This window comes from Camelina sativa, chromosome 4, assembly GCF_030686135.1.
Source record: "Camelina sativa cultivar CO46 ecotype springtype chromosome 4, ASM3068613v1".
NCBI classification, from domain to species: Eukaryota; Viridiplantae; Streptophyta; class Magnoliopsida; order Brassicales; family Brassicaceae; genus Camelina; species Camelina sativa.
Window position 1 is genome coordinate 24,640,541 of NC_141883.1, and position 264,908 is coordinate 24,905,448.

The window sequence follows — 264,908 nt, forward strand, 5'->3', positions numbered from 1 at the left end:
CTATCTCATTGTGGTTAAAAAATGCAATGGTTATCGGTTAGGTAGCATTGGATCCGCCTACTGTTCCAAGTTGTACTTGATCAACCATTGCATTTGGTCCATTTCTCCAGAGTTGAATGTAATGTGTCTTTGATTTGGTTGTATCATTTTCGTTAATGAAAAGATGATGTTGATCAAAAGAAACTCAAGTTGTACTTGGCCACTTTGTCGTCTAGATGCATTCGTCCTGCTCCTGAAGAGTTCCAAGTGGCATATTGATTAGAGTTGGACTCATATATAGTCGTATTTGTTTTCAACTACGTGACGGCAGATCATTTGGGTGATCTCACTGACATGATAATTAGACCAGCCTGTCAGGTTTCCCAATGGTCAAATACTGTATCATTTTTCCCTAATTTACCCCCAAACGACAAACGGTGAAGGCAAAATACGCCCAGGGTATGTCTGTACTTTCCATTACTAACCGTGTTATATGAAGCCGTTTCCGTGAGACAACCCAAAAAAAAAAAAGCTTCTTCTTCCCGCCGGCAAAGTTTTTTTAAGTTTCTCCGGCGGTTAGTAAAAAAGATGTCACCACAGATCAAAACTCATCTCTTGCCAAAGCAAGAACCTTCTTTTTCTTCTTCGTCGTCTTCGTCTGGGAAGAATGGATCATCTACCTCCGGCGTCGTTTTCAACGTGTCGACGACTATAATCGGAGCCGGAATAATGTCAATGCCGGCGGCGTTTAAAGTTCTCGGAATCATCCCAGCGTTTCTGATGATCGCGATCATAGCTTGGCTTTCAACGATCTCTGTTGGATTCTTAATGAAATCAACACTCGCCGGAGAATCAACTACATACGCCGGAGTTATGAAAGAGTCGTTTGGGAAAACAGGATCCGTCGCTGTACAGATTGCTACGATGGTTGCTACTTTTGGATGTATGGTCATCTTCTCCATTATTATAGGTAAAGTCATGATCTGGATCTATCTTTAGTGTTGAGGTTTTAGTTCTGAGAGCTTAACACCGGATTTGTGTTATGTTTCTCTCAGGAGATGTGCTTTCAGGTAATGACGATAATGGATCTGAGCATGTTGGAGTTTTGCAAGAATGGTTTGGTTCTTACTGGTGGAACACGAGAATCTTCGCTTTGTTGTTTATCTACTGCTTCGTCTTGCTTCCTTTGGTCTTGTGTAGACGTGTTGGTAAGTTTCTTATCATCTTTGTGTTCTTAGAAATCTATAAAACTATGCATGTGTATGAGATTGTTGATTGTTTTTTTTTGTAAATGGGTTATGTAGAAAGATTAGCATTTAGTTCTGCGGTATCGTTTCTGCTTGCGGTTCTATTTGTTGTCATAAGCTCCGTGCTGGCGATCTCGGCGTTAGTGAATGGAAAAACGAAGAATACAAGACTATTCCCAGAGTTGAACAATGGAGGATCGTTTTGGAAACTCTTCACAGCTTCCCCTGTTATAGTAACAGCCTTCACGTTTCATTTCAATGGTAAGAAACCCATCTCTTTACACCAATCTCTGTTTTTTTTGTCCTCTTTCTGAGTTAGGTGTTGTGATGAATAACAATGCAGTTCATCCAATTGGATTCGAGCTCAAAGATCCATTACATGTGATCCCAGCAACTAAGATCTCTGTCATCTTGTGCGCTGCCATCTACTTCGCCACTGGAATCTTCGGGTATCTCCTGTTTGGAGATGCAACCATGTCAGATATTCTAGTGAACTTTGACCAGAGCTCTGGTTCTTCCATTGGTTCTCTTCTCAATGACGTTGTCAGACTCAGCTACGCGCTTCACCTCATGCTTGTCTTTCCTCTCTTGAACTTCTCATTGAGAGCAAATCTCGATGAACTCTTGTTCCCAAAGAAGCCGTGCTTGGCAAAGGACTCAAAAAGATTCATAGTACTCACTCTGGCTCTCCTGATTTGCTGTTTCTTGTCTGCAATCGCTGTGCCGGACATTTGGTACTTCTTTCAGTTTTTGGGATCAACCACCACTGTTTCAATAGCATTTATATTTCCAGCCGCCATTGTTCTAAGGTACATCAGCTCTGTCTCCTTTACTATAATACCTTTATCAGATGAAGCTTCCTGCAAAATGCTTATTTAACTTGTTTTCTGATTTTGAAACGGCAGGAATGTGCATGGTGTATCGACTTCAAGAGAGAAGCTCGTAGCTGCGATAATGCTTGTTCTTGCAGTTGCTACTAGCATTATTGCTATTTGGACGAATTTATACAGCCTTGCAGCAAACTAATCGTTGGAAAAAGTTTTGCAAGCAGTCCCCTCTATGATCACTTCAAAGAAATATGTAAAATCATCAGCTTTTCCTTTCTTTTGCTAGCATTTAAATTTATATTTTTTTTGTGAAATAGGTTTTGTCAGGAAATGCAATGTAATATAGCTATAGGAAGTGCAATATTTTGTCGCTATGTACTTTAAAATCAGGGAAAGATAAAATTGTTACAATTCTTTAAAACGTATCTTGTATACCATTATGAATAAACAAAGAACATATGAATCAGACATTATTGAGTATTGAGAATTGAAGCTTAATTTATCTGAATCAGACTATGTATTCCTTTCATCCAGAACAACAAAAAAAATGAAGAGTTATAAGATGGAAAAAAGAAAGACAAAATGATATGTATTCCTTTACCTCCCCAGACTCCGATTGGTTCTTCGAATAATTTATTATTTCTTCCTCGAGAGAGATTGCTTTGATAATTCGCTGCGATTAGAGAGATATGAGAATCGATCGAGTGCGAAAAATCAGACACGCTGCGGTAGGGGAAACCAATTCAGATGGGCCGAATCGGCTTTCAAATATGAGCTTAGTAACGTTGTTAGCTTGAAGGATATAATAACAGCTGATTTTTCTTTTCTTTTTTTTTGTTTTTTTTTTGTCATCTGATGGAAAAAAATTAAAAAAGTGTTGGGGAATACAAAAGCGAAAGTTATAATAACAGCTGATGTTAGGATTTTTCTTTTTCTTTTTTCTTTAACATCTAATTTTATTATCTTTAACCAAAAAAACATAGTTATTCATTAATATACATATACAACTAATAGTTAAATAAAATGAAATAATCAAAAAAGTAATATTACACGCTGATTCCTTAACTAGATAAGACTTATATGCTAACAGACTAATAAATCTGTTATTTTTCTTCTTCGTTTTTTTGACTATTATTTTTTGATGAAACTCCAATAATTTCTTCGAAAATCAATAGTTAGGATTTTAATACTTTTTTTGGTAGAAATTAGAATTTTAGTTTTTATATAAAAATACAGAGCATTGTATTTTATTTTGGTTCGTTAAATTGGAAATATACATAAATCTTACCTAATTATTAGCCTTTTTTGGAAATAAACAGAAACCTTTCCACGCAAAAAAAGAGTTAACTGAACATGTATAAAATATAGTATAAATGGGATAATATATAAAACGTTTTTTTTTGGTATACTTTCTACTTAATGAACCAGATGCAATCATGTATTCTGTTTACTTACGAAATTAAAAACAATGTCAAGTGAAACTAGACTAACAAATTCGAAAAATATGAACTGAGTAAACTTTGGTACTCTACTCTTACTCTGCGTTAGAGATCGGAGATCACATGAATTGATAGAAAAGGAAACTTTAGTAGTACTATATTTTGTTTTTCGTGTATCAGGTTTTGAATTCGACATTCGTCGCGCCTTTCGTTTTTATTCGATGCAAATGTGTCGAAGAGACGACTGTCCGTTCTAAAGTTTAATTATTATTACACGTGACGTGAGCCATCTTTGAGGCCGTCAATGAATATAGTGTATTTCATTATATCAACAAGACTTTTTTTTAAACATTTGTTTTGGAGTACTAGTTATATGCTTTAATTAAAAAAATATAGACTATAAAAACTGAGAAAAAAATGAGATCAGAAACGGTAAAACACTTGTGGCCACTTTTTCATCTAGATGCATTCTTCCTGGGCATTCGGAGAAAACCGAACCGAGAAAACCGACAAATTCGGTTATCGACACTGATTGTGCAAGGAGAGTCGAACCGATCGGCGGAATTATTTTGGTAATTCGGTTACCACTTCGGTTCGGTTCAGCAGACGATAACCGAACGGTTTTTCGGTTCTTCTGCAAGCATCACCTAAACTCAAGTTTTTTTTAGGTTTGATTTCCGCATCTCCATCCTCAGCCGCATCTCCTTCTACCTCTTTTTGATTTCCGCATCTCCATCCTCTTAGCCTAACTGATATAATCTGGGCGATTTGAATTTTTTACCTTTCTTCTTTCAGTTTCTCCATTCTGTGACCTCAAATCCTCCACTTTTTGTTTCCTTCTCGTTATGATTGGTTTGTTTTGCATAGTGCATACATATTGGGTTTGTTTCTAGATTTTTAGGTGAGATTATTGCGCATGGAAGAGGCTGATTTCATCGACAAATATCATCGGTTAACCGAATAAACCGAGAAAAAATTGACTTCAGTTTAATTTGGAACAGATTTTAAAGATGATAACCGAACCGAATAAACCGAGAACCGAACAATCCGAACCGAAATTTAATTCAGGTCAATTCAGCAGCTTTTTTTAATAACCGAAATTTTGAAAAACCGAAAAACCCGAACCGATTAACCCGAAAAAACCGAATGTCCAAGACTACTTACGAGGTCCAAGTGGCAAATTGATTGGAGTTGGACCAGTTATATTTATTTCAGTATTTGTTCTATAGTTAATAGTTCTATGGTTTTTGTTTATTAAATAAGAACATTTTAGGTATACTTTTCTTATTTTAGTGTAATGTTTATAGTTTATACGTTTTTCAACAACGTGACGGAATATTTTTTTTCTTGATAAATAAATAAATTAGACCAGCCTGTCTGGTTTCCCAATGGTCAAATATCATTTTCCCTGTGTTACCCCCAAACGGCAAACGGTGAAGGCTAATACCCCCAGGGTATATCGGTACTTTCCATTATTAACCCGTGTGGGCTATATGAAGCCGTTTCCTCACACAACAACCCAAAAAAAGAAAGCTTCTTCTTCCCGCCGGCAAATTTTTTTAAGTTTCTCCGGCGGTTAGTGAAAAGATGTCACCACAGATCAAAACTCACCTTTTGCCTAAGCAAGAAGAGCCTTCGTCTGAGAAGCATGGATCATCAACCTCAGGCATCGTTTTCAACTTGTCGACGAGCATAATCGGAACCGGAATAATGTCAATGCCGGCGGCGTTTAAGGTTCTCGGAATCATCCCAGCGTTTACGATAATCACGATCGTAGCTTGGCTTTCCATAATTTCTGCTGGCTTTCTCATGAAATCAACACTTGCCGGAGGATCAACTACATACGCCGGAGTTATGAAAGAGTCGTTTGGCAAAACAGGATCCGTCGCTGTACAGGTTGCTACGACGGTTGCCACTTTTGGTTGTATTATTGTAATCTCCATTATTATAGGTAAAGACTCATCTGGATCTATCTTTGGTGTAGAGGTTTAGTTCTGCTACTATTTGAGCTTAACAACAGATATGCTGAGTTTGGATTTGTGTGTGTGTGTGTGTGTCTACTCTCTCTCACTCTCTCTCTCTCTCAGGAGATGTGCTTTCGGGTAATGAAAATGGAGGATCTGAGCATGTTGGAGTTTTGCAAGAATGGTTTGGTTCTTGCTGGTGGAACACGAGAATCTTCGCTTTGTTGTTTGTCTACTGCTTCGTCTTGCTTCCATTGGTCTTGTGCAGACGTGTTGGTAAAGTTTCTATGATTTAAAACCTAGAAGTTAATCGTGTTTATGAGATTGTTGATTGTTTTTTGTAAATGGGTTATGTAGAAAGACTAGCATTTAGTTCTGCGGTATCGTTTCTTCTTGCGGTTCTGTTTGTTGTCATTAGCTCCGTGCTGGCGATCTCGGCGTTAGTGAATGGGCAAACGAAGAACACAAGACTATTCCCAGAGTTGAACAATGGAGGATCGTTTTGGAAACTCTTTACGGCTTCCCCTGTTATAGTAACAGCCTTCACGTTTCATTTCAATGGTATGCCTCTTACACCGAATCGGTTATTGCTTCTCTGTTTTTTTTTATCCTGTTTCTGAGTTTGGTGTTGTGATGAATAATAATGCAGTTCATCCAATTGGATTCGAGCTCAAAGATCCATTACATGTGATCCCAGCAACTAAGTTCTCTGTCATCTTGTGCGCTGCAATCTACTTCGCCACTGGACTCTTCGGGTATCTTCTGTTTGGAGATGCAACCATGTCAGATGTTCTAGTGAACTTTGACCAGAGCTCTGGTTCTTCCATTGGTTCTCTTCTCAATGATGTTGTCAGACTCAGCTACGCGCTTCACCTCATGCTTGTCTTTCCTCTCATCAACTTCTCATTGAGAGCAAATCTCGATGAACTCTTGTTCCCCAAGAAGCCTTCCTTAGCAAATGACTCAAAAAGATTCGTCGGACTCACTCTAGCTCTCCTGATTTGTTGTTTCTTGTCTGCAATCGCTGTGCCGGACATTTGGTACTTCTTTCAGTTCTTGGGATCAACCACCACTGTTTCAATAGGATTTATATTTCCAGCCGCCATGGTTCTAAGGTACATCAGCTCTGTCATCTTTACTATGTAACCTTTGTTAGATGAAGTTTCCTGCAAAATGCTTATTTAACTTGTTTTCTGATTTTGAAACGGCAGGAATGTACATGGTGTATCGACTTCAAGAGAGAAGCTCGTAGCTGCGATAATGCTTGTTCTTGCAGTTGCTACTAGCATTATTGCTATTTGGACAAATTTATACAGCCTTGCAGCAAACTAATCGTTGGAAAAAGTTTTGCAAACAGTCCCCTCTATGATCACTTCAAAGAAATCTGTAAAATCATTAGCTTTCCCTTTCTTTTGCTAGCATTTATGTTTATATCTTTTGTGAAATAGGTTTTGTCAGGAAATGCAATGTAATAGCTATAGGAAGTGCAATATTTGTTGCTACTTGAAGCAGGGAAAGATAAATTGTTACAATTCTTTAAAACTTATCTACTTGTATACCATTATGAACGAACAAAGAACATATGAATCAGACACTATTGAGTATTGAGAATTGAAGCTTAATGTATCTGAATCAGACTATGTATTCCTTTCATACAGAACAAAAAAAAAAATGAAGAGTTCTATAAGATGGAAAAAAGAAAGACAAAATGATACAGTTCTTCAAAAGCTTACCACTATGGTCTATGGAGATACCTAGACTTATGATTCATCTTCGCCATTTCCACTGCTCGTCCAAATCTTGATGGTGCGGTCATGTGATACAGTAGCAATACACGAGCAATCTGGAGTGATATCGAGAGAGGCGACTTTTGACTCATGCCCTGCTAAGCTTTTAACGAGCGAGAAATCTCTTCCCGACCATATGTTGACATTCATGTCGTAGGAGGCAGTGGCCAGGAAGTGACCTGCTTGTGGTTCATACTTCACTTGAGACACAAGGTTAGAATGAGCTGCTATAGTGTACAATGACTCTCTCATCCTTAAATCCCATATACGGCATTGATTATCCTCACCACCAGATGCCAAGTGATAACCATTAGGAGAGAAGTTCACTGAGAGTAGAGGTTTGGTTTTTCCTTGGAAGACAAGAATACTCCTACCAGTGCGGAGATCCCAAACCCGTGCGAGTGAATCAAGCCCACAAGAAGCTGCTAATGCTCCATCTTGTTGAAATGCAATTCCACAGACACCGTGACTGTGACCTTCTTGCAAGAGCAGCTCTGCACCTGTGTTTATATCCCACAATCTCCATGTTTTGTCAAAGCTGGTTGTTCCTAGGTATATCTCCCTGATGGGTGGAAGGCAACGCGTGCAAGACGATCCAAATGACCTTCAAAAGTTTGTACTAGTGTTCCATCAGTTTTCCACAGCTTTGCAGTTCGATCAGCAGAAGCAGTTGCTAGACAGTCGTCATCCACAGGGGAGAACACTACATCAGTTGCACGTTCCTTATTGTCCTCCAAGACAGCAATCTTGTTTGTAACTTGATGGCAAGTATCTTTCCATCGCGAGAGAAGGAGCAGCCGGTAAGAGGACGATCATCTCCAAAGTTACTGCAATCCAGGACCATGTCTTTAGCATGCTTTAAAGCCCACTTAGACTCTTCATCCCTCAGCCGCTTTGCACGCTGGTTCCTGACAGCTGCTCTCTTGATAGAAAACTTGGCAATCTCTATTCTAGCCTCTCTAAGTTCCTTTGGACCCTCGGTAAAAAACGGGTATATAGATACTTGATCATCATACACTTGCTCTTTTGGAGCCGCATCTTCTTCTTCGACGTGCGTTTCAAGTAGTTTATCTACACTAAGGCTACCCATAAGGTTACTCAACCTAGATCTTCTCTCCATTCCTTGTTCTCCAAACAGAGTAATTGGCTTCCCAAGTCGTCTAAGGCGATCCCTAACAGCTTTGTCATTCGTTGGAACAGCAGTACGACGCATTACCAACAAATCTTGCATTGTGTTGGGATCCATGTTTTCCTTAAATCTCCAAATTAAAAGTCACCACCACCGAAATAGCAATCTAGATCGAAACCCCCCACCGAATTCCACGAATCTCGTTACTCTCTTCGGAGAAAACAAAACCCTCTTGGTGTTTTGTGATTAAGAATCAAACAAACAGAAAAAAGAATTGCTCTGAGAATAATAAGACGAAGTCGAAATCAATTCTTTGTTTATTTCTCGGTGGGTAATTGCTGCTCTTCTAATGAGCATGTACATACTTGTAGCAAAAGACTTAACATATATAAGAAAAGTAAATTCCCTATTCTCAGTAGGATTAGAATAGATTAACTAAAATGGTAATAATAATTAAATAAATTCCAAATCAAACACCAATTTCCTTTTTTCTTCTAGCCACGTGACCTCTTCTCCTCACAGATATATTTAAATAAGGAACCTAATGAATCAGGGAAAGATAAATTGTTAAATTCTTTAAAACTTATCTTCTTGCATTCCATTCATAACAAAGAACATATGAATCAGACATTATTGAGTATTGAGGATTGAAGCTTGATTTATCTGAATCAGACATCCGGAACAACAACAAAATGAAGGGTTCTATAAGATGGAAAAAAGGAAGACAAAATGATACAGTTCTTCTAAAGCTTAGCACTATGGTCTATGGAGATACCTAGACTTGTGATCCTTTTTTCAAAAGAATATCTTAGTTGGGAGACACAGTGAGGTTTTTATCATCTAGCTTCTCAAGTATGTTTGACTTGTATGTTGAAATGTCTGAATCTTCCAAGGAATCTGGAGTCGATTTGACAATAGAGAGTGCTCCATTAGAGTCCAGGAACTTGGCAGCTTCATCTGTAGTCAAGGAGAGTTGAAAATTCAGATGCATTTGGGGAAATAAGCATGCTCAAGAGGACATTTAAAGGAGTGAGCAATCCAATGAATCGATGAAAATGCAGAAGTAGAAGAATCACAAAAGAACGTGTTTAACACAAGACTTGCCTGATTTAGAGAGAGCAGCAAGCGCCTTGAGAGCTTCTTTCCTTGTCTTGTCATCTTTAGCACTTCCCAACATATGTAGAAGCTCTTGAGCCCCACCCATCTCTACAACCTTCATTCTCCTTTCATCTTTATAAGACCAAACCAAATAATTACAATACATCAGCCAGAAACAAGTTCATCACTGGTGAGACCAAATAAGTATAGATTCAATCCTTTCTCTTTTCAGCAAACAATCACAATCAGAGAGTAATTCGAGTTAGAGAGAGGGCTTACCATCAATGGCAAAACGGGAAAGCCTAGAAGCTCCCATTCTCTTAAACAAGGGATCCTTCACATGTAAAAGCGATATTGATTGCTGAATCAAGTTATCACCTAAGACAGTAAGTGATAGTCAGTAAAGTATACATACAACAACGATTCACGATTAAAAAATGTAACAAAGCTGTTCCGAAATAGAGATTCACATACCCAAGTAAGGGAAAAACTGGTATCCAATATACGTAGCAGTCCCAGCAAAGAAAATTTTGAGACACCAGCCAATTTTCCTCTCAGCTTCTTCCTCCAATGTAAGGTCATCTACAAAATGGAGAAGCAAAGCCAAGAACATCAACAACAACACACAAATCTCAAGGTCTTTTTCTTTCTTCATTGTTGAGTGCAATTCCACACTCTCTTCTACACTTATGGATATTTCCCTCATCATTACGAATTTATCAAAACTATGGAGTAAAAAAGTTAAGAACATCAACACACCCATATCTAAAGACCCTTTACTTGCCTGTTGAGTCCAATTCACACTCTTCAGAAACCTCCTTTATGATCTAGTCTTTATCATTGTATCTAAAGCATTAAACTACAAATGCATCAAACAAAGCAACCACTTTGGACTTCAATTACAACTACTGAACCAAAAAAAAAGTTCATAAGCTCTCATCAAATGCATCAAACAAAACAACCAGTCTCTCATCTCATCACTAGTGTGAAGTCAATTACAACTCCTGAGCCAAAATCTCCTAAGATGTCAAAATCAAAATTACTACATTCTGGTCTTATTCTAGTGTAAAAATTAAGCCCACGAGTCGATCTCTTCACATACTATTACACTTGATTGAAGCATGGAGAGAAGGGAAAAGGAGGCACCTTTCTTGTTCACCGAGGAATAATTCCGAGATCGAGGATGATACGCGTTTCTTCCTCTGCGAAGATGCTGCAAAATTTGACTTCAGATTAGAGACGAATCGGTGACGACGACCCATTAAACCATTGATGACGAGAAAGGCACAGAAACGCTTAGAAATAGTAAAAGAGACAAATAATTTGGGGAAATTACATTAACTAGGTGAGCAGCAAGAATCCGCATGACTTGTCAATGCCCGAAACCTTCTTTGTCTTCTTCTGATTGTGTCTGTATCGTTGTTGCTCTCACTTATGTAACTCGAAAGCATCAGGTGTTTCATTGACGTCTTGACCATCTTCCATGAGCTTCTTCACTCTCTCTCGGGCCTCGGCGGTGCTAAAGGCTAGAAAGAAACTATTGGGCCTAAAGGAGCCTGTAACATATTTAATGGGCTTCTTTTATGCTTGCATATTGAAACTTTTATGGATCCATGTGTTAGTTTTTTTTTTTCTATGATACGAGATATTTGGTAAAGGAATTCATAATGATGGTTTAAAGACGTTCTGTCTTAAAATTAAGAACACAATGTAAGAGCAAATCCAACGGTGCAACTGGACAATCATTACTGAGAAAAAGAAAATATACATATTTTAATTATATAACAACATTTTAATTTTTTATTAAAATTTGACCACTACTAAAGAGACACATGTACATATAGGTAAAGAATTGGTTCTCAAATAAGCAATTTGAGTACTCTCCTACATTCTCTCTTATTTTTTAAATATTTTTTTTTTCTTTTTTTATGAGAAATTAGTTGAAGAACGACCACTGGAAATAGAATTTCTATTTTTTCTATATTTAATTTCGTCAGGCATGTAATAATGTAATATATATATATATATATATATATATATATATATATGTGGTACGTGTAAAAAATATAATATATCAATTTGAAAACAAGGAGTGATGTTTGATAGCCAAAAGCCACCCCCGTGACCTAATTCTCTATGATAATTTTGTCACTTAGAACAAGAGAGTGGGGCAGATGGAATGGGTTTTGTTTTTGTACATTCTTGTTAAGATATGTTTCGTTTTTATTTTTGTCCTTTTGGTCCTTTCTAAAACTTCAATTACAGTCCATGCAAATTCACATCTCTTTGGAGCTTTTTAACTAATGACTTGTCTTTTAATTACCATGTAACGAGAGAGACATGGACAATGCAGCAAGCCAAGAATATATTTATGTCGATTAACACCGTACTATACGTTTAACATATATAGAATATACAGTAAACTGATAAAATTACCGAAGTTAGATGCATGAATCTTTTCCCTAATACAATGGAAGCCTTCTAATGATCTCTTCACACTTGGTATTTGTGTAGTAGCCTCTGCAGTTTTGGATTTTCCAGTTTTTTTTCTTGTTTTTTACTTCGGTCACAAGATTTTTCAGTCTTTTTGTTGTAATCCTAAAATTATCAAAATGTGCAGTTAGGTGTCATGGAATGATATTTTGATTCGGACAAGGGAATACGATACATATGAGGAGAAGACAAAGGATATAGAGCTGTCACGAACACGAGACCTTCTTACATTTTTTATATTTTGTTTTATATACTTATTATACAATAAAAATCGAAGGATGGATATACATAACAATAATATATGAAGAAATGAATTAGTCTATTAATTCTGATACTTGGTCACTTTTAACCCGATTTTTTTTTGTTTTTGGTAACCAATTTGACTGCTAACGGAGCCTTTTTGGGAGGGTGATGTCATTATCCTTTTTAGTATAATCGGTTTGTATAAAATACATACATGGTCGACTGGTTGTGCATAAAATTTTCTAAAGAAAGGGGATGATACTCTTTTAGAACTATGCAATTTTGTCACTTTTAATATTATGTGACATTTTTTCCTATGTGGTCATTTGTTTAGAAAAGTATCTATGCATATTGTTCTATTCTTACAATTTTTCTAGACGATGTGTATACTGATTAATTACAGTGTACTTTTGACACATTATAGTTGTATCATATCGATCTTTTTGTCGTCTATAATAGTTGTAACTTATAAAGTAAATTCGACTTATTTTGTAAGCGTCAAAATTCAAAACTAATCCTCTATAAAGAAAACCCTATTTGTTTTACTAACCCAAAAAAGCTTGACTATTATATTTTCAAACAATGCAAATTCAATCTTGTATTTACAATAACGTGTGGTCGACGGACACATACCCACTTCTATCAAAGCCGAAGTAAAACACGAATAATATGCAGCAGTACAAAAATATATTTCTAGTAGAATATAAGGGAAGAGACAAAATCTCCTTCGCATATGAACTTTATAATGTCCAAACTCTCTCGCTCACGTCCCTTTCTCTCTACTCTCCATGACATTTATTTCTCAACTTTAGAGATTAATAGGTTTTGTTTTTCTTTTTTACATCGTGAATTTGGGCATGTGAGTGTACTTCCCGAAGTGCAAATCACGTGAGTGCCATTTTCTTTGACAAATCCGAGCAATTGAAACCCTAAATATCTATCGTTTCTAATCAAACAATTAATCAATTAGGAGAAAACAGTCTGTAAAACTAGAAGAATATGAGAAATGGTAGGGATATCTATAGTCTATATGTGACAAGAATGAGAGCTTCCCTATTGTGTAGTTTTTTTGTGTGGTGATGATTCACCGGCACACGTGAATTGATGGGTATGTCCTTGTGGAATATAGACCATTCTGTACCCTTATATACTCATCAGTCATCACAATATTGCATACTCTTGTGTAACTTTGATTTGGTTTTCTTTTCATCAAAGAGGTTTATATTGAATAAATTAAATCAATGGTTCCCTTAATTAGCTTAGTTGTAAAACTAATGTTTGCAATGCCATTACCCCCCCCCCCCCCCCCAAAAAAAAGTCCAACTCTTAGAAGTTCGACGACGTTTCGAATAATTGATTTGTACTCAAATAAAATCAATGTGACAAAAAAAGAAGACATCTATCAGATAAGATTATGATCCAACAAACCGTTTATAAAAAGAAAGGAAAATCAAGTTGTGGGTATAAGAAATGGGATGTATATATGCAAATGCATGCACATATATAAAGGTACATATGAATATATATATATATATATATATATACAAGATGATAGTGGATAGGTGAAGAGAGAGAAGGGTATTCATAAGATCCCCGTGAGGAGTGTTTGGAGGCATTCCAATATCACAACTAACATTCTTCTGTTTGCTTTTATCCTCTTCTTTAACTTCTTTCGATGCTCCTATTTTAATAATTATTTAGTATATATATATATATATATATATGTATGTACAAACATTTCTCATATTATTTCTTCTTCCATCACGAGCTCATATGATTACTATTCAAGTTCTAGCCGATCTCCTCGTTTCTCCAAATACTATATGTACACTCAAGAACCACTCATGCGCACACATGTATATGGGGTTGAAGAGAATTGGTCATGACTAATTAGTAATTACGGCACAATAATGTATATCATGATAAGCATAAGAATCAATTCTCAATCGAAAAGGGAATAACATGAACATGCACTTGAATCTTTACGATTCACGATTGGATCGTAGTTGTATGTATCTTAGAAATGATGACTTTACTGTTATTTAGTTGTGTTATTGATTATCGAGAGATTCTGAACCAAAATCCACGCCTTGAGACTAGTGAATTGTCGGATATTCTTGCAACTTAAGTTATCCTGTGCATATACCAATTTATTAAATTTACATTAATTAAGTTTTTTTTTAAGAGTAAAATATATTAAATTAATGCAGTAATATTCTCACGTATAATATATATAATATATAATATATTATAAATATGTGGAATATCGTGTAATTAAACATAGATGGAAGCAAGTAATTCACGAGATACCAATCGAATTTGTCCGTATATATCACATATTGTAGCGATAAATAGAGACTACACGGTAGACATGTGAGAGACGAGAGAGGATCTTTATACACTTTGAAGAAACTCAGATCTCTACATCATCATTCTCACTCATATACACTTTCTATATATATATAGACGAGAACCGGAGAGGAATTGAGAAGGAAAAGCCAATTAAAGCATATAAGAATGGTTTCGAGGGAACACAAGAGAGGCTCCTCTCTTCGTGAGAAGTTTCATTTGCTTCGTTCAATCACTAATTCTCATGCTGTAATCAAATTCCACCATTCTATTTTCTTACCTTTTTTTTTATCCCGACATAATTCGATTCTTCTATGATCATAAATTAAATTCCAGTCCTACTATTTATATATTTACTATATTTATGTGTATATTTCATTAGATGAACATTCATATTCATATATGTCCACATGCCAATTTAACCTTACGTGATCTCTATCTTTCTTTTCATTCATTAAAGAGATCAAACTTGTTTGTTAAAAAAAAAAGATCAAACTTTACTCCGTTCATATATTTCTAAATATATACATTTTTGTCGTATGAATATTTTAAAATATACATATGTATATATGTATTGAAACTCTGCTTTGACGAGTATCAAGAAATTCTAAATGTTGACTAGCTAGTCGATTTGTGATACTTCACTAATTCTAAGTTTACTTCTTTGAGAAAAAGTAAAAAAACTATATATGAAACATCTATGTTTTAAATTTTTTCTTATTATGTTCAATTTTACTTCTCCTTTCAACAATATATATATATATATATATATATATATTACTTGGTTCACTCCTAATCATATTGAATATATTTTTCTAACAAAGATACATATATAAAGGGGCAGAGCATCATCGAGAAAAGGGACTAAACTTGTCATTTTGATTATTTAAACCGAGCAGTATCGCTGATATATATATGCAACGCATGTTTTGCAGGAGAGTGAAAGATCGATCATAGTGGATGCATCAAAATATATCAAAAAGCTTAAGCAAAAAGTCGAAAAACTCAACAATGAGAACATGTCTGAGCAATCATTCTGCGACCCTTCCGACTCAAATCCTACGGTATAAACATATAAGTATACTTGATTTCATTTATTTTAAGAACCATGACTAATAATTTTTGGGTTATTGTATATTGATAGGTTACAGTGGAAACCCTAGAGAAGGGGTTCATGATAAAGGTAATGTCAGAGAAGAATGAGGAAGGCATGTTGGTTTGTGTTCTTGAAACCTTTGAAGATCTTGGACTTGATGTTGTTGAAGCTAGGGCTTCATGTACAGACACATTTAGCTTGCGTGCCATTGGTTCATCACATGTAAACACAGTTCTTCGTCATCACCATCATAATTATATAATAATAAATATTAACGAATGTAAGGATATTATTTAACTTTTATTGAATACTTACTTACAGAATGATGATGGAGACAGCATGGATGCTGAAGGAGTGAGACAGGCAGTGGCCGAAGCGATTAGGACCTGGAGTGATAGCCATGCATGATCCAAATAAAAGTATTCATTCGTATCTATAGATATTGGGTTGACTCTAGTATACGACCCCAACTGTAGCACTTCTTCAATAAACATCATAGACTTTTTGCCTCTTTTCTGAATACCATAAACTATATTTTTCTCCATTAAATATCACAAACTATATATTCTTTTCTAATTACAACATAATAACTCTATATTATGATTAGACTTAGTAAACCGATAATCACGTTTTAAAAACCACGTTTACATTAAGTGAACCAAAAAAAAACAGAATCCACGATCAGTTTTCTTCTTCTCCATATCAAAGTCCCAAAATCTTAGGGTTCTCTCTTCCTCTCAATTTATCACAGCAACTACTCACTTCTCTTTCTCTCGATTTTCCTGGTACGTTCTCTCTCTCCTTTCATAGTTTCTCTCTCTCTCTCGTCAGTCTAGATTTTTTTTTGTCAAAAGCTTAGAGCTGTTACTTTTTCAGTTATCCGATGAACGAAGAAGACATGGATGCGATGCAACACGACACGACACGTAAATGGAAAATATTGATAATAATCTTAGTGAGGAAAACGAAGATGACTGCAAATTAGAAAAAAAAACAAAAGAGAGGGTAAGAAAAAGAAAAACGACGATGAAGCTGAAGATGATGAAGATGGAGTAGATCGGTTTGAGTTTGAAGTAGAAGATTCAGTAGGAGATTTTGTTGATGAATTGTCTGTTGGTCGAAATGAAATTCCAGATAGTTCCGATGAAGAGGAAGATCCGATTGTTTTACAAGATAGAAGAATCCGAAGGAATAGAGTTTATAAATTATATATTGGTCAATTGTTCTTCAATGGTGTTGAGTTCAAAGAGGCTGTAATTGAGTATGCTTTAAACTCAGGGAATAATGTGGTTCAAGGAAGATGGGAGAAGACAAGGCTTGAATTCAAGTGTGGCGTTGTTGGCCAGTGTAAGTGGAGGGTGTATTGCTCTTATGATGAGCCCAGAAAAATGTGGGTGGTGAAAACGACATATCGAAAGCACAGTTGTACTCCGAATGGGAGATGCAGGCTACTTAGAAGTCCGGTTATTGCAAGGCTTGTCATGGACAAGCTAAGAGTAAATCCTAAATTCATGCCTCTAGAAATTCAAAATCACATTAAAGATCAATGGAAGTTGGTGAGTTCTAGGGGTCAATGTCAGAGCGCAAGGCTGCTAGCTTTAAAGTTGATTGAGAAGGAGTATGAAGAACAGTTTGCTCACATTCGTGGCTATGCCAAAGAGATTATGTCTACAAATCCTGGATCAACTGCCATTGTTGAAACTATACCTAACTCTATCAATGAAGATGTTTTCAACCGCTTTTATGTTTGTTTTGAAAGAACACGCACACTTTGGAGAGGTTCTTGTCGACCAATTATCGGGCTTGATGGTACATTCTTGAAGACTGCAGTGAAAGGAGTGTTGTTGGCTGCAATTGGTCATGACGCAAACAATCAGATTTATCCACTTGTTTGGGCTGTGGTACAATCTGAAACTGGGGATAACTGGTTATGGTTCCTCCAGCAACTCAAGGCTGATTTAAAACTCAAAGATGGTGAAGGATTTGTTTTGATCTCTGATAAATCAAGGGTACATATCAAAATTTTGACTTCTCTCTCTTTTTTGTCCTTTCTTTCTAACGTAACAACCTATGTGTTGTATTTTTTATTTTTTTTTTACTTTCAGGGACTCATCAGTTCAGTGCAAACGGAATTGCCTAAAGCTGAACATAGATTTTGTGTGAAACACATCATTGAGAACTTGAAGAATAAGCATCCACAAAAAGATATGATCAAACCATTAATATGGCAACTAGCTTGGAGCTACAACAAGACTGAGTTTAAAGAGAATTTCAACAAAGTGAAAGAGTATAATGTTGACGTCTACGATTCAGTGATGAAAAAGAAACCCGAGACGTGGTCAAGAGCTTTCTTTAAACTTGGAAGCAACTGTGAGGATGTTGATAACAACGCCACAAAATCATTCAACGCATCAATGACAAAAGCAAGGGCTAAGGCAATGATTCGAATGTTGGAGACAATAAGGAGGCAAGCTATGCATCAAATGGTGAAGAAGCATAATAAATCCAAGAATCACGAAGGAAGATTTATAGAGTATGTTGCCAAGATTCTCGCAGAGCAGAAGAAAGATGCAAACAAGTGTGATACAACTCCCACAACTCATGGAGTATACGAGGTTATACTTTATGGGAATAAGAATTCGGTGAACACGAAAAGAAGAACATGTACATGTGGTAAATGGCAAATCATTGGGATTCCATGTGAGCATGCTTATGGAGCAATGATTGATTATGATATGAATGTTGAAGATTATGTATCAGGATTTTTCAGCACTGATTTGTGGCGAGACAATTACGAGCAGTCCATACATCCAATGAGAGGGCCAAGATTCTGGATGACATCTATGTATCGCTTGGTAACAGCACCACCTGAGCTTATACTACCCGGGAAGAAAAAAACAAATAGACAGAAGACATGTCAAAGGATATAAGGAAAACACGAGTTACCGAAGAAGAAAACAATAAAAGAAACACTTGGAAGGAAGGGACGCATTATACGTTGTTCGTATTGTGGTGAAACTGGTCATAATGCAGCTGGGTGTAAAAAATATCCAAAGGAAAAGACAAAGAGACAAAGAACTACTGAGGTATGATCCTTTTCTTTTTCTTTTGTTATTTTTCTGGTTCGTTTGATAATTGTTTGTATTTATTTTTTAGGTCGGGTCATCATCATCTCAAGTACCTGATACAATCTCTCTCACGCAACCATCGCAAACAAGCACCGACATGGTGGTTTATGAGTAAAATTTTTAACGTATCTATGAACGTTTCCTTTGGCTTAGTTTTGCAAACATGAATGATACCTTTTGGAGTTTTTGTTATTTTGGTGATAGTTTTGCTTTTTTGAAACCATCGTTTTATACATCTTAACATTAGATTACTTTAATATTAAAAAAGCAACTTCAGAAATCTTGTTAGCGTTCAAGAAATTTTAATGGAAATATAAACCCTAAGATTTTGGGACTTTGATATGAAGAAGAAAAAGACTGATCGTGGGCTCTGTTTTTTTGGTTCACTTAAAGTAAACATGGTTTTCAAAACGTGATTATCGATTTACTAAGTCTAGTCACAATTTAGAGTTGCTATGATGTAATTAGAAGAGAATGTATTGTTTGTGATGTTTAATGGAAAAAAAAATATAGTTTATGGTGTTCAGAAAAGAGGCAAAGAGTCTCTGATGTTTATCGAAGAAGTAGTATAGTTAGGGTAGTATATGAGAGTCAATTTATAGATATTTATAAATTTGTTTGACCATAAAAGGGATCTTAGTCAGCCATATGATTACGGAAAGAGAAAAAAAAAAAATCAATTGTATGTCTCTCTGATTATTCAAATTTCTCAAGTACGTAATTTCCGTGGCACCAAAAATAATTAATTCATCACTAATATGCGAAAACTTGTACCTCTAGCTTGATCATATTGGAGATTACTTTGATCAGCTCTCAAGAGCAAAGAAGATCCTCTCTTGATCTCATCTTCGATTTTTCAACTCTAGCTCTTCTCTTTTTGTCTTTTCGTCGATTCGATTTCAAAACCCTTCGCTAGGTTATTAATTAGGTAATTAACGTTTAATCGGTCCTTGTGGTTTAATGAGCTTCTTTTGCATTATTAGTGGGCTTGAATATGGGCCATTCGTAAAAAATAATTTTTTCCCTTCGTAAAATTGGTCTGGACTGGAGCTTCGATATATCCGATCAATTAATTAAACAGCTATTACATAAAACCATACAAAAGTTTACACTGATAGGGTGATAGCTCACTACTAGTTTAATTATTCACTTCTCTTGCTTCTCGTTTCCATCAAGAACGCTCTTGTGATCTGCACACATAGATGCTGGTTTTTCTGAGAGAAAGCTTCGTACTTATCCGAGAAAACGACATCGTCCATGTTCCGCACCACGAATCCTAGACAAGCCTCCTTCAGCGTCTTGCTCGAACCAAGATCCGAGACATCAAGAACGTCGAGAACGCTAGAGACGTTCAAGGAACTCAACATATGTTGCTCGCACAACTCTTGCAAGTAATGAATCATGTACTTATCTGCCGCAACAAACAAGGCATAGACATGTTTCTCCAACTTTTCTGAAGCCAACGTGCCGGTGTATAGAAACTCCAAGAGAGCTTGAAGTTGCTCCGAGTTAAGTTCTTGGAGCGTTATGGCGTATTCTGGAGCACTTTTGCATCCGTCTGAGTCTAAAATGTTCTTGAAGATCTCGGATTTTGAAGCCTATATGTATTGAAAACACCCAAGTCTTTTTTTTAATTAACAAAGTATATGATATGGTTGTTTTTATGGTTAATTAATTTTAAATGTTATCCACAATAAACTGAATTTGATTATAAATTATGGGTTTTTTCAAAAAAAAAATTATATATATAGAAATTATAATTTCTTTTGATAGTCACTACTAGTATAACATATAAATATATATTTTTTTTAACTAATCAATGCCACAAAATTAAGTAAAAAGATCGATGGAATTACCAGCAAAGCTCTATGTGCAGGAATTGGAGGGCCATCATCGCCGGCTTTTAGAAGAATATCAGCATGAAGCTGTTCTTTGAAACCCGAAACAAAGCTGCTCAAGAAGACTATCCTTTTCTTCTGTTCTTCTTCGGTTTCTTTCATATTTTTCATCCATTTGATCACCTTCTCTAGTGGTTGTGGCTGGAATTCTCGAACAATATTTAATAGATAACTCATATAAAGTCGATAAATTGATGTATTTTGATATAATCAAAAATTGAAACCTTTACAAACATATATAATTAAGGAGCTTACCTCACAAGAAAACAAAGGAGAAGAAGAAAGAGATGAGCCATTCTTGACGGTAGACTCATGGGTCGATTTGTCATGATCTTCTTTCGAGCCCTCAAGCTCTTTGAGCAGCGCGATAGTGGTTTTAGCCCCTTCGTAGCACGATCCACATATTGTGTTTCTTGGTGGTCTTAAAATAGTTGGCATTGTGGTGCAGATTGAGCAATCCATTGAATTTTCTTAGTTTGTAGTTACCTCTTCTCTATTTGTCTATCTCCCAATTTTTTTGAAGTAAACTTGAGAATAAGAAGAAGATCAATAGAGGAAGATGATGGAGGAGGAGCAGTTTCTTGCTTCGAACGCAAGTTGTTAAAAGTATTGTTCAAGAGTTGTTGTTGGTTAGAGATGGTTACGTTCTTGAAAACATTTTTTTAATACAGTTTTCGTTAATAATCAACTCGAACATGATTGTTTCCGGAAAGAGTTGTTGAGCATATTTTAACAAACAAAACAACGCAAATGAAATTATTTTAAGTCATGAAGGAATCTTTTGGGGGCATGCAGTTGTATTGTATGGTTGGAACTTGGAAACTTCATGGGATATTATATATTTATTAATAATTGATATGGATAATAATTTATTAATTATTATTTAGTGATTAATTTATTAAATGCTGGACTGTATATGCTTCGCATGTACATGATCGATGTGTTAAACTTACATAATTAGTAAAATTAACTCATGAACAATTGATTAGAGAGGACATAAGAATATAGAGATTTGAGATACTATGGATAGCTTCAAAAGCTAAAAGACGTAAAAAGTTGGGAACAAAAGAAAAAAAGAAAAGGACTTGCCAACCTTTCAACAGCAAATATGTATAGTGTAAGCACGTCGCACCATTCATCGACATGATATATACGGATATGTATCTATACTTAATATTAATTGACTTTATTAAAAAAAAAAAATTAATTTCTTTGTAAGTCGAAGTTTTTCCCCCAAATATAGATATTGTATTTCGATAATGAAGAACGATAAAAGGTTTGCAAAAAGACTTGGGTTGTTTTTTAATCACATGCATGATCAGAGATATATACTTATATCAAAATCGTCAAGGTTTGCATTTCCGTTATATATCGAAGTTCTTAATTAGACCTAATCAGATTCACATATATTTTATTTTAAGCTAGGAAACTAATTATCAGAATTCTTTGACAACCTCTTCACCATATCGGTAAGAAATGTATCATTTAAATGGTTATACATCGAATGAGCAGGAAAAGAAAACGATTCAACAGAAGTGGTACAATGATGAATGGATCGGTATATACCATTATCTCGCTATCATTTTCCGTGAGCGATACCACTATCTATTTGTGTGTGTTACACTATTTCTTACCAAAAACAATATAGTTTAAAATCATACGCAATATGTAATGTAATTTTTCCTTGGCTTTGGGCTTATATAGTACCAAGAGAAAGTGAGTTTTATACCAACTTAATGCCCAACTTCTTACAAAATTATATTAATCGACCAGAAACCAACTTTTGCTTGTCTTTCACAAAAAAAGAAAAACAACTTTCGCTTGGGGATTCCTAATTCTTCAGGCCGGCTCTCACTTTTTTTGTATATATTCAGACAGATGACTGAATGGATTAAGTTTTATAATAAGTAAATTTGAGAATTTCACAGTATTTAATTTGTTATTTTCTTTTGGCCGAATTAGTTAATAATTAGTTTAAACACGTATAATAAAAGAAAGTCGGAAAAGATAATCCAAAATATATTAATCGACCAGAAACCAACTTTTGCTTGTCTTTCACAAAAAAAAAGATAAACAAGTACTTTTGCTTGGGGATTACTAATTCTTCAGGCCTGCTCTCATTTTTTTTGTATATATTCAGACAGATGACTGAATGGTATGGATTAAGTTTTATAACAAGTAAATTTGAGAATTTCACAGTATTTAATTAGTTATTTTCTTTTGGCCGAGTTAGTTAGTTAATTACTTTAAACACGTAAAACTTATAATAAAAGAAAGTCGGACCAACATGGGTCCAACATCTTCTTATCAAAGGTTGAAAAAGGTGTACATAATAACATAAAAATATTAGGTATTTAGAGAAAGCAGTTCTTACAAGAACACACACAAACAAAATATAAAGAAGCGTTGTAAAGGTAGATTAGCCTTCTTTTTCAGCTTTAGTATACTTAAACTTGTGATGGCTTAGTCTCGGCTTCTGCCACTTTTGATTCAACATCAACCTTAGCCTCAGTCTTAGTCTTAGCCTCGGTTTTAGTCTCAGTCACAGCCTCGGCCTTTGGCTCAGCCTCTGCTTTTGGCTCAACCTCAGCCTCCACCGGCCAGAAAGAAGTCTTCTTTCCAGTCTTTGAAACTGTTTGGAAAACTGCTTCAGGCTCAACATTACCTTTCACTGTCACCTTTTGCTCCTTGATATCAATATCAAATGACTCAACCCCTGCAATAATTTTATAAAGTCTGGAGTCAACAACTTACTAGCCATATATATAAACGAAGGATTAATTTATAAAAAGTATCTGAAACAAACATTGAACAAAAAAAAAAGATTAGAGAAACATGCAAACCTTCCATTTTGCCCAAGACTCTATTGACGGCACCAACGCAGCCTTGACATGACATACCAACTTTGAGGACAACGGTCTGCATTTATTAGACGATTTGATCCGACAATGTTAGAACCATATATATGACGATTTGATCCGACAATGATCAACAGCTAATTTTATCACACTAATTAACAGTTATTTTGTTGCGTTCAAGCTTAATTATCACCTTTTTTAATAAATATTTTAAAATGACGCTATGACATTCTAAATACAGCTGATAGAACCTAGACCAATCAATCTCATTCTTTTTTTTTTTCCTTTTATGCAATTTTCTAATTGTCATATTAACCGGATGCTGAAAACCGATTAGTCGACCAATTCAGACACCGCCATGAATCATAGAGCAACTGTTAGCATCTTTTGGAAATGAACACACACCGACACACGCACACAAAAAAAATCATTCTCTAAAAAACATTGTTCCATCGTTTTATGGCCAAGAACCAGACGTAAACCCAAAAAATTAAACGGAGAAAACAAAAAGAATTTTTTTTTTACCTGAGCCATATCTAGAATGAGATGAAACGAAACGAATAAGCTTTGAGAAGGATGATCCGAATTAGAGAAGGAGATGTTTGTTTGTTGAATGAAAAGAAATGGTGTCTTGTTGATTATTTATAGTAATGCAAAAGCAAAAAAAGAAAGATTCGGAGGAGTTAGCGTAAAGGAAACGAGAGCATTGTGAATTAGTGTGCATTTACCATATTCCCAATAGAATATAAAAGGTTTAGGAAGGTTTGTTATACCTGATGTGGAAAAAAAGCTGACCAACTTTAAAACCCACTAACAGAAAGTACAAGTACAAAGAATTTAGATGAGGTTTTCTTGTACTACACATGTTTTGTTTGCAGTACCAAGTACTTAATTTTTTACATCTTTATATGGAGGTTATTCAAAGTTTACTTTTATTAGATTAGTATTTTTGACTATGAACTTATAGAAAACTATTTTTATACTGATTTTTTATTTGTTAATCATTATAAAGAGTATCATGTTCAATAAATAAAAAAACAAATACTATATGTATCAATCTATAGAAATAGTAGTACTTTATTCTACGTTGGTTACCAACATCCGTAACCCAAATGGCAAATACATAAATAAAATCAGTATTTAAATATGTGGATTTTTCAGTGGTGAGACGGACTAAATCATTCTATTGTTTAGGTAGATGAGTGTATGGGCATAAAATATACTTTTTCACAATTTTTGATAATATATTTTCAAAAACTAAAATTTTTGAATGATGAACAAAAAGTATTCTAATTCAAAACTGAGACTATTTAATCTATCACCATTCATATTTTCGCCAATTGCATGTAAGAAAGGCCTTTTAGGGGAGTTGATCCTAGACTTTTTATTTTTTAGAATCAGATCTTGACTTATACGTTAATCCTAGATTTTTTATTTTTTATTTTGGTATTAAAAAGTGACTGAAAAACCGATGAGCACCGTTTTTCAAAATCCTACTCGGGTAAGACTCAAATTTAATATGGTTTCTTATAAGGATCCCCAGACCTGTTTTTGTCTCTTGGGTGGTTGTTATGGTTGAAATACGTATAGATAAGTTTTTCCATTGTGCTTTCCTATGCGACACCCATGAAAACACATATTAGCATATATCTTCTAACAATGTGTTTAGCTTTGAAATATGGCACTCGTTCACAGCTGACACTCTTGAAACACCTCTACCAAACCGATATATGGATTTGTTTTCATTTGGTACGATCGCAATCAGGGCCGGACTGATCTAAAGCTTGTAAAACAAGGGTTTTAGACGCCAAATTATATCAACAATTTCAGGGGCATCATTTTCGAAAGCGTTTCAGTAGTACAGTGGTTATATACCCCTCTACTCTCATTCATTGTCACGAGTTCGACCTTTGGGAGTATCAGATTTTGAAACATTTTTTCCCTAGTGTTTGTTAATGAGCAAAGAAAAAAAATTTGGCTTTAGGCAACAAAGTTAGTCGGGCCGACCCTCATCGCAATCTTCGTGTTCCAACACATCTCTCATCATATGACTCGAAATACAAGATTATTCTTTATTTAGATTTCCATCAAGAAGCAAGACAACACAACGCAATACTGCATATTCCTCATGACCAAAACCGTTGGCCTCAATCCTCAATCGTAATTAATATTGAAGCTACTTGCATATTTTTACGATGCTAAATTATACTTTGTCTACTTGGCTTCAAAGTTGCAATTCCTTTTTGGATTGGTCAACAACACGCAAGAGTCTTTTGAATTTTGATCCATTGATTTAAAATCTGCCCCAATTTTTTTTTTTAAAATTCTCATAATGTGTTTATCATCTTAACACCTCAAAAAGCTTTAAAAGGGAGAAATGATACGATGCAAAAGATACCTAAAATATGGGCTGTATTGCTTTACACTACTCTCCTCCCACTTTTAAAAAACAACTATCCTCTGTCCCATTTTTTAAAAAAGTTTTAATATCATCCTCTTTTTTTAAAACATCAATTTTTATAGGAAAATTAACAAAACTAACTAGGAAAAAACAAAAATTAAATAACTAACTACTCTAACCATAACCCTAACATATTTTCTATATATTATACAGTATATACTATTTTATCCTTACTATATTCATCCCTACCACCACCAACCACCCCTTCTACCATCATCAAATTACCTCCAACCGCCGGATCACCGCTGGAACATTGCCAGATCACCACCTGAGAACCGCCGAAACACCGCCGGAGCATCGTCGGAGAACCGCCGGAATACTGCCGGATCATCGTCGGATCACCGCCGGATCACCGTCGGAGAACCGCGGTAACACTGCCGGAGAATCGCCAGACCACCATCAGACCACCGCCGCACAACCTCCAGACCACCGTCCACCGCCGTCCACCACTATCCACCACTACCCCTAAACCACAAAACCTAAAATGATAATTTCTCTTACCCCTAATCCTAATTCTCAAATTTTTTTTCAAATAATTGGCTATTTTCTTTGTTAATTTTTTTTTTTGGGTCTCAATAAATTCACCCATTTTCATATTATCCTTACAAAAAAAAAAAAAAGTATTTATTAGAAAATAATTTGTTCATCCTTACACTTCATAAAGTTTACAAAAAGGTAGAACATTAATCATTAGTCATTTACTATAATACGATCGAAAAAACAATAAGGGCCCAAATGACACTTTCCCAATTTGGGCTTTCTCTTAAATCAATCCCCTGAAATGAAGCTCTCTCAATAGATCGAAACTTCTTCAGAACTCTTCTTCTCCTTTTCGACCTTTCTACCTTCCCGCCAACAGCGAGTGTAGAATCTTCTCCCCCAAAGACCTCTCAGATGAATATTCCGACGCGAAGATCACCGGGTAAAATAACGGAAGCTCCTCGCTCCGTCGGAGGACGAAGACAAAGGAAACCGCTTGCCGATTGTACCAACATCGTCTCCAGATCTTCTCGACAACAGCCATCTTCTTCACTCAAATTCGCGAATCCTAGTCTCACTTCATCTCTCAAGAGGTTAGTAGATCAAACTACGCTCAAGGAGAAACCCAAAGATGTTGTTATTAATTCAGAGACTGCTTCCGAGAAAGCTTCTCCGTCTCCTGCCACGAACGTTAGACCCGTCACTCGCCGTATGTCTGCAGATCTGGGTTCTCCGGCCTCTGCTCCTTCTCGTCCCCAATTATCGCGCTCTGACTTGGGTAACTGATTTATCTGCGATGATTTTGATCCAATTTGGTTTTATTGTATCGATTTTAAGGGATTTTTGATTTGAATTGGATTTTGTGCGCAACTCTAGGGTTTTAGGTTTCTGGGTTTTGGGGGTTTTCAGGAATCGTTAGATTTATGCTTGAATTCATCATGTTTTAGTGGATTATAGCCATGTTAAGTGAACTGCAAATTTGGTATCTGTTAATTTTCAATTGATAATTCTGCTAAATTGGTTTTGGTTTCTATCTTAAGCTGATGTTTAAGAAATTTCTTATGCTTAGGCGTTAGTGACACGGAGTTTGCTGAGCCTTGGTCTGTTTACACGGTGAGAAGGAAGAGGAATAAAGACGCATCTTCTTCTCCCTCTAGTGCAGCGGCTCGCATGCGTCTGGACTTGACATCAAGCGCTGGGTATGAAACTCATTCGATTATATATGATTGTTGAGTTTTGGGAGATATAAGATCTGGCCTGTAGCTAATGGACATGTGGAACCAGGCTAGAACATAGTACTTGCTACTTAATTTTGTTGGTGCTGTCTTGTGGCTTGTTCTCTATTCATAGATTAGATGAGATGACTGGAATTAGTGTTGAACCTATCATGGCCATCAAATTAGTTTAACATTTTTGTGGCTTGTTGAAGCATGTCGCTGTTAGTTAATTCTCTTTGAAATTTGTATCACAGGAAGAAAACATGTCAAGCAGATGTAAACAAAACGAAGCCCTTGAAAATGGCTCCCAAAAAGGTGAATTCAGGAAAGCTCTACCAATATACTTATCAGTAGTGTGATAGTTCTGTGTTGCTCTCATATTTCTGTGGAAAAGTTGCCATTAGTATTTTATCTATCGGGTTTTTGCTCTAGTAAACTGTATATCAGTGCATTGTATGTTTCAACATTGATCGATTACAATGTTCTTCTGTCATGATTTCTGAAAACCAGTGCTACACATAGTTCGAAGATGGATGCCTAGTCTTTTCAGAATATTGTCATGAGATAAGCTGTGATTGCTGTTTAATGAGATGTGCAACTTTTATATCCCTTTGTTCATTTGTAGAGCCTTATACTTACTGGTCCCATATAAGTTTGCTCCAAATCTAATTCTTTATCTATGGTTACATTACAGAGGCAACGGACAGTAAAGCAAGAGAACGATAATTTGGTTCATGCAGCTTCTCCGGAATATATTGAGCAGCAGAAAGCATACTTTGCAGAGATAGATGCATTTGAGCTGCCAGTAGAATATGCATCTAGTAGCGACTCAGACTAAGTAAGAAGAGATAACAATCTTAGGGATATCATAGAGAAACCATAACCGGTTCGTATTCACTGTATAGCTACGGAGTCTTCTCACAGGGAATGTTACACTGGTCACTTAGTAGACATTACAAGCCAACCTTTGTGTATACAACAGATCTATCGGTTTATAATATCAGTGGGAGAACGTTCTTGGTTCAAGATATACATGAATTGACAAAAAGCCTGTCCACAATACAAGCTATATATACACGTAATACAGTTACATTCACACATCAAGCACTATAACACTGTCTGTTCAATGAGACAACAAAGCAGCTCACAGAACAACATGAACAACAGAGCATAGATTCAATCATTCACATAATCAAGCTTTATTCTTGTCGTTGGTGATGAGGGCTTTACCAGTTCCATGTCTCTTCAGACTCTCCATTGATCCGGAGAACAGAACTCTCTTCAGACTCCCCATTGAAGAGCTACATCCATTTCTTTCACCATTGGAGTAACACAGAGTCGAGGTAGGCGACGACCTAAGCTCATCCTCTTTGTAGTTAGCGTACAGAAGTGGCGACTTTTTGTCATGACTCACTCGTTTTTTCGAAGAATGTGGTGGCGAAGAGGAAAAAGAAGATGAAGAAGACGTAGAAGACCAAGAAAACGATGAGCTGGTCGTCTTTTTACTACCGTGTTTGCTCCTCCTCAGATCATTGAACATGGACATGGACAGAAACTTACTTATTCTTGTTCTCACCTTGCCCTGTCTCTTCGGTGTCGACAACAACTCGGAGGAGTAATATGAGGGAGGTGGAGTGAGCGGCAGAGGAAGAGAGGAATCGGAGCAGAGGTGGTTTTTGGGTGTGCCTGGCCTTGACTCCCATATGAATGGTATGGAGGCTCCGCCATAGTAGGAGGATCTCTCGTCATCGAATGCATAGTCATCTCCAAATCTTCCTGACATTTAGAGTGGTCTCTTTGACTCTGTTCTATGTGTTTAAGTCTCGCTAAAAGTGAAAAAGAGTAATGTGTTTGTGAGTAAAAAACTAGTTTGCCGATGAAACAAAAGAATCTTATTGGCACGGTTGTATATATACAAATATACAATCGTGGATATTTATTCTGTTTTTCTTTTTTTTCTATTAAAATTTAGAGATTTTTCCAATGGAAAATTTCATATGGAGGAGCATATTACAAGTATAAAGAAGATAATACACATAGGAAAAAATGGTTAGACAATAAATGAAAGGTGGCTATCTTACTGAGCTATATGTGTATGCTATTACTTAATGCTTTTCATTAATTACGAGAGAGTCGTGGGGATCACATCACATTATTGGTAAACCGTTAGTAAAAGTTTCGACACTATATGCATTGCTTTGAGTAATCAATATTTGTATTAAATATGTTACCTTAAGTAGGATTCCCGTCTATAAACTTCTTTTTTTTGGGTGTTCTTGTAATTTAGGAAATAATTATTGACAAACTAATCCACACGTTTAAATCTTTAGAAGATAAACGAAGACTTTACACCTACCAAAATTTTAGAGCCTTGATTGTTTGTCGTAATATAGAAACTACTCACTACTGTCGATCGACTCCGCAGACTAAACAGTTGGGGTATGTTTTACATCCAAAAAAGATACGAGTACATTAAATATATAGGCTTATATGTATAAAACGAGTGAACTAGTGCAAACGTACATACCAATAGTAATTAGAAAAGGTGTGTGTGGTTCTAATGCGTTGGGGAGATACGTATGCGGAAAAAGAAATAGAAACGTGAAGGATCGAAAGACAAAAGTGATGAATTAGGACGGTTGAGTGATGAGAAGGCCGTGTTATAGATATTTAATGATTGTTTCCCCAATCGTATTCGTACGTGGTCCGTTCTCCCTCCTACTCGGATTTGATGGCCACACAAATTGGTTAGACAAAAAAAAACCTATAAGGGAAAGCTCCACCTATTTATTTCACGCATACATTTACTATACACTAATCACATAGGCATGGGAAGAAATTATGACAAATTTCATATATCGATATCGTATTTTGAACACAAACAACACAAAATACTTTCGGAAAAGAAAAGGAAAAAATCTTCTATAAAGCTAACAACTGAGTCCAATTTCGTATCAACGGCCCAAACTCGATTCCTTAAAGAACGGCCCAATAAGAGAAAAAGCAACGAATCAACACCAGCCACGTAGTGACACACCCATTACTATATGAATCATCATCAAAGTAGCCTTCATTGTTCTCCGGGTCGTTGTGTCGTCGTGAGTCGCGCGCGGCTTTCATTACCGAGAAAACACAATCATAGAGAAGCTCTCAGTCTTGTTTGCTTCTGTACAGTTAACTAATGATTACTCTAATGGATCATTCTTTATTTATCTTTCCCTTTCGATCGATTGTTTCTCGAGAGCGCGGAAAATGTCGGAGAGGTTTCAGAACCCGGAGACGATTCCGGGTACACCTGTTATCCGGGAGGTGAGAACCGGATCCGGGTCCGAGAATTTCAAACCGGTGAGTGCAAGGAGAGAAGGGGTGAGAGGTGAAGTCGACATTTCTCCACCATTGTTTGGTGGTCGTCCCTTCAACCTCGAAGACAACAATTTCGTGAGTTCTGTTTCTAATCTCCGATTTGCAAAGTTTGTTAATTTCTTGTTGTTCGATGCATCTGTGAGTATCAGTGTCACTGAAACTTTGAAATGTATGTTCTTTAGGTGTCTTGTATGCTTATAAGTCTGATAGCTAATTCGATTTGGTGAAGTTTTATGCTGACACTAAGTAGAAATTTTAGAACTTTGTGTAAGTGTAAGTGTAAGGACGGTTTTGTGTTAAAATTGTGGACAGTTTCAATCGTCATGAATTGTTTGCTCTGCCTCTGTGATAGTCAGAATATGTTATCATCTTCACCCAAGTTTGAAACTTTATGTTTATGTTTTTGTAATGAGGCAACTTAATGAAGTGTTTAATCGATGTATTCGTTTACATACATGCGCTAATTGCTTCTGCACCACCAAGCTATTGAGGGCTAGAGCCGGCGATATATTCTGACATGATATGTTTATTGCTTTGTCATTCTTCAGGAGGGTGTGAGAGAATTTGATATAAAGAGAATGAAAGAACAGACTGTGGAGCTTGAGAAGGATCTAATTATGAAAGAGTTAGAAACTCTTGATTTTCTAGAAGCTCTTGCATCAACCAAAAGCATTGTCGAAGATGTGAAGCGGCAGCTCCAGCAACAAGCAATGAGATGCAGGGAGACCCCTGAACATTTGCGTTCACACATCAAAGAGATGATCGATGAACGCACTCACCGTAATTCCCACAAGTCTCCAGATCTGACACTCATTGAATCGAAGCAGGCATGTATGAATCTTGGTAAAACCATGGATGATCTTGCGTTGATTCAATCCTATGCTGAGTCTCTGAATATGACAACAAAGCAAGAGAAAGGTTTCCTTGGAGCAGCGTCTCTAGCTGAGGAGCTTAATAGTCTGAAGTTGAAACCACAAGGTCCTGACCAAGGAGAGAGGTTTAATACGGAGGATTTACCTGTGAACCCACAATGTGAACAGGTTAAGATGGTAGTTGAAACCAATGATACACCTTACCACAAACAGAGCAAGGCTTGTCTAAGAACTGCAGAAATGAGATTGGTTGCTGCAAGAAAAATGGAAGAGGCTGCAAGAGCAGCGGAAGCACTTGCGATTGCTGAAATGACCATGTTATCAGGCGGGAAAAACCAAGACGCTCTCTGCTTCCCAGAGCAGCCAAGTATTCCATTAACACTTGGAGCACAGATGAACAAAGAATTATCCACCAATGTCTCAAGAATAGAGATATTGAGAAGGCTGGAGGAAGCTAATGAAGAAGTCAAACAAAGTAAACAAGCCTTGGAAATTGCATTTAACCGGGTAGAAATCGCCAGTGTGAAGCAACTTGAAGCAGAAGATGCGGTTCGCCAGTGGAACATAGAATCATGGAAAAAACAGAAAGCTATTGGACCAAAAGGAACGACGAAAAGAGATAGCTTCTCTCGACGCTCCTTCTTGAGCCATGTGAAACAGCACGAGCCACGAATCTATCTCACAGAGCCAATGCTGAAACGAAACGTATCAACGGGCAATGTTCTAACCCGGAAACAAGTTCCTACTATCGACGATGAGAATCAGTTGGTGACACCGAGTAGAAAGTTTAAGTTCATTCACACACATCAAGCTTCCATTGGAGAAACAGTGTAAGCTAAAAACCCAGCCTTTGAAAACATGTTTTTACCCATTTTTGTTTGTGTTTTTTTTCTTTCTTGGTTTGATCCTTGATGCGTGTTGTTGCTTCTATCATAAGCAAACCCAGATGATTAGAGTGAAAGGTGTTGTTCTGACTAAAATGTGACGAATATTTAAAAAAAAAAAAAAAAAAAGTTTCTAGTAATCATACTTAATTATTGGAGTTAGTGAAGGGCATTGATCATATGATTTAGGTGGTGTGGTGGGCAGTTTCATTATATTATATGAGTCTTCTTAACTAATGCATTTAAAGTGTTGGATTAGCTAATTAGGTGATCCATAATCAATACCACAACTATGTTTTATTTTTATAACGTAGGTCTTTTATAATGTTTCTACTTTCTAGATTCTCAAAATAGAAACTGAAACATATAGTTGAAGACTTGAAGAACTACGGAGATAAAAATAAAAAAAGTACTTTTTACGATTTGACCAGCTTAATAGTTTTGGGAGTAGTCAGATTCAGAATGATGACGTGGCCAAGACTTTTCAGGCAATCTTAATCTTTCCAATGTCTAAAAGCCACGTGTATTAGTCTTCGCAACAAAGATTTCTTCTGGATTCCTCGTTTTGGCTCAGAAGATAATATAACCAAATGAAGTAATGAACCCAAAAAGAAAGAAAAAAATAAAAGTGGAAAATTTGAAGAGCGGCGTGGGTTAGCAAAATCATAGTCCCTAGCTAAAATGTGCCACTCGAAACACGTGGGCTAGTCTGTTTCCGCGTGTCAAGTATCCGACGGTACGTTCGTACTTTTTAAGAAATTAGGTTGCTTTGGTCTCGTTTCGTGTCAATAAACCAAAAAGACATCTTTTTTTTATTTATTAATTTTGTTTCTCCCAAGCATTAAAATTGTTGTAACCTTTTGAGCTTTTTTTTTTTAATACCTTCTGCTTTGCTTATAAAACGCAAAGGATGTATAGTACATAAAGATCCAGATCAAGCTCCATGGAAACCAAAAATAACTAAGATCTCTCCTTATTCAATATAGTCAATAAACTAACCTATCGATCTTTAGAAAGATCCGGTCGATGGATCCATTGCATGGCTGCCGGGCCTCGACATCCACCTCGACGGATCGAGTCTCTCCGAGCATGGTACCGGTATGCAACCATCCTTAAATCTCATTCTTTAATAATGCCTTCTAGGCAATAGGCATAATACACTTTAGTATATATGATTTTGATATAGTTATAGTCTTATAGATATACTGATCAACTATAACGTACAAGTCATTAAGTCAATTTATATATGTCGTGGCATCACGTGCAGGCTAGTTTCAGGGTAAACCATATGGAGAAGGGAAGATAGAAGAGATCTCTAGACGTGGATGGGTTTTTTCGGTTCAAAGATGGAATATTTATATCAATTCACATTCGGGGTTATATAGTTGAATCGGAATAAAGCTTTGGTAAGTGGACTGTTCTTACCTAAGTGGGCATGATGGTAGTCCAGTCTTGTAACAATCTATATATTTGGGTTTAGCATATAGAATTTTTATCGATTTAAGTGTTAGAGTATTCTCCATCTAAGTTCCGTTCATCCCAGTTCCCACAATATTACCTCTAAAGGTGTCTCAAAAGGCAAGTCATTTTTTCTGGCTATTCAAATGCAGCTTCAATTACTAATCAAATACTACTTTTTCCACTAATTTTTTCCCCCTAATTTGTTGTTAACTGTTTGTAGTGGAGAAAAGTTTAATGGAGTTCTTAAGTTCCTAGTATGTATGAATATGATATGTTTTTTATATATTATATAACTTGTAAGTAGGTTACCAACTTCACTAGAAATCTGTCAAAAAAACCTACATATTTATTAATGGCCAAAAAGAAAAAGAAAAACATTTATGGCCACTAATTAATAAAAATACTCGCTCTGGTTAGCTAGCCGTTTCCATGAGGACAATATGTGAGTTTGGAGTGCATGTTGATCCCATACGAGCAGAATGTGTTGGCTCAAAGGAGGATCGAGAAGATCGAGATTGGTGAAAAACCTTCAGATTGAGTCAATGAAAGTGCAAGAGAAGAAGATATGATCCTGCGTTTCATTCTCTTGATGTAGCGAGTAGCGACCCCCTTAGGAGGAAAGACGATCACGAGTAGCGAAACGGTCTCTTGCATCGAAGATACTATAAACAAGTTCTTTGGGATGCTGGACTAAAACCAAATTGATTTACGCTAAAGTGCAGACTCTAGAGAAGGCTGAAGAGTGTGCCATATGAAATCACAAATCAGTATTGAACCATAAGTTGTATCACTTTTTTCTTGGATAAATTAATTACAGAGAAGTTGGAAATGAAAATTATGCTCTCAGAATAGATATAAAATTCATATCCTAAAAAAGCATGATGTTTTGATATTTTACGTGAAGTTTTTATTATTATTGATATATGTTGGGTGCGAAAATGATAGGTTATTTAGAAAGCAAAACGGGAAGTTTGTATATGTGATGTAAGTTTGTAATTATACATCAGTGACTATGGTTTTTCTATCTACAATTAGTATAGAGAAACTTACATAAATATAATTCATTTCTTCTTTGAAGTTCTTTCACATACCCCCTCATGATAATTAGATTGACTTCACTCTTGGAAAAAATGTATGAGATCCGTTCACGAGCCAATGACTTTGACAAGGCATCGACGAGTTAGTCTTTATATGAAATACATGCCAACTCTAAGTATTTTTTAAGTTATTTGATTCCTAATTAAATGATATTCGAAGGCAAGATGTTTCATTCTCAAGTGGAATACCGGATTATTAGTACATACATATGTTATTACAATAAATTATTGGAGTAGAAAGTAACTAGAGGTGCCACGTTCTGGAATTCAGCGAGTTTTGGAATTGAAGAAGGATTTGCCACTGAGGATTATACCATGTAGCTTCGAAGCTACCTGCAAATGATGCTAGAAGAGGATGAGAATTACAACATTGTATGTCTGTATGCTCTCATGAAGAAATACCGAACCAACAAGTATCACTTTTTCAGTGTACCTAAAACAAGAAAAATATTATGAAGTATTGTTTTGTAGACCATAAAGTTTTTAATAAATATCAACAATGTATCTAATAACTATAATTTGGAGTCCGACATGAGGGTTGGGTTGGGGAACAACATGAGGGTCCGACAACTTTTGTGGACAAAATTGTGAATTGTCGACGAGCTATCTCTCGGTGGCGTAAAGAGCAAGTTCCTTTTGGACGAGATACTATTGTGGATCTTAAGCGCCAGTTGGTTGTGGCTCAAGCGGATGATGCAGTTGCATCAGGTGTCATTACTGCTTTAACCACATGTCTGCGGGATGTTTATAGAGATGAGGAGATTTATTAGTATCAGAAAAGCCGTAATCGGTGGATGCGGGTGGGGAATAAAAACACAAAGTACTTTCAAGCTCAAACAAAGAAGCGACGGGCTCGTAATCGGATCACTGACCTATATGACAAGAATAATGTTTGGTCTACAAAGGATGAGGATATTTCTAATGTTGCGGTATCGTATTTTGAGGATTTCTTTACTTCTATTAACCCGTCTAATTTTGAGGATTCTTTAAGTGAGGTGCAAACGGTAATTACCGATGAGGTAAATGAGAGATTAATGGCTCCGGCAACGGGGGCGGAGGTCCGTAAGGCCTTATTTATGATGTCCCCATATAAGGCACCTGGGCCGGATGAAATGACAGCTTTGTTTTTCCAGAAGGCGTGGAGAGTCGTCAAGGAGGATCTTGTGGCCATGGTAGACCGGTTTTTTAAAGAGGGTGTTTTTGATAAAAGTTTGAGTAGGACGCATATCTGCTTAATCCCGAAGGTGGCCAAGCCAACCCGGATGGCGGAGATGCGTCCTATTAGCTTGTGTAATGTGGGGTATAAGATTATTTCAAAAATCTTGTGCCAGCGGTTAAAACCAATATTACCCGATCTTATCTCGGAAACGCAGACCGCTTTTGTTCCAGGCCGTTCTGATCTCGGATAACATTCTCATCGCCCAGGAGATGTTTCATGGGTTAAGAACAAATCTATCGTGTAAAGGGAAGTTTATGGCGATCAAAACAGATATGAGCAAGGCGTATGATAGGGTGGAATGGGGTTTTATTGCGGCTTTGTTGCGGAAAATGGGCTTTGGGGAGACGTGGATTTCCAGAATTATGTTTTGTATTACTTCTGTTGAATATAAGGTCCTTTTCAATGGCCAACCCACTGGTAGGATTGTCCCAGAGAGAGGTTTAAGGCAGGGAGATCCCTTATCTCCTTATTTGTTTATTTTGTGTACGGAGGTTTTAGTTGCAAATATTAGGAGGGCAGAACGGGATAAACAGATTACAGGGATCAAAGTAGTGAACAAGTGTCTGCCAATTACGCACTTGTTGTTTGCGGATGATAGCCTTTTTTTTCTGCAAAGTAGATAAGGCTCAATGTGGTGTTATTTTGGATCTCTTAAAACAGTATGAGGCTGTTTCGGATCAGCAAATAAATTTTGCCAAGTCTTCAATCCAATTTGGTCATAAGGTGGATGAGGCTGTGCGGACGGAGATGCATGAGGTGTTGGGGATATCAAATTTGGGAGGCATGGGACCGATACGGTCTTATTCTCCATCTTATGGGTGGAGGAGCATTATTTCTGCTAGATCTTTGATTAATAAAAGGCTTATTATACGGGTTGGTTCGGGAGAGTCCATTTCAATATGGACGGATCCATGGGTACCAGCTCAATCCCCAAGACCAGCGTTTAGTAAGGGTCCTCTTAAGGATTCTTCTCTTCAAATTTCTCATTTAATTGATTGTCACACGAATAATTGGCGTATGGATATGCTCAAGGAGCATTTTGCCCCGGAAGATGTTGATCTGATAGGGGCTATACCTTTGGGAAGTTGTCGGCCACAAGATTCCCTGGGTTGGCATTTTACAAAATCTGGAAAGTATACAGTTAAATCTGGGTATGACACGGAGCGTTTTGCTGCATCACGACTTAGTACGGTATCTCGGTCGGGTCCAGAGATTACTCCTCTCTTGGCCGGTGTCTGGGGTGCTCATTGTCCACCGAAAATTAAACATTTTATGTGGCAGGTCTTGACAGGGTGTATTTCGGTTTCGGCAAATCTGCGGCGACGCGGAATTGCGTGTGATTCAGGGTGTGTACGGTGTGGGGCAGAGGAGGAAACAATAAATCATGCTATTTTCTGCTGTCCACCGGCCCGACAGGTTTGGGCTTTAGCTCAGGTTCCCGTAGGTCCTGACTCTTTCCTAACGGAGTCTGTGTACGCTAATGTAGATCATTTCTTAGACTCTACTAATCCGGGTTCTCAGATAACAGTTTTCCTGTGGCTCATGTGGTATATTTGGAAAGCGTGAAATGCTCGCGTTTTTGAGGATGTAATGGATAATCCCCTGGACATAGTCCGGTTGGCGGAGGGAGAGGCGAATGCCTGGCTGCAGGCCTAGGTGGAGGTTGAGGATGAGGATCGTCCCAATCCTTCCCTTGTCCCTAATTCTAGACAAATGGGGTCCACAAGCTCCCTCTCCAACCTTTTTACGGGTTATCGGTGTTTCGTTGATGGCTCTTGGAAAGCGACTGACGCTCTTGCAGGTGCAGGTTGGGTTTGTTCTTCCTCTCAAGATTCAAGGTCAAACATGGGAGCAACCAATTTCCGACGAAGTTTGTCTCCTCTACATGCTGAAGTAGAAACTTTCATTTGGGCTATGCGGTGCATTATCGGACATGACTACCGGGATGTGGCTTTCTACATGGACTGTTCTGACTTGGTGAAGATGGTGTCTTCTCCTCACGACTGGCCGGCTTTCACCCCCTACCTCGACGACATCAAGATAGATCAAGCGGAGTTTTCTTCCTTTTCCCTATCTCTCGTTCCCCGTAATGCGAATGTAAGTGCAGATTCTTTGGCACGCCAAGCGCGTCTGTCTCCACAACATGTTTTGTTTGTAAACAATTTACCCCCTAATCAACTCTTTTGAGCTGATTCTTTTGTTGTCAAAAAAAAAACTATAATTTGGAGTCTCAACATATGTCAAATTACGTAAAATATAATTTTTAAAACATTATGTTTTTACATAAAATTTAGAAAAAAATTCTTTTTTATAGGATATGATTTTAATATCCATTTGAAAGAAAAGTAAGAAATACTTTGTTATACATGTTAATTATAGCTTTTCTTTTTGAAAATAGATTTTCTTCTATATAAAAATAGTCCCTCTCATATTGCTTTCCTTTTTTCGTAGATATATCCTACCTCAAATAAACATACAATTTAATAAATTGCTTATAATACAGATTCTGAAGCCAAGTGGAAATTGTTGAGTACTCTACCAATTAATGTCTACTGTATATATATAGAGTACAACGAAAGAAGTAATCTTCACAATTTCCATCTCAACCAAGAGACAAAACAAAACATCAGCCCTAAATTTTGTCACTGCCATGTCGTCCAGTTCATGGATCTTGGAAGAGACCACCTTACCAAAACTTGGTTGTCTCGGCCAAGGCGACTATGGCTACATCTCTCTCGTTCGAACCCCTGATGGTATGCTCATGGCTAAGAAAACATCTCTCCGCAAATACTCAGAGAATCTGGAGAAAGAATTAAGGATCTTACATCACTTCAACTCCATCAATTTCAAGATCGTAAGACCCACAAGCCCTCTCATCTATCACGAAACCATGCCCGTCAATGTCAAGGTCAGCTCTATCTACATGGAAGTCGCACCGCATGGTTCACTCAAAGACATGCTAACCAAAGCCGGTGGGAGATTACCGGAGAACGTGGTCGGGTATTGCACGCTCATGATTCTTGAAGGGCTCAAGGATCTTCACCAGGCAGGTTACGTCCACTGTGATCTCAGGCTAGAGAACATACTCATCTTCAAGACCTACACTCATGGAGAGCTTTGTGAACTCAAACTTGCTGATTTCGGTTTATCCAAGGAGCCTAATGGACCTATACCATTGGAAGGGTCTCTGTTCGAGGGAAGCCCGGATTACTTGGCTCCAGAGGCGGTCGGGCCAGATAGGATTATCTCGCCGGCGGTTGATATATGGTCTTTAGGTGTTATGGTGGTTAAGATGTTGGGGCCGCCGCCTATTGTTATGCTAAGAGGAAGAGTTATTTTCCTGTCGGAGGTTCTATCATCGATGGCTTTCGACTTTGTGAGCAAGTGCACTGTGCGTGATCCGGCGGGTAGAGCCACCGCAGAGGATCTGCTGAGCCATCCTTTTGTTAGGCAAAGTATTGGGGTTCCACCGGTTGAGATGCTTCCGGTTCCTGCTTGCTTAAGTGACGGAGTGGTTCAAGGAAGGTTTATCTAGAGAGAAAGCCGGAAACTTATACCTAATGGAAAATGGAGATTATGAAGAGTTTTGAGAGGATTTTGGTTTTAGTTGATCAAGTCAATCTCAAGATTACTTTACCTAGATATTTTCTGATCCAATCTACAAGAGATGTAAGATAGATAGATCCTCATGATATGGTGGTGGTAGATTAATGGTATGGTGCTTCCGTGCTTGTCAGTGAAGAGAGCTCCCACCTTGTTGTAACTAGGTAACAGCCTAGCGAAAACCACTTTGGCTAATATCTTATGTCATTGAAGAAAAAATTTTGCGATATTTTTTGTAAAAAAGAAAGAAGTAGTTTTGTTGATGTTTCAGAGTGATGGAGAATTAACTTCTAGGCGGTTGTGTTACTTTCTACTCCAATATGTACGTTTAATTAACTTCTAGGATCGGAGTACGTATTGACATCTTCAGTGTTCTGATCGGCTGAGAAACTTACAATTGTATTTTGACTATAGCCTAATTCTGTCTTTGCCTTTACAATTATTCCTTTTTTCTAGATAGTTTTTCATAATCATGCAAGAGTAACAAAGAAAGGTTTCAAACTACCAAAATGAAAGTACTAGAAACGTTCCACAACAATCATGATCTTCAATACCTAATTAACATATATACCATATCAACTAAATCCCTACGAGGTCTTCTTAGAAGTGATCTAAGACAAATCTATCAAACGTTTATGACGAGTCTAATTTATAAACATAAATCCATAAAAATCCCATCCCAGAATAATATAATCTCCATCCTTCAAACATAGCTTACTATACTTTACCATATCTAAACAAATATCCTTCAACGATAAAAACTCCAAGGCAAGTTCTCATATTTACCTAAACATATTGGACTACATTCGTGACATGGATGGAAGCAAAGTATGACGAAGATCCTTGGGAGCTTGTGAATTTGTTGACTGATGTTTGAGTCATGTGCGCTAATTAAGAAAGATTGCCTACTTATTGCGATCAAAGTGTAGTAGTGAAATGTAGTTTTGAGTGTTGTTAACATATAATGTCTTAGAGATATACATATAATGATTCTTACTATTAAAACTTACACTCCAACCTGATCTTGTTAGTAGTTTTAGTAATTTTGATAGATTCTTTTACGTTAAAGGTTGAGCTATGTGTTATTTCAAATACGTACGTCTTGAATATATTAACCGTATAATCATATACTGATATACAACAATATGAATTATATATCTGCAACAGTTTGATAAACTTATTCTTCTAGCCCTCATAGCTTGCTATTTACTAAACGGCCTCACAATCATAACGTTGCAGACATGGCCGCTGTAGATAACTTTTTTGGCTAATTTGAGAAGCAGAGCGAATTTCAAGACGACCTTGAAACTTGAAAGTGCTACACATTTTTTTTTAACACAGGATACTTAGTTAGTTAGTTATTTAGCAGAGGATAACATTTGTTACTCTATTAAATACTTAGTTAGTTATTTAGCAGAGGATAAAGCAACTGCAATGAAACTTAGAATTACTGTTTTCAACAAAAAGTACCAAGTGCATGCAGTTAATTAACAACTGTTCTAGACCAAAACAAGCAATATAGTTACCATATAGAAAAAGGACAGGTTTTTTTTTAAGACAAAAGATTTCTATTCTGTTTGATCCTGAGTCTCTTCTGCTCCAATACCAGAGGGGATTTCAGAGACTTCTGTGGTTATCTCTTGTTTCTTTTCAAAGTTTTCAGCTGTTGTGGCATCTTTGTTCTTGTCCTGGTTCTCACCCGAAGGAAGATCACTCTTCATCTTAAAGTATTTTGCAATGAAATCTTCAGCCATGCAGGTGGTGTATCTCTCTGTCAACAAGTTCTTGATGCATTTTATGTAGGAAAAATCCTGTTTGGTCCCATCTGTTGAGACAACAAAAGAAACACCTGGTCTCCTGGAACAATGTGTGTTTATCCACCTGCATTGTTTACCATACCCAAAATCATATTCTTCTCGTCTCCAAATATATATATCAGAACAAACATCAAACAACATGCCTATTTGTACCGTGATATACTCGACGCCAACACCAATCTTTGCTTCTTTTTGTGGATGGAAATTCAGAATCTTCTCCTGGACAAACATCTGATGTTCAGACGAAACTGGATCACCATCTTTGTACCTTCATCAAAAAGAAAATAATTTCAGAAATATATGGAAAGCCATCATGAGAAACTAAAAGCCAAAGATAAGTGTCTTTTGTCTTTGATCTATTGTCAAAGTAACTAAACATCTCTATGTGTCCCCATCTTACTTCATATACTACAGTGATCTGGAAATTGAATTAAAGGAGCATACCCGGACTGATGCATTATCTTCCTGACAGTGTTCACGATTGGCTCAATATCTGAGAGAATATCCTGTTCCTCAGAGGTAAACATGTCCAACCATTGTCTTCTTGCTGAAAACATGTATTCCTCTCCAGTTCTAGGTGGCCTTAGAGGGTTCCTCTTTGCTTCCCAGTAACCTTGTGAGTGTTCAGATGGAAATCTATTGTTCAGATTTCCCCACTGACTTCTCTGCTTTTCATTCTCGTTTCTGCTTCTGGTGTCTACCAATGCCACCCATGGATTTCCATCATCTTCATGGTTTTCATGTGTGTTTGAATCTGGTTCTTTTCTCATAGTCCAAGGGTCTATCACATTATGAATCTCTTTTCCTTTGCTTGGAGAACCCCATGACGGCTCATCACACTTGTTACACTCATCATTTAGCTTCTCCCAAGCATCCTGACATGATGACTTGCCACTCTCCTTATTTGGCTTTTCCCAAGAACATTGACCTAACTCTATGGCACTTCCCCATGCTGAGTCATTATTGGTATTCTCCTCGTTTGGCTTTTCCCAAGCACCACCTTTACTTCTACCACTGCATGACCCTTGCTCCCACTTGGATGCAGCTAGCTCACCTTCATCTAGTAATTCCTCAAACGTAGGCTCTTCAAGAGCAGGGTCTCGCTCAGGAGAACCCTCCCATTCCTCAATTTCTTGTTCTAAAACGTCAAAACCAGAGGAATCAACGTATGTATCTCCATCTGTACATGATCTGACCATTTGAAGGAAGCTGTACGGAGCTACTCCTTCATCATTTAGATTAGTCTGAAAATATGTTGATAAAATAAAATAATGTCAAAATTTCCAGCCAAGTTACATGAGAGACTCACTTAAAAGGTGGTTCGTTAATATGGACTTCTAAAGAGTGATTCTACCTCATTTTTGTTCCATAACAGATCAAACCCTGAACCCGTACCAACGGCCACATGTTTTGCCCAATAACAGGACCCAACCACAGATGATAGAGGATCTTTATGGCATCTTTCAGCAGCTTTGTCAAAACATTTTATTGGATTCTGAAAACATTAAAAAAAAATGCAATGATACAAATATCTTTTGAAGGGACTCGTATTAAAAAAATTGAGGAGCAGAGGACTTACTATCAGAGTTGCTTCTGTGAATGGTGCCTTGATATCCAATGACTTGGTCAACGCTTTGTAACCTCCAGCATTGAGACCCAGCAGATTCCCTGAAAAAGTCATTTGGTTTGCTAGAAGAACTATATGTTCCTTTAAGACTCCTTTGGATACTTTTCTGACCGATGCAGAGAGACGCTATAATAACAAAAAAGGACATCTTTGCAAAGTCAATGAGCAAAATGATATCACCATAAAACATGGGACAAGTATCAAGTGTTAAATTAAATGTGAGGGGTAGTGCAAAATCAGGCACCTGAACTACTTGCTCAAAAGTGGAAGCTATTCCAAGAAACTCTTGCACTTGCTTTACAGAATATGGGATTGAGCGTCTTGTGTCGATCAGGTGAAGCACTAGAAGACAAGCGTCTATCACAACTCTCAATGCATCACCACTCTTCTTTACAGCATATTTGTCAGCAATGACATCCAAAACCCATTCCCCTTTAGACGCATCACCGTTTGGACTCTTCTTCTCTGGCCTTTTCCAGATAATATTTGCTGAGAAGATCCGTGGATCACCTACACAGTTTAGAAACAGAATGTACAACAACATCATCAAGAAATCCTTTTTCAGAAGTATTAATATTCAAGAGAAAGGGTAAGAACGCAAGACAAATGCAATAATGTCAAGTACCTTTGATTACTGTTTCCATCAGAACTGGGTAAATTTGGTTGCAAAGGACATCAAGGGCTCTTTCTAGATTAGGGTCATCAGCATTGTCATAGGAGAACATCAAGCACATCATACCAGATTCCTTGCTTCCACATGAATCTCCAAAACAACAGCTCTCACTGTTAAATCCAGGAAGAAAAAGAAAACCTCAGAAAACTACACAAGTAGACAATTCTAACTCAGCAGATAAAAAGAACTGCAAAGAGAAAATCTAATTTTCTCCTTTTATAGTACAATGATACATATTCTCAAGTCAACCATAAATGCTTAACGAACCGGACTGAAAAAGTTGTTCTTTTCAATTGGTGAGTTTTCTTCTTCTTCTGCCCCAATGAATTTATCATTTCCTCACACTTTTGTTCTATCTCATGCTTACTGATGGCCAACTCTTGCAGCAGAGTCTATTAAACCAAACACAAGTCAAAAAATAAATTCCTGGCCAAGGATAGCTAGAGTAAGATACTTCTTCAGAACATCAAGGGTTTCAGAAAATTTAAATTATGCAGCAACCAAAGTTCAGACCTTGTTTAGATGAACGTGACCCTGAAGGAAGAAGTCGTTTACAGAATTCTCCATATGAGATTATTGCTTCTTGTATCTGCAAGAAAGTAAGACAAAACATATATTGTAAAGAGACATGTTAGTAAATGCAGAAAGGCACAAAACACACTAGAAAAGGGCAGCAACTATGGTTATTAGAAAACAAGAGACTGACTTACTCAACTAGAAACTCCACAGCAGTTCTCTAAGACTTATTTTCTTTAATATGTTCTTGACTGTGCAAGCAGAATTTTCTTGGCAATATTTGCTCCCACATAAACATTCATTTAGAAAGAGAATCACCCTACGATCATTATCTGCATTTTGGAAGTTGGCTTTGCAAAGTAGCACTTCCTGAGAAAAAAGAAAACAATGTTAATGTACATACAAGGATAAGTCAATATCCCAACAGCTTGATGGACTCATTAGAGAATTCTCCACCTTCATTAGCTCCCATGGTGAATTACTACTAGGTGAGAAATCAAGCACAGCTTTATAGGCAGGTTTTGAAATTGCAGTAGCTGCCAATACTCCAACAGCTTCTCCAGCTTCAAAAAAACCTCGATGCCCACGTTCAGAAGTTCCCTCAATCGCATACTTGAACTGAACAACTGAGTTCGTGCATTTGTTCCTTACTGTTCCATCGTAGGAGATCACAATATCTCGAAGATTAGCCATCAGATTCTTGAACAGGGTCCCAGACTCAGTTAAACCTCTTAAAGATCGACCAATGACCTCTCTGGTTGCAATGGCATGAACCATCTCTTCATATGGATCCAACCCATGAAGGAAGCAACTCTTCACTAATCCAAATTCCACAGACGAAGAACAAAACTGAGTCATGTCTTCAACTAGATTCTTAGTGTAAAATCTCTCTTTATCCGAAAGTTGAATACCCAAAAAACCTACTTGCTGCACTAGCTTATCAATGGATGAGACATTGTTCATGTCTATTAAGTTTCGCATAGAGTGTGATTTCAACATGTAATTAGCAGCGACCTCCTTCACATGTTGTATGCTATTCTCTAGCTGAAACTCATCTTCATTGGTTGATCTCAAACGTGACACCATAGGAGAAATTTCCCTGATCATGTTGTGAATGACACCAATGTTCTCCTTAGACATAGAAAAGTCTTCAAGGCTAACACTAAATCCATCAGTTTTAAGGTGTTCCATCAACATAGGCTGCAATGAGTCAAAAAATCCAAGAGCTTCCTTTGCACCTTTCTCCAACAAAATCGAAGTTATAATGCTCTTCATGAAGGATGTCATTGTCTCAGCCCCATAATCAAAGAACAAAATTTCACTTTCTTCAACCATAAACTTGTCTCCTTTGCAGCTTAAGTGGTCAGGAAAGGTAAGCTGCAGAATCTTAAATACCGTCCAAGCCGAGTCAGATTCACTAAACTTCTTAGAGCGGCTGGTGATAAAGACAAAGAGCCATACATGGACAATTGTTGAGCAGCTTCTTTGTCCAAAAACATCTTTTCCAACATCACACGGAGACAAAGCATTGCATCACATCCCAACTGCAAATTAAGTTGCCCCGTGTGTGAGCTGAGTAACTGATTCTCAACTGAGAAAAGCTCCTTGACTTCAGCCTTTGCCGCCAGTGACTGTGGATAGAAGATGTGGATGCAGTCGCCATCGAAATCAGCACCAAGGGGGCTACAAATAAGCGGATTGATCTTGATAGTATTGTCTTCATGGATGTACACTTGAAGGGCTTGAAGGGAATGCTTATGAGTGGTTGGTGGTCTGTTAATGAACACAATATCTCCATCCCTCGTCATGCGATTTACGATCTGCCTAGGTTTTAGCTGAGTGTGCCCTTTGGCTCCATATCTCAGTGAGTAGCTCAGAGAACCTTGGCTGTAACTCACGCATAATTCCTTGTTAACCAGCTCTTGTAGATATCCTATGTTGTGAACAGTAACCCTCTCCTCAAAAGTGAGTCTCTGAGCAACATCATAAGGAATTCCAATCTCATTCACACGCCTGTAGGCATCACCAGTGATGACACCGCGGGAAGAGAAACCAGAACCCTTTTTTATGAAGAGTGTTTTCAATTTCTCAGACCAAGTCTTGGAAGAACAACTGTCCTCGTTGACTTTGCCTACACCATATCTCTTATCTATGTTTCTTTTTGTCATACCCCTCACCTGTATATAGTTGTCCACCACTCTGTAAATTTCATTAGCTTCAGCAGCATGTGACACAAAATTTGTCTCACCAGACCTAGAGTTTTTAAGGGAAAACGGCCAATTCCCCCCCTTCTACTTTATCGTATTCATATACGAAACTTTGATGTGTGCCTATAACTACATGAAGTTAATTAAAATTTGAATTTACTACATGAACAATGCAAATCCCGCTAAAACCATCAAATTGGCAAACGGTGTTACTTTTCCGTTAACAAATGCTGACTGTAATGCCAGGTTTGCAATTTTAGATGCCACGTCATTTTAACAAAGCACATAACCACTAGAGCAACGACAACTTATGTTATAATTACAATCGAAGTTGTATATATAGACAAAAACAATTTTACAGCTATTCTCAATCAATTAGTCGTCCCTCTTCCCATAGTCACAGACTCACATAAAACGAAAAGACCCACAAACGAAACCAGATAAAGAGAGAAGAATTAAGAAGAACGTTTCTTCAAAAGAGACTACATCAATTGATTTTGACACTAATTGCTTAAAATCATCTGTTTCTTTCCTTTTGTCTTATCATCTCCAAAGTTTCAATCATCTCCTAGAATAGTTGGATCGAATATGAACAGTTAATTTAGAGAGACGTTACCTTTAATCTCGGTTTGCCTCTTCAATTCAGGTTTCTTGGGAGGATTATAGCCCCAAATTAATTGATTGAGAAATACAAAGACAAAGCTTTCTGAATTTGTAATTTTGTATATCAGAGACGAACAAAGAAGAATGGAGAAGACAAAAGGAATTATCTATATATATATCATTTCGATTGCATTTACAACTAAAGATGTCTTGGCAGTGGTGGTTATGTATTTGGTAATTTATATGATGGGTTGTGGGTTCAGTTCCTCATAGCTATTACAAACATGGCATTACAGTCGGCATTTGTTAACGGAACAGTAACACCGATTTGATGGTTTTAGCCGGATTTGCATTGTTCGTGTAGTAAATTCAAATTTTAATTAAGTTCAGTTAGTTACAAGCACATCTCAAAGTTTCGCGTATGAATACGATAAAGTAGCTAAGTTCAGGGGGAATTGGCCGTTTCCCCGAGTTTTTAATATCTAACACATTCTTCAGAACATCTCTTAACCCACTTCTGGATGGATCCTGAAGACAAGAATAACAGAAAAATGCATGATCTCATCAAGCATTGGCCATTGAGAGATACTGATGTTGTTGTAAGTTAGTTTCAGTTGACTTACCGTTGACATGGAGAGGAAACCATCAGAAGATACATTGCGTATCGATAAGCAGTTCGGCGGTACTGGAAGATATTCTAGTATATAGCCTTCTTGTGGCTTATGCCCCATTTCTGTAAGCTTCTTTCTTGTTTATGATGGGATTCGTCTTAAAACCTCTTTCACCTGTGTTTATTTCCCAAAAAAAGTAACTTTCAGGAACAAATAAACACTGTACGAAAGAAATAGACTATTTAAAGTAGAGAATAAGACCTCTCTTGCCAGTAGAGGTCTGGTATAATCGCTCCCATAGTGATAGCCATATCTTTTCAAGAAATTCCAACAACCATCTTGTAGTCTCGACCTAGAAGGGAGCTTTAGTTCTAAATAGTAAGCTCCATCCAATTTCGTCATTTGTATTGAGATGTGCACAGCTTCCTAATATATCATTGAAAGCAAAAACGCTTTTATGTAAATTTACAAGACATTCTATCTAACACACAATGGCAGAATCGACATGGCGGCTTTACTCACCTCACAACAGGCACCTAAAAGCCGCTTCGCAAGACCATGGCTTGTGCTCTGTCTCTGTAATCAGAAAAGTGAAAACATATGGCTTAAGGCACTTATCCTCCGAGTGGATCACCAATAATATGGAAGTCAAGGAAACCGAATGTATATAGTAGTAATACCTTAGTCTTCTGTATCTTTAGACAGTTCAAGCACAAAAGGCTCAACATTTGTTTGAGCTCTGTGATATGGGCAGGATGGTATATTGGTACTGGCAGTTCAATATACCCAAAATGACCTGAAAATAAATTAAAAAGGATATTAGAAAGTTGTTATGTAATAGGAGATTCAAGAGATTCTTCTATCATACACAAAACCAAAAAAAAAAAAGTTGATTTACCTTCACATTGATCAGGTTCCGTGGCACCACAAGCTTCACATTTGCCAAACTCGAGAAGTAACCCCAAGAAGGGGTTAAAAAGTTGGCTTGCGTGGTTGATTGGACCCTCACTAATTGATGATGCACGCTATGAAAACAGTGAACCAGGCCAACGAAAACTCAGAAGAGAAGTTAAAGATGTAACACAAAACTTAAACTAAAGAGCATAGCACAAGAGCAAATTTTTTTACTTGGGGCACAATAGCAGAATCAAACCTAAGACCATCATTAGTGGTCGTTACTCTTCTCAATTTCTCTTAATAAAAATTAATTAAAAAATATAAAAAGGAAAGAGAAAGAGAAGAACCGTTACTTAAGTTACTCGCTAAAGAATCGTTTCTCTGTTTTTGTTAACACATATCTGTTTCTTATTCGTCATATATTAAAATATTATTTTTTTTGTATTTTGAGTAACGGTGAATACGATTTCTCCGGTAATGATGCTCTAAGATCTTAGGAGTAGCATGGGGAACTCTTACAACCTAAGCTAGAAACACATTTATTTGTCCAAGCCAAATATCAAATTTACAAAATCTGTGTACCCTTGCAGCTGCAAGTAGATCCGCCCCTGAGAGGAGCAATAGTATGTATGTCGAGAAAGTTTAGGACTTTTCACTTACAATCTCGTTGTGAGTTGCTAAGGAGAACGTGATTCCTACGATTTCTGCTTCCAGAACTCTTGATGATGACGATTCCTTGTCCTCCATGAAAAACCCTTACAAATAAAAAACAGAGAAAAAAACCAAGTTATAAGCTTAAACCATATGTGGTAACTAAAAAATCGTTCCTTGAAACCGAAAGGTCGTGACTTTCTGAACAGAAATAAATCTAAACTAAAGAAGACCTCAGTGTTTTTGTTGCTATGCCGCAGCAAAAAAAATTGTTCCTTGAAACCAAAAGGTCGTAACTTTCTGAACATAAATCTAAAGTAAAGAAGACCCCAATGTTTTTGTTGCTTTGCCGCAGCAAAAAAAAATTGTTCCTTGAAACCGAAAGGCGAAAGGTCGGAACTTTCTATTTTAGGAAAAGTTTTCAAAATGAAGAGTCATTTCCAGTGAACAAAACAAAGAAATCATCACATTCCATTAACACACAAAAAAAAAAACTACTGTAAAAAGCTCTTCTTTTCTACTCCATTTCTTTCTTCCTTTCGCGAAAAAAAAAGCAGAACGCAAAAGACGAGAAAATACCTAGAAACGACGCCGGAACAGAGGTTTTTTTTTTGGAGTGAAAACTGAAAAGAGAAAGAGAGAGGAGTGGAGATTTGTAAAGAGAGAATAAGAAACGAAGAGTCTTTATTATAGTCTATTTGACAAAAATCTCTACGACTTCATATTTTGGGATTCTTCTTTCCTTTTTTTTAATAGTTATTTTTTTAAAAAAGAGAGCGAGACTTTTCGAAAATTAATTTAGGCTGGATAGTAGGAAAATAGTAATTGTGTGAGAATTGTTATTAAATAATTAGATAGGCTTAAAATTAAAAATGTGTCTTTCACTCTTCCTGTTCGATAAGTAAAAAAGCTTTAAACCATATACTACAGTATATCAAAATTTATGTATACTACAAACTAATGAGATGACCTTCGAGCTTATCAGCTTCCATAGGGAATCAAAATTAAGAATAATATACAAAGGCAAGATTCAGGGGAAACAAAAACAAAAACAAAAATCTGTCAGCTTCGTATTTGCTTCATATCGATTTTTTTTTTGTTTTTAACAGTGGGAGCCTATTTGATAGTATGAGAAAAGAAAATGACCCAATGAAGGTCTCCGAGAAAAATCTATACTATAAAAGTTGTAACGGGGTAAAATTAAAACTGTAAAATATAGAATGAATTTAGTTGTCTCACTTAAAATGTATATCGATCGGTCGCGCATGGGTAGGTTAACTTCATATAAGCGTTTTTTCTTTAGCATAGGAGCTCGTTACAAAAACTTCAAGACATTTAGACCATAAATGTACATCCTCCCTCCTCTGTCGCTTTCATATTTGTTAACTCAATACAATAAACATTGTTTGTTTTTTTGTACGTAAATTAACTTCGATTTCTATAAAAACAGGCACAAAACTGCAAGAATATTTTAGTTACAAACAAACACATTCATATGATTTTGGGAACTTGATCATCATTTAGAGAAGAGCCTGGTGAAGAAATTTCCAGAAGAACTTGGAGGATTTTGAAGACAAGAGACATGAGCATATCTCCCTAACTTGTCAACTTGTCTTGCCTCACCCTTTGTGTCCTTTTTGCAAATCTTGCATGTTTTGTCCACCCATCCTTCCTCCACATATGTCCCATCCACTATTACATTCATCATTTTAAATAAAGAATAATTTGCAAATTAGTTTATAACAAATAAATTCATCATTTTGCTCATCCATAATAATAGTTCTCTAGATTTTTTACCTTCAACGTAGGATTTGAAAAAGTCCTTGTATGTCCCTCCGATTTTTCTTCTTAATGCCCCATACTACACATCATTACGAATATACATCAAACGTAATTCGATTTTGATTATCCAAATAATATTCTTTATCCATGTTTTAACTAGAATAAGCAAGCGTTACATGTTATCCAATAATTACACGTGTGGACCAAATTAAACCTGTTCTTGGGTCATCTTGCCACCAGATTTGGTGGCTTCACGAGCCTCGTAGAGAAGGTCAGCGTCTTTCTCCGACCGAACCTGTGAGAAGTCCAACGCATCAGTTAATTGAGTAAACAACGAAGTCTCCTCCTCTTCCTTCTTCTTCTTCTTATTCTTCTTCTCATCATCTTTATCATCTTGCTTGGCCGACACAACGACCCATCTAGGACTCCGGTTAAATCTCGGAGAGGTTCTTGAGATGGGGACTTTGGTCGTAGATATGAACCCACTGTTGTGTTGAAGAGGCAGCAGTGCTCTCAAACCCATCTTTTGTAAATTTTCTCACTCAACTTCCAAGTTAATGGAGATTGCAAATTGGGGATACATTTATTTATATAAGATAATAAAACGTACATAAGGTTGTGAGGTGCGAGTTGAATATATAACGGGGGCCATAAAAAATGAAGAATATGACTTGTGATTGTTAATGTGGTTACGTGGGAGTTTAGTGATCTGATGATTTTATGAGACTTCTTCCAATTTTGTTTAACTAACGAAAAATGTTCCTAATCTACTTGAACTATACGCCAACATATAATCACACATACAAACAATATAAATATCTTGTCAATTACGTGAACTAATGTCATCACATAAGAACATTCATAAACAAACATAAGTTATATTTACAACACCATAAACATTCGAGGTTGGCCGAAATCCAGTATTGACCCGTGTTGACCGGCGTTGACCAGTATTAACCGGTGTTGACCGATGTTGACCAGGAAAAAAATATTAAAAAAATATATATATTTTTTTTCCTAAAAATAATATTTCTTTTGTTTTTATGTATTTTTTATAAATAAATAAAAAAGATAAATGATTTGTATAATTTACAAAAAAAAATATAACAACAAAAAGTTATACGACAAAAAAAAATTATATACCAAAAAAAATAAAAAATTATATGACAAACAAAATTTGTGGTATATCTAGTAACTAATTTTGTTAATACAAAAAATATACCAAAAATAATATAATAAAACTATACCACCAAAGTAGTAGATTTTGTCTTAAAAGAATAACAAATATATACTTTTTCTTTTTAAAAATCATTTTTTATTTTGTATATTCAAAGGTGGGGGTTTTAAATATTTTTTTTTCTTTTTACTTATTTATAAAAGTATGTCATTTGAAATATATCCAAGACATTGCCAACTATTTATTGGTTTTTAATATGAAAAATAAAGGAAAAAAATAATGAAAATTCTATTTATTTACATGAAAGACATATATCTAGAAGATAATTAAAAAATAAAAGTTGATTTTGTAAAATTAAAGGTTGGTTTTGTAAAATCAAAGAAATAGTTGGCAATGCCTTGGATATATTTCAATTGACATCATTTATCCTATAAGGCACAAGTCATATGTCCAATCGAATTAAGCTACTATTTTCTTTTATGTTTTTTTTAAAAAACAAAAAAAAAATGTGCACAAAATCGTGTAAAAGTAGGAATCATAATTAGAAAACTATTATACCAAAATTAACCGTTTCAGATTCTTCTATATAATTAAATAAAACTCACAATGATGAACTGTAATTAATCTTCGCATGCTTTTTTTCTCTTCGTTATCAAAAATACATTAAAAAAATATTATTTTTAGGAAAAAAAGGAAAAAATATATATTTTTTGAATATTTTTTTCTGGTCAACGCCGGTCAACACTAGTTAATACTGGTCAACATCGATCAATACCGGATTCTGGCCAACCTTGAATGTTTATGGTGTTGTACACATAACCTATATTTGTTTATGGATGTTTTTATGTGATGACAATAGTTCACATAGTTAACAAGATATTTATATTATTTGTATGTGTGACTATATATTGGCGATACTTCAAGTAGCTGGCAATCATTTTTCCTTTAATTAATTTAGGCACCTTTGTTAAAATACAATTATTCGTAGCCATTTTAAAAAATTGTCTTTTTTCTAGGGGTCAGAAAATAATATTAACTTTACTAAGTAGAAAAATGGAAACTTTAGTAAAATCTAGGGTTTTTAAAGCAAATTCCCTTTTTTTTATTATTTATTAAGAATCAAAGGTTATTGATTTTGGTGGAAGCTTTTTATATTTTCCAGAGAAGAGAAGAAGAATACACGAGACAAGAGTCATTCCAAAGAGTGTGAGAGATGGAGGTGGAGAAGGAGAAGTCGGAGTTGACATTGTACAACACGATGACTCAACTAAAGGAAGTTTTAAAACCCATCAATCCTGGCAAGATCGGAATGTATGTCTGCGGTATCACCTCCTACGATTTCAGCCATCTTGGCCACGCTCGTGCCGCCGTCTCCTTTGACCTTCTTTACAGGTCCTCTCATATTTTCTCCTCCTTACACTTTCCGATTTCGCGTTTGGTTTTGAGGAAAATAATTTTTAAAAAAACGATACTTTGAAACTGTTCTGTGTCTGTTGTTTTAGTTTCTTCTCTGATTTTGATAAACAATGTACCAAGCTTGGAGCTTTTGGTTTCTTCTTTCTTTTCTTTGAAGTTGGTATATATATCTCTCTAATGTTGTTCTGGTTTGGTTATGCAGATACCTAAGGCACTTGGGCTATGAGGTTACTTATGTTCGAAATTTTACTGATGTTGATGACAAGGTATGGCCTTTTTCCCTGCGTCTTGAAACTAGGGCAATGAGAACACTCCTCTGTTCTCCTTCCTTTGATTAATATTGGCCCTTGTGTATGATTTAGGTTCACAACTTTCTAAAAATCTGAAAATATTGGACCTGTGCAGGTGATTGACAGAGCTAACAAGTGTGGAGAGAACCCATTAGCTTTGAGTAGTCGCTTTTACGAGGAGTATCTTGTAGATATGGATGCTCTTCAGTGCCTCCTTCCCACTCACCAGCCTCGTGTCAGTGACCATATGGAGCTCATTATTAAGATGATTGAAAAGGTTTGCTGTCTTCTTTTTTTTTTTTTTTGGTTTCCTGTTATGTTATTTGTTCAAAGATGGTGGTATAATTAATGATCATGCTATAGTTGTCAGTAAAGAATTTGATCCACATGCTTCCTTGCTATACAGATCATTGAGAACGGGTGTGGGTATGCAGTGGGTGGTGATGTGTTCTTCTCTGTTGATAAATCACCAAATTACGGTCAATTATCTGGGCAACGGCTGGATCATACTCAAGCTGGTAAGCGTGTTGCTGTTGACTCAAGGAAGCGCAATCCTGCTGACTTTGCATTATGGAAGGTTAGACAAGTTAATTTATATTTTTTTGAATTCTTATCTGAGTCATGAAACTAGAGCAATTGAAGTTTATGCTGAAATTTATGCAGGCTGCAAAAGCTGGTGAACCAAGTTGGGAGAGTCCTTGGGGTCCAGGAAGACCAGGATGGCACATTGAGTGCAGCGCCATGAGTGCTCATTACTTGTCTCCGAGATTTGACATTCATGGTGGTGGTGCAGATCTGAAATTCCCGCACCATGAGAATGAGATTGCACAGACATGTGCTGCTTGTGAAGATAGTGGTGTGAGTTATTGGTTACATAATGGACATGTAACCAACAACAATGTGAAGATGGGAAAATCACTGAACAACTTTTTTACGATCAGAGAGGTATGTTTCTTATTTGTTCCACTATTATAAATTGAGTCTTCTTTGGGTGTGTGTTTTCTCATGGCTAATGCAAAATTGTTGAATCTGTGTAGATCACGGTTAAGTATCATTCACTGTCTCTGATACACTTCTTGATGAGTGCACAGTACCGTTCCCCTCTGAACTATTCGGTGTGGCAGCTAGAGAGTTCATCAGATGCTTTGTTCCCCTCTGAACTATTCGGTGTGGCAGCTAGAGAGTTCATCAGATGCTTTATATAGTGTTTATCAGGTGCAGTGCCTCCACAATTTGATTAGCATCTCTTAAGGAAACACTGATTGAATTTTGCCTAACCTAACCCTGTAATCTTTGTTTATTCAGACGTTAGAAGACCTTGTTAAAGCTCTATCGCCATATCAAGAAGAAATGAGTGAAGGTGTTGGAAAGGCTGTACAGACTGCAGAAGCCAAAGACATTATAAAGAAGGTGAAGAGTGAGTTTGAAACAAAAATGTCAAACGACTTGAACACTGCCCATATACTCACGGGTGCTTTCCAAAACGCAATGAAATTCATCAACGTTTCAATCACCAAGCTCAAGAAAATGCAGAAGAAGCAGCGGATGTCGCTTGTCGTGTCACTGGTGGAGGTTGAGAAAGCAGTGAGGGAAGTTCTTGACGTGCTTGGTTTGCTCACGACTGTAAGCTACACCGAGTTTTTGAAAGAGATGAAACAAAAAGGCATTAACAAGAGCAGGAATGGGAGAAGAAGAGGTCTTGCGGAGGATTGAAGAAAGGAAAATGGCGCGGAAGAATAAACAGTTTAAGAGAAGTGATAAGATCAGAGAGTCGTTGGCAGTTAAAGGAATCTACCTGGAGGATACACTTGGAGGAACTGTCTGGAGACCCGCCACCCCTTTGATTTTGAAGCCTAAATTCGGTTTAGGCAAGACCGCCTTTATTTTTGCTATCATGTTTATTTTCGTAGGCTTCTTCTTCTATAGTCGTTGAAACTCTTATTTCAGCATTTGCTTAGAGTTTAGACAGACTGTCTTAGAGTATAGATAATAGCACTGGTTATCTTAATTTTTGATAAACTTTGTACCACACACACAAATCATGTTCTGAATTCGTGTGGTAGTCTTACTAACTTTTTAAACATTGTCAGTAACCATCAGAAAACGTGGTAATTGGATCACCAATTCTTTAATCGTTTTTATATGTAAACACATTTTGTTAAAAACGTTGGTTAATTAAATGAAATCTAATACAAATACAGTAAATGGCTTATAACTCGAGCAATTCGTATGTAACACTCAAACTAAATGGGACAGATTAAATTACATTTTTTATATAAATTTAAGTAATGAAAACGATATAATAAGATGATTCATAAGCATATTCTGGAACTAGTTATTATACTTTATCAAACTCTTTTGGAGTTGGAGATATCGATACGACTCCATTTATCTAGTAGCCATTTTCGTGTCTTGACTAATGGCGATTGTCAAGAAGATGAAAGATTTAGTCTTGTTCCTCGTTGGGCTCTTTTCTTTGTCTGTTTTGGTCTCTCAGTCGATCGCAGGGAGAGTCAAAGCTCCGTTGTTGCAGAGCAATACTGGTGGGTTGGTCTTCAGCAAATCATTCAATTCGATCTATGATACTTCTATGTACGGACGCTTGCAGCTTAACAATGGCCTCGCTCGAACTCCACAAATGGGGTAGGTTCAAGTAATTAGCTTTTTGGATTTTTTTGGGGGTTTCTGCTTAAATGTGAAAGGAGCCAATTTTATGTCCCAATTTGTTGTAAAGTTGAAATTTTTGAATCTGTCTCATTGGAATTGTGCTTTGTTAATCGACAGATGGAACAGCTGGAACTTCTTTGCTTGCAATATCAATGAAACGGTCATTAAGGAAACTGGTAAATCTTTCTTTTGTTTGATAGCTTCTACTCACATGTTTCATCTTTCTTTTTTGAAATTTTTTATTGTTCATTTGTGTTGATGATATATTGTACTTACTATAATTAACAGCTGATGCTTTGGTCTCCTCTGGCTTGGCGGATTTAGGATATATTCATGTCAATATTGGTATTTGTATACCCTTGGACCTGTCTCTTCATATTTTGTCTATCTGAGATTAAAGCTTACTGCTTTAACGTTTCACAAGTTTTTTGTTTGTTGCAGATGATTGTTGGTCCAATTTGTTACGCGATTCAAAGGTAAGATTGCTTGTATTATTACTTCAGTAGAATTTGCGGGTCTGACTTCTGTGGTTAATTTCTTCTTTTTATGCTCGAAAATACTCTCTAGTGAGCTCCTGTCCTGAAGTGATTTTCACTGTGACTTTATAAATCACATTAGACGTTAGATGCTTATTGCCTACGTTTTTGTTTTGTAAATCAGGGTCAATTGGTTCCTCATCCGGAAACCTTCCCATCGGGAATTAAACTTCTTGCTGATTATGTTCATTCAAAAGGTCTTAAACTCGGTATATATTCTGATGCTGGGTAGGTTATTATTCATGTCCCTCTTTTGGTGTGTTATACGCTCGATGAAATTATATGATGTGGTCTTCTCATGTTTCTGTTCTGGATATTTCTTTCTTTCAGCGTTTTCACGTGTCAAGTTCGTCCTGGATCCCTTTTCCATGAAGTGGATGATGCAGACATTTTTGCTTCTTGGGTTAGTTTTCAGCCAATGTCGTTCGAACTTTCAGTTGTCAATGAGCTATTCAAGTTAATCATGTTGAGATATTGTATCCTTAGTTACATACAAGATCACAGTGTTCTTGATATTTGGTGGTATCTTTGTTTTGGTTTCTCATTGGTCGACTTGATTTCCAGGGTGTGGATTATCTGAAATATGACAACTGTTTCAACCTGGGAATAAAACCAATCAAAAGGTTTGATCTTTATAAAATTTGATATGGTACCATTAATCTTTGGTATAAGTTTTTGAATGACTTGATATGGTTTATGCTTTCTAGATACCCTCCCATGCGTGATGCTCTGAACGCGACTGGTCGCTCAATCTTTTATTCGCTTTGTGAATGGTACATACTCAAAATGTCTTTTTTCGTTTTGTGAATGGTACCTTTAGTACCATTTATTTTACCAATTTCTTTTGCGTATACAGGGGTGATGATGATCCTGCCTTGTGGGCAAAAGAAGTTGGAAACAGTTGGCGCACAACTGAGGACATCAATGATACATGGGCAAGGTGAAATCTCATTGCGTTAGAGAAATCTTGTATTTCATTTCTTTTAATGAAGATCTTGTCATTTGAGTAGTATGATCATTGATTTGCATGGAGAGGGATTGGTTTGTTTAAATCATGATCTGATTGCTTTACTTTCTTTTATGTTTATGAAAGTATGATTACAATTGCTGATTTGAATAACAAGTGGGCTGCTTATGCTGGACCTGGTGGTTGGAATGGTAAGCAGTCATTTAAGATCTAAAAAAAATGTTCTGCTATAGTAAGAACTAGTACACTGAAGTATTGATCACAATTGTTCCCATTGCCTTAGATCCGGATATGTTGGAAGTAGGGAATGGAGGGATGACATATGAGGAGTATCGAGGTCATTTTAGCATTTGGGCTTTGATGAAAGTGTGTAACTAATTTCATGGCTTCTTCATTTTCGTTGATGTCCCCGACTTCATCTCATCCTTGTAGCTCTCTTGCAGGCACCACTTTTGATTGGTTGTGATATAAGAAACATGACCGCGGAAACTTTTGAGATTTTGAGCAATAAGGAAGTTATCGCTGTTAACCAAGGTGAATTCTAATATTTATTGACTTGTTAGCTTCACTGTATACATGATTGTCCACATATTCATTGGCAAAGAACGAGAATCTGAGAACATTTCTGGTTGCAGACCCACTTGGTGTTCAAGGAAGGAAACTTCAAGCCAATGGAGATGATAATTGTCAGCAGGTTTGAATTGGGAGCCAGTAAATTATCAGACTAATAGAAAAAGCAGAAAAACAAACTTGGGGACTCAAATTGGTGATAACTGTTTCATTGCAGGTGTGGTCAGGACCTTTAACTGGCGACCGTATGGTAATTGCTCTCTGGAACCGTTGCTCTGAGCCTGCAACCATTACAGCATCATGGGATTTAATCGGTCTTGAATCTACCATTAGCGTCTCAGTAAGAGACTTGTGGCAGCACAAAGATGTAACAGATAATGCTTCTGTTTCGTTTGAAGCACAAGTAGACGCACACGACTGTCATATGTACGTTCTCACTCCCCAGACAGAATCACACTCTGATGTATAGTTCTTTGTGGCGAGGCATTCAAATCTCAAAGATTGCCTTGTATACTCGTTGAGTATTATGTAACACGTGAAAAGTAACTCAAGACAACTTTCATAGTGAATAAATGTATGTTACTCTCTCTGCAAATTGGCACAAGAACAAAGTAATATTCAGCAGATCTGAAGGACATTGATTCCAAACAAAAGACAAATAGCCAAAAACAACTGCTAATCTATACCACTGTTGTATGTTCCGTCCTAATAACAATGAAAAAGAGATCTCTAATAAAACATTGGTCAACAACATAATTAAGTTTCTGTTGTATCTTTTGAATCCTAAATAGAGTTTGTCCTGAGGGTTATATGAAGATATCAACCAAAGGTTTGGTCACAGTCTCTAAAAGTCAAGAACCGTTCATGGTTTCGGAGGATCTGCTGTTCTCTTCTTTGCCATTTTCCAATACCAACGTGCTTGAAGATATAGCATCTACTAGGTTTTCTGGTGGTGGAGATTGGCAATTTTCATCTATCTGCGGATTCACACATCTTGGAGATTTGAGCACAGGCTGATCTGGGTCAGTACAAGCCTCTGGTCTCACACATTCTTCTCCTTTGTTACCGGTACAAGAAGTAGACACTTCACCAGAAAGATCGCAGCAACTACTGGCTTTCTCATCATCTATTGTCTTAGCGGAAGTTTTTAAATGATGAGCCGATGCGTTTCTCCTACTCGAGACTCTGAACCTGTCAGAGTATAACTGTCGACTCTGCAACAACCAATGAGCAAAGCAATTCAGAAGCTTGCAGCAACAATTTAAATTTTAAGCCAAAAAGTCGGTCAGTGGGGTTAATCGCGTACCATGTCAGGAATATAAGTGCCGGTTCCTCTCCTCTTTCTCATGTTTTGACAGCCATTAGTTAAAGAGTGCAGAGGGAAAGGCTGCACTGAGGTTGATACATTGAGACCTCTCAGATAAAACTCGTTCTTTCGACAACTCACAAGGTCACGAACGATATCCCAACCACTCTGGTCCTTAACTTGAGAATTCACCGGGATATAGCTATGCTGAAATGTTCCAGGTACGCTATAGCCATGATACATTTGCCCATACACAAGTCTTTCAAAGTAACCTTCGAAATCTCCACTAAGTTCAGATAATTCTGATCTTCCAGTACCAAACGCAGTAACGGGATCATTTACATCTTGCCTTTGACCCTTACCATTCCTCTCCAAAGAGTTACGAAAGAATCTCTCCAGTCTCCATCCCATGCTTTCACCAGGTAGTGAAAGAACATCTCTGAGCTTTCGAGCTCCATGTGTAAAAGCATGTCTTAATCGTTGGACATTTCCTAACAAAATATTTTTAAGAAAATGAACTTTTTGACAACTGCTATATTTAAGAAAATGAACATTTTGACAAACGCTATATTGGTTACATCAAAAAATTACCTTGTGTAACACTTTTTCCAAGGTTGTTGCTGTGCTTTAGAGGATCAACTATATTGAGAGGTTTGATAGGAAATTCAAGACCATTCCCTTCAACAGCTTTAGTTGAAGCAGAATATAACTCTACACAGTCTCTTAAAAACTTCTCGTCAAGCAATAAGTCATGCTCATTTGCTGGAGAAACTGCTGGAAAGGTAGAGAGAGAGAGCAATCAAAATGTCAAATAGAAAGAATGCCACATAGAGAAGTGTCTGTGATTTTTGGCATCATGCTTACCCATAAGTTCTGGCAGGGAGGATATTGGCACACGACCACTGACACTGATACAGTAGTTGCTCCAATCAAATGAACCATAATAATCCAAGAACTTATACAGAACCTGTTGAAAGATAATGACTGTAATCTCATCTTTTGCATATATCACTTATTGTAAACGATGCTAAAGCTTCAGAAAAAGAGTGGTTACCGCTAAAGGTCCGGATAATGATGAATGGAATAGGTTGATGATGTGCAAGACTAGTACTGCCAATGCATATGTTGAGATCAATCCAGTGTTCGCACCAAGAATTCGACTCTCGTAGTAGCACCAAGCTTTAACTAAGATGATGCTACGCTTGAAAAGATGATCTCTCCCAAAGAGTTGGTCAATCTGAGGATACATAAAACCAGAAGATTAACCAATAATTAAGTATCAAAGATATGCAATGATCGATTTAGTGGACTTCTAGAGCCTGATTTTTGAATAGATGATGGTACCTGTTCCAGAAAACATAAAGCACAGAGACCTGCCGTTTGATTAAAAGAGATATCCACAGCAATGTTCCTGATATTGCATTTTATGACCTTGACCTATCATAAATCAGCAAACTTTCTTAAGGAAAATTTTGGGTAACCAAGAAAATACAAAACCGAAACCAAAAGGCTATAAACAAACAAACAAACCTGTGCAGGGATAAATTGAACACCTGTTGCCTGGAATTCAGACTCGCTGTCTTCATTTTGAAGCTTATTGCACAATTGTCCATAAAAATCGTCATCCATATTTTGCTTAGTTAGGACCGTCAGATCAATGTCTCCATCTGGAAGATAGGTTTTAAGAGGCACCGAACCAAATGCAAAGACCTGTAACAAGTTCCCATTGAAAGTTAACAGACGTAAAGGTTGTATAGCGTGTCAGCAAGAGAAGCAGGGTTTCTAACCTCAATTCCATCATGACTCTTGATAAGAGATCGTACATAATCAATGATCTCATTCCTACTTCTGTCTGAAACAACGACAGGTTGGATAGTGCAAAGTATCTCATGAGCTCTCTGCTCTGCAATCATCCAAGATTCCCTATCTATTGGCAATGAATTCCCTTTATGTTGAGCTGTTGGTAGTGACAATGAGGATGATGAAGAAGACGAAGACGATGAAACTGACAATCTTTCTTGAATAATATCACCCATGTGAGCATAACTTCAAACTAACTTCAGGTTGATAATACAGGAATACTCAACCCAACGAACCACTAAAGTGACATCTACAAACCACATAACGTATAGAAACATTACAATATATTAGATAATGAAGAGGATACAAAAGCAAAATGTTCAAGCAAAACAAATGAAGTGAAAGGTAAAAGCTTGGTTGTCTAATTGCTTAAGCTAGAAATAGGGAAGGATAGTTAGTTAAGTGATTCGTACCTATATATCCTAAGCAAGAGACCAAAGAAAAAAACAGAGCATGTCAATAGTGAATGTAGTATGTTTATCTTCCCAAAGACGAACAAAACACAGAACAGAGATAGCTACGGATGATTAAAGCTTCCTTCCGACCATCAAAGAGTTTAGGTTTAATAAAAAATGTCGAGGTTTTAAGTATTGAAAGAGAGTTACCTACCTGCGGTTTTAGTCCATTTGTCCAGAGATTCCTTGGAGCTAATCTGTGAATATTCAAGAGGCTTTTAATTCCTGCGACAATTAAGAACAAACAGAAAAAACAAAAACAAAAAAAATCAAAACTTGAAACAAAGGGTTTAAAGATTGTAACGAATCGAAATAACATTGTTACACAGGAAAATAATACGGCATTGTGAAAATCTCTAACTCTTGGTTCTGGTTTCATCAGCTAAAACAAGGACCACGAAGATGACTAAAGACAAAAGAGAAAACCCCCCAAAAAGAGAAAAAAAAACGAGATTCACGCGAAATAACAATCTTTTTGTTTGTTCTTTCTCAATCAACAATAATCCGAATTCAATATAACACCCAAATCTACACCAATCACAAAAAATTATCCCACAAAAATTATTGTTATCTCATCAAAAAAACAAAAAAAAATGAAGATTTTGATGTAAATTATGCTTCTTCTATTCATTGGAATTGCTCTAAAGAGACCAAACAACAATTAATTCACCTCAAGACAAAAAAAATTCCAGCTTTTTTTTTTTTTGTTAAGATCTTATGAATGAGAGTATAAACAAACGTTACACCAGACACAATTTCAAACCCAAAGAAAACAAAATCTTCGAAAGAAACAAAGAGAAACAGATATGAGTAAAATAAAACGGAAAAGATTTTTTTTTTTTTTTTTTTTTGGGATACCTATTTGTTGTATTCATTGATCAATCGAGAAGAAACCGAAATAATAATTTTTTTTTTGTTTAAAAACAAAGAGAGGAGAAGAATTATCAACAACAACATCTAATGCAGGAGGAATAGAGAGAGTAATGCATACTTTATAAAAAAAAAAATTATAAAAAGAAATATGGAAGGTTTATAATAGTGAAGACCTAAATCAATCTGCCATGTTTGTAAATTAACTTCCCCTGCCCCAGTCAAATAAATTTCAGCCCAATTAAAAAAAAAAAAAATTGAATCTTCTTTTTTCTTCTTCTTCATCGTTGTCTCTCAGTCTTAGTAGTAATCATAGTCAAAAAAAAAAAAAAAAAAAAAAAAAAAAAAAAAAAAAAAAAAAAAAACAAACCCTAATCCAGAAACAGAAACTCTAATTCCATGAATGGGAAAGAAAGCGTATCGTATCTTTTCGTGGTATCTACTGTAGACGATAAACTTGATGACGTGGCTTACTAATACGAGGTTTCATCTTATCCGTACACGTGGCTTTATTTCGGATGGTGACTAATTAGTTTAGATAAAACGATTATTAAAAAAAAAAAATCAGAATTTTTTTTCCCGCTATGATGTTAACTCTCTCTCCTAAAACCCTATCTTCTTCCTCTTCTTCTCTCACTCTGCACAAATCTCAAAACCCTAGATGTAAATCCCCAAATTCAGCTCGATTCAAGAGCTCGAAACGGAGATCTCATCCCGTTCTCGTGAAATCCGAGGTTCAGATTGTGAGGGATCTCGAATTCGAACCTGGAGAGACTTTTTTCCGCCACGAAAGCGCTACAGGACGAGACCTCGGCGTGTTGTCAGCGACGCTTCACAAGAGATCTAATGGAACCTTACGGGTGCTGGACGCGATGTGCGGATGCGGAATTAGGTCGCTTCGTTATCTTGTGGAGGCTGATGCTGATTTCGTGATGGCCAACGACGCCAACGATGATAATCGGAAGGTGATTACTGATAATTTGAGTAGAGTGGAGAGAGGTACTCGAGACGAGAGGAGATGGGTTGTGACGCATCTGTTGGCTAATAAAGCCATGATTGAGCGGTACATGGTTGCTGATTTCTTCGATATGATTGACATTGATTCGTTTGGGAATGATTCGTCTTTTTTGAGAGATGCGTTTAATACATTGAGATTGGGCGGTTTGCTTTACTTGACTTCAACAGATGGTTACTCTTCTGGTGGTCACCGACCTTATAAGTGAGTCAAAAAGCTTTACTCTTCTGGTTTTGTTTACTGGGTTCATTGGTTAATTAGTAACAATTTTGGGAACATGCTATGATTTAGGGACTAAGGAAGGAGGTTTGGAAGTTTAAACATTTCTTGGTTTGTTTTGATGTAGTTCTTTAGCAGCCTATGGAGCATTTATTCGGCCAATGCCTTTTTGGTAATGAGATTGGGCTAAGGATGCTTATAGGTGGAGCAGTGAGAGAGGCTGCTCTACTTGGTTATCATGTTACGCCCCTTTTCTCGTACTATTCTTATCATGGACCTGTATTTCGAGTCATGCTGAGGGTTCACCGTGGGAAACTACATGAGGACAGGTTTTGTTTTTTTTTTCGTTCTGAATCTGACTAATTGGATTCGAATATTGTTGGTTATGTTGCTTTTGTAATTGGAGTTTTCTTGTGTCTTTTAACTGCAGGAACTATGGTTTTGTCACGCACTGTAATCTATGTGGCCATTCTCATACATTGAGATTTGATGAACTTGGTTTGATGGGATGTCACTGCAGTGATACAAAGGCTTCTTCTTCACTGGTTGTGTCAGGACCAATGTGGCTTGGACCGCTTCATGATGCGTCGTATGTGACGGAAATGCTGGAATTGGCAAAGGAGTTGGGATGGGTCGGTGAAGGCACGGGGATGGATCTGGAGAAGCTTCTCAGCATAATGATTGAAGAGAGCGATCCAAGACTACCACCTGGATACACCAAAATGGATGAGGTCCTCTAAAACCCATAATGATTTAATTGCATTGATAAGAAAGGACGTATTTCATCCACATTACATGATAAGGATTTGTTTACTTTGTATTAGATGGCCAGCCGTGCAAAGATGAACTCACCTCCGTTGAAGAAGATGATGAGTGCACTAGTTAAGGTAAACTAGTAACTGAATTCTCACAGCTTTGATCTCTGAAGAAACTGATGTGAAAGTACAAAGCTAAAAGACTCTGCATTTTTTATTTTTTGCAGGAGGGATATGCTGTTAGCAGATCTCACATTATACCCAATGCTCTCAAGACAGATTGTCCCATGTCAATCTTTGTAAAGATTGCCCAAGATAATTTGAAGAGTTGACCTTTTTGCTACATTTTTCTTTTGTGGAACAGAATTTTGGTAACTGTTTTGGTAGATAATTTCAGTAATCTCGGTTTCTTCCTGTTTCTACTTTACAAAGCTCAGTCAGCTTACTACAACTTAGGAGATACCAAATCGTTAAAGAATGAGTGAAACCTTCGTCATTCATACTTGTCTTCAACCAAAGGGTATCACGTTGCACTAATCAAAAAGAATCGGAAGAGTAAAGTCAAATAAACTGAAAAAAAAAATTGGTCTAAAACATTTAAAGCTTCATGTGGCGAAATCATCTATAGCAAAATGTAGAAAACATCTTCAAAAATTTCAGACAAAAAGGAGACTGAAACTAGAATAGAAACAGTTTTGGGTTGCAAGCTTCTTAAAGTCTTCATGCACGAGGAGCAGCAGGTGCACCACCAGCGGGGCGAGGAGCCTGACCAGGTTGTCCTGGCTTGGGAGTATCCTCCTATAACAATTTATGATTTTTTGCATCAGGTCAAGAGATTACAACAATGTCAACTTTCGCATCAGGTCAAGAATAGAGATTGAAACAACTATTCAATATAAGATACAGCGTAATCTGTGGAGCAAACCCTTCTAACCTAATTCCCAAGATGTATCAAAATCAGCGACATTAACTAATCAGCTGACTCTACACTAAATGCAGATACAGTATTCTACTTCAAACCAATTGAAGTTCCAAATTATTATTAGAAGACAAGATAGATTATGCAAAACTGATTTGCTGAAATACACAATCACAACAAGAACAATCAAAAGGAAACAAAGATAAGTCTTAATTGAAATGAGTGTATAGAAGAGCTAACCTTGCGTCTGGCAAAACGAGGTGGAGGGGTACGAATTCTACGGTTGGTGGTGGATCGGACTCTCACAACGTGAGAGTGGATAGCACATGAGACACAGTATTGCATCTTAGCGTAAAGCTTTGGGAGAGTGTAACCTACCAATCCAAAACAACATTTATAAATCAAATTAACACACACAATTCCAAAATGGTAAAAAAAAAAAAACAAATACAATCAAACAATGCGTAATGAGGAAGCAACACATACCATCGTAGACGCTAGCTTCTTGAACATCTCTAATGGCAGCTTGCTCAACAATGTTTCTGACGATAAATCTCTTGATCGCCTTATCCTATTAAACAAAGAGAACCAAAATGAGACCAAATACATTTTCAATTGTTAGCCAAATCATAGTATCGAGAAAATGATGAACAGGGATATCGAACCTTGGGGCAGCATTTTCCACAGTTGGAACACCTGATTGGGTTCACATGACCACGGTTGTGCTTGTTCCTTCCACCATTCCTACGTTTGAAAGTCTAAAACAACAAAACAAACTCGAATTCAATACACAATTTTGCTTTCCAAAGTCACTGTGAGCTTGACTATGTGTTCTAAACGATGAATCTAATCAAAGAAGGAGAGGAGACTTGCCATGTTATGCAGCAGAGAGATACAAGCCTCCTCTTTGCTTCAGTTCTCTTTGATGCGGCGGCGACAAGGAAGCAGAAGATTGCAGTAACCCTAAAATTCGCGGAACAATCTTTAAATATATGCCGACCATTTCCGTTTAGGGTTTTATTTGACTATTGACTTATTTGGGCCTTTGTTTGACCCATTTCAATCCCATATCTGCTTCAAGTTTTTCTAGCAAACGGGCCGCCAAATACAAATAAACCAGTTGTCTAATTTGTTGAGGAGATAGATGATGATATTAAAACGGATTATACAGATTTTTTAATTTATTAAAAAAAACATTTGGATTTGTAGAGTAGTGGAAAAATTTCTATCTTATTGTAAAACACATGTGTGATTATTCCATCACAAGACACATGTTATTACATTTATTCATATAGTGTTATACAATATTTGTAGTGTTAACACTTGTCATTACCAAAACTAATAAGTTGTTAAATCATGTTTTATTTACTTCACTATAAATAGAAAGAAGTGTTAGTGTTTAATGGTGATGTATGTAGGAGAGTAAGGAACAAAACATAATAAACTCTATTGTTCACATTCCTCTCTTGTCTTCTACTACTCTTTGTTTCTCTTGTCCCTAATCTCTCTCACTCTCATTCTCGCTGCTCCTCCCTCTCTCTCACTTTATTATTTCTCATTCTATTTACAAAGTATTATAAACACATATAAATATATTTGTAGTTATAATTCACAACACGTTATCAGCACGAACGACTCTCGATCCGTTACAAGTTTAAGCATAAGAGATTTGTGATACATCATCAATTTGAGGTAAGATTTAAGTTTTGTTAAATTTGTTTAAATTTAATTTAATTTAATTAGTTTATATGCATATTACTATATATATTATTTATAGAGTAAAAGACTATATATATTTCTTGATCTAATGGTAGGTTTTGTCTCCTTGATCATTTAGATCTACATTCTTGATCTAATGGTAGGCTCTGCCTCCTTGATCATATGTTCAGATCTATATATTATAAATCATATGGAAGGCTATGCCTCCTAAAATGATTGTTTTAATTTATGAATATATTATATAGCTTATAATTTTTTTTATAGTTTATATTTATTGCTAAAACAAGATTTTACAAAATTATTTCATAAAATTTTATATTTAACAAATTGTTTTATTATTTATATAGTAATCATGTCAAACTTGGCAAAGCTTGAATTCGCCGCCCTTGATGTCTCTGGGAAAAATTATATGACATGGGCATTAGATGTAAAATTCTATCTGAAAGGGAATGGACTTCTCAAAACTCTTGATCCGTCAGAAACGGGGTTAGAAGAGGAAAAAGCAAGAACCATGATGTTCTTGCGTCACCATCTCCACGATGGTTTAAAAAATGAATACATCACGAGAGAAAATCCTACAAATCTCTGGATCGCGCTCAAGGATAGGTTTGATCACGAAAAGTATGTGATCTTACCAAAAGCCAAACATGAATGGCTAAACATGAGGTTTCAGGATTACAAAAGTGTAAGTGAGTACAATTCCGCTTTGTTCGGAATCACTTCAAGGATGGCTCTCTGCGGAGAAGAAGTTTCCGATTATGATATGATCGAGAAAACATTCCAAACTTTCCATCCTTCAAATGTACTCCTGCAACAACAATATCGAGAAAGAGGGTATACTCGATATTCTGAATTAATGCAAGTTATGCATGTTGCTGAACAAAATAATGAGCTCGTGATGATAAATCATCAAACCCGTCCAACTGGATCAGCTCCACTTTCAGAAGTGAATGTTGCTACATCTAGCTATAATAATTGGCAAGGGCGAGGACGTGGACGCGGACGCGGTCGAGGACGTGGACGCGGACGCGGTCGAGGCCGTGGTCATGGTCGTGAAGGAGGTCGTAGAGAAGGTCGTGGACGAGAAAGAAGAAGAGGTTTCTCTCCTAATGACTTCAACACAAGAAAAACCAACAAGCATCTTCAAATCAATAATGTTGGTCGCGTTATAAAGAAACAAAGTGCAAGTACTTGTTACAGATGCGGCATGAAAGAACATTGGTATCAGACCTGTCGTATTCCAAAACATTTGGCCGATCTGTACCAAGCATCCCAAAAGGCAAAAGAAAGGGATGTTGAGACCAACCTCATCTATGATGAAGTTGGACCTTCTTTCCATGGCCTAAACGATGAACCTCATCTTGATATAGCAGATTTTCTTGTTGATAATGAAAACGGAAAATCATGCGAATAAAGCCTATATGCCATGATATGCTTTGTCATAGTTTGATATGTACTTTATGTTTTAACAAATGTTTTTTTGAATAGTAGGTTTATTGTAATATATAATAAGCTTTTTTGTAAGACTTTATGTTATTTTATTAATGTTTATTTTATAAATATTTTATCTCAGAAAATGTCAAATTTTGAAATTGAGGATGGAGATATATGTCTAGCAGACAGTGCTACAACACACTCAATACTTAAAGAGAAAAAATATTTCTCCTCTCTCAAAATAAAAGATTCCGCTAGAAGCGTGAGCACTATATGTGGTAATGCAAAGATTATTATAGGCTCTGGAAAAGCCAGTTTTTCAATGTCAAGGGGAACAAAATTTGAAATTGATGCATTATATTGTCTCAAGTCTCATAGAAACTTGATTAGTTTTAGAGATATCCGAAGAAATGGATATCATATAGAGACTCTGAATAAGAATGGCATTGAATATCTTTGCATAACATCTAAGGAGAAACATATATTGGAAGAATTGCAAATGTTATCCTTTGGATTGTATTGCACAAGAATAAATAATTTTGCATCTTATGTTACAGTAAACTCTAAGTTTACTAGTACATTTAAGATATGGCATGAAAGACTTGGACATCGTGGTTCAGTCATGATGCAAAAAATTGTGCAAAATTCTAATGGCCATCCATTGAAGAACCAAAAGATTTTTAGATCTGATGAGTTTTCATGTGATGCATGTTCTCAAGAAAAACTCATAATTCGGTCATGGCCAGCCAAAATTGGGAATGAATCACCATTGTTCTTAGAGAGAATACATGGTGATATATGTGGATCTATCCACCCTTCATGTGGGCCGTTTCGTTATTTTATGGTAATAATTGACGCATCTAGTAGATGGTCACATGTGTGTCTATTGACAACACGAAACACGGCCTTCGCAAAATTCATTGCCCAAATAATCAGGTTGAAAGTTCAATTCTCTGATTATGCCATAAAGAAAGTCAGACTTGATAATGCTGGTGAATTCACTTCACAAGCTTTCAATGACTATTGTATGTCAATAGGAATCGATGTGGAGCATCCGGTTCCTCATGTTCATACACAAAATGGCATGGCTGAATCTTTGATTAAACGGCTACAACTCATTGCTAGACCGTTAATATTGAGAACAAAGCTTTCAATTTCTATATGGCGTCATGCTATATTGCATGCTGCGGCATTGGTCCAAATACGACCAAGCGCATATAATCAATATTCCCCTTTACAATTAACATCTGGCCAAGAGCCAAACATATCCTATCTCTGTATTTTTGGATATGCGGTTTATGTTCCTATAGCCCCACCGCAAAGAACAAAAATGGGACCACAGAGGAGATTGGGTATATATGTCGGTTATGCATCTCCGAGTATAATTCGATATCTTGAACCGCAAACTGGTGATATGTTTACGGCACGTTTTGCCGATTGCCATTTTAATGAAGATGAATTTCCAGCGTTAGGAGGAGGAATTAAACAAGTACCAAAATATATTACATGGTATACACCATCTTTGATATATCTTGACTCCCCTACAAATCAACGTGAGCTAGAAGTTCAGAAAATTGTACATTTATAAAATTTGGCAAATCAATTACTAGATGCGTTCATAGATACAAAAAGTGTGACAAAGTCATATATCCCCGCGGCAAATGCACCATCAAGAGTTGAAATTCCTACAGAGGAACTTGATGGAAGTAAAGCTAATGAACCTAAAGTTCAATTGAAAAGGGGGAGGCCAATGGGCTCTAAAGATAAAAATCCACGAAAGAAAAAGAAAATGGGAGATGAAAGGGTTCAAGAAGAACCAAATAAAGAGAAAAGTCCTCAGGATGATACAGAAAAATATGAGGTTTCTATTAACTATGCCCAAAACGGAATGTTATGGTATAGAGATGAAATCGATGATGATAATGGAATATTCTCTTTTTTGTATCTAAAGAGATCGATCATGAAAAAGACGAATCAGATCCAAGGTCCATATCAGAAGGCCAACATAGGCCTGATTGGGAGAAATGGAGAAAGGCTATGCAACTTGAATTGCTCTCCCTCAATAAAAAAAATGTCTCTGGACCTCTTGTCACTGCATCTAAAGATATAAAACCTGTTGGTTGTAAGTGGGTATTTGTGCGAAAAAGAAATGAGAAAGATGAAATAACACGATATAAAGCCCGACTTGTTGCACAAGGTTTTTCTCAAAGACCTGGAGTTGATTATGAAGAAACATATTCTCCAGTCATGGATGCAATTACATTCAGGTACTTAATGAGTCTAACAGCTTCTATGAATTTAGAAATGTACCTTATGGATGTAGTGACAGCATATTTATATGGATCATTGGATAATGATATATACATGAAAATCCCAGAAGGATTTAAGATTCCTGAGGCATTAGACTCTAAGTCTAATGAAATTTGTGCGATCAAATTACATCGATCTTTTTACGGATTAAAACAATCCGGGCGTATGTGGTATAATCGCTTAAGCGAATACCTATTGAAAAAAGGGTATGTTAATAATGAAATATGCCCATGCGTCTTTATAAAGAAATCTCCATCGGGATTTGTGATCATTGGTGTATATGTTGATGATCTGAATATAATTGGAACTCAAAAGGAGATTGATGATGCAAGAACTCATATGAAAGAAGAGTTCGAAATGAAAGATATTAGAAAGACTAAATTTTGTCTTGGGCTCCAAATAGAACATTTCCAAGATGGAATATTTGTGCATCAATCAAATTATACGAAAAAGATTTTAAAGTGCTTTAATATGGACAAAGCGACTCCTTTGAGTACTCCAATGGTAAATAGATCTCTGAATGTCGATAGTGATCCATTCAGACCTTGTGGAAATAACGAGAAAATACTTGGTCCCGAAGTATCTTCTATGAGTGCTATCTGTGGACTCATGTATCTTGCAAATTGCACTAGACCAGATATTGCATTCGCTACGAATCTACTTGCAAGATACAACTCATCCCCTACCGCAGGCATTGGAAGGGGATAAAACATATTCTCCGTTATCTTCAAGGTACGATTGACTTGGGATTATTCTATCCTAGAAACTCTTCGGTTGGTCTTGTTGGTTTTGCAGATGCAGGATATTTATCAGATCCACATAAATCTCGATCCCAAACTGGATATGTTTTCACAATTGGAGGAACTGCAATCTCATGGCGCTCACAGAAACAGACTTTGGTCACCACTTCCTCAAATCATGCAGAAATAATTGCTCTTCATTAAGCATCGAGAGAATGTGTATGGCTCAGATCAATGACTAACCACATACAAGAATCGAGTGGAATAGTCACCAATAAAACGCCAACAATATTATTTGAAGACAATGTTGCTTGTGTCGCCCAAATCAAAGAAGGTTACATCAAGAGCGACAGAATAAAGCATATACCTCCAAGATTTTTTTCTTACACTCAAGAACTCGAGCAAAAGAAGGAAGTTGATATTCAACATATCCGCTCAAGTGACAATGCAGCAGATCTATTCACAAAGGCGCTTCCAACTACCACATTCAGAAAGCATATTCACAGTATTGGAATTCGTCATCTACGAGATTTATGAAGAAAGATTATACATATCTTTTCGAGGGAGAGATTACGTTACTATACTCTTTTTCCCTTGTCATGGTTTTTATCCCAATGGGTTTTCCCGTGACAAGGTTTTTAATGATGTAGTATGTAACTCGTCAACAGTGATAAATAATCAAAGGGGAATATTGTAAAACACATGTGTAATTATTTTATTACAAGATACATGTCATTACACTTGTCCATGTAGTGTTATATAATATTTATATAATGTTAATACTTGTTATTACCAAAACTAATAAATTGGTAACTCATATTTTATGTACTTCACTATAAATAGGAAAAAGTGTTAGTATTTAATAGTGATATATGTAAGAAAGTAAGGAACAAAACATAATAAACTCTATTGTTCATATTCCTTTCTTGTCTTCTACTACTTTTTGTTTCTCTTGTCCCTAATCTCTCACTCTCATTCTCGCTGCTGCTCCTTCTCTCTCACTTTATCACTTTATTATTTCTCATTCTATTTACAACATATTATAAACAGTACTTATAGTTATAATTCACAACATATCTTGTTTTTTTTAAATTCCAAAATTCATTTACCAAAAGAAAAAAAAAATCTTAATTTGTTACAGCTATATATATATATATATAACTGTTTCATCAAACAATACCAAATATATTACACTTTTATTTTAATTTCCGAAACAACAACTAAAAAACCATTAACAAACATTCATTATTTTTCAAGGTTTTAAACGTATTACTGCAACTTCGCTTATTACTCAAAGCTTCGGTTCTATTACAAAGAAGACAACATATATCACCCAAAAAACAAAACTATAGACTCTCTACAGGTGCATATTTTATAGCTCAGTTTGTATCAAGATCACGACTATGCTTCTCGAACACGTCCGCAGCATATTTCCAGTTGATCACGCTCCATATGTTCTTCAAGTACTCCGCTCTTGCATTCTTGTACTGCATTACCCGCACCGAATTGATCATGGTTAACATTCAGTTCGGTGGTTTCCTTACTAAAACGGATATGTTCTACTAGTCGAGTGTCATAGTTAAGATTAGATAGAGTACCTGTGGATAGTAGGCATGCTCCCACACGTCAATCCCGATTAGAGGAACCAAGTGTGTTCCTTTTGTCACCAATGGATCCTGTATTCTCTCCTTTTCTTTTATTTGTTTTCGAATTTTTTAAAGAGATGTTACAAAATTAGTTTAATTAATACATTGACCTACCTGATTGGCTGTGGTCTCGACGACGAGTCTCTTTAGCTCTCTGTCTAATCCAAGCCACTAATATAAAGGAACCAAATACATATTATCGAAAACAAATTATCCCTTTAAGAAAAAAAAATTCATATTTACCATTCAATCAACAATATTATATTTCAACCACGATTTTAGAGATAGAAACGTGCCAAAGTTCATAGGTTTCAAATACGGAAAGAAATGGTTCATCGTTATAGACTTGTTACACTAACACATTTTTTCTGGTCATTAATGATTATATCCTTTTTCCATTCGAACAGAGTCCTACATCACATATCCGATTCAAATAAAAACATAATATCGACGTCATTTCAGAATATTTAAAAACTTTCATCACTAACACTAACCAAACGTATTGCTAAATGCTAATGAAATGAGACTCTAACAAAAAGCTTACCACCCATCCAGATCCCTGCACAGCTGCTCCTTCTGCGTTCATCTTTTGGATCAATCCCTCGAAGGATCCAAAATGAGCATCAATCGCCGAAGACAAAGGATCATGCGGTGGCTTGCCACCTCCTTCCTATACCATTTTAGTTTGACCCAGTATATAAGAGAGGAAACAAAAAATCATCGTATATAGAAGATGGGAGTAACGAAGAAGTAACATATTGGTACATGAACAGGGGCTAGGTTTTTCCAGAAGATTGCATGGTTAACGTGACCTACAAGCAAAGCAAATTTAAAATAAATCAAATTCCACCGGAAGATTGTGATTAGATCTTAGTCGTTTAAAATTAGAGCTATGTTTTGACCTCCGCCGTTGAACTTGATGAGGCTTTGGAGTTTGACGACGGAGGAGTGATCACCGTCGGCCATGGCAGAGCGAAGGCTGTTAAGGGCTTTGTTGTACTGAGTGACATAAGTCTGGTGGTGTTTCTGGTGATGTAGCCGCATGATCTCCTCGCTAATAGCTGGCTCTAGCGCATCATAAGCGTAAGGAAGATCAGGCAGTGAAGCTGTCTTCGTTGATTCGAGACACGGGTCCATGGTAGTTGCTCCGGCGTCGTGAAGACTCGCTGCGAAGATCACAAGGACGATAATAAACACGACAGTGGTCATGCTTTGTTTTTTATATATATGTACACACTAAATTAAGCGAGAGGTGGATTTTATTTAGATAACTATACGAAGAGATTAAGCCACGTAAGATTTGACTGATCCACTTGTCGATCTATAACGCTTCATGGCTTTAGGCCTTTTGCATAGTTGCCAAGTCTGATAGTTGCTCGTTTTGTGTCGCAACCTTATTGCGATGCTTATTAATTATGATGTTGTTGTTGTGTGTGCTTTTGTCGTTGTGTAGTTTATGGCACCATCGAAAATGTAAAATGCAAACGCGATATAGACCCAAAGCTTAGTCCAATGATCCAATCCTTATATGCAGAAGATCAACGCAAATTCAGACTATTGTGTCAGCGCAATAAGCAGCCATGTGTCACGTGAAATCATTGACTAGTTTTTATTCCCTTCTTTCATTATTTGTAGAGTTCCGGACTATGGCCATGTTCTGTTTGGTGCAACCGGCAATGGGAGTTAGAGACTCTTTAAGTCCAGAGAGAAAGAAAAGAAAAAAAAACAAGCAAAGCCCATAAAACCATACGAACCACAAAAACTTTCTTCAAAAACTCAAAAACGAAAGGCCCAAAACATTTAATGTACACCGTGGAGTCTGACGTGGCGTAATCAATGGCGTAGATTAAAAATGACGTGGAAGACACAAGAACTCCACAGTTTAAAACACTCACCAGCGTGTGCCCGCCCAAGCCATGCACACAGCGAAACCGCGTCGCCACGTTCTCCTTCCCTTATAACGCCTTCACGTAAAATCCAACCGTCCGATTAAAATCCAACGGTGAAGATCAAATCTCAATCGAATCATTATCGTTTACACTTTCCAGGAAATAATCACCTAACTAAAGCCACCTCAGACTTTTGAGGATAACGTGAATAATAAGTTAAACGCGATTTCTACTATCTCTAAATCTCAACCGTCCGATCACAAACAACTTACACAACTCCTCCATGCTGGAGAATATAATTAAACAACAACAAAAAAATTAGTTATATACAATAAATAAACTAATCATGTCATTGCCATTGGATTGTGTGTGGCTGCGTCAGTAAAACGTATTCTTATATAAGCAACAACCATTGGTGTGAAACTGTGATTGCTTCTTCTATAAAGAAACCGTCAAACTGAATTCATTTCATATATATATTTTCGTGAAGCAATCTCCAATCTTAAAATCCGCATCTCTTCTCCGATTCGTCTATCTGCAATTGAGTCTTCCGGAGATGGCGGCGTCTGCGAGGATCTGTTGCGGAGGAGGAAGTGCATGTGCCGTTCGTTGTGATCGGCGTGCGGTGGATTTGAATTCTCGGTCGTTTTGTGTTGTTCCGGTGACGAATCGACGGAATTTGTGTGAGATCGGGAAGGTTTCGATGTCGATGGATGATTTTGCACCACCACCGTCCGCGGCGGTGAATGTTGATCGGATCGGTGAGAGGAAACGTGGCGGATCTGTTGTGTCGAGGGAGAAGCTTGATGTGTGGTTGAGGGATTCAGTTGTTGAGATCGTTAAGAATCTTAGGGAGTCTCCGTTGTTGATGCACTTATACGCGGAGGCGAACGGTCGTTTGACTACGACGGCGACAAGTCCGGAGGCGGAAGATTGGCCGGAGATGAAAGGGAGGTGGGGTAGAGGGACAGAGAGGACACCGGAGGGGGTTATATTCGTTGAGAAGCTTAAGGACGGCGACGTAGCGGATCAAGGAGATGATGGTGAGGATTACGATGGAATCAACGACGGTGGCGCGTGTGGAGATACAAGCGCGTGGGGGATTGTGGCGCAAGGAAGAGGGACGGATTTTGGACCGGTTTGTTATTTGTTGAAAACGACCCGGGTTGGGTCCGGTATGGGGACGGTTTGCACCCATTTCTGCTTGGTTAAGGTTAAGAGCTTTAGGGAGACGGCTATGTCACAGTTGAATAACTCGTGGTTGGTGCAGACTGGTCAATGAAAACAAGTCAAAGGATTGATCTGTATATTTTTATTCACTTTGGGTTTTGATTATGAAACCCTTATGGATGATCAAATGATTTGGTGAACTAATATGTAAATAACAAAAGGTTTTAATTGGTTATAGTGATTGGGTTCATCAAAGAACATTGTTAGTTTGTTACTATTGTAGTAGAAAACTTAATAGTAGACCAACTTGTAAGATCAAGAGTTTCCTGGATGATATGTTACTCCATTACACAACAATATGCGAAAGTGTAGATGGATTGGGAGTGTAAATTTAGTGATCATAGCAGCAAGCCAAGTTTAGACTCCAATCCTATGCCGACGGGAAAATTCCGGAGTCGACCACGGGGATCGAGAGAAGAAAAAAATGAATAAACGACGACGACGTGGGACTGAACATAAATGTGATGATTGTATGTATTATTGGATCATTACAGCTCTTTGCCCCGTGAATCTGTCGAGAATGGTTTTGAGAATTAAGGCCTGTTTAAATAAGGACGGTATAATAGACCTTCGTTCCTCTAGGCTACGGTTTGTGTTTGTATGCTCCTTCGTATATTATTATTCTATGATTGGCTACATCTCAATGCTCCAAATCAAGACACTCATGAAGTGATGAAACGATTGCTTTGACTTGGCACATAGAAAGATAGGAATCGGTGCTATTGCTACCATCAACTCCCAAGCTTACTACCACTTATACTCGTCGTTGACAATACATTGCGGAACAAGCCTCATTTATCTACGACCAACTCGGAGTTATCTGCAAATTGATCTATGAGTCTTTATCTTTTCTCTTTCCAAATGGAACAAAAAAAAAATTGTTTTGGAACCTGTATAATTCCTTGGACAGGTTATTATTATACTTATTATTAGAAGCTAGTTTGTGCTTTTTTTTTTTCAGTTTAAAGATTGCACATAGCATAAACATGTCAAAAAAAACTCAAAGCCGTGTTATAGTTTTCTTGTCCCACAAACAGTAAAAAATGTACTATATAGTAATTCGAAGAAATTGACTCCTAAATCCTAAGTAACTTTTTTTTTCAGGTTACATTTGAAATGAGAAAAGGTTAGCATAATGGCTTAGAAAGTCTCAAAACGTTAGATGCCATCTCAATTTAATGCAATCGTTTATGTTTCCAATGAAATTTTAAGATGTGAATTAAAAAGTACTTGGAAATTTTGCAAATTAACCAGGCTCGGTTTTTGATTCGGACGATGTGAATTTAGTTAGTAGTACATCGTTGTCTTCTATTCTTTTATTGAAACGATAAATTTATACTTCCACTGTCGTATTAATTTCTTCTTTCCCAACTCCGAGAGAGATAAACGTGGTCTGTTTCAGACAAGGCATGCTCAATTCCTCTTTTATTGGCCATTGAAACTAGGGTTCTTCTGTTATTACTCAAGAAAGCCAAAATGAATAATGTATTTTAATTACTGATTCTTGAGACGTTTCCTCGATTCCCATAATCCAATAAAGATCAGAAGAGACTAATTGATGAGTTTTCACAGAGTCCCATGCACATGGTTGAAACAAATGAAGCATCTTGAAGTTCTTTATTCAGAAAGCATCGCCACACCAAGTCACTAACTCTATAGCAGCCTTTTTCTTAATTCTTGAATTTCTTAACCCTAAGTTATTTTTTGTTTGTCTCACAAGAAACTTTATCTTCTAAGTATATGACTGCTAAAAGAAGGTTGAAACTTGAAAATGAATACTACATCTTTCTTTCATAACAATTATGATTTTAACAAGAGAGTCCCAAATTATGGAACCCGGTGAAGACAAATCCGATAAAACACTAGAATGTTAAGAACAATAAACAGAGGAAGCTACAAACAGTGAAACTGAAACTAAAAGACACAAAACATAAAACTTCAGAGATTTATCAAAAAACAAACACAGACAAGGATCTCTCTTAGACTCTTACAAACCCAAATCAACAAAACGGATTCCTCTTCGCCGGAACTTGGTAGTGAAAAAACATGTTAGTTTTGATTTTTTTTCAACTCGAACCCAACTCATCTGAGCTCCCTGAAGGGCATCTGATCATCCTCAATATGTTAACAGCTTCTCCCATGTGTGGTCTACTAGATGGAACCTGAGAAGTGCAAATAAGCCCTAGTTTTATCACTGCAATCGCTTCTTCTACCGGAAACTTCCCTTGCAGCCTCGGATCAATACATTCATCTGCTCTTCCATCTTCAAGAGCTTCTCTCACCATATCACACAGAACCACAACATCATCTTCCATATACTCCACAGGCTTTTTACCTGTAACCACTTCAAGAACCAAGACCCCGAATCCATAAACATCGCATTTCTCTGTTATTTTCACCGTTCTACAGGCAAACTCTGGAGCCATGTATCCCAAAGCACTCTGTATCTTGCTGCTCAGAACGTACCTATCTAGCATTGGTAATAGCCTCGCTAATCCGTAGTCTCCAACTTTAGGCTCACCAGAGCTGTCTAGCAACACATTGCTCGATTTGATGTTGTAGTGGATGACGTTTGATTGGTGCAAATATGCTAAGCATTTGGCTGTACCGAGGATGACGTTGAACCGGTCATTCCAAGAAAGCGAGCTACTACCTCCTGGTGCTTCGTGTAAGTGTTTATATAAACTCCCACCAGACAGAAACTCATAGATAAGAAGCTGAAGAGATGTTGTCCAGTAATAACCTTCGAGTTTAACCAGATTTGAATGCCTGAGCTTCCCAAGTTTCTTGACCTCTCTTTCGAATTCTTCCTGGGACTTGACAAGACTTGAGACAGTGAGCTTCTTGATAGCCACGGGATAGCCATCTCTGATAACTGTTCTGTACACTGCTCCAAATCCACCTCGACCGAGCTCACAATCTTTGTTAAGCAGAGCATGTGTTCCCGTGCTGAAATCAGGTTCACCTGAGAACATCACAAGCTTCCCTGAGTTGCTATCAGTAGTGGGAGATCGGCTGAAGTCATCTCCGCCTGAGAACGTAAGCGGTACAGCTGATCTTGAAACTGTTGATGCGCGCACTCTCAGATTAAGCACTGTGATGGCTATTACACCAACCACAATGGCTGCAGCAGCACTAATGGCTATTAAAGAAGATATACTAAGGAGTATTCTTTTGTGACCAGCACCAGCAGGCATCACTTCACCCGAGGAAGGATCGATAGTTGAATTAGGATTCAACACTATCGGTTTAGGGGCAACAGCGGGACAAGAGTTATTGACAACAGCACCGCAAATTCCCGGGTTTCCTGATACTGAATTCGGAGACAATCCGTTGAAGATCCCACCTGCAGGTAGCTCCCCAAAGAGATGGTTATGAGACATGTTGAAGGTGTGAAGATACCCGAGATTAGCCAACTGTTTAGGAAGAGTTCCGGTCAGTTCATTAAATGATATGTCGACTTCTTCGAGCTTTGTAAGTTTTGCGAGTTCTGGTGGAATTGAGCCTAGCAGCTTGTTATGTGACAGGATCCTGAGGAGAAAAACATGAAACATAATATACTGTTAAGACAGAATCTTTAATGAGAAAATCTTTAACTGGATGCAACTTCAAGCAAAAGAGACTTACAAAGACCGAAGGGGACTGCAATTCTTGATGGAAGGTGGAATATTTCCGGCCAACAAGTTATTGTCTAGTCTCAACTCCTCCAAAGAAACAGCTCCACCTGTTTCTCGAGGAATCGTTCCATTAAGCTGATTGTGACTCAAATCAAGGACGACCAAGTGCTTTAGTTCCCCAATGGTACTGGGGATGGGGCCGGTAAGAGAGTTTCTGGACAGATGCAAACCTTCCAAGTCTATAAGATCACCTAGACCATCTCCAATCTCGCCAGAGAAGGAATTGTGGGAGAGATCCAACACTTGGATCTTCTTGATACCTCCAGTAGAGTTATCATTCTTTAATGCAGAAACATCACGAGAACCATCTTGAAATATCAACATGGGAAGCTTTCCAGTTAGTGAATTCCCACTTATATCCAAGGCCAAGAGGTTGATACAGTTGGCTGTTGAGTCCGGCAAGCTACCAATAAGCCCATTTCCAGAGAAGTTCAGAACTTTCAATGCTAGAAGGTTGCCTATGGAGTCTGGAACTTGCCCTGTAAACTTGTTCATTGAAAGATCCAAAGTCTCAAGACTCCTCATTTCACCAATCCACTTTGGAACTTCCCCTTCTAACGCATTCTTTCCCAAGTTGAGAGAATAACACAAACTGAGCTGCTGAAATGTATCAGGTAAGCTCCCAGATAGAGAGTTGTCACTAAGATCGATAGTCTTGAGCAGCATACAGCTCCCAATTTCGCTAGGAATAGGACCAGACAAACGGTTTCTACTCAAATCAAGAGAACGCAAGTTGTTTAATCTGTCTATCTTCTCAGGAAACTCTCCCTCTAACTCATTCCTCGACAAATCAAGCGATCTTAGAGTGTTCAAAGACCAAATCCCAGAAGGCATAGAACCAGAGAAACGATTTGAAGACAAGTTTAAAGAAGCAAGAGACGAGCACGAGCTTATACTAACCGGAATCTTCCCAGTAAGCTTGTTCTTGGCAAGAGACAAAACTCTTAACGACCCACATTGCTTGAAAAACCCATCAGGTAGCGAACCAGACAACGCATTGCTGCTCAAGTCGACAACTTTAAGGTTAACAAGGCTCAGCAGAAAATTAGGGTTAATGATTCCGGTGAGATTGTTGTTGGAGAGAGAGAGCTTATGAAGAAACTGAAGCTGAAGTAGCCCACGACCAATTCGACCAGAGAGAGAGAAGCCATCTAGGGTGAGCTCAGTGACTCGATTCGTTCTGGGATGACATTTGACTCCGGTCCAGCTACAAGGAGTGTAGTCATCTTCGTTCCAAGAAGCTAGCTTTTGCTCTGGATCTCGTAAATCGGCTTTGAAGACAATGAGACCCAAAACGTCGTCGTTTAAAGGCGGGTCTAGAGATCTCACCGGAGTCACCATCACCAACACCACCGACACCAACAAGACTGTAAAAATCAGTGCTTTATGCATCTTTCCTCGACCCACACTTCTTCCGTTTTACAGATTTTAGTTGCGGAAGAGCTCCATTTTTGAGTTTTTGAGCTGAGAAAATTAGAAGAAAAAAAAAAAAAAAAAAAACAGATGAACAACAACAACAACAGCAACGACAACAAAAGAAATAGTACAGCTCAAAAAAAAAAAAAAAAAAAAACTTTTTTGTTCGTATTCAGGTTTTAGATTGAGTACAAGAAGATAACCAAAAAGAAAAAAGAAACAACGGCTACATTTGTGACCAACGGAGAGAATTGAGAAGAAGAAAAAAAAACATAAAAACAAGATGAATAAAATCAAGTAGACGAAGTAACTGAAGAAATTAAAGATTTTTTTTAAAAAAATGAGTGGAATTAACACTAGGGGTAATGTTAAGCAAAAGTCTAAAAATTTGAGCTATTAAAAAAAAAAAATAGTAGGACAGTTTCGATCTGAGAATGAGAAAAGTTACTAAAAATGAGGAACAACAACAATTTTACCTGGAAATAATTATCTTCCGGGTAAAGCTTTTTTCTCAAGGGAAGAATGTTGCAGCTCAGGCGAGAAAGAAAAAAAAACACCACCGAAGAACAAAGAAAAAAAGAGTAAGAGGGACACGAGCTTCTTCTTCTTCTTCCTTCTTCTTGGTAGGTTTTGTAGCTTTTAAAGAACAGTGAGAATTTGTTGAAGAAGTAGAGGAAGAAAAAAAAAAAAAAAAAAAAAGAAAAAAAGAAAAAGGCGAAGCAGAGAGAGAGAGAGAGTAATTAAAAGCTGCCTTTATCAACGGGCTGTAAAGAAGAGAGACGTGGGGCCCGAGGAAGGTGGGTGGACTCATTAAATCGAAATTGACACGTGTACTCATCTTGTTGGGTTTGTTTTATCCGACTTGGCTGCCACGTGGCTTTTCTTCTTTTTTCGTAGAAGTGGGGGAAATTGAATGAATAAAATGATTGGCCAACTCATTTAAGAAAGAAAGAAGCAAATATACTTATATTTGTAATTACTAAACTATCCTTTCCCAAACAAGTAGAAAACTTTCTTTATTGGGTTTTTTTTACATGCTCTGTCTTTTTTTAAAAAAAATTTGATTCAAATATAGTTCACATAAAATGGGAAATGTGGTTGGTTCTCTCATTCAGATTTTAGGTAATTTATGCAGACAGAGACAGTGGTTAAAAGTGGTCATCACAATAGATTTTGTTTAGGTAATTTATTCCCTTTTTGATGAAAGAACATTAATGTAGTTGGGTTAGGAATGAGGATGGGTGACCTGGAAAAAATAAAATAAAAATTGTGGTGCTTAGAAATCACTTGTTCATTAATAGTTTGCAACCATATAATTAATTCGTTTATGTACAAATGTCTTGTTCACTGCACCATACTTATTTATTATGGGTTTAGTAAAGTATATAGTATTTTTTTCTATAGAATTATGGGGGTTTTGAAAATTGGATCACAAGCCTAAGGATATTTGGTTGACCTTGAAAGAGCAATAGATGTAAAAATTTGGTATCTTCTGTTTGTGCAAGGAATCATCCACTATGTGAACTTTTTTTTTCTAAGAGGATGAACATGTGATGAATAACTAAGTGTCAAACACATATTGACATAAAATAAAACACTTGAAAAAAAACATATAATAGAACAATGATGATGAGAAAAAATAATAATAATATAACCCATTGAGCATGCTCTTTTGAATTTTTTTAGTTGTCTTTCTCGTTAGAGAGATTTGGTCCGAGTCAAGACATTTTATCAGACTGCGGTCTCTCTCCCTCCACACCTATGTTTTCATTTTATATTCCTTTTGACAGTAAAAATTGTTTATTTAAATAAAATGAAACTGAAAAGAAAAGAAAAAAAAAAGTGAAAAAGAACTCTCTTCCCCATGGAGGGAAAACAACCGTTCATGGAGATTTTTGGAATTTACTATTTGTTTGCATTTAAAATTTTAACAAGAAGGCTATTTTTATATATTGAAGGTCAAATTCACACAGTTTCAAGAGCTTTCAAGGAATTTTTTGGGCAGTGTGTGCCGGACCGTAGATATAATTCACATTTGCTGTTCTTCACTTTCTATCTCTATTATTTTTACTCTTTGTTTGTTTTTATGGTTGTTATTTATTTCCACATTTAATTTTTTACTCGAAACTTCATCTGTCATAACAGGATTGGCATTTAGGACCAACCATTAAAAGATGAATTTTACTTTCTGGTGTTTGGCAAATTTAATTTGTTCTGCAAGTTCCAAATTTCCTTAGTACTATTTTATTGATTCTTTTATAAAAAAAAGTAATTATTCTATGGTAACTAATTTCGTATAACATGAGTCCAACTCTTCCATTTTAGGCCCACTAAGGTATAAGTATAACCGTGAGGCAGCAGGGCTTAGCAAAGTTCTATATCCCCCTATGATTAGTGATGTTTTTGGTTTGTAAACAAGAAGAAAAAAATCGTGTTTACATTGCTTATTAACTTTGCACCCCAAATATATATATATATATATATATATATATATTGTTTATTAACATGTTTACATGTGTACTTTAATTCTTTTAAGCCAAAAATTGTTGTACATTCTTTTCAGAAAAGAAACAAAAAGAAATTGGACTTACAAGTGCAACTCGAAGCAATAACAACTACAAGGCCCATGCGAACTATGCAAGTAACAGATCGGTCAAAAGATTTCGTATTAAAAACTTGAGGTTTTCACGATAATTAAAATTAAATAAATATATTTTCTTGTAATTAAAAAAGAAGTACAAATAGGAGAATATCCAAAATCCTTAATCTATTTATTCAAATTGCCACTCAATTATTACTAAAGGAGATACTTAATTAAAATTGAAAAGGACAAAATTGACAAAAAAAAAGCATAATCAATCGATTTTATCTGTAGGGTCCGCATCTTTATCCGAATACCCACCCGATTATTACCTCCTATCCATTGATTTGGGTATTTTTTATTTATGTTGGGCTTCGCCGTTTGACAATCTTAGAAGAAGATTGGGCCTTACTTATCTGCAAAAATACAAATACAATTAATCGAGAGATTGTTTTAATGGCATAAGATTTAATGTATAAATCAGTTCATATCAATTTACGCAAATCATTGAAATTTATTATATCTCCAATCAACTTATAATCAGGGTCTCAGTTAACTAATTACATAATAGAATAATTTCTTAAAAAACGCAGAGCAATAAGCAGAACTGTATATAGAAATTTGGAATTGTTGCATGAGAAAAATAATCCAGAGTTTCTCCAGCAAAGAGCTATCTTATGTCCAACAAATAATGATGTCAACACCATTAATGAGCGCCTGCTTGCGAAACTAGAAGGTAAGCATACTATTATGTTTGTTTTCTAATTACAATCGTTACATGCTACTTTAAACCAATCTTTATAACTCTTACTCTAACAACAGGTGAAGAAGTCGTCTAAGTGCCGATAGTATAGATCCCCAAGATGTGGAATCATTAAGCAACCCAATTTTCAGTTCTGATTTCCTCAACAGTATCAAGCTTTCTGGGTTACCAAATCACTGTCTACAGCTAAAGATTGGTGCTCCAGTTATGCTGCTCAGAAACATAGATCCAAAAGGTGGATTATGTAACGGTACAAGATTGCAGATATCATAGATGGGGAATAACGTCTTAGAAGCCAAAGTTATAACTGGAGATAGAGTTGGCATAAAGTTTTGATTCCTAAGGTTATGATAAAACCAACAGATCCCAAATTGCCTTTCCGGATGAGGAGGCGACAATTTCCTTTAGTTGTTGCATTCGCTATGACTATCAATAAGAGCCAAGGGCAATCACTCAATGAAGTTGGACTCTTCCTACCTAGACCTGTATTTTCTCATGGGCAACTATATATGGCTCTATCAAGGGTGACATCGAAGAAAGGATTAAAGGTGCTAATTGTTGATAAAGAGAGTGAAATACAAAGCCAGACGATGACTGTTGTCTTCAAAGAAATATTCCAGAACTTGAAGAATTAGGCTATATTGATGTATGTAGCCTCCATGTCTAATATTTTAAATTTTTAATAATGCATTTCATTTTGTTTTGAACAAGAGAGGTACGTTTTTTCTTTGAAAAACTTCTTATAATAAAGCAATAAACAAATTTCTTTAACTATGTTTTGTTAATAAAATAATCTTTCATATTGTAGTAAAGAAACTAATATGTCATATTGTAGATCCGAAATTGATCTCTTTCCCACCTTAATCCACAACTAAATTCACGCCCATTATATCTGTAAACAAGAGAGATATATTAATACTGCATATTACACATTATTAAAATTTAAAAGTACTAATTACAAATAACTGTTAAAGGTAAGTAAATATAAATTAAAAGACCATAAATTGAAATAAAAAAGGGAAAATTACCAGAACTGAAAATATTTCATAGATGATAAACTACTAAAAAGACTTCTTATCAAATTACAGAAAATCCGCAAAGTTTATGAATATTGTATATGTTTTCATTTGCAGAATCTCATTACTACCGTAAATAACGAGATATCATTTACTTAATAATCAAAACCTTCCAAAACTTAACGAAAGAAATTATACACTCTAGAATAGTATAAATAGGGACATTGTCAAAGAGCTACTCATCAGACACATTTCTTAGTTCCACTCCACTATTCTTGTTATCACTCAAACTCTCGGTATGGCTACCAGCCAAATCAACAAAAACACTCAACATCCACTCCTTTCCGCTTGGTTTGATCTGAACAATCAATGTTCATATGCAAGACAACTCACTTTCGAAGATATTCCAAGATTTTATTATTGGAATCCCAAAGAAAAAAATTCATAAGAAGGCCAAGAAACATCAAGAGACTAAGGACAACATATGTTTCAAGTAAGATTGATGGTGATATATATTTGAAACTCCTATTCAGGTATATCAAGGGACCAATAAGTGATGAAGATATGAGGACATACAATGGTGTGATTTACGATTCATACAAAGAAGCATGTTTGGCGAGAGGTTTATTAGAAGAATAAAATGATAATGATCACAATCCATCTACCTGTTTGTTTTTTATCTTCTTAAAATTTCTATTCTAGATAGCTTTCTGGCTTAATTACATCAATAATAAAACTTTCATGTTCTGTTTATTTCTGTCAAACGAAATCCAGAGGTTTACTAAATCCATCTCAGCCAAAAATACTAAAAATTACTGGCCAAATAAATTATTTGTAACAAAACAAGCAGAAACAAAAATGGTGTCCAATAAAATCTTGAAAAACTTAGCAGGAGAATAACTTACTAGGATTGTGTAGAGATTTGTATTTTGCTCCACTTCAGATTTTATAAGGTAGTTTAACCTAACGAAAAAAGCAAAATTAGCAGAGAAAATAGGCAAAGTAGACATTATATTTGTTTAAAGAAGATGATATATATAGCTGGTGTTAAACCACAATTGTTTTGCATTCTTACCATTGATTTGCTTTCAATACACTAGTATGTTCATAGTCCTTCTTCAATCCAATTTATGCAATTCCAATGAGCGCCTAATTCGAAGAAATTAAACCCTGTCAAAAGTAAATGGTTAACATTAGAGTTTCGGATTCAACAGAGTAGATGTAAAGACAGAATTTAAAGGGGTTCCGGATCCTTATCTTTCATTTAGGCTTCTTATATTTGTTTTCCTGTTTTTAAGAACAAATCAACAAAAAAGGAAAACAGAAAATTCAAGATAAATCAGTATATTAATTCGATTTAAACAACAAGAAACCAAAAATTACAAATTGGAAAAAGATTCAAACCTGGTAAAGAAGACCCATATTCGATCGAATACGTTTGGAATCCACACCTAATCTATGACGAAGAATAATAGAATATGTTAATGAGGAATCCATCCTTACATAATAGATTTAGTAATTGAGGAATCTACATCGAATCTATGACGAAGAAGGAAAAAAATGAATTAAAAGATCAATCTATTACCTTACTTATCCATTGATGTCGAAATCTGAAAATTACAAAAAGACAGATTATCGGATAATTCCGATCAATTTTGTGTAATCGGAGAATTAAAAAAAGACAGATTTTCGGATAAATCTGTTGATGGAGCTTTTACTGGGATTCCGAACTGAAAAGATCATTGCCTCAGAGATTATCGGATTAATCCGATCAATGATGTTGATTCAATTTTTTTTTGATCAAGAAAACTCTCTCGGTAAATCGTTTCGACTATTCTTGATTTTTTGTTTTCTTTCTCCCGATAACAAAATTAGAGGATAAGAGTGTTAATGCGCCAATTTCGGATTCACAATAAAAACCCATCTATTTTACTGATCAACATTTATAAAATTATGGCCCATTAATTCATTGTTTATGTTTCATCTATACTAATATTACACAATACATTATCTTTATGCTCATAATAATACAGAGTAAATGAAATTTTAATTTATTTCAGATTATAGATATAAATAAACAAAAAAGAAAAAAAAATTATAAAAAAACCCAGACGTATTATATTTAGTTACAATCATATTAAAAATATAAAACCAAAAACTTTTCTATTTGCCAGATAATTTATTTTCAAAGAAAAAGGAACATAATCATTAACAAATGGATTTCAGTTTAAGGTTTCTGAAAAAAAAAACAACCAAATATCTACATCAGGATTGTAACACCATCTAAAGCGCGTCAAAACACCATGTACACATAACTTCATTACTAAATAAATAAATAAACCAATGTTTATTACTAATAATAAAAATATTCAAAATATAAAATTTTACCATTCACACTACTAATGTGTCATATATATTAGAAAGCCACTTTTACTTCATTTTTACACTTTATTTTAAAACTACATAAAAAACAACTATAACTTGATATTATTAAAAAAAAAAATATTACTACACATTTCTGAAATAAACATTTTAAAAAAATTTGGTACTTACAACTTTAAAAAACTTATTTAAAAATTTATGTAATCTATATACAAATAACTTTAGCATAATTTAATTAATATATATTGAATAATATCAAAACTATCCCGCGGTATACGGCGGATTAAAACCTAGTATATATATAAAATACACCGAACGGTCCCACAATTTTAAATTCAAAAACTAAAATTCTAAAATATATTTATAATTTTCAGAGAATCGGAGGGGGGGGGCTTCGTAACTGAGATTCTGATAGAGATTTGTGATCCATTTTGAAATAGAAAAATGATTATAAAATTAGCATCTTCATTATTCGCACGATTAGAGAAAGCCAAACAAATGGAAAATAAAAATTAATATTTAGATTTTGGTTATCATCGTACAAGATCCCAAAAGCACTGTCACTGACATAAACACCAAGTTTCTTACCAGTTTCCAGAGAACAAAAACACACAACTTGTTTTTTCTTAAATAATAAGAAAAATATCGAAAATCATATCAAATCAGCTCTTGATAATATTGTTATCTTATATATCCATATATAAATTAAAAATAAATAAACATATTACCACAAATATTGTATAATTATATATTCTTCATTCATCAAAATCTTTTTGAATTTTGTCAATTGTCTCTTTCTTCGTTCTTCATATGTAAGTTTGTCTCTCTCTCTGTTTTCTTTAGGTATTAATGTCTGCAAGTGATTCTTGTTCATCGTCAATGGAGGAAGAGCTTCATGTTTTAGCTGTAGATGATAATCTAATTGACCGTAAACTCGTTGAGAGAATCCTCAAGATCTCTTCTTGCAAAGGTAATATATAATTCTAATCTTCAATCTTTTTTGTTTTTTTTTCCTTATAAATTTCAAGAACCAGATTCTTCCATGGTTATGGTAACACTGCCTCTAAAACTTTAACATTGTTTCTTCTTCTTCTTCTAATTGTCGTGTAGTAACAACAGCAGAAAATGGGCTTAGAGCATTGGAGTACTTAGGATTGGGAGGGGATCCACAACAGAGTGATCCAGTAACTTCCACCAATGTAATAAGCTCAATCCTCAGTGCACGTTTTGATTGGTTTAGAAAGGATTCAACTGTGTAAACCATGTTGGATTATATTTTGTGTTTTCAGGTAATGAAGGTGAATCTTATCATCACTGATTATTGTATGCCAGGAATGACAGGTTTTGAGCTGCTCAAGAAAGTGAAGGTGTTTAACAAATTTTGTTACAAACCATAATAAGTGTCTTATTGACAAGATCCTCCACAGACTAACAAAATCTCTTGCTTTGTCTCTCTGTTTCTATGGTTTTTGGTTCTTGACAGCAGGAGTCATCGAATCTAAAGGAAGTACCTGTTGTGATATTGTCTTCAGAGAACATTCCTACTCGCATCAACAAGTAATAATTATATATCATTCGTAAAGACACATTGCTTAACTAATCGTTCTGTTTTTTTTTGTTTTTTGTTTTTCTTAGTGGTGAACTAAGATCCTGTTATTTTCTTGATTGATATTGCAGATGCTTAGCGAGCGGTGCACAGATGTTTATGCAGAAGCCGCTGAAATTATCGGACGTAGAGAAGCTGAAATGTCATCTCCTAAACTGCAGAATCTGAAGATTCATTTTTGTTTTCTTTGATATAAGAGAAACTTAAAGATTATTGTGTTCCTAATCGATGACAAAGGTCCTCGTGATTATATTAAAAGCACTTCCTGTTCTTTAACATTTGTGAAGACAAGGCCTAATAAGGATCTCTCTCAGTAAATTGATTTCATGAATTAGAAATGTTAACCGGGTCAGATTTTGAGGAATCTTAAAACCACAAGATATGTCTAGCATTCAACATTAGATAATATTAGATAATATATACCTGAATTCAAAATCAACCCACCATATAAGACAAAAAATAAAAGATTCTAACTAAACATTCTAATACAAACACAATGTGTTCTCGACATGGTCTGGAACAGTCCACATTATAGTTGGCATGTAATATTTGTTGTCTGGATATAAGCCTTCGAGCTTAACGTACCTCATACTGTTTCGCTTCGGGTCATAATAATATGTTAGTTAGATAGTTAAGATCCTTGTGATCTTCGATATATTTGGACATAGGATATCTTTAGAATATTTCTCTAGCATAGATATGATCTTGGATTCGATCTCATCTGTATTCACTTATAACATGGTATCAGAAGCCCTAGCCTCCAGCTAGTTTGCTCGATTCTTCTCCGCTCTTTCATTTTTTTTTCTTCTCTCTCTCTTTGTTTCTCACTTCTCTCTCTTCTTGTTCTTCGATTTTCTTGCTCTGCTCCTCTCTCTGTTTTTTTCTATTCTTCTCATCATATTTTTCCGCCGGTTAGCGTCTAGTACATCGCCATGGCCGACGCAACTCAAAAGTCCAATAAACCGTTTGGCATCTCCCAGATCAAGGCGTACATCCCCATCACCCTCAACATAGCCAAACTTAACTATGACGTGTGGAGAGAGCTATTTGAGACTCATTGTCTCAGCTTTGGTATTCTCGGCCATCTCGACGGCACATCCACTGCCACTCCGGCGACCCAACAGCAGTGGAAAGAACATGATGGCCTCGTCAAAATGTGGATCTACGGCACGATCTCCGAATCAATCTTAGACACCGTTCTTAAGACAAAGTCCACCGCCCGTGAACTTTGGATCACCATCGAAGAACTTTTCCGTGATAACAAAGAAGCAAGAGCGATGGAGTATGACACCGAACTTCGAACTCTCACTATCGGTGACTCCACCGTCGCCGACTACTGCAAACGCCTCAAGACACTCTCCAATCTCCTGGCAAACGTTGACTCTCCGGTTACTGACCGCCAACTTGTCATGTACATGTTGAATGGTCTCAACGACAAGTTCGACTCCATCATCAACGTAATCAAACACAAATATCCTTACCCATCGTTCACCGTTGCTCGATCAATGCTCCAACTTGAAGAAACTCATCTCTCCAAACATGTGAAACCTGCTCCTAGCCCACCATCCGATACGTCTACCCCAAATATCCTCTATACCACGACGGACCAACAATCTTCGCGAGGACATCACTCCGGTCACCAAGGTCGCGGACACAGAGGTCGTGGTCGCGGTGGTCGCTAGAACAGAGGACGTGGCCGCTACAATAATCACTGGCAATATCAAAACCCACCATGGGGATATGGTCAACCACCCTACCAGTCTCCATATTACGCACCACCACCCCCGTTCTACGGCTCGACACCACACATGGCTTACCCCTCTGTTCCACCGGTTCAACCTGCACACCACCAGCCCCGTCCACATGGTGAAGCTCACGTCACGCAAATGCTTCCTCACTCTCCCACACCTCTCACATACCACCCACATGCGCTAACCAACGCTCTCCAAACGATGACCATTCAGGATCCGAATGCAACTCCTTGGGTCATGGATACGGGTGCCACCAACCACATCACCGCTCAACCAGGTATTCTACGTACCACTTTTAATTCGAGTCATTTACCTAGTGTCATTGTCGGCAACGGGTCCTCTGCTAAGGCCACTCACGTTGGTAATGGCCTCTTACCAACACCCTCTCGACACCTTCAACTTCGTAATGTTTTTGTTTGCCCTTCTATCATCAAAAATTTGATATATGTCCGTCGTTTTGTCACTGACAATAATTTGTCTGTGGAGTTTGATCCGTTTGGTTTTTGTGTCAAGGATCTCCCGACCAATACCAAGCTCCTCCGCTGCAATAGCACGGTCCCCTCTACTCCGTCACTCCGCACACAAATTTATCCCCCCCCCCACAAGCATTTGTTTCAGTTCCTCCTAGCAGCTCAACGTGGCATCACCGCCTCGGACACCCTAGCAATACAATTCTTCAACGTGTTCTTTCCTCTAATAATTTCCCAAGCACTAAGACCGACTTGACAACTTTGTGTCAAGCGTGTCAGCTTGGAAAACACGTTCGTTTTCCATTTTATTCATCAAACAATACTGTCTCTCAACCATTTGATTTAATTCATTCTGATCTTTGGACATCTCCGGTTTTGAGTATTAGCGGTTTTAAGTATTATCTCTTATTCTTGGATCATTACACACATTTCATATGGGTTTATCCACTGCAGCGAAAAAGTGACGTGTTTGGCAAATACCTAGCCTTCTCCGCTTTCGTAAAGACACACTTCAACCGCACCATCAAGACACTTCAATGCGATAACGGCGGTGAGTACAACAATAGGGAGTTCCTGTCGCATCTATCCGCCGTCGGCAGCACCGTACTCTTCTCCTGCCCGCACACGTCTCAACAAAATGGTCGGGCAGAACGGACACTACGTACGATCAATAATCTCGTTCGCACCTTCCTTCATCAAGCCTCTCTACCACTGTCGTACTGGGTCGAAGCTCTCTACACCGCCGTTCACACAATCAATCTCCTCCCATCCTCGGCGATAGACAACTACGTACCATATACACGGCTGTTCGACAAACCGGCTCGGTACGATCACCTCCATACGTTCGGTTGCTTGTGTTATCCAAATGCATTGGCCACGTCTCCCAACAAGCTTGCCCCACGGTCCACACCATGCATTTTTCTAGGGTATCCAACACGTCACCGCGGCTATCGCTGCATGGATATTACAACCCGTAAAATCATCATTTCTCGTCATGTTACTTTTATTGAATCGGTGTTTCCCTTCTCGGTAATTTTTCATGCCTTTTCTCCACCGATTTTGGTGCCTAAACAGATCCTTCCAGTGCCTCCTATTCCACGACTTACCATCACTCCACCACCGGAGCCTACTGTCCCAAATATCATTCCCCCCACACACCCGATGGTCACCCGTAGCAAAAGTGGTATCTCCAAACCACGAGTTCCACTATGTGTCCACACAGACATAGTTTCTCCTTTACCAACGTCTCATATTCAGGCCGCGAAGGATCCCGTTTGGAATGATTCAATGTCACAAGAGTACAATGCTTAAATTAAAAGGCGTATGTGGGATCTTGTGCCCCGGCCTGTTGCTACTAACATTGTGAAATCTATGTGGATTTTGAGGCATAAGTTCGACGCCAACGGCAAGCTCACACGCTACAAGTCACGGTTGGTTGCTAATGGTAAATCCCAACAACTCGGAATTGATTGCGACGAGACATTCAGTCCCGTGGTCAAACCAGCGACCATTCGTGCTGTCCTCCATGTCGTTGTTGCTCGGGACTGGCCGTTACACCAGTTGGACGTCAAAAAAGCTTTCCTCCACAGTGATCTTCAGGAGACAGTCTACATGCATCAGCCTCCCGGGTTCGTTGGCAAGACCAAGCCCAATCATGTATGTCTGCTCCGTCATTCTTTGTATGGACTCAAGCAGGCTCTTCGCACTTGGAACACACGATTTGTTACGTACGCTCGCAACATTGGTTTCAAATAGAGTGTTTTGGATCCTTCGCTGTTCATTTACCACCATGGTTCGTACCAAGCCTACCTTCTCCTCTATGTGGATGATATAATCATCACTGCCTCGTCCGACCATCTACTACGTCGCATTAAGTCCTCCCTTTGGTGTGGAGTTTGAGATGTCGGACCTTGTATTCCTCCACTACTTTCTTGGCATCTCTGTCACACGCAACAATGTCGGTCTGTTTCTCAGTCAACATACTACATAGAGCTGGAATGACCAACTGCAATATCAGCTCAACTCCTGTGGATACGAAGTCAAAGCTAGCAGCTGCGGCAGGTGAACCGGTCAAGGATCCTTCTCTCTATTGGAGCCTCGCCGGTGCTCTCCAATACCTCACCTTCACTAGCCCCGACATTGCTTATGTGGTTCAACAAGTATGTTTGTTCATGCACGATCCACGGGAATCACACCTCACTGCCTTAAAACACATTCTCCGTTACGTAAAAGGCACCATCTCTCATGGTCTTCAGATTCACCGCTCCCCCGTCACTGACATGGTCGCTTATACCGACGCCGACTGGGCAGGATGTCCTGACACGCGCCGCTCCACATCTGGTTACTGCGTTTTTCTCGGTGACAGTCTCATATCCTGGTCCGCCAAACGTCAAGCAACAGCTTCCCGTTCTAGCGCTGAGGCCGAGTATCGTGGTGTTGCCAACGTCGTCGCCGAAGCAACTTGATTACGAGGTCTTCTTGCTGAAATGCACATACTCATACCCAAGGCCACTCTCGTGTATTGCGATAATGTCAGCGCCATCTACATGTCCTCTAATCCGGTTCAGCACCAACGAACAAAACACATTGAAATAGACATTCATTTTGTTCGTGATAAGGTGGCCATCGGCGAAATAAAGGTGTTGCATGTGCCATCCGCTCACCAGTTCGCGGACATTTTCACTAAGGGTCTACCATCTCCGCTGTTCTTGGACTTTTGGGACAGTCTCAACGTCCGCTCCTCCGGTGCACCGACGGTTCGACTGTGGGGGCGTGTTAGTTAGATAGTTAAGATCCTTGTGATCTTCGATATATTTGGATATATGATATCTCTAGAATATTCCTCTAGCATAGATATGATCTTGGATTCGATCTCATCTGTACATTGTATCCTATATATACTTTGCCATCGTGAATAACATTCTCGACTGATTTTCACTTATAACATAATAAAGGAGACACGACAAGTCATCATAGAGGTATGAATCATCGACAAAAGCAATCTCACCAGCACGAGTAGCACTTGAGATGTGCCATTTTTGGAAACCCTCCATCTCGTAAAAGAAAATCCTCGACCATCCTTTCGTCTTTTTCTCAACATCTTCCATAACCCAAATTTCCATATGTTTTTCGCAGCACACGAATCCTAACTTCCCTTGGTAATTTATCAGAGTCGAAACGTGATCCCTCAATGTTTTTGGAGCCTCGACATGGTAAAATTTCTCACGCCTTAAGTCAAAACTCATCAATTTAAATTTAGAAGCACTATTGTCATCATGATCCCATGCTAGGTAATGAATACTCCCGTTGATCGAAACTACACTTGCCCTTGGAAAGTGATATCCAACGCCTTGGATTGTTCTCCACTCCTTAGCCGTGGGATCTCCCAACGTGAAAAATTTACAAGCCTCCTCCATATGGTTTAGCGGTATGAACAATGCTTTGTATTGATTCTCGAAAGGTTCGTATCCGAAGAAGCAAGAGGCCATGTCGTGAGATTTCGTATCTGGTAAGTAAAAGGACTGCCTTGTGGTAGGATTATATATAGCTGCCTCATTACTCTCGTTTGACCAACAAAAAATCAAGCCGCGGACGTATTGCCTCATATTATCAGGGATTAGTAGTACTGATGATATTTTGTCAATATTCCGAGGGCAAGTATTAGACGAGAAGGCTAAGAAACAATCCTTGTTAGGGCGTACAGCGTGCTTGCATAAGACATGGGCATCACGCGGAGGTTGAGTCAAAGACCGAGCCACGATCGAGTCTATGAAATCTCTACGCCTGCCGATAATGGATGACCATTGCTTCGAAACACATTGGAACCTCACAAAAGTTTTTTAGTATCTCCACAGTCACATCCAGAGCTATATCGATTACTACGCCATGACGAAGTCTTGTTGGCGATGGTGAGTTCTCGTGGCTATTCTCCTCACGTCCTCTCTTCATCACCTCTCCTCTATTTCGTTTTATGATATAAATAGATCATTAGGAAGAACAACTAGGGCGGGGTTCTTATATATATATAGGGGATATATGCTGATATGCATGTTGATACATATTTTTATTTTTGAATTATAATATTTGGTAAAAAAAAAAGATATCGTATATATCAGAATATTAATAAATTGTGTTATTGTGTTAGAAAGATATCGTATATATCAGAACATTTATTTATCTAGAGATAGAAAGCGTAATTGTGTTATTAAAAAATTATATCAAAACACACCGCGAGAATCAAGCTAGTTGTAAAAAAAAAACTTGAAGATAGAAAAAAATAGAGGAAGAGAAATAAGATACAATTTTTTTTTATATATATAGCCAGTATATCATGGCGTGGCTTAAAGTTAGGAATTTTAGGATTCAAAGAATAGATTAAGAAGAAAATAAAGCATCATTTAGACTTTTAGACAATGTTTACTTAATTAAATTGTTATAAATAAATAAATAAGCAGCTTATAGAACTAGGTAGAAAATAAGGTGTTGTTACATTCTTTTAGGACATTACTGTGTATTGTGATTTTAAAATACTGTAAAAGTTTTGTTAACTAAATTTTGTTTTTAGTCTATAGTTTTATACTATGAAAACTATGGTTATATTTTTTTCTTGATTCCTATGGCCTCCAAATGCTTTGGTCGGGCTCGTTTGCTAGCAAATTACTGTAGACATCATAACGACATCCTAAATCACTTCCTCTTCATAATGTCTCCTTCTATTTTAGTCATAATACTTGTTATCAGAAAGTTTAAATTATCAATGAACTTCGTGTGGTTTTTATGTATTCGAGAGAGACGTCTTGATGTTTCGATAAAGGGGAAAAATTAATGGGACTTTAGCCTTTTTGGGTTGTCGTTTAAAACGTTTTGGGCCCATTAAGTCTGCGTATTGGGAATCGACTGGATTAATTGTTTTTGTTTTATTGACATAAAACTCAAAATTCAATAGCCAGAGAAACAACTCATTCATATGTCATAGTAAGAATTTATTCTCACAAGAAACCAATGGAATTGGAGACACGATCATAACCTATACACTTTGATATTTTTAGTGTAAGTGGCGTTGCCACCACTGCAGATACTTACTTAAGTACAATATTCTACTCCACTTCATTGTAGATGGTTGAGATAATCTCTAGACAGACCATGCGAAGAGATATTTTTATATGTGAACGGTACAAGTCTGGTTCTATCAACGATCATGTGATTGAAGTAGATATTTCAAATTAGCTTCGACCCCGCAAGAGAAAAAAGAAGAAGAGTCACTCACATATTTTGGTTATATTTTTTTTTTTAACTTGTGTCAATCTCTCTTCTTTTTAGGTATTCAATTGTTCAACTGTACTTTTTTGATCAGCCAATTATTTCAACCTTGAAATCGCAAGTATTTTGCCTAGACTTCTCCAAGATCGCCTTTTTAATTAACGTTGAAAAAAAAAGGAAAACCTATGTATATAAATATTGAAAAGAAGACCATGACTTAGTCAATGTGACTGCTTCTTTCTCCTATCGTGTTTATCAAAACACTTACCCTCCCAAAAAGTTAAATTAATTTGTCGGACGATAGAAAACATACTCTCACACCTTCGTTAACCAAAAAGAGAACATAGTCCTTATCTTCTTTTTGTCACATCCATTAATGTAACTAGAAATAAATATTACCAACGTGTTTGTTGTGGAGTAAGTTTTAGTTTAATTAATCCATGGTTTTGCCAATATGTCAACACACACAAAAAAAAAAGAGAGATTAAAGACGAAGGTAATTATATAATTGGAGACTGTATTACGTACGTCGCATTCTGAAATATTTCACAATCTTTGATTTGTTCAAAAGGGAATCAACATAGGATCCAACCTTTTTTTACGTGTTATGATATAGTTGTATATATGTGTGTATGTGTATATATACAAGTGTAGAGATGTCTCATATCCACACACAAAACAGATCAGAGATCACGAAGGTAAAAAGAAGTATTACGTATGTTTGTAGTGTGAGTAAATAAATATATATATATAAAGGCGCATAATAGAACGATGGAGGAGATAATGAGAATGATCTTCAACGGAATCAATCTGGTTAAGGAGCTTGAGTTCAGCTTATCATCACAAGAGCCGCCAGAATCAGATTTATCTAATTCTCTCGGCTCGATCTCCACTTTATTCGGAGACGCAAACGAGCGGCTTACAATCCTACTAGCGTGGAGGAACGCTTTGCGTCAACAGGAACCGGTTCGAATGATGGATATGACGATGCAGACAGGACCGGATTTGACGCAGGACCACTGGTTAAGGTGCCCTGTGATGCGGACAGTCGAGTGTATTGATACGTCGAGGCCAAGGCATCGAAAAAGGTAAATTATCAGTATTACAAACATTTATTAATGTATACGCATGTGTAAATTGTTATTTGTATATATGTGTTTTCAATATGAAATTAATGCATAGGAAGAAGGATACAGGAGGAGAAGAAACGGTGCTGGTGGCGGCGGTGGGGAGGATGGAGATCCCGCCGGACGACAATTACACTTGGCGTAAATACGGTCAGAAGGAAATTCTCGGTTCTACATTTCCTCGGTAAATTATACTATTGTTTACGTAGTTGCACATTCGTTTGTGGCCCTTAATTTATTTTCACTTTTTAGGTTTTGAAAATGGTTTTATTGAAAGACAATTAACATTAAAAAATGGTTTTATAAAGCCTCTTGAATTTATCTTTTGTATCATTTGATCCAGAGACATGGGGTCGTTATGCAAATTAATTTAAGAAAAAAAATTGCACATCTTTTTATTTTATTTTTATGCTGGCCAATTAAATTAGTTTCTTTATATATATTTTTTGTTTAGCCGAAATAGAATTTGATTTGGACATATACTCAAGTAGTTTGTATTTATATCGTTGTTGTGTTGTTATTTGGATCCATCGCATGATATTTGTTATTGGACCAACAAAATAATTGTTTTGGATTTGATGAACGCACAGAGAACTTTTGTATTCGATTCGATTAGGTTTTCGTGTTGGATAAACATAAAACCTTGTATGGTATATACTGAACAAAACTAATAATTAGTCTTTTAAATATTTTTATTTAACCTAATTAAATTTTGTTTAAGTTTATATTGAAAATTGTTACTGTTTCAGTTGGATTTAATCAAATTTTTATATGTCCTATATCTAGTTACTAATTAGTAGAGTTACTCGGAGTTACAACTTTTTATAATACTAATTAAATACCAAAATTTGTAGGGCGTACTATAGGTGCACCCACAAGAAACTATACAAGTGCCCGGCGAAGAAGCAAGTGCAACGGCTCGACGAAGATCCTTATACGTTCCGTGTCACTTACCGTAGTTATACACGTGCCACTTCTTCAACAATTTCCCGATCTCATCAGCACATGCCACCACAACAACTGCCAACGTACCCGCCATCGTTAACTTGGCCGAAGCTGTGATTGGCAACATGGACTCCGTTGTACCATTATTGGGTGAACCCTACTTTAACCATCATCATTGCCTCGTTCCTGGAGATGATGCTGATGGCGACACGTGGAATTCACCTTCCCAGAGATACGACATGTCCTCCGGTCCTAGTTAATTAAGCTTTTTAAGAATCTAAGTTTAAAACTGTTATGTTTATGTTTATTTTTGTTTAGTTAAGGTTTAATTAATGTTTTTTATCATTAGATCCTTTAAATAATGTTTAAGTATAGGATGAAGAACGAAATCCATATAGAAAAACCTTTTGTTGGGTAAAAATAATTCATCGACTAATCAACCTGTAACAGTTGTTAAACCATGTGGCCGATTGTCTAAAAGAGCTAAAAGGTTATTGATGATATGTAACCGGTTGTTCTAGACAACCTTCAAAGGATCATAAACAACCTGCAAAAAGGCCTACCGACATATACAAGAAACCCAATCCTTTGTCTTGGAGGATAAACAACCGACAAACAACTGGAAACTTACCATAAATAAAATGGGAAGTTATTAAAAGGAAAAAGGAAAGGAAGAAGGCGGTTTCTACAAGGAATTAGGGTTACGAAACCTTATAAATAAACGATCTTTCAAAGGTAGAAGGGGACACGAAAATAAGAAGCAAGTATAAGAGACGCAGCAAAACCACAACAACCGACTTAAGAACAAGATTAGGGTTCTAGTTGATTAGTTGTGGCTTGTTTCTTGTACTTGTTATCAACATCTTGATCAATAAAGAGATACTTTTCGACCTAGATTTCTTGTTTTCCGTAGACTTTCACGAACCGGTTACTTTTGCTCAAACACACCTTTTAATTAAGTGGTGTGATAAGAGTAAGACTTGAAACATATATTTGCTTAGTTTTAGAAATAAGTTATTATATCGAAAATATCATCATAATTTACAGTAGTTTTGATCATATTCACAAAACGCTTCATTACTTTACCAAATATTTGCTACTAAGATTAGTGACAATGATTATGAAAATATAACTTTTTGTAAGTTTTTTATTTTCCATGAAAATATTTCATATAGTTTAAATGTATGTATTTTTATTCGGTGAAAGTATTCATTTGATTTCTTTGCATCTTTATGTATGTTGAGCATGATACATTTAAAATCATAATGATAATTAACATATCAAAGAGTTTCAAGAAACTAGCTAGAAACAAAGTTTTCATCATAAAAATCCAGTGTAGTTCCGTGTAATAAACGTTATTTCCCCCCCCCCCCCCCCCCCCCAACAAGTCCTTACAGTAAATATATACTTTCATTCTATCGTATATACTATAAAAATCACAAGTTTCAGAATCTGATGAGAAGCTTGTTGGGGGTTTTCTTTTGTTGTGTTGCAAGCAGTGAATCAAAAACCAAAGGGAGTGTTTCATTTCTTTCTGTGTCACTTGTCTCATGTCTTGTGTCTCGTCCGCTTTTTGTCCCTTTGTCCAATATTTTTTTTGTCTTTTTATTAAGAGAACACGACACTTATCCCTAAATAATAGGGACACTTTTTAATGTAATGTTTCCTTTTATATTAATACCCACCCGATAATACATAAGATATAGCAAAACAAAGAATAGAAAAGGACCAATTCGTCGAGTTGTATTTTGTACACATGTAGTCGCTACTTGAGAGATGTTTAAGCCCTCGCGTAAAAGGCAGTGAACAGTCCTATATGCATTTTTCTCTTATTTTCCTGACTATTTAGCAATAATACTTGTAAACAAAAAAAAATCCTAAACCCTAGTTGTTAATTTGTTATATATGTATATACTTGTAATTATGTATGTATATCATAACGATCAAATAATTTGTTATTACTGCGTAAATTAGAACTAAGGGCTTGGGAATGTTAACAATGATATACCGATATAGACTATAGTAATAGAGGGGAATGTTGCTACAATTAGTGTGGATTTCTTGGCACTCCAAACGCTTACCTCTCCGCATACAACTTTCTTTCGCATTGGTTCGTTTGAATTGATCTTTCGTTGACAAAAAAAAAAAAAAAAAAAAAATTGTTATTTGTGCATTAATTAGGGGAAGGGAAATAGGGAATCTTGACAAAAAGATAATAATAGAGGGTAGCAGCGGCTAAATTTTTTTTTTTTGGTTGAAGCGGCTAAAATTTTATAGTCAGTACTCAGTACTACTCACTACTCAGTAGACGTCGTCTTACGTCTAACTAATTCGACACCATATTGCAAAAGAGAAGGATTGTTATTTATACTACTATATGTACAGTACAGACTACAGAGACACCCATTGGAGACGAGAACAAAATATATATGCGTTTTCCACTCTACAAGCCTAATGATTAACTCATGGCCTTAGTCTATAGTAGTGTAAACTCAAGATAGATTCGAACATGAATTGAAGATAGCGTAGTGCTCATTGTCGCTGAACTCGAAATCGCCGCCAGCTCCAAACATCATGAGCTCCTGATGAGAACCCAAAACATCGATAGATGTACTAGTGTCCCCACTAGCGTAAATGGCCTGATGATGATGATGATGATCCTCTTCGAACACTATTTCGGGCCACACCAACGCCGTGGACGAACCATGAGGACGATGATTCTCTTCCTCCTCCTTCATCGAGGTCGTCAAACTAGGACTCTGGTGCTCTTCCATATCCATGGTGATCTCATCATGATGATTATCACAAGCCTTGACCTCGGGTATTGCTGCGTTGGTGTTGCACGTGTGGCTTCCCATGTATGTGATGCTGAACATCCTTGGTTCGAGCTCCACCTTCTGGACTTGCTTTGTTGCCTTGCACCCTTGAGTGTACTTGTGTGTGCACCTAAAGTAACTTCTGCAAAACATAAATTAAAGAAAAAATAATTTAGGCCAAAATTTATTATATGCCACAACCAATTAAGCTCAGACCACATTGATGGTAGATATAATTGCGGTCCATGTTTAATAATACCCGGCAACATGTCACATACGAATATATGTGATACACAACTATGTACATAGGGGTAAAAAGGACCTTGGGAATTTGGCATTAAGAATCTCCTTCTGTCCATATTTCCTCCAAGAATATGTGTCCTCAAGTATAGGCGACTGTTTAGTCCACGTCTCGGATCTCTTCCTGCTCATAATATTAATGAAAATTTATTAATCATATGGCTCTTAACCTACTTATGATTCTTGCAACCAAAGCTAAATATTTTGTTTGTTTGTGACTAACCAAAACAGTAATTAAATCCTAGATGATCTTTTGGGAAAAGAAATGTGAAACTTACTTTCTTTTGTAGCAGCCTCTTTTGCCCTTAACGGGTCCCAATCTTTTCCGACTATCGCCGGAATCTTCAAACTTGCCGTCGTTGTCGCATGAAGCATTTTGAGAGCCCTCAACGGCGGCAAGAGAGGAGGAAGAGGAGGAGAGGGGTTCGATGGAATCAAGAATGGAGATGGCCTTGTTAAAAGTCTCTAAGATTTTAGCCGCTAAATCTTCCGCTGAACCCTGACCCGACCCGGGTTGAGAGAGGAGTTGCTGAAGCTTAGTGGCGAACTCATGGCCTTCAACGAGGTGGTAGTTCATAACTTTAAGCTTTATTGCTTTGTTAGTATCCATTTGTTGAGTTTTAGAAAGTTTTTGGTGGTTTTTTTTCTTTCTTTCTCTCTTGGTGTTGTTTGTATGATTAAAGGGAAAGCAGAGAAGTGTGTGTAAATATAAGGTGGAAAAAAAGAATTGTAATGATGCGTTTGTTTTTTTGTTGGGTTTCTTTGATTTTTTTTTTTTTTTTTTGGAGAGAGAGAGAGAGGGAGGAAGATGTGAGGAAATGAGAAGGAAGATAGAGATAGATGTGCGAGGAAATGAGATGGAACTTGAAGTTATCCACCCTTTTTTTTTTTTTTTTTTTTGCTTGTGGAGCTTCCTGACGTAAGCTCGATGATGTAGTGATCATGATGTCATTTCATCACTCAGTGAGAATGGAATATAGAATCTTGCTGTAATCCATAATTACTTAGGATCATTCAATGTGTTTCTATAATCGGGTAACTTTTGGACCGAAATTTAGACTAATAAAGAATCTAGAAAATATCCGTTCAAAGTTCAAACCTTCCTTTTCTGTTTTTACTGATTTAGTAAAAGTTTAAACAGAGTGATGTAGTGGATTGAATTAGGGGTCGTGTCAGATTTGATATCCAAATTTTATGATCTATTTTTCTATTTGCCGAAGATACGGTATTTTGAATAGTAGTTTTGCATACCAAAAATTCAAAACGACATACAGATAGGTCCTTATCAGCTATTACCGAGATGTATACTCCCTAAATAGACCTACCTAGTTCAAATAGTTTACGTTCAGACGAGTCCTAAACGAATTGCTTTGACATAAAATAATTGAGTGATGGATATTGGAGCAGAGAGGCTTATCTAAGTTCGATTGATTACGTTGAGAATGAGAACTTACATGAGTAGAAAGTAAATTGGATCTCTAGCTCTCATTTGCCCTCCAGTACGACTAATTAACCTTTTATATATCATAAACATATATAATTAGACTAAGTTAACTAAACATCTCATTTGACTACTATAAAATATGGCGTATCAAAACTAAACTTTTCTACCCAATTGTTTTTTCTAGAAACTCTTCTATCTGTTGTCCAAAAAGAAAAAGAAACTCTTCTATCTTATAATAGACTTAAATTCAATACATTCTATAATGATAACAACACAATGTATTGTTGAAAAGTATTAATATGTCGTCTCTCACTCGGATCACTCTGTTCCGTTTCGTCGAAAAGGTACAGTTAGGCATCATACGTATTTTCATATATATCATCTTTTTATTATTTGGCTTAATTTTAGTAGAAGATAAATATTTTCAATACTTTTCAAACTCAATGGCCCTCGCTCACTATTTCCATGTATCATATACGTACACGTATATGGGTACTCCTCGCTTATAGTCGGAGATGTCCTAGTTGGTCTAGTGCACACTCACTCTCTTCTAACCAAGTTTAAACTAACGATCGGTGATATTTATATAGGACATGTTTGACATGACTAAAAGTCTAAAATGGTAAACGTTTTTTTATTGATTTTTAGTCCATAATTTTTATTTACGGAAATATATTAGTGTATAATCTATTGCCGACTTTTTCAACGTCATGATTTTGAGACAATCTCCTATAATGAAGTTTAAGACATCATTTGAGCTAGGATCAAAAGATAAATCAATTTCAGAACACAATTAAATCCTGAACAGAGGTTATTACTATTAAGACTATTATTTTTCTGATAAAAGGAATACTAAAAGACAAATTTTAGGATAAGAGTTTGGTTTTAGTTATTTTGGGTGTTGTTAGCTACCATGGCTTATTACACCTCCAGAAGGGCAGAAACCAATAAACTACTGACAAGATTTGTTCGCAGGTTCATAAATGAGACCTGTGTTATTAATGGCGTAAAGTCTAGTTGTTGTGTCTCAACATTTTCATTAAATTCAAAAGGTTGGTTCTGTAGCAAAATTTATTCCAGTTGGCAAATCGCAAATACATTTATTAATACACATATCGTAAGTCACTGTAATATAGTTTTATATATTATTAATCAAACTTATTAGGCCGGCATTTCTTCTAATTAGTCTTTTTTACTCATAATGCATTGTCTATCGAATGAGAATTAGTCTCTGACCAATTGTGTATAAGTCACAGGAATAATTTAAATATTGTTTTTACAAGGGATGATGTAAGAAAAAAGTGAATGGGGGGGGGGGGAGAGGTGTTGACAAGGAAATAAACAATAATAAAATGATTAAAAATATATCATAATCAAGTTTTTGCTTAATCAAATCTGAAGCTTAACTGTCTTTTTAGAAATAGTTATTTGAGTATCCTCCATTAACAACTTGCTAACTATCGGCTTAAAAAAACTGTGGATGGTAACCTATCTTCTGTTTTTGGAAGGTGGGCTATACGCAGGCAATTATAAAATAAGAGTATATGCATTTTGATCGTATAAAATCGATACTGTTTTCTTTATATAATACATTTTTTTGAGCTTAAATCAGAATTTTGTTTTCAAATTACTAATGGTGTTAGTGGTATAATCTAAAACACCACAGGATTGCATTGCAAAATAATGATAAATCTCGATTTTAGTATTTTATCCTAAATTGTATTGTTAAAAGAAGATAAGTGAATATCTAACAAATGGGGCAACCATGAACTACGACGCATCTCTATCACGATTTTTCTTTAAACAGATTCAATGGCTGTAGTTTTTGTTGGATGTTTGTTTTTAGTTAATGATAAAATCACTTTAAAATAGTTTTGAATTTTCAATCAACAAAAGAATCAAATTATCAAAAAAATTGGATATTTGTTAGATTTTTTCTTTCTTTTTAAAATAACACACCATTTACTTAAACCAAAGACTATAATGTTTTATACATAACATACATATAATGCACTCGAGAAATATGAATGCTTTATACATATCTTCAAATGGATCGAAGTATAACAACGACAATAATGATAGTAAAAGTCATCAAGTTGTGTAGGCAACTATTAATGTCTATATATGTATCCAAAATACCATTTAATAAGGGGTCCAATAGAATGATAATTATTCATACTACAAGCCAACACCCGCGTAGCAAGTTAGACATGGATACTACAGTACAACGTTGTACTATTTGTTAAAAGTTTATGACATTATATAAATATCAAATATGTATACTACAACCAAATGATGTTTACTAGAATTCCTCAACTTTTTCTAAGTTTTGTATTTGTGTAAATGATGTAACCAAAAATCAGACCATAACATTACCTCAAGAGCTCAAATTTTATACTACCATTTAGACCCAACATAAGATGCTTAAGGGTTTTCTGACATATTTAAAGGAATAGATTGACTATATACTCTAAAACAGCTGTTATAGTTTATGAACAAAATATTCAAATCGCAGAGTCGGTAAAAAAAAGGTGCGTTTGAAGTCGTAGAAGTTGCATAAGTGCGGTGGTAATAAACAAATTGCTGAATCATGAATTTGATAGTAATGAGTGAATAAAATAATCATTCGAAAGTTAAATGGTTTAGTAATGTTATACAGTGCTCAACTTTTGTGTTTTATTTAGCTAGAACGGTGCATGAATCAAAATAATGTACAGTTGATTGTGATGTGTAAAAGAGAATTATTGCAAAGAGGAGTGAGTGGGTATCGTATGCTTACTATGCTGGTACCAATAATTGTACAACCCTTGAAACAATTTTTTTTTTTCACCAAAATAGTTTTGTGAGATCAAAAGGGGAAATAAAACAAAGGAAATAATGGGGAAGCTTCATATTTCATATCTACAATGAGAAAGTTCCTATTGGAAAAAGAAGTGAAAATTATCCGGGATAACCTACTTTTTATAAGAAATAGCTACGATAACCCACCTAATTTTTTTATTCCCTAGATAACTCACTTTTTATGTCAAGATTATTATAATTCCAAACCTACCCTTATAAAATATTTCTTACTAATGTAAAAACATTATTGATTTGTTTCATTCCACATATATACATATATACGAATTGTTTAATAATTAGACTAATGGGCCTTTAAAATTTAATATAGCCTAATTGGGCTTTTAAATGTGGAAAACATAATTTAAAAAATAACCTGGAGAGTAGATGACACCAACAAAAAAAAGAAAAACGAAACAAAAAAAAAACATCTGCGCCGTCGTTTGTGTCACCGGCTTCTCAACTCACCGACAACTGAAATTTCCTGTTCAATTATCATTCTTTGGCCGATTGTTCTCCATTGGTAAGGTAAACAGTGGTTGTGTTACAAAGATTATACGATTAAGCTTTATGATTGTACTTTTATCTACAACTACCTCCAATTTTTAATTCCCTTCGACAAACTTTGATTAATTATTTACTGTATAAGTAACAGTTTTTGTGGGATTGTTGAATTTGATGGAATAATTAGTTATAACATAAGACTTTTGATCAAACTAATTTTTTTTTTTTTTTCTTTCGACTGTGTGTATCATCGTGCCAATTTTTTTTGTTTGTTTGTTAAGTTGTGTTTCTCTTTCTGTAATTTTTTATCTTGGCTAAATTGTTTGAATTTGGTTTAGTTTGCTTAACATTAAAAAGAAATCGATCAACAGCAGATTCGTATTATACATTTCAAGACACTTATTTCACTTTATATGATTTGTTTTTAAAAAGTTTTGATAATTCATTTGTTTTATGAATGTTTTACCGGATGGATGTTCAAACAAACATCGATTTAGGATTTCCAATGCGTTTGTTTTCACTTGGTTGTGAGCCAAAGCCCAAGAAAAGTATCAATTATCACAGCAAAGTTGATTTTCTCGAAGATGTTGAAATTGCTGTCAGAGAAGAAGTCTGGAACAACATCCGTGAATCTCCTCTTGGGGTAATTGTACGGTTTATTGATAACAAATTCACATGGTCTTCCAAGGTTATGGAATATCTTCTCCTGAAACAACTTGTTTGTAAGAAGAAATACAAAATTTGGTGAAAAACCAGCTAGATTCTCTCTATCGGAGTTCGCAGAGATCACCACTTTGAATTGTGCAACTTTTCCAGATGATTGTGAGGGGTTTGAAGAGACAAAGCTGCATAAAGATTTGTGGAAAAAGATGAAAATCAAAGGGAAAATGAATCCTTGCAAAAATGATTTGAGAAAGGTGTGTAAAGATGTTGCGACATGGTCTTCAGATGAAGACAAGACTAGGTTTGCATATTTGTCTATAGTATCTGTCATCTTGGGATACGATGATAAAAAACGGCTTAGTTCTCAAACAGCTTGCATGGTTTTTGATAAACCAAAGTTTGAAAACTATCCTTGGGGCAGAATGGTTTTCAAGCAGCTGATTGAGTCTATGAAACGTCTAGATTATACGGCACAGTCGTACACAATACACAGGTTTATACAAGCCCTTCAAATATGGGCTTACACTGTTGTTCCCGCTCTCGGAGCGAAGATTGGTCGTCCATCAAACGTTAATGGCCCTCCTATTCTGAAGTTCAAAGGTTCAAAGGGCAAAAACAATATTGATATCCATACCACCGTAGTACCACTTTTTTCCTCTTTTACACAATATCCATCAAGAGTTTCACTTTTTTCCTCATCTACACAATATCCATCAAGAGTACCACTTTTTTCATCATCTCCACCACCCTCATCAATGGTGTCACTAGTTTCATCAATGCCATTAGTTTCCTGTAAAATAAGATTATTAGATTAGTAAAGTGAATCAAAGGATCATGGAGTATAAAAAAAACTACTACCGAACAAGTCTGCTAAAAATGCAAAGACTAACCCGAATAAACTCTGTAGACTAACTATAAGTCTAACAAACAAACATATTTTTAGAGTCTGTTAAAAATGCGAAGACTTTACTGAATAAACTTCGTAAACTAAGTATAAGTCTAAAAAACATATTTTTGAAGTCTGCTAAAGTTGCGAAGACTTTACCAAAGTTTATAAAATTTCGCAGACTAACTATAAGTCTAACAAACATATTTTCGAAGTTTACCAAAAATGCGTAGACTGTATGCAAAGTCTATGAATCTCCGTATACTAACTATAAGTCTGACAAATATATTTTTGAAGTCTTCCAAAAATGCGAAGACATTAATGAAGTCTGTGAAACTCCACAGATTAACTATAAGTCTAACAAATATATTTTTATAGTCTTCCAAAAATGCGAAGACTTTACTGAAGTCTATGAAACTCCGCAGACTAACTATAAGTCTGACAGATATATTTTTGAAGTCTGCCAAAAATGTGAAGACTTTAGTAAAGTCTATAAAACTCTGCAGACTAACTATAAGTCTAATAAAAATATTATTTAACTCCACCAAAAATGCATAGACTTTATGCAAAGTTTATGAATCTCTGCATACTAACAACAAGTCTAACAAATTTAGTTTTCAAGTCTACCAAAAATGCAAAAACTTTACCGCAATCTATCAAAACCCGCAGACTAACTATAAGTGTAACAAACATATTTTCAAAGTCTACCAAAAATGCGAAGACGTTTACGTAAATCTGCTGACTTGTAGTAAATTTGATGATAAATCCTAGTCCACTAAAACAACACAGACTTTACACCAGTTTGTTTTCAGGAAGTCTGTCAAAACATACAGACTAATTAAACTTTCAGATTCCACATCAATAAGAGTTCTAGAAGAATTACCTCCATCTCTATGATTGTTGAATACTGGAGATTAAGGGTGCAATTTTGTTTGTTCTTCACCATTTGTTGTGTTCAAACAACCTACAAACCAAAAGTTTATTAAAAAAAACTAGTACAATATTCAACGGAAAACAAACAAAACGATAACTTACAGTTTCCACTTCAATGATTTCCAAATTTTCAGATTTAACCAATGCTTTTGATATACTTAATATTGCTGAAGATGAACAGTGGACATTGTTGGTAGATTGAAGATGAGAGGTAACTTAAGCGATTAATCTTTTAAAAAAATATTTCATTTTTCATTTAATTCCCTTATTAAATTATTTCCTTTATTAATTCAAAATTTAAATTTTCGTTTTCCTAATATTTCCATTTTTAAATTTTGTTTTCAAATAATATTCTGAACATTTAATGTTTAATTTTATGTGAGATTTTTATAATATTTCAGTAATTAAGAAGGAAAATGAATAATATTTTGAGGGATAATATGGTAAAAATGTGCTCTACAAATATTGTAAAATTTTGATAGGTTACTTTGGTTGTTTCTAATAAATTCTAGGATATCATAGCAAATCTCCCGAAAAAGAATCAAAATATTTTGTTTTTTGGGGAAGAGAGAAACATAATTTACAATGAAAATTCAAAAGCTTGCTTCCACAATGATCACTCTTTGTCTCTCTCTTCCCCCTTGAGGACAGTCACAATCTCCCTTTAGATTTGATCTCTCTCTCAAATCGTAACATAAATCTTGACATTTATTACCTGTGGTTCTCACTGTTTTGTTTTTCTTCTTTTTTTTTTTGCAGTTTAAAAAATCTTTTAATAGTAACCATGTTTTTGCTATGGAAAACATGCATGACCCTGATTAAATTTCTAATTACTTCAGATTTCTTCAAATATTACTGAAGTTCGTTTTTCATTTTTTTTTTCCAAAGAATGATGATATTATTGTAGTTTAGCTAGGGAAAGTTAAAGATACTCCCAAAAAATTTATGTAAATCTTCAAAGGTACACACACTAAACACTTGTACGGAAACGAAACAGAAAAAAAAAAATAATACAATGGGGGATCTGATTTGGTTTTGCTTTGTTTGTTTTAAACCCTTTATATGAGTAGTCTTTTGACCTCTTTTGCAGTCCGTGAAGATGTGTTCATAATCATAAAAACGTTTATAGATGGGGGAGTCATGGGACCATGTCACGGTCTAGTCAAAGAACAATGTATTTAATTTTACATTAATATGTTGTAGACGATCATATGATATAGTTTGCTGTTTGTGATATGATCATATGATTTAGTCACATGTATACTTTTTGCATAATGTTGACTGAGTTTCCCAACTAGAATCCATGAGAATATGAGATATACCATTTGAGTAATGAAGAAGCAGGACAAGTTGGAGAAAGAGGGTTTTTACATCACATTGCTTAAAAACGTCACGTTGTTCAAGAGTGTGTAGCTAAAATGGTACGAAGCGTAATGATGATTCAAAACGGCACGTTTTTCAAGTGTGTATATGTCGAATGGTATAGAGAAGTGTCGTAATTACTCAAAACGGCACGTATTTGAAGAGTGTGTTGTGTCTATAGAATGTCGTGAAGTGTGAAAAACGATGTCTTGCTTTCCTCTGAAAGAGATTTGGATTATACGGCATTCTCGTTACGGAGTCGGAGAGATCTAAAGCTGGAGATGGCAGGAGAAGCAACGATGTACTTTAAACATAGCACAAAAAAGATTCGATTTTTTTTCCCGTTTCCACTGGGTTTTACTGGTTATGTCTGAGAATGGGTCGGAGCCTTTCCGAAGTCGTCTCTCTTAAAAGGTAAGAAAGAGACCACCACATTTGAGTTTTCATTTCAGTCTGTGATTACTTACTATGTAAAGATTGAAACTTTACTTATTTTGTTCAAAGTGTATACTAGTATGAGCTATAAAAAATTTCTTGTCGATTGTGCTGTTTTTGTTTTGTCTCTTTGAAGACAATGGAAGCAAAAGGAGAGATCATTAGCACTATTAGAGCACGTGGATCAATGTGGTATAATTCAAGTTTTCATAAAGTAAAATTATTTGATTCTTCTCGTAAATTCGCATAAGCAGAGGAGAGTAACATTGGACTTAGTGATGCCTCACTTGGATATATCATGTAGGAGAAGCTTTTCTGTTCATATGATCTGGACTTTGTCTCTCTGTAGGTGCTGATTTCGATCATTCATTGCAACAAATTATTTGTGTTTGCCTTGTTTTTCTGTGCTGCATGTTACGATTTTTCTGGATGGAATATTTGTTGATCGATAATTAAGTTTATGTTAAGAGTCGTAACTTTTAGATTAAATTGTGTCGTTTAGTTATAAAACCATAAGACACATCTATTCACTTCTTGTGTCTGTTTGCTACGTATATAAACCTATTGTATCATGGATGTAAAACCACAGTTCGAGATCAATAAAAAGTTCTTTCTTACACTGAGTTTCTTATCACAATCGATACAAGATTGTGATATATTCATACTCTGTTTTATCTCTTGCTTTCTTACTCTGTTGGAATCAAAACTCTAACAATATTTATGTTTTGCAATGTATGAACTTAGGGTAATTTTTGTTGAGCAAACTGGTTTAGTGGATTTGTAGAGTCAATTCCACTTTATCTGATGAGTCTCGAATCTGTTAAAAACCAGATTTATCTACTGAATGAATTGATTTTTACCGTATGTAGGAAACCTTACATGTAATCCAATCACTCTGAAAACAAAATTGAAACAATGTACACACTGTTTTGCATCGCAGGTTAAGCCTTGAAGCATGGGGGAAAAACTAAGAAAGCTTGGAAGAATGCTTCTGTTTTCTTGTCATCAACGTTTTTTGCTGAGGAACAATACATCAGATAGTGAACCAGATGAGTTAATTGGGGAACGAAGTGGTGAAACTATGCGGGAATTTATTATTGAAGTTATTGGAGAACGGATTTGTGAAGCCATCAGGTAATGCAGTGGAGAACCTATAGGAGTATGAATTGGTGACGTGAGAGGCGACCGTAGAGGTGATTTTTGCGTTTGGTATAACGCAAGACGCAAACCCACGATTTCAGAAGGCTCTGTTCTGCTGTAGATGTGAGCATATGGTTCAGAGGTTAGTCTTGACTTCTCATTCTCTTTCTGAAAATGCTCTAGATGGGCTCTTGATATCTCCTCTTCACCTTCACTATCTAGTTCTGCCATTTTACTTGGAGATTTATAGTCCTCTGAAGACACCCTTGAACTAAATGCTGGTATATCTTCGTCAGCATCACATTTTTTAAAGGTGTTCCATGCATTTTCTTGCTTATCTTGAGACATCAATACCCTTCTCTCTTGTTCAAGTGTGCCGTCAAGACTCAGCCTGAATATATCATCTGCGTCTGGTTCATGCTTTGTCCCTACCTCACATTCGTGGCGACGAAATGTCAAAGTTCTCCCTGGTGTCCATTCAAATGTCTCATCTACTTTCATTGATTCATTTTCACACTCTTCCAACTCCAGTGATATTGTATCTTTTGCCATTTCGCCTACTTGTAGCGGTTCGGTTCTGCCATCAATCACCAGCTGAGGCTCCTCCACATTGAACAACTGTCTTTCTTTTGAAAGTTCATGGTCATTGAAGGAACTCCTTGAACTATTATGTGATCTGTCATCAGCATCGTCGTCAAATTCCAGTATTGCCCCTAGCTCAGACTCATGGAGCCGAAATGTTGGAGCTCTTTCTGAAGTCCATTCGAGTGTTTCTTCCACTTTTATTGATTCATTTTCACATTTTTCCAAGTGCAGCGATGGTCCATCTTTCACCATAACACCATCTTTTAGCGCTTCGGTTTTGTTCTCATCCACTAGCCAGGGCTCCTCCTCTTGAGACACAGAAACAACAGATCCATCTCTCACCATCTTGTTTGGCCCAAGCGTTTCATTTGTCTCATATTTAAGCTCCTGTAAATCAGACCTGACTACGTCAAAAACGGTGTTACTCATTTTGCTTGAGCTCTCATACTCATACTGGGAATGCTCTGTTATAGCATCTTGAGAATCATGAAGCACGACTCTCTCTTCTGATCCTCCATTTTCATTGAAGGAACTTTGTGAATTGGATTCTGATCTTCCATCAGGATCCTTGTCTGGTTCAAGTATTGTCCCTAGCTCATAATCATGCGTGCAAAATGGTATGCTGTAATTCTCATAGTTGCTTTCATATTCCTCCAAATGCAGCCCCGCTCTATCTTCCACTGTCTCTTCCCACGTTCTTTCACCTGCAAAACCGCTTCCTTCTAGATAAACTGTTTCTAGTGTTCCATAGGAAGTTTCTAAATTCTCGTTTGGAGACTCCATTTGATGAGATACTAGTCCCTCTTCACCTGCCCCACTCGCCTTCTCGAGAGAAACAATAGATCCATCTTCGCCCACCTTGTTCAGCTCAAGAGTTTCGTTTATCTTTTCTCTAGACTCCTCTAACTCACACCTGACTCTGTCACTGATAGTCATTTCCAACTCTTGTCTTTCTTTTAAATTCTCATACCTATGCTTGGACTGCTCCTCATGGATCCTGGATATTGTGACTATAGCTTCACATAATTGGGCAGGATGTCCTATAAACCTCTGATTCTCGTTCACCAAAGATTTCAGGGGAGACTGTGGTGTAGTTGACATTGGATCTGAATATATGTTCGAGATGTCCTCAATATCTTTCTTGAGTGATGTATCCTCAAATGTTTCACTATAGCGTAAGCTGCTGTCATTGATTGAATCTCCAATATACTGTGATGTCCCCAAATGCATCCACGGTTTGTCTCCCATGTTCTCTTCCCATGTATGTTCGTCTCCACATTCTTCATTTTCTTGAGTCTCCTCCCATTCAATCTCGTGAGTGTCCCTGGTATCCTCGGACAGTACGCATGTTTCATAGACGTATTCTTTCTTGTATAGAAGTTCCTTACAATGAGATATCGATCTCTCTGCATCTCTCTCAGCTTGTTCTCTTGTTTCACTCATCCTTTCGTTCTTGTATTCTGGAACCTCCAGGGACTCACCTGATCCTTCTCCAACTACCTCTTCTGGCTTAATATGTTCATTGTTCTCATATTCAGACTCTTCTAAATTGCAACTGACTCTTTCAATAATGTTATTATCCATCTCGGTTGACTTTTCTGAATGAGCTTCCTGAGATTGCTCTACATGATTCCTTGAAGTCTCTGCAATAGTATCACTTGATGCAGGTTGTTGCTTTCGTAATCTGTGGTTCGCCAAAGGTTTCAGATGAGGCTGCAATGCCTCCAATTTTGAATCTAAAAAAATGCTAGATATGTTCTTTATGTCTTCTTTAATGCCCTTATCCTCCAGTGTGTCCTGACTTCGGTTCAATATAACAGCATCGGTGCTTTTGCAGATTATATCTCCATAATCGTCGTCTAAACACGGCAGATAACTTCCATCTGGATAAATCTCTTCATGACCTTCTGAAGCTGAATCCTGGTGATTAGTAACAGTCTCATCAGCAAAACCCATGCCAGAATCCAGAAAGCTAGGTGAATCCTGGACAGTATCTGTTTTCCCTCGAAGAGAGAACTTAAGTATACCGGAACAACTGCCACATCTCACTTGATATCTCTTATGTTTCCCTTGGGGAGAAACCTGAGGAAGCTGTAGAAGTTCCAAGCAATAGGAACAAGTAGCAAAAGGCGCACCACCAGCTGAAGGAAGAATATGGTGCTTCACCACAGGATTCCTTTCTCTGACATACCGTTTCTTGTCCCTGCGAGAGCTCTTCTTACTACTAGTGTCACTCTTAGAAATCCCTACGGAATGCTTAGAGTATGTGGAGCGATTTGGGGCTGCAGCTGCTTGATAACTACTCTCAGAGTACACAGGACGAATCGGGGTTGTAGAGTTACTGGATTCATATAGATTATGATACTGAAGATCGTGATGCTGAGACTGAGAAGACCGGGGATAGTACTTTCCAGTAGATGTCTCACCCGGAAAACGGGTAGGTGAAGCAACAGAAGATTCTTGAAACGAGCCTTCTCTTCCATATTGCTTGAATTGGTTTGGTTGATGATGATTATAAGACTGCTCTGATGCAGAAACATGAGACCCGTGAAAGGGGCTACTGTAGCCATATTCATATGCAGAAGAAGGGGAAGGACTTCCTGGATAGAAAGGAACCCGAGGTGGGTCTTCGTATCTTCCCTCATGTTGTTTCCATTGCGAGGTACTGCTGCGTGAGTTATACGGAGAGCTTCTTGCTGAAGCAAACGCATCAGAATCACCCGTCACACTGAACTCATCAGCCCTTCTCATCCATTCTCTGTGGATATCAGATGTCTCATGCTTGTTAACAGTTTCTGAATGATATCCCCTTTCAACAGAAGGTGATGCCCTTGAATTGTACTCCCGTTGAACACTCCTCACTGGAGTTCTACTACCACCTTCTGCAGATTCTACCTCGGTACTTAAACTATGGTTTTGAGAAGAAAGAAGAGCCTTGGGAATAGTGTTTGTGTTATCATTGCCTTCCAGTTCCAAACGTTTTGCTGCATTCAAAGAAAGAACACAAGAAAAGGAAAACACTTATATGCATGAGGTTGGTTACCTGTAAATGAGAGTAGAGAGACTTAAAGAAGGCGATCGTACCATGAAGAATCGAGTCGCATCCACCACATTTGTAGGAAGTCGCATCTAAAGGTTCTTGGAGAAGTTTGTGGCACTCGGGACATCTCACGATTCTAGACTGAGAAGATAATCCGGGAACGGGTTTACTCCTCATGCCTCGGACTCGGAACATATGCTTCAAGTCTTTACCACTTGCCAACTACAAAGAAAAAAACAGAAAACAAGCACATCAGCTCAAATCAAGAACCCAAAAACCTGCAATAGGAAGAAGCAAAGATCGAAGAGACAGAGGAAGATGATAAAGAGAGAGAAGTAGTCACACCTTAGAACGGATAATGGAGAGGAGTCTTGGTGAAGGTGATGAATCTGAGGATGGTTCAAGAGTTTTCTTGGTAGAAGATTGGGATCTGCTCTGTTTCTTCTTCTTCATCATGGTTTGGTGATTGACTTATCGTTGATGAATGATCTTTTTTTCTTTCTGGGTTTTAAACTTGTTGGTGATCTTTCAAGCAAGCAAGTAGCAGGGTAGGAGGTATATAATATGATAATATGAATCAGATCAGGCACATGAAGTCATGAAGTACAATAACGAATATATAAATATATATGCTTTATAAAAATCAAAATGAGTAATGGTCAAGGTAATGATGCTTTAACAGACTTGTATATAGTAGTTTATTTATTAAAAATATGCTTCTTCTCGTTTTTGTTGTTCGGAAAATTAAGATCTGAGAGTTGTTGCATTGATTATTATCACTACTGGATTTGGAAGTTGAGGTCCAGTTCTTTAATTAGGTCTTAACGATTTGGATTTGAAGAGTCAACTTTGGAGATCGCCAAGAAACACACCTTTATTATTTTCTTCTAGATCGAATTTACTTATTTTAAAAATGTTTCTTTGTTTTTAATAACTTTTTATATCAAGAAAGAACGAATCAAAACGTCATGAATCGTAATATTTAAAATAAGAAAGAAATCAACGTGCATCTTAGTAATTTGCCAACATAAAGCAAATGGTTATTGTTGACAAAACCATGTTTTGGGTTTGAAAATTACGTAATTTATTGGTGAATATTTTTCTATGGAAAGTTCTTTCTTTCTATACCGTGTGTTTGACGTCTTTTTCTTCTTTAGATTTTTAGATAGAATAACACAGTGAAATTAGAAATAAAAATTATAAAACAAATATGCACAAGAAGCCATTCGTTTAGTGACCTTTTTGATAAAGATGTATCTGCACAAAAGAGCTCTAAAGAAGAAATAGAGCCATAGCTGCTAATAAACCTTCATCATATCACCAAACTCTTCTTCATCTCCATGTTGTGTTTTGTCAGCCAGATACAATATTTTTTCTGAGACAAAGTGTTAATAAAAGGATTAGGCTTACAAAATCAGATCTTTAAGGATAAGATAATCCCAAACAAAGTAACAAAAAGAACTCATCATGATACTTACTTTATCCGCAAGCAACTTGTGGTTTTTGACAGACAATGGAAATACCTAACTCTGTTCTGTTGTGTGTGTGTGTTAGAGTTTATGGATTTTTGAGAAAGAGATCAGCAGCTGCTGCTGTCTTCTTCTGAAGCTCTGAGGTTTCTGCACCAACAAGTTTATCCATTTGTCTTCCATCTTTAAGGAACACTACCGTTGGTGTAGCTTCCACATTCCATTCATTACTAAACTCCTGTGTGTTTGTTTTTTCACCAACTCAATCTCAAATCCTAAAACAGATGATCGTTCTTCTCAAAACACACAAGTTTTTTAGTTTACTTACAGCGAGTTCTTCGACATCAACCGTTACAAATATCATTGAAGGGTATCTAGAAGCAAGCTCCCTGAATACTGGTTCTATCTTCTTACAAGGTACACACCATGGAGCGCTGAAATTTACCACGAGCTGTTTTTGATTGAATGATTTAGCCTAGTTACTCAGAAGACTAGATATAAAAAGTGGAAAATTTTAGTTTAGGAAAGAAAGCTTACAATCTTGCCATTACTGTTAGCTTCTGTGATCTTTTCTTCCCATTTCTCGATTCTGCTTACCGGATGGACCTTACCTTTGGACCCGTGTTGGCTTCGGGTTTGAGTCTTGTTTTTGTTGTTGTTGTTGCTGCAGCAGCAGCATATACATGACCATAACTGTAAACACATATATGGACACATATTCTTCATTTTATCTCTGAAGCTATGGCTATTAATGAATCGTTAAACTGTTACAAGATTGGAACATTCAAGGATTTTGTAATTTGTGGGAAAAAAGCTTTATCAGAAATATTACCTTTCTACAACAAGGTGTTCTTGCACAACGATTTCCCATCAACTCTTTACACAATCAAATCCAAATTTGCTTCTCATTGGCTCAGCATTCACTCCCTGAATCAAATTTTCATCAGGCCAAAACGAAAATCAAAACCCTTATGTTTCAATAATGAAAAAGAGAGGTTCAAATGACACATCTCATATACGAGGTTAATTTGTGACCTTGATCAAATCTATGTATGGAAAAAAAACACAAGGGATTTGAGAGAGTTTATTATTAACCTTTAAATCCTTTCAAATTAGGTGTTTTGGTGTTCTTGTATTGAGAACAGTTTTAACCCTAAAGACAAGAGATTCAAAGATCACAATTTTCTGTAGAGAATTCAGAAGGAAAAACAAGAAGAATTCATCAGATAAGGGAGGGAGTCACAAGAAGATTCGATAGAAGCAATGAGAAAGGTATATTTGGTTCTTCGTTGGAAAACTATATCTTCTTGATGATGCAGGTGGTTTTGATGAACCATAATAACAGCTTGCTAATTTTGTAAAATGGTGAAATTGGTCAAAGACCACATAGATATGATAGTCTCATACAGCCTTGACTCTTTAAACCGGTACTTAACGGAATGACAAAAACATTATCCTTCTTCTAGCCAAAACCGGTTTACATAGGACAAAATGCAGCTTTTCTTCTGAAAATTACGAACCCTGAAACAGTAAAAAACTCGGCAATTTATTCTGCAAAAGTTTGAAAGTTAAGGTTTTACACAGATTTGTGGTGATGTTCTATACCCACTGAAGATGTTAAGTTTGTGTGAATGTCTGATAGAACAACTAAGACCTCGGTTTTTCGAGCTTCTCAAGTTCTTCACGCTTCTTTCTTTCCGCTTCTTCAAGTTCAATTTCTTCTCGCTCCTTTCTTTCTGCTTCTTCAAGTTCCATTTCTTCACGCTCCTTTCTTTCCGCTTCTTCAAGTTCCATTTCTTCACGCTGCTTTCTTTCGGCTTCTTGAAGTTCTCTTTCAGCGTCTTCTTCCTCTTCAATTCTGTCAAGATTATCAAACTCTTTGGTAGCTGCCATTGCTTTCACCACAGGATCTCTTAGCTCAGAGATCAAACCACCACCGACTCTGTACTCTTCTTCATCACCAATAAGGAATAAGCGTTGATCAGGACCAGATGCCATTGGAATATCCACTGCCAGTAGCTTCATATCATACTGAGAAAAAACAGACATCAACATCAGAAATACACCAAAACTCGCAGAGAGGTTGAGATACCGATATCATTAACAGTTAGAACAGAAACCGAGTCAAAGAAGCAAATGAAGAATAGATAACCAACCAAAAGCAAATAATAAGATACAGCCCTAGGTTTTGTTATAGAGAACCCCAAACCTCACCAAAATATTCAAGACCATAAACATCATTAGTTAAAGTGGCATTGTTAATGGACTCTTTACCAAAAGCACCTAACATGTTTACATGGCTAATTTTAAGGTAACCTGGGAAAACTTTCTGGAACAGATTACAAACAATAATAGTGATAACAATGTGATCAATCTAAGAAGAATGTTCTTTACGTAGAGGGAAGGTAGAGAAAGCAAAAACCTGGCCTTTCTTCTTCTTGACTTCGACACTAACGAGGCCCTTTCTCTCAGAACCTTGAACCGGGAATAGGAGAAAGCAACGCTTGTTCCTAATAGATGGCTTGAATTTCTTGAATGTTATGCCACCACCTGACATCACATAAGCACGCAAATCTGATCCAGCTAGAGGAGCACCCATAACTTCAAGAACATCAGCCGCTGTATTGAGCTTCCTCATGGTGATCCTATAGACTTTATCGGGATTTATCGTGAACCTTGCGCGAAGGTATAAACCCTAGTACAATAAGAAGTTATAACTATTAAGATCAGAGAAGGAAAATGTGGTGATAACAAACCAAAGTTAACAACAGTATTTACAATTCTTGATAGAAAGTTGAAGGCTATAAAGATGAACAAAACAATACAGTTTACAAAGGAAGATTCACACTTTAACTATGTCATAGCTCTGAGTTCAGAGACCCAACCAATGAATCAGTCCTAAGTTGTCTCTCAAAGTTCGAGTTAATGCAAAAGTTATCAGAGAAAAGCACAGAGAAAGCCTAAAACTTACAGCAAATGCAACAATGGCAGAGGAGAGAGCAAGGAAGCCGTACTTGGCCATTCCCTCAGAGAGACCCACGAACGTGCTAGCAATTCCAAACATGATCCTCCACAAGAAAATACAAACAAACACAGCTCCTGCTCCAAACACCAAAAGGTTATTCTTCTTCCAAAAAGCATCAACGTGCAACCCTAAAGCCATTCTGTATCTAGCAAACGTCGAACTAACAGCTTGGATTGGCTTGTCAACAACCTTCCTAGCGAAATTCCCATTGATTTTTCTAAATCCAGAGCTCGAAAACAATCTAAAAGCCGATGCAAAGTTCATATTCACACGGGGCTTAACCAAGGCTACGCCACAATTCTGCAAACTCGGTACGAGCTTAGGACTTGATAGAATCTGTGACAATCCCACATTTTTCGAAGTGGGTTTCGACAAAAAGCTGTGGAAACAAGTCTTAGGCTGAAGCTGAGAGACCCCATTCGAAGGAAGAATCTGGGAAAAGCCAAAGTTTTTCGATATGGGTCTCGACGAAAAGCTGTGGAAACCGGAGTTAGGCTGAAGCTGAGAAACCCCATTTGAAGGAAGAGCCGGAGAAGACAAAGCGGAGAGCTTTGATCGGCCCGTTGCTGTGACCACGTTAACTCGACTGTAATGCGATTGAACAAGTCTGTGAACTGCTTTGAAATCGGAGGGTTTCACCATCTCTTTTTCTAGGGTTTTAGATCGAATCGTAGATAAGGGTTTCACCAAAAACTGTATAATCTCCCTCCTTTAGATCGAGAGAAAATGCAGAAAAACACGAGCGAGATAGAGTTCGATTTATGGATCAACGAGTCAGAGCATCGGAGTCAAAACCCGTCACCGGAGCTGATACTACGATGATGACCGAATTGAAGAAATATAGGCCTGGTTGGGCCTGGTCCAGGTTAAGCCCATTAAGCTAATACGAATTTTAATTTAACTATACAGTATATATAGTACATATATACTTTACTTGTATTAGAAATAAAGTTTAATTGTATATGACGATAGTTGACTGATCCCATTAACAACGAATTTAAAAAGAAAATAAAAAAATCTGAATTTTTCTACCAAGATTAAAAAAAAATCAAACAAGTTATAGTATACAGAGACCGAGACGAACCTAGCGAAGTCATTGATTTTGAGGAGAAAGGTAGAAGATTATAGAATCATGATCGAGATTTGTTCTTTCATTGAAGCAGCATTATCGTTTTTTCAAAAGATCGTTGTTTGATTCTTCGCGCTCCGGTGAGGATTTTGTTCATCTTCATTGTGTTTTGTTTGTTCGAATCAAACACAAAGTTGTTTTGATCTGAATCTGAAATTGTGGTTGCTATGTGTGTTGTGTATTGTTTCTTACGCGATTGTTGGATTGATTGTATACGAAATTGGAATTGTGGATCCTTCCTTTGTTAGGATTTAGGAGTATGAACTTGCCTCGGTGGTTTTGTTGATCGTAATGTCTGATGAACACTGAACAGATAGGGTTTTAGGTAGGTGAGGTTTGATCACTTGTGGAATTTTGATTTCTTACATGGTTTCCTTTTGGGGATTTTTTGTAAGTATGGAAGTGATTTTTGGATACATTTGACTGTGACGATTGTGGTGGTAATGACTTGTTATATCGTCACTAGTCTGTCATATCTGAGAGAAGAGAGAGCAGCTTGTTCATCTGTTGGCACTTTTGCGTTGGATTAGCTTAAGGAATTGTATTACTCTTTGTTGGAATCAGATTCTGAAGCGTTTCAGTGTTGTATTGTCTCTGCTTTGAGGTTGGGTTTGATTGGCATGACACAATATCGTGAAGTTTAGTTGTTCAGCTCCATTGTTTGGACTTTCTGGAAAGTGTGTGTTGATGAAGTTAGATCAATCTTAAAATTCTTCTTTCTTGGTTATTGATTTCAGCTTGCTACAACTGCAACGCTTCACATATTATAAGGGAAAATGGACTCTCATACGAACCTCCAACCAGGTGGTTATGACTCCCGGAATACCTTCATTTCAAACTCTCGTGGGCCTCCAGAACCAGAGTTTGGAGAAAGTGACGAAGCAGAGTTGGTTTCTGTTTCTTGGAATCAGGATTACAGCTGTTTTGCTGCTGGCACGAGCCATGGTTTTCGTATATATAATTGCCAACCTTTCAAGGAAACTTTCAGGCGAGAGCTCAAGGATGGAGGTTTTAAAATTGTAGAGATGCTTTTCCGGAGTAATATCTTGGCCCTTGTTGGTGGTGGACCTAACTCTCAGTACCCTTCTAATAAAGTCTTGATTTGGGATGATCATCAGAGCCGCTGCATCAGTGAATTTTCTTTTCGTTCGGAAATTCGTGCAGTGAAGTTAAGAAGAGATCGAATTGTTGTTGTTCTTGAGCACAAGATATACGTCTACAATTTTCTGGATCTAAGACTTCTTCATCAGATTGAAAATCTGGCTAACCCAAGGGGACTATGTTGCCTCTCTCATCATATGAATACATCTGTGCTCGCCTGTCCAGGTATTCGTCGAGGACAGGTCCGAGTTGAACATTTTGGGCTTAACATGGTTCAAATCATTAATGCTCATGATTCTAATATCGCGTGCATGACCATGACATTGGATGGCTTGCTCCTTGCAACTGCCAGTACAAAGGGAACTCTGATTCGAATTTTCAACACAATGGACGGAACTCGTTTGCAAGAGGTCTGGTAACTATGAACTAGCTTTCATTTTTCTTAACACCATCATTTTACCATATGCTATCTAAGTCACGTTTGATACGGGTTCTGTCTAGGTAAATGGTTGAGCAAACACATCTCTCATGATTTAATTACTCTGTTAACAACAGTAACGGAATCGTATGCAGAGCATATGCTAGTTTTATATGCTCAGTACTGATTAATTAGTCTGGTTAGTGAAATCCAATGCTGCTTTGTTTACAGGTCCGAAGAGGCGTGGACAGAGCAGATATCTACAGCATTGCTCTATCACCAAACGTGCAGTGGCTTGCAGTATCAAGCGACAAGGGGACTGTTCACATCTTCTCTCTTAGAGTGAGGGTCATTCGGGAGGACGCCAACTCCACTGAACATGAGACTTCTTCAAATTCCCTGCAGTCTCTTGTTTCTCCAGCCAGTGGTGCCAACCCCGGTTCGTCATTGTCCTTTCTGAGAGGTAAGGTAGAAAATTAGGAGAAACATCTGAAATAACTGTTACCGTGAAGTATGTTTGATATGCCTTGAGAGAATACATAAGTGAAACTTCTAAGAAATAGCTTTCTTGGTTCATGAAAAAGTCAGTGAACTTTATAGAAGCTTGTGGCTTATAGAAACCTTGGGAAATTTCATGTGTCACAAAAGTTATATTATTTTTTCCATTTCATAGCTTTCCTCTAAATTAGCAAATCAAGGAGTAAGTTTTATATTTATTATTGTGCGGTTGGATTAGCTCATGCTTCTGTTTGGTACCTAATATTTTCAGACATTGTTGCAGGCGTTCTACCAAAATATTTCAGCTCGGAATGGTCATTCTCTCAGTTCCATGTACCAGAAGTCACTCAATACTTTGCAGCATTTGGCGCTCAGAACACAATTGCGATAATCGGCATGGACGGAAGGTAACAAAGCAAAGCCTTTCTAAATCTCTCTGAACATATTCACATCATCATCCACAAGTAGTCATATACAGTTAGAATATCAAAAGCATAAAATAACCAAGAACCACACATCTGATTCATTGGCCTTACAGTTTCTACAGGTGCAATTTCGATCCAGTGAATGGAGGAGAGATGACTCAGCTTGAACATTCCCGTTTTCTGAACTCGTAGAGCACGAGATAGTCAGAACACGTGGCTTGGTTTGATTTTTTATGTACATAAGCATTGGCTCGGTATAAAGAATTGGTGGCAACTGCATACGGTTTGATACTTCCAAGCTTTACTTGATTTAAGGAATTGTATTCTTGATTGGAACATTGTATATACAAAGGATTTATACCTACACAAATTTCTGGAAAATTAAACTGCGATTCAAACTAAAATTACTAAATTTCACGCCAGAATGTGGTCCGATAAATTACATTAAGACAGGGGATTATAGACCGAACATAAAATGTAAGATGGTGCAGCTTACATGGCCGTTACAATAACCTTATTACTAGAGTAAAGAACCAGTTTTCTCCTACGGCCACAGAGAGTCTATAGTTTTGAAGAGAGGCCAGTCTTGTGGTCGAGAGCAATCATCACTTTTCCAATTGCCTTCCTGTCTTTGAGGTCACCAAATGCAAGATTGGCCTGTAATCCAAACAGTAAGTTTAGTTACATGTTTTGAGTTCTTTATGTCATGAAGATGATGAATTGGTATTTTTACCTGGGAGAGGCTATAGGTATGAGAGATGTGAATAGTGATCAATCCTCGGGCAAGCCATGAAAGTAACTCTTTGATGGAATCTTCAAGGACACTAGGTTGGTGGATCCTGTAGCTGCCCCAGTAAAGACCATGAACCGTCCAGTTCTGCACCAATTCGTTACTACAACTTATGAAGATTTGATTCTCTCAAGTGACAAAGTTTCCTTCTTCTCTAGTAAAAGACAAATCATTTACCTTAACAAGGGCTATATTAGCAGGAATGACGGGTATTTCACCGCTGGCGAAACCAATCACAAGAATCTGAGCTCCCCAGTTCAGAACTTTCATGGACTCTTTGGTTAGTTTCCCTCCAACAGGATCATATAGAACATCAACTCCTCTAAGCTTTCTTGTCTTGATAAACTCTTTGACACTTGAAATAACATTTTCAGTGCCTAGATCAACAACATGATCCACTCCCATTGATTTCAACAGCTGAATCTTGTCAGTTCCTCTGTTCAAAAAGCAAGAGACTCAAAAAAGCCAGAACCAAGAATCGAAGTCCATTGAACCCAAAAAATGGAAACCAGCATATATATATATATATACCTAGCAACTGCAATAACAATGGCTCCACAAACCTTGCCGATTTGAACAGCTGCAAGGCCAACACCACCAGCAGCACCTAGAACCAGTAAGACCTGCATCAAAATCAACGGAATCTCTCAAGTCTCAACCTTTACTAACTCTATGAACAAGTGCTACATGTGAGAGATGAGATTTAATTACTTGGCCAGATGTTAAACGAGCTCTATGAACAAGAGCGACATGAGAAGTCCCAAACGCAACAGGAAGAGCAGCTGCATCAACCATGTCGCATCTTTCGGGTACAAGGAACATGCTTGATTGATCAGCGACGATGAACTGAGCGAAGGAACCAAGATCGGCGAAGGAACAAACACGATCTCCGACGCGGAATTTGGTGACGGCGGGACCAATCGCGTCGACGATTCCGGAATAATCGGAGCCAGGGATAAACGGTAAAGCAGGTTTCTCCTGGTATTTTCCAAGAATCTGAAGGTAATTGGCGTAATTCAAGCTCGTAGCGGTAACTCTGACTCTCACGGCTGTATCTGATTTCAAAGGCGGGATCGGATGAGTCTTGCTCACCTCCACCGGCGATTCTGGACTACCTGGCTTCGTCGCCGTCGGATCTCCCAATTTCCGGCAAACCAATGCCTCCATTTTTTTTTTGCTACCTCTATCTCTCTCTTCTTCCTTCTGCTGAAAGAGTGAAGAACTTGAAATGAACATTACATTATCTGTTCAATAAGTATATATGACATGAGGGACTTTAAAACGGAGTCGTTTCACTTGGCCGTATTAAACCGAACCGGACTGTTGCCACACTGACAAAAGTCAACCAAGTCCGTTGGGACCAATTGGATCTGTCGTTGACACAATCTTAGCGGCCAGGAGTTTCGACTCTCGTATCTTGTGGCTATTCCCGTTACGATTTCGCCGTCCCTTAAACCTAATCCTTCACCATGGGTTCCGGAAGAAGGTCGAAGCTTGGATCGTGAGTCAGCTTTCAGCTTTTGGCTCTCACCTTAGTTTCCTTACCCTTAAATGTTGTAGCTTTCAATTTTTTTGAGACTTTGGGTTTTTACACTTATACAGGTCGAAGAAGAAGGAGACGCAAAAGAAGAAGAAGAGTAAGAATGAGAAAGAAAAGGACCAAACTTTCTTAGAGCTTCCTTCTGATCTCTTACAACTGGTAATTTCTCGTCTCCCTTTAAAAGACAACATCGTTGCTTCTGTTGTCTGCAAAACATGGCACAAAGCTTGTGTTTCTCTTCGAGTTGTAGATACATCTCCTTGGCTCGTCTACTTCTCCAAAACAGACGAATCCTTTGAACTTTATGACCCATCAATGCAGAAAACATACAATCTTCAGTTTCCTGAGTTATCCTATTTTCGTGTTTGTTACTCCAAAGATGGTTGGTTACTCATGTACAATGCTAATACCTATCAACTCCTTTTCTTCAATCCGTTTACTCGAGATCGCATACCCGTGCCTCCGCTTTGGAATGCATATGATCAAATAACGGCTTTCTCTTGTGCTCCTACTTCGACTAGTTGTGTCTTGTTCACAGTCAGTTATGTTTCTAGGAATTCCATCACCGTCAAGACATGTTGCGTTAATGCTAAAGAGTGGAACACATATGAGTTCGAGAATCGGTTACCGCGAAACTTCAACACTTTCGAGCAGATTGTCTTCTCCAATGGTGTCTTCTACTGCCTCACTAATACTGGATGCTTATCGACCTTCGACCCATCGTTGAACTCTTGGAATATTCTTCCCGGGCGACCTCCCAAACGACCTGGGAGCAACGGATGCTTCATGACAGAACACCAAGGAGATATCTTTCTCATTTACATGTACAGACACATGAACCCAACAGTGCTTAAACTTGACATTACAAGCTCTACATGGACTGAGAGGAAAACACTGGGAGGCTTGACAATCTACGCAAGCGGCTTGTCTTCTGAATCGAGAGCCGAGCAGCAGAAGCCGAGTGGAATCAGAAACTGTTTGTGTCTCTCTGTGTTCCATGGATTCAAGAGGACTTGCATATGGTATAAGGTTGATGTAGAGAGTAAGATTTGTTTGAAATGGAAAAAACAAAATCCATATGAGAATATCTGGATTGTGCCACCTCAAAATCTACTTGAGCTCCCTTTTGTTTGATCAACTTCTCTAACACAGTTATAGAATTACTTTTTCATACTTTGTTCAATGTACAATATGGCATGCTGATAATAGAAAAGGGGAAAAGTCTCAGAATCTGGAAACACAGATACAAACCACTCTTGGTTTTGATCTCACACTCATAACTCATAAGCTGATTAACAATGTTCAGTCCTAAGAGAAACAAAAACTAAAACAATGAAACAAACCAAACAAATAGAAATGCTAAACCATATCAAACTGATGATCAAGCAAAAGAGGATTAAAAATATGAAATCTGCTGCCTATAATAAAACTCTATGCAGCAACATTGTATGATCAGTAGAGAACCCAAGCTTGCACCTTCCTTCTTTGAACCAGTGCGAAAAAAAAAAAACAAAAAAGTAGCCGCACACAAACACACAGAACAAGAAAATCCGGCGTCAGGGGAAAAAATAAATCAGGTGGTTCATTAGTGACATTGTTGTCTGCTTCACTCAATCATCTGGGCCAAGCAGTGAAACCTGCAGATTTAAGCAAGCCTGTCATTTCAGTTTTAAATGGTAGAAAGTGGAAAATCACTGTGTTTTTCAGAGTCTGAGAAGAGCATTTTAACAGATAGATTGGACATTAGACTAGTTTTTGCTTACATTGCAATCAAAAGCGTATTTTCGAGCAAGGACTATTGCTGCATTACGTTCTTGTTCTGATTCAAAGGTAAGCATGAAAGTTAGACTCTTTCTTGGTTGCCAGAACAACGCCTTGGTAGGATTCTTTATATTGCCTCTAACTCCACAGAGCTGAATAATTTTGTATACCAAAAAGCCATATAAACTTGTAAGAATCATTCATTTGAAGATCAAAGAAACGTTTCTGTGAAATGGAATGAAGAAAGAGTCTCAAGATACCTGCATGGATGTCGAATATATTTCTCTAGCCTTTGAGATCCATCCTCGAGACAGCTTTATCCTTGTCTTTCCAATGGTAAAGATATGAGACCGGGATGCATAGTCTTGTCCATTCATCTGTGATATAACCACCTGAAGCAGATTTTGAAATGTTCAGCATAACACACAACATAATTATTAACATTCATTCTGAAATTCTTGAAGAAAATGTTGTAACATACACTGAATTCACTGTTAGATTTTCGCATGAGAGACTCTACGCGTGATTGCAAGGCAGAATCTGCAGTTCAGTAAGCCAGACATTAGCTTTGTTGTCCACTTAATATCTTTGTATCTGTCTATACTCTATAGTTACTGTAATACCAACCAGGATCAACTGGATCATCGGTTGTAACTGTGAATTTTTGTCCATTTGAAAGAATGTCTGCCTGTAAGATCCTCCCAACATCAAATGGTTCTGGAGCATACATCGATTGGATGGCACCTAAGAGCAAGATATGAACTGCTCAAGCTAGACTTCATTAACTAAAAACCGAATGGATGAAGCAAAGAGATAGGACCAAATACCAGATATAGCTTCCCTTCGACTAGTTTCACATGCTGCACGATACCACTGGATGGAACAGTTGGAAAGATCAGGAGCATTTTCTGAAGCATTAACACGGATTCTTAAGCAAGAGCCAAGACTTTGTTTGCCTTCAAGAACAAAAGGACAGGACTTGGATTCCTCAGCTCTTTTGATTATTGCTATCTTGAAATGTTTGACAATTGATGATAAAGGCAAGAACAAAGAAGTGAGCAAAGACCAACTCTAGCACCTATATGTTGAAAACTGAATGCGCACAAAAACATACCTCTTTATGAAGCTTAACAGAGTTCATATACTTCTCTTGGATTCGATTCCTTAAACCATAAAGCTCGTGTTGCATGCCCATCACCTGGATTACAACATAGTCTTTTATAACACATAGAGTTCATAACTTTTAATGTGGCCTTACTAGAAATTGATGAAGCACCTTTGTTGGGTGATGCATCCGTTTGATTTGCCTAGCTTCTTGAACCTCCTCAACCAATTTCTCCACATCCTATAAACTGAAAACATGAGTTGACTAGAAAACTTTACTGTAAATTATATGTACCTGGAATAGATAACAATACTAACCGGCCCCTGAGCTCTAGAAGCTTCAGAAATCCGTTCTTGTTCTTCAAATGCCTCTCCAAGTTTCAGGACAACGGCTCTTGCAGTTTCGATCTCAGCACAAGCGAATGACTTTTCTTGATTTACTAGTTTCTTTGCATCTTCTGAAGTCTGTCATCATGAGAGTAACATTAATCAGCTTAAGTCGACACATTATTGTATCAATATCAATCTATAATCTAGTAACAAGACCTGCTTGAGGAAGTTTCCTAATTTCTTCACTTCAAACTTTTCTTGAATCAATTCACCTTCATTTTGAGTTAACTTCACAGCTAGAGCTTCAACCTACTCTCAAGACATCACAAATTTGACCCAAGTCACATAAAAAACATTAGATCCAGAATGAACAAGGAACTTTATGTTTTGTCTAAAGTGAAAATGTGAAATGTATAACCATGGATATAGCTGTCTCCACATCTTCCTTGTTTTGCCCATCTGTGCGTCCTCTCATGTATTCTAAAGCATCCCTTAGCTTCTTCAACATAACATGTCCTTCCAAAGAAGCCACCTCTCTTAATTTAGCCTAAAAGAATGTTACAAGAAACAGATTTAAACAAAAAGAGAAATGTTGTATGAAAACAGAACAGAGAGAGCAGCTATGTAGAAACTAAACCTCATCAGCCAAACTAACAGCTGCAGCCAAGTTCTTGTCGAATTTACTAGCGAGGTCGCGGACCGAGAGCCGTTTGTGCTGATCAGACAAAAGCTCGCTCTCTTTCTCGACGGTCTCTTTCACTGATGGACCTTTATCATCTTCCTTAGGTTCGTCTACGATCTGGTTATCAGGTCCTAATTTGTACGTTGGAAAATGATCAGAAGCAAAGCTCACATCTACTGATACTGGAACAGCTGATTTAGACAATATCCCTTCTTCGATTTCAGGACAAACTTTAGTCATTTTTTCCGGGACCTTTATCTGTTTCAACAATACAAAAGACAAAAAACCAAATCAAGAATCATTACATGATTCAAAGAACACGAGATTACTGAATACTAGAGAAAATGCAATCAAGATCAACCCCATAAGTGAAACAAGGACAAAATGTTTCTAAGTTGTTTTATTGATCTGAATTGGAAGAAATTTAGCTTTATCTAAGGACCAAGACATAACAAGAAATGCATTACACTAAATTGAGAATGTCTAAACTTCTGTAACCAAACATCGACGTCATGAAACAGGAAACGACAAAAACTCAGGAGAAAAGCAAGTAGAATCAATCAAACTCAAAACACACAACACAAACTTACGGATATGCACTCAAGACCAAGAAACAGAGAGAAGAATCTCAAGAGTGGAAGAACAAAGAAGAAGAAGAAGAAGAAGAATAAAGACAGACAACAGCTGGATCTTTAGTCTCTCTCTCTAGTCTTCGTCGTCGTTTGGCATCTTTTTTTTCTTTTTTAGCTTTTACAAAAGCGTCAAAGACGACAGGATAAATGAGCAATGCAGAGAGAAGCAAAAAAGAAAGAAAGAAAAAAATAAAGAGACACTTTTGTTTCTCTCTCTCTCCTCAGAATTGCTTCTTCTTCTTCTTCTTTCTCTCACTCTCTCTTTCTCTTTCACACCATCATCATCGTTAGGGAAACCCGAAGAGTGCAAAAAAAAAGAAGAAACGATTATTTTGTTGACAGTAAGTGTGTCTGGGGTCTTTTTGGTTTGTTGGATTGGGCAAAAGCAACGACGCGCTGTTACATTGCGTTTACACCACGGTCCCTTTAGCTAATTTGGTGTGGATCTAATTAGTAATTATGAAGATGACCCTATCCCTTTAACCACCATTGTAATTATTATCTAGCCCACCTGGTTTATTTCTTTTGCACCTTAAGCAAATAATCTAATAGTACTAAGATACTATAAACTTACAAATCCAATATATAAAGAGTTAGAAAAAAAGAATACATCATTACTGGTTTTGACTAAAGAGCCATATTTAGTGACTTTTTTTTTTGTTTTTGGTTTAATATTAGTTTTGAGGTGGTATTAGAAAATAAAACATGCATTAGCGAGACATATAAACCAAATAATCATTGATATATCAATTTCCGAACAAAAACAACGGATATATATATATATATATATATGTCAAATCCTTCTACATCATGTAATGGTAACTAAAATTAGGTGATCTCGATTACTTAACTATTGTATAAAAACAAATATGCAAAAGCATATCGAAAGTTACCAACATGATAAAATAAAAATGGGAAAGGGGAAAAGGAAGTTAACAACCATTATTGGGGAGAGGTGAGATACTGTAACATTTGGCGTGTAGTCATGAGTACTACATTTGGTGGAATCTATGTTTTTAGTTGAAAGGTCAAAACTCAAATAGTTTTCCCTTAAATGTAGCTAGCTATCTTACGCGTTAACATCACGAGTTATATTTATAATTACTAGTTTAATGCATGGAAAGTTAAATTCGTCTCTAATTACGAGTATCAATAAAGTGAGCTTTTATTTCATTGAATCGTGTGTGGCACATATTTTTATCAACTGGTATAAACTCAGTGGCATGGCAATCGCTTTTACACGAGTAATTTTGTAAAAAAATATAAACCATCTCTTTTGTTAGCAAGATTGACTAAACAAATAGTTAGGTTGATAATTATTAACTTCGTGGCCCATGCATGGTTGTTTAATTCGATAACCCATCACGCCTATTATCATGTTTGGACAAATAAACAGAACAATTGGACAAAATATCATTAAGACCAGTAGTAGTAGAGTGGGGCTATCTATAATCAATTAAAAACACTTTAATATTAAGGAATTTCCTCGATTAAATTCCTAAAGGATAATATTCTATTTTCAATAAAGTGTCAAAAAAAGGCTAAGCAGAAGAGCATGTGATATATTTCAGGGCACGTTAACATGGAATAGATGGATGGTTCAAACATCATAATCGCACTTTTACTTTCTGTTTGTGGTATAACAAGAGACAGTACGATATATAATGAAAGATGCAATTGACTTTAATTAGATATCAATCAATATACTATTGTTTTATCTTAGTTTTGTAAGCTGTAAAGTATTTCTTGCTTAGTTAATTCCTAGATAATATCCCTTTTTGTGCCTTAATGATGTGTTTGTGTCATCTATGACTATAATTAACTCTGAGCATTAAGCATATGCATGGGGTCCAAGTAGAATCCAATGATACCAAGTCCAAACCAAACCTACTCGCCATCACTTTTTTTTTTTTCACTTCTTGTCTTCTTTTTATTTTTTGCTCTTTTGTTGGCTTTTACTTATTGTCTAAAACGACCACTTAAGTTTTATTTTCTTTTTTCTCTAACCTCTACATATCGTTAAAAGTTAATAGGATCTGACGATTATTTATTTTGATAAAGCGAGAACTGCATTTGTGTTAAAAGTTGTTGAGATCAATTGGGTCAGTTAGTTTGTTGCGTAGAAAATTAAATAATTTGATCTAAAAGAACGTATGAAGAGGATGATATGAGCATTTCTCTGCCACACCTTCAACTGAGTCTTAGCTTGATACTCAATGAGCTCACCTTGATAAAGAGACTCTCTTTAGCCATGAACATTATTGAAGAACCCATGGTCTTATCTCATGATTGGTGCTTTCTTATATTTCCTTAAGATCTACATTTCGGCATTTCCCATAGATTTCTTTTGGGGGTTTAAATCTTTTATATTTCTCCATATATATTCACTCTCTTTCTCATAACTTTGAGTCCAAAACGTTTTATAGAAAATCCAAAACGTTTAAAAAAAACAGGGAAAACAACGAATGAAGATAAGAAATTTCATTGAGGATTCTATCATCCTCCCAAAAAGATGGTAAAGAACATAGCAAGAATCGAATAAAAAGAAGTTCGTTCATCAACGACTATGGACTGAAGAAGACGAGTTGCTTACAAGGAATATCATTGATTTCAAAACTAAAATCAGAGAAAACCATTATTATATATCTTCCATGTTCAGTTTTGAAATCACGGATTCCTCACAACAAACACACGCAACTCGTCTTTCATTCCACAATCATCGATGAATCAACTTCTCCTCATTCGTTCATCCATGGCTGCTGGTGAAACAACGAAGCGGAAGGAGTTTGAAGATTGACATTGTTTGAGATACTCCATAGTTATGATGGTTAAAGATCTGCTTCTTTTTAGGTTAAGATTGATTCAAAAAAAAAAAAGAAAAAAAAAGAGAGATTCTGGCTCTGATACCATAGCTACGAGTGAGTAACAGAGGCGTAGAACAGTGTTTAGGGTTTTTCTGTATATTAATCAGAAGGTTTGTACAAGGAGTCCTTGTCAAGGACATATATATATATATATGGAGACAGAGAGGAAACCCTAGCTAGTTTCCACATTCACGAGTATGAGAGAGAGAATAATTAGCAAAATAATTTAATTCCAAAAAAAAAAAAACTCTAATGTAAAACGTAATTATTCAGTCAATATTCACTGTCTCATAATTCAGTCTTTGTAGATTTAAAAAGATTTATTATCATTCAACATATATAGAGATTAGACGCATTACTGATTAACTAGATTAGGAGTGCACGGGTTGAATTTTTTTTTATTTATATTGTAATTTTTATATAAAACCTATAATCTATGTGATTGTTTTTAAAAGTTGTTGTGAATTTTCTTTTATTTATATGCTAAATATGAGGATTTAATATTTTTTTGAGATTTTTAATGATTGTTACACGGATTAACCTAATTTTTTGAAATTTATCAAATCAATCATAATAAACATTATTTCTGTTATTTTTATATATAGTTGCTAGTATAATCGAAAATCACTTTTAATCACAATTTTTGAGATTTTATTGTCTAGATATGGTTAATTAAATATTCTGTGAAGATTTTATTTTATTTTCTTGGAATATCTTTTTTAAAAGGATCTGAAATCGAGATTTAATTAATGGTTACAATGCATATAACCTATAATCTATCAAATAATCAAATAATTAATCTTATAACCTATATTATATAGTCTAAAAAAAGTTTTGTATTTTTTTAGACTATAATTACTTCCGTTTTATTATACAGAGGATACAGTATTTGGCTGGTATGATGGTATCGAAAAGTCAAAAGCATTATGAAAACTCATTCTTTTGACTATGATGAGTCTATCTAGTTCCGATAGCAAAATTATTTATGCAGAGAAATATTGGTGAGAATAACATTGTCAAATAAATAATACGTTTGTTTTTAGTACTCAATAATTTTGATGTAGACAAATAATCTTGATTAACCAATAAAGAAGTGGGTTAGGTGGGCTTTGTGAGCAGTAGGGGGCTTAATAAGCCCATACAATCACCTTAAGAAAGAAAAAACAAAAAGTGTATGACGTGGCAGGATATCATTGGTTGGTAAAAGAGGTTGGCGGGTGAAGTTGTTGGGATGTACCGTCGACGAATCTAGGGTTTGAATGAGCCACCGTGTTTCGATTCTATCATCTCATATCTCACCAGTCTCCGCCGTCATGGCTTCCGAGAAAGAAGCTGCTCTCGCCGCCGCCACTCCTTCCGACGATTCTCCCACCATGTAAAACCCTCCCTCCCTGTTGCGATCTTCTTTTTTTTGTTGCTCATCCTTTCGATTTGTTTCAGTAAAAGGCTTAAAGCTGCGATTTTTTTCCAATGATTAGATGAAATTAATAATTTTTATTTGAATTTGATCTAGTTGTTGTAGCTTTATTGTTCCAATTGCAAAACAAAAGTAATGGGCTGTCCTTTGTGATGTAGTGGTGAAGTTGGTTTTGTTAACTATGTAATGATGGATGAGTACAGTGACTGACTTGATTGAGGTGCTCAGAAGAGTGAAATTGTTGCACAAGTTGAAATTGCAGTATTTTTGTTTAATTTTGTAGTAGTAGTGACTTGAGAAGAAGCTCGTTTTGATTTATATGTTTGTTCATTTCCGTGTAGCCTATTTGTGGATTTTAGTTTAAATTGTTTTTGTTGAGCTGAATTGATGATGTTGTAACATGCAGATTTGACAAGATCATCAGCAAGGAAATCCCATCCACCGTGGTTTAGGAGGATGACAAGGTCCTTTTATATTCTATAACCCCTTTTGATACACTTTATCCTATGTTCTGCACATCTAGAGATACTCTTAAGTAGCTAGCTCAGTCTGCTTACCATTTGAAGCATTCTATGAATTTCAAAAACATAAAGATGGCTTCTGCTTGACTATGTTTTTTTAGTTTTTTTTGCTATGATAATGTCAGTGTTAACAACCGAAATTTGTTTCTTAATATCTTTACCACTTTAAAAGTAGTCAGTAGTTTGTATTCATTAACTGTTCCTGGCATGTTTATTAAAATCATGTTGCAGGTTCTAGCTTTTAGGGACATAACGCCTCAGGGTCCTGTTCACATCCTCCTTATTCCTAAAGTGAGGGATGGCCTAACTGGCCTCTCTAAGGTACCTATTTCTTCACTTTGCACCTCTCAAAATTGTACTCTCTCAAACAAAATTCAGACAGAAGTCTAAAAGCATGGCAGTTGTTAGTTAGACTCGATCTCATTAAGAAAACACAATACTAAATAATGTATTGTTCTTCTACTGCAGGCGGAGGAAAGGCACATCGACATCTTGGGCCGCCTTCTCTACACTGCCAAGCTTGTAGCAAAACAAGAAGGCCTAGCAGAGGGTTTCAGAATTGTTATCAATGATGGTCCTCAAGGCTGTATGTATTTATATTATATATAGCTCCACTTCTTCAATTAGCCTTTATCATATTCAACATAATAAAAGAGACATGATGATTGATGTTTCTCACATTCTTCTGGTTTTGTAGGCCAATCGGTGTATCACATTCATGTTCATCTCATTGGAGGACGCCAAATGAACTGGCCTCCTGGCTAAAAGATCATCTTGGAGTGGATTGTTGTCCTGATAATAAGAGTCAGAGGGACGCTTAGAGTTTGCTCCCGTTTTCTTCTACTGTCTCTAATCTCTATAAATAAAATAAAATAAAGCTTCGAACATGACTTTTATGATTGTAATGCAAGACCTTGTTTTATGTTATGAAAAGGATGTTTTTACTATTTTCTCTTCTGGAATCTTGTGCTTGCTTCATTTCTATTGTTGACTCTGTAAAAATTGACTGCGTGTTAAATGTCAATGATAGAAAAAGCTTGTACCTTTTGAGAAACCGGAGAGCCCATCTTTGAGGAATACCAGAGACGCATGAATTGACCATGTAAACGTCAACTATTTCATGAGCATCTAAACATTATAGTTTATAAAAAGGTTGGTAGCGGTCACGTCTTTGCTATTTTCGTGTCTATATAGAGCTTCTCGCTGTCTGCAGAGAAAGATTTGGTTGGTTTTTGTTTGTTTTCATCTGATTCAGCTCTAATCGCACCTGAATGTTCACAACATACGCTAGTTTCACTTTGTCTTTTTAAGTCATCTCACGAGAATCATATCTACTTATCGTACACAAAGTTCATGGCAGAGGAGAAACCAAGTAAGAGCCTGACCAGCAGTAGCAGCAGAGGTTCATTCAAGAACAAGAATCCGTTTAGCCGTGTGAAGGACGAAGAGGACAACAAAAACAAGACAGGATTGTCGATGAGGAAGTCATGGTCCACGGACTCGCTTGGTCTGCTCAGCAACAGCAACCGGTTGGGGAAGACGATCTGTATCTGTGCCCCTACAAAGCATGAAGGCTCATTCCGTTGCAGGCTTCACCGTTCATCAGCCGCAAGCCATGGTGCAGCTGTAATGCAACTTTATCTCCCAAAGCCCTTGCTTTCTTCTCGACGTCTTGATGACCAATAATGTCGGTCTCTTGCTTTGTTCACAAAACCAATAATGTCACATAGTCTCTTGGGTTCCTGATTTTGTTGAAGATTGCTTTTTCTTTCCATTGTGATGTATCCGTCTGCTATTCATGTGTTCATATAATGTATGTTTTGTGTAAACTTCTTTTAGTTACTTTTTTTTGGGTGGTGGAAAAGGTCACGTATATATTCTTGACAAGAGTATCCTTGGAGAATAAGATTGTTAAGAGAGAACACAAAAGTAACAAAATTTGTTTAATGCTTTCATTATTAGTACACAATGCTACAAGTGTCTGAAGGTTTTCCTTGTTGACATGCAGAAACTAACGGTAAATGACATTCATATATAATGGAACTGATCGTTGATTTCTCCATTTAGCTATGACCAATTCGCAGAGTCTTCACATGCCTCTTGTCATTAAGAACCGCCGAATACCTGAATCAGCAAAAAAGAATAGACAAAACCATAAATTAGATAACATATGCTTGTAAATGAGTTGTGCTACACCCGAACAGCCAATGAAAACCATAGTGGGGTCAGATATATATGATAGATTCGGTATGAAAAGCTGAACACAGATACTATACGAATCTAACCAGTAGACTAGATATTAATAATCAGTTAAGCTTAAGATATAACCGATTGACTATGCATACTGATTTGAGCCATTAGGAATACCAATGAGGTCTATAAACACAAGTTAGACTAGCAATGCATTAGTTCAACAGGTTTCAATGTGGGCACGATACAGGTTTAAGCAGCTACTATATATGCTGTTATGTAAACGACCTGTGATGCTTCTCACTTAATTCTAAACTTATTTGTTCTTCAAACATAAGAGAAAGAGTACTGACCGATGCTAGGACATCCGTGGAGAGCCCAGGCTTGCTCTGAGATGTCTCATTTTTAATTGAATTCTTCTGTCTAAACTGGCGAATCACCCTCTGTGGAAAGACTGGTGCTGCTTCAGCATTGCTACCCGATTCTTCCCGAATCTTTCGTTTCTGCCCACCGCAAAAACAGAAACATTACAAACTAAATATCAGGCTAGAGTAGTGAGATTTACAGAGAGAGAAACTAACAATAGAATTCCTCCTAACGAGAAGGCCTATAAGGCTATAAGCCAATTCTAAAAGTTTTGATAGCAAATATAAAGAGATCACAAGCTAATAAATTACAGACAAGCAGACATCGACCATATAAGAAAGAGTATTTTCTGAATTTACAATATTAGAAAGAGTGAGCACCTTTTCCATTCGTGCATCTATCTCGGTCATGGCACGCGACTTCTCTATTTTGGATAGATAAAAGTCCTTCTCTCTCTTTGCAGCAGAAAGAACCATGTTTAGTTTCTGTTCCCGTATAGCACTTTTGTATGCTGCACAAAACAAAGCAATCCCTTTGTAGATTAGAGATCATATAAAAAGTAAATTGTCAAGAAGTTCAGCAGAGAAGTTGTGAGGTTAACAATACCAATTTCTTCAGTAAGATCATCCCATTTAAATTTGGTCAAGTATTTGATGTTCCAAATATCATAGTATATTGATGACTTCTTTTTCCCCCCTGAGAAAAGAAAACAACAAACATTAATAATCACTCAAGTTTAGATTTAACCTGTTGTCGACTATACATACTGATATGATTCATTAGGAATACCAATTTGTTCTCCATTTAGCATATCTGCAACCCGTTTAGCTACACTTTTCTTAGCAAACTCCACCCACCTACAGTTAATGAACATAATAAGATATTGAAAAACATTACAAAAAGAGTCCAAATTATCAATGTGGAAGAGTGTTTTGAACCCATATCCTTAAACATACCCTTCAGAAAACATTTGCCCACGAAATCCACCAGCCCGCTTGCGGTGCACTTGTGCTTCAGGATCTGAATAGAAATTGACTAATGTATCAGCTAATTTCGAAAATACAGAATGACCAAGACGTGTTTTTTTGACATTAAACAAGGACTCAAAAAGTATAAAAAACCTCACTTTCAGGTGCAAGATAAATCCTTCCAAGTTCTCCAAACTGAGAGAGAATCTGACGAAGTCTAACGTGATCCATGTGTGGTGGGATACGACTCAAGTAGCAAACCCCTCTATTGTCAGCTTTAGAAGCTTCCTTAAGCAATTTCTCTTTCAACTTCTTTTTCTTCCTATCAGCCTTTTGACTACTCTTCATTGTTTCCTTCGACACCTCCTCCTGGGAAATCCCATTCGCAAGCTCGTGTAATTCCTCACTCTGCATCCTTCTTCAACAGCTTCTGAAAATCATCACACAAAAACAATTCTTCAGATGACTAATATACAACAAAGTATGAATTTTTTAAATATCAAATCTACAATTGCATAAATGTGTGGAATTTTCAATTCTTAACTTGCAGATGAAAGAGGCCTTCTCAAACCCTAGACAACAGAATCAACAAAATTTAATTACTGGACCTCCCTCTAATCGGGATTTTGGGAGATGATAATGAAACAAGATGAATCTTCAACAAAAACTTTACCCAAAGTAAGTAAGTAAGAGGAAGCTAGCGACGTCGGCGAACTCTGTTGGGAAGATGAAGAAGACGATGTGTAACTCTTTGTTTAGCTTGTTTTAGGGCTAAATAAATTTCGGTTCATGTACAAAACCGGTATTTCGGTATCTGGTTATTTTTCGGTTATTTAAATACAAACTGGGCACACCCATTTGCACATCCTCTTTTATTTTTTTAGTAATATAAATAATTTAGACCCTCAGATACATTATACGTGTCGGTATTATATTTCCTCTTTGCCATGTTTGGAGATATTTTTTTATTTCACAAAGATTGATGTTTTGTAAATTTTAAAAAGTAATTATTGAAAATATTTAAAATTTTGAATTGTTATTGGTTTAAAATTAAATAATATCTCTTAAGTAAAAAAAAATATATTTAAACTCAGTAATCATTGTTTTATTAAAATGTGTAAAAGTTTCTAAACATCAATCTTTTAGAGACAGAGAGAATATTGGTTACGTTTTTTTTTTCTCTCTTTTTTCTTCCTTTGCTTCTCATTCTCTTTCGATTCAATGAAAACAAGGAAATCAAATACTTTACTCTTGTTTTTCTTCTCAATCCGGTTATGTTTTAAAGTTTTTTATTTAATATATTTGTTTTTTTAATAAATGTATTCTACTATACCTACAGCTTCTAGTTTTATTTTTCTAATATTGCATACATTATATAACCAATATTTATAACATTATAAAATATAATTTAAACACATTTTTTATTAAAAAAATTAGACACCCAAAGATGACTAATAGGAGGATAAAAATTAAAAACAAGAATGTGAAGATATTAATATTATTAAAAGATAGAGATACTCATTTAAAGATGTGCAATAGCCATGCTCTTACAAAGGACGTTACAGAGATAACTCCTGATCCTCTTCTATCTTCGTTTGTTGGACTTAGACGATCACACTTCTTCCATATTGAGGATTCCTAGTAGCTATTTTAGTCTTGACTCATTCATGAGACACATTGAAACTTGTAATCGATAAGTAAGCTACTCTCTCATTTCTCACTTTTGATCGATCTCTCTCGTTTGTAATCAAATTAAAAGAAACTTGTCCTAAAAGAAGCATAAACGACAACACAAAAACTTTAACGAGTTCCGGTCTCCATTGATGTGGAAACCCTACATCTCGCCTGGGATTTATACCCCGGAAAATCCACTATATATGTTTATTCATACATTGTCTTGAGGTCCACACAAGTCGTCGATCAATACCGGTTTACTAGAAGAGGTGGTAAAGGAAGGAATGAAAGAAAGAAAATATTAACAGTTGATCTCAAAACCACTATCTTTTTTTTTGGTGTGAAATCTCAAAACCCTTATCTAATGGAGTGATTTAATAATTTGTGTGTTTTAACTTTTCCATATATATATATATCTATGAAATATTGCCCACCATTGTAATTTTAATTTTTTTTTAAAATAAGAATAAAGATGTGATTGTCTCTATCGTTAAAATCTGCATCTTAAAACAAAATTTATTTATTTGAGTTGATTGGCTTAACAACAGATCTCCTATAAATATTTCACCAAAGTTCAAACCCCTAGTTAGAGTTTAACATTATACATCAATAGTATCGATTGTTTTGAATACAACAAATATTTGTGTTAAAATGTGGAAACCTCATATTTATTGATCAATTCTACGCTAGTTCTTATTTAAAAAGCATAAACGACGACACAAAGACTTTAACGAGTTCGGGTCTCCATTAATGTGGAAACCCTACATCTGGCCGGGGATTTATACCCCGGGAAATCCACTATATATTATGTATTTTCATACATTGTGTTGAGGTCCACACAAGTAGTGGCCTTTGTCCATATCTGCCAATAATTCATCAATGTCACAGAACTCGGCGGGATTCCGCAGATACGGAAAGTCATAGTCCTCGTTTGTCATCAAATTCCCGGATGTTGAATCGTCTTGACCTTGAGGAGGAGGAGGAATCGGTGTACTTTGCTCTTGTTGTTGCTGCTGAGTATCGACACCATCTTCTTCTTCTTCATTACTGAATAATGCATCAACGTCAAAGAACTTGTCCTCGTCAGACATATCAAGCAAGTCTTCCTGGGTGCTGTTGTCGTTGCTCAAGCGAGTCATGGCCATCTTGGATCTTGAATCTTCATAACCTTGCGGAGGAGGAGGAGGAGGCAGACTCAGCTCTTGTTCTTCATGTTGAGTAACGCCAACATTTTCTTCTTCTAGCGTTGTCGTTGTCATGAGAAACTGGTGTTGTAGATAAGCAAAATCATAATAAGGCTGCAGTTGGTGACCTTGAGGAGGAGGAGGAGGGAGAATCGGTGCACTTTGCTCTTGCTGTTTCTGCTCAGTTACGACACCATGACCTTCCTCATAGTTTAATAATTCATTGATGGGGTTAAAGAACCCGTCTTCTTGGGTCATCACCATCCCGGATCTTGAATCTTGACCCTGCGGAGAAGGAGCAGGAGCAAGACTCGGCTGCTGTTGTTGCTTATCTCCCTCTAGCATTCTTATAAATTGCTGATATGCAGAATCATAATGAGGCTGCAGTTGGTGTGAATCTGGCCGGGCTGCCCAAAACTGCCTTTGATGCGTCCGGTAAGAAGCTAGCGGGCCTGGCCAAAACTGCTGCTGCTGCTGTTGTTGATACGCCAAATCACGAGGCTGCGGTTGGTAAGAATCCAGCGGGGCTGGCTGAAACAGATGTTGTTGTTGATACGCAATATCATGATGAGGCTGCGGTTGATAAGAATCCAAAGGGGCATGCGGTTGATGATACTCGACAGTAGGAGGTTGCACTTGCTGCTGCACAACCTTCCTCTGCTTCTTATTCTCTTCTTCCTCTGCTTTCTTCTGCTTATTTATTGCTTGTGTGCTCTGATAGATCTTGCACATAGAATAGTCCTACACGCATGCACCAACCAAAATAAAACTCACAATAAAATAACATCAAACTTAATATATAACTTGGGAATCAAGAAACGCATACATACCTTTACGTCATCATCAGCAGAAGGCGGACACTGATCAATCCAGTATTCATGCATCAACCAACTAGTTTTTACGCCATTAGGTTGTTTCCCAACGTAGTATGATAGTGCGGTTTTGTAACCAACGAGGCCTTGCCCAGCGTCAATCTTCTTGGAAGCAACTGTTGCGTGCCAGTATCCGCCTTTGGCGTCACGTTTCTGCCTTTTGCCATCTTTACCCGTCTTGTTCCTCTTCGATTTAAAGAACCATTCTGTATCATTAGCCTTCTTGAAGTTCACTACATATATATTTCCATAACAAAATACAAGTAAGCGATTGCATGCACAAAGAGAAAGAAGAGATAAAGGTTGATAAAAATAAACCTAAATAACTAAGAATCAATAAAAAAATTTCTACAAGAAGGAGACAAACCTGAAAGTTCTTCAGGATTGGACTCGTAAATGTTCACGAGATGTATAGAGAGGGTGGCCAATAAGTCTCTGTTTTCGCCCAAGTAGTCTTCTTTCCGTCCAAGTAACGAGATGACCTCCAAGTCCTTTGGTCTATAGTTGACACCTGGTGGAAAGCAAGGTCTCGTCGAAGGAGAAGAAGACATGTGATGATCATCATCAGCTGAAGAAGAAGGAATCCCTGACGGTTCCGGTTCCGGTTCTGGCAAGGATCTTTCTTTACGCTTGTTTCTTCCAGGCATCGACATCATCGAGTAGCTTTAGACAATCAGATAGCAAAGTATCAAAGTAGGTAATATGATTCGTAAGAGCTTCAACGTAGGTTAATTTATGATATATGCATGTATCTTTTATTTATATGGATTGTAATAAGCCGGTGGCCATATATGACTTTTTATCAAAATTTTGTAAAGATATACAATATGTATTTGGATTAGAAATAGATTAGATTTAGATATGTTTCGAGACTTATTTGATATTATCTTCGTTCATCAAAATATATTTAAAACTTTTTTTTTTATCTTTGTTATTCAAAATAAGAGAAAAAAAAAAAAAAAAAAAAAACTGACCGGTGAAGAGCTAAGGTTTGCGCTATGATATCTCATTATAAGTTGATTTATTCTGTTCAAACCTTCACCCTAGCTAGCTAGGTTGACAGTTCCAGGCTGGAGCTGGATTGAGAGATTGGTGATCAAATTCAAAAATTTGTCGTTGATGACAAAAAGCATCAGATAAGTAATTATTTACTTATTTACTCAGAACTCAGATAAGTAATTAATCCACTTTGCCATTCTTGATGGTTACAATCCAGAGCACTCGAACAGAACAGCTCATACTCTCTCAGTCTCTCTGCAGATCTGTGTTTATGATATCCAGATACATTTAACAGTGAAAAAGTTGCTATTTCATATGAATTGCTGTAAATAATCTGAGTGTTAATTTGCAGAGGTTGACATTCGTTTACCAAAATGTGTATCGAAAGCTTTCAGTCGGCAAATTACTGTAATAAGGGATGATAGAGTTTTGCATGCAGCTGCTTTTTGTTTTTGCAACGAGTACTGGTGACAACAATATTCTCAGTCAAGCCTAAAAAAAGGTTTTCTCATTAGCTTGGTTTACTCTCTATCGGTGTTAGATTCGTGTGCCTTACGCTAATGGATAGTTATTCGCATGCATGTTTTACTCTATGATCGGTGTTTTGTTTTGCGAAATGAGCTAAATGAATCTTCTGCAACATCAGACTTAAAAGAACCTGGTAAATACGGATCGGAATCTTGATTCAAACATTTAGGCTTTCAGAGGAAAGCAAAATTTTAGGAGAAGAAGAAGCCATCAGTACGGTTTTATATCTATATATCTTTAATTATGTGTCAAGTGTAAGTTTTGATATAAGAAGATGTTGAAAAAATTGTGTATTAAGTGTGTTATATCAAGACATTAAAAGCAACGAGAATTATGTCTCTGGTTTTGGAGAACATTGCCCTTTTAAGGAAACAGAGCTATTAACAACTAAAAAAACACATGGAAAAATCTTATCTCTGTCCTCTGATATTGACCAAAATGCAAAAGTATGAGCAGGCTGAGGTCAATTAGTGCAATCTTTTATCACTCCTTCTGTGTCGAAGCCTTCAAATAAACCATAACTACTGGAATCCTCATCTCCGTTCAGTGAATGTGGCTTAATGAAATCAGCGAAGAAATGTTCAAAATCCTCTGGGATCACTGGTTCCTGCTCAAAGCTGATCAACTCAGGAACGTTATAAGGAAAAGGCTGCGTCTGCGGCTTCTGATGCTCTGCTGGAAGTAAACATTACTGTGGCTGTTGATACACCATATCATGAGGAAGAATCGGTGTACATTGCTCTTGTTGTTGCTGCTGAGTATCGACACTCACACCATGTTGTTCCTCCACAGTTTTTAGCCATGCATCGATCATGTCAAGTAAACAGTACTGTGGCTGGTGATACACCATACCATGAGGCTGCGATTGGTCCGGTTGATGCAAATCCAGATGTTCAACCGCCTCTTCTTCTTTCTTAAGCTTCTCATTCTCTTCTTCCTGATCTGCTTTCTTCTTCTTTGCTCCCTTTGAACTCAGATAAATCTTGCACAAAGCATGATCGACCTACACACACCAACCCAAAACTGAAAAAAAAATCCAAAACATCACAATCTTAATAGCTTGGAGCCCAAGAAACAGAGACATACCTTCTCGTTATCAACAGAAGAAGACTCAGACGAGTATTCATGCATTAACCAACACGTTTTCACGCCGTTTGGTCGTTCACCAACGTAGTACTCTAGTACTTTCTTGTAGCCGACTATGCCTTTCCCAGCGTTAATCTTCTTAGCAGCTACTGTTGCGTTCCAGTATCCTCCATTGGCACCACGTTTCTGCCTTTTTAGACTTCTACCTTGCTTGGTTCTCTCCGATATAAAGAACCATTCTTTCTCATTACCCTTCTCGAATTTCTCTGTTTCGAATCAAAAGATTAAAGAACAGAGCCATTCACATACAAAAACAATATTTTAAAGAAAAGAATCGACGAAGACGAACCTGAAAGCTCTTGTGGATTTGACTCGTAGATGTTCACGTGATGAATGGGAGCGTTGAGGAGCCATGAGTTTTTGTTGTTTTGCAAGAAGGGTTTCAGGTAATGCAAGATGAGTTCTTGGTCGGTTGGTACAAACTGATAACCTGGCGGGAAATTGAACGGTTTCGTCGACGGAGAAGAGTAGTTATCAACGATCGAAGACGATGAAGAAGGATTGTCGCGGTTCTGTTTTGGTGGCGGTTGTTGCGTTTGCCATTCCGGCGGTTGGGTTTGCCGTTCCGGCGAGGATCTTGCTTTGCACTTGTTTCTTGGTGGAATCGCCATCGGAGCTGGTTCGTTTGAGAGATTTCGAATCTTAATCGTTTTGCACAAGTAACAACATAATGATCATTTTTTAACCTCTATTTATATTAATTCTCACAATGCTCCTATGCGAGGGCAATGTAGTTTTACCAGTCATCATCACTAATATTTTGGATATGTGAATATAATGATTTTTTAATTTATTTCAAATCAAATATAGATTAAATTTTAGACTTTGTTTCGAAATTGAGATTTGTAAAGAGACAAATTTCATGTATTACAGCTCTGTTTTCTCTCTGTTTTTTATCTTTAGCCAAAACCACTTACAAACTGTCAGCAAACCAGTTTAGTTGATTCTCACTCGTGGCTACATCAACAAAGCCCCCGGTTTTATAAGCTCTCCATCACTGGTACTAGCTTCGGTTCTTCTCTTCAAGTGTTGCAATCCCAAAGAATGCTCTCAAGTCTCACATCTTCTGCAAGTTCATTGGGGTTGGATGCTTCATTTCTTTGGTTCCTCCCCAGAGATTTCCGTGTCTTTGTTATATTCTTGTTCCAGGACATAATCACGACCACTGCCAATCACAAAATAATGGTCAAAGAAACAAATAACTAGAGGGCTACAGACCTCAAATCAGAATGACTATCTGTAAATCAAGGTAAACCATTGTCAGACTGTCTGACCCATCTATACAGAGAAACCTGGCTCCACAATTTTAATCTATCAGACCCAAAAGTTCCAACATCATAAGCAGCCAAAAAACAACAAGCTGGGATTCCCTCACTACAAGATAACACAAGTGAAACGTATTAGCAGTGTGTTACCTGTGGCAATGATTGTCTCATCTCCTGTCTCTCTCACTTTTCAGTTGAAGGAATCTTGTGGTGATAATTCTGTAAAAGAAACGGAGTTCATGTTGACATCGAATCAGAAAATAGAACAAATTGCAAAACCCTCATATTATCAGCAAACTTATTTCACAAAACACCAAGAGAGTAAAACATGTGAATAACTATCAATTAGCATAAGGCACATGAATCTAACGTTGATAGAGTAAAACAAGCTAATGTCAAACCTTTTTAGACTGAATGGGAATATTGTTGATTGTTGTCACCAGTACTCGTTGCAAGAACAAACAGCTCCTGCAAAGTGATGAAATCGAACTCTATCCCTTACAATAATTTTCCGACCGAAAGCTTTTGATACACATTATGTAAAAGAATGGCAATCTCTGCAAACTCTCAGATTCTTTGTGATCCGGAGAGTTGTTCCTGCAGGAGTTCTCATCAATCCATATGCAATAGCCAATTTTTCACTGTGAAATGTATCTGCAGATCCTAAACACCGATCAGAGAGAGTAGGAGCAGTTCTGTTCGAGTCCTCTGGCTTGTAACCAGCTAAAATGGCACGATGGGTTACTTCTCTGAGTTCTGAGTAAATAAGTGCAGACTCTGGATGCATTTTGTCATCAACAACAAATTTGTGAACTTGATCGCCAATCTCAATCCAGCTCCAGCCTGGAACTGTCCGTAAATCATGACGTCTTATTAGTTTTCGCATACTAGCAAAACCTTGCGCATCATTCGCTGCAGAATATATGGAAGTCATAAGCACATAATCCCCTGCATTGAAAGCCTTGAGCTGCACCAATTTCTTCATGGCCACTTCTCCTAATTCCAAATTACTGTGAATTTTGCAAGAGCCAAGCAAGGTTCTCCATAATACAGGATCTTCATGGCAGGAAGACGCGTGTATCATCTCGAGGGCCTTTGCTAGCTGACCTGCTCGTCCATGGAGATCCACCATGCATCCATAGTGTTTAATATTCGGGATCACATGGAACTGTGAACTCATGATTTCAAAATACTCAACTCCTTCGTTAACTAGACCTTGATGACTACAACCTAGCAACAACCCAAGGAATGTGATGGCATTGGGTCTAACCCCAGAAGCCACCATCTTTCTAAAAAAAGATATAGCCTCTACGCCATACCCATGAACTCCATACCCGATAATCATTGAGTTCCAGGTCAAGACATCTCTCTTGTGCATACCATTAAAAACACCAACAGCATTTTCAAGGCTACCACATTTTGCATACATATCGATAAGAGCATTACTCACAAAGACACTACTCTAACATCGAATGTCACAGGCGATCCTGTGTAGCATAACTCCCATATTCAAAGCACTAACGTGAGCACAAGAAGATAACAAAGCAACTAGCGAGTAAGCGTCGAGGCACACACCTTCATTTACCATTCGCTTGTACATACCCAACGCCTGATGATGCAAACCAGCATGAGAAAAGCAAGAGATCATAGCGTTCCAAGAAACCAAATCTCTAAGAGGCATTTCGTCGAACACTTTGGATGCAGTATCAAGACTCGCATTCGCAGAGTAACAACGAACGAGGCCGGTGGAAACAAAGGCATGAGCATGAAACCCAGATCGAATAATCGAACAGTGAAGCTCCAAACATTTCGGGATCGAGCGTAGCCTCTCACAGGCTTTGAGAGCAAAACTGAAAGTGAAGATATCGGGGCGTGAAACAGAGGAGTGAAGCATTCGATTGTAGAAGAGAAGCGAATAGTGAGGAGAAGAGGAAATTGAGAAGCCACGGATAAGGGAGTTCCAAGCCGAAGTCGATGGATCAGAAGAATTGAAACGGTCGAAGAGAAGCAGAGCGTAAGACAAAGAACCGGTGACGGAGACGGCGCAGAAGCGGAGGAGATTGTCAAAGATGGAAGGATGGTGTTGGAGACCATTGACGATGACATGAGAATGGATCTTACGGAGCTTGTTCATGCTGTTGCAACCTTGTAGCATTCTCACTATCACTTTCGCTTTCTCGCTCATCCTCTTTCTCTCTCTCTCTCTATCTCCCGCAAAAAAATATATATATATACGTTAAACTCGAAAGTTTTAAAATATATATACTTTGATGAATAACAACTACTATAAAATTTGTTAAATATATATTGATGAACGAAGATAATATCAACTAAGTCTCAAAACATATCTAAATCTAATCTATTTCGAATCCAAATACATATTGTATATCTTTACAAAATTTTGGTAAAATTCATATATGGCCACCGGCTTATTACAATCCATATATATAAAAGATACATGCATATATCATAAATTAACCTACGTTGAAGCTCTTACGAATCATATTACCTACTTTGATACTTTGCTATCTGATTGTCTAAAGCTACTCGATGATGTCGATGCCTGGAAGAAACAAGCGTAAAGAAAGATCCTTGCCAGAACCGGAACCGGAACCGTCAGGGATTCCTTCTTCTTCAGCTGATGATGATCATCACATGTCTTCTTTTCCTTCGACGAGACCTTGCTTTCCACCAGGTGTCAACTATAGACCAAAGGACTTGGAGGTCATCTCGTTACTTGGACGGAAAGAAGACTACTTGGGCGAAAACAGAGACTTATTGGCCACCCTCTCTATACATCTCGTGAACATTTACGAGTCCAATCCTGAAGAACTTTCAGGTTTGTCTCCTTCTTGTAGAAATTTTTTTATTGATTCTTAGTTATTTAGGTTTATTTTTATCAACCTTTATCTCTTCTTTCTCTTTGTGCATGCAATCGCTTACTTGTATTTTGTTATGGAAATATATATGTAGTGAACTTCAAGAAGGCTAATGATACAGAATGGTTCTTTAAATCGAAGAGGAACAAGACGGGTAAAGATGGCAAAAGGCAGAAACGTGACGCCAAAGGCGGATACTGGCACGCAACAGTTGCTTCCAAGAAGATTGACGCTGGGCAAGGCCTCGTTGGTTACAAAACCGCACTATCATACTACGTTGGGAAACAACCTAATGGCGTAAAAACTAGTTGGTTGATGCATGAATACTGGATTGATCAGTGTCCGCCTTCTGCTGATGATGACGTAAAGGTATGTATGCGTTTCTTGATTCCCAAGTTATATATTAAGTTTGATGTTATTTTATTGTGAGTTTTATTTTGGTTGGTGCATGCGTGTAGGACTATTCTATGTGCAAGATCTATCAGAGCACACAAGCAATAAATAAGCAGAAGAAAGCAGAGGAAGAAGAGAATAAGAAGCAGAGGAAGGTTGTGCAGCAGCAAGTGCAACCTCCTACTGTCGAGTATCATCAACCGCATGCCCCTTTGGATTCTTATCAACCGCAGCCTCATCATGATATTGCGTATCAACAACAACATCTGTTTCAGCCAGCCCCGCTGGATTCTTACCAACCGCAGCCTCGTGATTTGGCGTATCAACAACAGCAGCAGCAGCAGTTTTGGCCAGGCCCGCTAGCTTCTTACCGGACGCATCAAAGGCAGTTTTGGGCAGCCCGGCCAGATTCACACCAACTGCAGCCTCATTATGATTCTGCATATCAGCAATTTATAAGAATGCTAGAGGGAGATAAGCAACAACAGCAGCCGAGTCTTGCTCCTGCTCCTTCTCCGCAGGGTCAAGATTCAAGATCCGGGATGGTGATGACCCAAGAAGACGGGTTCTTTAACCCCATCAATGAATTATTAAACTATGAGGAAGGTCATGGTGTCGTAACTGAGCAGAAACAGCAAGAGCAAAGTGCACCGATTCTCCCTCCTCCTCCTCCTCAAGGTCACCAACTGCAGCCTTATTATGATTTTGCTTATCTACAACACCAGTTTCTCATGACAACGACAACGCTAGAAGAAGAAAATGTTGGCGTTACTCAACATGAAGAACAAGAGCTGAGTCTGCCTCCTCCTCCTCCTCCGCAAGGTTATGAAGATTCAAGATCCAAGATGGCCATGACTCGCTTGAGCAACGACAACAGCACCCAGGAAGACTTGCTTGATATGTCTGACGAGGACAAGTTCTTTGACGTTGATGCATTATTCAGTAATGAAGAAGAAGAAGATGGTGTCGATACTCAGCAGCAACAACAAGAGCAAAGTACACCGATTCCTCCTCCTCCTCAAGGTCAAGACGATTCAACATCCGGGAATTTGATGACAAACGAGGACTATGACTTTCCGTATCTGCGGAATCCCGCCGAGTTCTGTGACATTGATGAATTATTGGCAGATATGGACAAAGGCCACTACTTGTGTGGACCTCAACACAATGTATGAAAATACATAATATATAGTGGATTTCCCGGGGTATAAATCCCCGGCCAGATGTAGGGTTTCCACATTAATGGAGACCCGAACTCGTTAAAGTCTTTGTGTCGTCGTTTATGCTTTTTAAATAAGAACTAGCGTAGAATTGATCAATAAATATGAGGTTTCCACATTTTAACACAAATATTTGTTGTATTCAAAACAATCGATACTATTGATGTATAATGTTAAACTCTAACTAGGGGTTTGAACTTTGGTGAAATATTTATAGGAGATCTGTTGTTAAGCCAATCAACTCAAATAAATAAATTTTGTTTTAAGATGCAGATTTTAACGATAGAGACAATCACATCTTTATTCTTATTTTAAAAAAAATTAAAATTACAATGGTGGGCAATATTTCATAGATATATATATATATGGAAAAGTTAAAACACACAAATTATTAAATCACTCCATTAGATAAGGGTTTTGAGATTTCACACCAAAAAAAAAGATAGTGGTTTTGAGATCAACTGTTAATATTTTCTTTCTTTCATTCCTTCCTTTACCACCTCTTCTAGTAAACCGGTATTGATCGACGACACTCGTGACAACGTATCAGATTTGAAAGAGCATTCGCCGGAGGAGTCATCAACACTTCGCGTTTCTGGTTGTGGAGGATGGAAAATTGCTGACAGTTCATTAAATGGAGAAAGCTTGATTGCTTCTTACCACGTTTTTGTTCTTGTGTTGACGGAGTAGTATTCATTTATCTTGTTGTAATTAATGATGACAAAGTTTAATTATCGTTGGCTTGTTACCACATACTTTACCCTACCAGTCTATCATATATATAATGTAACAATTTATGTAATAAAGTAAAGTTTTCTTTTGCCAAGCTCTAAAAAGTTGTTATTTCACTTTTATTTTTTTGTGATATGTATTATTTTCTTTTTATTATTTTAAGTATATTTTTTCAACTGAGGACGTTTGAATGACGCCTTTTCTCTCTTGTGGCGTTCAAGAAGGCGATTCCCAGTTTGTCAACCGCCATCGCCGATTTCCTTCTCCTTCGCTAACTTGGAGTGTTTTTCCGACAAGTTTAAACAGTTATAAGTTGTTTAGATTTGACGGTTTCTCTCTGCGACATGTTTCTGTTAGCAGTTTCCTTATCTCGTATTTATCGTGGGATAACTGTCGTCGAAAACCGCCATGGATACAACTATATAAGTCTGTCGGATTTCAGTCCTTTGCCACCAATTTCTAATCACTCGCTCCTGTCTTACTTTCACAAACACATATAATAGTTTCGAAAATGAGTGACTACATTCGAAAATCTCTCCATAACCTCGACTTGGGAATTTCTGATGCCCCTGTCGTGTTACCCGCTGAGTTATGTGGGAAAGCGGTTAATGAGAGTCGTTTCTCTTTAATTGTATCAGTGGTGAATCCAAGGAAACAAAACCTCCGAGCAATTGTGGGTCAGTTGCCCCAAATTTGGGGTTTTGCAGATGCTTGTCGTGGACTTACTCTCGGTGATGGAAAAACCTTGTTCATTTTCCAGACCGAGGAAGCACTTAACCTAGTTCTATGTCGCGGTCCATGGGCGTTTAATGACTGGATGATAACGGTCCACCATTGGTATCCCAACATCTCTGATGAGGAAATGAAGATCATCCCTTTTTGGATTCAAATAAGGGGTATTTCTATACAGTTTCTCAACACTACCAAGGTGAATTACATTGGTGACCAAATAGGACATGTTGCAGACATCGACTTTAATGAAAATGCAAATCTTGTGGAATTTGTTAGAGTTTGTGTCAACTGGAATTATGAGACGCCATTACTTCGGGTCGGGTTTAGGTTCGGGTAGGATGTAAAACCCAATCAGGTGTAATACATTTAAGGTTCGGATACCCGATCGGGTTTGGGTAGTTCGGGTATTACCCGAACCCGAACGCCCACTCGAACTAATCTGAATTAAATGTAAAATTATGTATCTAAAGGGATTTGAACCCAGATCCTTGAGCATTTAGGGGTGCATCATTAAATATTTTGCCATCTTAGTTTTTCTGTCTTAACGTGAAACGTTAAATATTTATATATATACAAGTATTTTAAAATTTTTAAAAAATAAAAATTAGTTTTTTTTTGTTCATGGTTTGTTTGAGTTCGGGTATACCCGAATTACCCAAACCCAACCCGATAGTATAAAAAACCGAACGGGTTCTAACCCGATCGAGTTCGGAAACCCGAATGCCCGGGGCTAGTTTGGAGGCAGTGACAACACAATCCTGAAATTCCGATATGAGAGACTGAGAAACTTTTGCTCTGTATGTGGATCTTTGAAGCATGACAAAAGTCTTGTCCGATGGAATTTGAAGACCATCCAAATGATGATGACAATGGCGGAAATGATGGCTACGATCCTGATGACTACAATAATCCTGGTAATGATGACAATGATCATGTTTCTGATACTAACACGTTGCAGACTATTGCACTGGATGGAGAAATTCCAGGCCTGCAAACAAAGAATTCATCATTACAGAGTCGGATGATTCAGCTCAAAGTGCTTTCGAAGACACATACTTAATGGCCGAGAGAGTGCGCTACCTTTTCACAAAGTATGCCAAGGGCAAAAATCTGATGCATAACGACCAACTTGAAGTCTCTTTCACCCCTAGAGCATCTTCTTCAAGGAACGGTACAAAGAGGAACCATGACGCAATGGAACGATACTTTCAACAATGTGAGGAAGCAGAGGATTTGACGGTCCTGAGTCAGATCCGCAAGAAAGGAAGAGCGGAGTCAGAGGCATCTTGCAGTGGTACGGCATTGGACAGAGGTGCGGGAGACCCGGTACCCCCAATGCCTCCATGAGAGTCATCTCCTGGAACTGTCAGGGCATCTGTTCACCGATGACACAATTTCGTTTAAAACACTTATGTCGTATTTTAAAACCAAATGTTTTATTTCTTTGTAAAATTCTAAATAGGTGTTCTGCTGTGTGTAATTTTGCTTTTGTTTTAGGATTTAATAATGTAATAACTGAACCCCCTCATGGAAGGAGTGGAGGTTTAACAATGATGTAGACTAACAATGTTTCGTTGACCAAACTGTATCAGGATCAACGGATCATTGATGTCCATGTTAACTTTAATAAGATAAGCTTTTTTATTTGTCTGATGTCCATGTTAACTTTAATAAGATAAGTTTTTTTATTTGTCTGGAGTCTATGGCAACCTGGTTCCATCTAGACGAACTGAGTTCTGAGAATATTTGGAAGAGTTAGGTGGAAGTAGATCAGGACCTTAGATGTTCACGGGTGATCTTAATGAGATAATCAGCAATAATGAAAAGATCGAGGGTCCACAAAGGGAGGAATAAAATTTCAGGAACTTTAAACATATGCTAACTGTTTGTGATCTGAAGGACTTAAAACATAAGGGAGACAGATTCTCATGGGTGGGAGAAAGAAGAAACTATACAATCAAATGTTGTTTGGACAGGGTGATGATAAACTCAGAATGGGGTGCAAGTTTTCCCCAAGCGGATGCTGAATTTCTCGAATTTAATGGCTTAGATCATAGGCTAATCCTCACAAATATAACACCACCACAAAACAGTCCTCACAAACCTTTTAGGTTTCTCAAACGTTTAACTCAAATAGAGAACTTCGAAGAGGTGGTCGTAGAAGGTTGGAATTCGTGCAAACAAAGGAACTACTTTACTATCTGCGACCAAATATCAGCATGTCGTAAGGCTATGACTAAGAGTAAGCACAGTGCAAACATAAATGCTAGAAAGAGAATTGATTATTTCCAGTCTGCCTTAAATTCTGCAATGGAGAGTCTTAACACAACTACAAGACAAAGGATTCCTTGGCTACAATTTGAGTTAAACAAAGCCTACCATGATGAATAGTACTATTGGCAGAATAAGAGCATAAATCAATGGCTTAATAACGGAGATCGAAACACAACATATTTCCACGCAAGTACAAAAACAAGATATGCTAAAAATTATATATCCTCTATCCGTGATACAGAGGAAAATATATATCAAGGCGATCAAGAAATAGGGCGTCATGCACAAGAGTACTTCACAAATGCTTACAAAACAAGCAGAATATCAGTGTCACCACTGGATTTTGGTGACTTCCCTCCCACAATCACTGCAGGAATAAAGCATAGCTCACAAAGGAGATCAGCGATGAGGAAATATGAGGCTTTAACCTCAATAGGTGATGATAAGGCACCCAGACCCGATGGGATGACAACTCGTTTTTACAAACACTATTGGAACACTATTGGTCAAGACATCATACAAGAGGGGAAAGGATTCTTTGATACATCCTACTTGAAGTCAATTTTAAATCATACTAATATATGTATGATACCAAAAGTAGATCCACCAAACTACTTATCTGATTTTCGACTAATAACACTATGTAATGTTTTGTACAAAATCATCTCAAAATGCTTAGTTAATCACCTTAAGACTCATCTAGACAGCATAGTATCAGACACTCAGGCTGCATTTATTCCAGGTAGATTAATAACAGATAATGTTATGATAGCACATGAGGTGATGCACTCACTAAAAGAAAGAAAAAGAGTATCACAAAATTATATGGCTATCAAAACATATGTTACTAAGGCCTATGATAGAGTAGAATGGAACTTTTTAGAAGTTACAATGCATCTGTTTGGTTTTTCTGAAAAGTGGATACATTGGATAATGGCGATAGTTCGATCAGTGAGCTACTATGTGCTTATCAATGGTACACCTCATGGAATGATCATTCCTGAAAGGGGAATACGTCAAGGTGATCCACTCTCACCGTATTTATTCATCCTTTGTGCGGACATCATGAGTCATTTGATCAAAACAAGAGTCTAGTCTGGTGAAATACGTGGACTTAAGATTGGAAATGGAGTCCCTACCATTACTCATGTACAATTTGCAGATGATTATTTATTCTTCTGCCAAGCAAACTCTCGGAATTGTAAAGCAATTAAAGAAGTTTTTGATGTATATGAATACTACTCTGGCCAAAAAATCAACACATCAAAATCTGTAATCACTTTTGGATCACGAGTCCACGACCAAACTCAGAACAGACTAAAAACGATTTTGGAGATACCAAATCACGGTGGAGGAGAGAAATATTTGGGGCTCCCATAACAGTTTGGAAGAAAACAAACAGAAATGTTTTCCTACATTGTTGACCGCGTAAATCAAAGAAATGCATCATGGAACACACAAAAAATTGTCGTCAGCAGGAAAAGAAATAATGTTGAAATCGGTAGCTTTAGCAATGCCTATCTATTCAACGACATGCTTTAAAATACATATGGGAGTTATAACAGAAATTGATTCAGTTTTACAAAGATTCTGGTGGGAAAAATGGAAACACAGAAAGAGAAATACCATGGATAGCATGGGAGAGATTGCAGTTTTCAAAAAAAGAAGGTGGCCTAGGATTCAAAAATTTATCAAAGTTTAATGATGCTCTACTTGCCAAACAAGCATGATGTTTAATCCGCTATCCAGACAGCCTATTTGCAAAAATCATGAAAGCTAGATACTATAGAGACAACTCAATTTTAGATGCAAAAAATGGGTCAATCAATCTTATGGTTGGGCTTCTATAATGGAAGGTTTAGAGTTAATCAAAAAAGGTTCAAGATTCATCATCATTGAAGATGGAAATACAGCTCGTGACATCCTCCAAGACATATAACAAGCATACATCAAGGCAACAATATGAACTTTACACAGTTGATTTCAAATACGGGATCATACCGTATATGGTCTCATGAAAAGCTTTCGGAACACATCATTATCCCTGACCATCAAGAGATTCACAAAATATATTTGGCCAAAACAATTACTCATGACAAACTTATTTGGCATTATAATAAATCAGGTGAATACTCTATTCGTTCTGGATACTGGCTTAATATGCATCATCCTGGAAACAATTTAGCACCACCAGCAATACCTCATGGTTCAGTGTTTCTCAAAACAAAATTTTGGCAACTGAAGATCTTGCCAAAGATTAAACATTTTCTCTGGCGTATACTTTCTCAATCTCTCCCATCTATCACCAGATTAAATACTCGAGGTATGAATTTGGATCCCATTTGTCCAAGATGTTTCAAAGCAGATGAGACTATAAATCACATCCTTTTCCAGTGTCCACAAGGTAAAGAAATTTGGGATCTTTCAAATATCCCAATTCAATTATTACTCTCACCAACGTTCACTAGTGAAGAATTCATTGCCACTTTCCTGGATTCGACATACGTATATGATCTCCCGACAAGTACAAAACATCTACCCTTTTGGTTACTTTGGCACATTTGGAAGTCTCGGAACAATTTTACTTTCAATTATATACAAGACAGACCAATTACAGTTCTTCTACGAGCCAAAGGAGATGTTACTGATTGGCATATTCATAAGATACAAACAAATCATCATCAATCACAACCCCCTTCCAATTCGAATCTTTCATGGATCCGTCCTACTAAAATTGCGTTTAAATGTAACTATGATTCAGCATATGATCATTTTTCTTCTACGGCAAAAGCAGGGTGGATTTTACGATACAAGAATGGAATAAATAATGGATGGGGTGCTATGTTTCTTGGGATAACATCTTCACCCCTAGAAGCTGAGGCAAATGCGCTTTTAACGGCAATGCAACAAACATGGATAAAAAGAATTACTTCAGTTTGTTTTGAAGGAGATTCTGAGCTTCTGACAAAAATTCTAAACAACAAAGATGGTGATATATCTCTGAAGAATATCATACTAGACATTCAAGAATGGGCCAAGAAGTTTCAGGAAATCCAGTTTATTTTCACAAAAAGATGTTGTAATAATGTAGCTCTTTTGCTTGCAAAATTTGGTTGTAGTTCTTCTAACTTTTACTCAAGTTGTTTTTCACCGCCTACATGGCTTCAAAACCAAATGTATTATGACTTTATTCAATCATCAATATTTCGACGAAAAAAAAAAGAAAAATCAACTAACTTTGTATGACATACATTATATTATTTATATTTATATTTAAGATAAAATATAATTTGATATTATACATTATAAGATGTTCAATTTATTCTTTATTTTATGTAGCATATTATCCAAAATAATGATTTTCTCTTTTATTTCTTAACTTTATAGAAATAATTAACATGATATGATTATTACATTATTTTTCAATTTGATTATAAGATGTTCAATTTATTCTTTAATTTTTGTAGCATATTGTCCAATATAATGATTTTCTCTTTTATTTCTTAACTGTAATAGAAATAGTTAACATGATATGATTATTACATTATTTTTCAATTTGATTCTAACTAAAACAAACTAACGTATATTAAAAAAATTATATATATATATATATATATATATATATATATTTGACTATAAATATTTAGAGAGAAATAACTATAGTATATGTCTTTTAAAGAAAGAAATCAATATATATATATATATATATAATGTGTCTTGCTTGAAATTTCTATCATATATTACTAGTCATAGTAACTATTTATATTTGAAAAAAATAATAAATGTACTTATTTATGAACCTTCTCACATATTTTATTAAATTTCATATTCTATCATATATTTTGTAACTCTCATATTAATTTGCCTAGGTTGAAATTCCTATCATATATTTATAGTTATATTACCTAAAAATTAATACACAAAGCAACTAATAAATTTATTTTTTGGTGCATCTTCTTACATATTATAGTAAATTTTATATTCTATCACATCTTTTGTAACTCTCATATTAATAATCATATCCATCTTTAAGGTACTAAATTTCATTTAACTGAAATTATTTACTTCTGTTATATGTTAACATTTAATAAATATTACAATAGTTGTCAAAAAAAAAAATATTAAAATATATTATTATGAATTTATTGCATTTTGTAACTCTCATATAGCTTATGTAACTTCTTATAGATATAAATTGATATAAGGATTAGTGCATTAACTACCCAATTATAAATTAATTTATAATAGGCTTCTAACTCCAAATATTCCTATAAAAAGAAAGACACACATCTCAATAACCCTCATATCTCAAACATCACATAAGTTTGTAAATTCTATAATTTTTTGTATTCAACTAACATTATCTTAAAGTATTTATTTGTTTTTCTATAATAATTAAAGTTTTTTCAAACTCATACTTTAAAAAGCTCACAAGTGGCACTCATTCCTCTCCAGATTATATACATAAGAAAATATCCTAAAAATATCTTAACATTTTAGCAATGTCCTTTTAGTTATTATATAAATATATATTTCATTGATAAATATTTTATACACTTACCATAACATTATAGTTCTTCAAATAATAATTTGCCGATAATTAAAGAATAAATCATTAATATTCTAGTTTTTGAAAAATCATAGTTATGGTAGTTTTATTTAAAATAATTTCAATATGTAAAAAATATGAAAATATTATAATATTTATTTGCTGACAAAAAATATTATATTTGGTTTACAATTTTTGTGCCAGAAGATAAAATCATTTTTCTAAATAATTTCAAGATTTTTAAAAATATGATATTTTATTTTCCTTTAATTTTAATCATAATCAAAAATAATTTCAAGATATAAAACAATATGATATTTATTTTTCCTTTATTATAATCATAATCACAATTTATTGTATATGTATCAATTCTTTATAATGTAATTCCCATAATGTTTGCCAGAAAACAAAAACTTATTGATGTAAAAAAAACTAACACTCATCATTTTAATACACTTTAATGTAATAATTGGAATATAATATATGTTTTATTGGACAACATATTTTGTAAGTATATTACTTATGAAGTATCATTTATCGATATTGTATATAATTACCATAACATTGTAATTTTCAATAATTTTTCAGTAAATCAAGAATGAAATATTTGTTTTATAATTTTAAAATAAAAGACAATTTTAAAATAAAAGACAATTTTATTCTTAAATAATTTCAAGATATTAAAGACTAATGATTTTTTTGTTTTACTTTAATAATAATAACTATCACAGTTGACAAAAAAAAACATTATGACAAGTTATTGCATATTAATTCTTTAAAATGTAAGTCCCATGATGTTTGAAAAAAATAAAAAAAAACTTTCAAGATATTAATACACTTTAATGTGTTAATTCCATACAATTTATGTTTTACAAAAATAATAAAAAAAGCACAAAAACAAATTTATGGCATATTTGTTCTTTAAAATATAACCATAGAAAAAAACTGAAAACCTCTCACAATCCTCCAAATGATATATTGATACCACATATTTTTCTATAAATAACAAGAAAAATTATTTGTCAAACATCATATTCTCTCACATAAATTTTTAAATTTTGTAACAATATTAATGTTAATTATTATTGAATGTTTTATAAAATAACTAAACATATTTTATTACGTTCATTTTACCCATGCATCGCAATTTTTAAATTTTGTAACAATATTAATGTTAGTTATTATTGAATGTATTTTAAAATAACTAAACATATTTTATTACGTTCATTTTACCCATGCATCACAATTTTTAATTTTTGTAACAATATTAATGCTAATTATTATTGAATGTATTTTAAAATAACTAAACATATTTTATTACATTCATTTTACCCATTCATCACAATTTTTAAATTTTGTAATAATATTAATGCTAATTATTATTGAATGTATTTTAAAATAACTAAACATATTTTATTACGTTCATTTTACCCATGCATCGTGTGGGATTTTTTATTGTTGGTAATGTATTTATGATCAAGATACTTTTGTTTTAGGAAATATATATATATATATATATATATACATATATATATATATTACACATTATGCTTATTATATTCTCTCCACTAAATTAATAACTTGTCTTCAAAGTTGGATGTATGTAAAACTCTTTAAATAATTTTCTTTATATCAAGTTGGATGTAAGAAATTTCTAACCTAACTACAAGTTTACAAATATATCAATTATCAGAAGTTTTTCTAACCAAATTACTTATAGGTTCCCTTTATTTAATATCAAATTTGCCCCCAAAAAAAAAAGATGGAAGGGTATTTTCGTCAACACACTTTGTATGTTTTACAGTAACATCATAAACCCTTTCTCATTCATCAACCGCCGTCGTTGTTGTCTATCTTACCGGACGTTGATTTTGTTCCCCTCCGGCGAGTTCATTAGAGATCACCAATCAATCATGGCCACAAGGTTTTTTTTTTTCTCTCTCAATCCTCTCAGGACCTATCAGTTTTGTTTAATTAATATTTATATCTCTCTCTCTCTCTGATTGTTAGCAGGAGGTTAAGAGGATTCAAGAGATGGATGAAAGCTAACGGAGTTGATTGCAGCGACGCTCTCAACCTTGTAGACGACGAAAACGATGGTGTCTCCGTGAGAGCATCCTGCGATCTGAAAGAAGGAGACGTTGTCGCCAATATCTCGAAACCTGCTTGTCTCACAATCAAAACGAGTGGAGCTCGTGAGATTATCAAATCCGCTGGTTTAGATGGAAGTTTAGGTCTCTCTGTAGCTCTCATGTACGAGAGAAGCTTAGGTGAAGAATCACCTTGGGCTGGTTACCTTCAGATTCTTCCTAGTCAAGAGGATTTGCCTCTAGTTTGGTCTCTTCAAGACTTGGATTCTCTCTTATCTGGAACTGAGCTTCACAAGGTTTCTTATCCTAATTTTGAAATACCATTGTTGTTTAATTATGGATTCTTGGGGATTGAGTTGAAGTCACTACTCATCAGTGTGAATTTTTTTTGTAGGCAGGTGGTGAAGGAAGATCATGTTCTTATATGTGAGGATTGGGAAGAAAACATTTTGCCACTTACCTCTTCACTGCCTCAGAAGGTGGATCCTGATTCCTTTGGGATTAAAGAGTATCTTGCGGCTAAGAGTCTAATTGCTTCACGGTCTTTCCAGATTGATGATTACCATGGATCCGGGATGGTTCCTCTTGCAGATCTGTAAGTTTATTACCTCACATATATTTTTTGATTACTAATTATTCTAAGAAACTTGTTGGAGTTGAGGCCAAGCAAAATACCATAGAAATGCTTTCCTGTATCAGTCTTTTTTTTGCTCTATCAGCTTTGCATCAATTTTAAGCTCGTTGATGATGTTTCATATGTTTGTTTAAGGTTGTATGTTTCAGGATGTAGACTTATAGTTAGCTACTCAGTTTATGGTTAGCCTACCATTTAGTCATATTGACTTGTCTTCATTTCTCTATTCACCTTCCAGACTTGTGGGTATAATTGCATCTTGTATACCGGCCAAGTTGCCTATTTATCTGACCAACATTTGCTTACTTATGTTGTCCTGTAGAGATTTTCTCTGTGTAGACTTTAAGGGTCTCGCCATCTCGTTAGGTTCAATCACTTCGATTAGATTTAGACCGAGACTGTTCTAAGTCCTGTCAATGATTGCAGACAATCTATATATTTATAGCAATTAATGTGCTGATTTTTTTTCACAGCCTGATTCATGATTGCAGCATCTGTGTTATATACTTGCAATTATGCTTTTCCGTTTTGAGTCTTTTGCATGTGGGAAAACTGATCCTTAGAAGTTGGTTTTTGTTAAACAAAAACTTGATGATTTATTACTCATTGTCCACTCTTCTAAATCTTGCCTGTTAATTCCATATTGCAGCTTCAATCATAAAACTGGGGCAGAAGACGTTCATTTTACTGCTGAATCATCTCACAGTGAATCCGATACTGAAGCTGATGAATCTGACAATGGTGATGCTGTAAATGAGGCCACCGATGGAGACGAGCCTTCCAGTAAAAGTTCTTCCTCGCCTGACCAATCTTTTGAGGAAGTTCCTGGTGAAAACACTGACGACGAAGCCAACGAAGAAGAAGAAGAAGAAGAGAACTCTGCAATGTTGCAAGATGATGCATCCGGTTTAAAAATGATTATGGTGAAGGATGTTGCAGCTGGAGCTGAGGTATGCTTTTTGTTTTGGGTTGTGTATTACTAATAGTCGAGTCTTTTGGAATCATATTTCATTTGTATTGATGCCACTATCTCTGTGTAGGTATTCAACACATACGGTTTGATGGGTAACGCTGCGTTACTCCACAGGTACGGATTTACAGAGCCTGATAATCCCTACGACATAGTAAACATAGATCTAGAATTAGTAACGGAATGGAGCTCATCCTCATTCACAAGCCGGTACACTCGAGCTAGACTCGCCCTGTGGAGAAAACTAGGTTACACAGGATGCGAGAGCCAAAACTCTGAATACTTTGAAGTTTCTTCAACCGGAGAACCCCAAACCGAGCTCCTGATCCTACTCTACATACTGCTCTTACCAGACGACGCATACAATAAACTGGATTTAGCTATATCAACAAAAGCAAGTCTCTCAAAAGAAGGAAGAGTATCTTCTCCCTCTTCTCCTTATGAGTTAACAATTGGGAAACACAAGTTCAAGCTTGGAGAAAGTGAAAACGATGTTCTTCTCACACACGGTGTTTGTGAAGCTCTTCTTACTATTGTGGATAAGCGAGAGAGCCTATACGGATCATCGACTTCTTTGGAAGATGACATTGCTGGACTCAAAGCTTGTTGTCTTCCTAAAGACAGGAGACTATATCATTCGCTTGTGTTGCGTGTGAGTGAGAGGAGGATTCTGAAGCAGGTCAGGAGCTACGTCCGTACAAAGGCCAATGAGTTATCCGGCCGAAAGCGCCGCAAGAAGATGGTTTCAGAATCCTAGCAACACAGCCTTATTCGTTGAGTTTCCTATTTTCAATTTTTTGAATTTTTGTCTACTCACAATGAATTTGAGCATATTTGATTTTTTTTTTTTTTTAAACTCTATTTATAGAAAATTTATAAGATGAAAAAGCAAATAATATAAAGGGGTGTATATCGTGACTGATATTGAGCAATCTTCAGACGGAAGCAAAGAAAGCGTGACAAAAAGCCGGCGGAGTGTCAGACAGGTAGAAACTGTAAATACGGAGAAAGCTAGAGGGTAGTTTGATAGTACCAGACACGTGGCACGTGGGATATTAGTCTTTCAGAATAATAACACAGAGACAAAGACAAGTGCTTTATTTTTATGTCGTTGTTTCACCAAGGGACTAAAGCTAAGCTTTTTTTTTTTCTTCTTTCCTGTAAATTTTTTTTTGTTTTTGTTTTACAGTCAATAACTCTCAATAGAGTGTAACGGAGAGATTCTTCTTCCTGGATAGCTCTCTTTTCTTTTCGTCTTCTTCCCTCCGGAATCTAATTCTCATTACAGCTTCTTTTAAGTTTTTCTTCGTCTTCCTTTGGATCTATGTGAATAGGTATGTAACTGATTGAGTTTCTTTAGCTCTTCTTTAAATTAACAAGGTTGTCCAATTCTTGAGTTTAGCTTTTCTTGTTAGATTTGGATCCTTGGATCAGATTTGCTTAAAAACTTCTCCGTTAAGGTTGTGCTTTTTAGATCATCTCTCTCTCTCTCTCTCTCGGATACTTTTGTGATTTTGCTCTGTCTCTATTTTTTTGGGATTGGATTTGTTGATTTCGTTTTCGTGAAGCGTCGTGATCTGGTTTTTGATAGATCTTGTTTTGGTTGATTTTGTCCGTACGAAAGACGTGTTTGGTTTATCTCTAGTGTAGATCGTTTGCATTGTACTTTCCTTCATTGTTTTTTAGTTAGATTTTCTCTTTCATTGCGAGATCACGGTATGGCTCAAATGTGGTTGATTCATAGATGTTCTGAGTTCTTGGAGTGCTTGGTCATTTTTTTTCAATTGGTTTTGAGGATTGTAGTGATTAGTAGTAGTGAGCTGCGTTAATGTTCTAACCTGGGAATAAAAAGGGTCTGTTGTTGAGGGAAACAATTTGTTGTAAAATTTGGTCTTTATTTGCTGAATTATGTTATGACTTGTGGTTACACTTGGATCTTGTAGTATGGAGTAAAGCTCTGAGGTAAGCTTGGAAAGTTGGGATATGGCCAAACCCTCTTTGGTTTACCAACTTAGCAAAAAAGTTAGCAGGAGTTGGTGATCAGTTCTCCCTACCGGATTTTGCAGGCTAATTAACTAGTACCTGACTGACTGGAAAATTAATCTTTCAAGCTATTCAAGCACAAGGACTTTGTTTTTACTGGTTTTGTAACTCTGCACAAGGAGATTGTGATAGAAGAAGAGGAAGAGGATGTCAAGTGTTCGTAATACTCATTGGTGTCACAGATGTCAGCGTGCTGTTTGGCTTCGAGCTCGAGATGCTGTTTGTTCATATTGTGGAGGAGGTTTTGTTGAGGAAATCGATCTTGGACCGAGTAGTCCCTTTGATATGCTAAGAGCTCACAGGGATGTTGACCGTGATCCAACCTTTGATCTCATGGAAGCTTTCTCTGCCTTTATGAGAACCCGCTTAGCTGAAAGAAGCTATGAACGAGAAATCACCGGAAGACTTGGTGGCTCTGCGGGTTCTGAAAGTTTTTCAAACTTAGCTCCTCTATTAATCTTTGGTGGTCAAGCTCCCTTTAGATTGGCTGGTGGAGATAATAATAATCATTCAGTTGAAGCTTTTGTCAATGGTGCAGCACCTGGAATTGGTATCACACGTGGCACCAACGCTGGAGACTATTTCTTCGGACCTGGTCTTGAAGAACTGATCGAACAGCTTTCATCGGGAACTCATCATCGAGGCCCACCACCAGCACCAAAATCATCAATTGATGCATTGCCAACCATCAAGATCACACAGAAGCATCTCAAGTCATCAGACTCTCACTGCCCGGTTTGCAAGGACGAGTTTGAACTGAAAGCAGAAGCAAAACAGATGCCGTGTAACCACATCTATCATTCTGACTGCATTGTCCCGTGGCTGGTTCAGCATAACTCATGCCCAGTCTGCCGTAAAGAGTTACCATCAAGAGGATCTTCTTCGAGCACACAGAGTAGTCAGAACAGAAGCACCAGTGGAAGAGAAAACAACAGAAGAAGGAATATTTTCTCTAACCTCTGGCCATTCCGCTCGTCTAGCTCAAGCTCGGGTCAAAACCGTAGAGACACAAACAACACAGCGACTGCAGAAGAAGGGCACTATCATCATCATCACCAGCAGCAACAGCAACAACATCAACATCAGCATCAACATCATCAACAACAGTCCCATATGGGTTACAGTGGATGGCCTTTTGACTACTAAAGGTTAGTCTAACTCTTTGACTCCTTTTAAGCATCTTCTGTTTCACTTTGGTCTTTGTATCTTTTTTTTTTTTTTTTTGCTTTGTCATGTTTCTTTCTCTCGTTCTCTTACTTTTTTCATTTGTTTACTGTAGATCTTCTGTTTCTGTGTTTTACGGTTTATCAACTTTGAGTTTGGATAGTGTGTATCTCACACACACATGTTAGCTTGTTATTGAATTTGCATTAAATAATTTTTATTATATAGAGACTTGTGTATGTTTCGGCTGGCGGCCAACCAACCTTCGATCTGTCTTTTTTTTTTGTTGTTGTTATTATTAATATAGTTCATTCTTGATTTACGTTTGTTTTACTTCAACATTTCGTAAGTAAAAAAGCTGACATACCAAGAACCTGAGAAGTATGATGTGCTAACAAAGCTTGACCATTCTAGAATCTCTCATCTCATCTATAAATATAATAGATTGTGTCTTTAGTTTAAAGACGAAAGTGATAGTTAGATAACCAAATTGTGTTAGTTCAGTGACGTACCATTAAAATTTCTTGTGCTAAAGATATACTTACGAAACCTATCGTTGGCCATGACGAATATGCGAACCTACGAATAGTCGATTCCGATTTATTTATTTATTTATTTTAATAATTTTTTTTTTTTTTGAAAAGAAAGAAGAGCATTAATTAGACACATCACAGTTGAAGGTAGTATGATAAATATCGTGAAATTAAAAAAACAAGGGGGAGCTCAGAAGTAATAAAAATTCATGTCACCGACGAAGAGAGAGAGGGGGGGGGGGGGGGGGGGGGGAGCTTTAAAAAGACCCACAAGATTTCTGCCGTAGACGAAAAGTGACAAAAGTGTTTGACCTATAAGTTTTATTTTTTGTGTTGTCTCTTCTTCCGTGATACAAGTTTCACAACTACTTGTCTTCTCAACAAGTTACTCTCACAATTCTACATCACCATAAATTGTCTCTCTTAAATACCTTGATAGTGTATTTGTTTTCTTGTTAGACATAATATAGTAAGTGTATTTGATTACGTTTTCTTAATTAAAACACTCAGAATAGTTGGGAGTTTACATTAGTTTGCTTTCATAAATGTGATGTTGTGTAGAATCATTTTCATATGTGATATGTGTGTTGCATACCTTTAATCTTATTATTATTATCATATCTGTAATTAGCCCAAACAATGTATCCACTCCATCAATCTTATTTTTTAATTTTATTTTATTCTTTTCTTGCCTAAAAGAAGAATAATAATATAGAAATAAAAATTCGAAATTCAAACTGACACGAGCTCACACATCCACTAGTGCAACTGCTCTGTACATATAAATTACTAAACAAATCTTTTTATATGTAGAAACAAAAAAAAAAAAAAAAAAAAAAAAAAGATAAAAGCAAAGCAGCACAAATACACATTTTTACTCTTCCCACAAAAGAAAAAAATAAAAAAAGAGAAGCCTTATTGTCATATTTGCAGAGAAAGCTACTTCACTCCTTTCTCTTCCCTTCGTCTCTCCGTCTCCCCTCATCCCTACATTTTTCTTTCCATTCCCACTTGAAACCGTTTCTGTTGCTTGCTTTTAGAGCATATTCGAATTTGTTCTTCTGATTTTTCCTATTCCCCCCCCCCCCCCTCCTTCCCCTTTGATGGCTGCGGCAGAATCTGGAACTGATCGGAACAGCTTTGCTTTTGGATTTGGATTTGGATTTGGATTTTTCCCGTGAATGAATCTGTTTGTTTCTCTGCTGTCTATGTGTTATTGTTGTTGTTATGGGGAAGAATACTGACGAAGAGCAGAATCTTCCTGTGAGCGACGGAGCTGCTACGGCTAGGAATAATAACGGAGGAGGAATAAACTCATGTTGTTGCTGCTGCGTTCGGATCTCTAGATACTTTAGTCTCAGATGCGTTTTGATTCTTGCTTTCTCCGCTGCTGTGTTTCTCTCCGCCTTGTTTTGGTTACCTCCATTCCTCGGTTTAGCAGATCGAGGTGATCTAGATCTCGATCCACGGTTTAAAGGTATTAATAATCCTCGATTCTTTTTCAATAACATGATTCCGTAGAGGCTCTCGCTAATCTAGCTTGATGTGATTTGTGGTTTCAGATCTAGGGTTTCTGATTCGTTGTGGTTGATTTTTTTTTTTTTTTTTAATTTCTGGAATTCACATGGGGAAATATTGTAGTAGCGCAGAAACTAATTCAATGAGCTGTCACAAAGCTTAGAATAATAAACCTCTGCTTAATATTTTTAATGGATTTGCTTTCAATTCTTTTGAGGAAGATGATGTAGGACTTTCAATTGACTTGGACTTAGAAAAACTGCTATTTTAAGCCTTTCTTTATATCAATTCTGATGTAAAAAACTGTGAATTTCAATTTCGATGTGTATTTTTTTTTTTTTTTTTAAGTACATGAACACCATATTTAGTCTTTTAAGCACCTTTATTGATTCAAGACTACCTGAAAGGTAACGTTTCTAAATATGTTTCGGAATGTTTGTATTCAACTTTAGCTTGCTTTAGCATGAATTTGTATTTCTTTTATGCAAGTGATCTGTTTTCTAATTATGCTTAGTAAAGTTCACCAAAATCTTTTTTTTTCTTCATTACTCGTTTTGTTACATATACATAAATATTCTCTCAAAGCTGGTTGGTAGAATCGATTAAGGAACTTGGACTAGTTGGTGCATAGTTTTGTGTGTGAGGTAGCTGTGGTTTCCAGTGATTCTGATTTGGTTTCGAAATCTAATCTTGTTGCTGCCACTTGATTGGGCTGCCAAGGATGTTTTTGCTTATATTATGGAAATTGTTTCATGATGGAGCAATAATGTCGCTTTTTGGTGTTTGTTTCTTTTGCAGATCACCGAATAGTGGCGAGTTTTGATGTTGGAAAACCAGTTTCGTTCATGGAAGACAATTTGTTGCAGCTTGAGAACGATATCACCGATGAAATAAGCTTTCCCATGACCAAAGTAACTACTCACCATCCTTATCTCACTTTGCTATGGATTTCATAATTTCCATGTTGATCATTCTGTAACTTACTGTTTACTTTCTTTGACCCAGGTTGTGGTATTAGCACTTGAACGCTTGGGCGATCTTAACAGAACAATGGTTATTTTTGCCATTGATCCTGAGAAGGAGCATTCTAAGATACCTGCTGAAATTGAGAGTCTGATCAAGGCAGCTTTTGAAACTCTTGTTCAAAAGCAGTTGTCTTTCCGCCTGACTGAATCCTTGTTTGGGGAACCATTCTTTTTTGAAGTGCTAAAATTCCCTGGAGGTATCACTGTGATCCCTCCCCAGCCTATATTTCCCCTGCAGAAGGCGCAACTTCTCTTCAACTTCACATTGAACTTTTCGATTTACCAAATTCAAACAAACTTTGAGGAACTCACTAGCCAGCTGAAGAAGGGTATTAATCTGGCTCCCTATGAGGTATGACAGTTCTAATTCACAAGATCAAGATCTGTCTTATTGCTAATGAATTGGAAATCTTAAAATCCATCCTCTCCTGTTAAATTGCAGAACTTGTACATAACTTTGTCAAATTCCAGAGGTTCAACAGTAGCGCCGCCTACAATAGTTCATTCCTCTGTTCTGCTCACATTTGGTTCTTCTTCGAGGTTGAAGCAACTTGCTCAAACAATCACTGGCTCCCATTCCAAAAATCTGGGCCTAAACCACACCGTATTTGGTAAAGTTAAGCAAGTCCGTCTTTCCTCGATCTTACCACACTCACCCGCCAGATCATCATCCCCTTCCCCTTCTCCACAGCCTGAAACCCACGAACACCACCACCATCATCCTCATCCCCATCATCATCATTACCACCATCATGAACTTGCTCCAGAACCTTCACCATCACCTCCGACTAAAGGCCTTGCACCTGCATCAGCACCAACCAAACACAAACACTCACCTTTACCCCCGGGAAAGCCGCCTTGCCCTTATGAGCAGAGGAGACCAAAAGGAAACAATGCTCTGAACCATCATACTGCACCACCAACGCCTGCACCACACCGGTCTCAGCCACAGCAACACCCACACCCACCAGCACCAAACCCTACCCCGCCACGTCATCATGTCATCCCAGTATCTAGTCCACTTCCCCACGTTGTATTTACTCATATCCCACCTCCATCAAAAAGCAGCCCAGAATCAGAACCAACCAGAGAACAAACTCTCTCACCTGCTCCAACTCCATGTAAGTCCTTTCTCTGTTCTCAATATCTGCATCCATGGATTTGTTGTTGATTCTATTCAACTAAAAACATCTCAAAAATCTGAAACAGCTTCGGCGAGCATTGGTCCAACCTTCAAAAAGGCATCATCGCTCCTTGTAGTAGTAGCCGTTGTTATCATCTGTCTGTAAAATAAAAACAAAAAAAAAAAAACGCCGGAAGAAGCTGCTTTTAACGATCAAGCTGTAAAAAGTAGCAGCAGTTCAGAAAAGCACAACTCCTCCGGTCACAACATCAATCAAGGTAATTGTATAAAGGAACAACACAAGGGAAAGAAAAAAAAAATGTATGTATGAAAAATGAAGAGAGGTTTTTTGTAAAAGAGAGATGTTGAGGTTTGCAACACAAAAGTGTGTCTTGCACCTTACATCCGAGAAGTAAAATAACATAATATATATAAAAAACATTTATGTTTTTAATTTGTATATAGAGTAATCTTGTTTCATGAAGAAGCATATTATATGTCCACAAGACTTTTTTTGCCTTTTCTTGTTCCCTGTCCAAAATAGAATCGCTAGGTTTCTATCGTCGTAGCTTGTAAGGATTCTTTAGTTCTCTTAGAGCATCATCCAATTAACGTCTTTAAAGAGTTCAGATTCTGCTAAAACTGAATCTCCTATGATTGACAAACAACAGTTGCATTATTTAGTAACAAAACAGAGTTTTATCTCAATAGAAACAGAGTTTTGTCTATTATTGGCAAATTTCATTATGGTTTTCTCTCCTACGAAAGCGGGAAATTTCAGAATCGTAGATAAGAAGAACAAACATTTATAGCAATTTAGGAGGAAAGATAATCAAAGAAAGAGAAAAAAAAAACCTAATTTTGTAATAAAAAAATAAGGAGAAAGAAGTCTGGGAAGGGGAGTCCCAGAAAAAAAAAACAAAAAACAAAAAAAAATTCCGGTTCCGGTGACGGTATCGGTTCTCTGACGCTCCCCTATTTGTTCAATCTTTCTTCGTTTTTCCCTGGATGCCTCCTTCACTTGTATTCAGGGTACGTTCAAATTCTTCTTCTTCCTTTTATCCATTTCTGGTAAATTCATATCAAAGACTTTTCCAGATTTAATGACTTGTTCTTCAAGCAATTTCTCTTGATTTAGGGCTCTCTTAATCATAATGTTATGTGAATGTAAACGAGGATGTTGCTTTGAACTTTCAGAAACTTGTGGCGATTTACAATTGGAGGAGTGAGGGATTAATTATAAGGTTTCCTCTCCCATTCGCGTTCCGTAGACTTACATATTTTGAAACAACAGTTTCTTATGTGATCATGTAACTAAAAGTAACAAAAAAATTTGCAGGTGCTGATGGATTCAAAAAACACCATCTTATCGCTCTGTATCAATCCGGTTTGCTTGTTTTCCTGGTGGTGATTTGTCTTTTTAAATGATTGACGAATTCATAGAAGAGTTGCCACCATTAATTCTGAGCCAATAAACGGTTTTGGCATGAACTGTATGGCCGTGGCTCTCGGTCCACTAACCGAACGGTACCCGCAGTTTAGCCGATCTTCACAAAGATGCAGACTCCAATCTTTAACCAACCTCGACTTTAACTTTCTTGATTTCAACACTGAACAAACCAGTACTCACTCACACTCCTTGGACCACCGAAGCATCTCTACTCCATGCTTCTCCATATCCAGTAATAATCTAGATGGCTCTTCTGCTGCTCCGCGCGTTGAGATTCTCGGTGGTCAAAGAGTCCCCACTATACGCGCCCTTGTAGCTGAAGTAACCATAGCTATGGTTTCTGGAGCTCAGCCTTTGCTTTTACCAAGTGGTTTAGGAGGTGCTTATCTCTTGCAAACCGAAAATGGTCGCAGCATTGCAGTTGCAAAGCCAGTTGATGAAGAGCCCTTAGCTTTCAACAATCCTAAAGGAGGATCTGGAGGTTTGATGCTCGGACAACTAGGTGTGAAACGGTCAATACGTGTTGGTGAAACAGGAATCCGGGAATTGGCTGCTTACCTTTTAGACCATCAAGGCTTTTCCGGGGTTCCGCCAACGGCATTGGTCAGAATCTCGCATGTTCCCTTCCATGTCAGTGATAGTGATCAGGCCGCCAATAAAGTTGCCTCTTTGCAACGATTTGTGGGTCATGATTTTGATGCTGGAGAGCTTGGATCAGGAAGCTTTACGGTTGCATCGGTCCATAGGATTGGTATACTTGATGTGAGAGTCTTGAACCTTGACAGACACGCTGGGAACATGTTAGTGAAAAAGCTACAAGACCAAGATGAGAGTACTTGTTGTAACAGAGTTGGAGCGGCAGAGCTCGTGCCTATACATCATGGTCTTTGCCTACCTGAACGCCTTGAAGATCCTTATTTCGAATGGCTTAACTGGCCTCAAGCTTCGGTTCCATTCACCGACACTGAGCTTCAGTATATATCAAATTTAGACCCTTTCAAAGACGCAGAGCTTTTGAGAACCGAGCTAGTAGGCTCTATGCAAGAGTCTTCCTTGCGGGTTATTATCGTCTGCACCATATTCTTGAAACAAGCTGCTGCTGCAGGGCTTTGCCTTGCAGAGATAGGCGAGAAGATGACTCGGGACATCTGCAGAGGGGAAGAGAGTTCTAGTGTGTTGGAGATTCTTTGCAACAAAGCAAAAGAAAGCGTGAGTTGTGGAACTGACGATGATGATGATTATACTAGTGAATGCAATGAAGTAGAAGCAGAGCTTGAGTGTGGAATTTTTCAGTTTGACGATGAATTTGAGTGCAAAGAGCTTCCAGATATGTTACATGTGCCTTTATTCACAAGAGTTCCATCCATTGCTGCAAATCTATCTGCTCTCATGCGGTGTCCACCAAACCAGTGGATTACTACATATGATAAAGTACTGGCCAATATTGCAAATGACACGAACAGAGAAGAGGACAGGAGAGATAGGAGTATCTTGAGGAGCAAGAGCCACCCGGTCTGTGTGAATCACGACGAGAAAGAAGGTGTTTATTTTGGGGACATGAGTGCAGATGAATGGGAGATGTTCTTGCATAGTTTCCGGATGCTTTTGCCTGAAGCACTTGAAGGTTCAACAAGCAAAGGACCAAAACCAAGATTAGGATCTTCCTGCAAATTCTGAAGAAACAATATATTCTCTTTAAAAAAAAAAGGAGAGATGACACCTCGCAAGATTAAGATACATAGAAGCAAATGGAAAATGAGACGAGCAAGCTAAGGCCGTCCAATCTAAAATTAATTGTTAGCTTCTTCTTTCTGGTTTCTTTATTTGTATCACTATATATATATATATTGCTAAAACACTAAGTAGCATAAATAGCTACAAGAGAAAGATTAATGTAACTGAGGTACTGATCTCAATTCTCAAGTGATTTTATGTAAGTTCTTGTTGAAATCTAGTAAAATACTAAAATACATAATTTGGACGGAACGTGTCGTTTTAAACGCTCTCAAACGAGTACAGCGTGTCGTTTTATTTCTGGTTAGAGGAAAAATAAAAATCTTGCCGTTTTACTATACTATAAAAAATAACATGTGTCACACCACTCACCCGTTCTATTTATAATCATTCCTTGCATGTCAAGTGACCTAAAAGGTCAACGGAAAGATCGATCGAGCCTTTTCGAGGAGTGCGAGTGTGTGACAATGGAAAGATCATGATAAACGAGAGGTGCTTCTATACGTTTGTTCAGATCAGTGTTACAGTTCTATCTGGCATATGTGAATTGCAAATTTGAGCCCTACTTGCCAAGACATATTATTGGAGAAAACGGAAGAGCTTTTTTATATTCTCTATAGAGATAAAGGCCCAACTTTATTTCAATTGATTGAATATAAGCCTAAAATACATAAATTTTTTGTTATAAATAAAAACAACAAATCATTGGTATACCATTAATCTACTAATATAAGCCTTAGTTTGGATTTATTTTGAAATCCCCATTCATGTTTTTCCATTAATGAAAATGAAATCAAGATATTGAAGATGGCAAAATTAAACCGGAACACAAAGATACCATATTTGTGTGCTTTTCTCGAGAGAGTCTTTTTGCTTGTGACCTTTAACCTTGGGAATAAGTGTCTCAATGACATGCTTTGTCATGATGTGGAGACAAATACGTCCCATGTGATAAACTTCTAGACAACATCCGTTTTGTTTCAGCGGACCATGGTTATACATTTCTGCTGTGACATACATCGCGCACCTTGAAGATATCTTAGCCATACATTTGTTAACTAAGTGGTCTGATTCAGGAGGCTGAACTAAGCCGGTGGTTGCAGATGTCAACGCAGCCATGGCGATGATTGTGAAGAAGGCTGCAGCCATGGATTTGGTGACGGTAGTTGTGTTGATGGCCATGATGTAATGTATTGTATTGTGAATTGTTCAATTGCTTCTTCTTTCCAAATTCCGGGGATTTATACTATAGGAAAGATAGTTGTAACAATTTTGAGAATTTATTGGTTAAAATTATGTTTCCTTTAGATTAATTGTGTGTGTGATTAATGAGGCGTTTACTTGTAGTTATGAGTTTGATCAAAAAAAAAAAAAAAAAGATTTGCAAATTTGCAGTTAATTAATTGCAAATGCCTACGTTTATTCCGTTTTAAAGCAAGAAGTAACACATTGAATTACAGTGGACTATCTACAAAACCCATCATGTGACGGCTTCTTAATGGAGCCTTGGCGAAGGTGTTTTGTGAATAAAGTTATTGTAAAAGTTCCAATAAATATTGGATATAACTATTTTGATCTTATTACATAAGTAAGAGTAGATATGATTCTGAGTTTTTTTACAAAGGATACAAAAATGCGCATTGTCAGACTATATTACAAAGGTTAAATTGATTAGCGGATATTTTGGTCAATGCTCAAAGTGATTTGGAACAGTCATTTTAATAATAATTACCCTTCTAATGAAGATTATAGAACAAAAAAACTTAAAAAAAAAAAACAAGAAAAAAGTTGGAGCAATGATATAGAACAAAGAAAAAGTTGCTCATCTATCTAAAAAATAAAAGAAAAAGAGACTTCAAAAGATCTAATTAAGCTCGTGAACATTTGTTTTTACACACGAGGCTACGAGAAGCCCACCGCCACCTTAGCTTTCCCAGGAGATTGCATTTCAACGTCTTCTACTTCCTCATCGATTCTTGGCATCATCGAGAGAACCTTGATTTCACAGCCGTTACAACACTTGACAATTTCTAGAATTTTCTCCTCATCAATGTTCTCTTCTTCATCCCCTTCTTTTCCCCATAGGACCGCGCAAACTCCCACCAATAAAGTCGCCATTCCAAGAACCCTAAAATTTTAAAAGTTAAATAAAAATGGTTAGTTTAGAAACATGATGATTAGTCAGAACCATATGACCTAATTGGGTCAAAACCGAGAGGTTGCTTACCCGCCGAGATATAAATTCTGGCTGAGGATGAGGAAGCCAATGATGGATCCGATGATGACAACAAGAGGGTTAAAAGCAGTGACAAAGACAACGCTCTTTTGCATCGTCATCATTCCTTGAACGTAGCATGCTATGCTAGACGATATTATGCCCTGTAACAAAAGTATACATATTCCACATGTACACCAACATTATAAGTATTCTAGTTCCATATATAATCAACACAAGTTATTATATAGTTAGTCTTAGTCAGGAAAGGACGAACCGCGTAAACAGAGGCGAGAAGGTTCATGTCAAAGCCAATGTTCCATGCAGAAAGGTTTGGCACCATCACAAACGTTAAGGCTGTGGACTGTAACGTGCCCATGAAACACACCATCGTCGATAATGAAAGGTGAGATGAGTATCTCTTCAACGTAGCCGCCTAAAGAAATAATGAATAATATTGTCCTAATTCGTTAGAAGATTGTCTTTTTAGATATATATTATATGATCAATAATCAAAGATGAGTAAGGTAAAAAATTACGATGTAATTAATCTAAAATATTTTCTTACGACAAAGAGAATTTAATTTAGACATTTTTTCTTTCTTTTCAATTTCTGTATGTGTCATCCGTCACGAGAGATCTAATTAAGTACCTGAAGAACAAAAAAGGAAGCCCAAGAAAACGAGGCGATGAGGAGGAAGACAGTGGCTTTGAGGTAGTCCTCACCGGCCGACGAAGAAACTTCGCCGGTGAGGTGAGATCGGAGAAAGTTGAACAGAGGAGTTTTGAACAAAATCGTCAACAAGGCTCCAACCACTATCACTAATGTCCCCACCACTTTTGCTTGGAATCTTACTTTTCTCATCTCCACCTTGTCCATCCTTTTTTGTTATTTCACCAAAATAATTAAATCACACATCATCATCAACGTGCCATATTGTATATATTAAACCTATTTAATGTATTTGCGACTGTTATATATAACTAATTATAAAATTTGTGTTTTTAAATTTAGGTACCTGCAAATTATGGAAATGATAAAGGTCAAAGCAGGCACGATATTGGTGACGGCGCCGGCAAAAGTTGGTGAAGTAAGTTTGAGACCGGCGTAGTATAAGTTTTGATCAATCAAAGGCCTGTTGTTAAATCCACAAATTAATATACACATATATCAAGCTAATGCTTTTTGAAAAATAAACCAAAGTTTAAAGACTAACCCAAGAAGAGATAGAACAAAAATCTGCATGAATATTGGAAATGTCATCTTCGGCCTCACTTTTCTACAAAACCCCAAATAATCATAATTCAAATGTTTGTATCCGGTGACTTTTATTTATATAGTGTATATATGTTACCTCTCGGAGAGAAGAGCAAAAGGTGCCATAGCAGCCGTGGCAAAGGCGTTACGATAAGCCACAAGGACGTAATGGCTCATGCCGCGGTCGAGCACAACCTTAGTCACGAGGTTCATACCGGCGTATCCGAATTGAAGACATACCATAGCAAAGTATGGTTTGGCTGATTCCGACATATTTAACCCCATATCAAATAAGTTTATCTCTTTACACACAAACCCTTTTATATATAAGAGAAAGGAATACAGGAACGGAGAAGGAAACAACCACTTGTGCTTGTGGAGGTTTGTGCTCTTCCTACGAACAAATTGGTGAGAGGTTCTCTGTATTTATATAGAGCATATCATATTCGGATGAGTTCGAATGCACTTTTGTTTTTTTTTTCTTTCTAATAAGAATTAATTAATTATTTCTTTCTTTTTCTTTTTAATGACGTTGGCATTTATTATTCCGTTAGAATTCTCTTCATTTTTTTTTCTTTCGGCTTTGCACCTAATTTAGATCAAATGTGGACCATGTGGTCATGTGGATAACAACAATTTACATTACTACTAATTTATAGTAATTAGTAAGTGCGTATAACATTTTTAATTTTTGACATACGGTTCATTGAAATATACATGATCAAAAGTGAACGCTAAACCGATGAAAATGGAAGGAAACAAAAAATTCATACGTAAATGATCAATCAGTGAACACACAATCAATCTCCTACCCAATTCTATCATATTAATGAGTGTGACGGATTAGGAAAAAAAAAAACACGAAACCACAACACACAACACAAGTGGACGGAGTGAATTACAAGTGGCAGCAGAAATAAAGTGGGACCTAGGCTTACGTTGTTTGTGGAACCCGAATATGAAATAATGTTTGTAATTAGGACTTTTAGGAGAGTGGATTTTGGTGTTTTTGTGTGGGAGCAGTAGTAACCATACCATATCCATAGGTACGCAGGATGCTTTATATAATTGATATATGTCCTCGCCTGTAAAATATTAATGCTGATTTGATACTATGCAAAACAGAAACATAAGTGTACTTATGGCGAAATAATCTCTTAATTTGTATTTTTTTTTTTTAAAGTCACAACTTAATTGTCTTAATCCATTTGCTCTAGTTCAACTTATTATGAAAACCTATAAGTAGAACTATACGAGGAGTAGATGTTTGATCTTATGCGTAGTGTCTGTATAGATGCTAATCCGCACAAAACCCGGCTATAAACTTTTGTTCCACAATACGTATATTAATTAATTAAAAAGACACTTCTTTTAATACAAAATAGAAAATAAATTGATGAAACTGTGTATTGAATAAAAAGATCAGAGCAAATCTCAGTGATTAATTTATTGTGATATGTTTTTATTTATATATATATATATATATATATATATAAAATTGGGGTGCTTCGTTAATGTTGCAATCGCTTCATTATTTTTGTAAATACTTTGTCAAGTTGGGCATGATCCATTACCTTCTCTAGAATATGCATTAACGTCACTTTATGTGAGACCATATTGGATACTTGACAAAGTTAGGGAAGATTTTTGCGAAACTCATCTCCTCAAATCATTTTTGATTTACCAGTAAATATTTATATAAGAATCAATCGAGAGGCCATCCATGCATGGTAAATTATTTATTTATTTATGATTTGCATTAATCGACGTAACTGTTTAAAATGCTTTGATATGATATCGATTCGAATATATATTCTCTGGCTTAAGATTTTGGATTTTATGCTTCCAAATTCATATAGATCACATGCATAAATTCATAAACTATATATTAAGTGACACACGAGATGAGGTGACCCATGGGAATAAAACATGGGTATTTCCAGTGGCGATCTAGCCAAATTTGACACCAGGTGCAAGGTGGAACATAGAGGGTGTCGAACCCAAGACCTCATTTTCTAATATGGTGCAGTCTTACCATTAGACCAGTTTAACCTTAAGAATTTGTATGTAAATTCTTAAATTTATAAATTTCATATGGTGCACATGCACCATCCTCGATTAAGGTGGATCCGCCCCTGGGTATCCTCTTTTTAATAAAAGGGAAGGACACAACATAGTTTTTGTAGACTTTATATTTTTAATAAATGGTTACAAATGGTTACAAATAGGTTATAGATAGGTTATAGATTAATTTATATATTAATGGTTACACCTAAATATTGGGTGCAACCTTAATTGGGGATATTCCAAATTTATAATTGATATATTAATGGTAACAAATAAAATCATGTATATTCCAAACTGTATTTTCGGAAGATTTTTGTCTTATATCAAGTTGTTTCCAAAGATCTTTAAACACAATATTACAAATTTACTTTCCACAGATTTTATTGATAAACCACAACGTTTAATAAAAATTAGGACTCGTGCTAGAGCACAGATTGATTTTTTATATATATATATTATAATTTTAAGACTTACATACTATAGCACATGTTAAATTTTTATATACTCTAGCACAGAAGCTGCTGGACACACTCTAGCACATGTTAATAATTTTATATACTCTAGCATGGGTTAAAATTAACAATATAAGACTTACATAATAGAGTTACATTCCATGAATAATATTTACCATAAAAATTGTTTGCATGAGTTGCATCCAAATAATATTATAAACAATTACATATATAATGTTTTAAAAATAATGAAATGTATTTTAATCTGTGCTTAGTACGGATCCAAATCTAGTTTATATTATGAAGATGCTAAATCCTCGATTATAAAACTAGGATAATTGATTTGATTAATAGAAAAATTAGATAGACAAGAAGGATAAAGTGGGATGAAGAATGTGGGTGCGATTTTTGGTAACAAAGAGAAATGGAAACAAAGAGGCAAACAAATCCAAATGGGCATCTAATCATATTCCAGCATTTGCAAATTCATTTCTCTACCCACTCACATTTTCGACTGATTTTTTTTTTTTAATGGCTTCGTGGTTGAAATTAACACATATATATAAGCTCACACATAACATGTACATATATTTCATTTTTAAGTATCTTTTATCATTGACTTTTTTAGCATTTTACTTTCTTTTTTTTTTGGTTATTTCTTTTTGGGAACAAGCATTTTACTAATTTTATTTCAATATTTTCGATTCTTAAGTTTTATTTCTTTTAGTATAACTTCTGCTTAGTTCATTTCATTTCCAAAATGTTAACATAATTGAGCATAAGTTATACATATAAGAGGAAATTAATAGGATTGAGGAATAAATGAGTATACTTGCTTGTTTTGCAAGGATGTCCGCCACATGGTTGACCTCTCTCTCCCCACATGATTGAGAACATGCAATGGAAGAGAAATGAGATACCCATAAGTGAATATCTCCCATCATTCTCTTGTTACTGGTTTGCATTCTCCCTCTTTCATATTATATTTTTATAGAATATCAATTCTGTTAACACGATTTTCCCGTTTTAAGGTTCTGTAAAGGCTTGCAAAAGAGAAAACAAAAAGATATGAGGAATAGATGAAGAGAAACATAAAATAAAGTTTAGATTCCACCGGCCAAAGCTTTGGAGTGCGTAAGTGAAGAGAAGACGCTATAAAATTATGGGATTAGGAAAAGCGAGATGGGCCTCTCTATTACTTCTACAACTCTCTTTTGTTTGTCTCTTCCTCCGCTAAAAGATATTAATTAACAGTCGTAGGAAATGATTCATTCAAGCAAAAGAAGGTTCACAATGTTGGACGTTCACGTTACATAATTATTTCTTGATTCGAAATTATACATGTAATGCATGGCTAAATTATAAGAGCATTCAAACTAACTTGTTCCATATATACCTTCGAAATATTACATGTAATGCATGGCTAAATTTTAAGAGCATTCAAACTAACTTGTTCCATATATACCTCCACATAAATGGCAACGTATATATAGCGCATTTGCATGCTAATTTCTTTTAGTATATATGATTTAACTTGAGCTTGAATCCGTTCCAAGTAATAACTTTTCAATTGTAAAGCTAATTTATTCCATATATCTATTCAATGTTTTAATTTCTGTATTAGATCGTTTGTAATTAAAATTAACCAAAGTGAAATTGACTGATACACTCCAATTTTTTTGGTTGTTTTTTGTTGGATATCCGAATAAAACCAATAAGAAAGCTACCGATCTTGTATTCTTGTAATGAATGACCATTCTAAATACAATTAGTTTAGCTAGGAAGCTGTTCAAATATCGTAACACGAACTATTGATATGATTTGATGGTCACAGATTAAGATCAAACAAGATATTTTTTTCTAACTTTTATTACCATATATAAAATTTCTTTTCACTAAAAATAGAAAGCAAAAAGAAACAAGCTCGTTAATTGGTTTTACAAAAGTGTTCAAAAAGAGACCTGCTTTTATAAATTATGAAGTTTGACTGATACAAACTAATACAACGCACGTAGAATCGTAGATCAATCATAGATCATATTCATAAGCATTTATAATTTTATATCATCAAAAGTTTTGGTTTCTCTACTTTTCTTTTCAAGCAAAGTAACAACGGTGCACGGTGCACCCTTCTTTTCTCGTCGTCTTTGCTCTTTCCCGTGACGAAAAAATCATGCTTCTTGTTTCTTCTCTCTTATTTTTTTTTTTCTTTTAATTGAAGACATATAACAACTTCTAACTTTAATTTTTTTAAATTTTTGTAACGTTTCGGTAGCAAACACATTCCCATATTATAGAAAAAGGTGTATGTTCACGCGCTTTTTCTCCATGATCTTTTCATAGTATAATAGTATTAATCTTTTGAAAGAAAAGGAATCGTAGATATGTCGGATCTTTGATATTTGTTTGTATCCATGACAAGTTCTAGTATACTATCTCATCTCCCATACATTTATATCTCTACTTTTGATAATCGGATATTCAGAAAACATATATATGTCTAGTGGTCAAAACATTTTTGTACCACCGGGCTTTAAAACAAACATAAGAAACAAGTCTCAAACTCGATGATAGATCAAAGATAGTAGTACTTCTCTTTACAGATGATAAGTTATGAGATATGGATCGTCGTCAACTTTACTTCTGATGTTGGAATTATCTACATATGAATCTAATGAAAATATCTAATGGATGTGTTAAAAAATTGACATGTAACGTAAAGGTTATGAGATGATTGAATAGAAAGATTCATGCGTGTGTCAAGAAAACACTTGATCCATGATCAAAAGCAAAAAAAACCCCAATTCTTCGTAAACGAATGTATTATGGAAACCAATTAGTCCATTTCGTGGCTGTACGTACGTAACATCAATCTCTTTACTACTGCAGCTGATCGATCAAAAAGAAAAAGAGCTCACAAGGAAATTATATAAAGTTAAAGTTTTTTGGTCAAAGAATCCTTTTTAAAAAAAAAAAAACATATATATCTGAGAATAGCATAAACATCTATGACTCTTTTGTAAGTGCACAATAATTTTTTGACAAAAGAAATGTCCAATAATTTGGGCAATCTTGTCCTGCTTATCTTTCAAATAATTGAACTGAGTATATATCTTTTGGTACAGTAGAGTTATAAAAGATGAATGACAGGCAAACTTAATTATAGGATTGATCAGAATCAATAGATTTATTTTGTCCAACCATCGAACCAAAGTAGCTAGATTTGTTTTAGTTTATTTGATTCATATATAAAAGAGCGTTCGCATCTTTGTTCACGGCAAAACTAATTCATCTTTGAATTTTTAACATGTATTCTATATGAGTTAAGTTTAAGGTAACATCTATATTAACATTTTTGAAGTATATTTTAAGTTATGCCTTTTAAATTATAATAATTTGCAAAGTTAGTCTTTAGAAAATTGCATAAAAAATAATAAGTTAAATATGGAAATCAAAATCGAAACTAATTATCAAAGTGTATTATGGCATTTGAAGTTTTTCTGTTTAAGAAATAGTATATTTTTCAGTAGTAAATGTAATCTTTTAAAAAGTAATATGAATCCTATTTAATAGCCTAAAATCTGTTATATTCCTCTTGATTACCATAAATTAGTTTGGACTCCTAGAATATGGCGCCCTCGGAGTCTACCGAACTGAACTAAAAGCGTTTTTCTTGTTTTTTCTAAAAAAACGAAAAGACTAGAAAGAGGGTATTCTTTAACCCGACTCGATTTTGTACGTATATACTATATCCTACATAGTATATCATAAATTTCAGAATTATATGTATATCTGATTTTATTAAAAAAATCAATCAAAAGAGATACCTCGTTACTGTTCTTCTGAGCAGTAATAGGTAGGGATGACAGGGTATTTCCGGTGAATCCCCCTGTTAAGTAGTCATGCATTACGATAGGAACTCCCAATCTGTGGCAAATACAGCTCTTTTGATCATTTCTTCACATGTACCCGCACTAACATTCAAATAATGCCCTTTAGGTATCATCTACTGAAGTATCATCCTCGTTTTGGTAATTGCTCCTCCGACCAGGATAAAGGATGCAAATATTAATCAACAAAAGCTTATTCAAATCTTAATTTAAGGAATATTCCTTACCTTCATGCTATAGTTTGCGTGTTCATAGAAATAATAACGATTTATTGTGCTTGCAATCAAATAATCCAATATCGGTCAGATTTCTATTGATTATGATAGAAACTATTTTCCTTTCTATTCGTAATTGTATAGTTTGCAAAGATCTTTTTCTTGCTCACCAACTTTTTTAGCGATTTCATATCACACTTACCAATAGACTCTATAAATATCATGTTTATAAAATAACGATATGCACACTCTCAAGCTGTAGTAATTTTTTCCAGCTGGGTAGTAATTTTTTCCAACGATTTTACTTTGAACGTAGCATAACATGTGGTGAGTTGTGTTCGGTGAGGCTTTTGTTAGGCTGCTCTATTTCCACCTTCTTCCCTCAAAGATCTAGGTTCTCTTAATAACCTTTTTTTCGTTGTAATAGTAATTCACGGTTTCCTGATTTCTTTATTGTGAGTCTCCAGGATGTGAGTAGTATTCGAGAAGCTCATGGTCATCAAGTTTGGTTCTTTTATTCTTTATATCAAGGATTAATTTGTACCCTTAATACGTTTGTTCTTTAATTATTTGTTTTACAAGAAGTGTTTGGTGATCCTTCACTGAATCACTGGATAAAGAAGACGAAGAAGTTAAACAGTTGAGGTCAACGATGACAAGAGTCAAAGCTAAGTGGGCATGAAACCAAGTTACGTAGGACTTTAATATGGTTAAGCCCAAATTTTTGTAGTTTGTACTTTCGATTATACTCCAATTTTGTAATTGAGTTTAGAGGTGGACGTGTGCCAATTGTGTTTAGACTCAAGTAGGTAAGTTACAATAAAAATTGTAACAATGAAAAGTTTCATCAAAGGTCAAATTTCAACAAACATATATATTTAGATATGATTCTACTTTTTTTATTACGAATTATATAAGTATACATGGGCGGATCAAAAAAAAATATGGGCCAGTTCAATGATAAAAAAATTTACAGTTTACGTCATTAGTTTTTAATTCAATTTATTATAATGAATCCACAAAAAGTAGCTTTTTCATTCCAAATCCTGTAAATCAAATTTTGTTTTTTGAAAAATTATAGTGTAGACTCATTAGTTTTTAAATTAAGATTATTATTATGAATCCACAGAAAACGTAGATTCTTCATTCGAAAACCTGTTAACCAAATTTTGTGTTCACTTTCTTTCAATATTTTGGTAAAGAAATTCAATCTTTTTTTTTAATACTATTAGTTTAATAAAATCTCTATTTTTCTAAAAAGTGTTAAATATCACTGGACTGATACGGTGGGACGAATTTGGATTGACTGATCTACAATCATATAAATTTTAAATATTTTAATATGGTATTTATAACACCGGTAAATCATCATATTCAATGATATTTACAATTTTTACGGGTTAGTTTATTAAAATATTTTAGTCTATTAAACGGGTTAGAATTTGCATAAAGATGATTATATAGTTTTTTACGGGTTAATCTACTAAAATATTTTATATCAAATGAATTAAAAAGAGTTGTTATGCAAATCCTAACCAGTACCAGACACAACAAATTACAATCCAACATTTTTCAGCTGGGTAGTAATTTTTCCGAGGATTTTACTTTGAACGTAGCATAACATGTGGTGAGTTGTGTACGGTGAGGTTTTGTTTGGCTGCTCTATTTCCACCTTCTTCTCTCAAAGATCTAGGTTCTCTTAATAACCTTTTTTACGGGTTAGTGTACTAAAATATTTTATATCTAATGAATTAAGGAGAGTTGTTACGTCAATCCTAACCGGTACCAAACACAAAAAATTACAATCCACCTAAAATTATAAAATGTAAATATTAACCAAAATATATTAAAACAAACACAAAAATACAAAATTGATAAAAAAAATTATAGAAATAGTCAAAAAAAACACCACAACATACAATCTAAATTTGAAATAATTTAAATAATATTTAAAAAATAGGTTTGTGGTGTAACGCGGGTTAAAATCTAGTTCGTATGATTTTTTAAGGTCTAATTCCAAAACGACAACGGTTTTGATGTCATAAAAGAACACAAAATTTGTATGGCTTATTTGCTTTGCTTGGGTGTAAGTTATATGGACTTGTAACCCAATAAACCGACGATTTTGGGCCCTAAAGAAACCCACAATTGTGAGTTCAATTTAATTGGTTCGGTTCACTTCTGGTTTAAAGCGTACCGGAACAACCACCGCCGAAGATTAAAAAAAGTGAAATAGGCAACTCAAAGAAGATATGGAGCTCTTCATCTTCATCTTCATCTTCTTCCTCTGTTTCCCTATCTTCATCTTCTTCTTCCCCAAGAATTCTTCTTCAGAATTCGGTTTCAAGTCGTATCCTCTCGTCGGAAGCTTACCTGGTTTAGTGAATAACCGTCACCGTTTCCTCGACTGGACGGTGGAGACTCTGTCCCGATGCCCAACACAGACGGCGACTTTCCAGCGGCCAGGGAAGCTAAAATTCGTCATGACGGCGAATCCAGCTAACGTCGAGTACATGCTCAAGACCAAATTCGATAGTTTCCCTAAAGGCGAGCGGTTCATCTCGATCCTTGAGGATTTTCTCGGCCGCGGGATTTTTAACTCCGACGGCGAGATGTGGTTGAAACAGAGGAAGACGGCGAGCTCTGAATTTAGTACTAAGTCTCTCCGTGACTTCGTTATGAACAACGTCACCGTCGAAATCAACATTAGGTATATGGATAAATATAATAAACTCAATTTTTTTATCAGTCTCCGCTGAGATTTTTTTTCTCATCCTCCTCTCAGGCTTGTTCCGGTGTTAGAAGAAGGTGCGACCACCGGGAAATTGATTGATCTTCAAGACATATTAGAGAGATTCGCGTTTGATAACATATGTAAATTAGCCTTCAACGTTGATACAGCTTGTCTGGGAGCCGACGGTGTCAGTTTCATGCGTGCCTTTGAAACGGCGACGGAGATCATCTCGAAACGGTTTCAGTCTGTGGTTTCGTATTCGTGGAAGATCAAGAAGAAGCTCAACATCGGATCAGAGAGAGTTTTGAGAGAATCGATCGCGACCGTTCATAAATTCGCAGACGAGATCGTGCGTCAGAGGATTGATCAAGGGAGAAGTACAAGTGACGACGAGAAGGAGGATTTGCTTTCTAGATTTATCAGCGACGAGGAGATGAATTCACCGGAGATGCTTCGTGACATTGTCATAAGCTTCATCCTCGCGGGACGTGAAACCACTTCCTCTGCTTTGAGCTGGTTCTTTTGGTTACTCTCTACGCATCCAGAGGTGGAACATAAGATTCTACAAGAGCTAAACTCGATTCGTGAGCGAACAGGGAAGCGAGTCGGGGAGGTTTACGGGTTTGAAGATCTTAAACTAATGACTTATCTGCACGCGGCGTTAACCGAGTCTCTAAGATTGTATCCGCCAGTGCCAGTGGATACAATGAGTTGTGCTGAGGACAATGTGTTGCCTGATGGAACATTCGTAGGGAAAGATTGGGGGATATCCTATAACGCGTTTGTGATGGGGAGGATGGAGAGTATTTGGGGGAAAGATTGCGATCGGTTTGATCCCGAGAGGTGGATTGATGAAACAACGGGTGGTTTTAGAAGTGAGAGTCCTTACAAGTTTCCTGCGTTTCACGCGGGACCAAGGACGTGTTTAGGGAAAGAGATGGCTTATATTCAGATGAAATCGATAGTCGCTGCGGTTTTAGAGAGGTTTGTGGTTGAGATACCGGGGAAGAAGGAGCGTCCTGAGATTCTGTTGTCGGTGACACTTAGGATCAGAGGAGGTTTGTTTGCGAGTGTACAAGAGAGGTCTTGAGTTACTTGTTGCAGAAGCAATCTTTGGGTTTGGTCTACTCGTATCTTATTATACTGTCCATATTTTTACTGTAAACAAACACGTTTTTTTAGTGGATAATCGAAATACAATCTCGGCGTGACGTAGGAGAAGTGTTGTGACCACTATGGTTGCATTTGAACTCGTTAAAAGTTCGGTCTCATTGACACAAGCTTACCACCTTAGACTTTCAAAAAGCATCGCATGTATAGATACATAATTGATCTCTCTTAGGCTCTATTCTCTCACATATTGGCATAACGGTTTCTAAGACTTTTGGCAATCAGTATCATAGCCAATCAATTATATTTTGCTTAATCGTTATAAGTGTGTTAAGAATATATTTTTATTTAAAAATACTAAATTTAATTTATTATATTAAATATATATGTAAATACTATGTTTTGTATTTTTTAAATGTACTATAGTTTTACATAAATATATTATGTAGTGTATAATTTCCATTGTGTAGATGTAGTGTTTTATTATATAGTTAGGATATCCTTATTGTTCATTTAATTTAATTTTGTGATTTTATTTTTTGTTTACAATGTAGATATAATAGCATTTTAAATTATATTATATTCTCTTTTTATAATTATGTCACACATCTTTTGGTATGATGTATGTATAAGTTTATTATTATAGGATTGTGTAGTTAGACTAAATATTAATAATAGAAAACGATAATTGAAATTAATTTGAAAATATATATTGTAAATAGTTAACAAAATACAAATAAGGAAAAAAAAAGATATATATATGGATCTAATTTTAAAACAATGATGAGATCTGTCTACAAACATCTACTTAATAATAAACAAAATTGCAAATATTTAACCCAAAAAAAAAATTGCTTTCCAAGCCCATATCCAATATATGTGTTAGAGAGAGTCTCTATGAATCTTCATTCACAATAGATTTCCATTCCCTAAAATGATAGAATAGAGAATAGTAAGATTTAAATAAACAACAGAAAATTTAAAATTATAATAACCAAGATTCTTACAGTTGCCTGTGTGTGCTGAAACCAGCAACTAAAAATTATATAACCGAGAGAACAGAGAACGAAAGTGTGTGTTATGTAAGCAGTGTGTTTTAGGTGTTTGGTGATGTAAATGCAGTTTAGGTGTAGGATATTTATAGGCTCATCGTTAGGGTGATAATCCGTTCTTCTCCACGCCCAAAATATTTAAGTTAGCAACTAATTAGGGAGAAAATCTTCCTAATTGTTTTATTTAGGAATATGATATCATTAGACATTTAACTTTGTTTCTTTTTTTTCTTTTTTTTTGGCAAACCCGCATTTAACTCAGTTTCTTTGTTTAGATTTTGTATAGGTATTGGGGGAGAAGATCTTTGAAATAGTCGATTGAAATTGATTATGTTGAGTAATTAAATGAAAGTAGATATCTAAGAATTTTAATTTTGGAAAAAAATAATTCGTTAATAGGAAATTAATTGAATCGTGTCTAGGTTGCTTCTAAAAATAGTGTAGTTAGAGGTTTGAGAGAGAGAGAGATTATTTATTATTAGTTGTTAATTTGGAAAAGAAATTAATTTGTTTGGGTAGGTTGTTTCTAAAAAGCCTAAAGTTAGAGATTTTTGGGAAAGGAATATAACAAAGTGTTGTTTTAATTTTTTTTTAATAAATTCAAAATATTTAATATCAATGGCATATTTGTAAATAGGTTTGAACTTCAGAATTTATTTCATAATTGTCTCTAAAAATGTATATATAGATAGATTATGTATTAAGAATTAAGATTATGATTTCATCTAACATATTATTTTGACCCAATCCAAATAATAAATAAAACTCAACCAGAAACTAAATACTAGCAAAAAATCAACAAGTGCAGATTTTTTATTAGTTTTTTTTAATTACCACACCACAAAGATTTAGAAACTAAACCGTTCTATTTTTAGGACTGCTAACAAATCTTTGTGGACCAATTTTTTTTGTTTTCACAAGAACAGATTGCAGCTCACAAAATCATTTATATAATTCTAATATTTATGAAACGAAAATTCAGATTTGTCAAGACAAAATCACTGATCAGTGAGTGATTGATTACACACTTGACTTTTCTCAAATCAGCGATCCCACCGGACCGGACCGGTCATATACCGATCTAAACCGGCGTAAATTACAATTCCTGGCTTTTGGATAGTAACTAAACTAAAAACAAAACACTGAAGAGAACCAAAGCAACAACTCAAGAGAGCATCTATCTATCATTCTTTCTCCTTCATCGGACCGGACTTTGGTTGGATACGTCTTCTTCTTCTTCTTCTTCTTCCCTTCGCTGTCTCTGTCGCACAAATCAGATTATTTACCAAAATTATACAGTTTGTTGAGTTTCCTCTCACTCTCAATTGAAGCTCTCGGAGCCTCTTCATTCTCTCTCTAATTGGTTAGATCTTCAGCTTCTTGTTTTTTTTTTTTTTTTTTTTTTTTTTAAGATGGTGACCATTTATATGCGTTAAAGGATCACGCTTGATGATCATCATATCATTACCTTTATTAATTCCTTGTACTGAACTTTTGATCTGGCGAAAGTGTAGAAAAAGTTCTCATTTTTCGATATAGGGTTTTTAGATCTCGTTGATTTGCGGATCCTATTTCGTGACATTGATGATTTTGTTATATATATATATATATATATATATATTAGGGTTACCAGTCTGTGTTAATTGTTTGTCTAAAGTTCCCATTTTTGGATATTTTTCACATGTTTGTGTTGTGCTCAGGTTTCTGATTTTATGTGTTTTTTACTCCTTCCTCTTATGGCTATTGGTATCTTCAAAGATGAATTTTTTTTTCCAGTTTTGGTTCATCGCTTCCTCTCCTTGATTTGACTGTTTTGATTGAGTTGTCATCTTATTATTCTCGTTGATAAATGCTTGTCTGTCAGAATGATGGAGGCCAAACCAAAAAGAAGGATTGTTACAGAGAATGGAGATACAGGGGAAGATTTAGTTCTTGCTACATTGATTGGAAACGGTGATGATGTCGGTCCTCTTGTTAGGCATGCTTTTGAAATGGGACGGCCTGAGCCTCTTGTTCATCAGCTCAAAAACGTGGCGAAGAAGAAGGAAGCTGAAATTGAGGATCTTTGCAAGACCCATTATGAAGAATTCATCGTTGCTGTTGATGAGCTCCGTGGTGTGTTGGTTGACGCTGAAGAGCTTAAGAGTGACCTTGCAAGTGACAATTTCCGCTTGCAAGAGGTTGGTAGTGCCTTACTGGTTAAGCTTGAGGAGCTTCTTGAGTCTTATGCTATCAAGAAGAATGTAACTGAAGCTATTAAAATGTCGAAGATCTGTGTTCAAGCTCTGGAGCTGTGTGTTAAATGTAACAGTTTCATATCTGAAGGCCAGTTTTATCATGCCTTGAAAACCATGGATTTGATTGAGAAGAGCTACCTGAAGCTTATCCCACTCAAAGTTCTCAAGTTGGTCATAGAGAGAAGAATCCCTGTGATCAAATCACACATTGAGAAAAAAGTGTGTAGCCAATTTAATGAATGGCTTGTTCACATTAGGAGTTCCTCCAAAAATATTGGACAGACTGCTATTGGTCTCACTGCTTCAGCACGCCAGAGGGAAGAAGAAATGTTGGAACGTCAGAGGAGAGCAGAGGAACAAAACACTGGGGGTTTGGGAGAATTGGCATACACTCTAGATGTTGAAGACACGGAACAAGATTCTGTTTTGAAGTTTGATCTGACACCTCTATATCGAGCTTATCACATCCACACTATTCTTGGAGTCCCGGAACGATTCCGTGACTATTACTATGAGAATAGGCTACTACAGCTCAAATCAGATCTGCAAATCTCTTATGCACAGCCATTTGTGGAATCATACCAAACATTTCTAGCTCAGATTGCAGGGTATTTCATTGTGGAGGATCGGGTGATTAGGACAGCTGGAGATTTCTTGTTGGCTGATCAAGTTGAGACAATGTGGGAAACAGCCATTTCCAAAATTGTAGCGATACTGGAGAACCAATTTGCCAGAATGGATTCGCCTACTCACCTGCTTTTGGTGAAAGATTATGTAACTCTCCTTGGCACAACCCTTAGACAGTACGGTTATGAAGTTGGTCCAGTTCTTGATGCCCTTGACAAGAGCCGAGATAAATATCACGAGCTTCTTCTTGAAGAGTGTCGGAGGCAAATCGTGACTGCTATCACAGAGGACAGTTATCAGCAGATGGTGATCAAGAAGGAAGCTGACTATGAAAACAATGTATTGTCGTTTAATCTTCAGACCTCAGACATTATGCCGGCTTTCACTTACATTGCACCCTTCTCTTCTATGGTGCCTGATGTTTGCCGCATCATCAGGTCATACATAAAAGGATCTGTGGATTACCTTTCCTATGGAGTGAACACTAATTTCTTCAGTGTTCTGAGGAAGTACCTTGACAAAATCTTGATTGACGTATTGAACGAAGTTATCCTCGAGACGATTAACAACAATTCAATCGGTGTATCTCAAGCTATGCAGATCGCAGCGAACATATCTTTCCTCGAAAAGGCCAGTGACTATTTTCTCCGGCATGCAGCTCAACTTTGTGGAATCCCAAGCAGATCAGTTGAGAGGCCTCAAGCTAGTTTAGCTGCAAAGGTTGTCCTCAAAACATCAAGAGATGAAGCCTATCTTGCTTTGTTGAATGTGGTTAACACCAAGTTGGACGAGTTCATGAAGCTCACAGAAAACGTAAACTGGATTACAGAGGAAATGCCACAAGGGCCTCACGAGTACATAAACGAGGTTGTTATATACCTCGAGACTGTGATGTCAACGGCACAACAGATCCTCCCAATGGATGCTTTATACAAAGTTGGAGTTGGGGCTGTCGAGCATATCTCAAACTCCATCGTCTCTACATTCCTCAGTGATAGCATCAAGAGATTCAATGCTAATGCAGTCTCGGCCATTAACCATGACCTGAGAGTGATAGAAAACTTTGCTGATGAGAGATATCACTCAAGTGGGTTAAATGAGATTTACAAAGAAGGAAGCTTTAGAAGCTATCTGGTTGAAGCTAGGCAGCTGATAAACCTGTTGTCGAGTAGCCAACCGGAGAACTTCATGAACCCAGTGATTAGAGAGAGGAACTACAACACTTTGGATTACAAGAAAGTGGCTACAATCTGCGACAAGTTTAAGGATTCTCCAGACGGGATATTTGGAAGCTTGGCAAATAGAAACACAAAGCTGACAGCTAAAAAGAAATCCATGGACATGCTCAAGAAGAGACTCAAGGAATTCAACTGATTCTCTATAAACAACCCTAGTAGGTCCTGACGCACCCGACTCACATCAGCATCATTTAGCTTTTTACTGTTCCCTAAATTTGATTATTCTGTTTAACCTCTGATCTTGTTTTTTGTATTTCTTCTTTTCTCTGTTTCTGTGATCCAATTTTATTAATCAGTTTCAGTTTTGGCCTAATCGAGAAATAATCTTCTTTATAGCTCAGAATCTCGTATTAAGGCTTATACTTATAGCTTTAGATTCTAATTCGACAAAAGTTGCAAACACAAAGGCATGGATGCCATAGGAGAGTTGTGTGGACCGAAGACCTCTTTTGTCTTACAAATTGGCCTTATCCAAAATAACACCAAAAACATTCATCAAAAGCTTTCTCAACCTCTCAAAACAATAAAAAAAAAAAAAACCAAACTTTAGCTTTTTAATTCCCGTCCGACAAGAATGGCGACCGCGACTTTAGTTCCGACATCTAAAATCTTCTCTTCCTCTACCAAATGTCCAGCTTTGAATAAAGCAAGGACCTGCGTAAGCGTTGCATCGTCGCAACAACAACAACTACCAAGAAGGAGAGAGCTGCTGCTGAAATCGGCTGTGGCTATTCCTGCGATTCTGCAGTTGAAGGAAGCTCCAATATCGGAGGCGCGTGAGGTGGATGTCGGATCGTTCTTACCTCCGTCTCCGTCTGATCCTAACTTCGTCCTCTTCAAAGCCAAACCTTCTGATACTCCTGCTCTCCGCGCAGGTGATGCCTAATCCCATTCTTCGTGTTCTGCATTGTTCTGTTTACTTAATGTTTCTGATTATCAATCTAATTTAGTTAATGCTGTTGGTGAGAGTTACTTATGTTTAATTTGGCTTATTCACAACATTACCGTTTGATTCTGTATTTTGTATTTACATTTTCTTGTGCTTTAGAGTATGGTGGATTGGTTTTGATTAGCTTTTAAATTAATGATGTTTGAAATCTAGTCTGGTTGCAGGAAACGTTCAGCCCTATCAATTTGTTCTACCGCCGAATTGGAAACAATTGCGTATAGCCAACATTTTGTCAGGTAATTACTGCCAACCGAAATGCGCAGAGCCATGGATCGAAGTGAAGTTTGAGAACGAGAAGCAAGGCAAAGTTCAAGTTGTGGCATCTCCTTTGATCCGTTTAACCAACAAACCAAATGCAACCATTGAAGATCTCGGTGAGCCAGAGAAAGTGATTGCTTCTCTTGGTCCTTTTGTCACCGGAAACTCTTATGACTCTGATGAACTTTTGAACACTTCAATCGAAAAGATTGGAGATCAAACGGTAATGACACAACAAGTGACTCTATGACTGATCAATCATTGAAATAAGTTTCTGATTATTTTTTTGGTTTATGTCTTCTTGTGTGACAGTACTATAAGTACGTTTTGGAGACGCCATTTGCGCTCACGGGAAGTCACAATCTTGCAAAAGCGACAGCAAAGGGAAACACGGTGGTTTTGTTTGTTGTGAGTGCTACTGAAAAGCAATGGCAGAGCTCACAGAAGACTCTTCAAGCCATTCTTGATTCTTTTCAACTGTAAATCCTGAGTTATTGTTGAGACTCTGGACTCAATAAACCAAAGAGCAAACGGTATGTGTGAATTGAGTGTCTGTGTGTTAGTACAATTAACTCGGATTCTTTTCTACTGTAAGTTCAAGCTATGACTCGGTTTTACATAGTTTTTTTACTATTTTTTTAGCTTCGTGATCAAGAGGATATCTCACTGATAATTTGCTCAGCATGTCTCTACTCTAATTGCCAAACATTAGACAATGAATAGGCCTGATGTGTAACTTTCTCGGGTTATAAAAGGTCAAAAGATTACAGGGTTAGGATTTCTATATCTAATTCGAAAAAACTAACAACGGTACAAGATGTTTCTTAGATTCTGACACATAGTGTGGAAACTCCCTTCTTTTATGGTTTCTGCATACAGATGAAGTCAAGTGGTCACGAGATGAGGGACTTGAGGTTGTGAAAGGTCGCATGAGTATGTTACATACTTCACACCATCCACAAGCAAGACTATAAAAACTTGGAACAGTGGATTTGTTCCTCCCATCATCCCATCACCGCCTTCTCTGGGATCAACAAGCACAGATACAACCATTGATGGGGAAGGCTGGGTGTCCCGGAAGTTCTCGTTGCTTGAGCTGTTATGATCTTTGGTTAGATCAAAATCAGACACCGGAAGACCACCACGGAGGATTCTTCTGTTCTTTTTCCCCTTGCGTGTATCAGTGGTGTTCTCAGACTGTTGAATAGGTGGAGAAGCAGGAATGATGGCGCCTGAGGTTGTGGAGATATCAAACTGAAACACATCTGTGCACATCCCGGAACTGAACATTGGTCCTATCAGTGGATACAGTCAAGAAAAGCAGGTGTTAGTATATGCAAATGCAAACGTTTCAGATCACTATTCTAGCTAAAAGACTGCTCTCTATGTCTCAAGGGGAGAATCAGTAACATTGGAAACTTGTGAATGCCTGCAACACCTTCACGAAACCATTGCTGCATTTAACCATTGGCTGTTGTTGATTTGAGTTGGTCTTTAGACATATCCCCTGTCCTTGTCGAGTCAGGTAAAGGCAATGCATGAAAAATACCTTTATTAGTAGTTGCTTCATCGTTTTTCCCTCCTTTGTTCTTCGTTTCAGAAGCCATGGCTTTCTCGCTCGCCAAAATAGAATGAATGATCAAATTTCCATCGATCTTCACAAGCTTTTCATTCCTTGGAACAAATAGAGATGCAACTAGAGGTTCACTACTATTTCCACGAGGTCCTGAGTTCTCTGTTGCAGAAACGTTTCTTCCCATTTCTTGATCACAATCTCTCCCACAATGCGCTCTATTACTAGTAACAGACACATCCAGGTGACCATTAACATCTAAAACTCTTCCTCTAGACTGATCATAAACCCAGTCAGTAACATTGTTAGACTTATACTCTCCAAAGGGAGCCAATGCCCCAAACAAAAATAGACAAAACAGAAGACCAAGAACACTCAAACTAGCAACCTTCTTGAACTTCTTCACCTTAGCCACAGACTGTTGTGGTTTCAAACTAGGAATAGGAAGCAAAGTGGCCACTCGAGAACCTTGCGGTTTAACCATATAAGCAGGACACTGCATCCATGGATAAAGCACTGGATAATACATTCCAGGCCGTGGAAGAAGTGACATTCCGGATCCCACTTGGTGCCTCAAAGTGACATTCTCAGCCATGAAGTAAGACATCTTGCTGCTCAAATCCGTAATAGTGGAATGCATATTCTTAACTTTATCTTCCAACTCCTCAACGTAATGTCTCTTCCTCTGTCTTGAAAGGTGAGCACTCTCACGGTTTCTAATGAGTCTCACGTTCCTCTTCTTCTCATCACCTTCTGCAAAACCAACTTGATCCAATCTCCTGTACTTATAGTTCCTCAATTCTTCGATCGTGTCTTCTTGGTAATTCTCTTTTTTCCTCTTCGTCGTAATTGACGTCGTAGCAGCTTCCTCCTCCTCCTCCACATTAAGTTTCTGATCGAACTGATTTGTCCGACTCAAGCTTTGTAAATTAGTAACAGAGCAATCAGAATCCTTAGGCGATTCTCGATCGTAGCAGCTTGAAGTAGATATCAACACGCCGTTCGTGTCCTTCTCCGAGTGTTCGTTAACAAAATCGCCTGAAGATTCCGACGCCGGAGTAAAATCACCGGACATTTCTCCGTCGACGAAGAAGGATTCGTTCTCAGAAGGAAAGTAAAGGTCGTTGAAACTGTCTTCGAAATTCAACTCGTAGTCTTCGTCTCCGTCGTCGTCGATGTAAAACCTAAGATCGGAGATGGAGTTCTTAAGTAGAGGAGCTTGATCGGAGCTAGAATTGCAGAAATTATCAGAGGGAGGAGGAGGAGGAGGAGGAGGAGAGATCGCGATGGCGATGGAATCGAATTCGGAAGAGAAACTAAGGTAAGTGTCAGGAGTGTCCTCCAAAACTGGTTCCGCCATTGTTGGAAAGCTTTTTAAGGTTTTTGTGTTTAGAGTTACTAAAAATGAGGAAGAAGAAGGAATTGTTAAGGTTTATAAAAGAGTCACGGACACGCTACGGACACGCGTGTGTTTCACTGTAGATCTGATTCATTCATTGAATAAGAGGAGAGTGTAAAACACGTGCCTTATAAGGAGCGTGGGGGCGGGGGGAGCTTTGGATTGCATTTTATAGCACGTTGACTGCATTATATGCATTAACTTGGAGTAATGGCTAAGGGGTTTATATGCTCTTTTGGATTTTAATTATATAATGTCTCTCTGACTCTTTCTATCCAAAAGTAAAAAAATAATTCTATGTTTCGATTTGGATCCTAAACAAATCTAATCTAATTTTTTCTTTTTTATTCAGACTTTCCAACTTTGTGTTGTTTTGGAGTCTCTTTGACGTCACGCATGTCTCCTCTCTTTCTAGCATCCCATCATTATTATCGATGTGTATATAGATTTCTGACGGTAAAAGAAAAAATATGTTATATCCGAATCGTATCTTGTCGATCAAATACTATTACTCTTGGCGATTTGGAATAATGGATGGTAGATTCTGCATGTCTTTATACAATATATATTTACAATAATTTTTCATGAATAGTCTAATACAAACACATTGTGTGATTTGTGTCGTCCTCTAACATGATCCGGATTAGTCCATATTGAAGTAGAGAGTTGTAACGTAACGCGTTCTATCCTTCGGTAAAGTACCTTCGAGGTCAACACACTATTTTGCTTCCGATCATAATATAAGACACGTAACGACATCGACATCATAAGGGATACCTCACCACAACTAGTAGCACCCAAAACTGGCAAAAAAAACCTCCATCTCGTAAAAGAAAATCCTGGACCATCCTTGTGTGTCTCCTCTTTCTCAGCATCCTTCCAAATTTTCTTGTCCTTCTTGTTGCAATACACGAATCCTAATTAACTTCCCTTGGTACGTAGTTTATTAGAGTTGAAACGTCATTTTCAATGGGCTTCCACATGATAAAATTTCTCAGACCTAAAATCAAAACTCATCAATTTAAATGTAGAACTAGAGTCTAGAATGTAGAATTGAGGCTAGAGCCATGTCTCGTCATTGCTCGGTAACAGACAAACTGCACCCCGAAATGGAAAGTGAGATCTTATAGGTTCCTCCACTACTTCGTCTTCACAAGCATGCTTTTATAAGTTTGAAGAGTTGACTTTTCTCTCAAAAACGCCTATAGGAAGTCAAGAACTATCGATCTCGTGGCTCTTCTCTTCTCTTGTCTCGTCTTCGTCACAACCACTCTGTTTTGTTTTGTATTATGAAACCCTAGAGATATGTAATTAGGAATTTAAATTAACAACCAATCTTATAAATAAATAATTATGATTGTAAGAGAAAATTTATATTACATAAAAAAAAAATACAAATGTATGAGACCTGAGTCTAATAAGATATTTTTTTGCAAAAATAAAAACTTAAAAGGAAAAAAATAATAAAAAAATAAGAGAAAATATAAAGTATCCTTTTTCCCTCTCTGTGTTTGCTTTTGCCTTCCCGAGAGAGAGAGAGAGAAAGATAAGATTTGGCTTTGCATATTCTTCATCTTCTCTCTCGCCGCCCTCAATATGCTCCGATTTGGATTCACCTCTTCCTCTTGATTTCTTCTTCTTCTTCTTCTCTTTTGCTGCGGAGAGAAAAGGAAACAAGAAAGAGACGCGGCGAGGTGATTAGAGGAAGCTATATCCACAACTCTCTCTAGTTGTAATACATCAATTCCCTTTTTCTAATGGACGCAGCGTCGCCGGAAAACGCCGCGGGAACCGATGGTGTGGTTATGGGAGATAATGGGTTTAATGCGGATCCTTTTTTGGTTGAGGCTTTGCAGAACCCTCGCCATCGTCTCACGAGTAAGCTCCCTTCTTTTTTTTTGGGGGTCTTTGTTTGTTTGATTCGTGTCGTAAACTTTAATATCCTGAAATTAGAGCTGATTCTTGTCGCCTGGACAAAAAAAGTTTGGATTTTTTTACTCGGTGGTTTTATCTGAATTTTAGCTTATATCATGGCTAGGGATTTCAAGTAGTTTTTATGGAGATTGTTTGTTTGTTTGATGGGGATTTCGATATGTCTCTACTTGCCTGGATTGATTTTGGGTTTTCAGGCAACTATTAGCTTATCTTCTTAGATTTGTGGTTTTGGAAGAGCCCATTTGCCTTGTATTGTAAAATCACTGTTAATGTTGTTATCAAAGCTGTAGACTTTATTGTATGCGTTTGATTCATACCATAAGGATAGTGATTCATATAGGTTTTGGTTCAGAAGTGTTACCTATTAATATATTTGTGAAAGATCTTGAATCTGATGCTTGTTTGAGTTATTAGTTATATCTTCTTTATCTGCTTTTGCTGATAGTAGCTTGGCTTTTTTGTGTGGTTATCTGGCTTGGTTGGTGGTATCCTGGCTTTTGTGTAGTTTTATATTTCATGAAATGCTCTTTACTCCTCAATTTTGTTTTTCTACTGTACCTAATCCTCTCTTTTTTTTTCTTGCTATGTCAGTTTTGCGGATGGAACTTGATGTTCAAAGGTTCTTGCAGAACCCTGAACAGCAGCAGTTTGAGTTCCAGCATTTTCCTACCTCGTATCTTCGTCTTGCAGCCCATCGTGTTGCTAACCACTATGGACTAGCTACAGCGGTTCTCGACAGTGGTGCAGATGGAAACGAAAACAGAATCCTTGTGACCAAAACAGCAGAGAGCAGATTTCCTGCGGTTCGTTTGTCTGAAATCCCTGTGGCTAAACCATCAGAAAATGGTAAATTTGAGCGCATGAAAGTTTCAATCAAGACTCGGCCTTCTAAAGGATCTGAATTTGGCGCTGGTGAACTAGAAAAGAGATGTGGTCCTCTTAGAAGTGTGGAGGAGAGGAAAGAAGAGTATGAAAGGGCTAGAGAACGGATATTTAGTGGTCTTCCAGGTCTTACTTGTGATGACTCTTCATCTGAAACTCAGGTGTATGGGAGGAATATGAGTCTTAACAGAGATGACAAGCAAGAATCTAAGAATGCTTATGTTGAGGCTGAGAGGAACTTAAGCCTCAGGGAGAGTGGTCCAACATCTCGTGTTGCAGTATTTAGAGACATAGTGAAGGATCGGTTTGACCCTGATTATGACCGCAGACACGAAAGGTGTGTAAAGCAACTGCGAAACTATACTAGCGAAAAGCAACAGTCAGTTTCATACATGATGGTTGATGATAATTGTGTGTGTGAATGCAGGTACATTAGGAGCCTTCCGATGAATCAGAATTTCAATCTACCACCCTTCAACTTTCAGCAAATGCCGACACCATACTACGAAATGGGATTCACTGGATATAACCAAATTCCAAGTACTCCTGCTTCCCTTGGTTTCGGGCCACCTCCAAGCTCTATGACGAGTCCCTATGGCACCACATTTTTAAACCAGGCTTCCAGGGATGCTATGTATATGCAGTGGCCTAATGCAGCTATGTTGTATGCTCATCCGTATGAGCAGTTCATGAATGCTTCTCTTCAGGTAAATAAACATTTGATTTTCCTCTCTTTCTATTATTCTCTTTGAAATTGTGTTCACAGAATGAAAACTCGTGCTGTTTCTCCAGGCACAGTTCTGCAGTCAACAACCAATGAGCTTCGACTATAGGCAGAACCTCTAGGGGCTTGTCTCTCTGTCAGTCTTTATCTTTACCAGTATTATTTTTCTAGAACCTAGAAACTGTTGTAACGGAAATTTTGGAGTTGTAATGTCAGAGTTCAGATTAAAGATACCTTTTTGTTCCTTTTTACGATGATCAGATTCTGTCTGTTATGGAAACCAATGAACTACTTTTGTGAGTACTCATCGACATTATCTGTTTTAAAGCGAATAGTTACTTTCATAATGGTGGCTTACTTCAGGTTTGCATTGCAGGAGATAAGAATCAGTCATCCAGATATACATACATCATGCTATTCGTTTTGTTGATTTGTACAAGTCTTTGTGAGACCAACAAAACCAATATATAATATTAATAAACTAAATACGTATGTTAATGATGGAGAATTGCCCAAGTTTGCTGGTTTCAACATTTGTTTACAAACCAATGTGGCGGCGAAGAAACAGTGCAACGGATTTTAATGGTGTCCTGGAAACATGATAGCATCAAAGTGAGTAACTTACAACTTCAAAATAAACTGAACAGACTGGATAGAGATGTTTACCATAGAGGTCGGCTTTTGTTTCCTGATTGTGTAACCTCCTCATCTCTTTGTGGATCTGTATGGACAAGTCTTTGGAATTTTTCAGACAGTGCTTTCTAAGACTGAATCTCTGTTGGTTCGATTTGGCTAATCGCAGCTTTTAAATGTCGCATGCTTATTTCCTCCGTTTCAAGACTCTCCTGATTGATATATAACGATATGAGACACTAGCGAAAAATTTCAGGCGTTCCACTGAAAATAAGGACTGGTAAATTAAAGAAAGAGAGCTTACTTCGAGTGCGGCAATAGCTGCTTCTCTGCATATCAATGATATGTCAGCTCCTGTGTAACCTTTGGTAATGGAAGCAAGTTCCTTTAAACTAATATCAGAGCTGCATGGGATTTTACGCAAATGGATTTTGAGTATTGCTTCACGATCAGCTTCATTAGGAGGTCCAACATATAACAAGCGGTCAAAGCGTCCTGAAACATTATAACATCTTCAGTATAACCAAAAGAATTTTCATTTTTTTTTGTGAAAACCAAAAGAACCTGTGAAAGAAAGGTATTGAGTATTGACCAGGTCTTAGTAGGGCAGAATCGATCTTGTCTGGCCGGTTTGTAGCAGCAATGACGGTAACACCAACTCTTTGATGCAAACCTGATTTCGACATTTAAGCAATCAGGTCCCTGCAATTTGACAACTACATCTAAATATCAATCATAAGGGTGGTAGTTACTAACCATCAAGCTCCACAAGAAGTTGGCTCATAACTCTGTCTGAAACTGAAACTCCATCATTTTCTTTGCCCCTAATGGAGGCAAGACTATCTATCTCATCAAAAAAGATAATGGAAGGGGCATTTGCTCTTGCCTTTGCAAAAAGGGACCTCACAGCCTTCTCTGATTCACCAACCCATTTGCTGAATAGTTCTGGACCTTTGACTGCAAGGAAATTGAGCCCGGCTTCAGAAGCTACTGCACGTGCCATAAGGGTCTTGCTACATCCAGGGGGACCGAACATCAGTATCCCACTTGGTGGCTTTGTACCTATTCTCTTAAATGCGTCCTGATGTTTTTGAGGCCATTCTACTGCTTCCGTTAGTTGATTTTTCACCTCGTTTTGGCCACCAACATCTTCCCAGTTAACTTTAGGGACCTCTAATATCACCTGAGAGTTTCACACCAACAAGAAATTAGACTGAGATAGAGTAAAGTCTAGTTTAACACTGGACCATCTCTAAATAAAACACTATATGTAACAGACATCTGAGTCAAAGAAAATTACCATGACACTGGACCACTGAAAATTTACAGTTCCTATCCTAACCAGAGAATATATGAGGAAGTGACCAAAAAATAAAGCCATTCATGTCGACTGAGTTCTCACCATAACAGTATAATGATATAGATGGTGACATTCATGCAATTTGATATGTGACGTGAATAAAGTGAAGAGATCATCATCTTAAGTAGATCAGAAAACTAGAGACAATGAGTCAGAATGAGGGAAACAATGATACGAAGAGTTGACAGTGGCTCATCATTAAGTCAGCTTAACTTTCTAGGAGGAAATGGTCATACCTCTCGCATGGCACTAGGTCTGATTTTGGTCTTAGCATTTTCAAAATCTTCAAATCCTACACTTAAGGTAGGTTCCCCTTCTTTGCTAAGCATCTGTTCAGAACAAGAGTTGCCACTGTTTTGAATACCATCTGCTACTAGAGAGACTGTCCCATTTAAAACCAATGAATGCTGATCCCCTGAATTAGTGGGTGAAACTGTGATACATGATGATGCAGAATCCGATTCATCAGATGATATGTTTGACATATTTGTCGAGGACTCAGCAACAGGTGCTTCTTCAAGAGGCGAATGGCTAGAGGAGGATCTCTGATCAAGATACCGCCTTAAGCAAACAAAGGCTGCCTCACAACACAGTGCAGACAGATCTGCACCAACAAAACCATGTGTTGCCATAGCAAGCTGTTCAACCTGGATGTCTGAAAGTGAATGATGCATCCCACAGAGAATTGTGTGAAGTATATCGGACCGTTGTGCAGAAGATGGTACACCTAAATTATTAGGAAATATTTAAACACATATTAGGGAGTAAGATCTGAACTATATCGTAAGATGGTCTGCTTTTCACAAGGTCCTCGTCTTACCAATTTCAATTTCCCTGTCTAGTCTTCCCGGCCGTCTAAGGGCGGGCTCAATGCTATCAAGTCTATTGGTTGCAGCAATTACAACAACGCCATCACTCCTACTTATTCCATCCAATAAATTCAGTAACGTAGCTACCATCCTCTGAGACAATTCTTCGCCTCCTTCTTTCCGGGCAGGAGCAATGGCATCCAAGTTATCAATGAACACCTTTATAAGAAACAAAATTCGCACGCAGCTACTAAATTAATATGATAAGATATCTATTGTTGGGGTATCAAGTGAATATCAAAAGAACTCAATAAAATCTAGTATATAAAAAAGAATATAGTGTAAAACTCTAACCACAGCAGGTGTAGCATTGCTAGCAGATCTGAAAACCTCATCTAGAGCTTTCTCACTTTCACCCAAATACTGGCTTATAATCTCAGATCCATTCACAGAGAAAAAGTTGACACCAGAATCACGGGCAAAGGACCGAGCCAAAGATGTTTTTCCTGTGCCTGGAGGTCCATGAATAAGCACTCCCTTTGTAGGTCGCAAACCAAGACTAAAATGATCATGCCAATTATAAACATACAAATATTATAAGTAAAACAGAAATCTAAAAAGGTAGCAGTATTCACAAAAATTAACAACCAGATGGACTTAGCCTTGCTATATGACGATGCTCTTACAACTAGTAAAGCATACATATCAGCAGAATAGCAACAGCTTTCAACAGGAAAAAGTGAATAAATACTCATTTTATTGGCTAGACAATATTCTCAACCTAACAAGTGAGTTCAAATGAGCGCGACAAGGAAAACTTAGGTGGACTACATACAGACTTTTTCTACTTAACATGCATGTTTACTTTTTAGGCTAATACAGAGTCTCTTAAAATATGATCAAATTGCTCAAATTACTGCAATAGTTACCTTGATAAGGAATTCTTTGTGGATGAGGAAACAATTATGTCCCTCAAAATTGTATATTCTTTAGAGAGACCACCTAACTTTGCGAGTTCACATCCTGAATTTTCTCCTTCATTGTCTTCATCAAACTGCAGACCTTGCGCAGATGTTCCAGATGCTAAGTCCAATGTATGATGGAGGTAGACTTTAGTTTCCTGATTTATCATAAAAGCATGATTTCTATTGGACGTATCAGATGGCCTTTTATTAGCTCTTTTGACACAGAATATACAGATTTCTGAGAGAATTGGTACAGCGACGAAATTCCCATAAAGCAGGCTACAAGGGTAAAGCCACGAACTTGCACAAATCTGCAGAAGCCTTTTCGAACTTTCATTGCTCAACACCTCTCGTAAATCAAGTGAACTTTCAGATGAAAACTGCTGTTTGGTACTGAAAACAGGGCCCTCTGTGATTGGTGAAGCCGGAGATTTGGGGCGAGGAGAACTAAACTTTAGCAAGTTTGATGGTGTCTTAGGAGTTGAATTCCCATTTCCGTTCTGCTCGTGAGAACTTTCAAAAGCATTATTAGCTTGTAGTAACATATTCCTGAAGGGAGTCAACTGCAAAGACAACTCTTTGCACGCAAGCAGCGAGAGATGATTAACATCATTACTGAGTGATCCACCATTCCCGTTGAATCGATCACTTAAAGAAGGACCACTAACAGGGTATACAAAAACAGTCCTGCCTGAGACAGGACAACCAAGCCCATAGCATAGATTCAATGAAATACGAACAGCATCCTTCAAAACCTGCAATTCCAAAATACAAAAGAATTTAAATTTTTCTTATAACCAAGAAATAAATATCAGACCGCAAAGGTTACTTCGAATAAGAACCATCTGACCTTTGAAGAAGAGAAAACAGTGGCAAGCACAAAATAGTTCCCTGGTTCATTTGCAATGCTACTATCACAGTCATCTCCATATTCAGCTTTTATCGAGCTGAGAGGGAAGCTTCTCGAAAATTTACTCTCCGGAGAAGCCAGTGATACCTATTTACCATTAGCAATTCGAAGCTTTAGAAAGAATCAAAATTTGCATCCTTCGAAAAAGATTCAATTTTTATTACCGAGACAGTGGAACCAGGGCTGAGAGAAGCAGCGACCATCGAAGTTTCCGATAGCCAAATCTTAGAGCCTCTGATAGACTCTGATGCAACATCGGCTACTCTTCCGATGATTGCAGCATTTCCGAGAAGACAAGGAAACGCAGCTGACGCTTCTTCAATACTTCTCCTAAGTTCTTCTTCGTTGATAGAATCTGTGTCTCGACTCGTTGTTGAAGACGCCGGAGTTTTGGGAGACGCAGGCGGTTCTGAATTGGATAGCCGTGATGGCGTCCTCGACTGCTTCTTCTTCGAAGGCATCTATATAGCTTTTGCTTATCTATTTCACTCCAAAGTAAAGAAAAAAACAAAACTTGTTCCCCAGTGAGTTACAGAACGCCGGCGACACTCGCCGGAGATAGGGAGAGCCTTTCAATTTAGGGTTTAGTTGGTTTTAGAAATTAGTTAAACTAACCAAAGCCCTTTCTTTTGACTGCCCAAGCCCAAGCCCAAGCCCAAGTATATTAGTTTTTTTTTGTGGTAAAAGGTTAAATTTCCAAGTATATAAGTTGCAGCCTTGCAACATCTTGCAAAAAAGCATTAATTTACTCTCCGGATTGATTTTGTTGTTAAATCTTACTATTCGATAAAAAATAAAAAAAAATCTTATTAACATTATTTTATTAATTGATACCTGCACGCATGAGCAAAAAAAAAAAAAAGAGTTTTTTTTATTTATTTATTATTTTGTTCGTTCATATATCATATCTTAAATCATTCTCTTTAACTGGATCTTCCCTCATCCGTGAAAGAATTGCTTTTTGAGACCCGGAAGATGAACGTTGGCAATGTAATGCTTCCAGTCAATGCCTTTGGTATTGAACTCAAACATCTTTCTCTCTTCCATAGACATCTCATGCATCAAACTTGTTGTATTCGTATCGTCAAACCTAGTATAGAATTTGAATTATGGGTTAGTAATCTCATGAATGCTTTATAATATAAATATAAGAACAAGGCCAAGTATGTTGTATTAATTACCGCGCTTGAAAGAACATGTAAGGCTTATATATTCTTGCCATGGACACAAGATAGTTTAGCCTTCTCTTTCCCTTATCGCTCATTGTGGATATATGAGACACTCCTTCTTTTCTTTTCATTTTGTTGGACAAAGAGGAGGTGAAACTCTCTAAGGAACTGTGGTATTTCATTGGCGCTAAATCTATCTCTGTATCTTCCAGTGGAGAGTCACGCAGATGTTGGTAAGAGAGGTCCATCAACTCGCCAAATCGCAGTGGGTTTGCATGAGATGTAGAAGTGACAGTGTAAACTTTGAGCTCTGGTACACCACAACCATGCTTTGCCATGGCTGTTATTGCCGCGTTCACAACCATATCAACAGGTGTGATGTCCAACAAAGATTTAGAATCTGCCCAGAATCCAGATATCTGGCCTTTGCCATAGCCAACGATGATTGGATCAACCATTCTGTTTTATACCAAAAAAAAAATTGAATTCAGTACTTAAAACGACAAAATTTCAGTAGTTCCTTGTTTCTAAAAATAACTTTTTAACCTTATTCCTTGGATCCAGCCAGGGAAAGGCTCCTTGTAAGAGCTTTCGATAATACTAGGCCTTATGATCACCACAGGCAAATCTCCTCGATTGCTGTGAATTAGAGTCTCACCCATGGCTTTTGTGAATGTGTAACTGTTTTCCCATCCATAGTGTTGAGCTCTGTTTCTCATAACATAACCACATATTATTTCAGATTTTCGTAGATAAGAAAGTAATTTTTGTTACATATATAAGATAAAAAAAACATAGAAGGTGGTGCAGAAAGTAAAAATTTAGCGATTATTTTCTCACCTTTCAAAACCGAGTTCTTTCAGTTTATTGGTTTCTTCTCTGCCATGGAACTCTCTTACAGCTTCTGAAGCTAGTTTCAGCTCGTATTCGATGTTCAAGTCAGAAGTTATGTTTTCTCCAATACACAAAGGAGTCTCTAGTACTAACCCCTCTTTCTTTCCAGTCACGTAAGCTATGTATCCAAAAAAAAAAAAAAAAAAAATCAGTTTCTGAAAGTTTTCTGCAAACACCTTAATCTCTGCCAAAACAACAAATTAAGAAGAAAAAAAACTCATACCAGTTGAAAAATGGAGAAAAAGTTTTAACTTCTTGCATTCTTTTCCGAAGCTTAAGAGCCTATTAGGTCCAAGAGCATTGACACTTAGGGCAGAGTCGTATCTGTTTCGGTTTGTTTGGATTAAAAGCAAAGTCATCAATGAATTACTACAGTTAATTTGCAAGCAGTGAATAATCGAGCAAGAAGAAACAGAGGAAACACCTGTCGTCGAATGTTGTACGACCACCACAACTGATAATGACATCAATCTCCTCACTAATCATGTCTGCTATTTCAGGTTCGATCCCTAGATTGGCTTCTCCAATGTCTCCAATTACTGGAATCAACTTGCTCTTCATGAAAGCTTCATAAGACCTCCCGTGCATTTGCTTCAGAAGCATGAACAGATCTGAGCTTATGATCTGTTTGAAAAATGAAAAAAGGGTACAGAATGTGATAAGGAACCAAAATTAAAATGGTTGAGAATGGAAATATGTAAAACAGACCTCATCGTAGAGTCTCTTGTTTGCTGATTCTTGATCCTTGGATCTCATCAGAAGGAAGATCTTCCCAATCTCAGGACTTTCCCTCAACAATTTCTCAATCAACACTGCAACGAACAATTTTTCAACCTGAAAATAAGTTTACTTGGATAAGAAGAAAACTCTAATTTAGTGTTTTTTACTTACCTTTGGCAAGAAACCCTGTTGCACCAGTAACGAGATAGCTTTTTCCTCTTAAGAAACGGATGATTCCAATTACGTCACTGTTAGGACCTGATTCTGCCTTGGGTTTCATTGACGACGTCGCAGCTTTCAAAGTTTGGACTCTAGGGGTAGTAGTAGTCTGCGACCAACAACGAGCCAAGTAGCGGTTAGGTTTGCCGGTAAAATAGGAGAAGAAGCTGACACCATTCAATTTGACGGCGTTGCTCGTGGCGAGGAGATTACTGGTTGCCATTTTTAGCCACCAATAAATATAATTAACGAAAGGAAAGATTTTAAGAAAAAAACTAAAACTAAGTTGGTTTTGATAAGGGCTTTTGTGGGAGACTAGGAGTGTATATATAGGGAAAGTTACTTAGACCATCTGTATTCTTCATCCTCCTATGGGGTCTTTAACATAAATTAACAATTAAATTTGAAGACAGTACTCTATTTAAAGTACGATAACATATATTTGGTTTATTCTGATTCTTTATTTTAAATAATTTAAAACTTTTAAAAAGTTAAAATATCATAATTAAATCAGATGGGATACGAATAAAACATTATTTTATTATTTTATTAATATTGTTAATATTAAAGTAATAAATAAATCTAATTAAGGATTGAAAATTGTAGGTATTATTAATACGGGTAGGTTTAATCAATTTAGTACTATTGTTGGGACTTCGGAGGACAGGCGACCTAAATAAGGGTTTGGGGACCCACAAAATTTTGTTTTTTTTTGTTTTTTTTTTTGTTAATTAAGATTCATTTAAGTTTAAGACTAAATGATACAAGTATATGAAAAAAATGCTCAATTTTGTAAAAAGAAAAAAAAAAAACTTGTTCAAAAAAATTAGATTTAGTATGAATTTAGGTCAGAAATTGTAAACTTTAGTATAATTTCATACGCTCTAAGTCTATTACTGTTTCTTCCATTGGAGAGTCACGAAGATGTTGATGAGAGAGGTCCATCAATTCACCAACTCGCATGGGATTCGAATGAGATGAAGAAGTGACATTGTAAACTTTAAGCTCTGAGACACCACAACCGTGCTTTACCATGGCGAGAAGCCTAGACACAACAATTACTACAATCTATACCCGATCAAAATCAGTTTGTTACAATGAGCTTCGACAATTGTGAGAGAATTTACCATAGTCATGTTTTCACTATATCTGAAAGGTGAAAGGTCATATATATTTTCACTATATTTTCCATTATTAATCTTATTAGTCTAATTTACCATAGTCATGTTTTTTAGTGGTGGGACTCCTAACTCAGTGGCGGACCCACGTTGAGGTTGTGGTGGCTGCCCCCATTAAGTATACAAATACCTAAAAGTTTTATATTATGCAAAGTAAGATAAGTGGTAAAGTTTATCCCTAAAATGCTTAAAGGAGGAGAGGATTCGACTTTACCTAAGAGCAATCTGCAGCCATGAATATTTTTTACTAGGTCTGCCTCTGTCCTAACTTATCTATTTAGATGATCTTGGATATTTAAAAGTTAAGCCTATTGTTATTGTCACTGGTGTCAACCAAAACAATCTTTGTGGTATGTTTAGATTTTTAAAACAATCTTTGTGGTACGTTTAGATTTTTAAAACAATCTTTGTGGTACGTTTAGTTATTAATACGGGTACGTTTCTAGCAATGTGAAAGCGAAAAATTAAAAATTTAAACAAAAGCTGTCTTGTTTAATCAATTGAGTACTACTGTTCGGAGGCAGGCGACCTAAACCACGGCTTGGGGTCCCACAAAACTTTGTTTTTTGGTTTTTTTTTTTAATTAAGATTCATCTAAGTTAAGAGTAAATGATACAAGTATATGAAAAAATGCTCAATTTTGTAAAAAGAAAAAAAAAACTTGTCCAAAAAGTTAGATTTTACTATGAATTTGGATCCAAAATTTTAAACATTTAGTATAAATCTACTATGAACTGTCCTATAATTTTTTCTTTAATATATAAGGAGGAAAAAAAAAGAATTTGCTTTAAAGTCTCTAAGCAGCGATTGTGTTTAAAATCTATAGTTACCAACAACAAGAGTAACTGAAAGCTTTTCATTTGATTGTTATATAGAGAAAATTACCTAAGAAGTAAGAATTAATACGGTTAGGTTATATGGTTGGACCTTGTCCATTGACATTTACTATTGTGTACCGGAGCTATTAATTCAAAAAGACTAAGAGGGACTGTCGACCCAAAGAAAAAGTGTAAGAGTACACATATGGATCGGTTTTGACAAGAAGCTTTCCTTGTAATGAACGGAACATATTAAATATATACAATCAAACTAACAAAAGCGCTTAAAAGTGAACGAACCACTGTGTTTGAGGCTTTGAGTAGTTGATGTGCTTTATAATACTGATGAACATAATTTTGTGAACGTATCTTTCTAAGGAGATGGAATAATGTTTGGTTAATACTCAAAATACAGAGCAATATGGTAAACATAAATGCAAGCCTAGAAAGCGATATTTATAATCGTTAATTATACTCAAAATCCAAATGTACATTTTTGTAGCTTTAGAATCCCTAAATATCAAAGGTTCTCTACACTAAAAAGAATCTCTCAGATGTCTCGCAAAGAAAAAGGTTCTCGATGGCTTTAATCGAATCATATAATGCCTTCAACAAACCAGGATGAATTAAGTAAATCGCGTGCCTTCTTCTCAATACCTATGTTTACATTGCTTTGGAACATCACAGTGCTACTCAACTGGTATAAATATTGTTCAGTTGTGTTGAAGTACCGGGTGACTTATTAGATTAGATGAATGCTGTTGTCACAGCAGTGTTGTGGTAGTTGGGAGTTTATGGAAACGAACTTTCGTGTTCATAAATGTTATTCCTATTGACTTGCCCTCAACAAATTTTCAATCATCAACACTGCAACTAACAATTTTATCAACCCGATAAATCAGTTTACGTAGATACGAAAACAGGGATTGCTCGATTGTGTTTGTGTATTGACAAGGAATGTGAATGTGAGAGTTGTACTTTGCTATTAGCTAACTATAGAAATAGAATATCACTTCTTGATTACATAAGATATACATATTCATTCATACATACCGAAGTTTAAAGGGACAATAAACAAAACAAATCAAGAAAATACATATAAAAGAAGATCAATTCAGAACTTTATACAGTATAACTTACTCATATAACTCGCATCTTAAACCCTAGTTAATTGATATATCCATGTACCAAATTTTAATGTTTTTTCTATTTCTTTGGTGGTTAAAATTATGTATCGAATTCATAATTTTATATAATCTACTCGATGAAACCCTAATTTTAGTCACATAGAATCGATGCTTCCAAAGTCATTCACATTGTAAAACCCATTCGAGAAAAACCCAGAAAAACCTGCCGACAGCTGTGGTAAAAACATCTCTTCCCCAACCAACGGCTCATAACAATCACCGACTCTACCATCGAACAGCTCCTGATGATGGAGAACACGTGGCGTCAGATCCTCCGGCGTAGAGACCGCGCACGGTGGCGGAGAAGGGTTGTGGTCGGAGGAGGATGGGGAGTCGTAGATGGACTCCGGTTGAAGATCTACCGCGTCTTGGCCAGTCAGCTCTTGAACAAGCTCTCTAAACTTGGAAGCACAAGTCTGGACTCTCATGGGGTTTGAGATGTAACGGACTTTGATGGGTTTGTTCGTCTTCTTCTTATGCTTTGGTGATTTTCTTGAAAGGAGAGATGGGTTTCTCTGTTCTAAGCTTGTGGTGGTAAGAAACGTCGATGATGATGACTCCATATGAGAGGATTCAGACAGATGTTTATGTGTTTTTGTTTTGTTTTTTTTTTTTTGTTTTTCAGTTAATTTTTCAAGCTTCGACAGAGCTTTATATAATGTTGTCTTTTTTACATTTGTTTGGAAGGTGAGAGGAAATTAATAGGAAAGGGAGGTTGCAGATGAAAGGAAACAAAACGTATTGAATGACGGCGCGTGTGCCTCACCTGTTTTCTGATAGGTGGGATGACTCGAAATATCTAACTTTTTAGGGAGTGTAACGTGCATCTCACTCGAGGAAATGGTCGCGTGGTGAGAAAAAAAGATAAGAAAGGTTTTAAGTGGTGATCAAGGCGAGAGAGCCGGCGGCTGCGCTCATATGGTGGAGATGATGGAGCTATTCGTTGATCCTCGTCCACATGAATACCACTCTCAATCAAAAAAAATATATATAACGTCATATATTACATCAACATTACTCTTACGAGATTACGTCACTAGAAACTAGTCATGATATATGGAAATAACCTTTTTGAAATATGAGAAAAGTCGCATATGTTTTATGTTTCCTTAATACGAAAAAGTTCGAAGTCAATTTTGTAAGTTTGGTTTCCTTAATTGAGTTTGGTTTCGTGTTCAGTTGTTGGTTATGTTGTTCAATTGAATCTATTCAGTATTAACTAAATTTTTTAATCGTAAGTGATTTTGAGATGAACTTTCACTTTTCCACTTCAAATGATCGATCTATTTAGCCTAGCACAAACGTCGTTGAGCCGTTGGGGGTACATATTTCCTACGTGTTAGTTTGGTCTTTAATAATATTCAAACAGATTGGAGAATACATATCATCATAACTCTTACGAGATTACGTCACAAAAATTGGTCATGCTAAATGGAAAAGAATATTTCTAAAAATGAGAAAAGTCGCATATGTTTTTGTAAATATGTTCGAAGTCAATTTTTTTTTTTAACAGAATAAGTGAGTATGCTTTTGTGTTCAGTTGTTGCTTAAGCGATTCTAAGATGCACTCACTTTAAATGGTATATTAGCACAAACCATTAAAGTTTCAACGTTTTCATCTTATAAATTACACAGTTGTGTGTTTTTTTTTGGGGTCAAACTATGTATATACAGTAAATGAAAACTGTACTAATATATATATAGCCAACAAACAAAAAACAGTACAATAATTTAAGAGAGAAAAAAAAGAGAATAGTAGTTAATTATGGTAAGGATTAAGAAAGGAATGGGGAGATGAGGGGTCCAGGTTGGCAAGTGGGGGGAAGAAAGCAAGTAGCATGCATCAGTGTGGTCTCACTGTCACTCTGTTTAATCTCTCTTCTCCTAATTAGAGAACAAGTCTTTTTCTTTTTCTCCAAAGATGAGTGATTAATGCTTAATTGACGTGTAATTTACGGCGGAATTAAAAAAAAAGTCAATACACCTAGTAGTATTTTATTTACGATTTACGATAAGACAAAAAAAGGGAGTTATCAAATGCTTATTTAGTTAGTTGATAGTATGATTTAGAACAAGAGGATATGATAAAAAAAAAGAAGAAGATTAAAAGCATCCTTTTAAAGATCTTCAAACAAAAAAAATTCAAAGAAAGTCAAGTCACGTGTAACGTAGACGGTAGACCCCTCTTTCCCAGTTCTCCTGACAAATTCATTTAATATTTCCACTTTTATCTTTTTCTCATAATAAAATTTATCAATAATATTTTCCTATTTTTTTTTCTATAATAGAGAACTTCTATAATATAGATAAGTTTTACTTCAATGATCATTTATTTTCACTTCTAAAATAGAGATTGTTATTTTTTTCCTCTATTTATAAAGGAATTTCTGTAAAAAAAATAGAGTTACTCTATAAATAAAAAAAAAAAATAACAATCTCTATTTTAAAGGTGAAAATAAAGGATTATTAGAGTAAAACTCCCCTAAATTCACCTCTATTATAAAGTTTCTCCATTATAGAAATAAAAATAAAGGACCATTGGAGATGCTCTAAGTACCCAATACCCACACGATTACTAATTATCATACAACCTTACATTTTTTAAAAGATTTGCATTGAAAAGAAATCATGTATTTCAAACCTCAGATATATTATGATATTAAGATTTAAACCTCAAATACATTTTTTAAATCTGTTATTCATATTACAGATAACATAAACATGATTTGCATTTTTTCAACTGCAAATCTTTTCAAAAAAGAAAGAAAAACAAAAATCATAATCATTTCAATTGCAGGAGACTCAAGCTCAAGCGCGATTCTATTTTTTCATTGCCTTTTTCTGTAAGAAATTGGAGGGTTGTAAAAAGGAAAAATAAAAAGAAAGAAAAAAATTTAAAAATATTATTATACGTGTCGGAAACTTGGTGATCAGTGAGCACATGGGTTGACTTCCAAGTAAACGGATTCAAACGACTTTTGCTTCCTTGTGGAAAAAGAAGGGGTTTGTTTAACTTTGTTTTTTTTTCGGCCCTTATAGTCGATATGTGTAATTTGATTATATATGATCAATAGGCATGAAAAACAAGAGAATCATGTCCACATTCAACGTAGACAATAATTAGAACGTTGCAGAAACTAGTAGAACGAAGTTGATTTTTTTAAAAAGTAGCAACGTCGTACTAAGTTTCGTATACCATCAATATCATGTATACGCGATGATTATGACGAATGCAAAATTTATAGCTGTTGATATGGGCTAGGTTTTAGTCTCTTATACATATCTCTATCAAAAAGGAACATGGCCACACAAACACAGCAATTTTTTTTTTGTATTATCATAAACAATTAGATCTTATCTATTTCACAACGATCAAGTTTTACTAAAATGCATGGAAGCAAACTATATAAAAATTCAAACCCAAAACTTCATAAATTTTCATCTTTTTCTCCTAAAAAACGATTTAATATATAACTCTAATTTTTTATATTTTTTTAAAACGGAGAGAAAACTAGTCATCTACATATATAGATTACATTCAATATTCACCAACTTAATTTAAACATATACTTAACAACATTAATTCAATAACATAGTTTCAAGGAATATTATTTAGGATTCGAATGATTACATTAGTTGAAGGGGACAAATCCGTTTGTAGATTAGACCATTTTTTGTAGAATAAAAAAGAAAAAATTCCGTCATGAAACCAACTACATACCGATTGCGGCAGTTTGTCATCCATCCTAAAAATATTGGATGCAGTAAACTACTAATTGATTAGTCTGATTTATCCGCAACATTGATTCAAAGTCTTACTGTTTGTTTATTCACTGGCGGAACTAAACTCACTTTGGATTAAAATTGAGGTCTGCGCCGATCCTGCATCATTTTCATAGGTCTCGCGAGTCCTTTATTAAATACAGTAAGACGTTTTTTTTTTTTTTTTTGCAAGAAAAATTCTTATCATAAAAGAACATGGTCCAGCAAAAATTCAAGTCATATAATTAACAAAATACTCCCATTTAGTTGGCAATGACATTTGGACACACACGCCAATGATAGATGGACAAATGTGTTATCATGAAGAGATGGCAATTTATTGCTGATAACCTTCTTATCATGTTTCAACAAAAAAAAAAAAAAAAAAAAAAGAGTTCTCATTTTGGGCCAATGCAAGCAAAGCATGTTGTCGAGTATTAAAAATAAAAAGTCTATGAAAGGAGTCAAACTCGGTGGTCCACAATATAGTAATGTTTTTAATTTCATAAATCAACTCATCATGTTGGTCAACTGATTGAAAGATTAGTGTATACATATCCCAAAGTTGAGTGTAAAACCAGCCCATGAAAGGCTGATAAATGGGCTTTATCGGCCCATTAAGCCTCACCGCCTCATCTGATTTTAAGGGAATCACACGGAGGAAAAATATCTTCCCTCTTCGAACCCTAAACTTTTTTTTTGTTTTCCCAGGAAAATAGAGAGTGATCTTTTGTAGAGAGAGATATCGATCAAATTTCACTGGTAAATTGAAAGAGTGTTGAATTATTTTGGAATCCTATCTTCTCGTTTTGTTCGATTCGATCTCCCAATCTTGTAAATTCGGCTGCAAAATTTCTCCGGTGGTGAGCAAAAACATCCTTTCGGATTTCGAGTTATGGTCTCAGTCTTAGTTCTTTTTTTCATTGAAGCCAATTACCAATTGTATTTTTCAGCTCAATGGATACAGAACTGAATTCACCTTTGCATCATGATGATGGTTATGGTTATGGTGATGGTGATACCACGGCTGCTTTTCGAAAGCCTTCTAATAACGGTGCTAGTAGAAAATATCGCCGCCGAGCTTTAGCTGACGATGGCTCTTCTTCTGATGGTTAGTTCGTATCTCCAAAAAAAATTCTAATAGCTTATTATAGACTGTTATATTAGCGTATTTGTTATAGTATTTTAGGTGATTGTTTTTTTTTATGAACGGCGCTTAGGAGTTCTTGTATTTGATTGTATCATGTAATTGTGCATCTTAGTTGGTCGTTTCGTTGTGTTTCCTCTGTCAGCTCTAGCCGTAGCTCAGTTTAGAATTGTTGGTTCTTCTTTTGTAGGAAGTCCTGAACGTAATCAGAGTTCTGATTCTAGGGGAAATATTAGGAAAGATTCTGAACCAGCTCATACGAGGAAAGAGGATAGGCGGGAGTCTGATCGCAGTCGCTATGGTAGAGGTGATTCACATAGACATGAGAGGTACTCTAGGGATGATGATAACTATGGTTCTAAGCGTGAGGAGTACAGCAGATATGAGCGTGATGCACCTCGATCTAGCCGTGATTCAAGGGGTGGCCGTCATATTGACCGTACAGGAGTAGAGACTGAACATAGCAGGTCAAGAAATGATTCACACAGACATTCCCGTGATAAGTATAGCAACTCTGGACATAGACTCAATAGTAACGATAAAGTTGAAGATTTTTCATCTCGTTGGAGATACGCAGACTCAAGAGTGGAGGATAAAGAGAAGGGTTTCGTGCGGGGGAGAGATTTTGAAGACGAGAAAAGAGAGAAGGGTTTCGTGCGGGGGAGAGATCTTCAAGATGAGAAAAGAGACTCCCGCTGGAGTTTTGGTGACCGTCATTCCCGTGATGAAAGAAAGGAACTTGACAACCGTGAGATTAGCAAGGAGAAGGATGTTCATGTTAAATCTCCAAGAGACCGTCCTGATGGGAAATGTTTGGCAACTGAGAATCGAGATACACATTCTAAGAAACTGAAGGGGTTCATTTCAGAGAAGTTTACTCATGGCAGTAGTAATGGTAAGACTCTTAATTTCAGATATTTTCTTTCTGTGTTTTTTTTATACCTCCTTGCTCTAAAGTTATAGTGCAACCGTAGAAGAGAAGCAGACATCAATCATAAAGCCTTCCCCTGGTGATGTTGATGCTGCCAAAGTTGCAGCTATGCAGGCTGCTGAATTAGGTAATACTGTTATGGTGCTATTCTAAATCTTCTAGGGTTTTTCTCTTCATTTATTTGACTTCCTTTCGGATTTGACTTGTCCTTGCTTTTGTATACTTATGATCTTGCCATCTGAAAATAGTTAATTGAAAGTTATGTGGCATCCTATATAGCCCGTTAACATTGTGTTCCAATTGAAAATGCTTACACAAAAGCCTACTCATTGTCTGCTTTTCCCTAGTTCTTAACCGTTTCCTCGTTGAATACAGTGAACAAAAACCTTGTGGGAACGGGTTACCTGACAACAGATCAAAAGAAGAAGTTACTGTGGGGAAAGAAGAAAAGCACAGCAGCAGAAGAGGTATCATAATGAATGATGACCCTACTTGGATCTGTAAATACAAATGTAGTGATATAAAACCGTAAACTCATAAATTTTCTCGTGATTCTACTTTTGCTTATTTTCATTCGAACCAGTCTGCTCATCGTTGGGATAGTGCTAGTGCACTAATTGGTGACCCTGAACGTCAAGAAAAGTTCAACAAACTTATGGTAAATCTCATCCTTCCTTCCCTATTTAGGGCATGATTCCAGAATTATGCGAAGTTTCATATAAAAAAAGAAGAAAGTTTGCATAGAATTTGGCTGTGTATAAAGTAATACTAACACATTTTCAGAGTCTGAGGTTGCGTTGGTGCATCATTGTAGGGTGTGAAAGCGAGTACGGTAAATCAAGAGCAGAACCTAAGCGAAGTCGAGGTGGAGAAGCAGAAAGAGTTGCAGATGGATTTAGAGAAGCAGTACACAGCGGGATTAAGGAGGAGAGATGGACGAACCGTAGGGTTAGGTCTTTGAACCTCTTTGGTAAATCATTCTCGTACTCTTGTCTCCTTGGAAGGATTCTTTTGGCATCTCCTTTTTGTTGTACTCTACTACTCTTGTTGAAGCCCTTAACTATGGTTATCTCCATGTGTGTAAGAATTAAGTTCAGTAACCAGGTTTTGAGTTTAAAATCTTTTTTCACCAACGCATATTCTCTACTTACTGCTGATTATTTTTTTTGTCGTAGAAGTTTTTTCTTTACTCAAAAATGAAGTCAGTAAGTTTATCGTTATTTATCTTACTAAGCGATACAATTAGAGGTTCAGATTCATGTTATGTTGAGCTCTCGAGTCTCGAGTTAACTTCATCTCAAGATACAATTAGAAGCTTCAAATTCAAAAAAAAAAAACAACAACTACTGTAAGTCTCTATTAAACTCTTGAAAACAATTTAAAAAAAACTTCAAATGTAACCTCGATCAGCTGGATATCAAACAAAGATTGCATTTTCTTCGTCTTAGACTCTAATAATCACACAAAATGCTAGTTAACTATATACATATGTAGTGTGTTGCCCTAATTAAACTGATGAATAATTTACATGCAACTTACATGTGTTGCATCACTGTAATTCCTCTTCTTTTTTTGTTTTACCTTCTTCAATCTGTTAAATCCTCTATAGAGCTAAGAAATATTCTGGACTATTCTATTTCTAATAGAGTTTTTAAATTAATTAATTGGTCAAATTTGCCAACTAAAAAGTGTGAAAATTGAAATGAATGATTTATCTGTATTTTCTGAAATTTGATGTTTTTAATATCTGAAGTAAATTGAATTTGCTTCTCCGAAAGAAAGAAAGAAAGAAAGAAGATCAAAAGGTTGTTTGTTGCATCGATCTCGAAAATCCCAGATTGATTGATTTTGCTCACCGATTGTGTCTTCGTCGACCGGCGAAGATGAACGGCGGTCCTTCCGGTTTCCGTACGTATTCGTCCTGCCATCGCTTAATCATCAGTTTCTTCTCTCGTGGTACTTTTCTTAATGTCGATTTCTGAGTGTTGTTCGATGTTGCAGATAATGCTCCGGTCACGAAAGCCTTCGTCATCACGAGTGCTCTTTTCACTGTCTTCTTCGGGATCCAAGGTCGTTCTTCCAAGCTCGGTTTGTCTTACCAGGTATATTCGCATTTGGTGATTCGTGATTTCTTTTACTCAGGTTTTAGATTTTGTTTATGGAGTTTTACTCTAGGATTCGCTGGGTGGACTAGGTATCCCGATTTATTCGATTTTGGCATTCTCCAACAATAATGATGATTTTGACACTTTGATTAGAGACTTAAGCCGTGTGTGGTGGTGCTGAATAATGATGATTTGCCTTACTGTTTTGATCGTCCAAGTGTGATGTAGTTCGATAACTTGCATCTGATTATCTGTTTTGTGTTGTTTGCCATTAACCTTATAGCTTCCCAGTTCAGGATCCGAAGTTATCTTTTAGTTGCTATGTAAATCTATTATCTCAAAATTGCAGGATATTTTTGAGAAGTTCCGGATATGGAAGTTAATCATGTCGACTTTTGCCTTCTCCTCTACGCCGGAACTGATGTTTGGATTGTATTTGCTATACTACTTCCGAGTTTTCGAGAGACAGATTGGCTCAAATAAGTACTCGGTTAGTGATACTTGTAGCTCATCTCTCTTTGCTTGGTAGATATATCCTCATGTGTTTTCTGTTTCTTGTTCCTCTTGGCAAACTGGTGGTAACTAGAAAGGTTTACTGCTAATAATTTCTTTTGAAGTTGTTTAAAAATTCCACTATTTTCTTCTGCTTACAAAAGGTTTAATGAGATAGTAGTGTTGCTGCTGCAGGTTTTTCTCTTGTTCTCAGGGAGTGTATCTCTACTACTAGAGGTCTTTTTGTTATCACTGCTTAAAGGTAACCATCACTCTATTTCAGGACAGCCTCTTCAAAGTTTACGTCTTTTGCTTATTAGTTAGGGGATATGCATAGTGGCACCAATGTTACAATAAAGGATTTGGTTGTTGGTTTGTAAATTAGCTTCATTACAAATTCCTGCAATAATTATGAAGGGAACAATGCACAAGGAAGAATTGAGGTGCTCTGAATATGATATAGGAGCTTATGAATTATGTTTAGATCACTGTGACCATTAGTTTTTCTTCTCTCTAATTCTCATGAAGATCGTTTACTGGATTTTCACCTGGTCCAGGATTTAGATTATGTGTTTCAGTTCATGTGTTTTTTTTTTTCTGGTGCATCCGCTATAGATTTTATACATTTGTAAAACTTAACTTAACTTCACTAAGGAATATGTTGACCTTGGATCTATTTATTAAGGTAACTATCTGTTGTTTCTTTTTCCAGATACCACCACAAACTTACTGACATCTGGACCATACGGCCTGATATTTGCTTCGTTTATACCCTTCTACTTAGACATTCCTGTTTCAACGAGATTTCGCGTATTTGGTGTCAACTTCTCTGATAAGTCATTCATATATCTTGCAGGAGTTCAGGTACACATACCATAGGTTTAATGTAACTATCTGTTGTTCGTTTAGTGTTCTTAGTATCAGTCTGATAATCTTCTTGGATTGTTTTTTGAAGCTTTTACTATCTTCTTGGAAAAGATCCATCTTTCCTGGAATTTGCGGCATAATTGCCGGTTCCTTGTATCGTTTGAACATCCTTGGCATCCGCAAGGCAAAGGTTATATACCAATCTAACCTTTTTCGTAGAAACAAACACATCTTTATATATCTCTCTGTGAGAATGTTGGCTTCTTAGCTTCTATGTCTCTAAGAGTAACCTTAAATTTATGTCTCAACACATTACAGTTCCCCGAGCTCGTGGCTTCGTTCTTTTCCCGGCTTTCTTTTCCCTCCTTCAGTAACTCTCCTCCTCCAGCACCAAGCAGGAACATCGTTGGGACTATATCACCTAACGCAGGGCGCCGAGCAGAGGTGAGTCTCATCCTTAAATTTTCTCAGTAACATTCGTTTTGCCTTCAAGCCAAACTCTTAGTAGCAGCTAAAACGTTTCTTTGTTTTCAGAGATCTCAGCCAGCTCCAGTGGCGTCAAGTGTGGAGCCATCTGAGGAAGCCATAGCTACATTGGTATCAATGGGCTTTGACAGAAACGCAGCAAGACAGGCGCTCATGCATGCCAGAAATGATGTCAACTCTGCCACAAACATCCTTCTCGAAGCACAGTCCCACTAATTCAAAAAGAGTTGTACTCTGATTGGGATGAACCAGAAACATTGTTGATTCCAGTTTCAAAAACAACACAGTGATGAATTCTTCGGCTGTCATTGGACCAACCTTTGGAGCCAACATGTCTCAGCATATATGATCCGGCCAAAGATCTGACCAAACCTTCTTATTTTGCGTTTGTAGTGTAGGATATTACATAGGTTATGTAGTACAAATTTGCAAGTTAAGAGGAATACTGAGAAACTTATCTCTCTGCAACTTCAAGACTTTAAGAAAACACAGATCTTAATGCATTTATTTACTCAATACTGCTTGGAAGCACGAAAAACCTCTATTACTCTCTTCTTGTTTTCACATACTACAAATGATTTTAGCTATGTTGCATGAAACTCTTTTCGAGGTTCGTTTCCCGTTTCCGAAACGTTTTGGAAACAGAAATTCGTGGAAACTGGAAAACAAGACACATAAACACGATTCCTAGAAATTTCTGTTTGGAAACACGATGGAAACTCCATTTTCGTTTTGGAAACATGACGGAAACTTCTTTTTTAATTTGAAACTTAATAAATAAATATTTTAAAATATAAAACTTCATTATAGATATAAATATATAATATTATTAGTGTTTTAATTCAACTATTTAATATTTATATTTAAAGTTTTATTGTTTGAAGTTTTTTGATATGGTTTTTATGTTTGGTGTTTTAATATATATATATAGATATAAATATATTAATCTATATATATATGTATATGTGCATACGTTTCCAAAACGTTTCCATTTCCTAATATTTGAAAAAAACCGTTTCCCGTTTCCGAAACGTTTCGTTTCCGCGCATCCGTTTCCGTTTCTATACAACCTAGGATTTTAGCTTCGACTACAAAAGAACGTGGGAAGTGATAAGACTAGCTTATATATATAAGTAACTTCGAGACTCAAAAAACACAGATCTTAATGCATTTACACATACAATGATTTAGCCTTTAACTACAAGTACGTCGGAAGTGATAATACTACGTCTGGAACCACTTTTGAGTAGATTAGGCACAAACTTTAGCTCGCTTCTTCTTTTCTTTCATCCATGGTGTACACTGGTATTTCCCAGTTCTTGTTCTTTTTGGGATCATCAGTTAAGGTGAGATCCGTTTCATACTCTTGAAAAGTTTTGAAGTATGTTTTGGCTCCCATCATCACCAGTCTCTCCACCATGAATAGCTGGTAATTATTCTTGATTATAGGATCCAAAATCTCGCTGAAATTCGATGAATAAGCCAGTTTGTACCTGTAGTATAAGCAATTCAAACGACATTTCACAAATGAGCCTAGGTATATGTATAAGCTTGCACACCTTAATCGAAACATCTAAAAACTGAGTCGTGGAAGATCAGACAAAGAGTAATGTACAGTACCTGACGGCGAGAGGGGAAAAAAATCCAGGCGTTCTCTCATTAGAACCAATAAAAAGAGTCCTCCCTCGTGGGATCCGCTTCTCTATCCTACGAAGGATAAACTCCGGGCGAGTATCTCTGTCTAGATGAGGAAACTGAATCCTTTCAACTCCGAATCTGTCTTTTCTGGTCTTCAGTTTGTCCCCTCGACGAACATGGATGGCATCATAATCACCAAGTTGTGCTTTTATCTGTAACAACACCAACAAAATTATTCAAGCTTAAAGGCTTCATCAAGTTGCAGAGTAAACAAAAACTGATCACTAAGCTTAGTTTGCAAGAGATTCGTCAGAAAAAAACATGAATATCTTGCATTATACCTTCTCTGCGGCGTTTCTCAAATTTGAAGCTGCCATATTAGGGAGAAAAGAATAAGGCAGCATGACAGCGCTACGATTGCTTCTATCTTTGCACTCAACGAACCTACACCCAAATGATCAACAATCTTAAAAAGGGGACTATAAGTTTATAACAAACTTAGAAGAGAATAAGAAAATTCAACGAATAATGAACCGACTTTAAACACAATCTTCATCAGCTTGATCATGATCTGATCTCAAAGATTCAATTCCCATAAAATCCCCCCAAACGAAAAGAATAGAGGAAATGATTACCATGCAAGAGGACTTGCAGTTCGATTAATGATCAAGAGATTTGAGTAGTGACTCTCTGTTAGTCTGTGTCGACTGACTCGGCGAACATGCGCAATCCCTCTTTCTTCCAACCTCATACTTGTGGAGAGAACAATATGCCAAGTTTTGGAGTTGTCCAATATAACAGGTATCTTCTCAGATATGAGGTCAATATCATACAAGGAGTCCATTGCACAAGAGCTCCCTACCCAACTAAGAAATCCAAAAGCAACCCTTGTCTTAAGACAGACACTAAACACATCCCCCAAGGTTGAAATAGACAATGTCAAGCGGGTTACAGAACTCACCCTTCCTCAGTAGTTTTGTTATCGGATCGATTGAGTATACCTTTCTTATTATGTATTGGATTGATGCACATTCCAGAAGGCATTACAAATGTCCTGCAACAAGAACATTGTTGTTATGGAATTGATTATGTCCTCCTCCTACACTAATCTCATCTCCATAAAGCTTCACCCTTTTCCTAGAAAGCCTAAAAGAACTCAACTTTGATCTCACTGTTATCAGCAAAGTAGAACTCTTTTATCAGAAAAATCAAGAATTTGACAACTTCACAGCTAAATTTGAGTTACCTGTTAAGAAACATGGCTTCTTCAAGTGCACACCTGAGACTAGATTCCTGGTGACCCAAGCCAGCACAGGTCTCGCAGTTTTTGCCAGGACAATCGATTCTGTGTCCCCAGTATAAGTACTTCTCAGACAACGTATGCTGTCTCTTACCACGAGGTGACCACACGAAATAATCTATTAGGGTTTGTTGATACGGCAATCCCAATTTTCCGGTGGAGATCACCGAAGAGAGCAGCAGGAGGGATGCGAACACAGCTATACATAACAGAACAAGACGCTGAGATCCAGGAGTGGGTTTGGTCCGTTGAGCTTTGCTCATTGTCGCCATTTAAAGTGTTCAAGACTAAACAATGCGAACGAAGAAGAAGAAGAAGAAGAGTCCTCGTCGACGGTTAAACACAGAAGATCCGATCTGACGAACGGTCGAAGTGAGAGTCTCCGGCAGCAGACAGAAGTGGCGTGGCCGTGGCGGATCCCAACATTCGTTTGAGCTGCTGGTCGAGAGATGACTCAGGTAATGCTTCTCGGCTTTGGCTGCCATCAAAAGACTGTCTCGAGCTCGACACGTGAAGTTCGCCGCACAACGCCTGAGCAAACCGGTTTAATCAATTCGGGTTCGAATTGAAATCGGAACAATTTTGTGTGCCCCAATAGACTCGGTTAAATCTGGTCAATATATAAAAAGATTCCAAATTTCTGACTTCTGTGAGATTTAATGGTTGGTTACAAGTTACAACTTACAAGCAAGATTAGTACTTCGTTGAGGAGTGTTTTTATTTAAAAGGAACAATGAAGTAGAAAAGGGAACACTTTAGAGGAGTTATGGATTTGTTTTTTCTTCTGTACAATCCTCTTAAATCTCAATCAACACCATTCATCTTAAAAGACTCAAATCAAAGAAAAAAAAATAGGACTAACAAGAGGAAGAGGATGCAACTTCATCTGACAAATGTGATCACTGAGTTTCGCTCGGGTTGGGTTACCGTAAGGTCATAATCATTTTGGACTTGGTGTAAGGTTACTGTCCTAAAGGCAGGTCCTTTTATAGATCCAACGAGAACTAAATGTATAGGTGAAAGAAAGAAAGAAGCTTCTCTACGCGGCTTTCTGCAATGTCCGAGAGGATACGCCGTGTAAAAGTCTGACAAAACCCAAGAAACTTAGCTTCCCATCAGAATGCCTTATCCAATCCTGAAGAACAACCTGAACAGGGACTGATGGACCGAGTCCGAGTTCCTGTTAATAAAATACATTTGCCAAAAACATATCAATCACCAGCCGAGGACACCTGTAATATCACATCTTGAGGTGGATAAGAAAAAGGGGAGATTTTTATACCGACGCAAGTTCTTCGATCATGATGACTCTGTTCCCATCCTTCTCAAACAATTCATATGCACGGCGTGCATGTTGCTCCCAAATTTCCATTGCTTCTAGTTGATAAACACTTAAAGCTGAAGCGCAAAACTCTTCAAAGTCTAGTTTCTTGTACTGTAGACAACTAATCTGCAATCCAAAAAATATAATTTTATCACCATCTTAACCCCCCAAACATAGTGAATATAACTTAGTCCTTTTCCCTTACCATGTGTGCAAAATCCAAGACTCGTGAATCCTTCGTAGCCTCTGTCGAGCTCTTCAGGATTGCCTGCAATTTTAAACACATCGTAAGAAAACATAAAGATACTAAAATGAAGAAGAGACGTACGCATGAAATAGAAGCTCACTGTTTTGTAATTCTGCATCGAGATATATCCATTTTTGCTTGGTCCCAACAAATTAAACTGCTCTTGCAAATAAGTCAGCTGCGCTACAGTTAACGTTTTGGCAAGAGCCTGTAACCATGAATATAACCATTAGCAACTTTTCATCCATACGACCTGAGGATCAATGGTAACTGCTATATAATCCAACTCACCGCTAAAGCCGATTTTCTCAAAGAAGACGACATTATGTATACTTTTACGAGCTTGTAAATTATCATATCAGACGGTATCTTCAATTCATGCGAGCCAACCAGCCAAGGATGGCCTGAGATACAAGACAAATTGTTCGCATATATGTTTAAAAGCAGAACAATATGATGAATATTATCGAAATAGAAGCATCAAGTTGGTTATATAAAGACTTACACAAAGCCTGTGCAGCAGTTAGTCTCTTACGGTAATCTTTGTTTAACAAACGTTTCACAAAATGTACAGCGTCAGGTGAAAGAGATGGCCAAGGAGCTTCTTCAAAATTGGGTTCTGCTTTAAGAACAGCTCGGAAGATTCCAGATTCAGAACGGGCCCAAAAGGGACGGCTACCACAGAGAAGTATATAAGCAATCACTCCAATACTCCACATATCTGCCTCGGTTCCATATGTACGGTGTAAAACTTCAGGGGCCACGTAATAAGCACTTCCGACAATGTCATTCAACCTCTCATCTGCAGAAAGGGTAAAACAATCAACTTTCCATCTACCATTGCGACAAGCTTCAATAAGGATGATCCTTACAAATCTTCTTACCTGGCCTGACATAGTCGGAGAGACCAAAATCAATGGCTTTTAGAGGAGAAGACTCATCCTTTGTAGCGAAGAGAAAATTCTGTAAATGAAAAAAAAAAAACGAACAAAGTAAAGATTAGTTAAGAATGAGAAAACAATCTGAAAACCAAAACAAAACGGTTAAGGATCTACTAACCTCGGGTTTGAGGTCACGGTGAACTACGCCTTGAAGATGACAGTAAGCTACCACACTAAGAATCTGAACCATTACTTTTTTTGCATCTTCTTCTGAGTATTTGCCTCCCCTGATAAGTCCAAACAAACAGTCAGAGCATGATACAATAGAGACGAGATAGAATCATGTGTGATGTAGCAGTTACCTTTGAAGTATTTTGTCCAAGAGTTCACCGCCTTGGCATAATCTAACCACAGAGAGAAAGAAAATCGATTAACTACTTTCATCTCAATCATTCAATTGAAAATGATTCTGAAAAAGCACGGAAAATAAGAAAACAATAAAGCAACTTTACTTACTCCATAACAATGTAAACATTTTCATCATCTTCAAAAGCATCATAGAACTGGATTAGGTTTTTGTGACCAGTCAAAGCCCGCAATATCTTCACTTCTCTTCTAACATCCTCGATTGCAATTGCCGTAGTCATCTATCAAAAATAGCATCCACAATTTAGAGAACACAAATAATTGATTATAATTGTATATAGATCAAGCAGTAAATCAAGAAAGGAGCTCAGGGAGACAATTGGTTTAGTAGCATCACTCAAGAAACTCTGTTCTTATATACACTCTGCATTTTTACTCTGACAAAGTACACGATTATATCAGTCTCGCACATTCAAAATCCAACCAACAAATAAACAATTAAAACGTTAGACTTCTACAGTGCATAAATGCAGACAACTTATGAACTCCAATCATCTAGCAATCTATTATCTACTCAGTAGCTCAAAGATCCTACCAATAAGAAAAATGTAAATAACAAACCTAGCTACTGAGCTGATACAACACAGTCTAACTTCACATAATTCGAACACCAACCAAAATAATGTGTCTGACAACATCTGAGGAATAAATATTAGCCAAAATTCCCAAAAAATTTACACAAGTCACCGTTCTAGCTAAATCTAAGAACAACATATGGAACATAACATGTGGAACCTACGGAATGATGATATATACATCCTAAGAGCTTGAAAGGGACCAAAAGCAAAGTAGAGAGATAACCTTTGATTTGGGAATAACTTTGACAGCCACATCTTGACCTTTCAAGCTACCTTTTTTCCCCTTAGCAGAGCAAGTATACCCAAAATGCCCTCGACCCACCTCACCGTCAATCTCATAGTGTGAAGCAAACTGCTTGGAGAAACCAAATTTCTTGTCAAGGCCAACCTCACACTCACTACCTTCAGGGATGGAAGCTTCATTGGGCTTAACGGAACCGTGACGACGCGCGAGGAGAGCTCGTATGTGCTTAGCTGGTGATGGAGGTGGGAAAGGCCGCTTGAAGAAACGAAGTGGCGTGGAACTCACGCTCGAGGAGGAGGACACAGCAGGTGAGGTTTTGAAGAGACTAGGTAAAGGACTCGGACTATAAAACGGAAAGCCTGAAGATTTGGACTTTTGAGATGATGAATTCCTAGGTGTCGTCTCTTCGATTTCATTGGAGATTTGGAGGCTCTTCGATTTGTGCTCCTCGATAGGTTTACCATGACACAGCCCCATCTATGGAGATCAAAATTGAGACTCAAAAAGAATCAAACTTTATGCTTTCAGTCACGGAAACAACAAACACAATGTCGAATTCTAGATTCAGTTTCCAGAAACACACAAACCCAGAAATCAAAAGGAAACAACTTCCCTGGAAAGACACAAAAATTTCTCCCGGGAACAGAGTGGAGACACAAAACCCAGAAAAGCTAAAGCAATCCCACTTTCTAACACTTGGGAATTGAGAGAGAATGCGAGAGATCAAATAAGATAAACCAAAACCTAAATCACGAGGAGTGAAAGAGAAGATAAATATTGGGAAGGAAGAAGGAGGAAAGAAGCTAAATTTCACTTCCAATGAGAAGAAGGAAAGTAAAAGAGACAAGGGAACAAAAGCAAAGGCGCTAAGAATAAAGGTAATGAGAGAGAGAGAGAGAGAGAGAGAGAGAGAGAGAGAGGAGGGTTAAAAAAAAGGGAAAGATGCTTAGCAGAAGGAAGAGCACCAAGGAAAAAAAGAAAAGAGAATCAAAAGATGTTTTGAATGGGATCAATGTGTAAGTTTAGTAGCAAATAAGAAAAAGTCATTATTCTTCAATCTTCTATGAGAATAATATATGGAAGAGTGGGGTTTTTTTTTGCTAGTTTTGGAACCTACCTTAACCAAACCAGCCTGTCCCTCATTCTTTTTTTACACAATACCCAAAGTTTCTTTCATTCCCCAAATTTTTATTAATATTCTTTGGTGTAATCTTAAAATGCTTTCCCCCATATCATGAACATGATGAAGTAATTGAGCAAATATTAGTAAAATATGAAGTTGGTGTGGAATTTGTTATTGCTCATGTTATGTGACAGAACATGGCAAGGTGTGCTTGCTTGTGTAAAACACAAGTATTGGAATTTTGCTTGTTTGTTGGACACTTCCAACTTTGACCAACTTGTATCATCTTTCCTATATTTGTGTTTTTGCCCCTTCTTCTCTAACTTCATTATTACATGATCCATCTACTTCTATCGTTTTTGTTCTGTCGAAATATGCATAGGATAATATATAGTTTGACATATTTTTGTTTGTGTAACGGATGATTTTGTGTAGTAATGATGAACACACTCATACCAATTGTGATTTACCTTTATTAGATTGTGTTGATCCTTACAAGAAATAAATTAAAAAAATGAAAGTATCAAAGTACATAGTAGATATGTAGTTTTTGTATAAATAATGATTATTATTATTATTATTATTTATTCCATTATTAAACCATATACTTATAACTTTGTCTCATAAATGCAGTGTCTCTATATTGCTTACAGAAGATTGATTAGTTTAACTTTAAAATAGTTGTTTTTCCTATTTCTTACGAGTTTGTATGTTCAAAACATCTATCGTTGTATTTGTATATATTTTATAGATAAAATGGTGCTAGTTGGAGACCTCCTTATGCAAACTAACAACAGACGTAGTAATCATTGAACTAATAAATAAAACCATAAATAATTATAATAACCTTATTTGGTATGAGGAATAAAAGATCCGAGAAAATGAGAGAAGAAGAAGCCGGATGCACATGCACGTTAGAGATAATATCCCCTATATAATTCTATTGATTACTATGACATTGATTGATCACTGAACGAATGTTTATTCCCGCTTATAGTAATTTAACTGATTAAAAATACTCAGACATTCAATATTCCTTCCGTTTCATAATATATGTTTTAGAGGTTTTTTTTATTTCATAATATAAAATGTTTTTAACTTTTCAAAAAAATTTTAGATTACTTTTATATTTTTTATTACTAGAAAGTCGATCCGTACATTTAATTTATTATATATTCAGCTTATTTTTAGAAAAAAAACGTATATACAAATTTAGTATTGCAAATTTAATCTATCTCATATTTTTTTGCTACTAATTCTGTTTATGTAAAGTTATATGTATCATGTATTTGTATACGTATTTGTATCTTAAATAATTTAGTAACCTAGTTTATTACCACACAAAAGTAAACTTATTTTTTAGGTTACTTGATCTAATTAATATCATTATTATTTTATCACATATTAATATTCGCTTTCGTTTACCAAATTTATTTTCGTGTGGCGCAATAGAATGAATTTTAGTTAAAAAAACAGACAGGTTCAGAATGCATTTCTTGCAAAGAGCCACAGGTAAGAGTTTTCAAAAGATTGATGCGAGATTGGCTTAGATTTGTCTATGTTCTTATTTACATATTCATCTCCTTCACAGATTCCTCCTTGTTTTTATCTTTTTTGGCAAAGAAAATATTATGTATCAAAGATACTGTAGTTACTACAATTTATTTTCATCAATAAAATTTCTCATATTTATCAAAAAAATAAAAATTAGTTTAGAACATAAGAAATTTAAATTTTAAATTTATTTACAATAGAGTTTTTATTAATCTCCGATCGATTTGTCCGGAAGAGTGATGGTAGAGTGGGTAATCAACAGATAAAACGTATAACACACGTACGATGAGGTTGAAGCCCTGGGGGATATGGTGAATAGAGGTGTGGTGACTGCACCACAATGTATACACGTATATGAACGTAAGTAAAGTATTATAATCATTAACGATGAAGAAGCCTCTCGTTTTCATACCTTTTGACAACGAAGAATGCATTTTGTTTATTAGCATACAAAGAAAGGTTGAACCAAAAAAAAAAATACCCTCCTATCAGCATTACGATTACGCTTTGAAAAGTACAACTTCAACAGGAGACATATGAATGTTAGAATATTGAGAGATAAAAAAAAACAGAGTAAGAGACAAACTCGAGACAAAATTGTTTTATATAGAAAACAAATACACACAACAACACAATGATTTTTGTCTCTTCACATATGTACCTATCCAATGAAACAACACAAACTACACGTCCTGACCAAAATGTTGCAACTATTAATCAATCTCATCAATCAGTCCCCCTTAATTGAGTTTTGATCTTACAATGCCTTTCTTCTTCTTCTTCTTCACAACTTTCAATTTTAAACGATCTTTCTTCTCACCCAAGGTATTAACTTGTCTCTTCCTCTTTTCGATGAAGTTCCTCCTTTTTCTCTTGTCAGTTTGACATAGGAAGATCTTGAATTTTCTCTTTCACTCAAGCTTCTCTTTTATCATCTTTAATTTTCCAACGTAAAGTCACGTCCCCTCCGTGATCTTACATCACGTTCGTTCGCGTACGTCCCTTCTCCTTACAACTTTCTTCTACTCCCTTTCTCTAAGGTGCGCTTTCTTCTTATTATCTTTTAAAATTGGCTGCTCCTCCCTTTTCTATCTTAGGAAGCAACCTCCTATCTTGCTAGTGAAGTGTCGTGCGTGAAACTGGCTTCACCTCCATTTTTCTCCGAGGTATGAATCGTCCTTTGCTCCATTTTTCTCCGAAGATAACTTTACTCTTATGCTCCATTTTTTTCTATGAGGCAAACATCCTCCTTTACTACTTTGTCTCTCTCTTTGTTCACCGTCACATCTCCTTGACGTCTAATATGTTCCCTTGTACCTTTTTGCTGAGTGGTGTTGCTTTTTTCTCTCAACATGCACCTTCTCCGTGTTGTTATCTTCCTCACAAATATAACACCACTTCTTTTTTTCCTAATTTGCCATGCTCTGTTTCTTCCAACAAGCGACTTCTCCGTCTTATTTCAGTTGAAGAACTCTTCAGCTTCTCAGCTGCATCGAGCGATGTCTTCTTTGCTTACTTGTAAATACCAAGAAATTGTTGAACAAGTTTCAGAATTCTCCTTCCACAACTCCATCTGTACATCCATTGTCTCCATTGCCTTTTGAGAAGATTTTCTATCTCCTTCATCCCTTTGGAGCCTTCTTCTTGAAGGTAATGTTTGTGAATGTTAATGATCCTCTCTTGTCATCACCTTCTTTTCTATTACGATCTGCTATTTCTCCTTCTCACCCTTAATTTATTGTCTCCATCTATCTCTTCTTCTTACAGCGAAATTCTTCTTATTTTTGTTGTGCACCAATTCAATAAATCATTTCAGCCATTGGATTACAAATCTTCATTCATCATTTCTAAATCGTTGGGATAAATTCCGTACCAACCCCAAAGAAGAAGACGAGACAAAACGGATCAATCGCGATGCCTGAGTAATTCTAAGGCCCTATATAATTTTCATAGATTACGTTCATCCCTGAATATTCTGCAAAAACCTAAACCCACATACTCAACACTAATGAGAACAACAATTGTATGGCTGTGAAAAGAGCCCAAGAATTTGGAACTTACCAAAGTAAGATTGATTGAAACGTTGACGGGAGTGTACAATACATGATACGCTCTGGATCAGTGGACACAAAATCGACAGTATCAGTATCTTAACTGGGCTTAGAGAGACTTTGGCGTCGTCGTGGAAAAACGGATTCAGAAGAGGATTCCTTTTCATAATTCAGAAGAAGGAACAAAATAATTTTTTGAGTCACGGTTCATTGGTTTAGGTATATAAATGAGGCTGAAGAGGCACAAGGAAAGATGGTGAGAATTAAAAAAAAAGAAGTGAGAAACGATGTTTCACAAAAGAACGCGAACAAAATGTTGCAGTGGAAAGACACACCCCTTGGTTAGTTGGTTTCATAAAACGATGTTTCACTGTTTCACCAATTTTTGTTTCACAGTTTCTAAAGTTTAGGTATATAAATCAGTATGAAGAGGCACAACTAATGGTGGTGAGATCTGAGCATAGAAAGAGGCGATGCTTCACATTAGATGTGGTCCTGAATAAAAAGTCGCCATTAAAAGACACATTCTTTGGTTTAGTGAGCAAATTTTCCAGAAAAAAACCACAACCCTTAGATTAAGAAAGAGACTAATTTCAACCCGTTGGATTACAAAGATGACATCAGCAATTCCTTAAAAATGGGTTTGCTATTATATATAGATTTATTTTATGCAGTCTTGTTTATGATTGGTTGAATTTTTTTAAAGTGGTCATTTATTAATATGCGTGTTTTCACTCAAAACATCTTATATTTTGAAACGGAGGGAGTATTAAACAAGCTTCTAAATTAACTCAATATTATTATCAATTTTGTTAATCAATACAAGAAAAACACAATATGTTTCTCTCCACTGCTTACACATCAACATTTTGGTGAAATATAAAGTTGACACATCAGCTTATTTGTTTACCAATGAAAATATTTCATTAATAGAGTTCATATCTCTCAGCCAATAATAATTATTTCCTGTTCCACATCAGCATTTCTAGATTTTTAGGAACTAACAAATCATTTAAATTGTGTAACCAATTAAATTATGAGAAATAATAAACATCATCAATAATTTTGGAAAACAAATGTTTAGATTTATAGCCCAAATTTAAACTAAATTAATAAATTATTTACAATTTTCAAAAATATAATAATATCAACTAAGTCTATTAATCATTGTATGTCGTATCAATATTTTCCAAAACAAAAATTTAAAATAATAGCTTAAATTTAAAATAAATTAATAAATCATTTATAACTTTTTAAAATATACTAATGTTAACCAAGTATAATAATAAAATCAATTCAACATAAGTATCATATTAGTAAAGTATAATATTAGTCAAATACAAATAAACTAATAATATAATAGAAATAGAATATAAATTAAGATTAACCACGAATAACACAAAACAAAACTAAAGTAAAACTATGTATGTGTATATTGACTTACATGGAATTATTATCAAACAAAACAATTAGATTTTTAAAAAAAAAGAACAAAAAAAAAAGAAATAAATAACTTATCTCAGAACAAAAAAAAACTATATAAAAATTATGTGATTAAATTTGTATAAACTACAAAAATAATACACCATAAAATCAAGTTACACTAATATATCTCCCACAACAATTAAATAAGAACACCAACTAATGACAAATTGAACAATATTTAAGTTCCAGAATTGAAGGTTTTATATTTTAGTTTAAAATCAGTGACTTAAAAATTACTTTGACAATCAACCTAATTGCTATGCTATTCAATAATTTGATATACCTAAAAATAGTTACAAATAGTATCACGCGGCATATCGCGGGTCTAACCTAGTTACTATAATGACACATCATCATGATTCATATTGTTAATTTTAAAAATGCGATGTTGCTTTGATAATGACACATCATCATTATTCAATACATTTGAAAACAAAACCAACATCGCATATTTAAAATTAACAATATGTACAAGTTCTATATAAACTTGTACAAATTGACGTCTTTTGAAACTATCTACATAAATTAGTTTCAAAAACGTCAATTTGTACAAGTTCTATATAAATTTTTGTATCAAAGCATATGAGTTTCTCATTTATGGAAAAAAAGAAAAGAAAGTTCTATATAAATTTTTGTATCAAAGCACATGAGTTTCTCATTTATGGAAAAAAAGAAAAGAAGAAGTACAAAAATTATATCAATTATGTGATTAGTAAAGATTTTTGGGTAGATTATGGTTACAAAATTTTGTGAGATTATATAACGGCAGATTTAAAAATTCTAGACGATTGTATTTTTGTGAAACCCTTTTGACATAAACGATGAATAGTAATTTAAATAAGTGAATGGAAATGGTAAGTTGGGAACTTAGAAGAATAATAATAAAACACACAAACATACATTATTGTTGGGCTTTTTGAGTGAGAATATATATTGGTAGCGAGCATCAGCATATATATATATATACAAAGAAAAGCAATAATTCATATTCTTATTACTTGATACCTTCATCTCCTCCACTTCTTTATAATTCCGTAGATTCGTAAAGCGTCATAAAGCATATATCTTTTTTGGATATAAGTAGATAGATGATCACTGAATCCCAAACTAATACTACTATTTGGTGTATCTTGTTATTTTTCTTAAATAACTGTTGTTGGGTCTTAGCTTCGGAATGTGAATCATTGCTTAGCCCGGCCCAACATGTACCTGTTGGAGGAGATATTGTCGACTTTAAGCTTGCTGGGCCTTGAGCCATTAGTCTAAGACCATATTTTTTTTGCTTGGATAATCTTAACTGAAGAGCTAACCCTGTCATAACTAAGTAGTCTAGTATATCTCTGTATTAATGCTCGAGTCGAGTTGTATTGTTTGCTGTAGATACTAATCGAGTTATATACATTCATTAGTTATAAAACTTAGCAAAAGAAATATATCCCCATAATATGTTTGATAAAATATCCAAACCAAATTGGGCTAAAACCATTTAATTGAAGACGCACTTAATCCCCCCCCAAGTACTACTACTTACTGTTCACATGGTCACACATTAAAGAGTCGTGAGATGATGATGCACTAAATAACGTGCGTGTTTTCTCCCTTTTTTATCAACAGCTTGGTGCGTTGGTAATGATTGCTTTTGCTATAAATCCATATATCTTCCAGAAGAATATACAAATTCAATTTGTACTTGTTAGTAGAGTATAGTTTAATCTTTAATGGGACTTTTAATTATTAAGATTATGTGAAAAAGCTATAATTTTTTTGGCGATGTCTGCTGCCATGGATAAGGTTCTATTGGCGATGTCTTTAGAAGAAGAAGAAGATGTTCCATTTGATATGCGTGACCTTCCAGAATTCTCTTCAGTTCAAAGAAACAAGATAAGCTTGGTTGGTCGCCTCCTCAATCCAGACTGTCAGGATATGCAAAGCCTAATTCGCAATATGCCCAGGAAGTGGCAGAAAGTGGGTAAAGTCACTGGAATTGCTCTCTCGAAGGAAAAATTCCAATTCATCTTCAACTCTGAGCATGACCTCCAAGATGTTCTTGACAAAGGTACCCACACCTTTAATGAATGGTCTATAACAGTAGATCGATGGTATGAGTTCCCTCCTCCGAACTATCTCCAGAGCATTCCTATATGGATTCAGATTTGGAACCTACCGATCAATTACTTCACGGTACCAGCCATTACATCTCTTGGGGAACTTATTGGCCAGGTTCTTGAAGTCGCCTTTGATCCAGAGAGACCTCAACTCCAAGGGTTTGTCAGAGTAAAGGTTTCCTTCGACGTGTCAAGACCTTTACGAAGATCAAAGGTTATAAACATCAAAGGTGGATCTACTACAGTGAAGTTTCAATACGAGAGGATCCAGAAGAGATGTTATGAGTGTCAAAGGTTGACCCATGATAAAGAAGTCTGTCCAATCTTCATCAAAAGAATCAAAGAGGAAACACTAGTAAGAAGATCAGGAGAGACATCAAATAGGCAAAAGAAGGATCCAGTACTGAAAGAATCTGATCCCTTATTTGGTGTTTTGAGAGAAGAACATGTTGGTGTAGACTCTCTCACTGGAAGACCTAGAATAGCCCCTGAAGTATTAGAAGGTATGCGCCAATACCTCTTAGCTGCAAATGGTGAAGCCAAATCAACCAAGGAAGAGAGGGTGAAAAAATCTGTAGGTGAAGTCGAAAAGGACCCTCTGGCAAAAAAATCAATCCTTCAATTGGACCCTGCTCCAATGGTCCACTTAGAATTAAACAAGGAAAAAGGGTTGGTTTTTAATTACCATGAAGATCAGTCCTTAAACAGTTCACTGTTAGATGAGGACCGCTCTATAGGATTAAGCCTTTCCAGTCAGCAACATTATTTTCACCGCACTCCTCTGGACAATTCTTACCCGATAGAGGATGGAGGATTCTCAGAGTTTGGAGGAGAGATGTCTCTCGGTCTGTCCCAACCTTTTCAGAGTAAATCAACGGTTTTCCGGACTGGTTTCTCTGAGGCTGGTCCGTCCGGGTTTATCTCTAAAAAGGGCAAGGCAAGGGGAAGACCTCCCAAAAGCAACAGGAAACCAAAGCCATTCAAAACATCGGATAAAACTGATGTTCAAACCCTAAAATCAGGCATCATGGTGGGAAGAAATGACAAAAGAAAAGCAGAAGATGAAGGAACAAGCTCTGCTAAAGCTCAAAAGCTTATCCTTCGAGAGGTGATCCCAATGGGGGGATTGTCTAATGTCCAATGAGCCTTTTGAGCTGGAATTGCCAAGGCTTGGGACGGTCTCAAGACTTGGCTCTTCCTCGTCTCAGGGAATTGCGTCAAAAACTCTTTCCTGAGATTCTGTTTTTAATGGAAACTATGCATGATAGGAACACTTTAGTAGATGTACAAGAATGGTTGGGGTATGACAAGGTGTATACAGTGGATCCAGTAGGCAAGTGTGGTGGTTTAGCTGTTTTTAGTAAGAATAGTGTACAAATAGAAGTAAAGTTCGCTGATAAGAACCTTTTGGATCTACATGTTCAGTTTGGGACAGTGGTCTTTTTCATCTCCTGTGTGTATGGAGATCCGGATTTCCTGAAGAGGAAAGTAGTTTGGGAAAGGATTACCAGGATTGGTATAAACAGAAAAGAGAGTTGGTGCATGGTAGGTGACTTCAATGATAGTCTTCACAATGGTGAAAAACTGGGAGGTCCGAAAAGAAGTGAATCATGCTTTAAACCTTTCTCAGAGATGTTACAAGCTTGTCAGATGGAAGAACTTTCTAGCAAAGGCAACGGGTTTACTTGGGCAGGCAGGAGATATGATCTTTGGATCCAGAGCAAACTGGATAGAGTTTTTGGAAATAAACAATGGTTTTCTCAATTTCCAGCATCAAACCAATCCTTCCTGGAGTTCAGAGGATCGGATCATCGACCAGTTCTCATGAAGTTACTATCCTCACAAGAGGCATACAGAGGTCAGTTCCGTTTTGATAAAAAATTTCTTCATAAGCCAGAAGTAGAAGCTGAAGTTATAAAAGCTTGGAATTCTTCTTCTTCACGCCTTGGAACGACAACGTCTGATCGCATAAGAATCTGTAGAAAAGCCCTGAGCACTTGGAAAAAGGAAAATAATTCCAATGCGAAAGACAAAATCCATCAAGTGGAAAATGCCTTGGAGAAGGAACAATCTCTCAGTCTTCCCGACTTAGAACATGTTGGATTCTTAAAAAGGGAGCTCTCAAGAGCCTACAGGGATGAAGAAACTTATTGGAGCCAAAGGAGCAGAGAGAAATGGATGCGTTGCGGAGATAGGAACACAAAATTCTTCCAAGCCTCAGTAAAGGGTAACAGATAAAAAAAAAGGATTGAAAAACTGAAAGACATCAATGGGTATGAACAATTTTCAGAGGCAGCCAAAGAGGAAGTGGCATGTGCTTATTTTCAAAATCTGTTTACGTCGTCTAATCCATCGAGCTTTGAGACCTGGTTTGACGACTTTCAGCCTAAGGTTACAGAAGGAATGAATAACTCATTGTTAGAACCAGTGACAGACGAAGAAATCAAAAGTGCAACCTTTGCCATTAAGCCGTCTAGTGCACCTGGAGCCGATGGCATGTCAGGGTTCTTCTTTCAATCTTATTGGGAGACGGTGGGATCTCAAGTAACTTTAGAAGTTAAAAAGTTTTTCGAAACAGGATCCTTTCCGAAAGAGTGGAACTACACTCACTTGTTTTTGATTCCTAAAACTCTTCACCCAACTGAAATGGCTAATCTCAGACCAATCAGTCTATGCTCAGTGTTATACAAGATAGTGTCCAAGATCCTAGTGAAGAGACTACAACCCCTGCTCCCTCTGATAGTATCTGAAGCCCAGACAGCCTTTGTTACCGAAAGACTTATTTCTGACAACATACTGGTAGCACACGAAATGGTCCACAGTCTCAACGTACACCCGACTATCTCCGCTGAATACATGGCAGTGAAATCGGATATGTCAAAAGCCTTTGACCGGGTTGAATGGAGTTACCTTAAGTCACTACTTGGTGCTTTAGGTTTTCAAGAGAGATGGATTAATCTGATTATGTTTTGTGTAACATCAGTCACCTACTCAATACTCATTAATGACCAGCCTTTTGGAATGGTTACACCACAAAGAGGACTAAGACAAGGAGATCCCTTGTCCCCTTTCTTGTTTGTGCTTTGTACAGAAGGTTTAACCCATCTACTCAACAAGGCTCAATCGGCAGAATTGATAAGTGGTATTCAGTTCAGGGATAGTGGTCCAATAATCAATCACCTATTATTCGCTGATGACAGCCTCTTCGTCTGTAAGGCAAACAGAGATGACAGTCTTATGCTCCAACAAATTCTCAAGAGATACGGTGAAGTTACAGGACAAACCATTAATCTGACCAAATCATCTATTACCTTTGGGGCAAGGATACAAGAGCAGCAAAAAAAAGAAATCCAAGAGATTCTTAACATACACAATGAGGGAGGAGCAGGTACATACCTTGGTCTTCCTGAATGCTTCAGTGGCTCCAAGGTACAAATGCTGAACTACATCAAAGATAGATTAAAATCCAAACTTTCTGGATGGTATGCTAGATCCTTGTCTCAGGGTGGAAAAGAGATCTTGCTCAAATCAGTCGCCTTAGCCATGCCAGTCCATGCCATGTCGTGTTTCAAACTCCCCAAAACCACCTGTGACAATCTTATCAGTTCTATGGCTCAATTCTGGTGGAGCTCACACGAACATAACCGGAAAATACATTGGAAGAGCTGGGATAGTTTGTGTCTCCCAAAAGCACTCGGTGGTCTAGGGTTCAGAGATATTCAGCTCTTCAACCAAGCACTCTTGGCTAAACAGGCGTGGAGACTTATCCATTTTCCAGACTGTTTTTTCTCCAAGGTAATAAAAAGCAGATATTTTCCAGACAATAATTTCACAGAAGCTGTTCTTGGACAGAGACCATCCTTTGGTTGGAGGAGCATTCTACATGGAAGAGATCTCCTTATGAAAGGACTGGTTAAAAAAGTTGGAAATGGTCGTTCCATAAGGGTATGGACAGATCGTTGGCTCAATGATGAAGAGGAGGGAATGAGAGCACCTTGGATCAAAAATGATTTCATCAATCCCAATATGCACGTTCATGAACTAATATCTGTTTCAAACAGAGATTGGGACCCTGGCAAACTAGAAGAACATTTTTTCCCTGCAGATATTGCCCTGATCAGATTGTCTAAACCGGTTGTCTCTTCAGAAGACTTTTGGACATGGAATCATAACAAGAGTGGGGATTTCTCAGTGAAATCAGCTTATTGGCTAGCAGTAAACACAAAAGACAATCCTCTATTGTTGGAAGCCTCTATTCAACCCTCTGTTAATCCCCTTAAAGAACAGATGTGGAAACTACAGACTGAACCAAAAATTAAGATTTTCTTATGGAAGATGCTTAGTGGAGCGATGCCGGTAGCTGATATTCTTTCTCATCGAGGATTGAAAGTTGATAGCAGATGCCAAATCTGTGGGTTAGAAGGAGAATCAATAGTTCATGCTATATTCAACTGCACTCTCTCTAGACAAATCTGGGCATTATCAGATTATCCTTTGCCTGAAGGAGGATTGGTTGATGCCTCGGTGTTCTCAATCATTCAACACTTCCTTGTCAACAAGGATAATTTAAAATGGCCTCTCACATTAAGAAGAAGCTTCCCATGGATCATATGGAGAATATGGAAAAACCGGAACCTTTTGTTTTTTGAAGGTAAAAGCTTCTCTCCTCTAGAATCGGCTCAAAAGATAAAACAAGATGTCAATGATTGGTTTATTGCCCAGGAGGTACATAATGAAGTCGATACTACAAACTTATTATCGTGTCAGACAGATCCCTCTTTCAGGTCTGTTTCTTCGTTTCCTTGGAATCCTCCGGTCAGAGGCTGGTTAAAATGCAACATTGGTGTTTCTTGGTCAAAGAGAAATAGATTGGTTGGTGGTTCTTGGGTTTTAAGAGATAACACAGGGAATGTGTTACTTCATAGCAGGAGAGCTTTTAACAAGGTTAACTCTAGAGATGAGGCAAGTTTATGTGTTTCTGTTTGGGCAATAGAATGTATGCACAACCATAAAATGAATCATGTAATTTTTGCCTTAGAGGATGTGAAGCTTGTTGGTGCTGTTCTACGACCAAATGCCTGGCCTTCTTTCCGCTACCAAGCATCGGAGATATGGAGAGTTCTGGGAAGAATTATATTTTGGAGATTTGTAATTGAAGATGCCTCGACGAGTAGAGGAGCCACTCTCATTGCCAAAAGTGTAACTGAAGACTGTCGCCTGCAATCCTATGTAGCGATTGGTCATCCCTATTGGTTAAGCAATGTTTTTGAGAATGAGAGGGTTTATTAATCCTCTTCTTGTTTCAGTAGGCTACTCTTAAAATTTTTTGGTATAGGGCTGATTTCTCGAGGAGGCTTTTGGTTAGATTGCCCATCGGTTAAACGATTAAGCGTAGAAGTTTAGAAAATCATATCTTGTAACATGTGGACTTTATTAACTAATATATTCCTTCAGATGAAAAAAAAAAAAAAAGCTATAATTTTTTTTTCTTTTCTTTTTGGTCGAGAGGTTGAGTATCGAGGAGACACCAACACCCTCAAAGCCATCACGCTTACTAGACATACTTTCTCGATTTATATATTTTTGCTTTACTCTTTTTGTTTTCTTCAATAGGTTATGGTACTCTTCATATTTTTAGTCTCTCAAATTGCAAATTTAAAATTTTTCAAACGTCCAAAATCCCTGAAATGATTATACACACGAAAGTTCAAGAATGATATATCTGTATCTTTGCCAAAAACATAACAGTTTGTAGTTGCTTAATAGTATTTTTTATATCGGTGCTGCAAATTCTATGGATTTTAATACTATTGGCCACAGTATCAAACGTAAGCCATCTCGAGCCAACGACCATTTCCCATGTTTCAACGCCAATCAAAGCTTTTCTTGGACCAGTACTTCTCATACCATAATAGTAGAGCAACGTGAATTCAAATTACAATATCTATCTTTTTTTTATTATAAATCTAGTTAGTTGAGAAAATGTGAATTGTTGTCATTTAGTGAAAGAACAAATCATAAGTAATAGTCATTAAACTAGTAGTTGAATTGCAAAAATATATAAGAGGATAATATAGTTCAAAAATATTTAGTTGAAAAAATGTGAATTGTTGCCATTTAGTGAAAGAATAAATCTTAAGTAATAGTCACTAAACTAGTAGTTGAATTGCAAAATATGTAAGCGGATAATATAGTTCAAAAATCATCCGATGTCAGCGTAGAAAATAGTGAAAGCACTGTCATATCGGGATAGTTAAATTAATCAGGCATAAAGTTAAGAAATGCAGCACCCACACATCACAAAATGCATACTAATCAAGAAATGGAGTATACTAGTACTAATTAACATTCTAGATAGATAAGATGAGAGAAAAATAGAAATGCTTTTTGTCTCATCGAAGAAGAATGGCCCATCAAGTCCTTCCTTTTGTCAGTTCTCTTTATTTCACGCCTTAACCCTGCCCCTTGCTCTCTATGATACTCTATCCTCTTCCTCCACATTTAATTTTAAAAATTGAATCGTAAAACCTAGCAAGATTGTTGGCACATGAATTTTCTTTTTAAAAGTAGATTTTATATAAAATTCCTAATATGTTAACCCATGTTTGTTAAATGATGCAAAACTGCAAGTAGTCTTTAATGTTAAAACTCCCAGTAAGTTAAAGTCCCAGAGTTTACATCAACAGAAATAGGTTATCACATTTGACAAAAGATTCCCCAGTTTCTTTGTACCTACTTTTGTTCTGCATCTATGCTTGCTTTTTCCATGTGCTCCCTAAAAACCTAGCTAGAAGTATCACTACTAAATAAATTTGAAAAAAAAAATGATAAATATTATATGTAGAATATGATCGATTTAGACGAATATGAATAAAATGTGGTCAAACATATATGCACATTACAGTCAAAGCTATTGGTTAAATTTTTCTTCAATGAAGAAAAACAAAAAAAAAAAACGAAGGAAATATTCAGAAAGATACGAACGAAAAGGAAGATATCTTTAGGGGACAAGATGACATGAGGTAACTTTGAAACTCTAAAACACTTTGTACATATATTCTTTCATTAAGATTCTACAAACAGCTTCTCTTCACTGTCTTATGTCGTACCTTCACTTTATATACACCATTTCATGCTTCTAAGTTCTCTGTGTACATTTATATACATATATATAATATGTTTTTCAAAGTATTTGTTTCCCTGTAAGGGTACTTTTACCCAATCACATGTCTTTGTTAGATTCTTCTGTCTGTACAAATATTCCCACAATCTAAACACATTCGTCATCTTCTAACGTACTCCTTAAAACTGAACTGAACAAATACTTTTCCAGTTTTTTCTTGTAATTTTTTTTTTTTTTTTTTTTTTGTATTTTTCTTGAAAAGAAAGTAAAAAGAACACGACGACCCACTTATACAGCATATGTTTGCACTCATCACGCAAACTTATAACAAAACCCATATAAATTATGTTTTGTTGAGGGAAAAAAAACACAAAAGGTTTGTGGTAATTATAACCACGTTAATCATACTGTATGATAAAAATCAAATCCTAAAATAAATAAAGAAATATAATGCTCAAGTCTTATCAAAATCACACCATTATGATGTGATCCAGTGCCCGACGTCGTTTTAACCTTTCTCCCCCACCACCACCACCATGTCCCATCATGACCGACTTGCTTGACCGTTCGAGCAAAGACTTGAGTGCGTTCTGTAGAAACTGAACCGACTCGACGCCGTGATGCTCTTTGTCGGCGGCCACAACGAGAACGTTTCTTGATCTACCACCGACAGTTGTCAAATCAGCAAAGATAGTTTCCATCTGAAGAGATTCGAGTGTCTCCATGAGATCTTGCAAGAGATCTGGCCTATCCTCGCAGCAAAACGATACCTTGAAGATGATCCGACCGTCTTCGTTACTAGAAGAGTCTTCAGAGTTGAGTACGCTGATCTCGTCTGTCTCAGACGGTAATGTTTCGTCGGTGATCTGTAGGGTTTCTTGTTTTAGTTCTTTGACTCGTTGAACCACTTTGGCTAATAGTGTGGCTTTGTCTGTCTGTATGTACAAACAAAACAAAAGAAATTAAAAAAATAGACTTAATGAAACAAGGAAAGAGAAATGTTCCGATCATTAGAATTTTTGTCTTGATTCAAGGAATTTTGTCTTCATGTTCAAATTGTTTCAAATGACAAAGAAAAAAAGCTCGATAACTTTCCCGACAAAGTGATTATCATCTTCGGAGAAAAGAAACAAAAAAAAAAAGGACTTGTAAGCTTTTATTTTTCCTCAATTTTCTAGATATTCCCCAGTACTTGCTGCTTTTTTATTATTATTCGAAAACACTACATTTTGGACTGATGTTAGTTTTAAAAATGTTTCATTTTTTTAAAAAGTTATATACTTCCAATATCCTACCTTTCTTACTAGTAAATAAAATCATAGTCAGTATACTCACTGTAAATTAACCAATCAATCCACAAAATACAATTTTTTGTCATTTGGATATATAGCTTTAATGAAATAAAACAAAATTTCAACATTCAAAAAATCTAATGCTCATTTTAAAGAATAGATTATATCCATAGACGAGTGTAGAAGTTAATTTCATATCTTAACCCAAAAGAAACGTAACTAATAATTATATCGATCATCACGTTTAATCTTCCATATTCTTAATCTTTCCGGTTCAAGTCTCTATCAAAGTTTCATTTTAAGTGTAGACTAGAATAGTGTGATCAAGTAGTACAATAAAGAAGTTTAGTAGTACCTTGGAGTTACAAGAGAGTAACTTGCGGAGCTTGTTGAGATGGGAATTGATTCTTTCTCGTCTCCTTCGTTCAGCTTCTTTGTGGTTCCTTTGAGCAGCAAGAGCTTTTTCTTGAGAAACCGTGTCTTCGATGGCAAAAGGGTAAAACGACGACGTTGTGGTGGTGGAAGTAGTCGACGACGAGGCACATAATCCTCCGGTGAGGAAGGAATAGAATATGTGATCTGAAATCTCTGGCTGCATTTTTTTTTTGTTTCTTTTTCTTGTTTGCTTCTCCGCCGCCTTCTTTTTTTTCTTTTTCTTTGTTGGGTTTGGAGCTTTCGGTTGGTTCTGTGCTAAAAGGGAGATTACATTATGTATTTATACAAAAAGTGAGGTGGGAGAGAGTGAGAGGAAGAAGATATGTATATAGTATATACATACATATATTTATGCTTTTTTAATATACAGTATAGGTGTTTGCAAGAATAATTATTATTTTTGAATCTTTAAGTTGTCAAGTTTTTTTAAAGTATATATATTTTATCAATTCTTCATTGGTTAAAACATTATTACAACAAAGATAAATTTCAAAAAGAAAACTTGAAACAACTTTGAAGAATGTTATATTAAAAAGTTCAAGTAACAACGGTTATGAATGTTGTTTTTTTATGTTACATAACACTTTACATAGAGCTCTAGATAAGGTTATTTGGCCTTTTTCTATTGCAAAGGAGGAATTATTTGGCCTTTAAGAATTTGTTATCTTATACAGTATATTCAACCCACATAGTCAAAAATACACAAAAGAGGGATATGATTGAACCAACAAACTGAATCACATCGGTTTAGGGCCGTACTAATTGATTTAATCTTCTGTAGTTAACTTGTGATTGAGATCTCTCATCCCAAAAAAGAATTTGATGCTCTGTCGATCTGAATCCCCCAGACCTAAAGGAGTTCTCGTGAATCCTTTTCTCGGAAATTATATTTGATGTAACGATTTTATTAGTTATTCGATAAACTTGATAAGCAATCAAACATATGTAGTTAGGGTTTTAACATATAGTCTAATGTTTTTTTTTTTTTTTAACCTAAAACAGAGACAATGACAAAGGAGTGTTGTTCAAGTATCAGCGAGTTGCCTGACGATTTGATCTTGAAGATTGTCATCCTTTCTACAAAACATGCTGTGGTGACGAGTCTTTTGTCAACAAAATGGAAGTCTCTCTGGACAAGGGTGCCTATACTCAAGTACGATGTTCTGTATCTCACTAGATTTGAACTATTTATCGACAAGGCACTCTTTTCACACCAGTCTCATGTTCTAGAAAGCCTTGTTATTGTGGACAAAAGACAGTGGACCGTGGATTAGAACCGCGCTTGATTATCATCATTCATTCCCACCTCCGTGAGCTCGAGATTGATGCTTGTTTTGTCCGTAACTTATAACCTCCTGAATTGTTTACCGGCAAAAGGCTTGTTGTCTTGAAAATCGAAGGTCCAGAAATCGATGTGGAAGTTCTTCTTACAACGGTCTGTCTCCCATCCCTAAAAACTCTGCACATTGACCGCTCGAGTAGATTCGACTTTGGATCCCTTCAAATGCTTTTATCCAATTGCAATTGTCTTACTGACCTAATGGTCATAAGAGAATCAAGATTCTGTTTTTTTGCTGAGTTCGACGGTTCTTGGTGTAAAAGACTTGTGGCCTTGAAACTCGAAGGTTTGAAGGATGTGATAAGCATTACTTCTTCCGCGGTATCTTCAGTCGAATCGTACATCTGGAACTGAGCACTTGTAGGGAAATATCTGGGGAAATACTTGTAGATTTTTGCCCATATGTTCCATGAAATTGGTTGTTCTCAAGCTAATAAATGTACCCAATTTCTCCCTTTTTCCTTTTACCAACTTGATTTTATAGTGTTTTAGTATTCAACCACAGTGATATTAATTCATTAATAGCATTTTCATTACGCTTTTAACTCGTGATCGCAGATTTACTTACAAACTCCTTTGGATCGCTGGGAACCGCCGTGTTTGGTTCCTAAATGTTTGTTGTCCAGTCTTGAAGCTCTAGAGTGGAGAGCGTACCCAGGGAGGGACGGAGATAGGGATCTGTTGAGTTATCTCCTGCATCATGCGCTACGTCTGAAAACGGCGAAAATCTTCTATGAGCCATATCCACATGACGTGGAAAAGAAGCAACAGACTGAAGAGGACTTAGCTTCCATGCCGATAGGTTCCATCCGAGTCATGTGAAATTGTGATTAATGAATTTATCGATATGTAATCTATTTAAAGTAAACAGATGCTCGTAGATTTGTAGGATTCAATTTGCCCTTCACACAAAACCATGATACAATGCTTTACTAGAGAGACCATTAATAAAAAAAACCACGAACTAAAACGAAGTTACAACTTACAAAAAAGAGCAAGACCACAAAAATATAAAACAAGACTTAGAAATGTTCAGACGCAAAAATAGAGCATAAAAAGGGACGATATAACATTCGCATCTTAAACAACCAGAAAAAAAAACAGATCCTTGGAAGTCCCATGAATAAAAATTTTAAGAACATAACATAAGAATTATATGTAAGAGAGATGGATGTAAACTGGTTGGCAAAACCGGATCACTACTTAGCCATCATGACCTTGACAAACTCTTCATAGTTAATCTGACCATCACCATCAACATCAGCTTCCTTGATCATCTCATCAACTTCTTCATCAGTGAGCTTCTCACCAAGGTTTGTCATCACATGACGAAGCTCAGCAGCTGAGATGAAACCGTTCTGGTCCTTGTCAAAGACCCTGAATGCTTCCTTGAGCTCTTCCTCAGAGTCAGTGTCCTTCATCTTACGGGCCATGAGGTTCAAAAACTCAGGGAAATCAATGGTGCCGTTACCATCAGCGTCAACTTCATTGATCATGTCTTGAAGCTCAGCTTCGGTTGGGTTTTGTCCAAGGGAACGCATCACAGTACCCAGCTCCTTGGTGGTAATGCAACCTACAAGCACAACATACTCAGATCTTAAACTAGATTTCCAAATTCATAGTCATGAGCTAAGAACACAGGACAAATCCAAACAAAATTTGAAGAATCGGAAATCTCAAAACTCAAAACGTCGTCGTATTTTTCATCAAAGAAACTTCAACTCACCAACACGATTTAATAAAAATCCAGAAACGAACAAAAATGGAAAGACGAATTACAGATCCGTTGTTACCTTACATAGACAGAGACCAAATCAATCAACGAGACGATAAATATAAATCGAAATCAGAGCAAAGCTTAGAAACAAAGAGATCCAACAGTAGCAAAAAACAAAAATCGTATACATTCACAAAGGAGGGAGGAGGGAGAAGGAGAAAGAACGTACCATCACCATCCTTGTCGAATAAGCTGAAAGCTTCCTTAAACTCAGAGATCTGATCATCGGTGAGCTGATCCGCCATTGTTTTTGTTTTTTTTTCTTCTTCTCCTGTAGATTCGTTTCTATTTGTGTGTGTGTGTTTTTTTTTCTCTCAAGAAATCGAGAGAGAGAGAGAAGAAGAAGAAGAGAAAATTAGAAAAAGCGTGTGTGTCTGTCTGTGCTGAGAGAATAAAAAAAAAACGAGAGAGAAACCGTATTTATCGGGTACGAAGCTAACGACCTTTTTTTGCTCCGACCCGGACTTTTAAAGCGATACCGGATTTGGAAATCTCTATTATAACCTCAGTTTATGGCTTTTATTACGGTTTTAATTGCCCATCAATAATTATGAATATTTTGTGTTTTTTTGGTCTTAAAAACACGCCAGAGTGGACAATTAACGGATCACACGGTCTGTACGCGGAGCGTTGACTGACTGTCACGTCATCATTCTCTCTGGGTCCTCTCTATCACTCCAATTGTCTCTTTTTCATTGGTTTAAATTCATTTATTATAATACGTCCTCGTCACCATCGAAATATAAACTAATACTAATACATTCTCACCGGCAAAATTTAATGTCGAGTTAAATGGCTTTTTTTTTTTTTTTTAATAATTTTAAACACTTCAAGATTTAATCATAGGTTTGATTCATCTAATCAATTTCTCAATAAATTCTATGATTAAATGATGAAATATAATTTGGTAAGAAAGATTGACCGTACAAATTAGAAAACACAAAATATAGAAAGTCATACACAATTGACAATTCGACGTACATGGTTTGGCAAAAATAACAGTTATTGTATATACTTACATGAATATTTGGTTTCATATTTGCTAAATCTTTCATACTCCCTTTGTCTATAAAAGATTGATGTTTAGAATTTTTTACATATTTTAAAAAAACAATGATTATTGAGTTTAAATATATATTTTTCTTTGATTAAAGAGATATTATTTAATTTTAAACCAAGAACAATTCAAAATTTTAAATATTTTCAATGATTATTTCTTGAAGTTTACAAAATATTAAATTTTGTAAGATAAAAAAATATTCCAAAACATCAATATTTATGAGACAGAAAAAATATTTAATAAGGAAATCAGTGTATCGTATATCCATAAATTTGGATAGGAAAGTTTTTTTTACTGCAACCAACACAGTGTACCATTAAAAGCCCTAGACAATCAATTCAAAAAAAACAAAAAAACCCTAGACATTCATCTGCACTCTCTCCAATCTTAATTTTTAAAAATGCTAAAATAAACTAAAACACGTGTCCATAGGTGAAAACTGTATCGACAAAGACTTCCATATCCGTTACATAGCGAACCTAAGACATCAATCACATCAAAACACCAATCTTCTTCTACACGCGTCTAGCGGTAGAGAGTTGCTGCTGCCACGTTGGATGTGTCTGCTTTTACCACTTCCACCGTGACAGACAGGAGAATCCACCGCTGATTTATAAAACTCGTGCTCGTCGTTGTCGTAGTCGGAGAAGGAGAGCTCTCGAACAGTCTCTGCGATCAGGTCGCGACAGATGTGATCATGAAGAGCCATACCTATCTTAGCGATCTCTCTTCGTTGACCAGATGCCACGTCATCGCAGACTTGGTTAACGCTCTCCATCGCAGACTTGGTTATCGTCGTAGTCGTTGACGTTGCTCTCTTGGAAATGACGTCATGTATAGCGTAATGATCGGGTCTGCTAGTGATTAGGTTTATGTTGTTGACTTTGTAAGTTTTGTTGTCTTTGCAGCAATATTCGTCGTGGTTCAGCATCGACAACATCGTGTCTCCCTCTGGTTCATGTTGTGTCGTCTTCGTGTTCTTCTGCGTTTGCGTCCCCACGACGACATCTCCTGCCACTGTTTTTTTTTTAATGTTTTTGTTTAACAAAATCAAATAATTTATCAGACAAGACAAGCTGTGTATTCTATATTATTATCTTTGTCACACAAAGAGAACTATATATTATTGCCGAGATCAATCTATATCGATTGTCAAAATAAAACTAAGCATATAACAAATTTACATAGTAGTTAAAAAGAAGAACAGTTTTATTCACATACATTAGTTGGATTCTAATCTTTTTTGTTTTCCTACATTAATACAAACATAATTTTAAAAGGACATTGCAGAAAATAACAGCAAAAACAAATTTAGGAAGTCAATAGTAGGAATTTTTACCTAAGAAGATTTTGTGATGTTTAAATAACAAATTTTCACTTGTGTGTAATATTCTAAGCAGCAATAATTGAATTATATAGTACTAAAATGTTATTTTTCAAAAAGTGATATTCTTGATTTGGTAGCTAAACCAGTTGGTGGGTCAGAATAATGGGTGGGGGTCCAAATGATGAGAAAAGGTTAAAGTGGGCTTCATGACTAAAGGAATAAAGGCCCCAAAAAGCTGTCTCTTCCTTCATCATTTGTCTAACATGCCTCTTTCTCCTCACACTTTTCTTTACTCTCTTCTGCACTTTAATTTTATTCTATTAGATGAGACTAAAAACCTCATTACTAATTAGCCCCACCTTAATTGGGGTCCATACTATCTTGAGTCTTGACTAAATATGATTTTGAACATTATCTTTAGTGACAAGTCTGTAGTGAACCATTAGTTAGCGCAATTAGATGTGACATCAAATGAAACACACACAGTTTATGCATGCATGAAATCGTTAGAGTAATGACATGTCTTTATCAATACATTATTTATATATTAGTAATTTGGTGAGACTGTCTTCCACTATTAGACATAGTAATGATTTCAACACCACCAAAGAGACAACTCCTTGCCCTGTACCCATTCTATCTTCACTCTTTATTGCCACTTTAGTTGACATACTGTTCTCCTAAATTATTACTTTTTCGTAACAGTAATTAATTTATTTAGTTTGAGCAACAAAATATTTAATACGAATTCCCTGTTAATTTGTCCAATTTACTAACAAGATCAATTCTTCTACATTTAGTAAGAATTGTTTTTGCTTGGTTTATGTTAATTTAGTTATTGGACCCTAAAATTAGAGAAGTTTGTAAATATGAAAAAAACACCTAAAAACGTGATTTTGACATGTGTGTATTAGTGTTGTCGATATGTAATGACTTAAGATTTAATGTACAAGTCAGTGAAACGTACCGGTGCCGGAGAACTTAAAATTTTCACGTGTTGTCGGCGGAGAAACCTCAAGTGTCTTGTGAAGAATGTAAGTGGTTTTGATGACGTCGATGGTTCTCCGAAGCTCCTCTAAATCCCGATCGCATTTCTCTAGTGCTCCGACCAGACTCACCCTCGCCGCATCCCCTTCTACTTCATTGAGCGGAAGCGGAGGCTCGTCTCCTCCTCCTCCTCCTCCTCCTCCGTCGTCTCCGTTTGATGGATCTTGGGGAGGAGAAGCGTAAACGACGGTTCTCTGTTCTCGCTTTTTAGACCCCAAGGTGATGGATTTGCGGCGGTTGGATGAGAAGTTGAAGGTGGAGAGGAAGAGGTTGAAGAATCCGGGGAGGCAGCCGGAGGATACGGCGGAGGAGTTTGAGTTTCTCCGGGGAGGATTATGGGTTTCCCGCCATGAAGATGAAGGAGAAAGCAAGTTCTCTCGTTTACTCTTCTTCATGTTCCTCTCTGTTTTTGTTTTTTCTCACTCTCTTTTTCTCACTATCTAAAACTAAAACCTTAAATTTCCATTTAATCAATCTATTTTTTTAGTTCATTGCAACGGTAAAATTATAATATTATACCCTTTTTGTGATTTAGGTGTTGCTTTATTTTTATTTTCTTTTCTTTTCACTTTTGTTTTACGTTTTATTTATTTTTTACTTTTAAGGTTGGTCCATTAGCACATGGCAAAACTGCCACACTCCAATGCATTGACACACTCGCGATATACATAATAATGTCCTTTTTTATGTTAGACATTATTATGTTTTTTATGTTTTTGCTTCTCATTTTGAAGTTTAGTTAGTGGTTTTCAAAGTTAATTATCTCTCAACTCTAAATAAACTTAAACTAGACCTCTGATTGCAACTTTTAGTATAAAAGTTCCATTAACAGATTTTAGAACACTAGTCAAATGCAGTAGGCATTTAGGAGTTTAGCACAACGCTCTATGAGAAACAAAAGGACATGATTATGAGTGTTCTCTAAGATTCATGGAGTCCATGACCTCGTGCATGCTGGACAGAGAAAACTTTTAAAAGCCTTCTTTAATCACATTCTATAGGAATTAGATATTTTAGTACGACTTAAGTAATTACATCATTAATGGCACACTGTTTTGAGACTATAAATCAATTAACACGTTTCAAGAAATGAATTTATGCTTTAGTCGGTAGTTGATACTGTATAGACAACCTAGAACTGTACTGTATCTTTCTACAACATAAAGTACGTCAAATTAACAACCTGAGTTAAGTACAAAACCCAACAAATTGCTGACATTTTTAAAATTTTAAAAACTGATCTATTTCTCCGTCGGAAGTTTCACACAAATTATAAATCTCGTGGTTGATTGCTTACAGTGCTAATTTTGCAATGAGACTGTCCCTCAGATACTTGTATTGCAAATTCAAGTGTGAAGAAACAACAAATATACATACGAACTCACTGAATGAACCCTAAACGTTGCAAGTTTCAGGTTTTTACTCACGGTAACAAGTATGACTGACAAGAAAGAAAAAAAAAAGCAAAGACTATTCTATACAAATAATCTCGAAAGAAAGAAAGGCCAATGAAAATGAGAATGAACAAGAGAAACTAAACTAACCCCACTTTGGTTTATAGATCTTTCCATATTTTGTAGTCGCTAGTGGAGCTGTTGTTCTGCATATCACTGTCTTGGCAACCAATGAAGAAAGTAGAACGCACAGGATCGACATTTACTAGAGCATGGGCCGTGCCACTAGGACTAACCGCTACGGCTACTTCATCCTCTCCAATTAACACTTCGGCGTAACCTTTTTCGACCTTGTGGTTCTCTAGCTGCACACATTCATATAGATTTATCCATAAACAGAGTCAGATTGATGAGTTTAGTTCATTTAGACACGAGAGCAGTAGAGAAATGGAAACCCAACGTACACTCATCACCGGCAAAGGATTAAGATAAGTAAAGATAATTCCATTTGTCACATCACTAAGTAACTCGTTTCTTCAATCTTAGGGTTGGGTGATAACTAGTCCAATGATCAGCAAGCAATTATAAGTCCAATAGTCTCAAGAACATCTTTATGACAGATTCAGAAGTGATTCTCTCCTCCATTTCTCGAAATAAAAGGAATACAGTGGAGAATCAAAGAAAAAACCAGCAGAAAGAAACTGTAATTTAAGGTTTGTTAACCCAAACCCCAAACCAACCAAATACTAGCCTGCTCATGCATCTGTCAATCCTATATACATTCTCAAACCTCAAACCAACCAAATACTAGCCTGCTCCTGCATCTGTCAACCCTATACTTATACACATTAAGCCAAACTGACATAACACACGTTTACTTAAGTTGACATGGCGGAAAACTCTGAACACTCCCTTTATCAGCTTTTACCAGTCAATGAAGCATTGGATAGTGGATACTGAGATAAACTAGAACAGAAGTTTAATTATATTCCTTCAACATACTAGAAACTATTCAGTTATGTTCCATTATAGAGATGGACGATGAGACTTACCCTGAATCTTGTCTTGGCTCCCCAAATGACAAACGTCTCATTACAGGTATGGTGTCGGTGGTTTCCCCTCAATCCACCAGGCCGGATTTCACCAACATGAATTGAAACACACGAGGAGGCTCCACCTGCGGACAAGAACAAAAAAGATGAAACATAGAAATGTGAATCTCCAGTACCGAGGAAAGAGAAACTTTGGATTACAAAATAATCTCATTTCACTCCTAAGACTATCAATCACAGAATGAGCAAAGCCATAGATACTTTTCTCTTCATCAACCTACATGCTTCTAAACTATTTCATCCATGCTTAATCCTTCAATACATTAACCAATTGAGAAATGTCTTGAGATTTTACTCAGTTTCAGATAAACTCAAGAACAACATTTGAAATAATAAAACGGATTCGGAATTTGGTCAGACGAACCTTTGAGCTGAGAATCACGAGCAAGGATAACGGGATCAAGCAACCATCCACGGTCGTCTTTCCGAACAGGAGAGAGCGACGCCAAACCGAACCGGACCAGATTAACCTTATCGTCATCGTCGAAGGTTTTCAAATCGGGATGACTCTTCAGCGTCGATTTCGGATGTGAAGAGGACGACGAAGAGACGTGAGAGGAAGAGTGCTGTAACCTGAGGGTGATCCATGTGAGGAAGAGGAAGAAAGAGAGAAGCAGAGGAATCGCTTGAGGCTTCTTCAGTAGATTGATTAAAGGTGACAACAATCTATGGTTCTCGATCACTCCTCTTCTAGGGTTCGCCATGTTCTTAAGCTTTTCCTTTGTTTTAGTCAGTGACTGTAATTTCAGATTTATTTGATTTTAATTATGATTTACTTAACTTTATTAATTCAGAGGAAATAAAAATTGACTAGATGATTGGCGGGTTGAGCCAGGCCCTTGCAGTAGTGCAACGCATGGGCGACTCGTTAAAGCCCAGATAGCAAGCTATCCTAATGGGCCTTCTCCCTTAAAAAATAGAGTTAATATCGTGTGAGCCGATGGCCCACATATCAGATATTAAACTGATAAGAACAGATACTACACTTGATCTTAGCCAAAAGGCCGAGAAAGGTATGAGTTGAAAGTTAGGCTAAGTTTTGTTTTTATACTACAAGGCATATGACCAACGCTCTCTATCTCTCCGATGTGGGACTTTTATGAAAATACACTTTGGCTTCATTTTTTTTCTTTGCCGCACACTTTGGTCTTCTTCATACATCTTTTATTTTTTCCGTCAAACACAATCCTACAAGTTTTCTTTCTACACATCTTTGTTCAATATTCCACTTATTTGCCATTGATCACAGAACTATCTAAGCCCAGATCAAGAAAGATGTTAACTTATAAAAAAAATCATCAAAGCAATATTGGAGGAGCCCTCTTGCTCAGGGAATTAATGCTGCTTCCATTGAGCTCACTAAAAGCTAGAAGGATGCTTGAATTAGGCACTTTCCTAGAGCACAATTTGAGCTGCTACTATGTTTGCTTTTGAATCCTTGTGGGAAATTTGTGTAGTCAAAGCAGTTCCAAGATTTATGTTTTGTTCTTTCTCCCCTCCTCCAATGTTGTGTTTCCAACGATTTGTGCTTAGATTCTGTTTGTATATTTATATCCTTTCCTTGGTCTTATAACATTATAGATAGATTCACATTCCAAGTAAACACTTTTTGTCTACCGTAGAGCTGTCAGAAGAAAAACGTTAATGTTTTGATGGTTCCTTGAGGAGCAAAAACAACAAAGAAACAAAAGCAAATTTCAAGGAAAAAGATAGCTAATAGCTAAATACAATTGGCTAGGAGCATATTCATCTGATCAAATACGTACGGCTACATGTAACTTCGACAAGCCTTGGTATGTTTCAGTAGATGGTAACAAAGGGCTTTCCCAAAAGAGCTCGATGTTTGGCTTCCAATCACTCACATAGACCACACTTCCCTAAGTAGCTCATATCTTGCATTTGTAACTACTGCACCTATCTGCTCAACTTGCTGCTTCACATTCCTGTTCTCTGTGAAAGGTGACAACGATACGTTTTCAATGATGGACTTGATTTTGTTAACTCGGTGTAAAAGCTCTTCTAGGACAGCACCAGGGACATCATCAGGACAGAACTCATCAGGTGTAAAGTTGCGGAGTATTCTGTTTATCAAGGGGAAACTTATCTATGGGTATACCTATGCATCAGTCTAGAAAGATGTTATGTGATCACGAAAGCTTAATCAATTACTTAAAGAGTGATAGATTAGCATTGAGATGCATTGGATGCAACTTGGGATACCCGTTGACTAGAGCATATTATTTAAGTGGCTAAAGAGCTCAGGATGATTGAGAAATCTGCAAATTGGCTTTGAGATGCAACAGATGAGTGAAACTTCAAGCCAGGAATGCCATTGTAACTTTAGTTACATAACCTGCAGATTTACTTATCCTTTTTTTTTCTCGTATAATCTGGTTTTTAAATAAAAGATTGGCGGGTTGAGCCAGGCCCGTGCAGTGGTGCAACGCATGGGCGACTCCCGAAAGCTCAGATAGCAAGCTACCCTGATGAGCCTTCTTCCTTAAAAAATAGAGTTAATATCGTGCAGGTCGATGACCCACATATCAGATATTAAACTGATAAGAACAGATACTACACTTGATCTTAGCCAAAAGGCCGAGAAAGGTATGATTTGAATGATAGGCTCAGCTTATTATTTATACTACAAAGCTTATGACCAACGCTCTCTAACTTCTCCATGTGGGATTCCAACTCATCACCTTTTGAGATTTTTGAGCAGACCGCCTTAAAGACAATAAATACGCCGTCGAGTCACCATCGTCTGGGTTTGAACCTTTTTTTTAAGGATTGGTTAGTACAGCGTTTAAGAAGATCTCGCATTCTCTGTCTGCTTCCCTGCCTCTGTTATGTTCTTTAACATTGTTTACAGAACTATGTAAACACAGAGAAGAACCGGAAAAGTGTTCTAATGCAAAATTTGGGGAGTTTAAAAGTCATATGTTTGTTAACGTCAAGAGCTTAATCAACAAGGTTTAGGCTGCAAATTACATAGAAGATGAAAAGTGGAAATTTTAGAAATTTCTTCAAAAAACATAGAGAATGGACGGAAGATGTTTCAGGAAATCAATGCTAGTATAAACCTTTCGATCTGCAATGCAATAGTTTTTCGACTCAGAATCAACTACATGGCTTTACAGACAAGTCTCGAGTATTGTTTGCTGGTGACCGGCTTTTGTATGTTCCAAGGTCTGATCCCTTGTCTTCTAGCTTGTGATTTGAAAAGCTGAAACCTGAGATTTGTCTTCAACGAGCGTTTAAGTCTGCACAACCCTCATGTATTGATTCCAGGCATAAAGGAGACACAGCTTGTCAAAATTTTGCTGATCACTCTCCATTGCCAGCGGTCTTTCTTGTTGCTCACGAGGTCTGAGCTAAAACCTGTGTCAAGCCAAAAGAGTTTTCACACTTTTCATTAACTGGACCACCAACACAAGAGCGTAAAGATAAAAACCGTTGATTGTTTTTGTCTAAACTTCACATACTTGAATGAGTCTAGGAACAGTCCGAGGGCGAGTCCGGTCTTCCAATAATTAAACATGGTGACTGTGCTCCGCATCTTGTTGATTAATGGAATAGAAGCTCTGTACATTAAAGCTCCAATGCCTTCAACTACAAGCACAGCCAATCCAGCAGATAGAACATCCCAGTCTCCTGTTTGTCCTATAAATGTAGAGAAAGCAGTTGCAGAGTAGAATCCCACCAAGAGAAAGAAGAGTTTCTTGGGCAGATCTTTCTTTATCTCCTGAATTTTCACCAGAAGCTTAGTTCTGAGAACTTGTATGGCCTTGATTAGCCGTAGACCTCTGGAGCTACTATTACTTGAAGAACCGGATGCTGGATCGAATCTGTCCCCACCAACCGAGCTTTTGATGGTTGTCCATGACATCCTCCTGGAAATTGCAAAAGACACCTCCTAAAACTTGGATACTGGAAACATGAGTTCAACATAATCTTCTTTTAAGACACAGTACATATCACAAGAATTGACAAGCCTAAGCATACTTGGAGTTCTAAGGACTTCACTACTCCATCCAAGTCCAATAACGCACAAAAAACCATTGGTTTAGGTATCTTGTTACTCTATAACCATTGCTTTTACAGGTTGGTTATGGTCTCTGCCTTCATAAACAATATACAGAGAATTGCAAGAAATATTTCTAATCACACTCATTGTATTTTCAGCCACACAACTATGCTAACTTCTAAGCTACAAATTGATGCTTGGGAAGTTAGAAACTTGCCTTTGATGTCTGACCAACAGAGGCTGTGCAGGATGAAGGCAATGACAGAAAGAGCAAAACTCCCAGCAAATGGCAAGAGACAAAGGTGCTTTGTCTCTAAAACTCCTCTTTAATAATAACTTACTTCCACAGTTAGGTAATGTGACGCTGATGGCGAATCCCATGAAACAGGTAACAGAAATGTTGGTCTTCTGACCCAATATATGTAGTAGCTACTACCTAGACCACAAAGTTTCAGCATATATCAATTTCACAATCAATCCATTACATAAAAAACTTTCTCTTGAGAAAACCAATGTGATTAGCTTCAACTACAAGCTGATAAACAAAGAGAGTAAGGTCAAAACTAATAGACGGAGAAACAAGAAACAAAAAACTGGATTCAAGAACCACACAGATCACTCAGCATTTGGAAAGGTGTTTTATAATTCAATCAGACATTTTCACAAATACCTTGTAGACAATTCAAGAAAAACCTAATTTCCCCCAAATTTCCAAGTTCCGTCACGCCCATTACTCTAAATCAAGCCCAAAAAATCAATCCTTTCGAACTGATACTGATATAAGAACAAGAATCAAACCAATTTTAAGAAAAAAAAAAAGCAGTAGTTGACAAAAATAAAAAGGAACCAGCTGTTGGGTGAAGGAGAAAGTATATAAGAAGAGGAAGAACTCAAAGAAGAAGAAGCACATAGGACCTGAAACGGCGTCGTATTAGAACTTGACTCTGCTGCTCTATTTAGAATTTCAAACAAATAAAAATGGTACAGCTTGAGAGGGGATGCCAAACACAAAATTGCAAAGCCTGTAATACCATTTCTATTTATGTGGTGCTGAGCTGAGCTGGGAGACTAAAGGTTTACTTCAAATCTAAATCGAAATGAAGATGCTTGCGTATCTGGGTAGGAGGAAATGGATGAGACTTTCAACACCAACCTGGAGATTCGTAAGAGGAGTAAGCGGTGTAGCTGAAACGGTAGCTAAAGAGAGAGTTGACGCCGTCGTGATCGGTGCTGGAGTCGTGGGTCTTGCGGTTGCGCGTGAGCTCAGTCTCCGCGGCAGAGAAGTGCTGATCCTCGACGCCGCCTCATCGTTTGGCACCGTCACGAGTTCCCGGAACAGCGAGGTCGTCCACGCCGGAATCTATTATCCACCAAACTCTCTAAAGGTATAACCTTTCTCTTTTAAGAATCGAATCAATCCTTATTAGTTTTGGTATGTTACATAAGTGAACTTTGTTGGATTTTTCTATCAGGCCAAGTTTTGTGTAAGAGGGAGAGAACTGTTGTATAGGTACTGCTCAGAATATGAAATCCCTCATAAGAAGATTGGTAAGCTTATCGTTGCTACGGGATCCTCTGAGATACCAAAGTTGGATCTATTGATGCATCTTGGAACTCTGAATGGAGTCTCGGGTCTAAGGATGTTGGAAGGTTTTGATGCAATGAGAATGGAACCACAGCTTCGTTGTGTTAAAGCATTGCTATCTCCTGAGTCTGGGATTCTGGATACACATTCCTTCATGTTATCTCTAGTGGTACGGAAATAAACTTCTCTCAGCTCTTTATAGGATCTTCGTTGTTGTGTCTTTATTAGGAAAGGAGTTTTGATTTCATGGTTTACAGGGATAACTACAACCTGAGACTCTAACTACAGGGAGAAGCAGAGAACAATCACGCAACTTTTTCCTACAACACGGTGGTTTTGAACGGTCGTGTTGAAGAGAAGAAGATGCATTTGTTTGTTTCTGAAACCGGAATGTGTGAGGGAGAAGCACAGCTTGAGCTGATCCCTAATCTCGTTGTTAATTCTGCGGGATTAGGTGCTCAAGCTTTGGCAAAGAGATTCCAGGGCTTGGATCATCGATTTGTTCCTTCGTCTCACTATGCTCGTGGATGCTACTTTACACTATCAGGCACAAAGTCTCCGCCTTTCAATAAACTTGTATATCCTATACCTGAGGAAGGAGGTCTCGGTGTCCATGTCACTCTAGATTTGAACGGACTTGTCAAGTTTGGACCTGATGTAGAATGGATTGAATGCACAGACGATCAATCAAGCTTCCTCAACAAGTAAATACTTGCATCTATTTCTGAAATTTTCCTTACTTACTAGCTTGTCCATGTTGAATTTACTCAAGATCTTCATGTTGTTTAAATTCAGATTTGATTATCGTGTAAAGACACACCGAGCGGAGAAATTCTACCCTGAGATCAGAAAGTATTATCCGGATCTCAAAGATGGATCATTGGAACCTGGTTATTCAGGCATCCGTCCTAAGCTTTCTGGACCTAAACAGCCTCCCACAGATTTTGTTATACAGGTAATATTTTGTTAAGAAGCATCAGACACATAACACAAACATTAGTTTCTATGGCTTCTTCAGGTTTGTTATCTTAAGTTTCTTCTTTGTTCTCAACGCAGGGAGAGGAGACTCATGGAGTTCCTGGTCTTGTTAATCTCTTTGGCATCGAATCACCTGGTTTAACTTCAAGCTTGGCTATTGCAGAACATATAGCAAACAAGTTCTCGAGATGAATTTGAGATAAATGTCTCCACATGTGAACAAAGCCACAAGGCCACAAGAAGAAGCCTTGTTTATACAGTTTTTCCGTAGGAAGATGATCCATTTACAGACTTTGTCTATAACTCTTCACGTTTTGTATTCAAATGTTGTAAACTCAAGTTTTCTTCTATTCAATCTCCGAATTTGAACCAGACTCATGAAAATGATCGCTGCTGCTACTAAAATAACTCGAGACAATGTTTCAAAGAAAGTTAACAGAATTGCTCCAAGTCAAGAAAGTCTACGGAATGTACAAAGAAACAAAGCTGTTTTCCTCTCTTTTTTTTTTATAAGGGAACCGACACAAGACAAAAAGAAAAGAGTTTTGAGATCAGAAAGGAGCTGAGCTTGTTCGTCGGAGCTGCCGCTTGGGATCAGGCGGTGGTGCACTTGGCAGGATCCTCTCCACCTCCTGCACAGAAATCTAAGGATAAGCTATGGCCACAGATAGACACAGACAAAATCTGCGAACATGAAGTTCAAGGCGAAAACAAACCGGCAAATGCAACTTTGTTCCTAGAAAAAGAAGACTGACTCTGTCTCTTATATAATATGTTCTTCCTAATGAGCCAAACAACTCTTACAAGAAGCAATGGAACAACAAAGACTTAACCTTTTAGAGATTGGGTCTAAGCCTATTCATCTTTACAACTGTCCGCGGTTACATTTCTATCCTCTATTGTCTACTATGCGTGTACAATATTCTATACTTAATTACATCTTCTGTCATCTATCATTGCCTCTAATATCCAGAACTAATTAATGATCACAAACTTGATCAATAAAACGGAGATAACCCTCCAATGCATTACCTTTTGCTTCCTGAGTCTTTCGTTTTCTTCTTCTAACCGTGAAACTTTGATCTCTAGCTCATGAGTGTAAGCCTGTTCATCAATATCCAACGTTGGAACACAAAGAGCAAAAGAAAATGAGCATGACTTGACAAGACTAATAACAACAACAACAACAACTTGGGAATTACAGAAGTTGTTCCTCACCTGCTTCCTAGCTCGGGAACGAGCAGCAGACTCTCTATTCTTTATCATTCTCTTCTGCCTCCTCTCTACAGTCTTCTCTACAACTTCTCCTGAAGCTACCCTCTTCCTTCCTGGAGTTTGTGTATCTGACAAACCACCCATCAAAGAAGACTGCGACACCATTGCTTGCATATCTGAAACCGGATAAGGCATAAATGTTTGAGGCTGTGGCATTGATGGGAGCTGATGATATTGAACCCATGGGCCAACTTGAGTAATGTTTTGCCCTAAACCAGCACCTGAACCAGCACTACCACCACCGCCAACAGGAACACCAGGACCATCATGGTTCGAACCAGGGATCGTCTCAGTCACAACTCCAGCTTTCAACAACAAGTCTTCAAGCGTCATTTCACCAAGCGTAGGCTGCTTATCTCTCCTCTCATGACCATTACCTCCATTCTTGTTCTGCTGAATGTCTTTCCAGACCTCATCAACAGTCTTTTTGCTAAGATCCCGTGGTAAAGTCAAACTCCCCTGCCGAGAAAGACCCTCTTGAGCTGTTGCCGCTCCATTCAAAGCCATGGAAGATGGCTGATTAGCTTCAACAGAACAGACACTCTTAAGCAACTCATCCAGATTCATACTTCCCAATGCTTTACCAGAACTCCCCAAGTGGTTTTGAACTTCATCAAGTGTTAAGCTGTAGAGAGAGCCTTGCCTATTCAAGGACTGAGATTTAGCTTCTTCAACAATACCCCTTTGAGAATCCATAAGTTATGTAGTAGAAAAAGAAAAAGAAAAACAAGACAGATTGAGATAAAAAAAAACACAATTCTGAGCCCACAAAATCAGAAACCCTAATCTCAACAACCCAGAAATGTTGTAGACCACGAAGAATTCATCAAATCGGAGGCGAAAGTAACCTTTTTCTAAGGTCGAGTGGCCAAACATGCAGCAGAGAGACGAAAACAAGAAAACCCAGATATCAAATCGGAAAGAAATGGCCGAGAAGAAGACGAATTCACAGCGTTGTAGCAATCTGAAAGAGTCTTGGGAATTGCATGCAGCATCGAAGGCAATCAAATGCAGATACTAGACATGGAAATCTCTCAACACAAGGAGAATCAAAACGCTTTTGCGAGATAAGAGTTTTTTTTCGAAGACGGAGAAATCAAAAACTTCAGCAAAAAAAAAGAAAAAAGCATCAAACTTTGAGAAAAAGTGGAGCTTTATAAATAAAGACCAGATCTAGAACAAGGCAAAGTTTGGGTGTTTATGTCTTGAAAGAGAAACGAAACTATGATATAAGTGCAGAGAGAGAGATTT

General features: G+C 36.6%; 61 protein-coding genes, 4 long non-coding RNA genes, 2 other non-coding genes and 10 pseudogenes across 115 annotated transcripts in view; 38 read left to right on the forward strand and 39 right to left on the reverse strand.

Moving 5' to 3' along the window:
- Positions 1–266: 266 nt before the first annotated feature.
- Positions 267–2,474, forward strand: LOC104791917 (amino acid transporter AVT6C). Its single transcript, XM_010517924.3, has 5 exons — positions 267–949; positions 1,035–1,187; positions 1,284–1,487; positions 1,570–2,035; positions 2,132–2,474. The coding sequence occupies exons 1-5, from the start codon at positions 568–570 to the stop codon at positions 2,250–2,252; spliced, it is 1,326 nt and encodes a 441-aa protein (XP_010516226.2). The 5' UTR covers positions 267–567; the 3' UTR covers positions 2,253–2,474.
- Positions 2,475–5,014: 2,540 nt separating this feature from the next.
- On the forward strand, positions 5,015–7,048 carry LOC104781517 (amino acid transporter AVT6C-like). The gene is made up of 5 exons (XM_010506214.2): positions 5,015–5,443; positions 5,580–5,732; positions 5,814–6,017; positions 6,106–6,571; positions 6,668–7,048. Exons 1-5 carry the CDS (start codon positions 5,080–5,082, stop codon positions 6,786–6,788), a joined length of 1,308 nt encoding a protein of 435 aa, XP_010504516.2. The 5' UTR covers positions 5,015–5,079; the 3' UTR covers positions 6,789–7,048.
- Positions 7,049–7,184: 136 nt separating this feature from the next.
- Positions 7,185–8,618, reverse strand: LOC104784107 (U4/U6 small nuclear ribonucleoprotein PRP4-like protein pseudogene; annotated as a pseudogene).
- Positions 8,619–8,944: 326 nt separating this feature from the next.
- On the reverse strand, positions 8,945–10,969 carry LOC104781518 (uncharacterized). The gene is made up of 6 exons (XM_010506215.3): positions 10,807–10,969; positions 10,617–10,683; positions 9,945–10,052; positions 9,750–9,848; positions 9,477–9,602; positions 8,945–9,329 (listed from the first exon to the last, which is right to left on the reverse strand). The coding sequence occupies exons 1-6, from the start codon at positions 10,834–10,836 to the stop codon at positions 9,181–9,183; spliced, it is 579 nt and encodes a 192-aa protein (XP_010504517.2). The 5' UTR covers positions 10,837–10,969; the 3' UTR covers positions 8,945–9,180.
- A 3,593-nt stretch (positions 10,970–14,562) lies between these two features.
- Positions 14,563–16,161, forward strand: LOC104781519 (uncharacterized). The gene is made up of 4 exons (XM_010506217.3): positions 14,563–14,804; positions 15,491–15,619; positions 15,700–15,873; positions 15,973–16,161. Exons 1-4 carry the CDS (start codon positions 14,724–14,726, stop codon positions 16,057–16,059), a joined length of 471 nt encoding a protein of 156 aa, XP_010504519.1. The 5' UTR covers positions 14,563–14,723; the 3' UTR covers positions 16,060–16,161.
- Positions 16,162–16,448: 287 nt separating this feature from the next.
- LOC104781521 (uncharacterized) lies at positions 16,449–19,059 on the forward strand (annotated as a pseudogene). Its single transcript, XR_015597520.1, has 3 exons — positions 16,449–17,660; positions 17,757–18,737; positions 18,808–19,059. The product of XR_015597520.1 is annotated as an uncharacterized LOC104781521 (transcript).
- A 765-nt stretch (positions 19,060–19,824) lies between these two features.
- On the reverse strand, positions 19,825–21,494 carry LOC104781522 (BTB/POZ domain-containing protein At3g56230). 2 transcript variants are annotated; one of them, XM_087511521.1, is made up of 3 exons: positions 20,933–21,494; positions 20,636–20,818; positions 19,825–20,377 (listed from the first exon to the last, which is right to left on the reverse strand). In XM_087511521.1, exons 1-3 carry the CDS (start codon positions 21,137–21,139, stop codon positions 19,922–19,924), a joined length of 846 nt encoding a protein of 281 aa, XP_087367647.1. In that variant the 5' UTR covers positions 21,140–21,494; the 3' UTR covers positions 19,825–19,921. The 2 variants fall into 2 exon arrangements, with proteins under 2 accessions (XP_087367647.1, XP_087367648.1); XM_087511522.1 differs by having other exon boundaries at positions 20,636–20,826; positions 20,933–21,207.
- Positions 21,495–22,938: 1,444 nt separating this feature from the next.
- LOC104781523 (copper transport protein CCH) lies at positions 22,939–24,345 on the reverse strand. The gene is made up of 3 exons (XM_010506222.3): positions 24,061–24,345; positions 23,521–23,596; positions 22,939–23,393 (listed from the first exon to the last, which is right to left on the reverse strand). Exons 1-3 carry the CDS (start codon positions 24,067–24,069, stop codon positions 23,125–23,127), a joined length of 354 nt encoding a protein of 117 aa, XP_010504524.2. The 5' UTR covers positions 24,070–24,345; the 3' UTR covers positions 22,939–23,124.
- A 1,590-nt stretch (positions 24,346–25,935) lies between these two features.
- Positions 25,936–28,719, forward strand: LOC104784108 (sororin-like protein). The gene is made up of 4 exons (XM_010509175.3): positions 25,936–27,254; positions 27,546–27,675; positions 27,948–28,008; positions 28,388–28,719. The coding sequence occupies exons 1-4, from the start codon at positions 26,891–26,893 to the stop codon at positions 28,529–28,531; spliced, it is 699 nt and encodes a 232-aa protein (XP_010507477.2). The 5' UTR covers positions 25,936–26,890; the 3' UTR covers positions 28,532–28,719.
- A 27-nt stretch (positions 28,720–28,746) lies between these two features.
- On the reverse strand, positions 28,747–29,592 carry LOC104781525 (uncharacterized). The gene is made up of 2 exons (XM_010506224.3): positions 29,270–29,592; positions 28,747–29,225 (listed from the first exon to the last, which is right to left on the reverse strand). Exons 1-2 carry the CDS (start codon positions 29,455–29,457, stop codon positions 28,886–28,888), a joined length of 528 nt encoding a protein of 175 aa, XP_010504526.2. The 5' UTR covers positions 29,458–29,592; the 3' UTR covers positions 28,747–28,885.
- Positions 29,593–30,513: 921 nt separating this feature from the next.
- LOC104781526 (WEB family protein At3g56270-like) lies at positions 30,514–32,952 on the forward strand. The gene is made up of 2 exons (XM_010506225.3): positions 30,514–31,131; positions 31,605–32,952. Exons 1-2 carry the CDS (start codon positions 30,946–30,948, stop codon positions 32,760–32,762), a joined length of 1,344 nt encoding a protein of 447 aa, XP_010504527.2. The 5' UTR covers positions 30,514–30,945; the 3' UTR covers positions 32,763–32,952.
- Positions 32,953–33,423: 471 nt separating this feature from the next.
- On the forward strand, positions 33,424–35,108 carry LOC104781527 (uncharacterized). Of its 3 annotated transcripts, none has more exons than XR_015597095.1 (3): positions 33,679–33,910; positions 34,080–34,218; positions 34,695–35,108. It is a non-coding gene; the product is annotated as an uncharacterized LOC104781527 (long non-coding RNA). The 3 variants fall into 3 exon arrangements; XR_015597094.1 differs by having other exon boundaries at positions 33,739–33,910; positions 34,691–35,108; XR_766915.3 differs by lacking the exon at positions 34,695–35,108 and having other exon boundaries at positions 33,424–33,910; positions 34,080–34,458.
- A 1,056-nt stretch (positions 35,109–36,164) lies between these two features.
- On the forward strand, positions 36,165–38,155 carry LOC147946158 (uncharacterized). Its single transcript, XM_087509514.1, has 4 exons — positions 36,165–36,550; positions 36,744–36,981; positions 37,250–37,780; positions 37,871–38,155. The coding sequence occupies exons 1-4, from the start codon at positions 36,165–36,167 to the stop codon at positions 38,153–38,155; spliced, it is 1,440 nt and encodes a 479-aa protein (XP_087365640.1).
- Positions 38,156–38,302: 147 nt separating this feature from the next.
- On the forward strand, positions 38,303–38,776 carry LOC147946159 (uncharacterized). The gene has a single exon (XM_087509516.1). The coding sequence runs from the start codon at positions 38,303–38,305 to the stop codon at positions 38,774–38,776; it is 474 nt and encodes a 157-aa protein (XP_087365642.1).
- A 407-nt stretch (positions 38,777–39,183) lies between these two features.
- LOC104784110 (mitogen-activated protein kinase kinase kinase 20-like) lies at positions 39,184–40,498 on the forward strand. The gene has a single exon (XM_010509176.2). It carries the CDS (start codon positions 39,240–39,242, stop codon positions 40,122–40,124), a length of 885 nt encoding a protein of 294 aa, XP_010507478.2. The 5' UTR covers positions 39,184–39,239; the 3' UTR covers positions 40,125–40,498.
- Positions 40,499–41,672: 1,174 nt separating this feature from the next.
- Positions 41,673–49,894, reverse strand: LOC104784111 (DNA-directed RNA polymerase V subunit 1-like; annotated as a pseudogene). Its single transcript, XR_015597096.1, has 18 exons — positions 49,804–49,894; positions 49,145–49,271; positions 48,927–49,042; positions 48,769–48,822; positions 48,508–48,672; positions 48,259–48,420; positions 48,118–48,163; positions 45,282–47,094; positions 45,020–45,194; positions 44,823–44,898; positions 44,577–44,701; positions 44,262–44,419; positions 43,881–44,146; positions 43,589–43,762; positions 43,364–43,504; positions 42,454–43,253; positions 42,163–42,277; positions 41,673–42,073 (listed from the first exon to the last, which is right to left on the reverse strand). The product of XR_015597096.1 is annotated as a DNA-directed RNA polymerase V subunit 1-like (transcript).
- Positions 49,895–51,199: 1,305 nt separating this feature from the next.
- LOC104781528 (uncharacterized) lies at positions 51,200–52,228 on the reverse strand. The gene is made up of 3 exons (XM_010506226.3): positions 51,791–52,228; positions 51,592–51,655; positions 51,200–51,486 (listed from the first exon to the last, which is right to left on the reverse strand). Exons 1-3 carry the CDS (start codon positions 52,097–52,099, stop codon positions 51,311–51,313), a joined length of 549 nt encoding a protein of 182 aa, XP_010504528.2. The 5' UTR covers positions 52,100–52,228; the 3' UTR covers positions 51,200–51,310.
- A 1,652-nt stretch (positions 52,229–53,880) lies between these two features.
- Positions 53,881–56,492, forward strand: LOC104781529 (cysteine--tRNA ligase 1, cytoplasmic). The gene is given in 9 exon segments (XM_087511537.1): positions 53,881–54,145; positions 54,372–54,435; positions 54,575–54,736; positions 54,866–55,036; positions 55,123–55,404; positions 55,497–55,590; positions 55,640–55,674; positions 55,765–56,118; positions 56,120–56,492. Coding segments are annotated over 9 exon segments (1,614 nt in total). The 5' UTR covers positions 53,881–53,966; the 3' UTR covers positions 56,393–56,492.
- A 207-nt stretch (positions 56,493–56,699) lies between these two features.
- Positions 56,700–59,786, forward strand: LOC104781530 (alpha-galactosidase 3). Its single transcript, XM_010506228.3, has 14 exons — positions 56,700–57,102; positions 57,244–57,302; positions 57,415–57,471; positions 57,568–57,602; positions 57,787–57,890; positions 57,993–58,065; positions 58,227–58,285; positions 58,370–58,435; positions 58,519–58,602; positions 58,756–58,820; positions 58,913–58,995; positions 59,073–59,163; positions 59,265–59,323; positions 59,417–59,786. The coding sequence occupies exons 1-14, from the start codon at positions 56,879–56,881 to the stop codon at positions 59,666–59,668; spliced, it is 1,311 nt and encodes a 436-aa protein (XP_010504530.1). The 5' UTR covers positions 56,700–56,878; the 3' UTR covers positions 59,669–59,786.
- An 8-nt stretch (positions 59,787–59,794) lies between these two features.
- On the reverse strand, positions 59,795–64,163 carry LOC104781532 (uncharacterized). 22 transcript variants are annotated; one of them, XM_010506232.3, is made up of 10 exons: positions 64,061–64,163; positions 62,975–63,045; positions 62,293–62,615; positions 62,036–62,215; positions 61,850–61,942; positions 61,560–61,742; positions 61,370–61,472; positions 61,097–61,279; positions 60,506–60,996; positions 59,795–60,413 (listed from the first exon to the last, which is right to left on the reverse strand). In XM_010506232.3, the coding sequence occupies exons 3-10, from the start codon at positions 62,539–62,541 to the stop codon at positions 60,051–60,053; spliced, it is 1,845 nt and encodes a 614-aa protein (XP_010504534.2). In that variant the 5' UTR covers positions 62,542–62,615; positions 62,975–63,045; positions 64,061–64,163; the 3' UTR covers positions 59,795–60,050. The 22 variants fall into 22 exon arrangements, with proteins under 22 accessions (XP_010504534.2, XP_087367662.1, XP_087367658.1 ...); XM_087511536.1 differs by having other exon boundaries at positions 61,097–61,276; positions 62,971–63,045; positions 64,061–64,136; XM_087511532.1 differs by having other exon boundaries at positions 61,097–61,276; positions 64,061–64,134.
- Positions 64,164–64,268: 105 nt separating this feature from the next.
- Positions 64,269–66,094, forward strand: LOC104781533 (uncharacterized; annotated as a pseudogene). Its single transcript, XR_015597521.1, has 5 exons — positions 64,269–64,909; positions 65,052–65,253; positions 65,355–65,655; positions 65,749–65,811; positions 65,907–66,094. The product of XR_015597521.1 is annotated as an uncharacterized LOC104781533 (transcript).
- Positions 66,095–66,232: 138 nt separating this feature from the next.
- On the reverse strand, positions 66,233–67,599 carry LOC104781534 (small ribosomal subunit protein eS26x). Its single transcript, XM_010506237.3, has 5 exons — positions 67,472–67,599; positions 67,264–67,356; positions 67,085–67,169; positions 66,839–66,972; positions 66,233–66,477 (listed from the first exon to the last, which is right to left on the reverse strand). Exons 1-5 carry the CDS (start codon positions 67,472–67,474, stop codon positions 66,400–66,402), a joined length of 393 nt encoding a protein of 130 aa, XP_010504539.1. The 5' UTR covers positions 67,475–67,599; the 3' UTR covers positions 66,233–66,399.
- Positions 67,600–73,978: 6,379 nt separating this feature from the next.
- LOC104781535 (superoxide dismutase [Mn] 2, mitochondrial) lies at positions 73,979–75,940 on the reverse strand. Its single transcript, XM_010506238.3, has 6 exons — positions 75,350–75,940; positions 75,213–75,259; positions 74,992–75,117; positions 74,562–74,618; positions 74,400–74,477; positions 73,979–74,288 (listed from the first exon to the last, which is right to left on the reverse strand). Exons 1-6 carry the CDS (start codon positions 75,654–75,656, stop codon positions 74,181–74,183), a joined length of 723 nt encoding a protein of 240 aa, XP_010504540.2. The 5' UTR covers positions 75,657–75,940; the 3' UTR covers positions 73,979–74,180.
- Positions 75,941–76,555: 615 nt separating this feature from the next.
- On the forward strand, positions 76,556–77,761 carry LOC104781536 (uncharacterized). The gene has a single exon (XM_010506239.3). It carries the CDS (start codon positions 76,893–76,895, stop codon positions 77,616–77,618), a length of 726 nt encoding a protein of 241 aa, XP_010504541.2. The 5' UTR covers positions 76,556–76,892; the 3' UTR covers positions 77,619–77,761.
- A 1,570-nt stretch (positions 77,762–79,331) lies between these two features.
- Positions 79,332–83,442, reverse strand: LOC104781537 (putative LRR receptor-like serine/threonine-protein kinase IRK). The gene is made up of 3 exons (XM_010506240.3): positions 83,136–83,442; positions 81,194–82,707; positions 79,332–81,097 (listed from the first exon to the last, which is right to left on the reverse strand). The coding sequence occupies exons 2-3, from the start codon at positions 82,633–82,635 to the stop codon at positions 79,633–79,635; spliced, it is 2,907 nt and encodes a 968-aa protein (XP_010504542.2). The 5' UTR covers positions 82,636–82,707; positions 83,136–83,442; the 3' UTR covers positions 79,332–79,632.
- Positions 83,443–86,726: 3,284 nt separating this feature from the next.
- On the reverse strand, positions 86,727–88,872 carry LOC104781539 (uncharacterized). Its single transcript, XR_766916.3, has 5 exons — positions 88,605–88,872; positions 88,424–88,475; positions 88,095–88,306; positions 87,925–87,982; positions 86,727–86,895 (listed from the first exon to the last, which is right to left on the reverse strand). It is a non-coding gene; the product is annotated as an uncharacterized LOC104781539 (long non-coding RNA).
- Positions 88,873–90,186: 1,314 nt separating this feature from the next.
- LOC104784112 (two-component response regulator ARR17) lies at positions 90,187–91,338 on the forward strand. Of its 2 annotated transcripts, none has more exons than XM_019244182.2 (5): positions 90,187–90,371; positions 90,512–90,600; positions 90,691–90,768; positions 90,885–90,958; positions 91,079–91,338. In XM_019244182.2, the coding sequence occupies exons 1-5, from the start codon at positions 90,251–90,253 to the stop codon at positions 91,173–91,175; spliced, it is 459 nt and encodes a 152-aa protein (XP_019099727.1). In that variant the 5' UTR covers positions 90,187–90,250; the 3' UTR covers positions 91,176–91,338. The 2 variants fall into 2 exon arrangements, with proteins under 2 accessions (XP_019099727.1, XP_087365227.1); XM_087509101.1 differs by having other exon boundaries at positions 90,197–90,371; positions 90,888–90,958.
- Positions 91,339–96,056: 4,718 nt separating this feature from the next.
- Positions 96,057–97,176, reverse strand: LOC104784113 (putative F-box protein At1g32420 pseudogene; annotated as a pseudogene).
- A 2,003-nt stretch (positions 97,177–99,179) lies between these two features.
- Positions 99,180–100,983, forward strand: LOC104781540 (WRKY transcription factor 55). The gene is given in 4 exon segments (XM_010506241.3): positions 99,180–99,575; positions 99,670–99,798; positions 100,469–100,572; positions 100,575–100,983. Coding segments are annotated over 4 exon segments (795 nt in total). The 5' UTR covers positions 99,180–99,258; the 3' UTR covers positions 100,820–100,983.
- Positions 100,984–102,901: 1,918 nt separating this feature from the next.
- LOC104781541 (putative WRKY transcription factor 70) lies at positions 102,902–104,515 on the reverse strand. Its single transcript, XM_087510645.1, has 3 exons — positions 103,954–104,515; positions 103,698–103,799; positions 102,902–103,517 (listed from the first exon to the last, which is right to left on the reverse strand). The coding sequence occupies exons 1-3, from the start codon at positions 104,283–104,285 to the stop codon at positions 103,052–103,054; spliced, it is 900 nt and encodes a 299-aa protein (XP_087366771.1). The 5' UTR covers positions 104,286–104,515; the 3' UTR covers positions 102,902–103,051.
- A 3,820-nt stretch (positions 104,516–108,335) lies between these two features.
- Positions 108,336–109,861, forward strand: LOC147946160 (uncharacterized). The gene is made up of 2 exons (XR_015597523.1): positions 108,336–108,485; positions 108,959–109,861. It is a non-coding gene; the product is annotated as an uncharacterized LOC147946160 (long non-coding RNA).
- Positions 109,862–112,494: 2,633 nt separating this feature from the next.
- Positions 112,495–118,230, forward strand: LOC147946161 (uncharacterized). Its single transcript, XR_015597522.1, has 3 exons — positions 112,495–112,719; positions 113,681–114,022; positions 116,303–118,230. It is a non-coding gene; the product is annotated as an uncharacterized LOC147946161 (long non-coding RNA).
- LOC104781542 (uncharacterized) lies at positions 113,559–118,143 on the reverse strand. Its single transcript, XM_010506246.3, has 3 exons — positions 117,851–118,143; positions 117,550–117,727; positions 113,559–117,449 (listed from the first exon to the last, which is right to left on the reverse strand). The coding sequence occupies exons 1-3, from the start codon at positions 117,959–117,961 to the stop codon at positions 113,746–113,748; spliced, it is 3,993 nt and encodes a 1,330-aa protein (XP_010504548.1). The 5' UTR covers positions 117,962–118,143; the 3' UTR covers positions 113,559–113,745.
- A 443-nt stretch (positions 118,231–118,673) lies between the features above and the next one.
- Positions 118,674–120,278, reverse strand: LOC104784114 (putative thioredoxin H10). Its single transcript, XM_019244185.2, has 6 exons — positions 120,070–120,278; positions 119,807–119,901; positions 119,512–119,667; positions 119,303–119,425; positions 118,984–119,212; positions 118,674–118,880 (listed from the first exon to the last, which is right to left on the reverse strand). The coding sequence occupies exons 2-5, from the start codon at positions 119,843–119,845 to the stop codon at positions 119,063–119,065; spliced, it is 468 nt and encodes a 155-aa protein (XP_019099730.1). The 5' UTR covers positions 119,846–119,901; positions 120,070–120,278; the 3' UTR covers positions 118,674–118,880; positions 118,984–119,062.
- A 224-nt stretch (positions 120,279–120,502) lies between these two features.
- On the reverse strand, positions 120,503–122,811 carry LOC104781543 (uncharacterized). The gene is made up of 3 exons (XM_010506247.2): positions 121,946–122,811; positions 121,397–121,669; positions 120,503–121,005 (listed from the first exon to the last, which is right to left on the reverse strand). Exons 1-3 carry the CDS (start codon positions 122,639–122,641, stop codon positions 120,622–120,624), a joined length of 1,353 nt encoding a protein of 450 aa, XP_010504549.1. The 5' UTR covers positions 122,642–122,811; the 3' UTR covers positions 120,503–120,621.
- Positions 122,812–122,973: 162 nt separating this feature from the next.
- On the forward strand, positions 122,974–125,951 carry LOC104781544 (autophagy-related protein 18d-like). 3 transcript variants are annotated; one of them, XM_010506249.3, is made up of 5 exons: positions 122,978–123,208; positions 123,866–124,639; positions 124,879–125,110; positions 125,429–125,552; positions 125,684–125,951. In XM_010506249.3, exons 2-5 carry the CDS (start codon positions 123,905–123,907, stop codon positions 125,760–125,762), a joined length of 1,170 nt encoding a protein of 389 aa, XP_010504551.1. In that variant the 5' UTR covers positions 122,978–123,208; positions 123,866–123,904; the 3' UTR covers positions 125,763–125,951. The 3 variants fall into 3 exon arrangements, with proteins under 3 accessions (XP_010504550.1, XP_010504551.1, XP_087367665.1); XM_010506248.3 differs by having other exon boundaries at positions 122,974–124,639; XM_087511539.1 differs by lacking the exon at positions 125,684–125,951 and having other exon boundaries at positions 123,028–123,208; positions 125,429–125,556.
- Positions 125,952–125,962: 11 nt separating this feature from the next.
- Positions 125,963–127,683, reverse strand: LOC104781545 (uncharacterized). The gene is made up of 5 exons (XM_010506250.3): positions 127,072–127,683; positions 126,892–126,983; positions 126,538–126,796; positions 126,304–126,447; positions 125,963–126,227 (listed from the first exon to the last, which is right to left on the reverse strand). Exons 1-5 carry the CDS (start codon positions 127,594–127,596, stop codon positions 126,132–126,134), a joined length of 1,116 nt encoding a protein of 371 aa, XP_010504552.2. The 5' UTR covers positions 127,597–127,683; the 3' UTR covers positions 125,963–126,131.
- A 20-nt stretch (positions 127,684–127,703) lies between these two features.
- On the forward strand, positions 127,704–129,073 carry LOC104781548 (F-box protein At3g56470-like). The gene is made up of 2 exons (XM_010506254.2): positions 127,704–127,861; positions 127,963–129,073. Exons 1-2 carry the CDS (start codon positions 127,830–127,832, stop codon positions 129,032–129,034), a joined length of 1,104 nt encoding a protein of 367 aa, XP_010504556.2. The 5' UTR covers positions 127,704–127,829; the 3' UTR covers positions 129,035–129,073.
- Positions 129,074–129,132: 59 nt separating this feature from the next.
- LOC104781546 (stomatal closure-related actin-binding protein 3) lies at positions 129,133–132,965 on the reverse strand. The gene is made up of 13 exons (XM_010506251.3): positions 132,368–132,965; positions 131,733–132,035; positions 131,514–131,642; positions 131,312–131,404; positions 131,084–131,230; positions 130,938–131,006; positions 130,776–130,859; positions 130,489–130,672; positions 130,289–130,405; positions 130,143–130,201; positions 129,922–130,053; positions 129,664–129,813; positions 129,133–129,537 (listed from the first exon to the last, which is right to left on the reverse strand). The coding sequence occupies exons 2-13, from the start codon at positions 132,015–132,017 to the stop codon at positions 129,511–129,513; spliced, it is 1,476 nt and encodes a 491-aa protein (XP_010504553.1). The 5' UTR covers positions 132,018–132,035; positions 132,368–132,965; the 3' UTR covers positions 129,133–129,510.
- A 3,501-nt stretch (positions 132,966–136,466) lies between these two features.
- LOC104781549 (adenylylsulfatase HINT1) lies at positions 136,467–138,158 on the forward strand. The gene is given in 5 exon segments (XM_010506255.3): positions 136,467–136,648; positions 137,097–137,154; positions 137,443–137,532; positions 137,680–137,797; positions 137,909–138,158. Coding segments are annotated over 5 exon segments (450 nt in total). The 5' UTR covers positions 136,467–136,532; the 3' UTR covers positions 137,977–138,158.
- A 266-nt stretch (positions 138,159–138,424) lies between these two features.
- LOC104781550 (uncharacterized) lies at positions 138,425–139,075 on the forward strand. Its single transcript, XM_010506256.2, has one exon. It carries the CDS (start codon positions 138,565–138,567, stop codon positions 138,895–138,897), a length of 333 nt encoding a protein of 110 aa, XP_010504558.1. The 5' UTR covers positions 138,425–138,564; the 3' UTR covers positions 138,898–139,075.
- A 66-nt stretch (positions 139,076–139,141) lies between these two features.
- Positions 139,142–141,599, reverse strand: LOC104781551 (pre-rRNA-processing protein ESF2). 2 transcript variants are annotated; one of them, XM_019244821.2, is made up of 9 exons: positions 141,409–141,597; positions 141,280–141,307; positions 140,894–141,165; positions 140,724–140,787; positions 140,557–140,624; positions 140,374–140,463; positions 140,148–140,278; positions 139,755–139,904; positions 139,142–139,335 (listed from the first exon to the last, which is right to left on the reverse strand). In XM_019244821.2, the coding sequence occupies exons 3-9, from the start codon at positions 141,147–141,149 to the stop codon at positions 139,318–139,320; spliced, it is 777 nt and encodes a 258-aa protein (XP_019100366.2). In that variant the 5' UTR covers positions 141,150–141,165; positions 141,280–141,307; positions 141,409–141,597; the 3' UTR covers positions 139,142–139,317. The 2 variants fall into 2 exon arrangements, with proteins under 2 accessions (XP_019100366.2, XP_010504560.2); XM_010506258.3 differs by lacking the exon at positions 141,280–141,307 and having other exon boundaries at positions 141,409–141,599.
- Positions 141,600–143,224: 1,625 nt separating this feature from the next.
- Positions 143,225–145,016, reverse strand: LOC147946162 (uncharacterized). Its single transcript, XM_087509517.1, has 3 exons — positions 144,833–145,016; positions 144,424–144,698; positions 143,225–144,334 (listed from the first exon to the last, which is right to left on the reverse strand). The coding sequence occupies exons 1-3, from the start codon at positions 145,014–145,016 to the stop codon at positions 143,225–143,227; spliced, it is 1,569 nt and encodes a 522-aa protein (XP_087365643.1).
- Positions 145,017–146,455: 1,439 nt separating this feature from the next.
- Positions 146,456–147,749, reverse strand: LOC104784115 (uncharacterized; annotated as a pseudogene).
- A 268-nt stretch (positions 147,750–148,017) lies between these two features.
- Positions 148,018–150,612, reverse strand: LOC104781552 (pentatricopeptide repeat-containing protein At3g56550-like; annotated as a pseudogene). The gene is made up of 4 exons (XR_015597097.1): positions 148,869–150,612; positions 148,706–148,750; positions 148,554–148,622; positions 148,018–148,303 (listed from the first exon to the last, which is right to left on the reverse strand). The product of XR_015597097.1 is annotated as a pentatricopeptide repeat-containing protein At3g56550-like (transcript).
- Positions 150,613–150,956: 344 nt separating this feature from the next.
- Positions 150,957–153,025, forward strand: LOC104784116 (uncharacterized). The gene is made up of 3 exons (XM_087509518.1): positions 150,957–151,242; positions 151,377–151,651; positions 151,741–153,025. Exons 1-3 carry the CDS (start codon positions 150,957–150,959, stop codon positions 152,848–152,850), a joined length of 1,671 nt encoding a protein of 556 aa, XP_087365644.1. The 3' UTR covers positions 152,851–153,025.
- Positions 153,026–154,138: 1,113 nt separating this feature from the next.
- On the forward strand, positions 154,139–154,696 carry LOC147946163 (uncharacterized protein At4g02000-like). Its single transcript, XM_087509519.1, has one exon. The coding sequence runs from the start codon at positions 154,139–154,141 to the stop codon at positions 154,694–154,696; it is 558 nt and encodes a 185-aa protein (XP_087365645.1).
- Positions 154,697–162,965: 8,269 nt separating this feature from the next.
- On the forward strand, positions 162,966–165,778 carry LOC104781554 (ribosomal lysine N-methyltransferase 3). 2 transcript variants are annotated; one of them, XM_010506261.3, is made up of 5 exons: positions 162,966–163,106; positions 163,196–163,568; positions 163,671–163,867; positions 164,556–164,856; positions 164,947–165,778. In XM_010506261.3, exons 1-5 carry the CDS (start codon positions 162,976–162,978, stop codon positions 165,631–165,633), a joined length of 1,689 nt encoding a protein of 562 aa, XP_010504563.3. In that variant the 5' UTR covers positions 162,966–162,975; the 3' UTR covers positions 165,634–165,778. The 2 variants fall into 2 exon arrangements, with proteins under 2 accessions (XP_010504563.3, XP_019100368.2); XM_019244823.2 differs by having other exon boundaries at positions 163,001–163,106; positions 163,193–163,568.
- A 179-nt stretch (positions 165,779–165,957) lies between these two features.
- Positions 165,958–169,102, forward strand: LOC104781553 (E3 ubiquitin-protein ligase RZF1). 3 transcript variants are annotated; one of them, XM_087510649.1, is made up of 4 exons: positions 166,069–166,210; positions 166,820–166,838; positions 166,943–168,067; positions 168,199–168,345. In XM_087510649.1, the coding sequence occupies exon 3, from the start codon at positions 167,067–167,069 to the stop codon at positions 168,063–168,065; it is 999 nt and encodes a 332-aa protein (XP_087366775.1). In that variant the 5' UTR covers positions 166,069–166,210; positions 166,820–166,838; positions 166,943–167,066; the 3' UTR covers positions 168,066–168,067; positions 168,199–168,345. The 3 variants fall into 3 exon arrangements, with proteins under 3 accessions (XP_087366774.1, XP_087366776.1, XP_087366775.1); XM_087510648.1 differs by lacking the exon at positions 168,199–168,345 and adding an exon at positions 168,728–169,102 and having other exon boundaries at positions 165,958–166,210; positions 166,820–168,067; XM_087510650.1 differs by lacking the exon at positions 166,820–166,838 and having other exon boundaries at positions 165,982–166,210.
- A 253-nt stretch (positions 169,103–169,355) lies between these two features.
- LOC104781555 (uncharacterized) lies at positions 169,356–172,766 on the forward strand. The gene is made up of 5 exons (XM_010506263.3): positions 169,356–170,093; positions 170,933–171,045; positions 171,140–171,511; positions 171,602–172,280; positions 172,369–172,766. The coding sequence occupies exons 1-5, from the start codon at positions 169,844–169,846 to the stop codon at positions 172,446–172,448; spliced, it is 1,494 nt and encodes a 497-aa protein (XP_010504565.1). The 5' UTR covers positions 169,356–169,843; the 3' UTR covers positions 172,449–172,766.
- A 178-nt stretch (positions 172,767–172,944) lies between these two features.
- On the forward strand, positions 172,945–175,718 carry LOC104781558 (phosphatidylinositol 4-kinase gamma 8 pseudogene; annotated as a pseudogene). The gene is made up of 3 exons (XR_015597098.1): positions 172,945–173,314; positions 173,480–173,526; positions 173,622–175,718. The product of XR_015597098.1 is annotated as a phosphatidylinositol 4-kinase gamma 8 pseudogene (transcript).
- Positions 175,719–176,146: 428 nt separating this feature from the next.
- Positions 176,147–176,655, reverse strand: LOC104781559 (uncharacterized). Its single transcript, XM_010506266.2, has one exon. It carries the CDS (start codon positions 176,646–176,648, stop codon positions 176,283–176,285), a length of 366 nt encoding a protein of 121 aa, XP_010504568.2. The 5' UTR covers positions 176,649–176,655; the 3' UTR covers positions 176,147–176,282.
- Positions 176,656–177,166: 511 nt separating this feature from the next.
- On the reverse strand, positions 177,167–179,397 carry LOC104781560 (WAT1-related protein At3g56620-like). Of its 2 annotated transcripts, XM_010506267.2 has the most exons (7): positions 179,037–179,397; positions 178,899–178,961; positions 178,701–178,817; positions 178,334–178,562; positions 177,959–178,117; positions 177,694–177,845; positions 177,167–177,594 (listed from the first exon to the last, which is right to left on the reverse strand). In XM_010506267.2, the coding sequence occupies exons 1-7, from the start codon at positions 179,222–179,224 to the stop codon at positions 177,369–177,371; spliced, it is 1,134 nt and encodes a 377-aa protein (XP_010504569.2). In that variant the 5' UTR covers positions 179,225–179,397; the 3' UTR covers positions 177,167–177,368. The 2 variants fall into 2 exon arrangements, with proteins under 2 accessions (XP_010504569.2, XP_087366772.1); XM_087510646.1 differs by lacking the exon at positions 178,899–178,961 and having other exon boundaries at positions 179,037–179,349.
- An 8,354-nt stretch (positions 179,398–187,751) lies between these two features.
- Positions 187,752–189,497, forward strand: LOC104781561 (cytochrome P450 CYP94D108-like). The gene is made up of 2 exons (XM_010506269.3): positions 187,752–188,273; positions 188,349–189,497. The coding sequence occupies exons 1-2, from the start codon at positions 187,816–187,818 to the stop codon at positions 189,385–189,387; spliced, it is 1,497 nt and encodes a 498-aa protein (XP_010504571.1). The 5' UTR covers positions 187,752–187,815; the 3' UTR covers positions 189,388–189,497.
- A 1,934-nt stretch (positions 189,498–191,431) lies between these two features.
- Positions 191,432–194,874, forward strand: LOC104781562 (exocyst complex component SEC15A). Its single transcript, XM_010506270.3, has 2 exons — positions 191,432–191,822; positions 192,324–194,874. Exon 2 carries the CDS (start codon positions 192,325–192,327, stop codon positions 194,695–194,697), a length of 2,373 nt encoding a protein of 790 aa, XP_010504572.1. The 5' UTR covers positions 191,432–191,822; position 192,324; the 3' UTR covers positions 194,698–194,874.
- An 82-nt stretch (positions 194,875–194,956) lies between these two features.
- Positions 194,957–197,422, forward strand: LOC104781563 (psbP domain-containing protein 6, chloroplastic). Of its 3 annotated transcripts, XR_015597101.1 has the most exons (5): positions 194,997–195,436; positions 195,675–195,991; positions 196,081–196,301; positions 196,411–196,539; positions 196,648–197,422. XR_015597101.1 is itself a non-coding variant. In XM_010506271.3 (3 exons), the coding sequence occupies exons 1-3, from the start codon at positions 195,136–195,138 to the stop codon at positions 196,249–196,251; spliced, it is 789 nt and encodes a 262-aa protein (XP_010504573.1). In that variant the 5' UTR covers positions 194,957–195,135; the 3' UTR covers positions 196,252–196,409. The 3 variants fall into 3 exon arrangements, 1 of the variants encoding a protein (XP_010504573.1); XR_002037748.2 differs by lacking the exon at positions 196,411–196,539; XM_010506271.3 differs by lacking the exons at positions 196,411–196,539; positions 196,648–197,422 and having other exon boundaries at positions 194,957–195,436; positions 196,081–196,409.
- Positions 196,498–198,701, reverse strand: LOC104781564 (bZIP transcription factor 49-like). Its single transcript, XM_019244825.2, has 2 exons — positions 197,318–198,701; positions 196,498–197,063 (listed from the first exon to the last, which is right to left on the reverse strand). Exons 1-2 carry the CDS (start codon positions 198,699–198,701, stop codon positions 196,654–196,656), a joined length of 1,794 nt encoding a protein of 597 aa, XP_019100370.1. The 3' UTR covers positions 196,498–196,653.
- A 1,412-nt stretch (positions 198,702–200,113) lies between these two features.
- On the forward strand, positions 200,114–202,628 carry LOC104781565 (uncharacterized). Its single transcript, XM_010506272.3, has 4 exons — positions 200,114–200,618; positions 201,267–201,894; positions 201,985–202,264; positions 202,350–202,628. The coding sequence occupies exons 1-4, from the start codon at positions 200,498–200,500 to the stop codon at positions 202,401–202,403; spliced, it is 1,083 nt and encodes a 360-aa protein (XP_010504574.2). The 5' UTR covers positions 200,114–200,497; the 3' UTR covers positions 202,404–202,628.
- Positions 202,621–207,589, reverse strand: LOC104781566 (calmodulin-interacting protein 111). The gene is made up of 11 exons (XM_010506273.2): positions 207,123–207,589; positions 206,899–207,045; positions 206,013–206,803; positions 205,438–205,642; positions 205,095–205,302; positions 204,511–205,001; positions 203,671–204,097; positions 203,507–203,587; positions 203,219–203,409; positions 202,948–203,126; positions 202,621–202,871 (listed from the first exon to the last, which is right to left on the reverse strand). Exons 1-10 carry the CDS (start codon positions 207,417–207,419, stop codon positions 203,043–203,045), a joined length of 2,922 nt encoding a protein of 973 aa, XP_010504575.2. The 5' UTR covers positions 207,420–207,589; the 3' UTR covers positions 202,621–202,871; positions 202,948–203,042.
- Positions 207,590–207,752: 163 nt separating this feature from the next.
- On the reverse strand, positions 207,753–210,344 carry LOC104781567 (fatty acyl-CoA reductase 6, chloroplastic-like). Its single transcript, XM_010506275.3, has 8 exons — positions 209,913–210,344; positions 209,730–209,833; positions 209,446–209,645; positions 209,245–209,345; positions 208,968–209,139; positions 208,674–208,835; positions 208,140–208,586; positions 207,753–208,048 (listed from the first exon to the last, which is right to left on the reverse strand). Exons 1-8 carry the CDS (start codon positions 210,181–210,183, stop codon positions 207,898–207,900), a joined length of 1,608 nt encoding a protein of 535 aa, XP_010504577.2. The 5' UTR covers positions 210,184–210,344; the 3' UTR covers positions 207,753–207,897.
- A 2,606-nt stretch (positions 210,345–212,950) lies between these two features.
- On the reverse strand, positions 212,951–213,841 carry LOC104781568 (sigma factor binding protein 1, chloroplastic pseudogene; annotated as a pseudogene). The gene has a single exon (XR_015597103.1). The product of XR_015597103.1 is annotated as a sigma factor binding protein 1, chloroplastic pseudogene (transcript).
- Positions 213,842–217,534: 3,693 nt separating this feature from the next.
- Positions 217,535–220,201, forward strand: LOC104781569 (uncharacterized). 4 transcript variants are annotated; one of them, XM_010506277.3, is made up of 7 exons: positions 217,535–217,768; positions 217,859–218,016; positions 218,243–218,947; positions 219,027–219,110; positions 219,359–219,450; positions 219,567–219,641; positions 219,767–220,201. In XM_010506277.3, exons 2-7 carry the CDS (start codon positions 217,863–217,865, stop codon positions 220,181–220,183), a joined length of 1,527 nt encoding a protein of 508 aa, XP_010504579.2. In that variant the 5' UTR covers positions 217,535–217,768; positions 217,859–217,862; the 3' UTR covers positions 220,184–220,201. The 4 variants fall into 4 exon arrangements, with proteins under 4 accessions (XP_010504579.2, XP_010504580.1, XP_087366777.1 ...); XM_010506278.3 differs by having other exon boundaries at positions 219,798–220,116; XM_087510651.1 differs by lacking the exon at positions 219,027–219,110.
- A 333-nt stretch (positions 220,202–220,534) lies between these two features.
- LOC104781570 (rhomboid-like protein 20) lies at positions 220,535–223,449 on the forward strand. The gene is made up of 8 exons (XM_010506279.3): positions 220,535–220,891; positions 220,985–221,085; positions 221,438–221,578; positions 221,776–221,842; positions 222,293–222,444; positions 222,536–222,637; positions 222,766–222,891; positions 222,982–223,449. The coding sequence occupies exons 1-8, from the start codon at positions 220,867–220,869 to the stop codon at positions 223,147–223,149; spliced, it is 882 nt and encodes a 293-aa protein (XP_010504581.1). The 5' UTR covers positions 220,535–220,866; the 3' UTR covers positions 223,150–223,449.
- Positions 223,450–224,039: 590 nt separating this feature from the next.
- Positions 224,040–226,584, reverse strand: LOC104781571 (uncharacterized). The gene is made up of 6 exons (XM_010506280.3): positions 225,818–226,584; positions 225,533–225,625; positions 225,207–225,437; positions 224,913–225,015; positions 224,554–224,783; positions 224,040–224,426 (listed from the first exon to the last, which is right to left on the reverse strand). The coding sequence occupies exons 1-6, from the start codon at positions 226,141–226,143 to the stop codon at positions 224,198–224,200; spliced, it is 1,212 nt and encodes a 403-aa protein (XP_010504582.2). The 5' UTR covers positions 226,144–226,584; the 3' UTR covers positions 224,040–224,197.
- LOC104781572 (CDPK-related kinase 7) lies at positions 226,575–230,734 on the reverse strand. The gene is made up of 11 exons (XM_010506281.3): positions 229,551–230,734; positions 228,840–228,970; positions 228,686–228,727; positions 228,502–228,610; positions 228,327–228,405; positions 227,948–228,244; positions 227,734–227,846; positions 227,543–227,650; positions 227,401–227,463; positions 227,154–227,321; positions 226,575–227,051 (listed from the first exon to the last, which is right to left on the reverse strand). Exons 1-11 carry the CDS (start codon positions 230,046–230,048, stop codon positions 226,911–226,913), a joined length of 1,749 nt encoding a protein of 582 aa, XP_010504583.1. The 5' UTR covers positions 230,049–230,734; the 3' UTR covers positions 226,575–226,910.
- Positions 230,735–237,554: 6,820 nt separating this feature from the next.
- Positions 237,555–239,033, forward strand: LOC147946164 (uncharacterized). The gene has a single exon (XM_087509520.1). It carries the CDS (start codon positions 237,555–237,557, stop codon positions 239,031–239,033), a length of 1,479 nt encoding a protein of 492 aa, XP_087365646.1.
- On the forward strand, positions 239,030–240,127 carry LOC147946165 (uncharacterized). The gene has a single exon (XM_087509521.1). The coding sequence runs from the start codon at positions 239,030–239,032 to the stop codon at positions 240,125–240,127; it is 1,098 nt and encodes a 365-aa protein (XP_087365647.1).
- Positions 240,128–245,337: 5,210 nt separating this feature from the next.
- On the reverse strand, positions 245,338–247,038 carry LOC104781573 (putative transcription factor bHLH107). The gene is made up of 2 exons (XM_010506283.3): positions 246,660–247,038; positions 245,338–245,947 (listed from the first exon to the last, which is right to left on the reverse strand). The coding sequence occupies exons 1-2, from the start codon at positions 246,900–246,902 to the stop codon at positions 245,483–245,485; spliced, it is 708 nt and encodes a 235-aa protein (XP_010504585.1). The 5' UTR covers positions 246,903–247,038; the 3' UTR covers positions 245,338–245,482.
- A 588-nt stretch (positions 247,039–247,626) lies between these two features.
- LOC109132697 (putative F-box/FBD/LRR-repeat protein At3g56780 pseudogene) lies at positions 247,627–249,507 on the forward strand (annotated as a pseudogene). The gene is made up of 2 exons (XR_015597104.1): positions 247,627–248,517; positions 248,637–249,507. The product of XR_015597104.1 is annotated as a putative F-box/FBD/LRR-repeat protein At3g56780 pseudogene (transcript).
- On the reverse strand, positions 248,961–250,407 carry LOC104781574 (calmodulin-2). Its single transcript, XM_010506284.3, has 2 exons — positions 250,025–250,407; positions 248,961–249,651 (listed from the first exon to the last, which is right to left on the reverse strand). Exons 1-2 carry the CDS (start codon positions 250,098–250,100, stop codon positions 249,278–249,280), a joined length of 450 nt encoding a protein of 149 aa, XP_010504586.1. The 5' UTR covers positions 250,101–250,407; the 3' UTR covers positions 248,961–249,277.
- Positions 250,408–251,186: 779 nt separating this feature from the next.
- Positions 251,187–253,977, reverse strand: LOC104781576 (uncharacterized). The gene is made up of 2 exons (XM_010506287.3): positions 253,210–253,977; positions 251,187–251,932 (listed from the first exon to the last, which is right to left on the reverse strand). The coding sequence occupies exons 1-2, from the start codon at positions 253,682–253,684 to the stop codon at positions 251,412–251,414; spliced, it is 996 nt and encodes a 331-aa protein (XP_010504589.1). The 5' UTR covers positions 253,685–253,977; the 3' UTR covers positions 251,187–251,411.
- Positions 253,978–254,594: 617 nt separating this feature from the next.
- On the reverse strand, positions 254,595–256,812 carry LOC104781575 (uncharacterized). 2 transcript variants are annotated; one of them, XM_010506285.3, is made up of 3 exons: positions 256,160–256,812; positions 255,736–255,860; positions 254,595–255,048 (listed from the first exon to the last, which is right to left on the reverse strand). In XM_010506285.3, the coding sequence occupies exons 1-3, from the start codon at positions 256,497–256,499 to the stop codon at positions 254,845–254,847; spliced, it is 669 nt and encodes a 222-aa protein (XP_010504587.1). In that variant the 5' UTR covers positions 256,500–256,812; the 3' UTR covers positions 254,595–254,844. The 2 variants fall into 2 exon arrangements, with proteins under 2 accessions (XP_010504587.1, XP_019100371.1); XM_019244826.2 differs by lacking the exon at positions 254,595–255,048 and adding an exon at positions 255,083–255,242.
- Positions 256,617–256,812, reverse strand: LOC147946166 (U2 spliceosomal RNA). Its single transcript, XR_015597972.1, has one exon. It is a non-coding gene; the product is annotated as a U2 spliceosomal RNA (small nuclear RNA).
- Positions 256,813–258,207: 1,395 nt separating this feature from the next.
- LOC147946167 (U2 spliceosomal RNA) lies at positions 258,208–258,403 on the reverse strand. The gene has a single exon (XR_015597996.1). It is a non-coding gene; the product is annotated as a U2 spliceosomal RNA (small nuclear RNA).
- Positions 258,404–258,717: 314 nt separating this feature from the next.
- On the reverse strand, positions 258,718–260,858 carry LOC104781578 (uncharacterized). 2 transcript variants are annotated; one of them, XM_019244827.2, is made up of 4 exons: positions 260,735–260,858; positions 260,037–260,255; positions 259,278–259,685; positions 258,718–259,173 (listed from the first exon to the last, which is right to left on the reverse strand). In XM_019244827.2, exons 2-4 carry the CDS (start codon positions 260,198–260,200, stop codon positions 259,167–259,169), a joined length of 579 nt encoding a protein of 192 aa, XP_019100372.2. In that variant the 5' UTR covers positions 260,201–260,255; positions 260,735–260,858; the 3' UTR covers positions 258,718–259,166. The 2 variants fall into 2 exon arrangements, with proteins under 2 accessions (XP_019100372.2, XP_010504591.2); XM_010506289.3 differs by having other exon boundaries at positions 260,490–260,765.
- LOC104781577 (L-2-hydroxyglutarate dehydrogenase, mitochondrial) lies at positions 260,790–262,754 on the forward strand. Its single transcript, XM_010506288.3, has 5 exons — positions 260,790–261,204; positions 261,292–261,573; positions 261,693–262,108; positions 262,200–262,359; positions 262,461–262,754. The coding sequence occupies exons 1-5, from the start codon at positions 260,917–260,919 to the stop codon at positions 262,572–262,574; spliced, it is 1,260 nt and encodes a 419-aa protein (XP_010504590.1). The 5' UTR covers positions 260,790–260,916; the 3' UTR covers positions 262,575–262,754.
- Positions 262,755–262,760: 6 nt separating this feature from the next.
- LOC104781579 (ABSCISIC ACID-INSENSITIVE 5-like protein 2) overlaps positions 262,761–264,908 on the reverse strand; it is a 2,311-nt gene continuing 163 nt past the window's right edge. The window contains exons 1-4 of one of the 3 annotated variants that reach the window (XM_087510654.1): positions 264,506–264,908; positions 263,601–264,300; positions 263,415–263,486; positions 262,761–263,014 (exon numbers count right to left, since the gene is read on the reverse strand). The exon at positions 264,506–264,908 is cut by the window's right edge and continues 163 nt beyond it. In XM_087510654.1, the coding sequence (XP_087366780.1) occupies positions 262,934–263,014; positions 263,415–263,486; positions 263,601–264,224 (777 nt within the window). In that variant the 5' untranslated portion in view covers positions 264,225–264,300; positions 264,506–264,908 and the 3' untranslated portion in view covers positions 262,761–262,933. Of the gene's footprint in view, positions 263,015–263,414 lie in introns of all 3 variants that reach the window. The other 2 variants (XM_010506292.3, XM_087510653.1) reach the window with 2 other exon arrangements.

Coding starts and splice junctions, on each gene's coding strand:
- LOC104791917 (XM_010517924.3), top strand. CDS start 568: ATGTCACCACAGATCAAAACTCATCTCTTGCCAAAGCAAGAACCTTCT. Junction 950..1,034: donor CATCTTCTCCATTATTATAG/GTAAAGTCATGA, acceptor TGTTTCTCTCAG/GAGATGTGCTTTCAGGTAAT. Junction 1,488..1,569: donor CTTCACGTTTCATTTCAATG/GTAAGAAACCCA, acceptor ATAACAATGCAG/TTCATCCAATTGGATTCGAG.
- LOC104781517 (XM_010506214.2), top strand. CDS start 5,080: ATGTCACCACAGATCAAAACTCACCTTTTGCCTAAGCAAGAAGAGCCT. Junction 5,444..5,579: donor TGTAATCTCCATTATTATAG/GTAAAGACTCAT, acceptor TCTCTCTCTCAG/GAGATGTGCTTTCGGGTAAT. Junction 6,572..6,667: donor CCAGCCGCCATGGTTCTAAG/GTACATCAGCTC, acceptor TTGAAACGGCAG/GAATGTACATGGTGTATCGA.
- LOC104781518 (XM_010506215.3), bottom strand. CDS start 10,836: ATGCGGATTCTTGCTGCTCACCTAGTTAAT. Junction 9,603..9,749: donor TTCCCGTTTTGCCATTGATG/GTAAGCCCTCTC, acceptor GGTCTTATAAAG/ATGAAAGGAGAATGAAGGTT. Junction 9,330..9,476: donor TGCTGCTCTCTCTAAATCAG/GCAAGTCTTGTG, acceptor CCTTGACTACAG/ATGAAGCTGCCAAGTTCCTG.
- LOC104781519 (XM_010506217.3), top strand. CDS start 14,724: ATGGTTTCGAGGGAACACAAGAGAGGCTCCTCTCTTCGTGAGAAGTTT. Junction 14,805..15,490: donor CAATCACTAATTCTCATGCT/GTAATCAAATTC, acceptor CATGTTTTGCAG/GAGAGTGAAAGATCGATCAT. Junction 15,874..15,972: donor GTGCCATTGGTTCATCACAT/GTAAACACAGTT, acceptor ACTTACTTACAG/AATGATGATGGAGACAGCAT.
- LOC104781522 (XM_087511521.1), bottom strand. CDS start 21,139: ATGGATTGCTCAATCTGCACCACAATGCCAACTATTTTAAGACCACCA. Junction 20,819..20,932: donor CTCCTTTGTTTTCTTGTGAG/GTAAGCTCCTTA, acceptor CGAGAATTCCAG/CCACAACCACTAGAGAAGGT. Junction 20,378..20,635: donor CTGCACATAGAGCTTTGCTG/GTAATTCCATCG, acceptor CAATACATATAG/GCTTCAAAATCCGAGATCTT.
- LOC104781523 (XM_010506222.3), bottom strand. Junction 23,394..23,520: donor AGTCTTGGGCAAAATGGAAG/GTTTGCATGTTT, acceptor AAATTATTGCAG/GGGTTGAGTCATTTGATATT.
- LOC104784108 (XM_010509175.3), top strand. CDS start 26,891: ATGAATATTCCGACGCGAAGATCACCGGGTAAAATAACGGAAGCTCCT. Junction 27,255..27,545: donor ATTATCGCGCTCTGACTTGG/GTAACTGATTTA, acceptor TCTTATGCTTAG/GCGTTAGTGACACGGAGTTT. Junction 28,009..28,387: donor TGAAAATGGCTCCCAAAAAG/GTGAATTCAGGA, acceptor GTTACATTACAG/AGGCAACGGACAGTAAAGCA.
- LOC104781525 (XM_010506224.3), bottom strand. CDS start 29,457: ATGACTATGCATTCGATGACGAGAGATCCTCCTACTATGGCGGAGCCT. Junction 29,226..29,269: donor CACCGAAGAGACAGGGCAAG/GTGAGAACAAGA, acceptor GTCCATGTTCAA/TGATCTGAGGAGGAGCAAAC.
- LOC104781526 (XM_010506225.3), top strand. CDS start 30,946: ATGTCGGAGAGGTTTCAGAACCCGGAGACGATTCCGGGTACACCTGTT. Junction 31,132..31,604: donor ACCTCGAAGACAACAATTTC/GTGAGTTCTGTT, acceptor GTCATTCTTCAG/GAGGGTGTGAGAGAATTTGA.
- LOC147946158 (XM_087509514.1), top strand. CDS start 36,165: ATGCGGGTGGGGAATAAAAACACAAAGTACTTTCAAGCTCAAACAAAG. Junction 36,551..36,743: donor CTTGTGGCCATGGTAGACCG/GTTTTTTAAAGA, acceptor TCGGAAACGCAG/ACCGCTTTTGTTCCAGGCCG. Junction 36,982..37,249: donor TTACTTCTGTTGAATATAAG/GTCCTTTTCAAT, acceptor CTCTTAAAACAG/TATGAGGCTGTTTCGGATCA.
- LOC147946159 (XM_087509516.1), top strand. CDS start 38,303: ATGGGGTCCACAAGCTCCCTCTCCAACCTTTTTACGGGTTATCGGTGT.
- LOC104784110 (XM_010509176.2), top strand. CDS start 39,240: ATGTCGTCCAGTTCATGGATCTTGGAAGAGACCACCTTACCAAAACTT.
- LOC104781528 (XM_010506226.3), bottom strand. CDS start 52,099: ATGGGTTTGAGAGCACTGCTGCCTCTTCAACACAACAGTGGGTTCATA. Junction 51,656..51,790: donor GCAAGATGACCCAAGAACAG/GTTTAATTTGGT, acceptor AATGATGTGTAG/TATGGGGCATTAAGAAGAAA. Junction 51,487..51,591: donor TTTCAAATCCTACGTTGAAG/GTAAAAAATCTA, acceptor TGAATGTAATAG/TGGATGGGACATATGTGGAG.
- LOC104781530 (XM_010506228.3), top strand. CDS start 56,879: ATGGCGATTGTCAAGAAGATGAAAGATTTAGTCTTGTTCCTCGTTGGG. Junction 57,891..57,992: donor GGTATATATTCTGATGCTGG/GTAGGTTATTAT, acceptor TCTTTCTTTCAG/CGTTTTCACGTGTCAAGTTC. Junction 59,324..59,416: donor GAGATGATAATTGTCAGCAG/GTTTGAATTGGG, acceptor GTTTCATTGCAG/GTGTGGTCAGGACCTTTAAC.
- LOC104781532 (XM_010506232.3), bottom strand. CDS start 62,541: ATGGGTGATATTATTCAAGAAAGATTGTCAGTTTCATCGTCTTCGTCT. Junction 60,997..61,096: donor TGGAAAAAGTGTTACACAAG/GTAATTTTTTGA, acceptor ATATTTTGTTAG/GAAATGTCCAACGATTAAGA. Junction 60,414..60,505: donor GCACTTATATTCCTGACATG/GTACGCGATTAA, acceptor TGGTTGTTGCAG/AGTCGACAGTTATACTCTGA.
- LOC104781534 (XM_010506237.3), bottom strand. Junction 67,170..67,263: donor GTGGAAAATGCTGCCCCAAG/GTTCGATATCCC, acceptor TTTGTTTAATAG/GATAAGGCGATCAAGAGATT. Junction 66,973..67,084: donor AGAAGCTAGCGTCTACGATG/GTATGTGTTGCT, acceptor TTGGATTGGTAG/GTTACACTCTCCCAAAGCTT.
- LOC104781535 (XM_010506238.3), bottom strand. CDS start 75,656: ATGACCACTGTCGTGTTTATTATCGTCCTTGTGATCTTCGCAGCGAGT. Junction 75,260..75,349: donor CATCAAGTTCAACGGCGGAG/GTCAAAACATAG, acceptor CTTTGCTTGTAG/GTCACGTTAACCATGCAATC. Junction 74,478..74,561: donor TCGAGACCACAGCCAATCAG/GTAGGTCAATGT, acceptor GAGAGAATACAG/GATCCATTGGTGACAAAAGG.
- LOC104781536 (XM_010506239.3), top strand. CDS start 76,893: ATGGCGGCGTCTGCGAGGATCTGTTGCGGAGGAGGAAGTGCATGTGCC.
- LOC104781537 (XM_010506240.3), bottom strand. CDS start 82,635: ATGCATAAAGCACTGATTTTTACAGTCTTGTTGGTGTCGGTGGTGTTG. Junction 81,098..81,193: donor TGCAGTCCCCTTCGGTCTTT/GTAAGTCTCTTT, acceptor TTTTCTCCTCAG/GATCCTGTCACATAACAAGC.
- LOC104784112 (XM_019244182.2), top strand. CDS start 90,251: ATGTCTGCAAGTGATTCTTGTTCATCGTCAATGGAGGAAGAGCTTCAT. Junction 90,601..90,690: donor ATCCAGTAACTTCCACCAAT/GTAATAAGCTCA, acceptor TTGTGTTTTCAG/GTAATGAAGGTGAATCTTAT. Junction 90,769..90,884: donor AGCTGCTCAAGAAAGTGAAG/GTGTTTAACAAA, acceptor GGTTCTTGACAG/CAGGAGTCATCGAATCTAAA.
- LOC104781541 (XM_087510645.1), bottom strand. CDS start 104,285: ATGGATACTAACAAAGCAATAAAGCTTAAAGTTATGAACTACCACCTC. Junction 103,800..103,953: donor AGAGGCTGCTACAAAAGAAA/GTAAGTTTCACA, acceptor TATTATGAGCAG/GAAGAGATCCGAGACGTGGA. Junction 103,518..103,697: donor CTTAATGCCAAATTCCCAAG/GTCCTTTTTACC, acceptor TATGTTTTGCAG/AAGTTACTTTAGGTGCACAC.
- LOC104781542 (XM_010506246.3), bottom strand. CDS start 117,961: ATGATGAAGAAGAAGAAACAGAGCAGATCCCAATCTTCTACCAAGAAA. Junction 117,728..117,850: donor TCTCCATTATCCGTTCTAAG/GTGTGACTACTT, acceptor TTTTCTTTGTAG/TTGGCAAGTGGTAAAGACTT. Junction 117,450..117,549: donor ATGCGACTCGATTCTTCATG/GTACGATCGCCT, acceptor CTTTGAATGCAG/CAAAACGTTTGGAACTGGAA.
- LOC104784114 (XM_019244185.2), bottom strand. CDS start 119,845: ATGGGAAATCGTTGTGCAAGAACACCTTGTTGTAGAAAG. Junction 119,668..119,806: donor GAACACCTTGTTGTAGAAAG/GTAATATTTCTG, acceptor ATGTGTTTACAG/TTATGGTCATGTATATGCTG. Junction 119,213..119,302: donor TTGATGTCGAAGAACTCGCT/GTAAGTAAACTA, acceptor ACAAACACACAG/GAGTTTAGTAATGAATGGAA.
- LOC104781543 (XM_010506247.2), bottom strand. CDS start 122,641: ATGGTGAAACCCTCCGATTTCAAAGCAGTTCACAGACTTGTTCAATCG. Junction 121,670..121,945: donor CTGCCATTGTTGCATTTGCT/GTAAGTTTTAGG, acceptor TTATTGTACTAG/GGTTTATACCTTCGCGCAAG. Junction 121,006..121,396: donor TCAAGAAGAAGAAAGGCCAG/GTTTTTGCTTTC, acceptor GTTTTTTCTCAG/TATGATATGAAGCTACTGGC.
- LOC104781544 (XM_010506248.3), top strand. CDS start 123,905: ATGGACTCTCATACGAACCTCCAACCAGGTGGTTATGACTCCCGGAAT. Junction 125,111..125,428: donor GTCATTGTCCTTTCTGAGAG/GTAAGGTAGAAA, acceptor ACATTGTTGCAG/GCGTTCTACCAAAATATTTC. Junction 125,553..125,683: donor ATAATCGGCATGGACGGAAG/GTAACAAAGCAA, acceptor TTGGCCTTACAG/TTTCTACAGGTGCAATTTCG.
- LOC104781545 (XM_010506250.3), bottom strand. CDS start 127,596: ATGTTCATTTCAAGTTCTTCACTCTTTCAGCAGAAGGAAGAAGAGAGA. Junction 126,448..126,537: donor CTAATATAGCCCTTGTTAAG/GTAAATGATTTG, acceptor GAATTGGTGCAG/AACTGGACGGTTCATGGTCT. Junction 126,228..126,303: donor ATACCTATAGCCTCTCCCAG/GTAAAAATACCA, acceptor TTTGGATTACAG/GCCAATCTTGCATTTGGTGA.
- LOC104781548 (XM_010506254.2), top strand. CDS start 127,830: ATGGGTTCCGGAAGAAGGTCGAAGCTTGGATC. Junction 127,862..127,962: donor AGAAGGTCGAAGCTTGGATC/GTGAGTCAGCTT, acceptor ACACTTATACAG/GTCGAAGAAGAAGGAGACGC.
- LOC104781546 (XM_010506251.3), bottom strand. CDS start 132,017: ATGACTAAAGTTTGTCCTGAAATCGAAGAAGGGATATTGTCTAAATCA. Junction 131,007..131,083: donor CTTCTAGAGCTCAGGGGCCG/GTTAGTATTGTT, acceptor TTCAGTTTATAG/GATGTGGAGAAATTGGTTGA. Junction 130,202..130,288: donor CGATGATCCAGTTGATCCTG/GTTGGTATTACA, acceptor ACTGAACTGCAG/ATTCTGCCTTGCAATCACGC.
- LOC104781550 (XM_010506256.2), top strand. CDS start 138,565: ATGGCAGAGGAGAAACCAAGTAAGAGCCTGACCAGCAGTAGCAGCAGA.
- LOC104781551 (XM_010506258.3), bottom strand. CDS start 141,149: ATGCAGAGTGAGGAATTACACGAGCTTGCGAATGGGATTTCCCAGGAG. Junction 140,788..140,893: donor GATTTATCTTGCACCTGAAA/GTGAGGTTTTTT, acceptor ATTTCTATTCAG/ATCCTGAAGCACAAGTGCAC. Junction 140,464..140,556: donor GCTAAATGGAGAACAAATTG/GTATTCCTAATG, acceptor TTCTTTTCTCAG/GGGGGAAAAAGAAGTCATCA.
- LOC147946162 (XM_087509517.1), bottom strand. CDS start 145,016: ATGTCTTCTTCTCCTTCGACGAGACCTTGCTTTCCACCAGGTGTCAAC. Junction 144,699..144,832: donor CAATCCTGAAGAACTTTCAG/GTTTGTCTCCTT, acceptor ATATATATGTAG/TGAACTTCAAGAAGGCTAAT. Junction 144,335..144,423: donor CTGCTGATGATGACGTAAAG/GTATGTATGCGT, acceptor GCATGCGTGTAG/GACTATTCTATGTGCAAGAT.
- LOC104784116 (XM_087509518.1), top strand. CDS start 150,957: ATGTCGATGCCTGGAAGAAACAAGCGTAAAGAAAGATCCTTGCCAGAA. Junction 151,243..151,376: donor CAATCCTGAAGAACTTTCAG/GTTTGTCTCCTT, acceptor ATATATATGTAG/TGAACTTCAAGAAGGCTAAT. Junction 151,652..151,740: donor CTGCTGATGATGACGTAAAG/GTATGTATGCGT, acceptor GCATGCGTGTAG/GACTATTCTATGTGCAAGAT.
- LOC147946163 (XM_087509519.1), top strand. CDS start 154,139: ATGAGTGACTACATTCGAAAATCTCTCCATAACCTCGACTTGGGAATT.
- LOC104781554 (XM_010506261.3), top strand. CDS start 162,976: ATGTTTTACAGTAACATCATAAACCCTTTCTCATTCATCAACCGCCGT. Junction 163,107..163,195: donor CAATCAATCATGGCCACAAG/GTTTTTTTTTTT, acceptor GATTGTTAGCAG/GAGGTTAAGAGGATTCAAGA. Junction 164,857..164,946: donor ATGTTGCAGCTGGAGCTGAG/GTATGCTTTTTG, acceptor ATCTCTGTGTAG/GTATTCAACACATACGGTTT.
- LOC104781553 (XM_087510648.1), top strand. CDS start 167,067: ATGTCAAGTGTTCGTAATACTCATTGGTGTCACAGATGTCAGCGTGCT.
- LOC104781555 (XM_010506263.3), top strand. CDS start 169,844: ATGGGGAAGAATACTGACGAAGAGCAGAATCTTCCTGTGAGCGACGGA. Junction 170,094..170,932: donor TCTCGATCCACGGTTTAAAG/GTATTAATAATC, acceptor TTTCTTTTGCAG/ATCACCGAATAGTGGCGAGT. Junction 171,046..171,139: donor TAAGCTTTCCCATGACCAAA/GTAACTACTCAC, acceptor TCTTTGACCCAG/GTTGTGGTATTAGCACTTGA.
- LOC104781559 (XM_010506266.2), bottom strand. CDS start 176,648: ATGGCCATCAACACAACTACCGTCACCAAATCCATGGCTGCAGCCTTC.
- LOC104781560 (XM_010506267.2), bottom strand. CDS start 179,224: ATGGGGTTAAATATGTCGGAATCAGCCAAACCATACTTTGCTATGGTA. Junction 178,962..179,036: donor TTTGCTCTTCTCTCCGAGAG/GTAACATATATA, acceptor GGGGTTTTGTAG/AAAAGTGAGGCCGAAGATGA. Junction 177,846..177,958: donor TTCTCGCCTCTGTTTACGCG/GTTCGTCCTTTC, acceptor CTTTTGTTACAG/GGCATAATATCGTCTAGCAT.
- LOC104781561 (XM_010506269.3), top strand. CDS start 187,816: ATGGAGCTCTTCATCTTCATCTTCATCTTCTTCCTCTGTTTCCCTATC. Junction 188,274..188,348: donor ACCGTCGAAATCAACATTAG/GTATATGGATAA, acceptor TCCTCCTCTCAG/GCTTGTTCCGGTGTTAGAAG.
- LOC104781562 (XM_010506270.3), top strand. CDS start 192,325: ATGATGGAGGCCAAACCAAAAAGAAGGATTGTTACAGAGAATGGAGAT.
- LOC104781563 (XM_010506271.3), top strand. CDS start 195,136: ATGGCGACCGCGACTTTAGTTCCGACATCTAAAATCTTCTCTTCCTCT. Junction 195,437..195,674: donor TACTCCTGCTCTCCGCGCAG/GTGATGCCTAAT, acceptor GTCTGGTTGCAG/GAAACGTTCAGCCCTATCAA. Junction 195,992..196,080: donor AAAAGATTGGAGATCAAACG/GTAATGACACAA, acceptor CTTGTGTGACAG/TACTATAAGTACGTTTTGGA.
- LOC104781564 (XM_019244825.2), bottom strand. CDS start 198,701: ATGGCGGAACCAGTTTTGGAGGACACTCCTGACACTTACCTTAGTTTC. Junction 197,064..197,317: donor TGAAGCAACTACTAATAAAG/GTATTTTTCATG, acceptor ATCCACTGATAG/GACCAATGTTCAGTTCCGGG.
- LOC104781565 (XM_010506272.3), top strand. CDS start 200,498: ATGGACGCAGCGTCGCCGGAAAACGCCGCGGGAACCGATGGTGTGGTT. Junction 200,619..201,266: donor CCCTCGCCATCGTCTCACGA/GTAAGCTCCCTT, acceptor TTGCTATGTCAG/TTTTGCGGATGGAACTTGAT. Junction 201,895..201,984: donor TATGACCGCAGACACGAAAG/GTGTGTAAAGCA, acceptor GTGTGAATGCAG/GTACATTAGGAGCCTTCCGA.
- LOC104781566 (XM_010506273.2), bottom strand. CDS start 207,419: ATGCCTTCGAAGAAGAAGCAGTCGAGGACGCCATCACGGCTATCCAAT. Junction 203,588..203,670: donor ACTTCTTGTGGAGCTTGATG/GTTAGTAACTAC, acceptor TGTCGAAATCAG/GTTTGCATCAAAGAGTTGGT. Junction 203,410..203,506: donor TTCTGCCCTACTAAGACCTG/GTCAATACTCAA, acceptor ATAATGTTTCAG/GACGCTTTGACCGCTTGTTA.
- LOC104781567 (XM_010506275.3), bottom strand. CDS start 210,183: ATGGCAACCAGTAATCTCCTCGCCACGAGCAACGCCGTCAAATTGAAT. Junction 209,646..209,729: donor ACAAGAGACTCTACGATGAG/GTCTGTTTTACA, acceptor TTTTTCAAACAG/ATCATAAGCTCAGATCTGTT. Junction 208,049..208,139: donor TACATGTTCTTTCAAGCGCG/GTAATTAATACA, acceptor ATTCTATACTAG/GTTTGACGATACGAATACAA.
- LOC104781569 (XM_010506277.3), top strand. CDS start 217,863: ATGGATACAGAACTGAATTCACCTTTGCATCATGATGATGGTTATGGT. Junction 218,948..219,026: donor TACTCATGGCAGTAGTAATG/GTAAGACTCTTA, acceptor GTGCAACCGTAG/AAGAGAAGCAGACATCAATC. Junction 219,111..219,358: donor TATGCAGGCTGCTGAATTAG/GTAATACTGTTA, acceptor CGTTGAATACAG/TGAACAAAAACCTTGTGGGA.
- LOC104781570 (XM_010506279.3), top strand. CDS start 220,867: ATGAACGGCGGTCCTTCCGGTTTCC. Junction 220,892..220,984: donor CGGCGGTCCTTCCGGTTTCC/GTACGTATTCGT, acceptor TCGATGTTGCAG/ATAATGCTCCGGTCACGAAA. Junction 221,086..221,437: donor AGCTCGGTTTGTCTTACCAG/GTATATTCGCAT, acceptor TCAAAATTGCAG/GATATTTTTGAGAAGTTCCG.
- LOC104781571 (XM_010506280.3), bottom strand. CDS start 226,143: ATGGCGACAATGAGCAAAGCTCAACGGACCAAACCCACTCCTGGATCT. Junction 225,626..225,817: donor GAAGCCATGTTTCTTAACAG/GTAACTCAAATT, acceptor TTCTTGTTGCAG/GACATTTGTAATGCCTTCTG. Junction 224,427..224,553: donor TTTTCCCCTCTCGCCGTCAG/GTACTGTACATT, acceptor CTTATACTACAG/GTACAAACTGGCTTATTCAT.
- LOC104781572 (XM_010506281.3), bottom strand. CDS start 230,048: ATGGGGCTGTGTCATGGTAAACCTATCGAGGAGCACAAATCGAAGAGC. Junction 227,322..227,400: donor TCTTGGATTTTGCACACATG/GTAAGGGAAAAG, acceptor TTTGGATTGCAG/ATTAGTTGTCTACAGTACAA. Junction 227,052..227,153: donor TGATCGAAGAACTTGCGTCG/GTATAAAAATCT, acceptor TTTTATTAACAG/GAACTCGGACTCGGTCCATC.
- LOC147946164 (XM_087509520.1), top strand. CDS start 237,555: ATGTCTGCTGCCATGGATAAGGTTCTATTGGCGATGTCTTTAGAAGAA.
- LOC147946165 (XM_087509521.1), top strand. CDS start 239,030: ATGAGCCTTTTGAGCTGGAATTGCCAAGGCTTGGGACGGTCTCAAGAC.
- LOC104781573 (XM_010506283.3), bottom strand. CDS start 246,902: ATGCAGCCAGAGATTTCAGATCACATATTCTATTCCTTCCTCACCGGA. Junction 245,948..246,659: donor TACTCTCTTGTAACTCCAAG/GTACTACTAAAC, acceptor TTGTACATACAG/ACAGACAAAGCCACACTATT.
- LOC104781574 (XM_010506284.3), bottom strand. CDS start 250,100: ATGGCGGATCAGCTCACCGATGATCAGATCTCTGAGTTTAAGGAAGCT. Junction 249,652..250,024: donor ATTCGACAAGGATGGTGATG/GTACGTTCTTTC, acceptor TTGTGCTTGTAG/GTTGCATTACCACCAAGGAG.
- LOC104781576 (XM_010506287.3), bottom strand. CDS start 253,684: ATGAAGAAGAGTAAACGAGAGAACTTGCTTTCTCCTTCATCTTCATGG. Junction 251,933..253,209: donor TTTTAAGTTCTCCGGCACCG/GTACGTTTCACT, acceptor AAAAAAAAACAG/TGGCAGGAGATGTCGTCGTG.
- LOC104781575 (XM_010506285.3), bottom strand. CDS start 256,499: ATGGCGAACCCTAGAAGAGGAGTGATCGAGAACCATAGATTGTTGTCA. Junction 255,861..256,159: donor TCGTGATTCTCAGCTCAAAG/GTTCGTCTGACC, acceptor TCTTGTCCGCAG/GTGGAGCCTCCTCGTGTGTT. Junction 255,049..255,735: donor GAGCCAAGACAAGATTCAGG/GTAAGTCTCATC, acceptor GAATGTGTGCAG/CTAGAGAACCACAAGGTCGA.
- LOC104781578 (XM_019244827.2), bottom strand. CDS start 260,200: ATGGGATTCGCCATCAGCGTCACATTACCTAACTGTGGAAGTAAGTTA. Junction 259,686..260,036: donor CTGTTGGTCAGACATCAAAG/GCAAGTTTCTAA, acceptor TGCAATTTCCAG/GAGGATGTCATGGACAACCA.
- LOC104781577 (XM_010506288.3), top strand. CDS start 260,917: ATGAAGATGCTTGCGTATCTGGGTAGGAGGAAATGGATGAGACTTTCA. Junction 261,574..261,692: donor CCTTCATGTTATCTCTAGTG/GTACGGAAATAA, acceptor CTCTAACTACAG/GGAGAAGCAGAGAACAATCA. Junction 262,360..262,460: donor CCACAGATTTTGTTATACAG/GTAATATTTTGT, acceptor TTCTCAACGCAG/GGAGAGGAGACTCATGGAGT.